The sequence below is a fragment of the Strigops habroptila genome, chromosome Z (assembly GCF_004027225.2).
Source record: "Strigops habroptila isolate Jane chromosome Z, bStrHab1.2.pri, whole genome shotgun sequence".
Lineage (NCBI taxonomy): Eukaryota > Metazoa > Chordata > Aves > Psittaciformes > Psittacidae > Strigops > Strigops habroptila.
Window position 1 is genome coordinate 86,273,857 of NC_044302.2, and position 288,358 is coordinate 86,562,214.

Below are 288,358 nucleotides of genomic sequence, written 5' to 3' on the forward strand. Positions count from 1 at the left end.
TATGCTCCTTCCTGTAATCTAAACCAGTAAAATCCACCGTGATACCATACAAAAGGGTATATGACTGTAAAAGAAAATAATTCTAAGAGAGAAGGGGGAAACAAGGAAATCAGAAGTCATCCAAATGCAATGAGAGACAATGATTTAATTTTTCTGCAGTATGGCTGGCTGTGACCTGAAAAACCTCAGGAGAATTTATTAATAATTTATTAATTAATTATTTAAGTATTTATTACTTTAAAAAACAAAATACATGAGCAAAAAAAAAAAAAAAAAAACCCAGCAAAAAACCTAAAAAACCCCCAAAACCGAACCAAACAAACCAGAACAAAAAACCACTCCCTCTAAAAAAAGCCTACCACAAACCAACAAAACTAACAAAACCAAAATCCCCCAAAACAACCCACAACAAAAAGCAACACAAAACAGAGTGACTAGCAGAGTGAATAGATGTATCATTCTTTTAAGAACTGTGCTGCTTTTGTTTAACTCTATTTTTCAAATATTTGCAGGTACTGACATTCTGGACCTTTTCTAAGAAGTGCTGAATATCCTCAGGCTTCAGCTGCAGATCCAGTTTAAGCCCTGCATCACAGCTCTAAGGGCATTTAGAATGAAAGGAAAAAGGCTCACATCAAAAAAGAGATCACTGGATATATAGACTTCAGTTCCTAAAATCCCACCTTGGCATGTATATAAAAGTCATGAGTCACCTGGTTTTCAGAAGCTTTGACTGGAGCATGTGGAAACATAAAAGCAGCTAGACCAAGGCTCTGAGCACTGTGTTTTGCAAATTGGTCTTTTTTATTAAGCCTGTCTTTCAGAGACACAAAAACCCATTCAGCTTTGTCTGCTTGAACTGCTGTAGCTCCTATTCCAGCGAATGTGAAAGAAATCACAGTCTCCTACCACTCAAATCCTCAGAGTAACAAGGTTTTTTTTAATGAGGATGCCACTTGATATTGCAGTACATCATTAGAGTTCCCTTTTCAGCCCCTCTGCTGTCTAGCTTGAGGACAGTAGGATTTTGGAGGTATTTCCCTAGGGTAGGGGATTAGCTTGATTTTTTTGACTTACCCTGAAGAACAGCTTGTCTCCTGCCTAGAACATTTTACACACTGGGAGCCAACTGTGGAACCAAACTGAATTTGAAGTAGCAGGCATTTATTTTTTAATGTCATCCATAAGAAAAACACTGACCCTTTTTTCTAACCACAGCCTTGAAAAGTTCACTTACTGCAGGAAAATACCAACAACTTAGTATATTCTTATGTTTAGAAGACGTACCTTTTGATGACAGCCCAGCAGAAAAGTCCACAAGACCTTTACCGCTGACCAACATGACACAAAAGGTCTCCTGTGCAGCCACACACCATGTTCACCAACACAGGGAAAGTCATAGCTGCACTTTTGTATCTTTGCTCTAGTAATACTGGTTCAGTGCATGGCCGTTGTGGCCAAAGGAAATCAATATTTGTTCAAGGTTTGCCCTGACCAGATTCTTTGGATTTGAGTAAGAATCACTCTCAGTGTTATTTCTGTGAATGACAGAAACCAGAATGACTATACAAAATGAGCAGCCCAGAGCTTCATATGAATTCTTAAAAAAACAAGATTCAAAACACACAATATTGCACAGTTGCAGGCTGAATGCAGACCTGAGCATTCTCAACGCAGGTAGGAGGAACTACGGACAGTGCATTGACTGTGGAGAGCCTCCAAAACCAACTTCCTTTCTCTGCCCAGGCCCACATGCCACGCATTTCAGAACATCCCAGAATTACTACTTCTAGTTAGCATAGCATTCAGTTTGTCAGTTATTGCTTGATGGAAAATAGACATGATCAACATCATTCTTAATCTTATAAATATCCTTGTCTAATACACAACATTGTTTGTCCACAGATGGAATATTAACATAGGCAGACAAGGCCAAGGCAGTATAAAACAGTGTTTATATTGCCTGGCCAAATACACAGCCACTCTTGGCAAGCTGTGCCAGTATAACAACTAGTCAAGCCAAAGCACTGTGCTGTCCTCTATGCACATCTTATACAGACCACATATGCAAGACTACCTTCAAGATGACAAAATGAAAGAGAAGTCTAACAAAAAAAATAATATTAAAGATCATGGTATCTGTTATTTTTCCTGCTGCACATTCTTGGTGAAACAGAACACAGACACTTTTAATGGCTTCCACGCAAAAGCTCACCTGATGGCCATGGCAGCAAGAGGGGAAGCAGGGGGAGGTAACAAATGGTTGTACTGTACCGACTCCTTCACCACAACAAAAGGCCTATTCTACGTGCTGATGCCAAACCAAGAAAATAAGAAATCCTGGTGTAAAAAGGAAAAAAAAAGCCAACCAAAAAAATCCTAACTTGGACCACGCTAACTCTAGCCCACAACTTATTCCTCAACTGTAACTAAGAGGAGCCAATGCACTTTTCAACCTATTCAGAAGTTTAATAAGCCTGAGTCCCGCATACCAGAGCAGAATACAGGTGGATGCTTGACCAAGTGCCCCCCCAACCTCATGAGAAAGAGTGAAATCCTCATCTTTTGGGTTGATCCCACGTTCATTCTGGGATGGACCCTTAAAGACAAACATGGATATTTCTCTGGCAGTACCTGAGCCCTCACTCAAGGACCTTACGAGAGCCTTGGACAGGAGATGGGCAGGAGCATGGAGAGCACCACTCAGCATAGATCACCATGGTGGAAGATTACAGATCCAAGCAAGCTCCCATGTTCCTTTAGTCACACTACCTTCTCACCAAGAGCAGAGAAAAGAAACAGGAAAAGCTCACAAGTGTGCCCTCATTTGTGATCCACCCCTAAAAGATCACACCATGATCTCTAACAGCCAGTCACTGGCTGTGTCCAGGGAGACCACCTAGCAAGTGGACCATCAGGCTGGGCCACCTTAATAAGCACATTGCATCTCCAGCAATACCTGTACCCCCATCTGCACAACAGCAGCAGTTCAAAGGAGTCCAGCAGGGCTACTGACAGGCAGTTCGTGTGATCCTGGTATCAGTGTGCGGCACAGACTCACCTTTCCACCTCCACAAGTGTTATTACTTGCTGATGGGCTGGAATAAGCTCTTGGACAAGAGCATCAAGCAAGACAGGCTGCATAGAGCCCTCAGCGCTGAGATGTAACCCGCAGTCCTAGCTGAGCTGATGCCAGCACGGGTTGGGTACAGCCCAGCTGGAGTCTAACATCAAATGCACAGCCTACAGACCATGGTGTATATTGAAAAGAAAATAAACGCACTACAATCAACGTACCACAAACTATACTAAGCTAATACATTAAGACCTGTGAAGTAGAAACCGAAATATGGGGAGGCGGGGGGAGGGGAAAATATCCCTTTCATCCTTTTGCAGCATTGCATGATAAAACAGCTAGAGAGACAATAATCAGACTTTGAATTGTGCAGAAACTTGCACTAAAAGCAAAGACAAAAAAAGAATTTATTAGCAGAACCCATTGATTTCCCAGGTCTTTGAACTACATGGGAGGCATTAATCTGAAGCCTGACTTCATTCTGAAATCAAATTTACCCTCTCAAAACTTTAACTTGGCCAGTCTCTTTTATTTCCCTCCCCAGGCTATAATGCAAATTGGTCAATTTGCCACAGAATTGTTCTTTCAAGGTAAAACCAACTTCCGTTAAACATGTATTGTGAGGCAATAGATACATTACACTTTTAAATAGCAGAACAAAATTTACATCTAATTCAGTTACTTTACTAAAAATGAATTTGACTCATAGGCTTTCAGTGAAAAGAAAATTGTTCTCTGGAAAAAGCAAGCTATAGTACAAGAAGAAGTAGGCTATACTTTGAGTCCCACTGAAATCACTGAGGAAATCAGTCTTTGCTTATTTCAAGAAAATTACTGTATATTTAGGCATTGCTAAGCAGATGGCCTGCAATAAAAACACCCTGCTGTTATTTGCAGGCAAGAGAAACCTAGAATGTGTTTCCATACAAAGGAAAATGGAAATTCTGTTTTAAATTGTCTGTCACAGTTTTCTTTCCAATTATTTTTGCCACTTCTTACATGGGCCCTAGCTAAATACAAATAACTTGGGTTATCTCTTATAAGGTGATCAAGTTTAGCTGCATCAAATTATTTGCACTTCTCGAAAGTACTGAGTAGTAAAAGGTTAAGTATTCATAAGGTAAATTTTAAGTGCGTCTGGGCAGAAGATAACCAGTTGCTATTATTTTCCAGTGAGGTATTTGGAAAGAAAGAAATCCTGCACTGCACTTTGAAATGTACTTTATACTGCCTGGCACTTCCAGTTTTTCAGAGTAATGTCTGAGACATATGAGATTTACCCTGAATTGGCATTAACAAGCCACTGCACTACAGTAATTATATTACTGAACCTGACTAAAAGAAGGCATTGTTATAGATGTACAATACCTACATAAAAGTGTCAGGAGCCATTGAGAAACAGCAACTCCATACAGGCTTGATATTACAAACGCTGAAGAACTATCCCCTGAAAATGTCATTGCAACTGCTTTGTCCTTACAAATTTTAAATGTCCCAAAGTGATTGCAGCACTGAGAACTTCTAGAACATTTAGAGAAAAATTCTAGATAGAAAGACAAGTAATTGCATTTTTTATCTGACAATTGGATTGGAAATCTCTAGAATCCATCAGAAAATAATACTGTGACTGGAAAACAGTCCCTGCCATATTTCTCTGGCAATATATGAGCATGTGCACTCTCAGATCAACATGGTCCTCTCACCATGCAGACCACCCACCTGCTCATCACACGGGCTCCTGCCTCTGAACCTGTAATTAGATATCACATACTGAGAAACCTCTGCACCAGGCAGTGCCCTGCTACTAGGCTGGCCATCCATACGTCCTCCCTGACCTTTGCAGGCACAGGGCCATGCAGGAGAATAAGCACAAGCTTGCCAGAACTGCTGAATCTTCAACTAACCTCTGGAAACTGCTTAATGCACAGTAAATCTTCAAGACTTGGCAAGAAGCTTAGCAGGAAGCAATCTGATCTTATTTGACATCCTGCAGGTCATAAGTTACTAATCTCTGCATATCAAAATCTCTGCAGTCTGTTGCCCATTAGAGACTCCCCTTCCACCGAAGTGAGAACAGAAGTGAAATTAGGAAAGGTATTTTTGAAACTGGGACCTAGAGAAACAGTATAATGGCAGCAAGCAATATTCAAGAAAGACAACTGCAAATTGAACTGCTCTCAGTTTCAGCTGCTGTGGTGCACATTAAGGATGCTAAATGAGGGATATTAACCCAAACAAGATGGAGCACAACTCTAGATTTTACTCTTCTTTTGCACCCTTAACGTTGGTTTCGGTATTGCAGCTAAATGCTTTGACATACATCCTACTAAAATAAGCCTTTTCTTTTTTCCTTTTTCTTTTCTTTTTTCTCTTGTCTCTTTTTTCTTTTCTTTCTTTTCTTTTCTTTTCTTTTCTTTTCTTTTCTTTTCTTTTCTTTTCTTTTCTTTTCTTTTCTTTTCTTTTCTTTTCTTTTCTTTTCTTTTCTTTTCTTTTCTTTTCTTCTCTTTTCTTTTCTTTTCTTTTCTTTTCTTTTCTTTTCTTCCTTACGCTTGTCTGGTTTTGCAGCGCTGAAAGGTTCATAATATTGTCTCTCAAACCAAACTCAAACCAAATATCCAAATACAGCAGCGTGTGCCAAGGACCTGTACTCCAACACATTTAGGCAACTGCCTTGTCCTGCTGCAAGGATCAGCAGGGAAGCCTGGGTGTGAGGGCAGGAAAGGCTGCCAGGCTTTGAGGGCAGGCACAGACCAATACTTCTCTGGCTGGGAGAGTGCAGAAGAGGAACACCTCAGAGGTACGAGCAATACAGAGCTTGCTACTCATCCAGTGACAGTCAGGATTATGCTAAAAAGTTGCTATATTCCAAATCTCTAAAATCATTCTGCTTTTCACATCAGCTTTCTTGGCTTGAATGAATATTAATGTTAATAAATTTGACTAGTATTTAATTTCATTAGCTAATCTTATTGATATTTGTTGAGTATCTGTCCTGGAACACAGATTATTATTATTGTTATTATTATTATTGTTGTTGTTGTCGTCAAATGGAAGACTTACATAAACTGTGTTCCATTAGAAAAAACAGTGCAAATCTGAGTATCCAGCAGGATTAGGACACCAGTCAGTGTTCTTTCCATTTAATTTTTCTAATTAAATTCACTGAAAAAGGGACTGTTGTTCCAAAGATTTTGGGAACCACTAAATATGTATCCTGTGGCATTTGAACTGCCATACAAAAGTTTACCACACAGAAGACCACAGAGCATCTCAAAAGCTAAGACAGATGATACTACTTTTTAACAAAATAACACATTCAGTGTTGAAGATTGGGGACCAGATTTTGACAAACTTGCAAAAATGGAAATGAAGAATAGGTTCAACTCTATGGTATTATACAGATACAAATTACATTCCATGGTTTCAGGAGGTGTAGGTTCACTAACGAAGCAAAAAGCCAAGATACAGAGAAGCACAGCATAAACCAATTTCACATCTTTAAGCTATAATCTTTCCTGCAAACATTCACTCCCTTGATGCAGGCAGTTATGTGGTGTCTTCACTTGCAGAATCACCATTCACATCTAATGATCTGAAACCCCAGGTTTATGCAAAAGCCTATAGGTAAGACACTCCAGTTCCTCACTTTCCCTCAATTTCCTCCTTAAAGAAATCTGTAGGAGAATTTCAGATTAGAATCCAGAAATGCATCTGAGTATAGAGACATGCAGAAGTGTTTATAAGCTACTCTTATTATACTATAGTTCTGAAATAGCAATCTACTTTTAAATAGATGACAATATAATGATTCTAGCAAATCATTCACTGACTAATGTATCCTAGATTTGCTTAATGCTCTACCCCTTTCTTGCAACCTTCTATCAACACAAGAAAAGGAAGCTGCCTACGTGCAACAGAATTCAATTAAAGGGAAAAGAAATCCCTAGCTTGATTTTACTTTGTAAAGTAGGAAAAAAAAAGACACCAGGAAAACAATCAGTGGAACTAGCTCATAATTAGTGTTAAAAAAAAAGGGCAAAAGAAAATGAAGAGGGTCAAAATATTCTTGAGTCTGTGCTACTTTAACAGTGATAATTGCTTGAGCACAACAGATTTTTTTTTTTTTTTTCCCATTTATCATTATAATTAAATTAGAAAAGCTATTGGGTGGGGATTTTGTTAAGACACTTAAGAATGAAACTGCTGTTTAAGTGGTGTGCACATAAAATTATGTGCCAGCAGGAAAACGTACTGAGGACAAAAACCTGATTTTAAAACCATGATACTTTTGTATAATACTAAAGGCAACACACATCACAGTGTCGCTCGCAGGTCAAATGGCTGCACATTTGAAAATGTAAAGCTGGAAGACCTGCTAAGGTTTCTAGGATAGCTTTTGTGTATAGAGGAAAAGGGGAACAAGAGATACCGAAAACCAGCCTGTTCAGATTTTCTGAACTGAGTAGGCTAGCACCATGAGGCCTGCCCTGAAATCTGCATAAGGTGCAGCTGGCAATCCAGAAGGTCACATTCTCTCAGGAAAAATTCTGTGACTTGGTGCTGGACAGGATGGCAGCCTGGCACAGCCAGAGCCTTGGCAATAACAGGCCAAGTTCCCACACCAGGGATGCATCCCTCTGAGCTTAAAGGCATGATGGCAACCCTTTTCTTGAGAAGGGCAGCCTTCCACCATAGTAATTATTAAGAAAACGCGTGGTGAAGAACTGCAAACTCAAGGTCAAAACCTTTTATTCTTCACAGCAGTTTACAAATGACATTATGTCAGTTTAGAACTACAGAGCAATAGCAGAAAACAGGTCTGAAAATGAAGACATGCAAAGAGTTGCAATATTTTCAGTAACAGATAGCGATATTTACAGCTAAGAGGGGACTTCGACTTGTTTGTCCTCAACCTAGAAACCATGTTCCGTTAAGTGTCTGAAACCTCTCAGGAAGTGGACTCACAATCAGCTCCTACAGAGGTGTAACTGGAAGAAATTAATTCTCCAGTAAGCAGCTCAGAGCAGGCATGACATCTTTAATTTTGCCTGATGATGAACCACACTGCCTTGAGCTAGAACTGCCTGCTTTGCTGGTACTAAGCTTTTCAGCCTGTAGTGTGAAGTTTAACAGATTCTTCTGGCTCCTCTAAAAGCTTGGTCTTTGACTGAACCTTCATCAACAGCATTTACTGTCCTTTTTCTCCATGACAGCAGCATCTCTCAGTGCCACAGCACTAGGTGAGAGAGCACAAGACATAAAATGCATGTCTCCTGCACTCTCTTCGTAAAATTAGCACTTAAACCCAGCTAATCACACTACTTAATCTGGTGACAACATGCAGAGGTCAACAGGACTGGAAAGAGATTATTCTCATAACCTCTAAATCACAGAGCTGGCATGAATGAACATTTTCTCATCACAGCTCACTGGAAGAAAGAACTTAATCTATTTTCGTCTCTCATATTTAAACTTGAGGGTACCACTAACCACTGAAAAGGCAAAGATATAGTAATTTACCACAGTGACCACAGTAGTACTCAATACAAAAACCAGAGAACTGTTATTCTGAAAGCCTGCTCCCATGCTGGCTTTAAGAAGCCAGCATCAAGCTTATATCCTGCACCCCTTGCACTTTTCACCTAGAACTCCATAATTTTTCATAGGTGTGATACAGAACTGAACATATATGCAACTTGTGCACACTGTTAAATCAAAAGCAAAGCAAAAAGATTACCTCTCCTACTACACTGTGCTCTCTTCCTGTTCATGAACATAAAATCAGATGTGCATGGTGACTAATCGATTGTTCATTCTAGGCAATGTCACAGCTCCTGCTTTCTACCCCTGATGATGATACTGCTGGTATTCCTTTAAGGTGTTTTTCACATTTTTCCATTATAACAAGCAAATGCACAAAATTACTGCATGTATGTACAGTTCACTTTGGTAAAGTAAATAGGTTAAGCCAATGGCTTTAATGAGTTGTTAGTGTATGCCTAAGCTGACACACACCTGACCGCAAACTTTCACATGCTGTGGGAACTGAACTTGAGAGATAGCTGGAGGACTAAGGCTGCTAACCTGATGCCTGTGATGCAAATAATGGAGTCTCATTCCTGACGAAGATGGCATCTGTTCACCTGTTCTATTTTATTTCCAACATGGAATTTCTCATCATGTAAAGAAGTACTGGCAGTACATTTGCTAATTCTGAACTTCTTGTATCACAATACTAAATGTAAGACAGGGTTTTCTGTAATACTATTGAAGCAGATTAAAAATATTTATACTGGGACTTCTAATATGGCCTGATGAAGCAGAGTTGTCTTCCTTCAGCCTATATGAGAATTCCATTGCGAACCGTTTTCTTTCAATTACTATTTCAGAGTAACCTAGATCTTTTTATTCTATTTTCTGACAAACCAATTCAAGGAAATGTAAAATAGAGGCATTTTTCAACCTTCCTCAAACGGTTTCACCAGATGACCTAGTATTTGCACTCCAAGATTCAGATAAAACACAGACATCTTTTGAGCATCTCCATACCCCTTCTGTACCGAAACACATTTGTCAGTCCATTAGCAGAATGTTTTACACATATGAAAATTATAGTAGCAGATGTAAAACTTGCTTATAAACACAAACAGAATCAGAGACCAAATCAGCTTTAAAATTCAGGAGGCCTTGGCAGATGGTGCCTGTTCACAGCAATGAAATCCTTTACATATACCATGTTGTAATTCCCTTTGGAAGGACTGGCAGAGAACAAAAACAAAAACTGAAGTCCCAGTGCTAAACCTGCCAAATTTAGGGAGTCTTCACAAAGCATTTCTGAAAGATAAAATTGCTGTGTAACTGTATTGCAACTAATTGTGATGTCAGTATCTACCAGCTGAAGCTCGTGTCCCTGGTGGAAAGACTCTGATATGAGCAAGGCACTGATTTTCATTTTCGTGCAGTCAGAAACCAAGCTTTTCTGTAGCATCACTTTTTTGTAGGCCACCAGTCACTTCAAAGCACATATTTACTTCAGTGCATTCTCCAAAACTAGCTCTGACTTTAAAACCTCTCTCAGCATTTCTCCTCACATTGCAGATAATTACACTTGTCTCTAAGGTGATCTGAACAGTAACATAAAATCAGAAGAAAGCCTCTCTCGTTGCATGGACACACATGTCAGAGCAACACATGCTCCTTCAATGGAACCACTGAAACAAAAGCAGGGTCAGATGCAAGTGCAAGCGTTCTTGCTCAACTTTTTTCCCCTGAACTCCAGCCCTGAATTAAACATTTCCATTTCACACCCTTCTGATCCCAAATTCAACCAAATCTTGCAATATACCTATCACACAGACACTACCTGTAGGCTGATAGCCACCACAGACTCACACATGCAATACCCAAGAAAAACCACTAACCGATGGAGAACTGTGGGTGGCTGGAATTCCTCTTCCCACACTGGCTCTGACCACCACCGAGGCACTCACTACTGTTAACACTGGCTTGTCACTCCTGACAGACCGTCAGTGCTCGTTCCTCACTCGCCTGATGAGAGCAAAGCATGGAGTGGAGGTCTGTGGAAACAGCTTCTCTCACTCGCTCCCAGATGTTGTAAAGCCAACAGTTGCAGCACTTTCCAATTAAATATTGCTACCACTGTGGGCAGCCCAGTGCAACACAGCACACCCAAAACCATTTATTTTACTCAACCAGCTGTGCAAATGCCTTTATTACTAATAAGTTCTCAGATCAGACTGAACAGAGAGAAAATAGCCAAGAGGAAAACAAGGAAACTGCCAAGACAGGCTTTTCTCTGAGGGAAATAATTTCTGAAACAACACATCTGTTAAGGGAACTACATTCTTCTTGTTTGTGATGCACTGGCTCTACTTTTAAGTTTCACTGATCTTTTCCTTATGAATGGCATAAAAGTCAATGTGCGAAGACAGTTTCTGATTTTGTAAATGTCCTGTATTGCCTCATAAGTAAGTTGGTTACATGGAGCTGACAAAGACAATTAAGATTCTTTAAAGAATCTGAAGTTATTCCACACCTGGACCAAAGCAACTTTCATGTTTTTAAATAAAACAAAACAAACAGAACTCAGATCAAAAGAGCTTCCATGAAGTAGACTCATGACTGGAGCACCTACTCAGACTTTGGTGCTGTATTTGAATCTCTATCCTAAATTCTGCAGGACAGTTTCAAACACAGTCTTTCACCACGCAGGAGAATGCTGTCACTGTTCAACTGTCCTACAGGCCTGCCTTGAAAACTGTCAGCACCATTAAGGCAAGTTTCTAGAGAGGTGCGGGGAGGGCAATTCACTGACTGTGATGCAGACCTGTATAGCAATCATACATAAAATTTATGCACCAGACTATCACCCCCTCATGCGAGGAAAAGTAAAGAAATAGCTCCTCAGCATCAGGCTTATGGGAATAGCTCTATGCAAGATACCCAAATGAAGTAATGTGATGATTAGCAAGAATTAAGTCTCAGTTACAATGAGTTTGGTCTGACCACTGAATACAAAAATTTTGGCAACTCCAGACTATATTTCCATACATACTCAATATATTTTGCTTGATGACTAGATTTTCATGTGAAGGATAGTTTCTGGGTATCTATTAACTCCAAGCTTTCGTTGTTCTGCCAAACATGCCCTCGGGAGGTCATCAAATCCTGGGTCACCAAAGACCAAGAACAGCAAAGAGGATAATATAATCCACATCTGGGAAAAAGGCCAAACCCAGCTTTTACTGATGCTCTAGCACTTGATTCTGAAAGGAAATGTACATCTTTTTTTCCTACTTAGCAGGATACCAGCTGTTTCAAGTGGCATCAAGCAATGAAAAGAGGTCTGGGTACAGAAAAAAGGATGAGGGATTAAAAAACCAAGAAACAAAGTCAACAAACCAAGGAAGAATAAGCAAGAAGGCTCTGAAATAAAATACTTTAATAAAAATCTTCATTACTGATGCAAGAAATTGTCCATGTTAATTACAACTGAGCTGCTGTCAAGAGAAACCTCCTCAACCAAATGGAGCTGATTACACTTCAATTAAGATAAAAACCATTCACTGAAATGCTGCAAAAGAGCTGACACTTTGCATTAGCACTACTGCTGAAATGCTTTCCTTTGATGTTTTTTTTAAACCTGAACCTGCTGGAATCTGAGTATATTTCAAGATGTCACAAATGTCCCCATCCTCAGGGGAGCCCTCCATGTGCACCGCAGCCTCTAGACACCTGCAGAAATGCAGCTCCAGTGATAAATACAACTACAGGTCCTTAAGGATGAAGAGTCCAGCTGCCCTGTCTCCTCGCTGCAGCAGCGCACATAAAGGAAGCCTGCAACAAATTCAGTTCCTTACAAGCGTAAAGATACAATACATACAGGCACAAAGTTTTGCAGTGTTCATGTTTAGTGCAGTAGTGCAGCTGTGCAATGCACCCACATAGCATAAACATGCTATGGGCTATGAGACAAAGGGCAAGTTATCTTCATAATGATGGTCTTTATGAAGGTAACACCAATGAGAAACTACTAAAATGGAAAATACAATGGCATTGTGTTCACAAATCAACGTTTATACCTTCCAGACCTTTAGAACCTTTAAAATACTATTTCCACTTTTGCTCCCAAAATTACTCTCTAGTAAGACACATTAGAAATCCACGTCAGAGCTACTGCCAGAGGATTAAAACAACTTCTCAGAAGTGTTTTCTCCTTCCATCCCATTCTTCAAAGAAAACCCTAAAATATAGTAAATTAGTAAATCTAGAAACCAGAATTTAAGAAAAAAGATTGCACAGTCTTACTGGTTCCCACCTCCACTTCCCTCTGCAACTCAAGTTGGAATAGACGTAATCACTTACAGTGGGGAAAGCAGCCCAAGGCCACCAGTACAAATTGCAGCATGACACCCTAGGGAAGAGGAAAGGGGGGAAGAGACATGACTTCTATGGTTTATCACCAGGCTGAGGCAACAAGCATATAAACTGTTTCCTGACACTCATTCCTGCATTTGTTTCACTGCACTTGGAAAGGCAAGACTTCCCTATTAAACGCTAATGAAAACAAGCCACTGGGATTTAAACACTGACTACTCATTTTCAGTGTTACATTTATTGATGCTGGTAAGTGATCAGAGCAATTATGCCATGCTTGGCCACAGAAGTGGAACTTTATTTAGGAGCACAACCCCAGCTCAATCCTACAGTGCAATTTTTGTACCTTCAGAATACCAGAGCAGACTTGAGCGTGACAAAGGCTCTTCAACTTGACTTCTGCAAAATGAAGTTTCTAAATGAGGATTGTGTGGAACCTGTAACCAATTAAAAAAACCCAAGTTACACAACTCTGTTGCGCACAAAAACGAAACAAAAAATGAGAAGCACTGGGGGATCCTCCCTTTGTAATTAGTTGCGCAGTTTCATGCTATCAGTCTCAGCCCAGAATTAACTCAATTCACAGTGGGCAGAGAACTAGCATGGCAGAGAACACAACCACCGGCACAATCACTTCCTGCAGGATTCAGAAAATCCCATTCTTTCAGCTGTGCTGTACAGAAAACAGCATTACATATGGGCCTGTTGTGGAGGAGGAGGCTGTCATTTTACACAAATGCAGTGTCTCCAAAAGGCCACCTTGCACACATGATCTGGGCATGGTTACCTTGACTTCGTGAAAACTTTCACAAACACTGAAGTTCACGACACATCTCAGCAATCTAGAGGGAAAACTATGTAAGTGATAATGTAGTAATTCTAAAATAATTAAAGAGGGATCTATAGCTGAGGATCAATTCAAAGAAAGAGTTCTCCTGAACTGTTCAGTGCTGCCCAAGTTTTCAAGCACACTCGAATTGCCTTGCAGGGAATACTCGTGTTTTCTAAGCTCCTTCCAGATTAAACACTTTCTCATTTTGCAACAAAAGCTTTAAAAGCCATGATAGTATCAGTACTCATTATAGAACAGTGTAATAACCATATTATCTTAATGAGGGACTAAAGACTCCTAAAACTTCTGATACAATCTCTAAAACATAAATGACATAATAATTTAGACTGAGAACAATGGCTTACTGTAAACACCTGAAAAATACCAGGCTTGGGACACTGAGCCAAGTTATACACTGCTGTTACAGCAACAAATAGCTCTGTGGTTTAATACTGTCTTTCCTAGAATATGCAATGCACCTTCCTTGTAGGTACACCGGTTGGACTCCAAGCACTATTTTAAGAGAAGGCAATGGAGAGCAGCATTTAAACCACCTTGTTATCTAACAGCTCAATATTGATAACCTAATCTGGAAACTGGATTGAACTACACAGATTAACACACTATGTACAGCTGCATGGATTTATGGTTGTCATGACAACCAGCAGAAAATGTACGGCACTAATCCTCTCCCAGCAGATCTGTCTCCATGCAGCATTAACAAGATCTATCAGCAGCACAGACACACTAACAGTGATTTCACTGCAGATATCTGGATTGGTATAATCTCTAACTCTCTCTACATCTTAAAATACCAGTTCACAACTGGAAGGAGAGGCTCAGCTTATGAATGAATACTGTAAGCAATGAACACCCTTGGGTGTTATCTGAAATGTGTAACTTCTTAGAAAATATTAGTATTTTCTAATTAATTCTCCAGGCTAGTGAGTGTGCAAATACGTATCTGTTTCACAAACATAATAAAGTGACTATTACCCTATGCTTTTTACATTAGGCAGAGTCCTCTCACATGTCAAGCAAGAGACAAACTGTCTTGGAGTTATCTGTCTCCAAACAATAAACTTGTTTTCCTTCCATTGAGGCGAAGTGTCTTTCGTTTTATGCCTCAAGAAAGCAAGCCAGGAAGCTGGACAGTATTTTCAGTTACACTGGTGCCTGCTTGCACAATTATTTACTCTCTGTAACCACAATAAGGTACAGCAAAGAAAAAGGAAAGTAAAAGCCATTTACCTACTTCATAGGAACAGCCAGAGGCTGAGCTAATTAATATTTGCCAAGTGTCCTAAATGAGTGCTGCCTATGCACAAAGGGCTACATTTTTTTGAAACACACAAAAGAGCCAGGCTGGGGATTTTGTCAGTGTTAGCTGAGAGTTCCAAAGGCTGAAGTTTATTCCAGGCCCCTCAGTAAAAATCAGGAAGAGAAGCAAACACTTTGACTTCTAGGGCTCTGGAATAACACTGAAGGGCAAGACTGGCCATGCAGAAGTTGTGTGGAGTTTCCACCTGTAAGGAGATAATCCCATTGCTCGACAGCGTGGTTTAAACCCATGCGCTCTCATTTGTTATTGTTCCTCACCCCAGCAGGACTTCACCTCCGGGGCCGGGCCGCCGGGCCGCGGGAACGGACGGCGAGGCCCTGCGGAGCCGGGGCGGGCGGCGGCGGGCGTGAGGCGGCTCCCGGCTTCCTGCTCTTCCAGCGCATTCGCGTCTGGCGGCCTGTGCCGGGGAGCGGAGCTGCGTTCGGGGCCTCCCTGCGCTGTAACCGGGGCCGCGGGGAGACACCGCCGGTGTGAAGGAGCCTCCCCTCGGGGCTCAGCTGCGGAAGAGCCATAATAATTTCAATGACACTTTGTCGCTGCTGTTTTAATTTGCATGATAACTTGCCTAGAGGTCAAACACTGGCTAAAAGGCATTCTATCCTCATCAAAGTTACTGGTGTCATGTCCCATACTTTCCTTGTTCCGAGCTTCCTCAGAACGCTCTGAACGAGGTGGGGTGTTCGCGGCTATAACCTGGTGCGGTCCCACCCGCAGAACATGGTCCTGGGCCTCGCCGCTCCTTCCCGAGGCCCTGCCCCGCACCGCGGGCCTCAGCGCCGCCGCCCGCAGCCCCTGCCCGCCGCCCGTCATTTGCTCCTGTCAGGCGGACCGCCCTTTGCCCGCCTCCCTTCCCTTCCCCTCCCGCGGTGCGGACAGGCCTCCCTGCCCCACCGCGCCCCTCGTCTGCCCTCGGGGGAGGCCAATGGGCTGCATAGCTCCGGCTGCCCTGGCTGAGAGGCTGGCAGCCAGGCTGAGGGGGCTGGCAGCTAGGCTGAGGGGCTGATAGCTGGGCGAGGGGCTGTCAGATGGGCTGAGGGGGCCAGAGCTCTCGGCTTTTGGCCAAACCCTGGACAGCTCCGGCGGCAGCCGCAGGCTCAGCCTCTGCACCCGACTTACACCCTCCGCGTCCTCTAGTCCCCATGTTTGAGACCCGTACCCTCGGAGCTACATGCTGCACCCCCTTCCTAGCTTCAGGTCTTTTAGCAGTATAATTTATTTCCTCAAAGAGCTGCCAGCCCTCAGTTAAAGGAACAGGAAAGAGAAGGCCCAGAAGATGCCGTTTCAGATGTCAAGGCTCCAGCTAAAACCAAAGCCTGTCATGCAAAATGTACCCGGGAGCTGCACAAGCAGCTCTCACCATGTGCACAGAACCGTGGCGAGGATGCTCACAGGGCTGAGTGAGCCGCAGTTGGAGCTGGACTAGGTCTGAGCTGGTGGATCAGGAGGGGGCCCAGCTTCTGCTGTACCTGCCCCAGCTGGGGGTTGTTCAGCAAACGACAAAATACTTGTATTTTCATTATAAACAGGTTGCTTTAATTTTTAAATTATTTGCTAGCAGTGCAACAACAACAACAAAATTAATCGCACATTACATTTTCATGGTAGTCCCTGTAGAAGAGATGCTTCAACCCTTGAAAATAAGCAACCAAATGAAACTGCAGATGGAACATGCTTTGACTCAGGAAGACTGTTTTTCAACAAAAAAAGTAGCTAGTCCTTTCTTATATTGCCTGAATAACTCAGTGTCTCTCAAACTATTGATCAGCTCCCCTTCCTCTCCCTGCTCTGCTTTCAGAAATAACTTATGGCCTCTCATGAATATCACATATAAATCTACCTCTAACCTTGGTCTCAGTTTGATGCTCAGTTTTGTTTTATATCCAGACACACCTCATAGGTCTTTGTCCACTCCCACTTTTCTGTTCTTACTGCCTAGACGCCACTGCTTTAGCTGATGAGTTTCACTCATCATAAACCCAAACATTCACATGGTGTGCTGCCTCACTGCAAGCTACAGACTAGCACCTGCATAATGCAGGGCACTGGGGACCAGAAGGAAGAACTTCTCCAGTGGTGTGCAGGTCATGCAGAGTTCAGAGAGGTCTGTGTGTCTACACCGACATTTGGGGCAGAAAGAGGATGGCAAGGTGGCTGTTACAGAGAGCAGCCAGACTCTGACTCCTCCAGTATCCCCCAGCGGCAGTAAGGAGGCATGAGGGACTCCACTGGTGGGAGCAATCTGGGCTTCAGACATTTGGGAAGGAAATTACAGGCGGCTGCAAAGGGAAAAGCTTTCCAGCAGAGTTAATAATTACAAAGAGTCTTCTCCCCCACCCCTCAGGGTGAGGAGATGGCTCATAGCCCCACCACGCTCCCACCAGGCTCTGCGGGAGTCCAGATGGGGTAGCACAGCGCAGAGCATCACTTCTTCCCTACCAAATTTGTGAACTGTTGTTGAAAAGGGGAGATCAAACAGAACAAAGAAATAGCCCAGTTATGCTTACCAAACCACAGCCCTGCTACCAATACCACCTAACTGCCCAATTTGTATTGGACTTAAATTACACCTATGAGTTAGACTCATTGGTCAGAGACATGGCCAGATTGTTCCTTTAATTCTTCAGATACAGACGTCGTGACTGAGCAGAGATACCTAAAAAGTCAGTTACACAGCTATGGAAGCAGGGCTGTCCCCTCTGTGTTCTTATTATCAGAAGCCAGGTATAAATACAATCGCCAACTTTTACTTTCATAATTAACATTCGGCCACATTCTTCCCTCTGCACAGAATTTCATCACATATTACCTGCATCTTAGAAAACACAAATATAATAAAAAAGAATGCAAGTTACGTTAATCAGGTTGCTTGAAATTTTAATTGAGATCCATGTTTGGTTTGCAACAATTCCTCAAAGTCTGCGATGAAACAGAAGAATAATTTTGAATGAGACTAAAAGAACAAATCTGCAAATTCTGCATTTGGAGAAGACTGAATAAAAAAGCCTGATTTTAACTACGATCTACATGATTATCAAGAGCATTAGGGAACATCCTTGCAAAAAACTCCTCCCTTCAGTTAAGGCTTTGAAAAGACAGATTTTCAGAAGTGTGGAGCAGTTCTAATCTCAAGGCAGTAATTGAGAATTAGAAGTCCTTAGCATCCTTGAACATAAGAGCTAGGCAATTATTTTCTAAACAAATCTAACTTTACAGTAAAGAGCTATTAATCTCACTAAAAATGAGACTGATTCTTGGAAGACACTGGCACTGTAATCGACAGTCACTCAGTTGTTCCTAATTTATTGGATGAAACAAATAATGCAACATTTCACGGTTGGTATTGTTTTATTGTCTAATATTGATTAAATTATTTACACTCCTACTTTTCAATTGACAGTTTAGCACTCATACCTATGGCTTTTACTTTTATGTTTAGCATGTTTTTGTGTCAAGTGTCAGAATTCATTTCAATAAAACAGGAACCTGATACCATATAGACAAGTCTCCTCTATATTTATGTTTTAACATACTCATTTTAAAAAATGATGATTTATAAAAGAAGAGTCTGATGGCAGCTTTTTTTCAGCTCAGGTTTACCACAGATTCTACTGAGCTTTTCCTATTTTAAAGTGTCCTGCTGCCTCCATGTGGAGGCAGTTTCCCACCTCATCCCCCCCCACCTCTAAAATTAATGCAAAAAAAAATCAGTAGCTGACAATTTTAAGCAAAAATATAAAGCGCTATAACATTACCTAAGTCGCCTTTTACTGAACTAAGTTCTTGAACACTCTAAAAACTTTGTGGAAATTTAACCAGTCAGTGTAAAAAGGCACAGGATTTTTGTGCTCAGAAACCTCCACCAACAATGTTTTTTCTCCAGCCTGACAGTTAGGGACCACTTTTGGGAAACAGCGGCCTGATCCAAAAATTCATAGGTACCCGATTGCTGCTTACAGTAGAACCCACTAGGTTTTACTGATTCTTCTGCCACAGACACCCTGCGAATCTGTAACAAGAGTTTGCTCCTACTGCAAGAGGAAAAGAGGTGAAGTTACTCTTTCATATATCCAGGGATGGTGTAACAACGGTACAAGGTACTCATTCTTAAAATCCTCACAAAGCTGTCCATGTCTGTGGGAGCTTCTGTTCCATGGTATTACGTGAATGGGTAAGTTATTTTTCATATATGAGAGAAGTTTAGTTTCACATGAAGAAAGCTAACTTTGGTCCGCTTGTCCAGCTTCCTAAGGACAGCATATTGGAAATATGCCCACTGACAATTCGAAACCCAATGTAAAAGTTAACAAAAATAATTTGGTATTTAATTCCTATATCTGCACAGTGTTGTTATTTGTCCTACTTGTCCACCTTTTTGTTCTGCATGTCCACTAACTGTTGAGTCTTTAAGCCTTCAGCTTGTTCATGATCTTCCTTATCTCCATCATCTACTTGATTAGGTTTCTTTTCTTCTGCTTCTCCTTGATCAACACTTTCATATTCTACTTGTTCAAGTTCTGTTCCATCTATAAGTTCTGCCTGTACTTCTTCCATCTGTATCTGATTTACATGCTCAACATGTAACTGCTCCACATGAACTTCAGCACCTTGTTCAGTCTGAATGTGTTCAACTTCCAAATAACTAATTTGCACCTGTTCTTGCAGTTCATCCACCTGTGTGCCTTTCACTTGATTGTCCTGTATGAGATCCCGGTGCATCTGTTCCACAGTTACCTGTGCAGGATCCACTTGTACCTGAATTACTGGAAGAACATGGACTTGCTCCACTTGCTCTATTATAGTCATAGATGTTACTGGTTCAGCTTCCACAGCTTCCACTGGAAGAACCTCTTCTGTCACTATTCGCTCTGAAATATTGTGCATGTCTTTGAGATGCCTTCTCAGCTCACTGCCTTGCATAAACCACAAATCACATAGCGTACAGTGGTTGGGTTTGTCACCAGTGTGTATTACCAAGTGATCTTTGAATTGATCCCAGCTGTTAAACACGCTGTTACAAACCTGAAACAGAAGATAGATACGTTTAACAGTGCCAACAGAAATACGATAAAATATAGTGCCTATTTCAGATCATGGCTTCATACAGTGTAGTTTCTTGATACTTGGATTAGAAAACCTTATACATTAGAGGTAAAAGCTGAGAAGTCAGCTTCAGATGAACAGAAGACCTGGTATTTATTTATATCTTTTAAAGAAACAGCATGCTACTCTAAGTTGTGCACACACAGGATACCCACAAAACTTATGAGTCAGTACAGCATTAGAAAGTTTTCTCATTTTAACCTTATGTGAAATTCACATACAGTATCATGCCCCAGTGGTGTGGGTTGACCCTGGCTGAAGGTCAGATCCCTACCAAGCCACTCTACTGCTCCCCTCCTCAGCAGGACAGGAGCAACAAAATGGTGGAAGATGGAAAAAAACCTTGTGCGTCAAGATAAAGACAGTTTAATATAGCAAAAGCAAAGGTCATGGAAATTACTCAGTCATACATAAAGGTAATGACTATCGGTAATGCCCAAGCACGTAATTCCTGTTCTTGCTACGTGGAGCCTAATTCAGTACTCAAGGCATACACTGAAGAGCCCAAGAGTGCTCATCAGGGAAACACAATTTTGTTTTCATCTCTTTGTTCAGTGAACCAAGAGTTATGTACTGAACACTATTCAAATTTAGTTCTCGAGAGAGAAAAATCCAAGAAAAAATTATCCAAGAATTGCAGTAGTTTCTGCTGAAGAAACACTAATCCACATTCACAACATCTGTGAGAGGATGTGGCATCAATGTAGAAACAAAAAGCTGTGATACAAAGTGATTAGACCAAAGGGTCATAACGACAAAACAGTGACGCTATTAGATACAAATTCGTATTATAATGTAATTCTCATATTCAGAACAAACATCTTTAAAACAAAAGTATGCTCCCAAGAATTAACTTCAGACTGACGTAACTAAATGATGCAACAGCATTAGTGAAACTTCTGATTACGTGATTTGATTAGCAACAGAAAATTAATCAATCTCTTGTGGTACTCAGTGTTTTCTGTGAACAAGCTCACCCTCTCTTTTGAACAAAGACAATACCCAGCAGTTTTCCTCACAACACAACCCAGTTCAACCTCAGATCACAGCCATACTGTGAACCGAGTAAGGTGAGAGTCTTAAGGGAAAAAAAAAACCCAACAAAAAAACAAAAGAGGAAAAGAGAAAGAGAAGGAGTGTGAGAGTGAAAACTAGGGGAGAGAGTGCAAAGGCATGTGAGAAAGAGCAATCAAGCCCCAAAGGGGGCATAATGGAATGAGATAACACGACAGAGTGCGTGAGAGCAAGAGCGCATGTGTGAGAGCAAAGGAGAAAGAGGGACAGAGAGTGAGTGTCCGTGAGAGACAGCACACACACGAAAGCAAGCACAGAAAGACTGAGCCAGAGAGCCAGCGCACCGGAGAGCCATACTGTGGTTCAGTGCAACCACAGAATCACAGGATGGTTTGGGTTGGAAAGGACCTTAAAGCTCATCCAGTTCCAGCCCCCCCTGCCACAGGCAGGGACACCTGCCACTAGAACAGGTTGCTCTAAGCCCTGTCCAACCTGGCCTTGAACACTGCCAGGGATGGGGGAGCCACAGCTTCTCTGGGCACCCTGTGCCAGTGTCTCACCACCCTTGCAGTAAAGAACTTCCACCTAATATTTAATATAAATCTCCCCTATGTCAGTTTAAAGCCATTCCCCCTTATCCTGTCACTACATGCCCTTGTAAAAAGTCCCTCTCCAGATTTCCTGCAGGTCCCTTTAGGTACTGGAAGGCTGCTCTAATATCAGCACAGGAAGGAGGTATCTAGCCTCAGAGTCTGCTACTTCCATTACCCACCTGACATTCATACAGCTTCTTTCTTCCCTTTTTAGCTCCAGCTCCAGACTGACAGGCTGTCAGGTGACATTTGAGCGTGCTGTTCCTAGCAAAACGTTCATGGCAGTTTGGACATTCAAATGGTTTTTCACCTGTTAAGACAGACACAGGGATTTGTAAGTGTATAAAACCAGCCAGTTTTCTGACAGCTTTCTCTCTCCCTTTGTGCAGGTTGATAAATATCCTGTAAAGACATGGCCAACTGGATTATTCTACAGAAGAGAAAGACATTCTATGTAAACTTTATTTATATAAATAAAAGGGCAAAACCCTAATGTGAAGTCATACCCCTCATTTACAAAAAAACCCCAGTGTAACAATTACCAGTGTCATTTAAGGTCCATTTAAGTTTTTATGGAAATTAGATCACTATTCTGATGAAATATCTTTAAAAAAGGCAGTTATTTCTCTCTTTGTGTCTGATAATAGTTACAATTTAAGAATCAACATTAGTAAAAATACCAAGTGACATATTAAAGAAGGAAGGATTTAAATAATACAAAATTTTATTTTCAAGAACAGTAATAGCTTGTGCTTCAGAGCTGAAACTGAGCTCCAGAAAAAGAAGTTGGCATGGAATGACTATGAAATAACAATGCATCAGTATTAAAACAAACAACCAACACTCCCCCCCGCCTCAAAACACAGTGAAGAGAAAACACAGAGGGGTATAAATGGGCACAAGCAAGAAAAAAATTGCTTTCAGTTTGGCCACTTCATTTCAAACCCGGTACCAAACACAAAGCCAGCTAATGACAGCAGCAGGGGAGGCTGAAAACAGGTCATTTTGTCTTTTTCATCCAACGTAATGTATTGTTATTACTGTCATCAAGCAGTAGCAAAGAACAGCTGGTGTCTCTGTTTACTAATTGCATCATGCAAGGGAACTTACTAATTTCATCATGCAAATTCAAGGGAATTAAACGTGCAAAAAATTAGGAACAGTGTGTTTCTTCTAAAAGTCTAATAATTAATTTGTGGAGGTACTGACATCACATCACTACTGAAATGAACGACTTAAACTCCAAAAAAGGCTGAGACTTTTTACTGAATAGCATAAGGACCTGTCCTAGCTAGTTTAAACGATATTCAGAAGATCCTAATTAGCTTTTCAAAAGAAATCCACAAATAGCCTATAATTTTCCCTTATACAACTAAAGGCTACAAAAAAATGTTAAAAGGTGAGAACATTCCCCTTAACTGTTACAAAATGGTACATTTTGAAGACTGCTGTCCCGTTAATGCAGAGGATGCTGAACTGCCATCAATCTGGCAGGTCAAGAATCATGGACTTTGCCCAAGAAACCAATGGATACTACACAACAGAACTCACACCACAGACCTCCTGCCCCATGATCTGGTCTTACTCAAATTCTTCAGTAATCTCCAACATATTCTGCCAGAAGTGTCTGAAAGTGACAATTCAAAGATAATAGTGGCAATATCCAAAAGACATTGTGTGACTTTCTGCACAGTGCAAATCAATGCTATGACCTGGGCTGTGCACTGGCAGTGCATCACTGCAGTGATGGAAAACACAGTGTGCCAGCTCTCTTCCCTCCTCTTTATTGTCCTAGATACACACCGGCAAGCTGGGGCTAAACTCCTCTGTTTGGGTGATAACTTGCTGCTTCTCCCCTGTGTGTCATCCACCTATGAGTTTAGTTTCATGTAAGTGAGATTTTATGAAGATTTTATGAAGAATGAAGTTTTTGGCCTGACCTAATGATTATCTTTTTCTCCCTTTATGAGAATGGATGAGATTTCACTTGCCAGTCCTAGGTAACTCACAGGACAGAGTAATTTATTCAAGGCATGTAAATAAAGTGAATTTATTCACTGCTATGGAAGATGGTATTCAGAGTTCAGATTAAACTTCCTGTAAAACATATTTTAGTTTTACCAAGAATGGCAAAGATCTTGATTAACTTTTTTAAGAAGTTTGTATACAATTTACTTCAGCTATAGATTTTTCAGATGAGGACAGATTAATTTGACTGCTTGGAGTACATCACAACTCTTCCACTTCCACCTTCACTCATAATCAAGTAAATCACTCATAAGCACTTCCACACACATAATCGAGTAAAATCAGCATGAATCAAAGCTGTTCAGTGTCTCCACTAGGCAAAACAAGCTTTGCAAAACAGCAGGATTAGACCAGCATATTGAGAGCAGTAGCTTCATGCCAAGATCAATTTCTGTATGAGGAAATGTCTCTTTCTGTGTGAAACAAATTAAAACGCAAGAGATACACATTACTTACGAGCAGCCTTGCAGAGTTTCTCTCCTATGCATTACTTACAATTGGCAAGTGACATATCATCCATACTCACAAGGGGGAAAAAGATAATTAGATCAGACCAAAATCCCTTCCTAAGTTCTGGAGATGACTTTGTTACATGGCATGCGAGACATTCCTGAGGTGTATCTTCCTTGACTCAGAAGCTGCTGAAGGCTCTGTGCGCATGAATGAGAAAAACTCCATAGATCTCCTTCCTTTCTTTTATTAAGACTAAGATAATAGCCATTGGTAATGTCAAATTTCTACATCAAAAAGAATTACCAACCCTGAGAAGGTGTCTATTTCTGCCCCAACTTCTATTTTCATGTTATTGTTGAAGGTACGATAAAGCAGGAATGGGACCAAATACTTTGTAGGACATTTCCTCCCAGGCCTTTTAATTTCATTTTAGCACTGAACCAGTGCTATACAGAATTCAGAACTTAGCCTTTGGCTGAATGGGAGGTTTTTTTCACTGGCCTTAGGAGACCACAGTTAAATGGTAGTATCTGTTTTGATGCTAAGCTTCAGGTCTTTGAAAATGCTAAATCAGAAGCAATTATATTCCATGAGTTATTCATGTTGTATCAATATATATTTATGAAGTAGTCTGTACCTGCTGTGACATGCTGGGTTGCTTGGTCCCCAAAATCCTTTGTCACAACAGCAACCAACATACTGTGATTTTTAGTTTACTCTGTTAATCTGCCACAAACTTTTCTCTGAAAAGACTTTTGTTAAGTAGCTTGTATTTGGATTGCTCTTAATAGAGAAACACTCCCTGCTTCTTAGGGGATGAGGATTTGACAGAGACTGTTTATAAATGGAACTTTTAAGGGCTACTGGGAACAGACTGGACACAATGTCATATCTCAGTACTCAGCAATCCCACATACAGATACAAAGAAATGAGAATTCTTTAAATTGGAAGGCTTTAACAACGAGAAGCTGTGAAAGAAACAGGGCTGCTACCCTGCATTCAATTCTTACTGATGCCTCATGACTGACATATTAAACAAAAACATCTGGAAGATGAGGACTGCATACATTTTATATTCAGAGCTATCTGTATAATACTCAGTATCTGTTCAGATAATAGACTTTTCAGTGAGATGAAGAAGTAACATCTTAACCTCCCATGTAGAAGAAGAAAGAAGCACAGGTAATTTTGTACTCAAAAGATGCTATCCAGATTTCAAAGAGGTATATTTCAGAGGAAAAGAAAGTGTGCATTAGTCACTAGAAATGTTTTGCTGTGTTAATTAACAAATTAAAATCCAGCCATAGATGAGATGTCAAGAGCAAGGGTGAACCTTTCCAAACAAGGTAGTACAAGAGAGAATTGTTAGGAAGTATTTATGCTTAATGCATTAATAGGCATTTGCTCAGAAGTTCTATTAGATAAGAACACCTCTAAACGGTGTTCCACTATGAAGCTCACAGTTCAGATCATATTTCAACAAAAACATTTACTACTAAAATTGTGAAAATAAAAGTAACTCCTTGGTTTTGTATTTTTGAAGAAGGAAAAATGCCTTAAGAAATGATTTTGGAAACATCTCTAAGATTTAATAGACTTGAGAGAGAAGCTTCATTATTGCTTTCTGGTTTTAGGTGCCTATTTTTAACCACCTCATTCCATCACAAGTTTACATCAACAGAAAAAAACCCCAGACAAAACCAAACAACAAATGAACAAACAAAACCCAGCATTTAGCTGTAACTAGAAGCCAAGTATTTTTTCTAGCACTCAAGGGTCACGTGCTCTCTTCAGCATATTTTCTATTTCCCCAAAACATGCAAACCCTCAAAATCCAAGAGCCAAGGCTGCAAAGACAGGACTGTAGCAGCGCTCTTACCTGTGTGTTTCCGGAGGTGCTCTTTAAAATGTCCGAAGTGGTCAAACTGCTTATCACAGTACTGGCATATATGTATTTTTTTGCCAGGTCTTTGCTTCTTGCTGGCACCACCTTCATCAAGATGGTAACAGGTGAGGTGCTGTTTCAAAGCACTCTCTCGTAGGTACCTTTTATTGCATATGTCACACTTGTAACTCTCAGTGGAGTGTGTTTTCATGTGTTCCTTGAAATGGTAAAACAATTTAAAGGAACGGTTACATTTCTCACAGTGGAATAAATTGTTCATGTGTGACAGCTGAAGTTCCACAATTTCAATACCTTCTACCTGTTTGCATGAGGTATCAGTTGCACTATCACCTTCTTCCTGGATCTGGCATTTTCTCTCTCCCTGACGATACTTGCTGGTGATATCTGCCAAAAGAGCCAAAGCAGATTCATCCGATGTACCCGTTGTCTGTATGTACTTTATGGATTGCTCTGCAGAAGCTACTTCTTCAAGTGTTTCAATGCTGTCATCTTCCACTTCAATTGTGCCTTCAGCAATCTCAACCTCAATTTCCACAGGCTCTGATTCTGCAGACGGCAGTGTTTCTGTGATAACATTAGAGGTTTCAGCTATCTTCCTCTTTTTTGGTTTACTGTTTCCTTGTGCTTGATTTGATTCTAAAGGCGATGAGTTTTCTTTGTTCCTGTAAAGCATTTGCATAAACATGGTTAAGATCCATAAGCACTGACATAATTCCTGCCTAATAGTGAGCTTCAATATCCAGCACTCTAGCTGTTTCTCAAGGAAACTGAATGATGAATGCGCACATAATCTGTGTGCATGTCAGAAGCTAATTTGTCCTTAACCTATACTCCTTAGAGTTGTAAAATAGCATGGTTAAAGCTGAAGAGCCTTTGAGATAAGGCAACTGAAGTGTTTTAAATAGGTCTGCTGCATGATACATAGCACCCATCCAGAAGAAAGCTAAACCTATGTCATTGGGTTAACTGGCCTAAGAAACCTGTGAAATTCTGTACTTAGAAAGAAAACTTCCCCGAAGGAAGGAATTCTTTGGCCTGCCTACTCAGAAACAAGATTCAAGTCCTTCCTACACTATTTACCTCTCAAGCTCTGGAGTGTGTGCTATTGCCTGCAGTGCTTACAGCTTGCTAGAAAACACTACAGCTGTGGCTTCACGCAATGATCATTATAACCTCTCATACTTCAGGAAAGCACACAGCTTACAGGGGAGGTAAAAATGAAAGACACTGGAGTGTGGAAAGTTTCTCGTTTACTTTTCTGGGCTTAAACACAACCAACCCCCAGCTCTGCTCCTATTCTCCCTGCATCATACACACACAGCCCCTTTCCTCCAAGATGTGAGGGGCAGCATGCCACCTCAAACACAGACAGAGCCGAGTGGGCCAATGCTTTCAAGTTACACCTTTAAAATCATCCACAGCACTTATGCACTGGAGATTTTACTACTGATCATCAGTTTCAAAAATGAGTGGCTATCTTCCCCTTTAATCAGTGACAGAAGTAAGCTGTGCTTTTACTTTCCTTTGCAGTGTGATGAATCGTTTCATGTAACCTATTCCCTACCACTTTCATGTTTTCTAGTAATAGAAGAGATACAACTTACAGGTACTGTGCAAAGCTGAATGTCAGAGATGTGCAACTAATGATCTAATGCAGGATACAGCTTATTAAATTGCACCTTACTCAGACACAGGAAGACAGAGCAGCTAAACTTACAGTTTCATCTAGCCTATACGCCTGATGTCTAAAAGATGACTGTTACTTTGCACATTACTGCAAGGAGCTACAGAATCACATATCAGAAGAATAATCTGCTCAGCAAAGAGACTACCGTTGTTGACCACATTGAAACTTTGGATGGGGATACACACATACAACACAACTGCACTTTAAGGAATAGCAGCTGGTTGTTTTCTTTCTAACCTAAATGTGATGTGCAACTCTTTAATGCATTATACAAATAGTTCTATAATTATCTCTACTTCAGCTGAAGTTTCTGAAGCTTACCCCTTTCAGTCAAAGCTCTGACTGAGGCACTGTATTGCAATTCTTCCCCCTCTTACTGTGGAGGAGAAAACAGAGACTGACAGTAGTACACAAGTTTGTCTTTCTAACAACAACCAAAAAAACCACCAAAAAACCAAACATACAACCCAAAACAAATCAAACAAACCCAGAAAACTTAATACCCCCCTCCCCCCTTTTCAAAACTCAAGAACAATGAGAATAACTCTAAGAACAGACTGGGTTGCATTTGTGTTCAGTAAGCAAAACATTTTGTTTCCTTGTAACGTAAGAACTACAGCATTTACTAGTGGTGCATAACCTAGAAACTACGTAACATCATACAACATATGGGACATACAACAGTGGGACATAACTGCGGGCTGGACAGTTTAGCTTGACAGATGGATCTGTCAGTTTGGAGAAGTGAAGGCTCAGTGCGGAACCTTATTCCTCCCTACAACTCCCTGAAAGGGGGATGAAACGAGGAGGTGGTTGATCTCTTCTCCCCAGTAATAAGTGATAGGACAAGAGGTAACAGCCTCAAGCTGCACCAAGGGAGGTTTCTACTGGGTATTAGGAAATATTTCTTCACAGAGAGAGTGCTCAGGTATTGGAACAGGCTGCCCAGGGTAGTGGTGGAATCACTGTTCCTGGAAGTGTTTAAAAGCCGTGTAGATGAGGCCCTTAGTGACATGGTTTAGTGGTGGCGTTGGAAGTGCTGAGGTAACGGTTGGATGTGATGATTTTAAAGGTTTTTTCCAATCAAGATGATTCTGAATGCTTGTTCAACAGCTGTAGTAGTGTACACTGACCTGAAGTGATACTGATTTGAAAACACTTTTTCAGTTTCAAGTTTCTTTTGAATTCCCCAAGCAGTCAGCTAAGGTCTGCTTTTCCTCCAGGATTTAAAAAAAAAATAAACAAAAAAAAAATTTAATAATCTTTTGGTTACCATACTTAGTCTTAATAATATAAAAAAGGGTGTTTGTGAGGTTGGAGGGTAGGACTAAAAATGCACAATCCTGTATCTTTCCTATTAAAAAAGTCACATATGTGTTCAGCTCTATTGCGAATAGAGTAGGAGTGAATTTAGAAATACATGCTGATGTTGAAAACCAAGTTTCTAGTGTATCATGTGCTGGAGGTTTTTTTAAACAAATGTTATTTAGGTACTAGAGGAACTTGGAGCCAATGCCACTCTCAAGGAAGCAAGTCTCTTCTTGGCCTGAATGCAAAGACCTTTCAGCAGGTCTAGAAGAGAAACCAATAATAACCACAATGCTGGGAGCATTTATTGCCTCTTCCGCTACTTCACGCAGACAGAGCATGCATTCCTTCCTCATGAAGGAATGAAGATGTGATGGCACTTTTTGAAAGTGAAAGGGAAGGAAGGGGAAGAAAACCAGCATGATGGGACTAGCACCTGCTTTTCTCAAATTGGAGTTTGGCAACAGTGTACAGTCGCTGGTATTGGAAAAAAGGTGCCACAGCAACCTTCCTTAAGTACTGATCCTGTATAAAACTGATTATAACAGTTCAAGAAATTTGAGAGGTTAATTTTGCAGCAAGAAGTTTTAAAACCACTGCTTATTCTCTCAGAAATAGCAGAAAGCTGCATGAAATCAAAGCACCAGCACAAACTTGTTAATGTGGTTTAATTACGTGAGGCCCATTGTCACTCTACACCCAGCTGTCAATCAGGTGTGGACAGTCAGATAGCACAGAGACATGGTATTAGTCATCACAAAGTCACAGCCCTACAACGTCTGCAACATTTACCAGCCATGCCACTTATCACTGAGTTCCAGCACAAAGAATGTGACATTCCTTTTTTAGCCTGTATAATTTTGACTTGTATCTTATAGTAGAAGAGTATGTGGTCCACACAAGTTTAGGAGGTTCCAGGAGAAGGAACAGAATATTGGCAGCCAGCTCTTGTAAAAGTATTCTTGTCACTCTACATTTCAGTGTTGGGAAGAAAAAGAGGTTTATGTGCTTACCTGATTTGAAGTGCTTTGATTGCTTCTAACATCTGTAGATACTCAGCTGCTTTCCAAACATCATTTGCTTCTTCTTCACCTTGGACCATTAGTTTTGCTGTATAGGTGAACTCAATCAGGTGACGAAATGCCATGTTACTTACACCTGTATCAAGGCAAGAAAAACAACAGTTTCTTTTAGAGATTCCTCAGACTTATCTATCTGATGAATCTTGCACACGCCTGCTCACCATTTTGTTCACAGTACTGTAGCTCCCAGTTTCATAAAGATAGCCCTTAAAAGGCTCATGTTGGAATAAAAAGTCTACTATAGAAACATGTGAATCTGGAACAACTACAGAGCTATGCCACAAGAAAGATAAAAGGAATGATAAGATGGACAACGAGCTGCATAATAAAAAGTATGAACACAGAAATACAATCTCTCTCTCAGAAGACTTCTGAGCAGCAATTTACTGGAGGCTGAGATACTGCTCCAGGAATTTGCTCCCTGTCTACTAGGCAAGTATTGCTCCATGTCTATCCTGTTCTTGCATCCCAGCCAAGGCATCTGCCATTGGCTGTCACCAGCACCGTTTTCCATCTCACTGGAATGGCTGTTTTCAAGGAAAAGATTGTGTGTCACACTGTTAGTCCTAAAAACATACAGGGTCTGCCTGACCTCCATTAGCCACGTACTGGGAGGAAGAAAAAAAGGAAAAAAAACCCAAACCCAAACCATCCACGGAACGTCACACTTCCCTTTCCAAAAGATTAATGACTGGTTTTTTTCTTTTTGATTTTTTTTCAGCGGAGTTTTTTTTCCAGTGGTGGTAGCTGCCTCAGAACAACACAAGAGCTGATATGTGGAAAGCTAATCACTATGACCTGTTAGCACGCCTGTTAGCCTGTACCAAGGATACTACATTCATTTCCAGCTTGGGCACACAACTCCGAAGGTTTTTATTTGCACAAATCAGATTACCTTCAATCTCCACCAAGGGCTCCTGAGTGAAATCTTGGAAGAACTTGTAGAAGAACTGGCTACAGGCAGCAAGAACAGCCTTATGCGCTTTGAAATGGTGACCTACAAAGAGAGACAAAAGTTTTTGTTTAGGGTAACACCTTCCTCACCCACATTGAGGAATGAGTGCAGATGCAGAAAAGAGACCACCCAGTCTACAAATCTATTCCAGCAGCATATAGTCACTTAGTATTTCTCTTTGTAACATGGGATACCACCACAGCAGACCTTTGCTGACATCAGACCTCGCTGAAGCTCTGTGACTCAGCTCGATGGCTGACTCACTCCAGAGTTTCTCTTTTTTGATATATAAGTTATGGGAAATTCCTAGGCAAACCTTTTCCTGTATGTCTTGGGCTCAGCTCTCAGGTTTCACCCAGGTTCTCCTTGTTTTTTGTTGGTCTTAGAGATTGATGTATTTTATCACCCTTCTGCCAGCATAAACACCACTACAGAACAGAAGTGGTTCTGCTCTTCCCCGTCGCTGTGTTGCCTTACCCCAGGCATGAACATTCAAAAGGTTCCATGGGACAGAGATAAGAGAAGCAACACGGATTAGAACTACACAGCTGCACACAAAACCAGCTTTGAGCTCAACATGTGGATTTGGCAATACCAGACCAAGAACAAGCACTCAAGCTAAGCTTTGCGTGAGTGCTGCGAGTGAAACTACCACAGTTCCTGAAGTGTAATTTTTATTTCATTTGCTTACTTTACTTTGGAAACTACAAACCAGTCACTCTCACCTCTGTGTCTGGCAGAATCTTGGAGCGGATTCTCCTGGAAAGCATGCTAAGGCACATCAGAAACAAGGTGGTTGGTGACAGCGAACATGGCTTCACTAAGGCCACATCATGCCTGACCAATCTGGTGGCCTTCTATGATGAAACTACAGAACTGGTGGATAGGGGCAAAACAGCTGACATTGTCTACCTGGACTTGTGCAAAATTTTCAACACTGTCCTGCACGACATCCTTGTCTCTAAATTGGAGAGACATCGATTTGATGGATGGACAACTCGGTGGATAAAGAATTGGCTGGATGGCCGCACGCAAAGAGTTGTGGTCAACGGCTCAATGTCCAGTTGGAAAACAGTAACAAGTGGTGTCCCTCAGGGATCGGTGTTGGGCCTGATCTTGTTCAACATCTTTGTCGGCGACATGGACAGTGGGATTGAGTGCGCCCTCAGCAAGTTTGCCGACGACACCAAGCTGTGTGGTTCTGTTGATACGCTGGAGGGAAGGGATGCCATCCAGAGGGACCTTGACACGCTTGAGAGGTGGCCAGTATCAACCTCATGAAGTTCAACAAAGCCAAGTGCAAGGTCCTACACCTGGGTCAGGGCAATCCCAGGCACTGCTACAGGTTGGGCGGAGAAAAGATTCAGAGCAGCCCTGCAGAGAAGGACTTGGGGGTGTTGGTTGATGAGAAATTGAACATGACCCAGCTTCAGTGTGCGCTCCCAGCCCAGAAACCAACCATATCCTGGGCTGCATCAAAAGAAGTGTGACCAGCAGGTCAGAGGAGGTGATCCTGCCCCTCTACTCTGCTCCCGTGAGACCCCACACTGCACTGTGTACAGTTCTGGTGTCCTCAACATAAAAAGGACATGGAGCTGTTGGAGCAAGTCCAGAGGAAGCCACAAAGATGATAAGGGGGCTGGAGCACCTCCCATATGAAGACAGGCTGAGAAAGTTGGGGCTGTTCAGCCTGGAGAAGAGAAGGCTGAGTGGAGACCTCATAGCAGCCTTCCAATACCTGAAGGGGGTCTATAAGGATACCAGAGAGGGACTTCATCAGGCACTATAGCAACAAGGGGTAATGGGCTTAAATTTAAACAGGGGAAGTTCATGTTATATTTAAGGAACAAGTTCCTTACTGTGACGGTGGTGAGGCACTGGAACAGGTTGCCCAAAGAAGTGATAAATGCCCCATCCCTGGCAGTGCTCAAGGCCAGGTTGGACAGAGCCTTGGGCAACATGGTCTAGTGTGAGGCATCCCTGCCCATGGCAGGAGGGTTGGAACTAGATGATCTTAAGGTCCTTTCCAGTCCAAACCATTCTTTGATTCTATGATTCTATGTTAAATATAGCACATCAGTTTCAAAGTGGGCTTATATTTGAATATATTTAGCCCCTTGTTTGGAAAAGCAGAAGCAAATTTATTAATCACTGCTGGAGATTCTGTTCACTGGGATTTTAAATCAAACTCTGCAAGCAATTTGCACACCAATGAAGAACCAAGAATTTGTTAGTAGGTCAGACTGACAGCTGACCTGTAATGAATCCCACAGCTCTGCAGCGCAGCTTTCTGAATTCTCTCTATACCAACTGGTTCTCAGGCCTGTACATACCATCAACAATCAAAGTGATATCTGTAAACTGGTCCTGTTCACGTTGTTCATTCAGTCTATCCAAAATAACTTTATAGTGTTCAGGGAATTCCTGGATACATTCCATCGTTTCTTCAGCTTCCATGGCAAAAGAACTAGTCTGCAAAAGATATGGTAAGAGGGTAAAAATACTATGCCAGTTGGTAAATACTATGTATACTAACAGTCAGGTTAGTATTCAAATATGAACTAGCTAGCAGTTTTCAGGGACTGCACAAACAACAGAAACACTAATCTGTCTTGGAACAGGTTTACCTGATTTTAGCTGACAGGTAGGCGATGGTACAGTTAATGATGTGGAATCTTGTCTTATTTATTCACATTAAAAACATTCAAAGTGGGTAAGTGTATTTCTTTATTCTACTGATTCAGCAGGGACCCAACACTGCCAAAGCAAACGCTGCAAGGATATAACATCTTCACAGCTAGCTATTCTACAACATCTCAGCAGCATGATGTCAGAATCTTTATACAGTTACTTCTTGCAATTCCACCAATCCACTTGGTGGAAGAACAGTTCCTAACATTTTCATATTTACATCACATTTTGTACCTAATGAGCACAGGATCTTTACTTCCTTTATACAAGGATGTAATAAAGCAGCACTTTTCAGTTTCTGAGCACACAGGAGTTGCCAAGGATTTAATGTGCTGTCACACCCAAGAGCAAAGAGTGTCTTATTCACCAGCCTACTTAAACTTCTCCCCCTGTGAGGTGAAATATTCTTTGCCAACCTTTTGAAAGAGACAGATATGCTTATAATCTGATGGCTCTTCCTCCTTTACTTACACAATAAGCATAGCTGTGGGTGGGAGTTGCAGAGGTTCTCAAACCTGAAGAGGTTTAGCAGAACTTTGTGCCTGTTGATGAGATGCAGATGTTAAGTCTGCTGCTTATGCGAAAGAACACTGGGAGAGAATCCAAGCACTTCAATGAAAGAACTTCACAAATTAACTCCAGGCAAAATGATTCAGATCTGTGCAGTAGCACTCATCTCTAACTCCCACATTCACATGAGAATGCCGCAGAAAATAGCGAAGGCAGTTCAAAGTCACATTAGCACAGAAACATCATCTCTTTGCAGCAGTCTAACTCACTTTGAAGAACACATAGTTTCCGACTAGGCTTGAATGAGTCTTAAAGGAATTTGACACATACCTTCACTATACTGTTACACAGTACGGACAAGAAGAAGGAAACCAGGAGAGCAGCCACTATCGAACCAAACACTGAATATAGACATGGAAATTTCTGGTGTGGCAAAGAAGCAGTTTTCTTCAGAGTGCTAGAAGAATCTAGAAAGCAGGTGATCCCCAGCTTCTGGTGCAGATCCTTTCTGTGTGTGACTTGAACTGGAAAGCCCTAACCACAAAACAGTTCCTAGTGTGTACTGAACACATCTGAGCTCATGTCACCACGCTTGCTAACTCCCTGTGTGACTGTGTAAATTCTACCTCACCTATAACAAACACACATAAGGGTATACGGGGTTTGATACAAGTAGAGAAAATTACCCAGTTGTGATAAAAGCAAAGTTATTTTCTTATGACTAACAGTTGTAAGGAAATTGTGGAATTCCTGCTTCATCACAACTTCACACTCTTTCTTGCATCTCAGAAAAACTGGCCCACAAAGAAGTCATTCTGCCAAGAGCACGAGAAAAGAATAGCAACCGCCTATGGAAGCCTATGTGCAGCTGCTGTTAATGCTTTGCCAAGCAGATGCCGAAATACCTGTCAGTGTCTTACAGGGGTCAGAGGAGAACAGCCTGTGAGGGCAAGGGGGAAGATGAGGTGGGAGAAGATGCTGCTGCTGCATTCACTTCACCTCAGCTGGAACGATGGGTTTGAGACAGATGACCAGCAGCTCCTGCCTTTCTGCTGTCATCTGGTGTTCCACACAGTCTCGCGAGTGAAGCTGTTGGACATTCTCTTTTCTGTTTAATTCTTCTTGCACATTTTCAACGCATCATAAAAGGGCAGATAACTTGCAGTTAAAAGCTTAATTCCTTAGAAGTTAAACCAAACAATATCTTGGCTTCCAACTCTCATGATTTCCACTTACCCAAATACAATTTATTTCCAAATTGAATGATTGTAGGGATGTTACCATAAAAAGCCTCAAAATAATGGAGTATCCTGTCACCCCTACCAAATCGAAGAAATTTTTGTCTTTCTTAGAACACTTAAAAAGCATGAATAAGAAAACATACAACTTATGACAGCTAGTTTATTGTCATGAATTAACAGGGAACTAGTACAATGTGTGAATTTATTGCATAGCTAAATGCAACTGCAACATTCACTGAGTACTCTCATTTTAAAAACTCAGTGATACTGCAGAAGAAAACCCCGACAGAACAGCATATAATCAGTAAAAGCATGACTACTTTGGGGGAATAAGTGAAAGACACAGCTGAGAAAACCACAAAGCCAAGTCAGGCAGACAGAAGTCATTCAAGTTGTCACTTACAAGCAGGCTCACAGACAAGTGCTGGGAACTGGACTACTTGACTGTTTACCTTGATTTTCTTGGGAAAGGTAGTCAAATACTAACTTAACCTTATCAGCGCGTAACACCAGGCACATCTCATGCGATGTGTGTATGATTTGCACATCTGTTTTTACAGATGTACCTTAGGAACCCATCTTACGACTCTCCTCCTGCACTACAACAGGAACTCCTCGCCTTTTAGGCACGGGACACCTGTCCTCGCCCTCACGGGTCACACAGCAACGCAGGCAGAGCAGCGCCACGGCCACTCAGGCGGCCGGGAGGAGCCCGCCGAGCCCTGCCCAAGCCACCGCCACCTCGCTGCAGCCTCCTCAGGAAGCGGGACCGGAGGGGCGTGCCCTGGGCAGCAGCGGTGGGCAACAGCGGCGGTTGCTTCCAGGCACCACAGCAGCGAGACTCGCCTGCGCGCCCCGCCGCACGCTCCTCCTCCTCCACAGAACGCGGCCAGCCCCGCACCCCCCCGCCGCCGCCATATGGGAGGCCCCGCTGCCGCCGAGGCGCCTCAGCCGCAGCCGGGCCGCACCACCGCGCACCCCGCGGCGGGGGAAAACCTCCCCTCTCCGCCCCCTCCCCGGGCCTCCACCGGCTCCCGCAGCCCCGCCCCTGCCGGGCCCCGGAGGCCGCGCGCGCCCCAACCCCCCCCCCCCGGAACGCGCTCCAGCCCCGGAGCCCCCCTCCTGTGCCGAGCCGCGGCCTCCCGCGCCCACGCCGCGGCCCTATTGGAGGGCGCTGATGGCACTCAGCGCCACCCCCGCCAATCGCAATGCGGCGGCACGGCCCGCCGCAGGCCGAGAAGCCAATGAGCGCCCGCCCAGTCCCAGGAGCGGGAGAAGGCGGAAGGCCTGGCCCGCGCCGAGCGCCCGCCGGGCACGGGCGCCCCGAGAACCGAGCGGGCGGGCGGCGGCGGCCGCGAGCGTCCCGTGTGCCGCCCCGGGGAGGGCAGCCGGCCGGTGCCGGCCCGAGCCGCGCGCTCCGCAGCGCCGCCGCCTCGCTAGTCCATATTACGTCATCAAAGCGCGCATTAAATCGATCCCTTTTCGATTCCCGGGCGGGTCGCGGCCCGTCGGCGCGGCGTCCCGCGGGGAGGGAGGGCGCTCCCGCCGGGTACTCACCGCGAGCAGAGCCGCCCCGCCGCGCCCGCTCCGCCGCGCCCGCTTCCTGCTCCCCGGCACGCTGCAGAGCGGGGCGGGCGCCGGCCAATCGCGACTCGCATTCCCGGCCTGCACCGCGTGGAGGAAGTGACGGCAACGTCACCTTTCACACCGCGGGGGGTTGGTTCTGTTGCGCGGTGTACTCTGGGAGTTGTAGTCCGCGCCGCCGCCAGCACTGGGCGGGGCACGGCCCTCGGTGTGTGTGGGGGGCGCCGCGGCAGGCGGTGCGGGGAGCGGCGGCGGTGCCCGTGTCCGTCCCGCCGGGAGGCGGTGTGGCGGCGGGAGGGCGGCCGCGGCGGCCCCGCCCGTGGCCGGGCACGGCTGGTGTGTGGCGGGGAGAGCAGTTGAACCACCGCCGAGATAAGCTCGATCGCCGTTGTTGTGCCCAGGCGTCGGGTCGGGCGGTTTCAGAAATGAACCGACGTGCCCGACCGCGGTACCGAGGTGCCTGCAGCCGCGCCAGGCCGGGCAGACACGTGTGTGCGCGCTGGCCGCTGGCGAGGACCGCCCGTGTCCCCTGGGTGCGCTCTGCGCCGTGCGAGCGGCTGCGTCCCGAAACCCGGGTCTGACAGCACGGGCGCGACTCGGCGTTTGCGGGGTTGTCTTCAGCTCCCCCCCCTGAACCGGCCCTACCCGTTACACTGCCGCTCGTCCATGCAAGGCATGCACGCTGTATTGTTCTCCTTTTATAGTTCGAGTGGTACTTGAGTACCCTGAGTTTTGCGAGGAGCAGGGAGTTGGGCTTGTTGATCTTCACAGGTCCCTTCCAATACGAGGTACTCTGTGATTCCATGATACTATGAAGTGGTGTCAAAAGCTGCACTGACATACTGCCCAGCCAAGCTGCTGGTCCTTTCCGTGCTGCTCCTTTCCAGCTCTGTCCTTCTAGCTCTAAGACTCCACAGCTGAAGAAGACAACAGCCAACCTGCACCTAGTGGCTCCAGCAGAGCTGCTGGCATACTTATAGAATGGTTTGGGTTGGAAGGGACTTTGAAGTTCATCTAGTTCATGGCAGGGACACCTCACAGTACTTGGCTGAGGCACCTCAGGAAAAGACGACAAGTGAGCAGCACTGGCTGCAGCCAGCCTGTCTGCTGTCCTGTCCAAGTGCTGGCAATGTGAAATTTGGGTTTCTCTTCTAGGCCAGTGTCTTCAGGGGCATCCATAATCACAGAATCACAGAATGGTTTGGGTTGGAAGGGACCTTAAAGGTCATCCAGTTCCAGCCCCCCTGCCATGGGCAGGGACACCTTCCTCAAGACCGGGTTGCTCAAAGCCCCGTCCAACCTGGGCTTGGACACTGCCAGGGATGGGACAGCCACAGCTTCTCTGGGCAAGCTGTGCCAGCGCCTCACCACCCTCAGAGGGAAGAACTTCTTCCTGATATCAAATCTAAATCTTCTCTCTTCCAGTTTAAAGCCTTTCACCCTTGTCCTGTCACTACAGGCCCTTATGAAAAGTTCCTCTCCAGGTTTCTTGTAGCCCCTTTAGGTACTGGAAGCTTCTGTGAGGTCTCTCCTGAGCCTTCTCTTCTCCAGGCTGAACCAGCCCAGCTCTCAGCCTGTCTCCAGAGCAGAGCTGCTCCAGCCCTCGCAGCATCTCCAGTCCAGGCCTCCTCTGGACTCACTCCAGCAATTCCACACCCCTCTTGTGTTGGGGGCCCCAGAGCTGGACGCAGCACTGCAGGTGGCATCTCACCAGAGCGCAGCAGAGGGGGAGAATCACCTCCCTCGACCTGCTGGTCACACTCCTTTTGGTGCAGCCCAGCAACGGCTGGCTTCCCTGGCTGCGAGTGCTTCATGTGTTGTCACCAGTGTATTTGTCCCAATAAACCAGTGAAATAATATAACTTGTCAAAACAGACACAATGATCATCTTGTTGGCAGCTTCTGTGTCAATCATGTCCACAGAAGAGCTGTTGCGTGCAGTGGCTACCTGTTCGTACAAGCTTGCCTGCGTCATTCCTGTGAATTAACCTGTTCATGAACTCCTCGCTTGTCCCTGTGCCAGATCTACATGATTACTATTGCCATGTTCATCCTCCACTAAAAGTGTAAATGCTTATGAAGTTAAGGCAGCTGATCAGCACAGAGATCCTACAACATCAAACAAAACATAAATAATAGACATTCAAGTTCAAATTAATTTTCATACACTCTTTAATACATAAACTTCTAAGACTGCACAGTGTTTTATAACACAGTAGTACAAAAAAGTTTTATCAATACTAATAGTCTTTGATGCAATATAAAGAAGTCTGAAGTAAAATTTATGTCCCTTTTATTTCCCTATGTTATTGCTTAATGGCCTTGCTAATGTATGAGTTCTATTGTTCTTGTTAATAGGTCTGCTCAGACAACTGTTTGCAATCTAGGAGTTGTCTGCCATACCGTTCTTGTTTTCTGGTACATAGCAGTACATTAGGAATCTTGATGACTCCTGCATTTAAAAAATATAAAGGTTCACTTTAATACGTTTAAACCACAGATCTAACTTTAATTTTTAGTCAAAGAACTGTATCTCCAGTAGCTTGTGATAAAATTGAAATATTGATAACGTTACAGCTACAGGACCAAAGTACAGCAGAAGAACTAAAAATTTCCACTCCACACCTCCTACCTATCCAGACAAGGTTGGTGGTTTGCTTATATTTCATTAATTTATGGCTTTTCCCTGACTGTTTGCTTACCCCCCACCTCACCACCCCCTTCCCCACTCCCCCCAAATGCCATTTTCCATAGTGTTTCTTTCTTTACTTTTTTCCTATGACTTCATCCATCTCATTTTACTGTCAGGTCAGATGAGAGTTTTTAGGTGACCAGTTCGTAATTTGTCCTAATAGATTTTTAAATATAAAATTAGACTGATTGAGCTGTTACTTTTCATGTTCTCCTTTTCCTCTCTTACAGATGGGTGTGGGTTTCCCAGCACTACCTTTAGGATTTCTGAGGGTTATGTTAAAAAACAAAACAGACTTTAGTTGTAAGTAAGTCTCAAAGTAACCTGGTTTATAGTGCATTTTATTTACACAGGGAGAAAAATGTTAAGCAAACATCCAAATGATCTTTATCCCTATCTGGAGTCCAACCCGTGTTAGCCATTTGTGTGGATAAAAGCTCTCGATGTTGTTTTTTCCTTTTCCAGAATCGCCTCAGTGACACTTTAGAGAAATCTGTCTTCATTAAGATAACCCGACAAGCCTCTGGACACAATGTACAGCTGGGTTTGGGAATAATACCAAAGAACAGATGTTCTCTTCCAGATCTGGGCTTCTCATGGCAGTGCTGAAGAAGGCAGAGAGCATCCAGCCGGCCAAAGTGTTCCTTCTCCTGGGGAGAGCTATGAAGTAGTAAACAGACAAAAACAAACACTAAACTCATCATAGAAAAGTGTGCATCATTCATTTTCCATCTTCAATAAAGAAAACCCTTCTTGTCTGAAGAAATGAAGGAGCTAATAAACTGCCGATGTGAAACCAAGCATTGAGAAAGTGTGCTTATGTTCAGGGTTGATTAAATAGTTATTTTGCAGAAGCGGTAGATTTAGGTTATGTCTCAAGGCCAAAAGGGACTGTTAGCTTATCTAGTGCAAGGCAGCTAGCAGGCTGTGACCTACCCCGAGCTTTCTGGAGAGTTCTGTCTGGCTCACCAGATAGGTTTGGAAGCTGCTGAGTGCACTCATTACACACCCCGGTCTCCCACCATGTTGTCCCACATCAAGGCCAAATGATTCATCCAGGGACGTGCAGAATCCAGTTAGTTACGATATGGCCCTTTCTGGTAGTATTAAAACAAGTCTTAAGAAATCAACTGCACATTCCTGTAGTGATATTGATCATTTGCAAGAGATTTATCTGTATCAGATGACTCGGCATGTCTCTATTGCACAATGACTTGTTCCGTGCATGAAAGGCCTTAACTGTCATGCCCAGAGCAAGCCAGATGTGTGCTATTACTCAAGAGAAAAACATTTCTGCAGAGCCACTTTGATAGGTATGCCTAGTGAAACAATACTAGTGACTGTTTATAAAGGTTTGAAAGAAAATAACCATGGGTTGTGCCTCTGACAGAGAGCTATTCTGTTAATCCTTCTCTTCTCTTCACTGTTTCAAGAAGGGAGGGAAGATATAAGGATTTAATGAAAGTCAAAACATTTCTTGTAACCCAACTGTGTAAAAACACAATTGAGAACTGTAACATGCTGAACAGTATGTGTGTTTGTATCTACCCAATGTTATCTGCTGCCCTACAAACTCCACGCCAAATCTTATCGCCTCTGTGCAAGTTTCGTATGTTTGTGACCGCACAAAGATCAGCTGACCAGTGAAATCAGGGAGATCAGTGTCCAGTGAATGCTGCAGGGGAGGGTGGCTCAATTCTGGTGTTGTTATCCAAGTATTTTCCCTTATGTTATTTTAAATATCTGGAACAAGAAGCAAGTTTAAGAACTTAGTGTCCATCAGTCTTAAAAGCACAGTGATTTGGATTCTGCAGAATTATGAGAAGCATACCTAAAAGAATTGCATGGTGGCTTAGTGCTTAAATAACAATTGATGTGAAGTACTTTGCGATTTTTCCCTCCTATCCCAGAATATAGAATCACAGAATTACAGAATAGATTGGGTTGGAAGGGTCATTTAAAGATCATCTAGTCCAGCTCCCGGAATAAATTCAGCAGGCCTTGGCTAGGTCAGTACTTGTCTGGGAAACTTCTTAAGGAAAACCTTTGTTAGAAAGTAACTTGTGTTACTTGTTAAAATAGAATCATAGAATCATAGAATAATAAGGGTTGGAAAAAAATAAATACATACATGCCATTTTTGTACATGTATGCATTCTGCATCATGAATAGAAATAGCATACATACACATTGTATATAAAGGTTTCGTATATGTAGATACTACCTCTTCAGATGTAACCCAGATTTTCACAAGGAAATCTTCTGTAACCTGATTTGAAAAAATGTTTTTTGTTATTTCTGATAAGCAACAGTGAACATAGCACATCGAGACATGAAATGTTGAGATTTTTCTATCTGTCTTTAAGAATCCATGGAAATCTACAAGGTCTGGAAAGGATTAAAGCTAAACTGGAAGAAAATGTTTTGACCTACCCCACTATCAGTGCTGCACTTCTATGTATTACACTTCCAGAAACACTAACAGATAATTTTAGATTACTCCTTCTTCCAGGCCACGTAATCTTCCTAGAAAACTATAGACCTATGGACCATATTATTGCTGGGAGAAATTACGTCTGACTGATATGTGCATAAAATGTTCGCTATAGAGGAAAGTTTACTTCAGAACCTGGGGACAATCAGAGAAATGTCCCACATGCAGTTAATACTGAGAGCAAAAAAAGTTGGAAAGTTTTAGTTCTTCCCAGTATCTAGGGGAAGATTTTTTCCTTCAAGGAGTATTTTCTTTCTGGCACAGCCTTCCATCCATCAAGTGTGTCTTCCATCCGTGCAAGACCATGTGTGCTACGTGGCACATTGACTGCAACTGTGCAGATTTATAGCAGCAACTTAAGTACTGCCTTTGCAGGCACACAGATGGAGCAGCTACCAAAGCACACACGCTCCTGAAAGAGCACCTGGCCTCTGTCTGTCTGTCGTTTCAGTTCTTAAGGCCAGCCTCATGCACGATCCACACCATAAGCCTCAAACAGTGCCTGAGCTGCTGACTGCACAGTGTTTTGCCTGAACCATGGAGAATGAAGTCCTACATTTGGCTTCAGGACAACTAGATGTTTGAAATCCCAGGTGGTCCTTTAATTAGGTATTTTGTAACTTACCTTGGGCACGTGTTAGAGAGTCAAAAAAAAAAAAAAAAAATTTATCATTAACTTAAAACATTTACAAGCAAGACACCATTAAATCTCTGCAAAAAGGGGAATATAATTGAAAAAGCATTTATGGTGAATAATTACTGTTATTGCAGTCATGGGATCACTTACGTATTTAGTTTTCCGGTCTGTCTCTCCTTCTGAATGCCTTCTTGCTGTGTTGGAGACAATGTTCTGCAGCTTTATTGCCATGGTTTTTGAAGTGCTACAAGTTTTTTCACATCACATTCATATTTTGTTTCCTCTTCCTGAGGTTTTACAGGAAATCTGGCAATGATTGTGATGCAGGGTCAGCACAAATCTCTGCTTTGTTTTTCTTTGTTTATTTTCCTTTTTTTTTTCATACAAGAAAAGGTTGCAGTTTAGAGGGCTGCATTAAATGCTGACGGTCAAAGACAGTTGTGGGAGCTGCTCAGCTCTTCCACCATGAGACACTGACTCTGGGCTCTACTGGGGATACTACCACCTCCTTATATCCAATTCTTAAACACTTTTATATGCCTGATATGTAAATTATAGCTAGCAAATAATGCAAGACATGCATGAATAATGTTTTGAACATGTCTCCTGCCAAGAGACAACCATTAAAAAAATGAAAATAGAGGTCAGATAGAGATGAGGACTTAACCAAGGTAAAATGCCAGCCTGGGACTCATCTCTGCTGTAGTTCTACAAAAGTCCTTACAAACGAGCAGCAATGAAAGCTTTTGTAGACTGGAGAGATGTTGAGGCATGGCATAATGACTGTTTCTTGTCAGGAGCAGGACTCACTCACTTTTCTAGTTCCACAAGTTGAACCAGCGCTTTTGGAATTATGAGGAGACTCAAAAGTGGGTGTTGCTGTTACTGCCTGTAATTAGAGAACATGATATGAAGCCCGTTCCGTGAATTCTCAGACAAGCCAAGAGGTCCATCCGAGCACATGTGAACATATGAAATAAGGGAATCTCACAGCAGCAACCAGTAGTGACTGCTTGAATTTTGCAGGGCAGATTTTTTCATGTCTTTGCAGTGATGTGCAGTAGTGTGATAGCTTGTGCAGGTGACTTCCAAAGGCGTCCTCAGGCAAAATGTCACCATATCTTCTCTGCTTTCACTTATCTTTCTTTCAAACACCAAGTTATTTCTTCTGTGTTGCATTCTGCACCCTTTATTATGGAATACTGTTAGTTCTACTACTCTGATTTTGACTTTTCCCTTAACCAGCCAAAGCCTAGGAGACCAAAGCTGTAGGAAAAATAGGAAGATTGACAGTGTAAAGGCAGCTCAGATATAATGGTCTCTGATCTTTGCTGGCCCATTGTCAGCGTAATACAGTAATAATACCTTGTATTCAAGTTTTTACTTTGTCTGCATTGTTACCTTCAGGAACAGCACCTACAGAAAATAGAATGTAGGATTGTAATGTCAGAAGATTAGGAACTTCTGTTACACGTGTGTCATTCAAAACACACAAAAAGAAACGTGTGTTAGTTAATGACTGTGATTTTCAGCAGAAATGTGAACTCTTCAGGAGAATAGGAAATACTTGGAAATACGAAGCTAGTGACTTTATTTTTTTCATCAGTTAGTATAAAGTTATGGCAGCTACATTATATCTAGTATTAAAGCTATTCCAGTCTATTCAATCAATGAGAATGTAGCACTTCCAGGAGGTGTGCAGTTACCCAGCTGGCTATAGGCATAGCCATTACAGTCTGAGTGTGAGTCGCAGATACCAGGTAGCTGTATAGCAGTAACTGGGCTGTGGCTGCTGAACAGTTTAATGAAGTCCTGTCTGCTGAAGGAACAGCTTGTAAACCAGTATAGCTTTTGTTAACAGAAATAAAATCTAGGCAGGGCTGAATACTAGTCGCTATTGCTGACTTTTAAATAATGGCACTGAGAAACAACAGGAAAGGTGTTACTGTGAGATAGCTGATATGAAGTCCTCCTCGCATATCAAATGATGTTTCCTGATATAAATCAGATAAAGATCTGACTCTTCCAGACTTCTGCCATCATTAAAAGATCAGAAGGAGACAACCAGTCTGTTCAGGCTTTGATTGTTGCAAGCATGTGTGTTAGCACAGCTCTCCCTCTGCTTTTATGTATAACACATATAATAAACAGTTCAGTTCCTCTACCAGTCCTCAGAAGGCCAGTATTGTTTTACAATATTTCTTTATCTACAGAGACCACATGAGGTCTTGTGTTTGAAGTTTATTATGGTACTAGGAGGCCCCTTTTTTTGTGAAAGTGGTTTTTACTGATGGTGGGAGTAGATGGCTGTCAGCCTCAGCTTCCTGTGTGCTGCAGCCGCAAAGTATATTGTAAGTGAAAACTGTCACTTAGACAGATCTACTTTTTTATTTAATATGCAAATTGTTTCAGGAGTTCACAATTTACTACTTAGAGTGCTTTGATGCTGAAATAGCAGCTGCTTTTGAATTTCTGAGGCGTACAGAACAATAGGAAGTGGTTGATTTAGCCAGTGTACCTTCATTGTACATGGCACATTCACATACTATTGTCCTAAGAAGGGCACACAAGATTTTTTCCACAGTTCAGCATTCCAGGACTATGCTATTTGAAAAGTATCATCAGCAATCAACCTCCAATATCGTGTATTTGAAGCCATAATTATTTTAGTTCGTCAAACCCCATTTCATGTAAAACAATCTCCACCATGCACTTGGCTATCTGAATCCGTCCCTAACATGTCTCTTCACATCTGTTGCAGACCATGATGTTTGCAGCCACTGCTGTACTCTCAGGAAAATATAGAGCCAATGTAGACCCACAAAAATAAATTTAACCAAAAGTGTGTCATCCGCTTTTTAATTACAATTCAACAGTTCTTGAAAGAGAACTTTTTTATACATATCCCTCTTATCCATTAGCTGGGCCCACTTTTCACTTCAGTTTTCTTGTATTTTACAACAGATAAGCAAAGAACAGACCTGAACTTCCTGTAAGGTTCACTGTATATTGTCACTGAATCCCCTGTACTGTGCTGTTGTGACTTCCGCTTCATGGCTAGGGTTCAGTGCAGTGAACTATGCTTGCATGACCTGTTACCAATCATTAACAAGAACTTGCTTGTACAGGTATTTCTGGTGAGAAGCATTTCTAGTCACCTGGAATGAACTGCTGTGGATTTAGCTGATCAATCATTTTCATTCCCATTTTCTAAAGAGCACTATTTGGTATAAAGACTTTAATAGGAATTGTACGTATTGCTGAAGTTATGGTAATACTTACACTTTCTTGAAGTCATGCTCTGTTAATGTAAAGAGAACTGTCCAAATACAGAAAAAATCGAGGGTTTTGTTTAACTTATTTTGTATTCATTGGTCCAGATCCTTAATCACTTTAGTTATACATTGACTGAAGGCACCGTATTGGAAAGCCTAAAGCTGCCTGCCGAATTCTGGTGCAACTGCATTATTCCTGTAGAAGGAGAGATCACTGATCATGGCATGGGGTATGAGATCCATGTAGGAGACCTGTACAGATACCCTGTTTTGGGCATTGCATGCTTACATTTGCTTCTTTGAAAAATACGAAAATACAGAAGATATTGTACAGCTATGATCTTCTTAACCACCTATTGGATATCATCAGCTAATTTGTCCTTCCTTCAAATGATAAAGAGGACCATTGGTTTTAGGCGCACTGAGGAGACACGGAGAACTTGCAGGCAGTTAGAGTGATTGCAGGATAAATGCAGGGACTAAACAGAGCCAATAGGGAACTCAGAATACACGTAGGTGTTCAGCAACTAGGGTCAGTTTGCATTTCTAATCTGTGCACTGAGTATGACTTAACACATGTCTGATAAAACATCAGATTTTCCTTGCTAATTACAGTGTTCTATGCTACAGATTGGTTCAGAGAGAGAAAGATACTTCGTTGTTATGATGGAATTTCCAAACAGAAAAACAAAATATTTATCTAGTAGACCAGAACTCCATAAAGTCTCATTTTGTTTTTAAGCAGACAATTGCATATATCAGCTATTCTTTCATTCACTGAAACAATTTCCAGGCCTGTATCAGAGGATGTTAGCTTTTTTTGCTTCCTCTGAATTCTAAGAACTACGCATTTAGTTATCTGACGCTGTTCCGGATCTCACATGAGGGGAGCACGAGACCAATGTTGCACCCTGATTCTTCCTTCTGGAGTTACTTGAACTAATGAACTTGTGGTTCTAATTATTTTGCTGAATTTACTTTTACGTATCTTTTTGGTCTTCACTTAAATTATGCTCTATTTACAGCATCTTTGAAGAGCTAAAGGCCTCATAAACAAATGGAAATTTGTTTATGTAAGCATTAAGTAAACCTCCACAGACTGTTTTTGTTGCAGTTTATTCCACAATAAAGTATGAGTAACTCCACTGGGTTGACTCAGTGACACTGTTGTAAAGTGAGAACACATGAGGAGAATCAGTAGAGACTTAAGATCTGCCAGTGGACTTTGAATTCCCTGCTTGTTACATCCTTCAGGCACAAGAGCAAAACAGACACTGAAGTCCTAAGGTCTTATGATAGAATTCGTGCTGGATATCTGTCCTTTCATTATTTGCACAGGTTGCAAATCATTACAGCAGACATTACCAGCATACGGTTACTGACAGCCTCATAATTCCATATCCATTTGATTATTTTTTTTTTAAGAAATGTATGCATTACCAATCTAGATAACAGAAATTACAAACATCAGTTAATTTCCAAAGTCACTGATATTTCTGTTCTGTGGTGCTTTGAGCAGTTTGAAACATGTCAAAAAAGGGGATAGTTTATGTTCAGTAAGAAGGGAAAAGGGGTGTTACTTCCACCAGGACCATTACTCCTCCCAGATAAGAAAGAAAGTGAGTAGAAACAAGATAATAGTTATAAATACTATTGTTTGAAACTGGAGGCTTGTCCAAATTAGAGTTCATAACTACCTCCTACAGCGAGATTGGAATATACTCAACAACAAAGAATATACTTGCAGTGGAAAGCAAAATTAAGATTCAAGACAACTATTTGTTTAGAAGCTATGGACAAAGCGCTACAGGAGCCTACGAATCTAAGCGAGGTTAATATAAGAACTGGAATGGTCAGACAATTCTACCTCCAATAATTTAACAGTTATTAACATCTTTGCTCTACTGTTTGTAAAAAAAAGAAGTGGAAGTGGATTTTTTCCACTCAGAATGGGTAATGCTTCAGACTGAATTTTAAATCCATTTAGAGTTTATGAATTTCAAAAGCTGCTGAATTAGATCTATCTACACCCACAGCCAGCATTATAATATTCCCTACCAGTTTCATTAAGACAAAGGAACTTTTTTCCCTCAATAAACCTGGAGGCAGAACAGTGGTCTAAGGTAAGGTGAATGTTATAAAGCAAGATGCTTATGGCCTATCACTGTGAATGTAGTTAAGCTCTCCTTAATATTATAAAGATTATAGTAAAGATAATGTAGTAATAAATAATAGAATAAATAGTATCTATCAGCACAGTGGTACTTGCTAACAACAGCTGCTTCTCATCTCTCTATAAGGGAATTGGGGGTCTGCAGGTGTCTCTGCATACTACATAGGAGGAAACACTAACTTTTCAGTAGTGACCGCTGTACATTTCCATCCTCAATGTGCTTTCCATAGCAAGGTAGCTGTTTTGTAAGTTACCTGTTTCAGCTCAGTTCACTCCGTCTGGACTCTTTATTCTTCAGTACTTGTGAGCTGCTAGTCTCAGCAGCCCTGAGTGCTATTGGATATAGGTTATAGGCTCAGCACTTATCAAGTCTTGTGCACACCCCTCTCTATAAAGCTGAAAAAGAAATGGGAATTTGATATTGCTCTTTGTTTGGTGTATCTCCATCTGTGTTGCAGCAATTGGCAAGAGACAAACTGTCACTCACTACTGAGCTGCATTTTATTCCTCACACTATTAATGGACCTGTACCTGCTTCATTTCTTTTTGGCTTTGTCAGTGCTTATTTAGGAATTGACAGATATGATGCATACCAAATATTTACTTCCAGCCAGCATTGCAGAGCTTTATTGGCACTGAAAATCAACACCCTATCCTGAGGCAGGAGGCCCAGCAAATAGCCTACCATTTGCGATGGTAAAGGACATCATCGCAGTTATGAGGGCTTGTTCCCAACCTGGCGAAGAATACAAAGACATGTTTCCCTAACAATATCAGGAATGTGAGCACAGTCTATCCTTTAAAAAAAAATCAGTCTCATTCTGATGTCTGTTTATTTTCTGCATCATGTTCTCAAAGACTACTGAATAAAACTTCAGATCTTTGTCCTTCTTTCCACTGACTTGAGCATAAGACTCCTACAGGATAAACCCCAAGGTCGCGGTTCCATTTTGCACACCCGACCAGAAGCATAAAGCTCATCTGTGCAGGAGACAGTCTCAGGCCATAGAACTAAGCAATATAAATCTCACCACCTTAAACTCTGAGGGCACACTGAGTTTTTAAACATTTATTTTTCTATAAGCACACATAACATGTACATTGAAGGAAATGAAACTCAAGCAAACTGCTGCCAAAATAAAACATGCCATGCATAAACAATTCTCTCACTGAGGAAGGAGAATAAGGAAACAGTTTAATCTGAATGTCTACAGAGACCTCAGTGATGGAGGTGTTAAGAAAACAGAGTAACACAGAGTTAAGTGGCTGTTGCCAGTTGGTAGAGCTTCATGGCTTTCATGTAGCTACACTGACTTCAACAGCTGAAGATCTGGGCTCTAAGCTTCAACCAAAGTTGTTAAACTGACAGGTTCTACAGAAACCAGTTTTAAAGCTGAGTGACATAATCAAGAACAGCTGGGCAAAAGGAGCTCTGTACTGCACATGCCCTCAGACAGGGCACGCCGTTCTCTAAGGCAAATAACAGATAAAGCACATGAGAGAAAAACCTGCTAGCTCAGCATTTTTATAAATAGAGGAGTACCTTCCCCCCTCACTGTGGTTACCACTGTGTTAGGGAAATAATGAGTCTTTGGCCCACGCCCCTCCTCTGACTGTACCACTAACTCCAGCTGGCTGGGGAGACTGACAAAATACATACACTGATATTCAAAGTCATTGTATTAAAAATACCTTGCCGTTCTGTAACAGGAGCCATTTCCACATGGAATTAGTTAACAGGGAAGTATTTTGGCTACTTTTGCTAAAGGGGTTTGCTTTGCTTGCAAGGTCATGCAGAATGAGCTCCCTGAACTTTGAACCGTATCTGCAAAGTGAGATAAACAAGAGCAGTATAAATACCACAGCCCTTCTCCCCACACAGTTTTCTTCTGCAGCAGCATTAAGCAGAGCTGCCAAGGAGGGGGAGGAGGAACGGGTAAGTGTGCTGGGTTTGCTGTGAAAGAACTCCATGACATAAGATTTGGCAGTGTGTCTGCTTGTTGCTTTGGCTGAAAGGGCTGACTGTTGAAATTCCCGTTGGAAACCAACTAGAAAGTTGAAACGCGAAGGGAAGTATAATTCAGAACATAGCTCTCACCTCCCTCATGGGGTGAGACAGCTGTTGCTGGGCGCTCTACGCCAGTGCTGCAGAAGGCCATAAAGGCATAGAAGGATCTCAAGGTGTCATGGGAGTTTTGTGTGTTTATAATGGGTGTAAAGGTGGGCAGATTTCCAGATGTGCGGAAAGAGTGACAAACTGCCGCTGTCGATACCTATTGGACCACAGTTTAATCTTCAACGTCCTAAAATGCTTTTGGTACAACTGCAGGAAAGAAATATTAGGGACAGACAGATGTCACAAATGATGTTGGCTCTGCAGCAGCTGGCTCTTGTTTTAAAAGATTAATTATTAAAATGTTTGATTTTTTTAGACTATAACGATATTGATGTAAGCACGAGTGTTATTTATCAAAAATTAGTGTTTCCAAAACATTCTCTATTTACTGTGAGACTTTGATGTGAGTGGTGAAATTATGCAGCTTGACAACCTAGGGCATGTTGGGGAGCAGTTTTACATTTTATGTATTTCTCAACAATGGGTATTTTATGAACATATTAAGCCAAAATTACTACATTAATGGAATAAAAGGAAAAGGTAGTTATGGGATTTCTCATATTCTTTGATTTTCATGAACATTTTGTAAATCCCTGCTAAGTGTGGGTAGGAGATTTTGTAAGATCCAAGGAATCCTGAAACTCCGTTTTCACTTCCTGTTTTTGCAAAATTGTTTCTAGTGCCTGAGTTCTTCAGAGATTTTTCTCAATGGTGCCCAAATGCCACAGACTGAATTGTAAAAATCTTTAAGCTTTTTTTTTTTTTATTTTTAAATTTCTGCCAGGTTCTGTAATGCTTGCTGTGCACCAGAATAGTCTGTTGATGCAAGTACTTTTAAGTCAGTGGAATTACTCTGGAATCTGGAGTGAACTAATCTACATTCTTAGTAGTATAAATGGGGTTAGCAAAACTGATTTCGAAAAACAAGAAATAAGGCCACTTTACAATCATGGAAATGTTAAAAGCAGTCAAGAAAAAAGTTGCAAAGAGGAAAAAAGCATAGTCTGAATAGTAGCATTAAAAGAAAATCCAGTTATTCTGAACACTTACTTTTCAGCTGTTTGTATACAGCAACAATAAAAAAGATACTGCCTAATTATTATTGGGCAATTCCATTGCAAATAGAGAAAGAAGATACAACATCAAGCAGGAAACAGAGAAGCTGAATTTATTTTATTTTATTTTTTTTTTAACCGGATGGAGCCAACATTCCACTGTGTTTCGTTACGGAAAGAGCCTGAACTTTGTCTCACTTGTTTATTTTCTCTCTTTTCAGACAAAGCCCAGCCATGTGGGCAGGGCTGGGGCTAGTTCTGGCTCTCTGTCTCCTCCTAGGAGGAGGGACAGAGAGCCAGTACTGCAAGGAGCCCCCAGAATGGCATATTGGGGAGGAAAACCCAATGCTGAACTCTAGGGGGTCGGTGACAGTGGTGGCTCTCCTCCAAGCTAGCTGATACTTGTGCGTGCTGCAGGCTTCAAGGTAAGTGTAAATATTTTCCCTGGTTTTTGTTAAAACATGAACTGGTGAACATTTTAGTGCCATCTGAGGATAACACGTGTTCAGCTACATACATATGCACTCCATGAACTCTAACTTCCTCAAATGCTGCCATCCCAGCTGGCATGTATGACCCAGTGACCAGGTTAACTCTCAGCAGGAGTGTTCTGCGCCAGTGGCTCAGATTCTTTATCTCCTGACTTAGTCCCGACCGACAGATCGTCTCTCCAGATTGTGCTCACACAGAAGTATGATCAACTTGACTTTAATGAAACCCAACAGAAACAGTTTCTCAAGACCACACTTCAGTCACCCCCAGATGATTAATGTAGCAAAGATGCTGAGGCCAAGAAACATCATAATTCTCTGACCTGGCTAGAACATCTGAAACAGAGATCCATGGTCACTCATTTCTCATGAAAGATCTGTAGAGCAGAAGGCACATAACCCACATGCTTTTAATGTACTTTCCCATCCCCTCTTCAGAGGTCCCAGATACTAAAGAAAAAAGATAAGGTCAAGGCTGGCGTTTTGAAAAATAGATGAAGCATTCGAGGGAACCATCAGTGTTACATTTTCATACAAGACTGGGACATTCGTGCTCTGGTTTCTAGAATCTACTTCTGTGCAAATAATTAGCTTTCATGACAGTAACAGCGGCAAGAAAATAATTCTGAGCTGACCCAAACAGGAATTGCATACAGTCCTTATCTTGGATTCATTTAATGATTGTGAAATCATTTTGGTTTAAAAATTCATAATGCTCATTTCAGAGCTTGATTTTAGTCACTGTAATAACATCTTAGATTCCCCTTCTGGGCTGCATAACTTCATATTGTAAGAGTCTTTGCTAGCTTTTTAAGAACTAGATATGAAAAAGTGGTGGTAAATCTCTGGCTCCATCAAAGTCAAAAAATGCGCTTTGTGATTGGCTTTGAAGATAGTTTGGTTTGATTCTGTATATTTTAGGAAGGTTTTAAAGAATCTTTCAAGCTCTAGATTATTTCCTGAAACTGGGGGTTGGGAAGAAAAAAAAAAGAAAGTAGGAGTTTTCTAGAGCAATTCAATAGGAAGGATACAAATTAAAAGAAAAGAAAAAACCCAAACCAAAACAATAAAACACCCAACCACGTTGTACAGCAAGAAAGCAGCTTTCTGTCCTATAGACTAAAGAAAGATTTTTGTGATTGGATGCCAAAGGGAAAGACTAGCAACTGCCTGCCAGGTCATGCACAAATTCTGCAGCCATCCTTTTGACCCTGTTGCTGTAATATCCTTTTTTCTGGCTGTTATAGAAAACAGCCATATCAAGTTGAGTGAGAGAGCTATTGGCCTTTTACTGCAGGTTTGCTTTCTTGATTATTCACCTCCCTGCTCTATTTACAGTGTGCATTCTTTGGCCAACTATGTGACCAAAACCTCAGCATTTAAACAAAGGCATCAAGATAAACTAACTGTGTTAGACCATGGAGAGCGTGAAGGAACTGAAATAAAAATAGCACTGAATTCAGTCTGAACACAGATGTCTGCTTAACTTAGTACTGCATTCTACTTCCAAGGACTGGACCCACGGCATGTTAGCTATTGTAGAGTCTGGTTTGGCAACAGCGTAGTTGATGGTCATGGCAAATGCTAAGAAATGTTTTTGTAGTGTTAGATATTTGCCATTAAAACTGGGAGAAAATAAGGTTCAATGTAATAAAAGCAGGATGGAGCATGCAAACTTCTGTTGAATGTGGTAAATCCTATGATTCTCTAATGATTTATGGTCTTGCTTCTTTACACTCTGCACTAGACTGGAAGACCTGCGAGTAAAATTAGAGAATGAAGGACTGGTCAACATCTCGTATATCGTTGTCAATCATCAGGGATCCTATGCCCAGAGGAAATTTCACCTACTGCAAGAAAGTGTTTCAGAATACATTACTGTCTACCAGCAAGATGAGCAGCAAGATGATGTTTGGACTAAATTAAATGGAAACAAAGATGACTTTCTCATCTATGACAGGTCTGTTTAGAGGGGAACAGAGGAAAATATTTGCATGTATTTATAGAGTAATGCTTTGTAAATCTCTATTATTTCAGTGATGTGCAAATTACATCACAAAAAGGACATAATAATCAATTTCTAAGTTGCATTAAGAAAAGTGCTTACAGAAAGGAGGCTATAAAAGCAAAGTCTATTTTTGTTTAAGTAAGTTTGGGATAAACAGTTTTTTCTTTATAATTACTGTGGATTTAGATTAACATAACTGAGTCTAGAATTTGGTAGCATGCTTCTGGGCTTGCACTGGGTTTTATTTTCAGACAACTTCATTACATCCATGCATGTGAAAGCAGAATCAGACAAGGACAGCTATCTGAGTTCTCATGAAATCATTTTGACCAAAGTTGTTGAAAATGTCATGTAGCCGTATGGAAAAATTAGTCTTCAGATGAAACTTAAGACTTCAGAAGAAGGTACCTTTTTGATCATAGGAATCTGGGACATGTACCTTTTAGCAGAACCTGTAATAACTCTTTAACTGAAATCCTGATTTTTCAGTCTCGTTGTGATGGAAATTATTTGACAAGTCCTGCACTTTTAACACGTCCATCCTAATTACTATTACGTTACTGTAATGAACATTCTCTGTTCATACTGAAGCACAATTAAGTTCAATACAGAATTAGAAAGTTACTTAACTGCTTTTGGATGATATGATGAAACGGACCAAATTAGCTAAATTAGGCTTGTGGAAAACTAGCACTGGGATGAACTTTAGAAAGTGATTGCGTGTTACAACAGCAAGTATGCCTAAGTATGGGAGGTTGCAGTTGTGTGACAGACAAATAGAAGGCAGCTGTATGGAGCCTGTGGAGGGGCCCCAAAGCTGACATCTGGCCCATGGCATTTGAAAGGTTGAATAGTTCTGTGCTGTTAACACATAGGGTACACCTGCACTACAAACTGGTTTGGCCATGGTCCATTACAGTTCTAGGAGTGTATGTTCTCGTTGTGCCTTTACTGGCAATGCAGTCTTTGCCTGTTGCTGGTTCTAGCTGTGCACTGCACATGTGTAGATAGACAGAGAAGGTTTGAGGACTTTGTGTTGACATTGCAGGTGGGGTACTTCACCAGGTGCCCTCGAACACAAGTTCTGCCTTAACTCCACCTCCTTTGGCAGTACCAGTTGTGTAGTCAGGTGCATACCAGAACTCTCAAGTACAGGTCTGGGACAAATAGGCACCATAAAAGTTCCCTTAATGCATGCTAAATCAGTAATGCAGATGCTCCATAATGGCCATTCCAATCAAAATACATGTTACGTTGCACAGAACATTCTTTGTAAGGATGCAACAACATATGATGATTTGTACCAACATGCAAACAGTCCTCCTCGTTAGCAAGATTGGTCTGGAATGTGTACCTTTGCTAGTCTAAATGCTACTAAACTAGAGACTTCTGCCAGTAGAGTTATTACACCAGCCAGAAATCATGCTACACACTACTGACCAATGCAGTTGAGTGGGCAAATGTTTCTAAAGCGCGTACTGTTTCTGCCTTTTAATTCCTTGGACAGAAACACTCTCCATGGGACTCTACAGTGTGTGTTGATTGATGTGAATAAAATAATGAGCAATGAGAGATTTGATTTTAAGTGCATGTTTATGTATATGTAATCATAAACTTCTTTCTCTCCTTAGATGTGGCCGTCTGGTGTATCATCTTGGTCTGCCTTACTCCTTCCTGTCTTTCGACTATGTAGAAGAATCTATTAAAATTGCATACTGTGAAAAGAAGTGTGGAAACTGCTCTTATACGGTATTCTCTCGTTTCATTCTATATATACTAGGAAAGGAAACTGGATTTGACTGGTAGTTAAAAAAAAATATTTCATTGTGATTAATCCAAAAAAGACATGATTTAGGATTTACACATTTCATATGTCTTGACATAGAGCTTTTAAACATTTTTCAAAGTGAATTGGATTTAATTCATAATACACTGATTATCTGAATTCTTGACCTTGATAGAAATATAAATAATTTTCAGAAGTCTAAATGCAGTCTTGGTGGCTAATTCTGTCTCTGGATTTATGTACAGCTAGTAGGCAATTAGCTGCTCTAGTTTTTGGGGACAGGTAGATCCTTAAACACATGGAATCAAATCAAAGCTGGTATGAATTACTATTCCTTTTAGTTTATATTTAAACACAGGATATAAAAGTTACTTTAAAAAAGTGATAATACAAGGTGACAGACTATTGTCACTAATATAAAAGAAGGACAGCATTGTTTTACATATAACTGAAGATCAGAACTACTTTAAGGATTGTCAAGAAATGTTCATACCTAGTCATGAAAGTTCAATTATATGAATAATTTTTGATCCTGTAATGGAATTTTCTCAGGCAGGCCAGATGTGGGACCTTAGAAAAAGGTTGCTTTTTATTAGCAATTACTTGAATTCAAATTCCAGCAAGTTTATGCTGAGAGCCCTGTCTAGTTATCAGTGGTGTTGTAAAACAAGTTTCTTCTTGATACATTCATATATTTTTTCAGCAACGTAGCACAAATAATATAAAATTAGGCCTTCTCTTCAGCAAAAATGTTAAGCTAATTAATATTTTACAACTAGTTTAATTGAATATCATGCTTTGTATTTAATGCAAGCTTCTGTTTTGCAGGAACCTGATACTGATGTTGTATGTGAAAACATCACGAAAGAAGCAGATGAAAAGCTAGCAGAGATAGAACCCAAACCAAGCGGACAACATTCACATCACCACAACCTGCACAGGCACAGGCACCACCACCATCACGCAGGCAGTCATCATTCCAAAAATGGGAACGACGAGGCTCCTTCTGAAACTCACAAACGTCATCGTCATGGTGGTCGGCGTCATAGAGTTTTTGGCCGTAACAGACACAATCAGACAGGCAGTCAAGAGCAGGTAGACACTGTTCCTCCAGGAGAAGGTGTAGAAATTACACAAGATAAAAAGCTATGAAAAAAGGGGAAAACTACCTGTAAAAACCAGTTAACTTGAAATTGGCAGACAGCATCAGACTCAACTTTTAGTAGCTGATGCTGTCATTGTCGACACCTTTTGTTTGAAGAGCTAGGGAATTCTGTCACTTGACAGTGTCGCGGAGCACTTCCAAATTCCTGCAGGTGACACGGCCAGCTGTCAGCAGAAGACATCACTGAGTCTTGACAGTGACGTCTGCTCAATGCTGCCTGACAGTCGCCAGCAGCAGGAGCAAGTGAAACCAGCGACACCTGACAGTGAGAGGAAAAGGCAAGAAACTGAGCCTGAAAAACAAACTAAGCACCACCCTAAAAATGCAAGGGAGACCTAGGACCTGAATTCGTATAGTTGCGAGTGGAAAAATTAAGAGATTAAGTGTTTTTATTGCCCCCCGTTAAAAATTATACTAGAGACAGGTGTGTAGAGTTAAAATATTACAAAGAAATAGACTTTTAGAGCAGTGCTCACAGAATTACACAATACCTGTCGAATTCCATCTGTGAAAAGCTTCATAATTTCAAGGAATTTAATTGGCCTGTTGTTTGTTTTTCAGTTGCAGTGGAAAGGTGTCTGCATTCTTGATTAATTTGTCTTTCTTGTTTCTCTTCTAACATTCTGCTTGCATTTGTGAGGATGGGAGCATAAACTATGACCTAGGGGCTCCTGATCTGATGTTTTGCAATCAAGAACAGAAGACAACCAAAAAAAGATATTTTAATCATTTTTTATTGAGAAAATGGAATATATTCCAAATTTTTTTTTGCCTAACCTGGGGATACACATTACGTATGAGAAAAGATTGTTCTTTAACAACATGCCAAAACAACTGTTTATCTCAAATGTAAGATACATGCACTAATTGCATTATTTTAAAGTAACAGATTTATATGCTTAACTTTTGTGGCTTAGATACAGTATCAGGATCCATTAATACTTACTACAACAGCTTAAAAATTCAACCAACTTCGTAAGATCATGCCTAAAGTGGAAAACAGTGTTAACAACTCTTCATGCAGAATTAATAACAGTATCAAAACAGGAAAGACAGGACAAATTTAGTCCTGGCTTAATGTTTATCTTCATTATAACAGTGCTGAATTTGATAAATCTGTAATGATTGGTAAGATAATATACCACTTAAACTTGTTTAACTTCTCTCTCTGTAGCTTAGCATTTGTAACCTTTGATTAACTGAGCTGAAAAAAAATACAGTTGTTCGAAGGATTCCTGGATGAAGAAGAGATTAGTCAAGAAAGGAAAACTGCTCTGAAAGTGTACACGATAATTAATGATGGTTTAATAGGGAAATTATTACTCCTGTGAAACCTGAATCTTCTTATTGTGAATGCTGATGAGCAAGAAAGTAGCCCTGAATATACACAGAATGCATGGCTTTGGAATATTTGACAAGTGTTTTCAATAAAAATATTCAGCATTTCTTCATATCTTGTTTTTACTTTCATGTGAACAGTTTGAAATACACTGGTTTTATTTCTCATTATCTGTAGTACTGAAATACGTCATGTCATTTACTCAAAATCGCCTCTGTTTGAAGCTCTGCTCTTGCTCTTTAAGAAGACGTTCCTCTAGTTCTTTTATGGTGTTTCGGAGACGTTCAAGTTCTTCGTTTTTCTCCTGCTGGAAATTCTGCAGCTTCTGTAAAAAATGCAAGCAAAGGCTTCACTGTTAAACATCACACTGAATTATGTGCTAATACACTATTACTAATGAGGAATATCCTAATAAGAATATTTTTCTAACTATTTTGTGTCACAAAACTCCAAAATTTTTGTTAGGACTTCCCCCAAATCCTATTTTTGTGACATCCCAAAGTCCCAAGCTTACAAAACCAATAATGCACATATATAATTTCTAGCACAGTAATTTACGTCAGTTCTATCTTAAATTCCCAGGTTAACAATTCTGTACTAAACCCACTGCACATATGGGCTTTTCCTGGTAAGCTTTATCAACATTGGTGCAGAGAGACATGAAACCAGTTGTCTAGAGGTGGGAGGGAATGTAGAGAGTAAGATGGACACGAAACTGCACACCCCTCCCCCAATCCCCACACTGCTCCCCAGTCCCCAAAGTTTTGTTGCAGAAGAAACAATAAAACCGCAGGGAACTGCTGTTTCAAACAGACTGTAACAGTGTTTAGTATCTGCAGACTACAGGCTATTAAAGCACTTACTCTTCGATAGATACTTTCTGGAAAGCCAGAAGATTTCCAAAATGATCTTGTTCTACTCTGAACTGTTGCCAATTTAGCATTGAACTGAAAGAATCAAGAAAAAGCAAAACATTAAATACCAAAAGGAAAAAAAGATATGTTAAATAATACAAATATAATTTTCATCTTTTTTTAATTAGATTTTGTATATGCAAGCTTATCTACTATTTAATCCTACGACAATGAAGCTAATCCAGTTTATTTAAAGAAGAATGCAATTACAAGTTATGTTTCTTTAAAAAATATTGCAAAAAGTAAATAGTACAAATACAATACACTAAATACATTTAGACAAACAAGATGATTACAAAAATATCTGAAATCTCCACAGCTGCGTGTCTGCAGGAGAAAATACAGAGGGTGCTAAAAACCTCTGACACCATGACCTTTCCCTCATGTCCTAAGGAAAACTCAGCCCAAACACTTTAACACCTTATTTCTTTTTTGATACGCAAAAGGTTTGAAGTATTTCCTCAATTGTTTCTGTAATGACAGTGCCTTAAAATCTGAGCCATGAAATACATGTTGAATTCTGTGACTCAAATCTCCACAGGATCAGAAGTCTTTAAGCTCCTGGAAGTTTATATAAAATGATATCTTTCCAGCATTCAGAAGTTAAAAAGAATAAAAATAAGCAAAATATTTTTTGTATAGCTCAAAAGCTAGCAAAATGTTCAAAATTATTTAACACAAGGACATTGCAAACTTCACTCTCCCTCTACAGCAAGTAGAACTTGATTTCTGAGCAGAAGCAACTCAGATACCATTATGGAAGGGAGCACACTCCACTGAGCTTTGTAAAGACAATCTTTTTCTAAGTTTCCCAGATACCATATTACTTCGTTAAGTACTAGTTACTATTTTTCACAACACAGTCTCTTCTAAGTTTACCCAAAGCCCAACTGATCTTTAACTCAGCTTTGTAATGCATACCTCTATCTGCAGTTTAATGATTTCTTTCTGCTTCTCTTCATTTTGAATTCTCAGCTGTCTAGTTATCTCTTGTGTTTCCAGGTCTTTTCTCTCTCTCTCTTCTTTATATTCCCTTTCTTTTGCTTCGACTAGAAACACCGTAACACCAAATATGATGATTATAGAAGATGTTTAGATGGGAAAAATGACATCATTTCCCAAATATTAAAAATGTAATGAATAGCAGATCAACATTTCACAGGAAAACAATTTAATTCAAGCAAAGAGCATATGAAAACCACCCTGTCCCATCTTCGTAAGATGGAGTCTCTTTGAAGAAGCATCATATTTTACAAAGAGTTTGGCTTTTTTCAGCTACGTGGATGAGCAAAAAATCCTGCTCTTCAAGGCCCTGTCAGTAATGGGAAAAATTAATATTGAAATGTGTTTTTTCTTGTTGCAGTATTATTTCTTTGTGTAAATGATGTTCTACTTCCCTGAGCATAGCTGGAACACTCTAACAGCAGTCTAGCTAATAGTTCAAAGCAATAGTTCAAATTAACCCAAATTTTAGTTCCTTCAGATTTTTAGGTCCAAATTCCCATCGTCTGTTCTACATGTTTGGGAATTTCGGCTGCTCCTGTATTGCTCTACTATTGCCTCATTGCCACTGTCTGCTCTTGAGCTAAGATAAAATTCAGTTAAACACTGTCCATCTTTAGCTTTCATATTTCCACTATGAAGGAGAACTTGTACTTTTCCTAGATGAAGTTGTAGCTCCTATAGGTTACAACATTTTTTACCTAATGATATAGCATTCAGTCCTCAGAGAACTTACTTTTTTTCATCATATCGGAATTCAGCTTCACTATTTCTAATTTGCGCTCTTCCTCTTTGGTTTTCATTTCTGTCATAAGTTTCTCAATCTGATCTTTATATTCCTGCGAATGTAAAAAGTTTCATAAAAATCTTGAGTTTTCTGTGCTCTCAGTCTTCCGCGAAGCACAACATTCACGCGAAATGTACAATACTCTAAAATTCAGCATGTGCTCTATCCTCTACCTAGTAAATTCAAAATACCCAATTACTTCTTACACAATCTGGCTGAAGTCCACAGACGAAAAATATAGCACATTTCATTGTATTGTAGCTATCAGTTAATACAAAATCAGAAATTGTACTTATTAGAAACGCAAATGGAGAAGTAACGTTCCTTCCCCGTGGGTCTGATACGGTGCTGCAGTTAGGTAAGTGACTACAGTTTTATATTTGTGGATATTTCACTGTAATATTGTATAACAAAAATCATATTTAAAGAATGAATTTTCTTAGTGTTGCTTATCCCAAGGATTTCACAACTTCATACTGACAGCAGTACAAACCTCGGTGATATCAGCAGTAGTGATGCTGGTGGCACTGATACTCAAGTAGAAGTGTTTGAGCATGCCTGTTGTTAAGTTTGCTCCAATTACTACTCCAGAATTACCAAGGAACTGGCAGTAGCTGCCAATGTAGAAGTACTTACTCCAAAACTCTTGTTAGAGCCGTCTGACAAGGTAGGTAGCCACTCACCAGAGCAATGCTCAGAAACACTCAGAAAGGCAATTACTGATCAGTGGTAACAGTATATGTGGACATAGTCGAGTAAGCACCTCCCACGACAACACCAGGAAGTTTCGCCATGCCATACATATGTATAATGCACAGAATCAGAGTTTTCTTACATCTGTCAGAAGGTGCTACTTATTTTATTCTCAAGCTGTCAAGATGACAGCTCTATTGGTATAAAAATTTAATTTTAACTCATGGTTAGTACAAACACAGGCAAATAAAATCAGCAGTGACATTCCTAATCCTATAGAGGTTACAGATCTGCAATCTTAGCAGAGAGAACTAACACAAATAGTGATTAGTGCTGCTGGTGTTACCTCCTTTCCAAAAATGAATGGCATAGATAAAAAAATAGAGAGATAACAAATGGAATTTATTATGACATACAGATAAAAAGTAGAGACCCATTATCTTTGTGGCATTTACTCCAAAAGAAACTATAGTCAAAATTCAGACAGTTCTCAATTCTCTGGCAGTACAGCAGGCATTGTGAATATCAAAATCTTATCTCCACATAAAAAAGCATTCTTATGCAAGGGATTAGATTTTTGAATGAATTTAGTTGAATTTGAAGCTAAATACAGGAAAAAAAAGACGTCCAACTTAGACTGAGCCAAAGTTTTCAGCACTTAGCAGTTCTGAGCTCTTAGTCCCTCTAACACATTCTCATATTGCTACTGTCATGAGAACTCTTCTCTTTTTACACATGATAAATGTTAGAAGTGCAACAATAATGGTATCAGTAGCAAACCCAAGAATATAAAGGTATATGAACTGCTAACACGGAGATAAACAAATATGCCTCTACATAAAGAGCGATCACTTGCGACGTACCTGTTCACAAGTCTTTAATTTCTCTTCCAAGATGTGAATGGTAGCCTTTAGTCTATCATTCTCATCTATGTAAATAAAAAATTATATGATACACTAAAAAGTACATTTTGACAGGATTATTAGCAGGAAAGCAGAATAAGGAAATTAATTCTGTTTTTTGACTTGTCTAACCTTTCACAGATTTCTTTTGTAGACACGACAATCATCATTTACAGAACTACATAGTCTCCATTTTTTTTTGTTTAACAAGAAAATTAACAGTTTAATCATAATACTTGCCTGGTGTTACTACATTGAACTGTCTTTAGCTTTCTGGTAACTATTCCATTCAAGAAAATCCAGATGCAAAGTTTTTTGGCTCAGAAAATAAAAGATTATTATCATGGATACAACAGTTTTGAATTGGAAGATGCAACTTTTTAAGTACTTCTTTCCCCAAAACTAAAATTAGTATCTTAAAAACAGAATTTAGAAAAAGCAGACGATTCTTTTTTTTTATAATTATTAAATGTCTGTATTAAAAGCAGCCTTATACTTCAAATTTTTAGAGTATTGTTAATATTTATGCCTATATGCCTTGAACACACAATGGGTATAAAATTAGCTACATGGTATGGAAAACAGCTAAATTTTAATAACATTACACTGACAAACAAGACTTTTTGTTCTAACCAAGTGATTAAAACTATGCATAAACATTTCAATATACCAACAGCTGAATAACGTCTCACTTCTTCCAAAATCGCCTGTGCTATGCTGAGTAAATTTAAAGCCCAACTATTGATTTAAAAACCCTCACTGAGGCAGAACTTCTTTTACATGTGGATTCTAAGTACGATCATAGCAACAGACATTCATTAAGCACCACAGACCACCAAAGTCTGCACAAGACTGACTTTAGATAATTTCTTCCCCCTTTCTGTTTGGCTGCCTGAGTTTCCCTCTCTGAAAAAGAACAGTAAATATAATAAAAAAAAAAAAAAAAAAAAAAAAAAAAGCCTGCTCATTCAAAATTACAGTAAAATACATATGTAAGAACATTTTTGCTTTTACCTTTCACGTTACACTGGTTTTCAATGGTTTGTGTTAAACCCTTCATTACATTCTGTAGAGTAGTACATTCTAAAAGAAATTAAAAATCCAGTATTTTATAAAATTAAAATTTTGAAGAAATTATTTTATTTTTTTATAAACTTTTCTCAAATGTTTTATAATCATCTTGATTAAATATTAGTCTAGGTCTTCTTACTGACTACAGAAATAACTAAGATTATTATTATGTGGTTACTGCTTAATTTTAGCTTTTAGTATATGAGAGATTAAAAACAATTTTATCAAGCAATATGAACAATTTCATAAAGCTACTACATTTTTGCTTATAGCCAGAAAACAAAGATGTTACTGTTTTCTGGGCAACAATAGAAGTTTTCCATATCAGCATTCCAGCAATTTGACGTAATTAATGAAACTGAGGCTTACTTTCCTGACAGCATTTTTGCCAGGATTCTTTTTAACAGGACCAGCACTATCCACTTATGGCAGTTTCTCACCCCCTTTTTAGAGCATACTACCATTCATCTTCTGGGTCAACATAAACTTGGAGAGATTCAGAATATGCTACTATAACCCCATTATCTCAATTCAAACAAAGTAATTATGTCCACGTGTACGTACATGCAACTTATCAGTTTAAATACTCGTGTATTTAATGATCTTATTTTTTAATTGTATTTTTAGTATTTGAAAACCATACTGACTGCCTGTAATACAACATTTGGTTTTCATTAAATACTCTTTGTATCTCTTCTGTTTGTTCCTTGTAAACTTAACAGTAAAGTTGCAAAACTGAATTCAAAGACTGGGAAGACTACAGACACTAAACTTGAGGTTGCTTACTTATTCTTACTTTACTCTCAAAACCTTTATCTCTATTTTCACAGTACCACTGCATTTAAGTGACTTTTAGTTTCCGCAACAGATAAATTATGCTAAATAACAGCTACTTGTCTCATGAGACCAAAGCTCTGTTGGAAATTGTGTATCATATAATTAAATGTTAGATTACAAATAACGGAGTCAGGAAGACGAACTGAGATCCCAGCTCAGAGATTCAGTTTTCCACTCAATCTTTTTGACCTTTAGTCTATCCTTCCATCAACACCGCTTTTCATGCACCAGAGTACATTAGCCAGCTGTATTCTCCCGGTCCATGCTTCAAAAAAACCGGTAGAGGGAGCACGAACAGCACAGAAACACTGCCTGTCCTCAGTTCCTGCACTGCATCAAAAAGCATTTGTGGAAAAACCCTAATCGAAGGCGGAAGCGGTAGTTAGCATGCCCATTTGTACCAACTAGTTTTGTAGTGTATACGCTACAAATTCCCTCCCAAAAATTTGAAAACGTATAGAAATAAACCCGAATGCTTGCAATTTACGGACAAATTCGAAAGACACCTGTGCATTTCAGTAAACAGTAAGACCACAGCTAGTCTTACAGTGAGTCACAGCTATTTAAGTGCAAGCCACTCTTTTGTCCAGTTCCAAGAATATCTGCTTATCTTTCTTACCGTTAAAGGATGTATCCTGGCAAATCCCTTATGCAATTTCATTTGTGACTGGAAAAGAATACTGGGAACCCACAAGTTTTTCTTGCCTACATTAAGGAAGAAAAAGCAAAATTCTGCTAAATGGTTGCAGCTTTGTGGATCACTGGCATAGCATCTGTTATGGATTCCATGTGGTTCCTTCCCTGTAAAGAACACTGTCTACATGCAGAAAGACTGAACAGCCTAAGGTGCTCTTCTTCCCTGCTTAATATTTATAATTTCTTGCAGCTTCTTCTGTCTGCATTTATAACAGAAGCTACTGGCTTCTTTCAAAGGACAATCACACCAAGCACTTTTTCCTTTAACGCCTTTGAAACACTAAGTCAAGAAATATGTGGCCCTGAAGATGCTAAGCAGAGCCACCTTAAGTACTCACAGACAATAATGTGATTGGTTTCTTTTTAAAAACTACAGTAGATTTCAGTTCAGAATTGTAGACTGCACCACAAGAGTCCATTTAGTCACCAGAGAAAAGGTTTAGGGGCAGAAGAGAAGAATTCCAGGCTTGTGTCTGTCTTAAGCCATCTGTAGCGATTCTTTCTAAACAAAAACTGTGGTTCTGAATCTCACCTTTGTTTAGCAAAGAACATAACAAGGCAAAATAAAGCTCATTTATGACCATTCAGAACTTGCCCAGTTGCTCATCTTTTCTCATCTTTTCTTTGGTTCAAGTATTTCACTCTCCCCGCTCTCTGGAGTTTTAGAAATTTTCTTTCTTCCTTTGCATTTCCTTCAGAATTCTTAGTCTCCTTTTACCTTAAACAGTTCCAGAGAGAAACTTCCTGCAATCAGGGATATCAAGGAGCCCTTAGGTTCTCACTTATACTTGTCGGAGATTTTCCGGGGTGCTATTTCTGTTTCTCAAACAACAAAGAGTTCTTAGGCAGGATAAAATCCCACCCAACCACCACTAGCAGTCACAAACCCCTCAGGATAGATGGAACAACAGCCTTGCCTGCCATAGTGCTCCTTCACTCTGCTCCTCTGCTGTAAGGAGCATTTTTATCTGGAATCGTATGTGAACCATTCATCGCTATGTGGCCTCTCATGTTTTTTTCCTTAGCTGTTCTGTTAATTGCTTTGTGGTTTACTGATAAACCTTATATTCTAAAACAGAGTGGTTTACCCATCCTGCAAAGTCATTTGCTTTTGTGTTAAACGTGCAATAGGATGAACTTGGGAATGCTCTTCAACTTGAAATGTACATACATTAAGATTGTGTGCTGACACTTCCTCACAAAATTGATGCAGCAGTCCAAGCCCAGCAATTTGAGTTGCCTTTGCACCAACTCTTCAAATGATACTTTCAGAAAATGTTGCTGAGCTGGTTCCAAACAGCTTGGGACATAAGGCTACAAGAAATCTTTTCTTCCAAGCCACAGCTGGCAGTATCACTGTGTAAAGGCCATTCACACAACTAGAGTCTGCTAGGATAGCTGTTGCCAGAGTAAGGATGGAAGTATCAGTGGTCTACTTGGTCCCTTATAGCTTCACCAGTTCTGCAGAGGATCCTTCTATAACTGCATCAATAAGTGGTTTTTAATCCCACAGTGCTTTGGCTTTCAAAAAGGTTACAAAGAATTGCGGTGCTCTGATTCTGAATACACAGTATGCTACTACCTCTTGTGAAGGCTCAGAGTTGCAGGTGAATTTGATGAAGGTGCAAAGCCCATTTCTATCCATTTCAAAATGAAAACAACACAAATCCAAAATGTTTTATAAATACCTACTATAATTTATAATCACTAGACCAACTGCAATGTCCTTTTGAAATACTTTTAACATTACGGTCACTGCTGATCTCCAATAACATGGTAACTGTTTACCTCAAGATTCCTCTGACAGCATCTGCTGCAGATTACGGCAATTTCCTGCTCAAAATGTTTTGTGAATATCCGCTTCTGATCACCACTCATGAATACAATTAAAAAAATACAAACTCATGAACACTTCATGACATGATACTTGAAGTGTTTGCCTTACTGGTAAGCACATTAACCTAACAGAACAGCCACAATAACTGTCTTAATTTCCAAATGCATTCTATCCCTTTGGCATCTCTTACTTACCTTGTACTTTCTTAAGTAAAAGGGGACACCTCCTGAATGCCCCATCTATTTCAAGTTCCTGCTTTTCACTTTGTTCTGTTACTGCTACTAACGGCTTTGCAATCTCTCTTCCTCATTGACCAGAATCCTTGCATTCCAACAATTCTGCCTCCTATCTACATCCGTAGTAGTTTGCACAACTACTATGACTTCAATATTATTGAGTTGTTTTTTTTCTTGACTATCCCTGCTGCTAAAACTTAAATTAATTTTTCAGGCTGATTGCTCTTCTCACTTGGACTTTGGCCATTCACATTTTTTTTCCCCGTCATGTGTTTCAAAACAGATCCAGAGGTCATTCTCTTCAGTTTTATCTGCATAACTAACTCCTCAAATAATTTCACTCTTACCTGGTCGAAACGAGGCATTACTATTTACAAAGCTGCAATCTCTCTCCTGACTTTATACCATTTTTAGTCCATCCTACTTGCACAACCCTTATTTCAGTCAACACAGCTGCTCTGATTTCCTGAGTTGTCTCTTTCACTTTTCTGCTTTTATCCCGTAGAGTTTCTGTTGAAAAAAATTTTTTTGTCCACCTTTTCCCTTCCCCTTTTTTAAAATCTATACTGTATAATCCCCCTCCTGTTTTTGTCAATAATGAAGCCTCTTGATCTGTTTCTGAATGACTGTCCTGCATTGTCTTTTGTGCTTAAGAGAAACAAATGGCTCTAATGAATCAAACCAAAGTTCCACCCAGTTCGTGATCCCACTTCACAATACCCAGTAGAAGATACTTCAGAAAAGAAGGAAAAAAGCTGGATAAACGTTACCCTTAATCTATTCTCCGTTTCAAAAAAAAAAAAAAAAAAAGGGAGACCTCAGTGAGAGGCACTGTCATTGTGTCTTACGAAGATGTTGGTAGACGATTTTTTCAAATGTTTTTGGACTAATCTACTCTTCTGTTATCCACAAGCTCCTGTGGAATTGATTTAACAATTTTATTTTGTAATATATGGAAAAGTTCCTCATTTGGTTTGCTTTAAATCAATGAACAAGTTCTCTTATTAAACAGTGACTATTCATTTCCTAGTGATTTTCTCTATGTTCATAATTTTATAGCTGTAAGTCATATCAGCTTTATTCCTCTTTAGGCTGAAAAGGTTCCAGTCAACTTAGGTCTTTCTTCAATGATGTTCCAAAATTGTGACCAAACCTGTGAGGACCCCAAGTGCATTCTCCCCCCGCCACCTGCTGGGTCCGCTACGCTCAAGGCCAACTTAGAAAGTATCTCTGGTGACCTTGAAATAAGCTTTTTGAAGAAAGCTGGTAGAAGACTCAGAAAGGGCAGTCTCTCCTTCCCCTGGGAGCTGCTTTTAAGTTGAGGCTTTTGCCTTTGGCCTATCTTGATCTACGGCACAGCTGTGTTGTAGATCTAGAGCCTGGTCGCGACCTAGGGAGTGACTTCCTGGCTTCATTTCAAACTTGCCTCATTACTAGGGACCTGATAGTGATCACTAGATGATATCTGGCCCTGTTACTATTTCTGAACCTGATCCTGACTCAGCCTCCTGTCTTGACCTTGGACCTGTTCCATCACTACGTACTTGTTTGGTAATGTGGACTTTTGGCTGACCCTGATGGCCCTCACTTGGGCCAGCCCTGCATGGGTACAGTGGGAGTGAGTCTTGGCTGGTAAAGTCCCTACTTTTGTGGGCCTTGTTACATGATTGGTTCCTGATTGCATGTCCTTTGCTCCTCCCTGACAGTACCAAACCTTGCCACCTTCTCTGTTATCTTTTCCAGTTCTAGCAAGTCCATTTTGAAACATCCAGACCAGAACTTTCTATGAAACTCACAGACTTTACAAGGACATGATGTGCGTTTCTCTGCTTGTTCCATAAGCTTGCGTATCTCTGTTTGCTTCTTTGACCACTTATTTTCAGAGAACTATCCAGAAGCACACCAATATCTATTCCCAGAGAAGTAGCCAACTAGGGCCTACCACTCTTTACACAAAATACCTCCCATATGCACTCTTACTGGTTTTCCTTTCCCCTTTTCATCACTTGTCCTTGTGTACCAGATTCTTGGTGTAACTAAATTGATTGGCATCATGGGCAAAATTCACTTACTTAATAGCTTTTCCAATGAATTTCTGATTATGCTAAATTATTTCAGTCCCATCACATATCTAAGTGAAACCAATAGACAATCTCACTCCAGCGTGAAACTAAGTTTTATTCCAACCCTGCTTCCTAACTTTTAGCAAGTTGATCTGTCAGAGACCAAAGTTCTACAAAAAGATACATCTTTCAGCAACTCTATAAACTAGAGAACAGCAAGCAACCACAAATGTATGTTAAGTACTAGATATTATTTCTCTTTTCTAATACTAATCTGAAAAGATACACTTCTAGAATAATAATAGTAAAAATCCTCCTTTATTTGGCAACTTTTGCTATGATGTATACGCTTATCATTTCCACCTATGAAACGGTAAATGCCATACGATTATTTCATTATGAATAGTTTGAATTCTCTTAATATTAACTGTTACTAACATTCATTACTATTTAGCACCATAATGACATCTGCTATACAAAGCAAAACAGAGCCCAAACTGATTGCATTAAAGTTGACAGTAACACAAGTGCAGCCTGCGGAATAAACTTTCAACAGTGGTATCAGCTTAATTGAACTCAGCCTTAAAGGGCTATATACGATTCCTTACACTTCATAACTGAGCTGGAAACGATCTAAAATCTTGACAGCAACGTTATAAATGCAAAACAGGCTGTCACATTGTTTAATCTGACCTCTTCAGAGATTAGATCTCACACAGACAAAAAGTATAATCACTTTGGACAGTTTTTCAGTCCTCTAAAGATTACACATTTGTATAGGCAGAACAAGACACCGAGATTCCACCAATACCCAATGTCCTGACAGAATCAATTTAAGTGAATGGAATTCTAAGAGGAATACTAAACCTTCAATATACCAGTCAACACGGTACAAGGAAAATACATTCCCAGGCAATCTGGAATATCAGATTGTCCCTAAGCAAACCAAATCACACAAGCTACTAAGAAACATAATTCTTTGTGTTACCTCAGAGCACCAGCCCACCAGCCTGTCATGCCATCTCCAATTACAGGCAATCTTTGACGTTTCAGAGGGCAGCAAATTATGCATTCAAGAATGCATCTGGCTCATTTCTCATTGGGCAAAACATTTCTGGTGACCAGGTGAAACATAACATTTGTCATCTTGATGCCATTGGAATAGCTCAGCTGGGGGCACGATAGCGTCAGTGCTGACCTTATTTTTCCCAAATGTTGGCCCTATTGTTCTACACAGACATCTGAGCTGCTTGTGGATTAACCCAAGTCACAGGCTAGCATTTGAAGCAAAACTGCTGATGATAGTTTGCTTAAAAATACTGTCTTTGTAAATTGTGGAAGTTCACTAGAAGCTGAAGAGGCCTGCATGAAGGTGAAAGGCAAATAGTCAAAAGAAAAAAGATGAAAAAATGAAAAAAAAACCCCCCAAAAAACCCCCAAAACCCCAAGAAAACCAAAAAACCAAAAAAACCCCAGAAGGAAATTTTTTATTTCATAGGTACTGCATGCACTCAAAAATCTCTTTAAGTGGACGGATATTAACATCAGCTGGAAACTTGTAACTTTAATGCAGTTCTCAAGATATGTTCGTGGGTTAAAATTATCTGGTTTATGCAAATGAGATGGATTCTATTACTTGAACCAGGATTAAGTATTATTGTTTTTCGCACAGTGTCTTAGGTCCTTGCTATTTTATTTTTGTGTTTTATATGGCTGAAAAGAATGGAAGTATTTATCAGAATTTCCTGAATATATGCAAAAACTATACAGTCTTTTACAAAATAACTTACCTTCTCTAACTGATTCTTCCTTTGACTGGCTTAATGTTAACAATCTGTTACATTTTTCCAGCTTAAGAGTCAGTAGGTCATTTACTCCATTAATTTCCATTATTTTCTGGAAAATCAGAAAAATTATACTAGTTATACAAATGATACAACATCTCTTAAGTTTTAAATCTTGAGTTTTACATTAATATAGAATCTAACAATTTTGCAACACTGCAGTCACAAACCCATTTCATTGGCCATTCTGGAAATTCTGTTGTAGCGAAGAATGATGCTCGACTTGAGAGCCTGTGCTATTATGAGTTTACTCTCAGAACTAAGAGTGCCAACTTACATCACTAGTTCTAAACTGATTTATTCTCAATGCTGTAGTCCACAGTCTGGACCAACCCTTGGCAAGGTTCTTTTTACTGCTTTGCATATGAGGCTGTCAAGCTTTAACTGAGCATCAATATGAGTAGTGGGTGTGAATAGGAATTGGTATATTTTTTTCCATGAGAAATGCAAAATTTATTGCAGGTGCCCCTTTTATATTGCCTCTAGCATGGATTTACTGACCAGAAAATCACCAGAGAGCTGGCCAGTGTGGGTCTAACAAGAAATACAGTACTGATTTTCCTCAATGGATCAATCTTTTAAGAACTGATGTGTATATAAAATAAAGATGGCTCAATGCATAGGGAATAAAAGAACAGGTGTTCCTGCTATGGCAGTGACATTTTTCAAGAACAAGGAATAATTTCTGACAGAGTAGTCCAGCAAAGCTGTGTAATACTGTTATCTCCAATAGCAGCTTCTGAGAAAAAAGGGACACTTCCGTGCTTTTCATGAGAAGCCAGAATTGGCTTCTGCACCATTAAAATTCTAGCACAGAAACAAAGGCTTCTCTGACTCCACAGAAGTCACTCATAATCGAAATACAGTTAATACACACACTCTCTGAAGGCGGTATTACAAGACGTTATGATAAAAGAATAAGCTGATACTTAGAAGAAATTTCGCTCGAAAAGCTTATTAAAGTGTCACAGAATATTTACAGTTAGCAGTTTCAACATTTTTTACCTTCTACGCTTACCTTCTCTATCTCTGAGACACTATCTAAAAGTCTATCAAGGTTGACCACACTGATTTTCTTCATAGGTTCTTCATATCTGCGACTCATTTTTTTCTGGACCAATGATGACTGTATATATGAAAAATAGATCTACGAATTCATACACTTCTTATTCATATGACATCAAAAGATTTCATATGCACAAATGTGATCAGAATAACAATTTTTTAAAAAATAAAACTTAAAACTTTTAGAACTTTTAAACTTGATTTTTTAAAAACAAGATTTTTGCATGTGTAGCTTCACTTCAACCTAAGATCTTGCAGTTCTAGAAAACATAATGAATGTCACAAAGTGCAAGGAAAATCTATCAAACTGTTAGATGATACAGATGAATTGGGAAGTTTTTTCTGCAATTAAAAAATAAACCTGAATCCACTTCCATAGTGAATGCAACTTTACGTAAATGTACCAGTGGTGTGTACATAGGATGCTTTTAAAACACGTGAATAATTTCTCTTTAGATACCCTATTAAAACAGATTGGTCTTCCTGTCCTCACTTTAAATCAATAGAAACAATTACTTGTTCTCTACTGTGCATATTTTGTTGGCAACAGATGAAATTTTGTTAAGTTTGATTCACTTCAAAAATGTTGCTTAAGCAAGTAAGGTTTCACCAGGCACACATTAATGCATGATCTTTTATCTGTGTAGATTCTTTAACTACTCAGGTTTCAAGTTACTTACACATTTTCTTATAAGCAGTTTGCATTAATACCAGTGCTGAAATACTGCAGCACAAAAACCTTACCATAGGAATAAAAAGACAATATTTTGAAAAGCACCCATACAGTCCAGATAAATTCCTATGTTTAGTAGACATTCTACTTACACAATCTTCAACATATATTTGTAAGATGGATCTGACAGACACGGTATGAATACTTCTACGAATATTGAAACTATCTCTGAACATCAGGCTCCATGAAACAAAAATTCCAATGCCAGGTAAACGATGTATACCCGGTAAAATCATCACTCCTATGTGATAATGTATGAACTGCCTTCTTACAAATAACAAAAAATAGCCATGAGAAAGACGGAGCAGAAGTTAGAAAGTGTGCACTACCCAGAACCTGGGTGGGCTTCCAGGCAGAAATAATACAGTAAAGTTAGGAGGAAACAGATCTGTAAATGAACAGCCGCTAAGCAGGAACCAAAATTACATACCGAATTATTTTCTTAGTCATTCAATATTTACAAGTCTTCATGCGCATGTAACTTCTTCACCAAAGCAGTAATATGAAGATATCGGTTCTGTGTGTTTAATACTATTTTTTCTCTTGTATCCACTCTTTTCTTAGAGCGATTAAAACTAATTCATTAGATAAAGCTAAAGTAACTTTTTTTTTTAATCGACAGTTTTTAAGAATATATGTAACGTTCAAGAACTCACATTTCTAAGTTAAATTAGTGACTTTTTTACAAAGTTAGCAATCTTACTGACTTCTCTTATTACAATACAATGACTTAAAGTATTTTAAAATATTTATTCAGGACATTCAATTCTGCAAAACAATTACATATCTTAATATTCTATAAATTGATAAATCATCCAAGCTATTATTCACGCTATACGTGCCAAGCCCTGATTTTTCCAGTCATTATCATGGTCAGTATGTGATCTGCCAATCACCATTTCTTCTCATCATGCTCTTTTATCCTCTAAATTTTGACAGAGGATGGGAGCTGCCATGTTGCATGCTGGTTTGTTTGTGTATTTCCTAATTCCATGGCATCATTTGTTTTCTCAGAAGATAGGATGTGCTCAGCACTTGGCAGCATTAGGCAACAGTGCCACTGGGAATAAAACTCCTGCTGAACTCTACCACGAAATCATAGAATCATAGACTGGTTTGGGTTGGAGAGGACCTTAAGAACATCCAGTTCCAACCCCACTAGAGCAGGTTGCTCCAAGCCCTGTCCAGCCTGGCCTTGAACACTGCCAGGGATGGGGCAGCCACAGCTTCTCTGGGCAACCCGTGCCAGTGTCTCACCACCCTCACAGTAAAGAACTTTTTCCTTAGATCTAACCTAAATCTCCCCTGTTTAAGTTTGAACCCATTACCCTTTGTCCTATCACTACAGTCCCTGATGAAGAACCCAATATGTTGTACTATTAATGTTGAGTTTCTTCCAGCAGGAAAATGAATCACTTTTATTTTTGTGTATTTAATTATTGTATATATTTTCCAATATTTTTGCTAAGCCTCCCACCCCTGCTTTGAACTATGATATTTATTTCTCCAGAAGGAAAATCAAAGATTTAAAATGGACTTTTGTCTGTCAGAAAATGGACACCTTTACTTAATGTTTCTTTAAACCCTTGCTGTCCTTGCTGTCCAAGTATCCTAGGTATTGTAGCTGATTATTTAATTTTGGAATTTAAGGTTTCATTTTCACTTCATGTAACAGTGAAACCTGTATTTATTAAAAATAATTAAAAAAAAAAAGAGAAGTAGATACTAATTTTTAACTGCAAAGCTTAATCAAATATCTCAGTTACTCAATACCAGGCACTCCAATAGTCTCTGGACTCTACCGTCCTTTAAGATAGTTATCTGCGTTGACCAAAATCTCGTTTTAACTACTCTTTGAAGACCCGGGGTACATTTAAAACATCGTTTGCAGATCAAAGTTATTGCCACCCCAGTGGCACCTACTTGTGGGCCCCTTCCACCCCCTCACCCGGTTTCACAGGTAGCCCCAACAGCGCAGAGCCATCGGCGGCACCTCTGCAAACCCCACCGCCCGCGCCCACGAAGCCCTGGCGACCTCCTTCCCCTCTCCCACTTCTGCAGTCTGCCTGCAGATAGCGCCCTGGGTAGAAGTAACACCTTCTCACAGCCTCAGGAGCACCGGGAGCCCAAAGTACCGCCTGTTTCTCCTCAGTGCGTTGGCATAACCAGCAAACACCGCACGACGACCCGCTCCCGACGCCGACAACCCCGAGCTCCCCTCAGCGCGCCCACCGGAAGGCAGGAACTCCGCTCTGCCGACGGAGCGCACCACCACCGACCCTGGGGGGGGGGGGGCGCTCCCCTCCCCGCACGTCCTCTGGTCGGCTCAACCGCACGTCCGCGGTGGGAGCTCTTTTGAGGCCCTGAGGGCGGGAGTGTCTGGGGGATGCTGAGGGGGATGGGAGCGGCGCCCGTGGCGGTCCTCGATGGCTCGCCACAGGTCCCGGCGCGACAACCGCCCCGTCGGAGCGGTGTGACGGGAGCTGGGGGCAGTGCACCCCGATGCTGCCCTGACACAGCCGCAAGGGCAGTGCAAGTGCTCCCTGCCTCACCAAAATACCCACACAAGCCAAACTACCCCAGCAGAGCACCTGTTGAGGCCCTGTTTTCATTCCTCTGTGTAGCCTGTGAATTGGTTTATCAAATGGCTCCTCACATCGACATTAACCTCAGCTGAGAGGGAGCCCCATATGTGAGTGAATGTTCCTTTGAACAGCAGCAAATAGGCACTGGATGGGAGCACATCTGTGAGCGTTAGATTGATCAATTGATTGATTCCTTTTATCTCAGGTTTTTCAGTATTTATACTGTGCATGCAATGAGGGCTACCAAGCCGTGATTCTCCCTGGTCTATCACTCCTTTTCCTGAGGGAAATTACCACAAAGGGCTTCTAAGAAAAGTTTCCAAGACATGCAATCATAGAATCATAGATTCAATTAGGTCGAAAAAGACCTTTAAGATCATCAAGCCCAACCATTAACCCAGGAGTCCTCCAAATCTGAAGTACTGAAGACGTAGGGAGCCCGGTTTCTTCCCTCTATTGCTTTCCTTTCCAAACGTTCCATTTTCTGAAGGCAAGAAGACAGAGCAGCTTTGTAAGGATTGTGCTATTTATGGAGGGAAGAACCATCGCCTGGACCCCGTGGTCTCTCCAGGCCACCATGTTGCTTTGTCTGTACCAGAGCAACGGGCTGGGGGTAGGGAACAGCAGGACCCAGGTCTCGGCAGCCCACAAACAACAGCCAAAGCAGCAAGAAGCGATTCTGAATCCCAGGGCTGTGGAGCTGGAGGTCAACACCACAAGCAGGATGCTGTCTGCTCGTGGCGGGCAGTGTACGAATATGCTGCTGGTGGTGACAGAGGGTTTACGCTGCTGGGAAATTGTTTGTTCAGCTTAAGTATGAAAAGGAGCAAGCTGATGCCATTGCTTTTTTTCTGTAACTGAAATTTAGTAGCAACTCCTGCTAAGGTTGCTCTGTCCTAAAATACTTAGTATTGTGCCAGGCTTTTTTTCTTTTTTTTTTTTTTTAATAGACAGGTAGGACTGGTAGTTACCCGCTGGGTTGCTGAATAACATAGCCATTAAATCAGATTCATCCAAGCCCTGTTGTCCCACAGGAAGACAAAACCCTCCCCTTCTCTCCCCCTCCTCCCCTCCCCGCAGCTTATTCTCACCTGACTAGGTATAAATTGCTTCTTTCCTAGGCTCTTCAGCAGTTGGGTTCATATCAGTAAATGTCGTAACTGTAGAATAGGCTTCTTGGGTAGATACCCTTGCTGAAAACTTCACAGAAAAGACAATTAGCCATTTTGTCATTTAAACGGTCATAACAAGGCTTTGGGCTTGGTGCTGGGTGCGTGACCGTTTGTTATACTTAAGAGAATCACCAAAGAATTTAGCTTGGAGTTGACATCTGGAGCTCGCCCAGTTCAAAACCCTTCTCCAAGCAGGGCCGGCTTCAAAACTAGAATGGGTTGACCATGGCCTTGTCAAGTTGGAATATCTTCAAGGAGAAGATTGTTTTATGGCATAATCTGAAAGATAGCTGTTTTACAGGCTTGGGCTTAGCCAGAAACAACTGTTCATTTACTTTATCAACATAGATTTTTTTCAGAAACAGGCTGATGAAAATGATATTCCTAGAGCCACATCTGCAGGCTAGAATAAATGGGCTTGTTCTCAGAATTGCTAAATACTCCATAACATTCTTGAGTGATCTGTTTGTAATAGAGAGGGAAGATGTTACATTTTGAATGCTTGTTGATGCTGTCCTCAAGAGCAGAACTGCCTGCCATGCAGATCAGAAGCAGCGAGAGCATGCTTGAGAACATCCAGAGAAATAACAACCTATGAGTGATGGTCACAAGTGCTGTTTGCAGGCAGCTGCTTTATTAGAGTGCCTGGGGGTTGGTGTCCGCTGGGATATTGAGATAGACTAAGTGGCGAAAATAATATTTGTGGGTAGAAGATACGCAGCGGAGGTACAGGTGGGAACAGGACTCGCTGCCAAGTGTGTCACAGTGGTGGATGCTAGTAGGGAAAGAGGTACTCCTGTTGTCTCTCAGGAAATTCAGTACACGCTGCTCACGTTTTCAAGCTCGTTTTCCCCGCTTCACTGACCAATTTTTACAAAATCTGTTACACACTTACAGTCGTCCTTCAGTTAAACCCCCCAAAACCCATTCAAAAATTTTGGTACGTATGGCAGATTTTGGCACAGGAATACATGGAACTATAAGACAGGAGTAGAACATGAATTTGGCTTACAGGTTTGGCAGTCTCAGATACTCTTTTGTTTTAGCTTTAAAAATATTGATGCTAAACTAGTAAGCAGCTTAGTACTGCAACTTCCAAAAATGAGAGTTTTTCTATAGTTCATTTAGAGTTCATTCTGGATTTTTGCCTATTTATAGGGTAGTGACTTCTCTGGCAAGACAGCTCAAGAATCTGGAGGTCACTGAAAAAATATCTGGCATTCACTGTGTTTTGGGCAAGTAGGGAGGTCTTTTCTGGCGGAAACCAGTACGTAGCGGGGTGATGCCGTATTAATACAGTGCAATCTACAGAGGGTTTCTAAAATGAATGGAAAACACAAATGCCTTTTGTCAGGGTCTGACTGGAGAAAACCCCAGTGTTGGACCCTGTTTTGTTCATGATCCCAAGAGTGAAATTAAGACACAAAAGAGGTCAAGTACCGTAACTGATCAGTTGGTTTATTATGAAAAGACAATTATTATAAAAAAGGGAAATATTGTAATACAGGGGATAGCAATAGGACAGATTGGAAAAAGGATGGAAATGAAGCAAGAGTTTGGGGTGGAAAGAGAGAGAGAGAGTCACTCACCACCATGGGTACAGCGGTGTCCTGGGGATCTGTCGTCAGAGGTAGTGAGGGTCCTTCAGGATTCGTAGTTGGTATCGGAGCAGAGTGCCCCCCAAGAGTCCGTAGTAGTCATCGGAGGTGGGTGTCCTCGTGGAGGTGTCCTTCTGGAGTCATCCCCTTGAAGGTACCCTTGGAGGTGTCCTGATGGAGTTGCTCTCATGGTGATGTCTCATGGAGAGTGTCCCTCAGGGTCCGTAGTAGTCATTGGTGGAGAGTGTCCTCATGGAGGTGTCCTCCTGCAGTCATCCTCATTGCAGTGGGTCTCTTTCGTGATTACCTTTTCCCCCTTTTATAATGAGTTGGGGAGGGTACCTCTGTTCTTCATGTCACATGTTACACATTCCCGGTGGACCAGTTTCCCTGGTCCAGCCAGGCTGGACCAGGCAGCTGGCTGGAGCTGGCTGGAGCAGCCAGCTCCTCAACTGCACGTGTCTGCAGCAGTTCTTGGGATAATCGGCAGCAATTCCTGACACCAATCCTCAGGTAATGGATGGAAGGGCCTTATCTCAGCCCTTTCCCACTCATCGCTCAAGCAATGGATGGTGGAGTCCCAGTTCAGCTCCTCACACCCTTCTCCCAGGCAATGGATATTGGAGTCTTATCTCAACTCCTCCCACCCATCTCTGAGACAATGGATTGGTGGAATTCCATCTCAGCTTCTCATACCAATCTTTGAGACAATGGGCAGTGGAGTCTGATTTCAGGTCAGTCTCTCACACCTTTTGTTGTCATTATGAGCATCCCTGTGCGAGAAACTTCTGTGCCAAAGACCTATGACATGGCAATCCCAGCCATGTTCCTATGCAATTTCTTGTAAACAGCATCATCTGTGTAGGTTTAAAAGGTCATGGTTAGGCATAGGCTTGAGCAATTTTTTACTGATCTTCATGTTATTATTACATTTTGGTGGTCTTTAATACCCTTCCTTACAACTCCAGCCATACCAGGAGAATGTGGCAGCTGCATTTGCAGAGTTAAGGTTTGCCAAGATCCAACTCAGTTTACAAAATGATAGTTTTCTCTTATTCTGAAGAGCACATAGAAGCAAGACCATAGGTTTTAACCTGCTCTAGGCTGCTAGAGCACTCATCCACGTTTCATACACTATAGTGTCAGGCTGCGGAGTAGCTTAGTAAAACAGGGATAAATTGTACTGTTATACATCTTGGGCACCAGCATGCTGTTTACTATGTTGTATTCCTCTTGCTAAAAAGATTTATTCTTCTGCTTTAGGCGATGAAAGTTGTCTGTCAGGAGGGATTTTTTGGTACAGGAGCACCCATTTCTGTTTCATTATCCAAAATGTTCTGTGTTTGTCCAAAGAATGAAAACAAATATACACAAACACATAGAAATCCATCTTTATTAAGTAGGTTAATATAGTAGAACACATTTAAGTATAGATATTTAAATATATAAATAAAGATATATATCTGTGTAGGCAAATATATCTATAAAAATAATACATGTAGCCATTAAAGTGACCTCAGTAAGAACAGTTGATTGCGTGTTACCATCACTCATGCATGTTTGTTTCCTTGGAGTTGAAGGTTTTAGGAAAAAAAAAAAAAAGAGAGAGAGACTATGTATGTGACCTTATCCTCATAACTGGAGTCATCAAATCACATAAAAGGGTACTCAGTTTCAGCATGTGGTTGAGCTGTTGTTTTGTTCAGAAACAAAACAGAAATGTTCTTCCACAATTTTTTTTTTTTTTATGTTCTTGTGTCTTTTTGCTTGGCAGAGAATGACCTAATCTTTGCTTTACAGCTTCAGTAATTGAAAAAATAATGGCTTAGCATTAGTGTTTATGATACGTATCAAGGTACAAGTTTAATTATTTGTAACAGGACACTGGTAGGCAATAAATTTCTGATGTTGCTTATATGAATTCCATATTCTTGTAATCTCAACAGGAGTGTTCTGTCATGCAGGATGAACTAGAAATTAAAAAAAAAAAAGGCAGGTAAACACTAGGTAAATTGTAAATGGAATCTTCTAAAATGTGCATCATTCTGTGACTCTGTAAAAACCTGGATTTTGTAATCTCCAGAAGGAGCCGTCAGGGTCAGTTCTAAAATGACACAATCATCTTCTGTGTTAGCCGTATGACATGGGCAATTTAAAATGGCTTTGGTTTGCCTTCTGAAATAACTTTATAATTACTACAGGTGGAAAACCAGCTCACTGTTTCACGCTGTCTACAAGTCTTTGTCTGGAGTAGCCTGTGTTTGTCTGCAGCATAAATATTGAGAAAATATTTAGCCATATGGTATTGAAGGTAGACACCATGTTCCAGCGCTTTGTTGCATAGACAGACTAGTACGTGCTGTTTCCAAGAGGAGAAAAGCCCCTTGTATGTCATTACAGCCTAAGAGATCTTTGCAGTCATTTAGTTTGTCAGAACAATATTTTTGTTTTAAAAGTCTCAACCATCACCCAAGCAAGAGTAAAAACAGCACAAGGAGTAAAGAGTGGCACAAAGGAATTCCAGCATTCCAGCCAGTAAATCAGTTTCACTGGGGGGGGGCCCAGCTTAAATGCCTCTGTGCAACGCATGTAGCTTGGGGAATAAACAGGAGGAGTTAGAGATGTGTGTACACCTGCAGGGCTATGGTCTTACTGGCGTGGAGACATGGTGGGATGGCTGCTGTGACATGTTGGAGTGCTGGAATGGAAGGATCAGGCTCTTCAGGAAGGACAGGGACAGGAGATGAGGAGGGGGTGTCACCTTTTGTGTCGATGACCAGCTGGAATGTGTGGGGCTCTGCCTGGGCATGGTTGAGGAGCTGACCAGGATCTTATGGGTCAGGATTATAGGGAGGGCAGGGACAGATGACATTATAATCAGGGTCTGCTACAGGCCACCCAGCCAGGAAGATCGAGCGGATGAGACCCTTTATAGACAGATAGGAGCAGCCTCATGTTCACCAATGCTGGTCGTCATGGGAGACTTCAATCAACTCGATACCTGTTGGAGGCACAACACAGCAGAGCGTAAGGGATCCAGGAGGTTCCTGGGATGCATTGATGATAACTTGTTTCTCCCAGGAACAGAGGAGCCAACGAGGAGAGGTGCTATGCTGGACCTTGTTCTCACCAAGGAGGGAAAGGTGAAGCTCTAGGGCAGCCGTGGCTGCAGTGACCGTGAAATGGTGGAGTCCGAGATCTTTAGGGCAGCGAGGAAGGCACACAGCAAGCTCACTACCCTTCAGGAGGCCTGACTTTGAAAGCATTCAAGGCCAGGCTGGACAGGGCTTAGAGCAACCTGGTCTAGCGGAAGGTGCCCCTGCCCATGGCAGGGGGGTTGGAACTAGATCATCTTTAAGGTCCCTTCCAAACAATCTGTGATTCTATGAAAACATTAATTTGTAGCACGGCTTTCTTGCTCTTTGTCTGAGACAGATGATCATTTATGTTGACTTTGTTTAAATTTTCTTAAGGATATACATAGGTATGCATGCCTAAACAGAAATCACAGACTAAATAATTAATTACATTACTACAAAAGTTTAGTCTATGCCGCAAGGAAGAAAGTTTCTATCTGCACATTATTCTTATGCTGTGTGTTCTTCATTAGAGTATATTAATATCATTTACATGGAGTCAGTTTCAGAAAGAAGTTAATTATGCAAAAATAGATCATTGGTTTTGATAATTTGCTTCTGTAAAACTTGAAGTCACTAGAATATTTTTCTCCTCAAAAGATTTTCACTTTACAAATTGCTATTTACTAATTATGCTGCAGCCATGCCAGCATTCCAACTGTGACAAAGCTCGGTCCTTCAAGCCATGGCGCAAGCCTACAAAACATTTTTTGCTTGGTAGCATTTAACAGATAGATATTCTATACAGTTTAAATAGGACAAGACAAAGATGACCGATAAACCTTAGGGATGAAGAGTAATAGGGAAAGAAGAATGAAGTCAAGAAAAGTGATTGTATTGCTTCCACTGGCTTCCTAAGTAACCTAGTCAGGTTCCTGTGCTTTCCCATTTACATCAGATTTATTTTTCTGTTCACATACTGATGGGTCAAACTATTGTAATTTCATTTTTAAGGACAATTATTCTAGTTATAGTTTTATAATTTATTTGTAATTCTAGATGTATTGTGCTTTTAAAGTAATGCTGAACTTCTGACCTGGTTTGCTTATACTCCTAAAAAAATCACAATGGTCTTGAGTGTTTGAACAACACAAACATGTGCGTATGTGTCAGACTGGCAAGGAGCATGTTTTCTTAAATACGTCTAGTACACCATAAGAACATACTTCGTTGTTAGGCACTACATTTTCCAAACATTAGCAAATCTGGTCTTATTAATTCTATGTTAAGGAGTCCATTTGGACAGTATTTTGTTTGTTTTCTTTTGTTTTTTGTTTTTTACTTTTCCCTCCATTAATTTCTTCCTAGCCCATCTTCTGTGGAAGTTGAACAGTTGGGGGTGGTCTTGTGAGAAAGGAATTCTTGTGTCTAAAGCATCATTTACTACACTAAGGAAGCAGGATGACAACTTGTAATACACATGTACTTCTGTTTTATTGTATTTGTTTGTGGCAGTGCTCAACTATCAGTGCCAGGTTAAAGCATGCATTCCTGGGAGAAGGAAGTTATCATCAACGCATCCCAGGAACCTCCATCCAAAAATATGCCATGACAAAGCAAGAATTCCAACACCTAGTTAAAAACTTAGCCTAAGGAATCCCACGCAGCTAGGCTACAGATGGAGGACAGGGTGCTCGTAATGAATGCAACATCTCTGGATAACAAGCATGTGGAAGTCAGAGAACTGTTGAAGAAGGATTGGATCCACTCTTTTGGTAGCACAGTTTTGCGAGGAATCATGTTGTCTTTGGGAACTTTCCAAGCTTGTGCTTACTCTTCTAAGTGAAGTTCATTTAGTTGGCTCAGAGGATTAGTTCCTGAAGTTTTCCATTCAGAAGGGCAAGGTTGGTACTTCCTTTGTTCGTAACTCAAGATTGTAGCATTGTATGTACTACACAGACAGCTGCTGTGAAACACATCAGAAAATTTAACTTCTTTCTTAGTATGAGAAAATTGCCTGACACTGTATGGCTCTGTACTTTGTCTTTCTGGTATAATGTCCTAAGATCTCAGCAGCAAGTAAAAAAAAAAAAAAAAAAAAATGCAAAATATATGTTCTATTAATTTTCCTAAAGAAAAAGGTGTGAGGAATCAGTTTCCTGGCATGCCTAGGCCTCAGGTGTCTCTTATGGAACAAATTTTATTTCCTTCAGCTTGAGGTTGGAAGCAGACCAAGGACAGTAGTGGAAGCATCATTTATAGCATCTGTGATGGAAAACTACAGAAAGTTGTCAGCTCTTCAACTTTGCTTTTACTCCCACTAAACCTTCTGTAGACTTTTATTCCTTCCAGTTTGGAGGAGCTATGGTCAGCTATGTTCTCTCAAAATTTGTAACATAATGTGTAAGGATCCTCTGCGTCCTCTTGACTAATTTCAGGAAGATAATGTATCATTAGTCATCTAAATTTCATGTATTAGAATAAAGAAGTTCATATTACACAAAAGAAATACCAAAGCCTGTAGTGAAAAAGATTAAATCTGTCAGACAGTTGTGTCAATTTACTAGATGCATCTATTTTAACAGCTACATCTGCTTTTCACTACAGCTACTGACTGCAGTTGTCATCCACAGCACTCCTGCAGCTCCACCTACATCTAATTACCCTGTGCGTTGTGAGTCCTGGCAGCTGATCCAGTGCACCTGGTTCTGTAACCACTGTTGCTGTTTCTTTTTTCCATCTGTTTCTGAATGTTGCCTACTCTCTCTAAAAGCCCTGATTAGAGAAGGCGGGGAAATGCTTCCTCAATAGAGTTATGCCAGAGTGTTTAAGCAATACACAAATCATGGAAATGGATTTGAGCTGCATCTTGGTTCTGTGTGGCCTGAGGGCATGTTTTCTATGGCAGTTAAAGCACCAACTGTGTGAAATTAATAATGATTAGTTGGAAAGAAGAATTTGTACTGTAAAATTACATTTAACCAGAAGCAGTTCCAAGAGAGAAATACATCCACTGATATTTCCTCAAAGTCAATTTGCTATAAAAGCTAGTTAAATTCTTACCAATTCCACTGTTCAAGTGAACTAAGATATTCTAAATTAGAACTGAAAAATGGGTAATGAAAAAGTAATTTTTCTGTAGTGTTTATCTCTTTGCTTGCCCCCAAGTTAGCGTTGCTTCTTTAATAAAAATAACAACATGCTCTAAATGTTTTCTCCCTTTTCCTCTCAAATCAGGCACTCCTTTTTGTAGTGTATCTGTAATGAGCCCCTGAGACAGCACATCTCAGTGCAGGAAAAAAGTTTGCCTGTGGCTGCATGTCAAATGATTTTAAGTTTCTCTTTGAAGCAGAGCATTATTTCCAATTATTCCAACTGTGCTGATGCATATGTGGTGAATGGCAGTAGAGTGTTCCCAACACAGATTGCCATCATTAACTTGAAGCATTTCTAAAAACTTAGAACACTCATCACTTCTTTAATACTCCTCCTATTTTGAAATACAAAACATACCTTTGATAATGCTAATTTTCATTTAGCATTTCACCAAACAGCTCTCATAATCTGTTGATCTCACCACCTGTATCATCAGTCAGGAAAAATATTTCAACTCAAGTAGTAAAGAGTAGAAGTGTAAGTCATTATGTTTGACAAAATTGTTTATCTTCATGGAAACTGGTCTAGATGTTGCTGTTTCATTTTCTTGTAACAGCAACTTGAAGCCTTGGAAATGCACATTTTCTCTGATGGAGAAAAGAGACTCAAACCCAAAAGAGGTTCTTCCAAACTGAGTGTCCTTCTTGATGACACCAAATGGCAACCAGCAGAGCAACTTGAGTCCTCCTGGCTGTTGAGAACCAACATGGTTTCCAAATACATACATGTATATAGACTAGCCTCTGCCAGGCGATATATGAGTAAAATGTCATTCCAAGAATGGGAAGTGTGTCCGGTTTATGTGTGAAAAGCTTCAATTCAGTTAGTTACTGGGTTTACCACCAAAAAACTCAATGTCCCTCTGGGTTGTCTGTTTCTTTTCACCTTGAACATTCTAATCATTGATTAAACTTTAAAAGTACCATTTTAGTAGGCATTTCTAAAATAATGAATTCTGTCACTTTTGCATTGACTCATATGTCTGGTAGTGGGACAATATGTAGCATTATGTATCAGTGTGAATAAGAGAGAAGATAAAAAATTACTGGTCCAGAGGCTCTTTCTGTAGAGAGAGAGCCTCTTTCTGTATATATTCCCTCACTTCAAAGAAAAGGTGAAAGTAAATAAACAGGTTGCTTTGGAACCACATTAATTCAAGCTTTTCTGTGTCTGGTGAGTGTATCGTATCTTGAAATAATAGGTTGCTGTGTTCTGTAGAACAGTGGATTGCCACCATAAAATGTAAAGTTCAGAGTCAACTGGAGGTTGACACTTGGATTTCTCTTCTAAGCACCCACATATGAACTGTACAGAGGCTGCAGTCATTAGGCATGTGATTAGTTGAGCTGCACTGCTGCTGGAGGTCAGAGGGAGCTCAAGCTGGCTTTCCAAAGTGCCTTTAAGCTGACCTAGGTGATAGTTACCATCACAAGTGGTCATTACACCATGTCCCTGCAAACACACACCTACCTTGAGTTGTCTATTCTTCCTGTTTCTTGTCTGCATGTGTGAGCTGCATGAGAGAGCTGTTTTCACCAAGAAGATATTCCTGGGAAGATCACTCTGGCTCCCCATTCTTTTGCTCCTGGCTATGTGGTCCTGCCTTTCTTTCCTGATACTCATCCAACACTTTGCTCAGTCAGTTTAACTCATTATTCAACAGCAGGTAACTTCTGATACTGTCACAACTTTCGCGGGTTTTAGAAACTTGGATCAGCTCATGGAAGGGCACTGGCAGAGTGCACTGGAACTGGCACAGGTGAGAGTAGTGGGAGCTGGAGTTCCCCACATAGCACTGGCGTACTTGTCTTCACTGCCATTTCTTTAAGTCCAACTGTGAATCCTCCAACTCCCACTCGAGCTCAGGTATTTTTAGAGCCTTATAAAAGGCATAAGCCTTCTGAAGCTTAATTCTGCAAGCAGGAGGCATAAGCAAGCATACATATTCATCTTCATTGTTCATTTGCACCGAGTTCTACAGAGATAGTTGTTTCTACAGACAGTATAAACCATAAAAGAACACTGGTGCCCCTCTATGACTTATCTTGTCCAACAGTTAAGGTAAAATTTCCATCAAGATGCCTTAATTAACATATAAATCTGGTGTCTGAATGGGAACAAGATGCCCATGCTCCCATTCAAGTCTGAAGAGTGGAGAGCCCTAATCAGCTTACCTAAAGCAGACACCTATATCTGGTCAGCTAAGCAGCTCTTCAGATTAACAGCTATATTGGTAGCTTAGACCTACCTGACACAAAGATGTTTACATTCCTGGAGCTGTTTTCTCCTACTGTGGATCAACTCAACTGCCAAAATTTGGGCATCTACCATCATTGAGGCTTTTAGATGAGACAAAATGAATGCACGCTGTGCTCTTCTGGACCAGCACCTGGAAGCCTTATTACACGACTTAGATGGGACTGGATGACTGTGTAGAGGAACTGAAGCCCTGATTCCCTTGGGAGGAAACGGCTTACCCTTGTCTAGTTGGATTCCTCCGACCGCTCCCTCCCTACCTCTAGTGAGAGAAGAGAGGCAATAGTACATTACTAAGTTACACACTGGGAGACGTTCAAGGTATGTCATTTTCTACAGAGACAGAATATTTGACATACTGCTATGTTTTAACTATCACTGGAAGAAACTATCAAGGTTTGTCAGAGTATCTGGTTTGTGGATTGAACTATAGGTGTAAATCTTGAGCTAGTGTGGCTTATTTACTTGCAACCTCAGGCTGTTCCAGCCAAAGGTAAACTGGTCTGCTAAATTAGTAACACATGCCTTGGCCAGTTCTGGGTACAGCATGTCCTATCTCCATCTATAAATTTAGGCTGTGTTTCTATTTTTAACAGTACACATATCAATCAGTGAAAACACTGATCTCATTAGGCATTGCTTCTATTCCAAGGAAAGCTGCATTCTACTTGATTCAATGAGAAATACTTGATGCCTCCTAGTAAAACACCTATTTTCCATAAAAAAAAATTAATAAATTAATTATGTGCAATAGAACACACTGTGTCAGGACAGATCAAAAACAATACATTTATTAAACTTTGAGAAAAACAAACAAAACACTGACATAAGGAAAGTTAAATAGAAACTGAAAGACACATCTTCTGACCGGTGTATAATGGCTTGTGTGACCAATAAAGTACCAAAATGACATTCTGAGTTTGACTGAGGTATTTAACTATTTTTGGCAATAGAAACAGAGTAAGAAACTTCTTCAAAACACACACATAGGCATTACTTGCATTAGTGTCTATCATCTATGAAATTTTATATGAAAGTAAATAATGTAGCTGTTAGAAAAATATAGCAGCAAATTAGCAGACTATCTAATGCACATTTACCATAAAGTACGTGCTAAACTTAAAAACCCCACCCAATGGTTGGGCCCAGTCCTGTAGCGGTTGGTCGCAAAGAGAGCATCAGTGGATTCAGTGGGAGACATCATGAGCAAGACCTGCATGTGCTGCACTTCATACACTTCTGTTCGGGTTAGGGAAAGGAAACAAATGTCCTTATTTACTTTCTAAGAAGAACCCTGCTATGATGAAGATATGGCCTAGGAAGGCAACTTCTGAAGCAGTAATAGCTCATTGCAAAGCTCCATCAAGTTCTTTATAAACACAAGAACAAAGGGAGTTTTCCCACTGAGTTTCAGTTTTCTCTCTTTTCTTTCTGCAAGTCTGCCTAACGCTGTCAGAGGAGATGCAGTTAGGCTGCAAAACCAAACATTTTTGAACAATACTGTATTCAATCCCCGTGTTCCACTGAAGTATTTTATTCCTGCTGTATCTTTAAAAATGAACTGCTGGCTAACTCCTGAAGTCCTTATTTTATTTTTTTAATCAAAACTTTATGTGGCACAAACTAGTAAGCGTAGTGAAACCTTTGGCTGTAGTAGGGGTTCACAAGTTGCTCAAATGTGAAGAGGTTATGCTGCTAAGTTACTGGAGCTTATTCGTGTATTCTCAAAAATTTTCAGTAAAAATACAGCTGCACACTGTTGAATGCTGTGGTCAACAAAATTTTGCTTATAAAAAAGTATATTAGTAGCATTAGTCAGAATCTGATGAACAGAATAATTTGCCCACATTTTGTGTATTTTAAAGTTTTCTACAAAACTTTAAATTGAATGTGTATTTCTATCTCAGTTATAAGAAAGTAATAGAATTAGTTACTTTGTTTCTACAATATTTCAAAATTTCTCTACAGATTTCTTTGGAGGTGTAAAATGGCTCTGTAAAAATCTGTTTTTTCTTTTTGCTGCAAAGAAAACTTTTATGAAACAGAAAACTCCTTAAGATTGCAGCAATTGCATTCCTTAGATGGGCTATCATAATTGGATTACAGTGTGTAGTGTAATAGAAAACATTTGTTTTTATGACTAAAATATTAAAATATATTTTATTAATTTATATAAATCAAAATAGATGTGTTATTTATTCAAGCTACTTTTGTTTTTTTTCACCTGTATGTTCAGTTCCCAATTACTGATATAAAGATCTCTGCCAACAGCATGGTTTTTACTAAATTCTTAGACTTTAAACCACCTGAATTTTAGCTTTATCAAAATGCATGATTTACTATACATCAAACATAGTGATTTCAATGTTTAGTATCACAAAAATCAACACCCACAAGAACAAGACAGTCACTGCTATTAAAACAGTCTCAAGACAAATTCATAGATAATATTTACAGAACACAATAGGAATATTTTGCTGACTATTTTATGTTGCAACATTTCAGATAAAATTATAAGAACCACGAGAAACTTTTAGACTTCATTTTGGTTTCAGCACAGAAGCCCGAGCTGACTCTCTGCTGTGAAATACTGCGCACATCTAGTCAAGAGTTATGGCATGATTTTGTTCAGCTGGTCTGTGCTCACATAGCCACAAGACATGTTGAATTCCTTGTCTGGCACAGGCAGTGCGGTTGCATTGAGCACAAGGCCTTGTGGAGAGTGAACAATATGAATAGACGTATAGTCTGGGACAGGCATCTCTGAACTTGGGTTTTCTGCTGCTGAAGCTCCAAGATTGACACCAGTAGTGGTAAGGCTCTCTGTGGTGAAGTAAGCATCCTCATTATAGCTTTGCTCCTGAATACGTGGCTCATCCTCTTCGTGGGACATCACAGCAATACATTTTTTCACATCTGCCTCACAGAAGTAGGCATTGTCCATGGTGAAGTTTTGTTCTGTGCAGCCTTCACATGGTGCTCTCCCCATTTTGTATTTCTGCCCTGGTGAAAGTACAACTCTGCCTGCTGGAGTAATATCACTCACTTGCGCGTAAAAGTCAGTACTTGTCAACGAATTCTGGTTACTTAGCTGGGTATGGACCGATGGACTAGCTGAATCAATGCTGTCTGCAAAAGGTGGCCATGGCTGGCTATTTTCGGGCTGGGCACTCATATGCAGATGTCGGGTGTCTGTGTCGGCAAGGCTTGCAAATGACTCATCTTTTCTATCAAGGCACAAGAGATCCTCTTCTTTTTCAGTTACCTTTTTGAACTGATCAATATCAGAGATGGCATCACATGTGTCGCTTGCACTGAAGTCTGTCTCTGGAATATCTGGTTCACAACAACTGGCCCGTCCAGAATCATCATCCTTTGCTCCCAAGCAACTGTGTGATTTCAGATGATCTTCACTCAGGAGCCTGTCAGTATCTGAGGCTCTGTTCTTTTCATCAGGGTCTTCTATGTCCAACTCAATAAACTCAACCCACAAGTCGTCATTATAAAGCTGTGTCTTGTAGCTGTCATGGCTGGCTAAGATGGAGTTCACTTCATCTAGCTTTCCCTTCTACAAAGCAAGAAAAAATGAGTATTGTAAAGGAAATAATAAAAATGCTCATGCTTTTTATAATGTTAACTTAAGGAAAGATAACTGTAGCTGATGTAATAGTTGCAAGGCTTTTTTAAAATTTTTATTATTTAATGAAAACTAGTTCTGTGGCAACTCCCCCCATGTCATAATTTTTTCCTACAAAATTGTTCTGCCTGAGGTAACAATTGTCACCTGCTACTACTATGGTGATCCCCACTGTAGATTTCAGAGCACAATATTACCTTCAAGAGGTCTGGGTCAATCCCCTTAATCTTTGGAACTGGCACAGGAGGAAAAATAAGCATTTTTAACCTGGAAAAAATAAATGAGAGCTTTTAATTGACAGTGATCCTTTTTGAGAAAGTTAGAAAGAGGAGAGATTTACATTGCATTTATACTGAATTACTTCAAAACTGACATGTTTGAAGATTCAATTTCAAATAGTCCTAAGGAAAAGAATGATTGTTTTATCTCATTGCAAATAAAACCCCATGTTTTCTGCAACCTTCCTTGTTGAAAACACATATATTTATGTGGGAATCCATTTTGGAATCCCATCTTTGCTATTTTAATGCTGCATAGAAAGCAAGCAAACTCCTAGAGCTCTGTCAATAGTTTCCCTTTTTACATAATTTTGAAGGGAACCTGATACTCACTGTGCAGACTGACTTTTCCCAATTATTTTTTCAGGGACACAGTATACTGTCTTGCATAAGCCAAATAAACTTAAACAGGGGGTCAGAAAAATGGAGTTGGTGGAAAGAGTGAATTACCTTAGAAATAATAAATAAAACAGAAACACAACTGCAAAAATTTAAGCTAGTATTTTGCCATCTTTATGACATTTCTGTTTTCTGAATTATTAATGTAACAAGTAATATATAATAATGATAGGGTTTTACCCTTGGGGAGAAAGGACTAGTAACTTGCTTATGCATTTACATACTGTGGAAATACATATTGTCCTAACCCTTCATAAAGTGAATTTCTAATTCTATGGGGGCGGGAGGGGGGGGGGGAAGTCCTAATAGAAGGATGATTTTCCATTAATAATAATCCAACGCTAGCAGGTCATGCCTATCATCTCCTTCATTTTACCTCTCTGCTTCTTTTGCAAACTGATAAACTGTAGTTCCTAAAAGGAAAATTCAACATTCTCCTTATATTGTGTTGCTTGCCTCTATTAGAAAGTAAGCTGTGGGAATGGTAGATCCAAGTCCAAGTATTAGTTTTGCTGCATTGTTAGTGACCTTGGCAAGGACCAGAGAGGATCAGACAAGTCTTAAAAGAGTGCTAGAGAGATATCTGGACACATTCTGCATAACTATGGCAGGTCCAAATTCCCCAGCTGTTTTTGTTTTTGGCAGACCCTCGAAGTTCTGCCCAGCAAGCCTCAATGAGAGCCAGAAATCCAGTAATTTTCCACTTAATTCCTGGAGGCACTGTGCTAGCTGTGCACTGACTGGGCTCTCAGGGTACCAGTTTAAGACTTGCACTTACAGTTGAATCCACAAATCAGCTATTCTGACAGAATTGGCTACTGCTTCTAACGAAACAGACAAAGGATTTTACCACTCGCTGCCTGGAGAAATCATTCAGGAGGGAGAACTACGCTCTGCTCCTTTCTTAGCTTTGCATAATTCAAGCCTGCATCTCAATTCTAGAAGAGTATGACCTAACCCTATGGCATGTGTCCTGCAGAGCCTGTTTCAGATCTTGTGAGATCAGAATCAAGGAAAATATGAATTACTATCTTTTGAGATACAGGAGGAAACTGAATCTGAATATTTTGCACGATGGGAAACCCACGCAGCCTGCTCATCTGCAGAAGACATTGCCACTCCCACCACCATATGCACCAGTTTGAAGGAAAGGGTGCAGGCCCACAGGTCCAGAAAAACTTTTGAGATGAAGGGTCCTTAGTGGAGGAAAGCCTTCTCCAGCAGACATAATTAGCATGGAATGTATTAATAAACTCTGATCAGACACGTGCTTCACGATCTCTGTGACGAAGCCACTCCTTGCTCAGTGTGCTGACCTTAGTGAGCTCCTGGTACCACATGCGGGTTGTTCTTATTCCATTCTGACACATCAAGCTTTTGTCATGCATTGTATCAGAAGCCTTGCTCTTAACTCTGGGACTGGGATGCCTTTGCAGGGAGTGGCTTCCTGAAATGAAGCTCTACCGAAGCATAGTGCTGCTTGCCTGAATTATTTTTTTTAGAGCTACTCCAATTATACCATATTGTTTTCTCTTCAGTGACTTGTTCTCGTGCTGGTATGTGCAGACCACCTTAGTGTTCATTTTTGAAGTGTATATATAAGCCCACTAACAACATTCATGTATGCACTGGGACTTGACCATGGTGTTGCTCCATAGACTAGGACAGTCCTAGGATGACATCCAAGCTGAATTATTGTGACGAAATTTATCCCTGAACACACATATTAGGAGATGAATTCACCTTGAGACCATTTTGACATTCTTATGTATGTGACACTGTTTCATTTTTATAAATGATACAATTTAGTAATTTTTATAAATGACACAATCCTGTGCTTTGTTTTATTTTATTCCTTTTATTTTATAGAAGCTGCAGTCTATTCACAGAGACTAAATATTCTCCTATGCCTCAGGCTCTTCCCCTATGCTCAATGAAGAAATAGAGATTAGTGGAATAGTCTAGGAACAAAAAGAAATATATAGACATATATTTGTGTGAAATATAAACTTTTGAACAGTATGTGGGTAAAAACAGCATTTACAAAACTTGAATGGGCTAAAAAACGAATCCCCTTCAAAGCCTAAGTAAATTAACTACATAAATGCTGTAGAATAAAATGTTCTGTAATCCAAAAAGGAGATGTCAATGTAATCAGATTCCCACCATTGAAGGCCCAGAATGTATATATACCAGCATCCACGTAGTTTAGGAGAATGGACTACAATGCTCAAAATAGCTTCTAGTCCCCCAGATTTGAAACAACTGAAGCCCCCCATTTTTTAAGCTACAAGTACATAAATTCTGACAAATAAAACCTCTCTACCTTGGTTGTTTAGACAGCAGGATCAAGATCACTGTTACGGCCAGCCCACATGTTCCAAAGATAACAACTAAGAACCATGGAAACTCAATTTCTGAAACAACAGAACAAAATCATGTTAGTAGGAATCTGCATCTCTGTTGCACCTTTAATTTCAATCTCCTCTTTCAGCACTTGAGGATTCCAAAGTGGTAAAAACTGATAAGAGAATTTTAAATTCTCTTAAATGTGAAAATTCTGGTTTAAGCAGAAATAAAAATACCCTTTTGATCTCAACAGTATCCATACCGCATTTGAAAGTCCACTCAAACTCCTTGCAAAACCAGAATGAGTTTTTAAATATAAAGATCTTAGTACAGACAATATATGCAGCAAAACCAGCCATGAAGAACATTCTGCCTGCTTGGAACATGCAATCCTGTAATCCTGTTGGCATATAATGCTGCAGACCATGTTAGTGCTTGTTTGCCCAAGCTGAGAGAACATTATTAATAGCATACTAAATCATAAGCAAACTATTATTTTCTCACAGAAACTAAAATATCTAAAATACGGTTAGTCAAAAAGCATACTTCTCCTCCTTCTAAAGGTCAAGCATGAATTATGTTAGGAACTACCAACTAAAAAAGGTCAGATTTCTCCTTTTTATTTACCTTGCAGGTGGTTACAAAGAATTTAAGTCATTGAGAAATCCAATTCGGTATGTATGAAGAACAATGCTGACAAATTAAGTATTTTATCTTTTAAACACTGGCAATTCCAAGATACTTAAGCTGACACTGTAGCATACAATGTATAGAGAAATTTATTCTGGCTGTAGTCTTAGATTCTTCTCATTTGTTTCCAATTTTAAATTTTCCATTAAAATTTCACTCATTTTTTGGGCCAAAGAATACTGGACAGAAAGCTTTAGAATTGTATAGAATTGTAATTTTTTTGGAAAAAACTTAAACAAAATTTAGGTACCAGTTTTACATCTGTGCTCCCAGTTTAGATTTTGCCTGGACATGTTTTCAGGCATGAGTAAAATCCTATCTGTATATGTCTGTGTTAGACAGGCCCCTATTTTAATGGAAAACCAGTTACACCTTGCCATGTGAGGCCTATGAGTGTCCAGCTGCTTCAAAAAGTCAGAATACTGCATTTAACTACTTTGAGTTTTCAATACGCAGAAAATTTGAACTTTAATTCTGCGTCCCTAAAGGTGCTATACAAACTAACCAAGAATAAATTCTAAACCAAATTAGATCACTGCTGCTGTCTGAGATGTATGGATATGGATCAACTTGCAGAATCTAGGTTGTAGAAATGGAAGAAAACTGTGCTTGTTACGATGGCCTTAGATTTTCATAGTATTTTAATCTTGTTCATATGAAAACCTTGACAACTTAATGCAGGTGGGGTTAATAAAATAATGCTGCATGTCCAGAACATTAGCAGTTCATATAAATTAGGAATGATAACTAATAATATGAAGAGTTAAAAAGGGGGAATCTAAAGAGATTTTTAAAGATAAGACTTAAGGGTGGTTTTATTTAACACCTTCACTAATACCCGGGAAAATGAAATGAAGCAGCTTGTTAAAATAATTTGCTGAAGAGCTCATATTTTAAAGAGTTAATTTAGTAACTCAGACCTGGGAATGCTTTAGGAAAAGGCACTGTCTCACTCTTTTAATAGAAAAAAATATGGCGCTCAATGACTGTTTCTTCTTCTGTATTTAAGAGCACTTTAAAAACAAGTACAAGACAGAAAAAAGAATCAGAAAAACACTGTGTTTGACAGTATTGGTCAGATCAAAAAACCACAACATTCTGATAACAAACGTAGTCAGCAGTGTAACACTTAAATAGAAGGGACTGTTCCCTTCACCACCAGAGTACTTATTTTAGATGAAGTATGAGATTTAACTGCATTTTAGGCTCTATAAGATGTGCAACAGCAGTTATTATTTCTGATTCTTAAGCCATCTTTATTTTCGCTCTCTGATGAGCTGTGAAACAGTCTTGCTGAATTTACTTCTGAACTTGTACGTTCTCAATCTCACCAAATAATTTTCCTGCAATAGGCTGAATTATCAACCTATTCAAGCACACAACACCAACAGTAAGAAGAAAACCAACACCACCGGAAAGACAGAAAGACAGCATAGTTATAAGAACAGTTTGCTGCACTTCACTTATTTACCTTCAGCACAATGAACAAGTTCAAGGCCTGCTTGAGAAAAAGATACAAAAAGGATTTCACTGAACTCCCCAAACTTTTCGGAGGTACGTTGTCTTGATCGGACTCGTATCTCATAATCTCTTCCAATCTTCAGAGAGTACAGTGGAACCATTGTTGACAGCCTGGGTTCTAACTGTAAAAACAGAAGGACTGTAATTTATTTGTTTGAGTTGTATTGGCAATTTTTCACTGCTTCTTGATTTCATAAATAAACATTTGAAGGTGTTTTAACTACTTTGAACTCTAAGTATATTACAAGAAAAGTTCAGAGAAAATTCATGCCCTTTACGTTTGACTTACTAGCCATCAGGCTTCACTGTGACTTGGGACCAAGAGTGGAAAATCCAAGCTCTCTGTAAATATTGAAGAAAGGCAGCTGCCCCCAGTTAGTTACTTGCCATAAGTAGGTGGTGTGAACATCTCCCACTTATCAAGTTGTAAATCCCTTTTACTGTTGTAACACAACATTACTGACTTCACAATGCCAAGATAATTATTAAAATAACACGGGAGTCTTAAAACTAGTGAAATCTCAACTACAGAACTAATTTTAAGAAGAATGATTGAAAGGCCTTCTAATCAGATGTACTGCATCTTACAAATGTATTTATTTGGGGAACACTGCATTGCTCGCAGAAACTTCAGCTGTAAATAAAATGTGATAATGGAAACTCTGTGAGAATTTCTGGCATCAGATTGTCAGTTTTAAGACTTCTATATTAACTGCAACATACTTAGACTCTGCAACATATCAAACTATACAGCAAGTTACATTAGAGGTCTTATTATGTGAAACCTCTCTCTTCTTCCATTACTCCTCTAAGAACATGTATTTTAGCTCCGGCAGCCCAGCAAATGTATGTAAAAATAAGGAAAATGTGCTCAAAATAGAAATGCATGTGGCAGATGTTATATTCTACTTTTACTTCTGAATCAAGGATGATACTAGCGAAACTTGTCATGGGCTAAGAATTAAAAGTATTTCATATTTTGTGCTTGAAGCCACAAAGAATTAGTACACTAAAGTTTTACAGGTAGTTTTTTGTGTTTTCTTTGTTTCTTTCTTTTTTTCCTTTATTTTCCTGACACAATTGGTCAGGTTCTTAGGGATGCTGGACCATACAACATATACAACCAAATAATGGTAGCACTTTGAAAAAGCAGTATGCAAGCTAAGTTAGAGCCCTGAAAAATGTAAGGTAAAATTATTGTAGCTGTATATCTGAAATTGCAAGAGTTGCTAAAGAACAGATAACTGATTAATGGGCAGGATGTCTCTAGACCATCAATGACCTAGCACAGCTTTACAAAAGACACCTGGATGGAGCAAGTTGTACAGACTCGGGAAGTTTCTCCATGAACTGAATAGATTAATGGTGTTTGTCATATGGATTAAATCAACTAAGTGCCATTTGAGAGAGAGATGCTAAAAGATAACTAATAAAAATGCATGACAGCATATAGCAAACTCATTTAAAGTATGTGAAGGGGAGCTTGGAACCGGACTGCTGGGTTACTGGACTTAATGCAGGCTGTTCAGTCAGTATAAATGGCTTGTGACTGCCATACTGAAGAAACGTGTGACAAACCTGCTGTCACGCTGAGCTGTGTGCATGCGCTGCCTGTAGGAGACTAGCCCTGCAAGAAGGCGTTAAGGCAGACTGCAGAACAACTGTTTGTCACTAGTCAGCTGGAGCCCTTGGGATGCTGTCAGTGCCCACTGGGATGGGAGCACGAGAGGCACAGGCTGGCCCAGGCATGACATGCAACACAGCAGCCAAGGCAATGGCTTCCACCAGCTTTAACAGAAAAATGGGGAAAACTGGGAGATGGGTAGTACGAGGGAAAGGTTCAGAGGTACCCTGGGTAGGCATAGCACAGGCTTGGGAACCCATACAACCTATATTATGCTGTATATCCAATGCAGTGCAGGGCGATGAGTTTTGCATTCCTCAAACTAGTTAAGCCCTGTATCTCAGCCACAGTGCTGTATGGACACACAATGGTGCTCAGCTCTGGAATTAGTACTCCATGCTTCCTTGCCCTAAGTGTGCTTCCCTGCAGGACCTTTTCCAGCAAAAACTCCACAAGATAACAAGAGCCAGTAGAGTCCTCCCTGGTCCAGCCCTCTTCACTGAGGACTGAGCTGTGATCATCAATTTCATATCACAGTAGGTGGATCTGGGCCTGTTTCTTTTTTATTATTGATTTTTTAATTATTTTTATTTTAATTATTCTTTATTTTTTTTAATAACTCAAAAGATCAGGCTAGTCTAAAATACGATAAATAAATAAAGGAAAATTAGAATGTCAAGATTCCCTTTTGCACTTATGTTTATAGACACTTCGTAGACAGACACTTCACTACAAAGTCATCATTCTTCACTATGGCTCAGATGATGCGTGTTTGAAAAATACAGCAGCCTCATTGTATAAGTGTAGGGTCTCTATAGGTATTGCTAGTCATTACTAGTAAACTTGGATAGACATAACAAGGCACAGAATTTTAGTCTAGTGAATATAATGGGCAACACTTGAAGATAAGAGGGTAGAATTTTGAAAAGGTACTGCCAGGCAAAGAGCTAATAAAAATGATGAAATTTTTTCAGTCTCTGAGCCAGATTACATTTGGCTCTGTCTCACAAACAGCTGCTATATGAGGGTAGGGATTCTACCGGTTTTATGCAGTTTCTCTAAAAATAATTTTGATCTTCTTATCACTATAACTTACTGTTATAATACTTTACTTTCAATTCATAAGTTATTTTCAGTTAGTAAATGGATTGAAAGAAATGAATGCTATAAATGAAAAATCAAACAGGTTCATTCAAACCATCTAAAAGAATTGCAATCAACTCTCAGTAATGATGAAGCTTAGTACAATTTTAGGTACTATATTTTTTTTTTTATCAGTTATATTTGCAAAGCATTATGGTATATTTAAGCAGTCAAAGATTATAATTTGTGTAAAAATCTAGTAATAACAGTATAACTGGACATCTCTCTCTTGGCTGTTTCAACACTCATTACAGAAGATATTTGTAGCAAAAAATGCAACGTTAAGTGAGTTTTGCTATTGTCTTATGCCAGGCCAAGTTTTTGTTCAGAAATTTCTTTTATTCTCTGATAGTGTCTAAGGGAATTATGCCATGTTTATGCTTTTAATCTGAAAGGCATAATAACATACAATACATACAGGTGCAGTACAACATAATCTACAGTACTATTCCTCTTGAGGCAAGTACAGTATTCAGCAATTCGTTATCTGTTTTCTGAAAGAAAAACACTGAACTTCAAACCTTTGCTCTCCAGAGAAGAGCTACTCTCAAGGCATGCTAGAATTATTGATGGTACTGGAGCAAGAACAAAGCTTTATTAGGGTATCTATACAACTGATACCTAAAGACTTACAAACAGTAAAAACCGTGCATTTTTAAGAGGTATCCATATTGCCACCTGCTTTTGTAAATCCCATAAATATTCTTCAGGTTTTCAAGTTCTTAAGGAGTACTGATTTACTGCCTAAACTTAACTCATTTTATTGGGTTTAAAATAAAGAAGCTATAGAGTAAGTGTAGCTTAAACCAGTATATAGAGAAATTCAGACAAGTATTAGGAAAAAGTTATAGACATTATAGGCCATTTGGCTGTAGACTTACTAATAAGGAATAGGATACACAGAAAATGCTAACATTGAGAAGGATCTGAGATAAGGAGAGGTCCAAGGTCTTTCAGAGATGAATGGAAGCAAACCAGTTTGCTTTATGTTTCAACTGGTAAATTTGCCTCTTGTAGGTTATGACAAATTCATAACAGTATTGTCTGCCTTCCTTCTGTCAGTTAACTCAGCTCATACTGATAAAAAAGCAAAGGAAGGGTTCTGCTCTGAAATGATGTTCTTATTGCATTGAACTGGTATTCAGAAGAATTATCCATATGCAAATATGCCATGACACTCTGGCACTTGGCTTGTGTATTCAGGTAAGCTGGGTGCAATTTCTTCCCCATATAGAAAAATTGACTATATAAAAAGCTAAGAGATTTTCAGAAAGAAAACTGAAAAGATTTGGGGTATATATGTTTTAAATTTTCATGGACTATCCATATAGTCAGAAATTTCCATTGCTATCTGGTACGAAATCTGTAGGTCTTATCCATGTTGCATTATTTTTATTTGTTTATCGTATCAAATTTTAAATTATAACTCAAAGCTTTTTTTTTTTTTTTTTTTTTTTTTAAATATAATTTAATGAGATGATAAGTATAAATACTAGAACTTTACAGGTACCCTGAAGAATCTGGACAGATGTGGTGACATTTTCCAAGCAAAATATTCCTGTTCCAACTACTAAAATTACCAAGCACTGTTTCAAACAGCTGAGATTTAGAAAAACAATTTATCAAAAACCTTCTAGATATCTGACTATTGCTACTATACTTTCTAATCCAACACAGGGATTTTGGGGTTTGTTGTTATTATCCTGTATGCCAACTATCTTGACACATGAAGTTATAGTTTTTGCTAGAAAACTTCAGAGGAACGTGGGTCTATTGTTTAAGACTTAAGGTTATCATCTAATTAGCAATTACAAAGATTTTGACTTTTCATAGTAGTACAAAAGTGTTAGGGACAGAACAAGCCTGCACTGTACTATGACTATTGTATAATAAATATTTGCTTCATACCTCCTTCCATTTTGTCTCATTAACTTCTTTGTACTGCAATTCATACTCCAGAGTAATCCATCCTTTCTGAACATCTGCAGTTGGTGGTGGATCCCATCTTACCTGGATATCCCCATGGATCCCAGTCTGACTAGTATTTAGCAGAGTCCAGTTAAGGTGGACAGGGGGATCAGGTAGTACTGTTTAAACAGAGTATTTGGAATAAAACAGCCAGTTTTCAATGTGAAATTATCATTCTTACTACAAACTGTTAAATGATTCCAAGACTAAAACAGCATATTAAGCACATATTTGCTGATTAAAATCTAAAGCTATGAGTCAATGACAAAGTCACTACAGGTTTGGTAACAAGAAGGCACCCTGCCATTGATGGTAGAGTAGCTCTGCATAAATGCCACCTGAGTGACTAATAAAGAAGACTAAGAATGTATACCTAGTAGACTACATTTCCTAATAGCAGCTTAGAAAACACTGAGACATAATTCGCCATCAAAATTTAAATTTAGGGTTTTCACTAGAAATACAGTAATCGGAGTAACACAGTAAGATAAAGTAAATATTTAGTAATTAATATAGATGTACATTGAAAAACTATTGCATCTGAAAAATTAATCTAAATTTGCTCAAATGGAGAAAAGAGAGCAGTGGGTATTCTAGTCATGTGCAGGAATAAATTAATTGCATATACATACACCACTGCTCTGAAAAAGCAGTAACATCTATAAAGTGCCAGCGAGTTACAATTCATATTGCAATAAATATAAATTCTTGCTTAGAAATGCTAAACATCCTGATTCTGTAGATTAGTGTTGATTCAGGAACAAAAAACTGTTTAGTTCCAGAACTTTGCAGAATCAAGATTTTAATGCTACCTTTGCTCCAACTGAAGAAGGGCATGTAGCAGCCTTTAGAAAGGGCTCTGAGTGACAACAAAGGCAAGCTCATATGCACACATTTGAGAGATCACTGGTATTCAGAAAGAGAAACCATACATTTGCTTTTACCCTTTTAGCTTTCTTCCGATTTGGGCAGTATTTTCTGGTGTGGATCACCTTACATTTGTTACAAACCCAAATCCCTTCCTATATATATTTTTTAGAAACTAACCTTTCTGCGATGGGAAATTTAAATGAAGTAATACAAAAGCTTATAGCATCACACCTACTCCAATTTAAAAATATAGAGGTAAAATGCATAATGAAATTAATACCTATTTCATCAACGCTGAAACATTTTTCATCAAATACTTCATCTTTATTGGCAAGCTTAACGCAATATGGTATCCAAATAGAGGTGTAGGATGTGTTGAAATAACAGCTATTTTCTCCTGCAGTGATATAATCAGGGCATTCTTTCCAGTCTTCATCATTCCTAGAATGACAACAAAAATGTAATATACGTGAGAGCGGGATTTATAGATCTTACAAAATACAACTTATAGATGTCACAAGACACATTGTTGATAACTCATAACTTCCATGGAAGTGAGAAAAACACGTCAATATTGATTATGATTTACAATGAAACCAAACCACTATGCAAGCAACTTGCATAAATGTGTTTAGGTTCTCATGTGCTGTAAGTGGCATTTCTCTGCTTTGGATGCTGCTTCCAAAAGAACAGTCACAAAGGTATCTTGCTATGCTGGTAGGTGCTAATGACTACCATCAAGCACAAACTTAGGTGAATTTAATATGCATTTAAGCAGCTGTTGTTCAGGTAAAGATATACTGCAGTAAGATGCTCATCTATATAATGAGGTCTGAAACAGTGGAAGCCAGTCCTTATCGTGGATCAGTACTGCACTACCTGCACAGCAAGGACAGGGGAGTGTGTTGCCCTGGGGAACTGAATTGGGATGCAGGCACTAGAGCATTGATCCCTTGCATGGGAAAGTGCCTGAGGGTGGATGCTGCAGGAGACCTAGCAAAAACCAAGCCAGGCCTGCAGGATGTGAATGAGAAGAAGAGAAACACAGCACTGTGAGTGAGGAAGGGCTAAATTCCTTGGGTTACAAAACTTCTAAAACACAGGTTCGGAACTACTGAAAATAAACATCTTGTTTTTTCCATCTGATTTTGCTTAAAAATTCATAAATGTTCTTTGTAAATAAAATAACTGCAGCAAGAAATACCACATTAATTTAATCTCTTAAAAAAGACAGACACCAAAGGTATAAACAGCGGCATGAACTCTCAGACTGAGAAATAGTGCTACTTGCATAGGGTCATTTTAATGCAGCCAAGCTGAAACTACTCAGCAGGTTCAAAACCAAAAATGTCTTCGGATAAAGCAAAATGGGAATGATCAAATTGTCAGAAATAGTCTACAGGAAAAGTGACAGATATTTATCCAGTATTTCTAAAGTCCCTTTAGAAAAATGAATCTTGTAGCAAACAGATCTGCTGTTGCTGTTCTTTATCTTGATACTATCTCTCAGCCCAAACATAGACCGAACAGGAATCTTTCAAAAATTACAGTCTTGGTTTGTTAAAATATACTGTAAATGCCTTTTCTTATCAAGAGCCATTGAAGCTGTAGAGAAGGAGGATTATGCTAAATCAATTATGCCAAGTGCAGCCTTCAGTAGTGGAGTGGGTGCTTAAGGAGTAAAAAGGCAGAGTAAGATTACGTAAATTGAGTAAGAAGCATTTCTGCCAGTAAGCACTGATCCTGCACTTAGCTGATGAGACCAGACACTTTTTTAAAGGAAATGCTCTGCAGAGTCAGGACTTGGTAAGGGTGTAAGTGGTTAGGTATTATGGCTTCTGTTGAGTAGGAGACTGGGTTAGGTGACAGAGTTCAGTCCTGAGCCTTAAATGTTGCTTGCATGTTGAAATCTAAGTATTTTTAATGTGGATGCTCAATTCGCATCTTTCATTGCAGTATCCTAATTTCTACGACAAAGATGAAATACATGATCTGCTCAGTGTATGTGGTACTGCTTTATCATGGAGTTTAGATAATTTTTAAAGTCTGAACCTGCATAGTACATGCACTGACAACTGTCAGCTAAACATTACATTTATATAGTGGTTCTAACTTGGATCCCTATTATCTCTAAGAAGTCCTAGAAAAGTAAGAAGGCCAGCCTTGCCATTAGGCTTTAGTTTACCAAGCAAATGTATCATCACTAGTAGAAAGTGTCCGTAGATAAAAAAGGCTGAAACTCTGCTCATTAGAGGGAACAAAAACTCACATTCCTGTGAACAAAAGGCCTCTTTTCCTTAATAGCCATTATTGGTAATGTCAATGTCCTCTTTCAGTCTAATCATTGTAACAACCTGAAAATTGCAAAAACTTATGTAGAATGTGAATCAGACTTGAACAGAGCTCAATGAAAGACAATCCCCAGTCTCAAAGCAGCCTTTTCATCTGGACCTACACACTCAAGACTTTAATCTAGCAACTGATCAATGGGAGCTTTATAAAACTTTAATAAAAATTTGGAATGGGCTTGTATCCAAATTCCACATCTATGCACAGATACAACAAATTTCACAGTCTGCATTAGGTTGGTAAGGAATAAACTGAAGTTCCCTACTAAAATCTCATTTCCCAAGCCATACAGTGTTCAGTTTTGGATTCTGCAACCTGGACCTAAGTGTAGTAAGATCATGTTCTTAATTATCTTCCAAGGAATGCTTGTTGCCACAAATCATTTAATAATTAACAACAAATTTTGTCATTGAAAAATATGCACTTAAAACACAATTTAATGCCCTTAAAAAAGTACGGCTCATATCATAGCAATAAATTAACAGCAATGAGCTAAAAGGCATAGCAAAATATATGACTTCTCTCTCTTTTCCTCTTTCTTTTGCTGTTTCCATATCATTACCTTTTCATGTACAATAGCTGTATTGTTCCTGGAGCAGTGAGGTTATAAAAGCTTCCGTCAGTCCAATAACATGAAAACGTCTCCAGTTCAGGTGATCTGCACTTGCTGATTTGTGGCCACCGCAAAAGGTCTGTCAGGAAAAATGGCCGGGGACAGAGGCAGACACATTAAACAAATCCATAAGCCCGACTAACATGCTGTTAAAATTAAACTCAGCATTTTTAATGAATAACTATCATTTTTTCCCAAGTTTCTCATTGTATGTACAATGAGGCAGGACTTAAATTCTTCTTATGTTCATATATGTAGATGACTGCACCTGTAGGAAGCCATATTTGAGAGATGGGCCAAGCTCTTTATTGTGCAGTGTAGAAGTGTTAGTAACACAGCCTGACACACAGCATGGGGATCTGCCAACCCCATAGCTGTAGTTGAATAGAATAGCATAGGCTATTTCAAGTGGAAGGGGCCTGCAACGATCATCTAGTCCAACTCCCTGACCACTTTAGGTTAAAGCCTGTTGTTAAGGGCATTTTCCATATGCCTCTTAAACACTGTCAGGCTTAGGGCATCAACCACCTCTCTAGGAAGCCTGTGCTGGAGTTTGACCACCCTCTCAGTAAAGAAATGCTTCCTGATGTCCAGTCTGAACCTTCCCTGGTGCAGCTTTGAACCATTCCCATGCATCTTGTCACTGGATACCAGGGAGCAGAGCTCAGCACCTCTGTCTCCATCTCCCCTCCTCAGGAAACTGTAGGAGATCAAGGAGGTCACCCCTCAGCCTCCTTCTCTCCAAACTAGACAAGCCCAGAGCCCTCAGCCGCTCCTCATAGGACGTTCCTTCCAGCCCTGTCACGAGCTCTGTTGCCTCTGGACACATTCAAGGACCTCCACATCCTTCTTAAATGGTGGGGCTCAGCACTGCACACAGTGTCCCAGGTGAGACTGCACCAATGCTGAACACAGCGGCAGAATCACCTCTATTGAAGAGCTGGTGATGCTGTGTCTGATTAGTTCAGTACAGATACACCTGAATTAGCCCTGCACTTGATTTAATTGAAGTGTGGTACTGCAGAGTTTGGTATTAGACTAACCACAGCTTAGTATTTACACAGTGAGCAGTTTTGGAATGTGTCTACTCATTAGAGTAGCTACCTTGAACTGACTTCAGGTTTGTGTGTATGACATTGTGTAGATACAACCTTGCTCTCAGAGAGATAAGGGCAGGTCTAAGCATGTGCCTGTTCTGCCACATGTCACTTCTATAGTCGTAATATCTGTTTGTCAAAACTGCAGTGATGTGAGGCCATGAAGTGACTGATACTATTTGGCTTGGAAAGCTTTCCAGAAGGAGATCACATGTGCACGAAGTGTCAACCCTGTCATGACCTAAGCCATTCTATGGTTCTATGATAATATTTGGTACAAAATATTTACACTCAGAGTTCGAAAAAGTATTAAGGTGCAGACATCCACATGCACCAGAGGTTTCCTCCTATGCATAAGGATTTTGTTGCCTTCCTGCATGTCTACTCCTTTATTTACAGCTCAGACAGACACAACCACTCCACAGCAGAGCAATTTGCATTTCTTGAGCTAAGTGGTTCAAATTGTGTACAAAAATACATGAATATTATGAATTTCTGTTTTGCTCATCCCGTATCATTGCCTCATTTCACACATTGGACATTGCACAAGGCCGGAACATAAGCATGTTAATATGAGATTTCATGAGTTGGGTGGCTTATACCCCCTGCTTCCACCCCCAAAGCCTTAAGAATTCTTCTTGCCAACCTAAAATAACTGATATTTGATGTGAAAGATTTAAACAGTAATTTTTTTTCTTTCTTAGCCAGCATGTTCCACTTCACTGAACTTTAAATACATTTTTGGAATTGAAACAGATTTTTAAATGAAGTGTTGCAACAAATGGAAAATATTGCAGTTTTTTCAGAAAATATTAAAACAATTTTTACTATTATGCCTGATTTTGGTTGGTATGGTATTCAATACTTAATAGCTTTGGCCTAAATCCCGAAATGTTTTTGACTGACCTTGATTTGAGCTTTTACACATTTTTACATCAATTTATTAAACAATTTTCATATGGTAGATATCTTTGTTAAAACCAGGACATGATCATGAAATTACAAACTGTCATAACATAGATCCAAAATAAAACAGAATAAAAGATTCAAGAACAGTATTATAACCTTTAAAACATGTTCAGCTTACAAACTTAAACTTTCTTTTCTATTTAATTGAAAACAAAGTCATTGTTTAAAAACAAAACAAAGAAAAATAAACTAAATTTTGTGCCTTTACTTCGAAGACATAAGTAAAATTGCCTCAACTGCATAATACCTATAATCAACAAAAGATGAGTCTATCCCTTCTTCTATAAATAAATAGTGTGCAAGGAAGTACATGTTACAGCTTTTCCTGTGTCTATCCTCAGCTACATGCATCAAGAACAAATATAGCTGTTTTTACTGAAACAGGTTAAGTATTTGAGAAAATTATATACTGGAAAACCCTCCTAAATTAGAATATTTCTGTTGATGCCTGCACCATACTTATAGCTAGAACATAACGTATCTAAAGCCGATGCAGACCGTGTCCTCATCTTCAGGGATCAATAATGTTATACTGTCACTTCTTTATATGATGAAATGAACTGAATAGAATAAAAATTCTCTTACATTTTGAGAAGTTCAGCAGGATCTTAGACATAAGCTCTACAACGTCTTAATAATGAATTCTGTTGAATTCATCAGCTTTATGCTCAAGTTAAATTAAGGACTGCAAGACGTACAAACTCTTTTAGGAAAATGAATCATAACACAGCCAGAAGTGGCACCAGTTACAATGGGGAGGATTAGCAATGCACACAGAATACAGATCAAGACTTGTTCTCTCACACTTTAAATTCAGAGGAATGTACCCCTGAAGTCCCACTCTCTTTGCTGCTTCCTCATGACAGTACTTTTCTTTGTCTCACAGGTGTTCCTTCAACATGCACAAGAATTTTTGAGCAGGAAGCAGTTTACTTGGGATTCAAATACTCTTGGACTACTAGTTTTTATATATATTCATATATATTTATGACCAGTTGCATTTGTAAGAATAATTATCTTCTGATAGCTTGTTTCCAGTATCCGTGTCAAGTTTCTACCCTCCAAAACCTCAGGCTTTTGTGACTGACTGGAGAAAACTTTGTCATATTGACGTATATAACGCTTGGCACTTTTGGGATAGATCTCCTGAATTCCTTGTTTCTCGCGCAAGTAAATTACCAGCATTGTACAGGACTCTGTGTGAGCTCCATCTCCTGAGCAAACTGTGCCCGAATGTGATAAATGAACACAATAGCACACAGCTGAATGCATTTAGGCATAAAGTCAGCACGGTACGGAAAGTAAAGGCTGTCAAACTGAGATTTTAAATAGGCTAGAAAAGCAAAACAAAACATGGATACACAATTGCTCTTTTCCTACCTGATCCAATAAGTTCTGGTCAAATTGTCACGAATAAGACCACTCACTTTAATCAAGGTAATAGGTTTGCAGAATATGCAGATTCAATAGTAGAAAACATACGAAACACTGGTAAATCTGGGGTTTCCACTGTGACTACTAAGAAGGATTGTTGTGGTTTAACCCCAGCTGGCAAACAAGCACCATGCGGATGGACGCTCACTCCCCCCGACCATGGTGGGATGGGGAGGAGAGTTGGAAAAAGGTAAAACCCGTGGGTAGAGAAAAGAACAGCTTACTAATGAAATAAGTTAAGACATAATAATAACAATAATAATAATAATTACAATAATAATGGAAAAGAGAGAGAAGAATAAACCCTAAGAAAAACAGGTGACTCACAATACAATTGCTCACCACCCACTGACTGATGTCCAGCTTGTCACCAAGCAGTCATCAGTGGCTCCTGGCCAACTCCCCCTCAGATTATATACTGGGCATGACGTACTGTGCTATGCTTTGGATAGTTTGGGTCAGCTGCCCTGGCTGTGCTCCCTCCTGGCTTCTTGTGCCCCTCCTCACTGGCAGAGCACGAGAGACTGAAAAGTCCTTGATCAGGGTAACATTGCTGTGTTATCAACATTATTCTCATAATAAATGCAAAACACAGCACTGTACCAGCTACTAGGAAGAAAACTAACTCTACCTCAGCTGAAACCAGGACAGGTAGAAAGGTTCCTATTCCTGCCCCTGTGTTTGGCTGAAAGTAAATGTTCAGCTGCCACAACCATGCTGCAAAAGAGTAAAATCTCTTCACATTCTGCTCTCATTATGTTATGACCACAGATTAGCCATGGTCTAAACTCTGGCTCAGCCAGAAGAACCTTTGCCAAAACAGTAGCTAAGACAATAGTGCGGTTTATGGAAAGAATCAGCGATGCAGATGTGCCATCTCTTCTACTTACATTTGTTTGTGGGTCACCAGCCTGCAGTTTTCTATTTAGCATAGTTTCAATGCTATATATTTATTGTTTTTTAAAAAAGAATACAGTACTTTAACTGTAGCTTACTGGAAGTTATATAGAGATGGACTTTAAAACAAAAAAACCCCTATAATCTAGAGGTGTCAGAAGGCTAATTACTTTAGAGATTAAGTTCTCTTATTTTTTTTTCTTAAAAGCCCCTCTAGTAAAATTTAACTTCAGAGGGAGCTAGCCTTAAGTTTGGAAGAGTAAGGAACTGAAGCTTATAACCAGGGTGTAACAAAATAGGCTATCATTATCTTGGGGAAAGTCCTACTGTCACCACGGCTCTAGTACTTCTGCAGGAGCATTTCATGGTGGAGCAGTACACGAGTCATACAGAAATGTCTCTTATTACTGTGGCACTTAGCTGAAAGAATAATTAGTATACGAATGATCAAAAAAAAAAAAAATCACGCTAACTAAACAGGAAATTAAAAAAAAGGATATTTTTCTGCTGAACAAAAGGAAGTATTTCTGGTTGTGGTAATTGTAGAAGGTTTCTCCAGAATTATCAGTTATCAGAATGTAGGATACCTATCAAACCTAGTGCAAACTTAAACTTACAGAAGAATAGCATGTTCCAATATGCGAACCAACGGCAGAATGACCCTTCTGCAACAGTGTATATGCACTCTCAAAGCATACACAACTCATCATTGCCAGAGCATAATAGAGAAAGATGGAAATGGAAATGTAAACAGCGGAATTAGCAACATTTAAAATGGGAAACAGTTATGAAGACCTGTGGTGTTATTTACTGTAGCTCATACTTGTACACTGAAAGTGAATGCTCTATCAATTAGGTTCTTCTCCTGAATCCACCAAGCTCAACAAATGTTGGGCAATTTACTTTAATAAGGGCAGGTGGATTTCTCTGGTATCAGGAAATTCTGATTCTTTCAAGCTGTGCAGCAAAATGAACAAAAATGAACATTGTTTTCAGTGGATGATATTTTGAATAGGTACAGTCTAGTACTAATAAATTATCAGACATATATACAGACAGAGCGGGATGCAGTAAGTGGGACAAGAGCCAGGTCAATTCCTCACCAGGCTGCTTGCTAGTCCAACTCTGCTTTTGCTCTAGGTACAACCTGTCCTTGGAGGGCCAACAGTAAAGTGCTGGAACAACTTAGGGAGAAGGAGACATTTTTTTTTTTTTCACATCACTATCAGAAAGCACTCAATAGAAACAAAGCAAAACTTAGTAACTCTAAGATGCTATATCGCAGTGCAAAGCGAAGAGAAATGCTGGACAAGGGAATATTTTGCCCATGGAGTAGTTTTAACTATTGTAATCCTTGATAAATATGAGCGTTTTGCTAAGGAACATGGAAGAGGAATGTTTTCACCTATGCACTGAAGACTAATTTGGTGACAGCTACTTTGAGTAATAATGTGTAGTCATTCCCACTCAATAGATGGGGGTGTGCACAGTGTTTTGGCGAATGCCAGAAAGATCTTTTAGCAAGTTTGCAACATAATCAATAATAAAGAATATAAAAACAATCACGGAGCTTGGTAACACTGAATCAAGAGGCAGTGGCTCTTCTATTTCATGTTGTTCTCTTTCAGAACAAACTTCTCCCTTTTTTTTGTTAGGTGAGATTGATACAGTTAAAAAATAGAAGTCTTGCAGAAGCAGAACTTTTCCACAGCATCAAAGTTCAGTGACTACACTCCTGGTTTCCCACACTTTCTGTGTCCACAGACCAGCCACCAACGTGGCTCATGGATGTGGTGTCCCTAAAGGTACACACAAAAATAAGTAAGGCTCAGGACTAGGGGGAAAGCAACCATGAGTACTGTTCAGTACTACTGCCCATGAGACAGTACAGGAATGAGCGAGGATGTGAATAAACATGTGCCATGTTCCACGGTCTTTTGTGTGTGCTTTCCAAATCATGCCTTCCCATGCGCAGTAATGGAATCATATGATTTCTGTCACAGGCAAGCTGTATCAACTGGCCTGCCTAGATACATAACATATAAAGAGGAGTAGAACCAGAGGTCACAGTATTTGTAAATGGAAGGCAGTTAATATAACAGCCCCATTTCCAATTATCTCTTAATTGCTTATATAGTTGTTAACTCAAATTGAAATTACATTTTCAATAAAGTGTGCATAAAAATAATAATGAATAATGATTTTATCTGTTATGGCCGTTGCTGTTCAGTATTGACTCACATTATGTAGTAGTGCATATGAGAAAATACAGAAACACAAATGAGGTCCTGCAGGCAAACAGTATGTGCAATATGCAAACATCTTGTGATGTTTGCATACATCTTGGAAGGTCTTCCATGCCCTTCTCAGAGCAAACAAATACTACAGTACTGACAAAAATCTCCAGCATCCTTCTTTCTTCTGCACATGTACTAGCATTCCCACTCTGAAGTGCAGTTCAAAAGCTAACAGCTGCCTAAAAGCGAACCCATTGCTCACGATCATACAGCATAATGAAGCCTCCACGTAGTGGTGAGGGGATGTCCTGGCTAAGACACAGCCCCTCTGAAGCTGCCAGGTATGGGTGCTTGGAACCAGGACTGACTTCTTCCAGAAAGACAAGCTGAAGTATAACCTGGCATCCCCAGACTGGGCTCCCAGCTGACACTCACCACCCCAAGCTCGGGGCGGGGGAGACTGTTAGGTGTGAACACAGGTTAAGAACTGCAGCTTTACAACCATCTTCACGGAAAAGTCATGCTAGGGCACTTCTTGATGGCCCTGGCTAAATCAGATGACTTGCCTCCCTCATTTTAACATTATTCCATGTGCTGTCAACAAGACGCTGCGCAGAGGGGCACTTCAACAGCACTGGTGTGAGTGCTTGCACAGGACAGCCATGCTCTGGTCTGACCGGTGACAAGGTGGCTCCAAGCCTGGCTCGGGTGAAGATGGGCCCGGTGCTGCGGGCTGATGTCAATGGCAGAGCTGCACAGAGGGTGTTCTTACAAAGGGAAAGTTACAGCACAGCTAACATCTGTGGTGGGAGTGGACAAAGGCAGCAAAAGCAGGGAGCACAAGGTAAGGGAGGACAAAGGCACAGGAGGAAAAAGGGATGAGAAAAGAAGACTACATGTGTGGAAAGAAAAGCGTGAGAGGACACGTCAGTGTGCGTGAGAGGGAGACAGAAAAGGGTAGCGAAAGACTTGAGGTAAAGGCAGAAGAAACATAATATCGACAAACTGTAACTGAAACGTGTAAAGTGACGCAAGCTTGCAATCACACTGTCAGCTTGAACAGTAAAGATGACAGTTTCTTGGTCTGGCACATACATATTCTGATAGCACAGAGAATAAATTGCGTGTATCCAGGATCACCAAAAACAGATTCTGAGGTAAGAGACGGCGAGAAAGCAGATGGCTCTAACAACAACGTGAAAAGAAACACGTGAGCAATGACGCAGCGTACTGCTGTTTAAGGACACCTGCAGAATAATGGCAGTGTGACAGAAAGACGGAGGTTTTCCTCACAAATCTAACAAGTTTTCAATCACCAGATGCCCTATAATCAGTGCTGCACAAAAGCAGGGCCACGAATTTGCCAGGTTTCATTAAACAGAGGGAGCTGTGCATTGTCAATTACCAATGACACCACATCCCAAACTCTGTATTTCATGACTGAAACAATGCTGGTTATGCACAAATGCATCCTGATGTTTCCTGTTATTTATCTCCCCTCCACACCCTTGTTACATTGGAATATGTAACTCACAAAGATACTGGCCCTCAATCTGGCCTCATTCTTGACATGCTGTCCTTTTAATTCATGCTGCTTTTGGGAGACCAGTGTCAAGCTGTAAATTTTTGTACTTCTCTTTGCTGAACTTTAAAGCTACTTCTGGCTTTTGCAGATTTTAACCAGTCTTCAAAATAATGGCTGCCTGATTTATGTGCAATAACACATGACAGAAGGATCCTATCTACTCTACAGAGACTGTCATGGAGTACAAATCATCAATTTGGAATTTGGAGTAGTACAATTTGGTGTGGTTTTTAGTCAAGTGAAGAAACTGAAGGAAAAATGCCAGTTCTATCCACAGAACAACTATCTGATGTCTTCGAAGGATTATCCCAAAAGTCGGCAGCAATCTCATTCTTCAGTCTAGAGGTTAAGTTCCCTGTTACAGTCACCATATATATACCGTCAATATAGAAACTAAGGAGGCAAAGAACATCCAGGGGCTGTTATAAGGAGGATCATTTGTTACCTTCCACACCTGGAGTGAAACTCCCAAGGGATATTACTGACCTGTCATTTAGAGATTCCTCTGAGAAGTCCTGCTACAACAAGGGCATGTGCACTGACTGGAAGGTGAGCCCGCACAGCAATCTGAGGAGTTACTTCCCATACTCTGATCAGTGACAGTGATGACTGAAAATTATATCTGGCTTTGAATACCTGAAGACTGAAAGTCATGCTGAATCTTTAAAATTCTTCATGAGAAGGACCACCCAATTTAATTTTTGCAGAGACTGTGAAGCATACAGGGGCTTATACAGTTTTTTCACTGGTTTTGCATGTCTGGACCATAATATCTTTTCTTGGGTTCCAACAAAGACTGAATTGATTTGAATATTTTAGAGCATTCTGGCATGCAGTATTTCTCCTGTGCTTTTTAGAGTGTCTGTTTTATTACTGTAGCCAGGATGTTTACTTGTTCAGTAATTCATAGCTTTATTATTGCAATAAATCACGAACTATAAATTACCAGCTTCAAGGAAGATCCAGTGAAATTTTAAAAACACTCTAGAGAAGAACAAAAGCATTGTTTTCCACTTTATCCTCTGCCATTTTGCAGTGTTCTTGTAAGAACATCCTGTCTAGTGGGTTTCAAAAGGAAAATGATTGTCACAACAGTTGTGTCCCCTGTTTAAGCAGACTTACAGAATCTTAGAATGGTTTGGGTTGGAAGGGATCAGACTGTCCTTTTAACAGTATTTATGAAGCACAATCTCCACTCTCAATTGTCAGAAATTAAGCCAATATTCATAGAATATTGTGGTATATCATGTAAAAATCCGGCTAATTTACAAACTAGGAAAAAAACCAATCAACCAACCAGAGTACCAATCAGTTCTCAGGGCCATTACTTTGGATCCCAGCTGGACTCATGCACGTGAAAGGAAATGTATTTGACACATTTAAAACTACAAACAGGGAGTATTTGATGTTCTTCCCAAAATGGGAAAGTTGCTGAGCTGGATACATTTTAACTTACTCTGAAATTCAGGATGATGTAAATACCAAATGAGAGAGAAACCATGCCAATGATATTAGACTGATGGAATTAAGTTAGCAGTGGAAAAACAACACTCATCCCCCCTCCCCCGAAGTATTGGCGATTCAGCTCTAGGATGAACAAAGCACTGGAGAACACACAAATGGAGAGGATTCATGACTCAAAAGGGAGTTGAGCTTAACAGAATAATACATATTTTCCTTCAGCTTTTATTTCTGTGATCCGACTATAAGCCTAAAAGAATCTTCCGATCATCTGTATGGTGCTGAGTGCCCTGAAGTAAGCCTCCAGACTCATCCTTATTCTACTATTGCAGAGGAGATTTGGACAAAACTATCATACTCAAAAGCACAGCGGACAGATTTATAAAGGAATTTCATCTCTTTTTTTTTTTTTTTTTTTTTCTGACAAGCTGCCAAAAGTGATTTAAGTTATATGTATCCTCAGCTGAACCTGACTTTCCCTAACACCCACTCCCTCTTGGTGAGAACCCAGTGCTGTCAGTCCTGGGCTTCAGAGATTAGTTAGGAAAGAGTCACTGGCAGAGGTGGTGTGGGCTTTTCTTCTCGGTACTTGAAACAGAGGCTCCAGAGACAGATTTGAAGTTTTATCACTATTAAAAAATAGGCATTTCTCATTTGATTTGTTTCTCATTTTCTTCCAATGTCTTTTCGTAAACTAGTCTTTTCAAATAACTGTAGGAGGAGTTTAGAGAGAAGACCTGATTTTCTTTTTCATTTGGAAAAACAGCCATTTTCTTACTGGACAAAATAAAGAGCAAACATTCAAGTTAACTATTGGCCAACCTAGGTCTCTAGAATTACTGTTATATTAGTCTTTAGCATGCCTAAGAAGACTCTACTGCCAAAAGCACAGACTTAAAGGATACTATGTTCATTCCCCTGAGTGACATTCATGTAGAAGCAACACAGTTTTCATAGTTTATTTAGATTAACAAAAGATTAATAAGCACTGTCAATAAGGGTACAACTAACGATTGTTTCAAGCAATCAAAGAAACATAGGTGAGTCAAAAAATCCTCTTACATACCACCTATAACAGTATTTGCTTATCACAGAATCATAGAATAGTTATCCTCTAGGAGCTTTCCAGTACACACTTGAAGTCAACAGGTTCTGGACATTCAACACACAATACATTAAGAGCTTTGTACGTGCCCTCATTCAAGCTGTCATTCAAACAATCACACATAATCTCCCTAAAATTATGGTGACATACGCATTTCTCTCCTTTTTTGCAGTGGGAAAAAGTGGGGAGAGGTTCGTTACATGAATCCCAACTGAGCTTAGAAAGTGGGAAGGAAGAACTGTGGCCAAAGCCAAAATGATTACTCAGAAAATCCTGGCACCAAGAAGTTGCTTTGATGTGTCAGAACTGCACTGCCAATCAGTTAGGAAGCTCCATTTATATTCAGGTTTCTAAATGCAGGTGATAATCACTGATATATGTGCTATAGATTGACATGAGATATCACTATGAGCTACACCTTTCCTGCTCTGGAGACCCTGTAGCTTTGAAAAGCCTGAGGGCAAGTACTGCAGAACTCATTTCCTACAGTGACTGTGTGTCACCTCACTTTTGGCCCAACTTTCCTTGTTCTCTTAATTTTTCTTCTGGTATCCCTCTGCTATTCCGTAAGTGTCAACAAATGCACCATTTAAGCTGGCAGTTTTTCTGTTGATTTTGCTCCAATGCCTTAGTAAGAGAAAATTGAGCTTACATCAGCCCACAATCCCTTGCTTGCACTTAGCCAGATTTCAGTATCTTGACTATGGCCTCAGCAAGTGTAATTCCATGTACATCCCTGCACAGTAAGAGAGAGTTTGCTACTCAGACAGGTCTCAAGAATAAAGTTATAATCACACTATTTCCCCAGCAACAACTGCAAGCTGCAGTTATACAAAATGACCAAAACTACATTTTTAGCACACTGAGGCACATGGGATTAAGTGATTGATTCACCCCCTCTACAGGTGAGCAGAAACACATGATGAGTGCAAGAAGGTTAGTCGTGTCTTTAAAACAATAAATGGAAATAGCTTTAAGGATAATTCATGTGAGACCACCCTTGAGCGATGCTATTAGGTTTTACTTCAGGAAACTTCTCCTTTGGTGGAAGATTCCTCTCTAATTGGTGCTGGTTTTACAATTGTATGAATCAACATCAGCAGGTAAAATGGATTTACATGAGTGTTTTACACTTGTGTAAACAAAGACAAAGAAAGGGACAAAACTGAAATAGCTTAGTTTTGGGTAGAAAGTTACTCTATAATTTCCTGCTACATTTGATTTTGGCAGCCTTGTTTAATATCCCATGTGGTTTACCGATTTTGCTCAGGATCTTTAAATGTCTCTAAAAAATTGCCCTGGAATGTGTCTTTAAGGAAGTCTCACAGGTGTTATCATGATTCCACAAAGTCACAGGTCTTTTGCATTAGTTCTAGTAGGTCCAAATGTAATGGACCTCAATAAAGAAGGCTGTTATCTTCTTTTTCAACAGGAAGATTTTGATATTGATATTTTCCAAAATTTTAAAGGTTAGAGTTTTAATAATCTACAATAAGCATATGTTCATTCTTATCATACCATTTCTGAAGAATCTTTGAATTTTCTTGTATTTTTGAAATCCAGGTTTTTCCCATTATACTAGGTGTGGAGTTTCCCATAGTACAAACTGTTAGATCCTAATCCCTGTGGACACATATCAACTGTAAATTTTTTTACTGCTCACAGATATCCCAGACACTCTCAGCAGTAATATATGGAAAATATATGGAGATTTTGCTAGTTGTGATTTTTTTTTTTTTTTAAATAAAATATGTTATCTTACACATCTGTTAAATGTGAAATGTTATGGATGGTATTCTTCAGTCATAAAAGTTAAGAAATGTCCAAGGACGTATTGATATAATTTAAGAAAACAGATACTGAATGGTAAGACCAGAATTAGAAAAGATTAGGGCAAAAAGTAAATGCAAACACCTAATTTAAAGCAGCTAAAGTGCAATGTTGGTATATGAAAGAAAATGAAAAAAAAACCTAGCCAGCTTTGGCTCATTGTCAGTAATGTACTTAAATAAAATCTGCTGAAATAAAAGACATGTTTGATCAGATTTTAAGGATAAAGCACTACCTGAAGAGGGGAAAACTAACGTTTATGATTTCTAACCTAGTATATTTTCCGCATTATACTGTGTTTCTTGATTGCAATTCTAACTGGGTTCAAAAAGTCTTCATTATTGCCATTCTTACACTGTACAGACATCTGCTTTTGTTACAACAAGTGTGACCTTGTGAAATGTCACCCTCTTACTTAGATACAATTCTCAATTATACACTAAATCATACCACCTCAATTTATTTAAGCAAATGCTAAACCTTGATGGCTCTGCAGGGCCAAAGTAAGTTTGGAAAGGTGAGATGAATTATATATTATGGGCCATGTTTCAACAGAATTTGCCAGAGACAGTTGCAGAACCTTTACCTTGAGAATTATAGTGCTGAACTCCTCATCCAACCTTTAAATAACTCTGTATTTTCAGTCACTTCAGATGTTACATTGAGCTACAAGCAGCCCAGAATAAGTAGGTGGAAAAAGGCAGAGGGAAAAAAAGGCATTTAGAAAGAAGACAAAAAAACCACAGCCATGAACTATAAATCCTGACACCTATACTTGGAAGCCCCACTTCTTTTTAAATGTATGCTATAGAAAGCAACTGCTAAAAGTGAATGTAAATTTTGCAACTCTTTGTATCCCAAAGAGCTGTATTTGCAATGAGACGTTTGCTTCTGCCTGACGGGGGGTTGTCACTGCCGGTCCCTGCAGTAGAAGGGTGTTTGCTTGCGGATGCAGTCTCCCCGTCCCCCCACTTCGGCTGGATGCCACCTGCCCCAGGCACCCCACCGCAGCTTTGCGCAGTGGTTCTGCTGTCTCTCCACCACACACAGCAGTGGAGTAGGGAGACGGGATGCTTCTGAGCCAGTGAGGAATGGCTGCCTAGTGCTAAGCCCATTTCAAGTGCAGGAGGTATGAAGCCATTTACAACTGTGGACAGTAAGAGAGCCTCACACAAACTTCATGGCATGAGGGAGGCCAGCTCTCCCTGCTGCCTTACTTGGTGAAACGAACACTTGGCTGAGTGCTTGAGTGAGCATCAGAGAGTCAGAAGCTGTAACAGGAGATTGGCTAAATAATTCTACATAAGAAGATAAGAAGGTAAGATTTCAGCGACACACACCTGCCTGTGAACAGAAAGCCCATGTGCGAATATGCACATGCGGTTGGTTATTCAACTGAACTTGACAGCGATACCAATTCTTCTGTATTACAGCCACAGGCAATACTTACTCTAGTTTTCCAAAAAGCCAGAAAGTAAAAACAGCACAAATTGGTGTGTGCCTTACGAACCAGCCTAAGCTCATGCACAACCTGTCAGTAACAGACAAAAAACCCCTCATCTGAAACAAATGCTGGTTCCTTCAGAAAACTCAATCTTTTCTATGCCGGGTAGCTACAAAATTATTTTTTAATGAAAACAGAAAAAAAGAAAGAGCAAAATATTTCTGTGTAAGGTTGACATTCAAGAAGCACAACAGAAACAGAGAAGCTACAGCAAAATATTAGATCTCAAAAAGCTTAGGACAGAAAGTAGATGGTAACAGTGAACAGTCTGTGTATGTTGCAACATTTCAGACCTACTCGTACTTACTGGCATGTCTGAGAAGTGAACTCATCAATAAAAGCTGGTAATGTTTGCTCTTCCTCATTGATTGTGAGGCCAGAATGATCCGAAACAGTCAGATGGGTTTACATCAACCATTAATACTGAACCCTGCAGACTGTGAAAAACATGGCTTTGTCTCCTGAAACACTGCAGTAGAGACTTTACCAAAAGAACAACACTATTTCCACTAAAAAGCCCTTCCTCAGCAGATGTTCACTAGTGCTGAATGCCACTCACACTGCTGGACTAATGTCAGGAAAGCTGAGCTCAGCACTTCAAACTTGGATGCTTTGTCTCTACAGACAAATTCTTCTTCAGCTTGCAATCCTGCTGCCTTTAGCGATGCAAGTGTTACAGGATTTGCCCCATGGCCTGCAAAGCTGAGTTGGAAGTCCCTGAGCAAGGCCCCTCCTGTGACTTTCATCACCCTCCTTTTATAGCTGGGCTAAAAGTAATGCTACAACCAGGATTGCAGTTATGTTTTGCAGTTATGTTTTGGAAATGCAGTTATGTTTTGGAAAAAATAAATGTGCCTTGGGAGGCTATCTTGATTGCTTCCACCTACTCCGAAACACTCAGCGCCACACTGCATATAAAGATCAATGTCCTGAGGGAATATGCAAACTGCACAGGGGCTGTTTAAGGCTCAAAAGAGCACTGAAATCTGCAAAGTTTTGAGTTCATGTGAAATGTCCATGTTTCTGTCACCCTGTTTATCGCAGTGACCAAGATAACAGTACAGTGAACGACATAAGCCATCACATTCTGATAGTTACTCCTGAAATAAAATGCAAATCACTTCTGCTATATCCGCAAGGAATATGGTATTAGGATGTACAATTACCTACTGTGTGTAGACCTAGCGCAGCAGAGTCAGGCCTAAGACAATAAAAATACAAGTAATACTATTATACTTTTAAAATACGAAAAAGCTGTTGATAACGTAAGAAACATGAAGATCTTTCTTTCTACAGCTGCTCTTAGAAAAATTAAGCAAAACCATGGGTCGTATCTAACAGTGTCCAGGCAATCACATAGCTCACTCTTCACACACTTTGTCCTGGTGCAAGTCTCCAGATGTTAGGAAGAGAAATGACAACAGTTGTGAGAAGAGAGGACAACTGAGATGCGAAGGGTTGTGATCCTGATGACAGTGCTCAGGAGCAGTGTTCCCCATGCTGCAGCACGGGTGGCCAGGGTCGGCTATGCAAGGGGTTTCTGAGTATATACTGCTGCTCCTGGGCAATGTAAACATAAAATTAATGGTCCAATTACAATCCACAGCTCTCAAAGCTTTTCTTCTTGCTTATAGGACCAGCAATGCCTTTTGATACAACTATCTGATGCAGTTTTATCATGACGTCAAATTCCCAAGAACCTCATTTATGCAGACCTTGCTCAGTTTGGTCCCTTGGCTGGGATCCAATGCTACCATGTATTTCGTTAAACATAGGAAGACAAGAAACCTAAATAGTAAATCAAATCATGTCCTCAAAATAATGTATTTGCACTAAGCAAGAGGAATAGTATATACAATAGCTACAGGCTAGGTAATCTTTTTGTGAGTTCCCTGCTAGTATCAAAGCAAAGGAGTGCAGGGAATCTTTCCATGCTCCAATCTGTTCTGTCTGATCTCTACAAACAAGCCTGGCATCTCTTCTTTAACAATCCCAGCACAGTGTTGTGAAAACTCCCCTGACCAAATTTCTCCCAGGGTGTTATGGACACATGACATAAATGCTGCCCCAAAGCCTTCCTTGTTCAGGATGGGACCTACCACTTTTCCTCTCCTTGGGCTCCTAAGCATGCTTTCCGGGAGCAAAGACACGGATTATTGCCTTCTAACTTCAAAGACGGTAATTGATGCCCCTAAGGAAGGAGCTGAGGTGCTCTGATCTGCCATCGGGAGATATTGATCTCTCCTCCTTGACTTCAGTCAACTCCTGCAGCAGGCATGGCTGGCTGTGGAAAGAGGGCTGGAATAAGGAGACTCCAGGGCTGCTCACTCTCTCTTGCTGCAAGAGCCTGTACGACCAGGCGGTACGCTGGACTAGGGAAGGGAAGCAGGTGACAGCTAACACTAAAGGGGGAAAAAGGGAGTATTTTTCAGCCAAATTGGTTCCTCAAACCAGCTTCCCATGTGACTGCAAAAAGGCTTGTGCTAGCGTGTGTGTGAGGCATCTGTGAAGGTTTGGTAACGAGCAGCCAGGCACAGATGAGCCCAGTTCTTTCACTGGCTTATTTTGGTGAAAAAAACCAACAACCACACTTGCTCCTTATGAGGTGCCTTAAGCTGAGTGCCAGCTTAAAAATGATGTGGGGGCACGTGGTGTGGAGTAAGAGGCTCAAGCAGAAATCCATTTGGTCCCTTGTCCATACTAATGGTGTGACTGCAGCAGCAGGAATGAGCAAAAAAGACAAAAGAAATCAGCTTGCATGGTTTGCACTTGGCACACATGGACTTACAGACCGTAATTTATATTGATTAAATGAACCTGAAATTTTGGGTAACAGGTCTGTGTTGACAGTATAACCAGCTTCAGCAATTCTGGCTTCAACAAATTTGAGAGACATGTATAATTAAAGAGGAATAAGCAAGCCAGTTTAGGAAATAACAATAGCATGAAGTTTTACACAAGCTTACTACCCAGCTTTGTTTGTTTGAAATCTGAAAAACTGAAGGGTTTTCTTTTCACTTTTTCAGTTTTTCTTATTCTTTAACTATACTTTTTAGCTATATGAAGACGAATAAATGGAAATGTCAAATTATCATTAAAAAGATACATTACAAAGTATAAATTGCTCCAACAAAGACAAAGAACATGGGGAATACATGTGAAATACTGATGTATTATAAAACAGGTTTATTTCTAGATGACTAAGCTTGAGGTAAGCATCCAAATTAAATCACAACATTTCAGAGAACAAAAAAGGAAAATTATGGTAGTCAAGAGACTGTAGTTATAATTGTAAAACAAAACTCAAACTCTGTAGTTTTTGGACTTTTATCTTAGCATAAGAGAGAAAAAATATTGGAAGATGGGGTTAGAGTAGAGCGGGTAGACATAGCGTCCACATGACAGAGCAGAGATATGAGAAGCCAGAAACATGTTAAAATACGTATGAGTAGCAGAACTAATGCCATCTGCTAAGTCTTCCTTACCCATCCCACTACAAAATCTGGTATTCAACTGCTTGATGTTTTGCTGTAATTTATTCATTTGAGATGACAATTTCCGTATCAGGCACCTGTCTTTTATGGAAATCCCAAACAGATCTGAGAAAGCGGCTTGCTCATGTGAGGTACTTAGGTGTTCTGAATTTTGGAAATAGCTTTTCAATTTGGAACACACCATCATCTTGTGGAAACCCACCCCGACTCCATTATTCACCACACTGAGGGCTTCACACCGTGCCTAGATTTGCACTTTCCCCTTGCACAGTGCATAGTTTTATCACAAGAGGCGCAGACCTATTACTTTTATTAAAGTGACTGCTTATATAATGCTACTGTAGGTCAGTGTAGGTCTCAGTCTCTTGCTGAGATGTTTGTGCTGTTATCTGAGCTGGGAAACCAAACCCACGAGTGATCCGTTTTGAGCCCTGAGGGCACAGAACGTGGAGGCACATGTTGGAAATTCCTATAACAGCGGCAAAATGCTGACAGATTAATCTACACCTAGCCTCAAACATACCTAGTAAGTTTCATCAACCTATAAATGAAATATGTTTTTACAAGTTTTCTTCTTTTAGAAATCACTCAGCAAATATTTTGAGCTCAAATCAGGACCCTTGTTCTCATAAAAGTGCCAAGCCCTTTTCAAAACATGTTAACTGACGAGCAGATTAAAGTATCAGTTGCTTAAGCATTTAGAGAGGCAGCACTACAAAGGGGTGTCTCTAATGTTGCCTTGCAGAAGATAAGTCAAACAGCCATTATCCATTATCACTGAAGAAAGCCTGTAAACTTCTTCCAAACAGCTGCCATTGTATTTGCAGCAGATTTGCATGATTGGGCTCTCTGTACTCTGGTCCGCCCTCACCCAGTTGCACTGTGTGAGTCCTACAATGGTGTTACCTCCGAGTATGAAACCACCATGGTGCAGAGGGCAGGAGTGTATGTACACAAGCATGATCACATATACGTATCTCTTTTTCCTCCCTTCAGCACAGCTGGAAAGGAAGATGATTCCCTATCCTGAAGTGTTTTCAGACAAGGTGATCAAAAAAGATAAAGAAGAGATTTTTTTTTTTTATTAAATAAGCTAGGACTTTCCAGCCTGGAAAAGAGACAGCTTAATAGGGAGATCTACAAAACTAGAAAGAACAGAACAGATGACCTGGGATTGAATATTCACTGTCTCTTGAAATAAATAAAAGAAGGTCAGAAGCTAATGCAATTTCTAAGTAGCACGTTCAAAGGAACAAAAGGACACATTTCTCCACTCAACTTGTAGTTTAGTTGTGGAAGTCCTTATGACATGGCATTTAGGATACTAAAATTTTATACATCTGCATGTTCAAGACGACAATTGTCAACTACACAGGAAAAAATACTCAAAGGTAATAAATATCAAGGCACCACCTCTGGTTCCAGCCCCCCCCCCCACAACACACATCACTGGAGGAAGGCAGAATATTCAGTGCTTGATCTATTCTTCTGCTCTTCAGTGTGCATTTGGTAAACAACCACTGAATATACAGGAGATGGGTTACAAGGCTAAAGGAATTTTAGGTCTTCCTTGGCACAGCTATTACTGTTTTACAATGCTTTTAAAAAGAAAAGCCTGACAGGAAGATAGACATAAGTATCAAGCAATAGTGGTTTAAAATATTTTTTCTGGTATAAAATAAATCAGACTTTGATCAGTCAGCAGTAGTTTTGTCATCCCTTGTCAGTAAGTGACAAACTTGGTAACACCTGTTATATAGGACCAACATGATACAAACTTTCTGTTCTACTTTTATTCACAAAATACTGAGCAAGCTCATGTCTATTCATACTTCTGTGCCAAAACCTGCTATACAATTTTACTGCTGCTAAGAAACCTGAGTTATGTATAATGTATAGAGAGCTTAGAAAGAGCAGTATGGCAAGGATAGCGTGAAATTCAGGGTTTAGAAAGATGTGAAGTTTTGTCCTCTTCTCTTGAACTATACCCTGCCTCCTAAGGCTTACCTACAAGTTACTATATAAGCATTGCTCTGGGAGTGTAGCCAAGCATGGGGCGTTCTAAGCCATACCCCCATGTTCAGCTCACGGGCAAAGTAATTTCTTTGGTCTTTTTTATAAAAGAAGGCAGAATGTCAAAAGGAATGACATACCAAACTGTACAGAAAGGCAGCTTAATAAAGCCCTTCAACACGTAGTCATCTAGCACCAATAAGACTGGTATTCCTGATGCTGTGAAAAAACCCCATGCTAACCTGTCAGCTTACCAGAATGCACACAGCATTCATGGTGGTTTTTAGCTTGCTCCCTATGCAGAACTGTGAAAAGTGAAAGTGACTTGAAGAACTGAAGTAACAGAACATTTCCTGAACTTTTGCCATGTACTTATTCTGCTGCTGAGATTGTACCAGACACAGGCAGAAAAAGATTTATTGCAGGTTATGGTCTTTCCTCCCCAGCCTCCATGTAAATCTTGTGGAGCAGTTCACCCAGCATTAACTCTCTCTGTGACTTCAACACTACATGTGAAGATAAGGCAGAGGATGCATAGCTTTGAGAATCCAGTCACTGATGACATACCATGATCAGTCTGAGAGACGAATAGGAGAGCTCAACAAAGGGAAGGGGCCATCATGGCTTTTAAGTCCGTTAACTGTGAGAAGTCAAAAATACCTCTCATTTTCAAGCTCTGATGAATCAAATGTGTAGTATTGTTTGTGAGTGATGTGTGATAGTACAGCAGTGCCAAGCACACACTAGGAAGAAAATGTGATTAGTCAAATAATCTAATCCAAGTACACAATTAACTTTCATATCTTTGAGTTGAAACTGAGCACAATTGGTGCCAGGCTCCTAGGAGTGCAAAGGAAGAGTCAAAGGAAAGGCCACACTGCTATTTTTCAAATCCAGTTTGCAAAAAAAGAGTAACCAACATTCACATGATGGGAAGATCAGAGTGCAAATTCGCTTTCATGTTGTTTCAGAGCAGTGAAGATCTCAGATTTAATCATTTAACCTAGTGATAGAAATCGTTCTGCACTTTACATTTCCTTCGTTTTGTCTTCTCTTGGCCCCTCTTTCCCTTCCTGAGCTCTTTGCTTCCATCAGTGAATTCCCTGCCTCTTTTCTCAAGGCGCTCTCCCTTTACCTTTATTTTCTTTCCTTTTCTCTGTGATATCCCACACTTCCTGACTGTAACTCTGAGTAGATTTTCACCCCGACCCGTGAATGTGGGAGCGTGTGATGTACCGTTGCTGAATGCCCAGGAGAGCAGGCTGCTGCCAAGGGATAGACCCCTGGACCCTACCAGGGTGCAGATCTGTTTTCTGTTCAGGGCTAAAAGTTCCCAGCAAACTTCCTGAAGTGGGAGGCTGGAAATTGACTTGTTCAGTTCAATCCAGGGGAAAACAAAACACCCAACGAAACCCAAAGATTTACGAAGGGATCTACCTTGCATCTTGATGCAGTACAATTAGGGTGCATTCGACAACTGTGCTGCCCTCTCCATGGGAAACACTGAGCTTTACTATCAAGAGAATAGAACTCGATTCCTAAAAAGTCAGAATTTTGGTGAACATCTGTGTGAATTTTATTTTGCATTTTGAAGTCTGGAAGGGCCCATGAGAACTACAGCTCTGCTATGTGACCGTAAGCACTTACTGAAGCCTGTTTAAAGAGCACAACAATAAAAACATCAAATGAACCTTACAAGTATTGTAAGTGAAAAGACACCAAGTCCCTAAAATTCTGCAAAGCTCCCTCCAAGCTGCTGCCACAGAATCCTTGTCATCCTTTCTAAAAGCTTTGTATAATGCAGCTGTTGCAGCATTTAGCCATTTGTTACAGAATTTACAAATGGATTTACCTTTTGACACAGTCATTCTGGTCAGAAACCTCTTGTTGACACAGACAATGGCACATTTCTTCTACGTAAACCATCTTTTAAGTTCACATCAATGATACACTGAATAGCCATTAACATTTCAACAGCTTTTTAGAAAGCTGGCTTATAAATTAAAAATGCCAGGATCACAGTGACTTCTGAGCAATTTAAGTCCTATCACTCACACTAATAAAGACACTAATTCCTGATGAAATGAACAGAGGGTGGGACTGGCTTTACCATGCTTACTCATGCTGAACAGGCTGTACCTAGGCAATTCCCCCATGGCACCCTCCTGCAAAATGTAGCACAGGCCTGTTCAATTAAATTGAAAAAAGAAATGTAATAAAATGTTCCCTTTTTAATGCCTTAAAATGCTAATCTGTTACTTCTAATGAGACCAAACTGGTGCACGTTTGGTGCTGTGCCTACATGAATCTCAGTCACCGGCAGATTTATGTATTTTTCTGCAGCTCTAGTGCACAGTGGAAAAGAGACATACGCACAGAGGAAGAAAATATGTACTAAATATGAGCCAGTCTTCCTGAATGCCAACTGCAGCAACACTGCCTGGATGGGAAAGGACTAATTGCTGGCACTCCATAGCTGGCTTGGACATGTGCTTTGCCAGTGAAATTTGCATCTCTTCGGTATGAAGCAGCAGACTGATGAGAGAAAGAAATTCAGTTCTAATTCAGGCTCTGGAAGAAAGTAGGCTGTAGGGCTTATGCAGAGCATTTCTGTGCATTTCTTTGCCAGTGTGATCCCTTGTGTCTCAGTCCCACAAACCTCTCATTTGCTTCTGACTTGTCCTTTCCACAGGACCCAGCGTTCAAGCTCTTGTGCTCAGTCCCACTTTTTCCATTCCAACAACCCTAATCTTTTCCTTGCTTGCCACAGTGGTCCTCCAACACACAGCAAGATGCTATACAGGCACCTTCTTTCCCACCACATATAAACCAGTCCAACCTAGCTATTTGGGTGCATATCCTTCACACTTGCTGTCCTGCACTGCCCCGGATACAGAACTGCATGTCTCTTGTTAACAGTAAAACTTAGACCCTGTTTGCTTCTTATCTTATCTGCCCTTAAGTTACACAATGCTAGATCACCTTTAGGGAATATCTGCATGATGTCAACAAGCCAGCAACAGATAACTCAGGTAGAGACTGTACAGAGAGCTGGATCCAACTGCATGGCAGGTAAGCTTATTCTAAAGCTTATCCAAACAAAATTTTAATACTTTCACGAAGCTTCTCCTGCAATATGTAGAGAGTCACTCCATGAAGGAGCCCCAGAGGCATGCAAGCAGGTAAATAATGCAGACAGGCATTTACAGGACCACTGGGACTCCTTCAGCTCATGTGTAAACAGCTGCATAAACACAACCCTTGCCCATATGCCTTTCCCCCAGTTTAGTTCTTGTCCCCACTAAATTTGAATCTATTCCCTCCTCCACACTGCCTTGGCATCAACAAGGGGGTCACTGAAGGCACAGAAGAGACGGGCTTCCTGCTCTTGCTTCCAGGGCTTGGCCATGACCCAGCCTGCAGCAGCTGGCTGTGGGCACTGAGAGAAACTCTGCTTCATCTCTGCAGCCCTGGGACAGCATGTGCTCAGACACCCTCCGTCTGTGGCACACGCAGCTCATCAGCGCTAATTGCTAGGAGAGGCTAAGCAAACCGTGATGTCAGGGTCTTTGGAGATTTCAGTTACTAAGTGCAAGCAAGTTCCTACTGAGCACATACACAAACTTGGGAATTCCTGTGGGAGTACTGACATCTGAGCACATTTTACAAACACAGTAAAAAAAAATTCCCTGGTGAGCTACAGGCAAGAGGGAACATTTCGGTAGAATGACTTAGGCAATCGTAATCACACAAAGCGTTAGCAACACTGCCTGCAGTCATTCTATCATCAGTGAGCTTGGAAGCACAGAGAAGCACACAAAGTTGTGCTTATTTATGATGCATTTATTTATGAGAATGACAGAAGAATTTAGATTAGGAGGGACCCCTTGGTGTCACCTATTCCAACCCTGTAGTCAAAACAAGGCCATCTTCAAAAGCAGATCAAGCTGTTGAGGGCCTTGCCAAAAGATGGAGATCCTGCGGCCTCTCAAGCAAAACTTGCTCCACTTGCAGGGGAAGGATTCTCTTCCTTATGTTCAAATGGGTCATCTGCTGCAGTCTGTGACTTGCTACTTTTTGTGTGTACGTCTCAGAAGAAGTCGGCTTGTCCAAAAAAAACCCTGTAGGTAATGGAAAACAAACCCAGTTTCTTCAGTTTCCCCTTGTGTATTGTGTGCTCCTGCCCTCTATCCACTCCAATGGCCTTCCGCTGGACTGCCTCCAGCTTGTCAGCAATATTTGTAAGTATTTATAAAGCTCTCCAGATGGCACAGTCCCACAAGAATACACTGACTTAACAGCAGTAAAATAAATATTATGAATACACATTATGGATCCTTCACGATTCATTAAAGGAAATGGTTGCTAGCAAAGTAGTAGATCTGGGTAGTAATTACAGCAGAGTACAGGGCAGTTTCTGCAGCGATGCTCTACAAAAAGGTTAAAAAATAAAGCTTTTGTCAGAATATAAATATTAGGTAGAAAATATCCTGAGTAGTTTGGTAACTTTAAAAAGGAATAACTGACAGTACATTTGGTGTAAGTACAGGTTACACATTTTCAGTTTCAATTCCTTTCTGTTATAATATTGCACTCTTAGCAAAGCCACATATTTCCATGAACTGAGATGATTTTGACATGCTTCCGAAAAATATTTCAGAAAGGAAAGCCTCATTAATCACTTTCTACACTTGAGAATTGGAAACACTCCTTGTGACTGAACGCTGGTTGGTTTGTTTGAACTTGTGTTTCTACAGGGAAGCTCTCCAAATTGTCCAACCCCCGACCTTCGGAAACAGCAATTGATGAGAACTCCTCCAGTACAGGGAGGGCAGTTAGCTCACCCTACAGAATTATTTCGTAGCCCTCACACAGGGTTTTATGGATTCTCCAGGCCACAGTTGAGTTTTTCTTGCCGTCATGAAGCCTGTCTCTCTTTTCATTATGCAGAGAAACAATGGGGAAAGCAGGGACCATGTGGCAGCAGTTATGATATTCCCCAAGGAGAATAAAAGTGATGTATTTCTGACAATGCTTGCCATTGCAAGTAGCAGGGCTGCAAACATCCCTCTCATATTCTTAACACCAAAACTGTGTTAGAGACTTTGGGGAAATGCAAGACCAGGTTTCCCGGAAGCATCCTTCCTCCACAGAGTACTTCAGAAAGGGAAGCGGACATCAATACCACTTGATGCTACTTATCTATATAACACAAGAGATGACACTCTTGGTCATGCTGTGTGGGTCAAGTGCCCATTGAATGCTCTGCACTCTAATGTTCATTCATGACCAATAGGATTGATCCTACTTCTCCAACTGTATTTAAAAATACATTTTTAAACTCTTTTTCAGATAATAAAATTAAACTGTTTTGGATGAGGCTACAAAGGGTGGTAAAAAATGCACTGAAAACATCAGTATTTGTAAATCGCAGTCTATCTGGTATGTAAAGGACTGTAGTCACGGTGTTGAGTGAGACTGATAGAATCCTTGCAATGTAACTCCAAATATTTATTGGTGGTAATACCCTAAAATAAAAATAAACTCCACCAAAACAAAAAAATTAAAACCAACTTGTGAGAATTAGCATTATGATGCACTTGAAATTGAAGGGCTATGTATGTTGAGACTGGAGCAGGTACATTTAAGGGTCCAATAACAATTTCAATTAAACATATACTGTATTAGTGTATTTTTAACAGCATTAGAAGTAACGAAAATAACAACAGCATAGTAGCATCATTGCTGAAAGTGGTAATAGAATACTATTTTCTCCTTAATTCTGTCCGCCTCTCTGTTCTTTGTAGCAGGAAATTTGTCTGTCTGTCTTGGTACAGTCACTAATATCTTTGCAGTTGGTTTTCCTCTTTTACACCACAATGTGATATCAAGAAAGGAAAATGAAAATGTTAACATTACACTACTATAAGGCTTCTGGATTTGGAGACAGCAGGAAAATCTGTAAATGTTTTAAACATATTTTTGAGGATGAATTATGGAGTTGTCTCGTCTATGCATTTCTGACTTATCTAAATAACAGATGAAGACTTCTGCTGAAGGAGAAGCGTGGGTTATGTACTTGTGTTACCTAACAGCCCATAACAGCTGTCCCCTTTTCCTTCCTATCTTCACAAAACAACTGTTGAACTCTCCTAACAAGTCCCTGTTTCAGCTTCACATATTCCTTTCCTATCTGGCACGGTACCTTCTGCTATGATTTCCAAATGTCCTCTTGACACACGCTTGTGCACGTACTGCTGCATCTGCTACTGATTAGGGAGAGATATTTAGCTGGTTCGAGAATGGGGCTCTTCAGCAGGGAAAGGAAGCTTGCAAGTTAGAAACACCTTTTCACTCCATTTCTATTAATTTTTATACACACTGAAACAGAATGAAAAGAACCTGTGAACCTTCTCCAGAAGGCCAGAGTATCTGTGCAAACAGATTCAGGTTTCTTCCCAAGATGCTGGAAAGTGAATTCTTTTGCTTTCCTTTGAGCTCCCAGTCAGATTGGCATTTTTCCACATACCTGTCCATGACAGACCTTTTCTGTCAACAGTTGTTAAAACTCTGTCTAGGCTTGCACAGACTGAACAACAAATTCATCCTGCCTAATCCAGCCAAAAATTATAGAATGTCACTGTGGAACAGAAACAGGACACAAAGTTACCAACATGTCAGCAAATGTGCACAACAGAAGAGAAAGCCCTTATAACCTACATTAATTTAAAAGGCTTTGCAAATATGTTGGAGCAAAGGAACAGGATATTTAGTGCCAATAAAAGTGTTACACTACATTAGAGTACATTCTACTGAATGTTAAATTAATGTGAATGTTTAATTGGTAAATATGGTGCTGTTAATGCCACAACAACATTCCCCTGATGGACAGGTACTTCAAAATACAGCATCTATCATGTTCACAAAGTTTGTACCCTGACTTGCAGAATGGATCTCAACGTCCACAACCAGCAGAAAGATGTGGTCATCTATGGAACAGTTAGCAAAGGTGAGATTCATTTAATCCAATTTTAGATACCCATGATGTACAGAGCACAGCCAGCAGCCTTTAGGATCAGTGGAGAGAAACAGTTGCAGTTCACATAGAATTTTATGGACATCTACTTGAGGATTAACTGAAACATGGTTGAAGCATGCCCATTATTCTTGTGTTGCTGTCAAACTATCTTCTAAAGCATTTCTAGCTTCAGATGTCTAAAATTTCCCCAGAAATGTTGAAGAAGGAACATTACTTTTCAAATCCAGACGAACTGACTCCCCCTGTGCCAATTTATTACTGCAGACAATGGACAGGCCAACTGAGGGAAATGCTTTGCAAAACCTGAAATTATGGAAGAGCTCGTAGGAAATGTGAAGTTCTACAGCAGGTTCAGAGCTGGTGGAGGCGACAGAAATTGCTGTAAGTGAAGTTCTGGTTAGACATAAAGACAGATTTTTAGCCCACAGTTGGGGGTGGTCAAGGACAGCAACAGGTTTGCCAGAGAGTTTGTGGAGTCTCCATCGTTGGAGACATTCAAAACTTGACAAAACCCTGAGCAACCTGGTCTAACTTCAAAATCAGCCCTGCTTTCAGCAGGCAGTTGGGCTAGAGACCAGGAGAGTTTTCTTCTGATCTAAGTTATACTGTGACCAAATGATTCCATGATTCAATAGGGACCATGCAGAGAGTTGCTTAACTGTAAACTAAGCAGGCTATGGTTCCACGGTTTAATGACACAGGGTTCAGAGATTCAGCTTTGAATGGAAACAGTAATATTTGGAGATACGGTGAGAACTTGTAGGGCTTTTCTCACAGGGCAAGGTTTCCTCACAGAAAATCACTCCTGAAACATTTGAAGACCCAAGATGATTTCTTCCCTGCTGCTGTGAAGGAACACAAAATTGATAAACTCTGAAGAAAAAAAAAGAGAACGCAATCTTACAGACTCTGCCCCTCTTGATAAGCCAGCATGATGCAGCTCTCATGGTATACAATGTTTTCTAGAGCTTCCCTGAGTTTGATTTCCCTCAGATCGGTATTCTTACCCTTCCTACTTCAGGTCTCAATCTTAAGCCTTTTTAATCTACTCCAGCTATACTTTGCTGTCCAGTTTATTCTTGACTTGAATAGCAATACTAAAAATGACTTTATTTACTCTCTCTATATTCATGTGAAGTATTAAAATATCCAGGCGAAATGCAAAACCATATAGTTAAGACACACATATGCACACTTGCTGCTTCTGTTTCCACCTAGTGGCCAAATGATGCTTATTTTTTTCCTAATCTTCCATACACTGGTCTACTTTTTGTCTTATTCCAAAGAGTTTTACATAGTTCACAACAGAGTTAGAAAATGGGTATTTGTGTAACAATGTACGAAATTCTGGTGATTCACTGCAGGTTTTTCACCATTATAACATTTGGAAACAGTCTCCTTAGACATCTGGCAGCAAGACTGGGAAAATGACAGTTGCACATCTCTAAACCCACGAGGAGTGTTTCCAACAGCAAATCTTACTGTCTCCCTGGAACATCTTACTATTCCTTGCAAAAGAAAATAAATCTGGAAGACATTATTTTAAATGCTTTTGCCTCTGTCAGTAAAAAATGGTGCCACTCATTAAGAAGGAAAGGCCATGATTAGGAGAACTAAGTCGTGTTGACAAATGGAACATCTTGTCATGTTCAAGACAAATGTAATAAATCAACAATTAGTTATGACAGGCAGAGGTTTAGGGTTCACTAGTCTGACATAGAAACAAACATCTCCAATTTCCACGACAATATTGCATGTAGATTCCAGTTGTGCCTGCTCATTAAGACCCCGTTAAAGCATCGTGAGCCTGATGGACTTAAGCCATGATTTGTTCTTAGAGTTGAATATGTCTACTTTTTAAAGAATCACCTTAATAAAGATGCTTAATCATTCTCCAAATTGTAAACAAGATTACCCAGCTTGTGACTGCAGACAGAAAGATCAAATCACTCAGTGTGGTGAGAAACTTACTATTTCCTAAACCTGAACAGAATTTGTTTGCATGTTTCTGGAGCCAACCTAACTCAAAGCATTAATGCATTTCAAGTCTTGCAACCCAAATTTTAAAAGCATAGACATGGGTACCTATGCTGACTGTGGTATGCATGGAGCTCACATATAGAGCTTTGGACATTCATCAACTGAAAATATTGCATACCTTGTTGTCATCTTGATTTACGTTAAAAAGATGTAGTTGCTACAGATTCCTTTTTTCCACTAGAAAAGAAAAAGCCTAAAACACCTTTTGCTGAACCCATATTTCCATTCATATGCAGGAAAACCCAGTATCAGCCTTTTTCATGTATTCCTCCTTTTCCGAGGAAAGTTCCATACTCAGTACACTTTTTTAAACTGCTCTGGCCTTCCAGTCTTTTATCTGTTTGCATTTCCATGTTTTGCTCAGTGAGCACTCAGAACCATGGATCTGGCAGAATAGGTGTCCTTCAGCATAGCTTACCATTTTCTAGCATTAGCTTCCCGGAATCACTTAACAATCCTTGCAATTTCCTCCCACGCAGGAAAATAAATTCAGGAAAAGCCCTTAATTTTTGAGTGTTGTTGGGTGCAAAGGGTTCTCAGCTCCCTGTTGAGTGAAATTAGGGCCTGACAGCCATACTTAGTCCTTTGAAATGTAAAGGTTCTGCCTGAGATTAATAAATTACCTTGATAGGACTGCAAACTCCAGTACAGAGCACTGGTGAAATCTTGCTCCTACAAGTATTTAAATGCTAATGTAATTGAAACTCAGTAAACTCTGAATATTGTTCTTTCAGAACACAGATATGCTGTTCCTACCTTTCAATGCAATATATATAAGATGATGTATTTGTCTAATTAGTAAGAGTATTGCAACCTGTGCATACCTACATGCAACACCACTTTACACAATGGGCTTGCTCGCTGTTCATGGAATGGTTGGGTATCAGGTACTCACTAGAGGTCACCTTTCACCACTCACCATCTCAGCCTGTCTGGGACCACACAAACACAGAATAATAAAAATGGTAAGTCTGTTTGGTGGCTATCTAGTTCACCTTCAAAGCCGACTTTGAAGTTAGATCAGGCTGCTAAGGCCCTTCCCAAGCCAATGTTGAGTATATATATCTTGATTTGTACCATAATACTTTTTTCTTTGCACATTTTGCATGGGTTTTTTTTTTCAGGTTTCGGACATCCTTCACATAATTTCATAAACACATCTCTCTCAGAAAAGCCAAAGTATTCTCATAAATTACATATGGCAACTAAGTGCAACTGTCAAGATACTACTCGCCAGGAATTTCTGATCTCAGTGGACTAAGAGCTAATAAAATCTGAAGAGTGACCAGCACTGCATACAAAATCTCTCTACTTCATGTTTTCAGCGAGGGGAATAGTATGTGTAGTTAAGTAAAACATAAAATAAAAACAAACACAAGAGAAATTTTCTTCCGACCCTTCCCAAAACACCAGATTTCACTTGTATACACACGGTTCTATTGATCTTCCCTTCCAGTAACTGAAAAGCCAAGTAAGGTTGTTCGCAGTATTACTGGCTTACAATCTACCAGTATAGTTCATACTTTAAAAACATCACCTTTATTACTAATATAATAGAAAAATGCAAAACCCAGTAAAACAAGAAAGCTGGCTCACTATTATGATTTTTTTTTTTCCTCCACCACATTCTCCTTATGATTTCTGGAAAATTACTGTTTCTCTGTATCTCTGTTTCCCTCAGCAGTTAAATGAAAATAATACTGTGAAACATGTTGTGATTCTATATTAAATCCCCGTTAAGTATTGTGATATTCTCAAACACAAGCAGCATACACTGTGGTCATTTTAATTTATATGTATGGTTCTGTTTCCAAGTCTGAACTTTATATGAAGACATCAAGAACTCTCTAAAGCTCATTTACCATAACATGCTACACTAGTACTGCTGCTGCTGCTGCTAAATGATTTCACTTATTTTAAATCAAATTTTAACACTAGTATAGGCAAGGTATTTTTTGTTTTTAAATTACATTGCACTTGCTTCAGATGGGTGACCAGGTCATAATCCTCCCACAGCGGCAGCTGGTGAGATTGCTTTAAATTAATGGGCAGTGCAAACAATTATTTGAAAGCAGCTCTCCCTATTAAAATAATGTGGTGATTCAAACCTCACAATTATATTTTTTTTTCCCCTGTGCCAGATGTGCTAAAGCTTTACTGATAACCAACATTATGGTCAGCTGTACAACTCTGCTTTTAACACAAATGAAGAAATTGGAAAATAAGCCAATTGCACTTACAAAGAAGTACAAAACAAAGACTGAACATTGATTTCAATGACTGAATTTTTTCCACGTAATTCAAAAAGGCAGAGAATTTGGATTTCACAAGTGACATTGGGTTTAATAAAATTCACTATGTCCTGTATTATCTTTGTGGGTAAACTGTTCAGCTGCCTACTCGGAGAGGAAAGAAAAAAAAACCCAACATATACCCCACTCTTAACCTCCAATTCCCCTTAATCACACCAAATACACTGAAATCTAACAGCATTGGATAGCCACGCCTGAAGTCTTTTACGTCTGAAGTTTTTCCCTTAAAATTATTTTCAGTTTTCCAGCTACATCAGATGGCACCAGCTCGCTGCCAAGAGTGTGTGTTCTTGGACGTGGCTGCAATTCCCGAGGAGGGATAAAGCCTCCTCAGCTGGAAAAATCTGGCTGCAGAAGGATCTACCAGAAGAGACACCGAGTGCTGCCCATCCTTGTTCTGAAATGTTCTGAAGCTTTTCTTGTGCTGTTTCTCCCCTTGTCCCCCTTTTACTTCTTTTTTTTTTTACTCTAACTCATCTCATAACAGAAGCAGAAAAGGAGCCAAGGACTGCCTCAAGCTGACTACAGATTTGACTATTTCCAGTATTTTCTGTGGAAATAGCACAAATACCAGAATGCAAGAGGACATACCAACACAGCAGCTGCCCTAATTCTGCACTGTGTTTCTATTACTCCCACTCAACAACTGAACCTTCATTTGGGCATAATGTCTTTCAACTCTAGCACAAGGTTGGCAGACAAAGGAAAGATCCATGGAAACATAAGACTTTTGAGACCCTTATGCTTTTATTGCTTTCTTTAAAAAATTGGCTGTGAAGTGTTTATCTCAATTAAAACTATTTTTAAATGTGTTACTCCAAAAACCTTGTATCTGATGCAATAGTTACTATAAAATGGACACGATCCAACCAGAATTACTTTCACTATTCCACACACGCTGGAACTCAGTGTAAAATTAACTACACTAGTGGGCTTCTTCCTTCCAGGGTATTGCTTGATGCAGCCCGTGTGCTGCCATCAGGTAGTATCTGCACCCAGCATCCCAGTTGGAGTCCAGCAGAGTGCATGTGAGAGACACCTTTGTTGTTGAGGCTGTTGGTTTTTCATATCAGAACATCAATTATAGCAGCATCTGAGGAGTAACAGCTTAGGGAAGCCATGCTGAGGGAGACCTCCACAGAACCTGTTCCACAGCTTTGATCATCCTTGATGACCTTCTCTGCATTTTTCCAGCTCTGCTGAATGTTTCTGGGGTGGGGATGAACGGAGCTGCGACAAGCAGTGAGCTGACCTTAGCGGACAAGTTGCCACAACGGCAAAATCCCAGCTCTGAGTCATAACTTTCAGAGCCTGTGAATTTACATGGCATGTTAGGGTTATATTTTGATTACAAACATTGTTCTACATTTTGCAGAATCATAGAATGGTTGAGGCTAGAAGGAACCTTAAAGATTATCTAGTTCCAAACTCTCTGCCATGGGGAGGGACACCTTCTACTAGACCAGGTTGCTCAAAGCCCCGTCCAACTGGCCTTGGACACTGCCAGGGATGGGGCAACCACAGCTTCTCCGGGCAACCTGTTCCAGTGCCTCACCATCCTCATAGCGAAGAATTATTTTCTTAATACCTAATCTAAATCTCTCCTCTTTCAGTTTAAAGTAATTCCCTTTTGTCTCGTCACTACATGTCCTTGTAAAAAGTCTCTCTCCAGATTTCCTGTAAGCCTCTACAGTAGGAAAGTTGCTATAAGGCCTCCCTTGAGCCTTGTCTTATTTTATTGTTTTATTGACACCAAGTATCATTTGCTTATTTACTAGCCAGGCACTTGCCTTGTCAGGCTTTTCTGCAGCTCTTCAGCTGGCCCTTCATGGTTTAGCAGAGCATCAGCAAACTTCTTGTTTTGCAAAACTCAGCATTCAGCTCCTTTGCAGAGTTGTTTCTGAATATGTAGAAAAGAACAGATCCTGGCACAGATGCCTCCTGCTCTCTGTCTCCTAGCCTGCTTGTCCATGCAAGTACTGCTTACTCTGTATGTCTAGGGATCAACTTTTCCTTACATAGATTTGGATGGTTTCCATCTTACTATGCTTACTTCTTGAGTACCTATTGTTTTATGTCTGCACCCTGAAGATAATTCAAGATGAAAAAACCATTCCGGTCAATCACAATCAATCAACTCAAATCTATATACTTTCCTGAACCTGTGTTCTTCCACAAGGCTTTGCTGGTTTTGCCTGCTGTTTTTAAGGAAGAGCTGCCAGGCTGTATCCAGAGAGAAGGCTCTGTATGTGGCCCAAGAAATGTAATTTTTCTAAACATTATTATTCACCAATTCTGCATGCAATGTGAAATTAAGCTGGAGGTCCCAGGAAATAACAGAGAGAGGTGAGAAGCCAATTCAGCAGGAATAATGAACCCTGTTTCGTGAAATGGTTGTGATCTAACGCTGTCCTGGAAGAATATATTCTAAACTTCCCATACTATTTCATTTTTGAGGACGAAAGAAGGATTTCAGTTTCCACAGCTTTCAACACACACCGTACCAAGTACACCAAAAGTAATTTTAAATATAAATGAAAACACACAAATGGTAAAAACCATAGTCCCTTTCAGTAAGAAACCTCCCACAACACCAAATACATATATATCTGTCCAATATATATTTCTGTCTCTTCTATAGAGATTTCATCTGCTGTACTTTGCTGTGTTTTACGAACAACAAACTATTTTAAGCATCTAAATTGCCACATGATTCACACTGATGATAAAAGCCAGCAGAACACATTTGAACTTTGCACACATCCATCTCCTCTTGTTTTTAATGGTTTAGAACTGCCCTAATGTATTTACACAGGTTAGGCAGCTTAAAAAGCTGGAACAAGGAAACCTTTGGGCTAAGCTCAACATGATTAAAGTTCACAGTAATGGATGAAAAAAAAAAACCCTAAACCAAACAGAACATGATACAACAAAAATCTCAAACCGTTTTGCAAACCTGTAAATCTGCAGAATTTTGTTGTTGAAAACACAACTAAGTGCAATTTTCTCAGTTATTAAAAAGGACTGGTTTCCACAGCTACAGGTTGGGCAGAGAAGTGATTCAGAGCAGCCCTGTGGAGAAGGACTTGGGGGGTGTTGGTTGATGAGAAACTGAACATGAGCCAGCTTCACTGTGCGCTCACAGCCCAGAAAGCCAACCGTATCTTGGGCTGCATCAAAAGAAGTGTGACCAGCAGGTTGAAGGAGGTGATCCTGCCCCTCTACTCTGCTCTCGTGAAACCTCACTTGAACTGTTGTGTACAGTTCTGATGTCCTCAACATAAAAAGGACATGGAGCTGTTGCAGCAAGTCCAGAGGAGGACACGAAGATGATAAGGGGGCTGGAGCACCTCCCATATGAAGACAGGCTGAGAAAGTTGGGGCTGTTCAGGCTGGAGAAGAGAAGCTGCGTGGAGACCTCATAGCAGCCTTCCAGTATCTGAAGGGGGCTACAAGGATGCTGGGGAGGGACTCTTCATCAGGGACTGTAGCAAGAGGACAAGGGGTAATGGGTTCAAACTTAAACAGGGGAAGTTCAGGTTAGATATAAGGAAGAAGTTCTTTACAGTGAGGGTGGTGAGGCACTGGAACAGGTTGCCCAAAGAAGTGGTAAATGCTTCATCCCCAGCAGTGTTCAAGGCCAGGCTGGACAGAGCCTTGGGCGACATGGTTTAGTGTGAGGCGTCCCTGTCCATGACAGGGGGATTGTAACTAGATGATCTTAAGGTCCTTTCCAATCCAAACCATTCTATGACTCTATGATTCTGTGATTACAAATTTTTCTTCATGTTTCAAAAGGTAAGTTTGGCAAAAGGATTAAATATGTCATCTAGAATATGTTCTTATGTATTACATTTAATGCTTAAAGTAAACCATGCTCCTAAGAATCCATCTTCTTCATGAAGGTATTTTACAAACTGAGAGAAAAATGGAGTCAATTAGAAACTACCATTGTGCCCACAGTTCTACAATTGCAACTATAAGATGACAGGTATGTAGATACTCTTACGTAATTTCAAGGAAATGAAAGCAGAGATTTATCTACTTAGAGATCTATAAAAAGGAAAATGTTTTAAGTGGCCCACGTAGCACATACAAAATATTGAGGTAACTCATCAAAACACTGATAGCAGTTACACTAACTGTTACTACTACAGTTACCTTGAATGTAGAAAAAACAACTAAAATTATTATTCTTTGAAAGCTACAATATTGATTTTTCACTGAGAAAGATACTTTCTAGGATCATTAAATTCCTTTGTAACTTGAACTGTCTTCTGCCTGCATTTAAGCAGTTCAGTTTAACTAATTCTTAAAATTCTCTAAGACCATTTAAAAAGCGTAAAATTTTTATAAAACATGTTTTATATTCACATGCTTTTAGTAGTATCTTTTCTTCATTAGTAAATTACTCAGACTAAGAAAGTGAGGTAATATGCAACAGGCAGCTGCATAAGGAAATGTTTAATTTGCTACTTTCAATATTGTTAGATGTTACTTTCACAATGGTATGCAAAGAATTTTAGTTTAATGTGAGATCTCCTCATTCTCCCTCGTTCTGGGGAGACCTTATTTTGGCCTTTCAGTTGTTAAAAGGGGCCTTTAAGAAAGATGGGAAGAGACAGCAGGGGCTGTTGAGATAGGATGAGGAGTGATTGTTTTAAACTAAAAGAGAAGAGATTCAGGCTGGATGTGAGGAACGAATTCTTTACAATGAGGGTGGTAGAACCCTGGAACATGCTGCCCAGAGAGATGGTGGATACGCCATCCCTGGAGACATGCAAGGCCAAGCTGGATGCAGTTCTGGGCAACCTGATCTAGATGAAGATGTTCCTGCTCACTGGAGGGGAGCTGGACTAGATGACCTTTGAAGGTCCCTTCCAACCCTAACTGTTGTATTATTCTATGAAATACAAGCATACAAACAATTAGATGACAATTAGATATCTATCACTTCTCAAAATCCCACTATCTAGTCATCTGTAGTTATCTTCTCATCTTTAGAAATCAAAGTCTACAGTAGTACCTCTATCATAATCAAATCAGATTAATAATACGTACAGTCTCCTTCTTTTCATACTAAAAATACCCCCTCAAAATAAAAAAGGGAAGAGAGCAGTGGAACAACCTAATGAAAGACATAAAGCCACACAGTTATGGGATCACTAAGGTCCATGCTTGCGTGACAACTGCAGCTCATCCTCTATTTAGCAAAGGGCCTGCTGGTGCTTAAAGGTGCTCACACACACCACAGAAGTGTCAGGCAGGAACAAGTGCTTGCTTGCTGTCCTAAATGATGACATTTATATTAATCCAGTCAGTATTTGGGTACACAGAAGGAATTGGCAGGTTAGACTGTTTTGAAGGCAGGTAGGAAGCCAAGCATTGTACTTTAGTGCTGGTGTTTCTTTCGTCTCACTAAATCGTGCCAAACTCACAGTCCAAAGCAAATGTGCAGCTCAGCCAGTGACAATGCAGTCTTTTCCACAACATTTCATCAATATGTTTTAATATGCTTCACACAGATCCTCTCTGAAAGGATGGTGGTACAGCTACACTTGGAGAAGTCCTTGCTCTGCTTACACGCTAATAGTGAAACAATTACACTTCTTGACCCTAGTGATTTTCTAATGCAGCTTGTTAGCAAGCAGCTTGGCTTCAATAGCATATCTATAAGCTTTCAGAAACCAAGCAGCTTAAAAATAAGTAGAATTTAATGTGTCAAAGACGGTATCTAGAATTGACACAGGCACCACCTGCTTGTACAAGCAACTTCCACAAGTACCTCTTCCACTTCCACTAACTTGTAGTTAGCAGAAACCACAGACCAGTGACACCCCTTCTCCTGTCCCAGCAGAGATGCCCCAGCCACTACCTGCCGCCATGGGCAACTGGGACACTCACAGCTTCTCCAAATGTTAGCGACCTGAGCTGAGATTTTCTAAATCAGGTGGATGTCTCATGACAGAAGTATTTTAGAGAACATCACAGAGGACAATACAGCCTTTCTGAGTACAAGACAAGGGGAAAATAGGCTCATAATTCAAAATAAAATACTCTATTCTTTGAAAAGCTCCAGCTTTCCAATTTTTTGTTTGGATCATGTTATTCTGTGGGGAGAAGGGCTGCAGGGTCACATGGACAACAACCCAGGACACAACTGAAGAAAGTAAAATGAAATTCTTAGAACTGGCTGTGCCTTTCCATATGCTTAGAGCACATCAATAAAATGAAGCAACACAAAATGGTACTGCGGGCATCTCAGCCACTTAAGCAGCCCTGCAAAGTGTTCCAGGTGCTGCTGACACTACCAAAATCTTCAACATTAAAAGCAACCTTTTGAAACTCAACTTGACCATGCTACACCAGGGAAGAAACATACACACACACACACTATGCGCATTTGTTGACACACAGATTGAAGACTATGTCTGAACACAAGCTCCATTCAGATAACAAACGTGTGGGTGGCCATTTCAGAGTTTCCCATGGCAACAATCAGTTATGGGCCCACTTTAGCACAAGTTCTTGCCTGTTGGAAGAAATGCACAGTTTCTGCAAGTATGCAAATTTATACAGAAAAATATGTGCTGAGGAAATGTCAACGTTTTCTCTGCTTGCTGGTGTCCCCTGCGTCGTAAGAGCCACACTGACGCCTTCCCTTGCCTTGGAGGCACAGTGCCAGCTTTGTGAGTGCTGGAAGAAGAGATATTTTTCTATCGTTTTGCTCTGCACAATAAACGTAATCCTGTTGACAGAGGATATTGCACAACCTCAGCAATTTCACCACCATAATATCTGATCAACTCAAACTGATTAAGGAGTTTATCCTTAAAGTGCCTTCTCACTTTACAGCTAGGGACACAATATTAATCAATTTTCCAAGGACACAAAGGAATTTCTGTGGCACAGCCGGACGCTGAAAGCTTGATTCAGACCAATGTTGTTATTACGGAACTATTACCCTTCCTGCAGCCACAGAGATTTTGCCTACTTTAGGACAAGTAAGTGGCTTTGGAAGCTCACCCATTCCTGTCAACATGCCTCAGGCTCAGTTGAAGGGCTCAACTTATTGCCACCCCTTCTCAATTTATTGCCACCCCTTTGCCTTTCTGGTGAGATCCATGACAGGTATGACTGCTGGTGACAACTCAGGTAATTGGGGAATGCCTCCTCTAGGAAACAAAAAGAATGAAAATGGCAATTTCACACCACTTGTGTGGGAAATAAAAAGAAACCCAAACAAACCAGGCTTAATCAGTAGAACAAATCTCACATCTTAGCACCGAAACAAACACTTGAGAACCGAGCACAGCCAAAGCACTCCATACAGCAGCTCTCCTGACACATCCCATACGTTGGGCTGCAAGGATTTGAGTATGCCAGCTCTGTTCCTTTTAGGGACATGTCCATACTGTAGTCATCCCAAATATGGAACAATTTTTATTCCTTATCTATGACCTAAGCCTTGTCCTGATTTAAAGGAAGGTACCTTTCTAACGTGCTGCATTTAAAAGCTACACTGTATTATGCTGACAATGAGGAAATGCTGTGAGACTTCCCCACCTGTGTAAGAAGTCAGGGCAGCTTACCTCTACTTTACCCCCAGTATAATAGAGATATGATGGATTCAGGGCTTTTCTAAAAGTAATTTGGAAGAATACTACGGAAGCTTTTCATAAACAGCAACTGAATGCATGATGGGATTGCCACAGACAAGTAGAACAACATACAGAGACCATTTCTCATTAAATCCAGGAATCCTATCAATGTAAGACATATATTATTTTTATTGATTTTTATTGGACTCTTCTGTCCTTAAAGAGGGTTGAGTCACATATTAAGTCTAATATTTTATTTCCTTTAGGGATAGCTATGACTTTGGGAAAAATTACACTGTTTCTAGAAAGCCATTGTGTATATACTGGTATTTTGGGATTACTGCAGATCTTAACTGTATTTCACACATCTTTGCAAGTTGCTGAGATGTAAAAGCCATGAATCACTGACATGGTCATAGCTCATGTTTCTTAAGGGATTTCAAGGGGATATAATGAAATTAAATAGCAAGACTTTAACTGTTGACGCTTCTCTAAACAAGAAAACAACCTCATTCTCTTAAGAAAAATTGCACTTTTGGCTTAACAAATTGGAAGGAAAAAACCCATGTTGAATTCCAGTGGTAAGAAGATCTCATAACTGAAAATTAGCATTTAACAATAATTTACAATCAAGTCTGCTGTTATAAAGTTGGACAACACAGACCAAACACGAACTCTGATAGATGTAATCCTTGCACGGTCTTTCCTGTAACTAGAACTGCTACTTAAGCCTATTAGCTAGATAAACTGGCATAGCAGAATATCAAACCTGCTGTACTGGGGGAATAAGATAACATGTCAGGCCGGGAGCTCTGCAAGGACAATATGGTTATTTTGGTTATATTGAGATGGTCTGCACTTCCGGAAAGAGGCCTTCACCTCCTGCAGAACACCAACTGGAAGCTGTCACTCACTTATCTCAACAAAACATTTGTAAGATTGCACCACATGCGAATGTGCCAGATTCTGCAACGCATGTTCCTCTTGGTAAAAAACAAATGTTTCTTGACTTGGAGAGGAAAGAAAGTGCAACCCAGAGAAAAAACTACTTCAAACAATGAGCAGTGTTCCTGGCCTTGGAAAAGTAGATAATAGCAGTTGGATATTTCGAGCAACCTCATTAACTTCTGCTGGTTTTGTCACTGCTACCTCTCTTAACATGCAGTATTGGTCAGGAGGGTTCTGCAATATTAGTGTAAGTAGTTTTGTAGACAAGGATGTAACTACTTAATTGGCTTGGCCAGGAATGGTAGGTTAAACAGTCTCAGCTGTGACAGCTGGATATCATGAAGAGCTCCAACTGCTTCATTTCAAGAGCCAAGTCTTGCCTTCTACCTCTGTAAAGAATGGCATAGTCCAGTCAGGGCTTTAATTTAGTTCTCAAGGGCCCTAGGTGTGTTGAAAGGTGTGTGGCAAGAGTAAGAACAGATACCTGGGGTTTTTTGATTAACTTCTACAGCTTCCTATCGTGCAAATGCTATGGAGTCAGAAAGGAAAGATAATAAGTTATTGATCTCACATCCATTTCCTTTCGTGTGGAAATGCTCTAGATGCAAGTGTTTTTCCTGTGAAATGGCTTGCTAGATCTTCACAGCATGAAGAGCTGAGCTCTGGAGCCAACTGGGGGCATCCTTGGATTAACAGGGCACTTTCTGACTAAAACAGGCAAGGCAGTTACATTCAAAGCTAACTCAACTAGTCAGCAAGACCAAACATCCCCTACAAATCCATTGAAGAACACACTGGAAAATTAAATAGTTCACTAGAAAATAAGTTCTTTTTTCACATTGTTCACCATGTATTTTATTCCCCCTTTCTAATGAACCACACATATTTCCTTTGCGTTATGAAATAAATGGACTTAATCAAGTGCTCGAGAATAATCAGAGCAGTGAGTTATACTTCAAAATGCTTCACTGGGATGAACCTTAAATATCAATACACAGACTATGGTAGCTTTACACCCTACCCTCAACCATTTTCAAGAGGGCAAAATGGAAGACCCAGCAAACTACAGACCAGTCAGTCTTACCTCTATGCCTGGCAGGATCATGGAGCACATTCTCCTGGAAATCATGCTAGGGCACATGAAAAACAACAAGGTGGTTGGTGACAGCCAGCACGGCTTCACTAAGGCCAAATCATGCCTGACCAATGTGGTGGCCTTCTATGATGGGGCTACAGAACTGACAGAGAGGGTAGAGCAGTCGCTGTTGTGTACCCAGACTTGTACAAAGCATTCGACACTGTCCTGCAAGACGTCCTTGTCTCTAAACTGGAGAGACATCAATTTGATGATGGACCACTCGGTGGATGAAGAACTGTCTGGATGACCCCATGCAAAGAGTTGTGGTCAATGGCTCAATGTCCAACTGGAGACCAACAACAAATGGTGTCCCTCAGGGGTTAGTGTTGGGACCGATCCTCTTCAACATGTTCCTGTTTGGGTCAATCCCAGGCATAGCTACAGGTTGGGCAGAGAAGTGATTCAGAGCAGCCCTGTGGAGAAGGACTTGAGGGCGTTGGTTGATGAGAAACTGAACATGAGCTGCTTCAGTATGTGCTCGCAGCCCAGAAACCAACTGCGTGCTGGGCTGCATCAAAAGAAGTGTTACCAGCAGGTTGAAGGAGGTGATCCTGCCCCTCTACTCTGCTCTCGTGAAACCTCACTTGGAGTATTGTGTACAGTTCTGGTGTCCTCAACATAAAAAGGACATGGTGCTGTTGCAGCAAGTCCAGAGGAGGACACGAAGATGATAAGGGGGCTGGAGCACCTCCCATATGAAGACAGGCTGAGAAAGCTGGGGCTGTTCAAGCTAGAGAAGAGAAGCTGCGTGGAGACCTCATAGCAGCCTTCCAGTATCTGAAGGGGGCTACAAGGATGCTGGGGAGGGACTCTTCATCAGGGACTGTAGCAAGAGGACAAGGGGTAATGGGTTCAAACTTAAACAGGGGAAGTTCAGGTTAGATATAAGGAAGTTCTTTACAGTGAGGGTGGTGAGGCACTGGAACAGGTTGCCCAAAGAAGTGGTAAATGCTCCATCCCTGGCAGTGTTCAAGGCCAGGCTGGACAGAGCCTTGTGCGACATGGTTTAGTGTGAGGCGTCCCTGTCCATGACAGGGGGGTTGTAACTAGATGATCTTAAGGTCCTTTCCAACCCAAGCCATTCTATGATTCTATGGTTCTATGATTTCTGGTGTAGAAGCCCTTTAAAACAGACACTAAGAACTTAAAAAGGCATTTTTTTTCCTTGCCAAACCATGAACCACTAATAATTTCCATTCCTTTAATAATACTTTTTTAACTTCCAGAAAAACACTTCACTGCAAGCAAAGATCAACCTGGGATATATACAAGTGGATTAAACAGATGGTTTCAATAAAATCCTATACAACAGTAAGTATAGTTGACATCAGCATTTTAACTGAATTGTATTATTAACTATTTGACTATTAACTATTAACTATTATTAACAGCAAATAATAAATAGACCATGTTAAGATTTATACCTGTTACCTACATTTGCAATTTCCTCTTTGAAGTCAAATTATCACATTATTCTTTGTTTTGTGCTTCAGTGATGAAGAGACAGAACACAAATTCAATGCGCATAATGACATTATTTTGTACATGATCTTGTTTAAGATTCAGTATTTATTGAATGTTAACATATTTTCTGCTTTACAGTAGGCATGGGTGGCAAACACTAAGTGTCTCTTAAAGAAACACGAAGCACATGGTGTTTGCCAGCCAGGCAAGCAATTGTTCTGGTTATTTAGTCTTTAAAAAATAAAAACCACAGGTTCTAGCACACAGGAAGTGAAGGGTGAACTCTTGATCCAAGTGAGTTTCAAATTTTCTTCTTAAGTTTCTGTGTCAACCCTAATGCCAAGACTACACATTGCTAGGCGAATAAGACACACACAAAATCGCAGACCAAATACAGAATAAACAGATCTCCATTCGGCGTGTTTCTCTGAATATGTTCTGGGTAACAGTTAGGGATAGCCCACAAAAGACACACTTCTCAGCCTGGGTGGATCTTTTGCATGTCCCCAGCCAGACCATGCTCCATCGCTCCAGCAGTGCAGTGCTGAGCGTTTGCATGTGTGCATGTGGGGCTCCAGAAGCACCAGAGGGCTCCTGCCCACTCACATCCTTTTCTTCACTTGCCACCATGCAGGACTGAATTGTTTTTTGCTCCATCCCGCCACGGAACTTTCCTAGCAGAAGAGATCCTGTTAATTTAGTTTCTTCTACTTGTATGGTCTATAGAAAGGGCATATCCTTCAATGTTTCTGCAGTGGGAGCTTATAATTTGGTCCTTTTTTTCCCCTTTTGATTAATTTTTAATCCACGGAAATCCTTCCATTTTAACCCCTGGCATTTTTTTAAGGAACCTTTACTATGGTGTTGTATCAAAGGCTCTCTGAAAATCCACACTGGAGGGACTGAACCACCATTTTCCGTGTGCGTGTTGAAATATCTTCTTGAGTCAGTAGCTACAGGTGACAGACACTAAGTGTCTTTTGAAAGAACCATGACTTACACAGACTCACAAATATATAATATTTATCAATTAATTTATCAATATAAGCTTTTCTTAAGTTTCTTCCAACTTGCGTTGCCCAGAGTACAAATTTTGTGACGTGTGATTTCCTTCAGTCCTTTTTGAAAGTTTGTGTGATGTTTGCTGCATCCCACTCCTTTGGTGCCAATGCTGACACAATATAAATTCCCAACTACATGATACTTAACAGTTTTCTGTTTTTTTCTTTGAAACTCCCAGGAAAATCTCCTTGAAGAACTTGATGAGAATGAAACATGGGACTAAACTGACATAATGCATGGCTCTTTAGACAACAGACCAATCACCGTACTTTACGGCTATTCTATACCCTTTGGCATGGAATTTCCTACTTTGTAGAAGGTTTTTAACTATCTCTAATAAAATAATCCTCTGTGAAAAAGAGTCTTCACCACATTATGCAAGAATAATTCAAAATACCTAACAGCGTGAGAGTTATCTAGAAGTTCTGCAGAAAACTAACCATTGCTGTTACTATTTAATTTTACAGCATGCTTCTGCAATGGGCAGGAATGTTCTCTGCACAGTAGAGAAATCTCAAAAAAAAAAAAAAAAAAAAGAAGTAGAGAATTTGGAGGGTCCTTAGAGGTAGTCTGCAGCTCTGCTTCCCACCTACGGCATCACAGCTTATCTGAGCACTTCTCCAATAGCAGAGAAAGAAAACAGCCTAGGTCAAGTATTTTTATTCCCCATGGGGAACCTTGCCAGAGCCTTGTGGAGAGCCACACAACAGCCAAGTTCCCAGCACTATCTCATTACTGTTCTCATTTCTGTCATCCTCAGAAACAGATAAACACCTGGGTACCAGTACTCTGCTGGAGTGCAACAAGTAAAACCAGGGTAGTAGCCAAGGTTGGAAACAAGCAACTGGAGACTCCCTGGAGCCCAGCTGACAAAAAATCTTGCAAGGCTGGATGCAGGCATCCTCCAAATGGTGGCTCCAGTTCATGAAGTACCCAACCATGCTGGAAGTGTGCTGCTGCAACCCTGAGAACAGTGTTTCTGACAAGGGTGGTGACCAGCACAAAGCTTTCAGAGTCACTCTGTGTGTCTCAAGGATGGCATCTTGTGAACTCCTATGCTAAAATGTTTCTTTTTGATGTCTGATCGTTTGGAACACCTGAACAGAACCCAGGTACGCCAAAATATTGCTGAGGTGCACCCCATACTCCCTCATTTATACTGGTAAGAACCAGGTCTGCTCAATGATGGCTCTCCAATTCCCACTCACACTGCCACCTTTGAAGAGTACAGCATGGAAAGAAAAGGTACAATGCTGCAGATAGCCTCTTGGTTTTAAAAATCTCGAAAAATCAGGCATAGCAAGTTACTGCACAATAACTGCATCATTGTTTAAATTAATGAAAAAATGTTACCCCTTCCCATGGTCACTTCATAGTATGCTATGAATGTGCAGTAACAAGGATTTCTTTTTCCTGGTACAGATGGGTGGTATTGAAAGCAATTTGCTCTCTGTCTGCTCTGCTGCATGGAATGATTCATTGTAATTCATGCAATATGCTTTTATAATATAGATTAGTGTTTATTTGTTTGAGCTACTTTTCCTTCTCCTGCTGCACAGTCACTTCATTAAACCAAGTTCATTTAACTAGTGCAGTACAAACTGTTTGAATAATTCACATGAAATATACAACTACATTTTAAAAAATCAAAACAAGATAAAGTAAAAACTGAAACTAGGATTTTTCCTACTTGTTAGCTGCTTAGACAATGGGCAAAAGTCCATGTTTCAAACTAGCCTCACTGCTTCTCCTCCAAATGCAAGCCACAAGTGGCCACTGCCAGCCAGCAGTTTTGGGTACAGCTCATCACTGGTAAAGGAGGAAGAGTTCTGATTCACAGGAGGAACAATGTGTGTGTTGATGGCGTGGCTGCAGTCTATAGATCTGGTTGGGAGAGTGAAGACATACGTTGGGATTACAAACATTGCAGCTGAGAGGCAGAAAGACTGACTTCTGACTTCACCTGGCACTGACCACAGAGGTGTGGCCAATTCTTGCAAGTGACCTCAAAACCTAGCAATCAGAAGACAGGAAACTGGCAAGTCTGTGTTGAAAAGAGAAGAAAATGTAACGGCCGCTATAGAGCAATGAAGGAAATAAACACAATAGCAAGAATGTTAAAGATAACGGAGATAAGTGGATGGGATAACTATGGCAAGTACGTTATTTTGCAGGGTGTCTGACTAAAGCTGATTATTCATGAAGTGTTTTTGGCAGGCTTGTGGGTGAAACTTCAGTAAATGCTGGAGCCACAGATGTAGTTTGGAGGAAATGTCAAAAAAAGACAAGTCTCTGGCAACATAGGTTAGCATTTAAAACATTGGATTCACTCAGTTACAAGCCTAAACACAGATTTTGGGGGCATAATTCAAGGTTACTATACTTGAAAATTTCAGCACTATGTTTTTTTCTGTGTTTTCTTACAAAATACAGACCTGTCTATAATTAATTTCCAGTATGTGTCTTCCACTCTTAGAAATCCCAAATCCCTTCCTGTAAAAGTCTATGTATGCTCCCAACAGAGAAGAAATAAAGGTGAAATCCTTTCTTACCAATATGAGAGCATACGTGCTATCACACTGGCCAGACAAATGGCTTCTCTGAAATAGGTACGATTGGCTAGGAAGCAAGACTGGTGAAAATAACTCAGAAGCGCACAGACTTAAGGCTTTCCCTTGGATTTTTCTGCTAGCCATCAAAGCCATGCCTAATCGCAGTGGAAAGTGATGATGGAAATACTACTTTGCTCTCTGCCAAAATGAATCTTCCCTCCAGTCGAAATGGCTTAGCCAGAGCAGAGTGGTATAACTTACACCTCCCTGTGCCAAGCTTTCTGATCCTGGCTCCTGGAATGACTCTATAGCAATTTCTTCTACATTACAAAACCTAGTTCTTGCTCACAAACACTTGAAACTTCTGGAAATAAGGCAGCTATTCTGAAGGCTTTGTCTGCAGGTACAAGTTTCAAATTCACATTCTCGACAGTTCCATCCCTGTCCACGTAAACCAGGATGCACTAAGCTGGATCACAGTTTTGAGCTTTTCAGGTTTTACTGCCAGCTCTGCTTTGGCTTGTGTTCCATACTAAGACAGCTGCCTACGCTTGAGAAAATAGGTAACACAGAGAAAGGCCATAGCAAAGACACACCAGTTAGAAGAATTAAGATGAGAAAATGACCACAATGAGCAAATGACTACCAACTATATCATGGCACTACTATTTGAGGGGAGGCAAGAGAGTTTACAGCTTAAGCTAAGAAAGATTCTGCTCTCTTTCATTATCTTTTTTCCATTCCTAACAAGATTAGGATTGTTCTATATGCAGATATGTCTAGTCTTTCTGATCATCAAAAAATAATTAAAAATAAAAGAATGCTCTTCATGTGTGAGAAACGGTTTGTCATTACACTGACTCCAATCTATAGAACTTGAGTTCTTCTAGATCACAAAACATTTTGTCAGCTAAGACTCCACACAGCTATTGATCTCTCTTCTGAATATTTCAAGCTAAGCCACAAGGGCCCTGGTACCTCCCACCTCCATGAAGAGATGGACAGATTTCCCTTTCTCAGCAGATAATATGCTGCAATTCAAAGGAACCTACCTGCTTAGACTAAGAATTTCTCCATGTGTCACAGAAGTCAAATCTATACCTTTAGAAAACACCCATTTTCCACTTCATCCCACTGCTATCCTGTAAATCCAGTGAGAAGACCCCTCACCTTGGCTGTAGCTGAAGGCCTACAGCTTGTGGCTGAGTAGCTATGATACTACAGAGAAAAAAGAATGCAGAATTATGCATATCCAGACAAGGCAGCTATAGGGGTGAGGCTTAGTTCAAAATGAAGACAACTATATTTAACTCTCTCTATGCAAGGCAGGGCAAAATCCAGTAGCCTAAATATCTGAAGCTATTTCAGACTGCCTAGGATGTTTTGCCGTCTTCAAATGGCACAGATATCCTGCCTACAAGTCTCATTTAAATTTTTTGGTACCTAAAGAATATCCATATGATCCATACATAGGTGTCCAAGCTCCCAATAGTCAATGGAGAGCTAGTCAATACAGTCTCTGGAACAAGAGCTTATTTAGTTGCCTGAAAACAGATGTTCAGGTACATACAAGATGGTGGGCCTTAAGGTTTTTATAGAGTTCTTTAAGCTTCTGGCCATTACAGAAGGATGCAGATGTCTTGCAGGTCGTGTGCCATCGCTGTGGGTCCCATGCAGATGTCTTGGGTGCCCTGGGCTATTTCTAATGACACTGAAGTCCTATACATAGGATGCGGGTTCCATCTCCAGCTCTATAATTGGGAGCTTTGATATCCACTGCACACCTATACTTAGATGGTTTAATCTGGACGTAAAATACATGAAAAACACCTAAGTACAAGAAATGAGCAGACGCATAACAGAAGGACATTTTTATGGAAGTAAAAATTGTATTTTGATATGTCTCAGAAGGGAAAATGATTAATCCTACTTCTTATGTAAAAGGGAGGAGAATAGAACATTTGAGCATAACAGTTTCATACAATAATTTAAAAAAGTTGTGATGGAAAAACATAAATATATTTCTAAAATCAGATAAAGTAAAAAATAAATTCAGGCTTGTAGCTCTTAAAATTATCGTTGTACAAAAACAGTTCACTCAAATATTTTTATTGTGCTATATTAAATATGAATGTCTCTCTAAACCTGCTTCAGAGGCTGCATTAGCATAGCTGTAACAGTCTGGAACTAACTTTGATGTAGTATAAAAGATGATAAAAGACATTTCCCACTTTTCACTGGGAAGAAATTAGTTTTGGAACTGCATGAGCTTATGTATTGTTTTATTAACTGGGACTAATTCCCAGATTATTCCTCTATGTCCTTATATGACCTGCACTCACAAGTTGTAGAGAAGGAACAAGCAGACAAAAAATGTTTCCTAAACATTTTGCAATCTGTGTCTGGAGCAATTCCCCTCAAACACTTCTGAGGTCAGCAGGTATAGTAAACAAAAATACCTAGGTGTATGCTAGGTATGTACTTGGAACACCACAGTTAAACTAATATAAATAGCTTAAACACAAACTGTGTATGTGTACATGAACATAAGCTTTTTTTTTTCCCTTGAACAATTAATATTGCATAGACGTAGGTAATCTCTCATGAAGCAGTACTCTTTCTTGTTCATGTACCTAATTAACAAAATTAAATGAAATTTCACAATCACACAATTTTCCATTTTCAAAGCAACCTAAACATATAGAAGCATAAATTCTGTTAACAAAAATGTTTTCATTAGCTGTGAATATGGGCCTTATGTTTTTGAACCCTTAGGGCGCAAACCTCATTTACCTATTGTAATTACCTATTATAAATGACCTTCCTGTTATTGTGGCCTTTACACTTCATTTCTACCACTGCCTCTGTTCTGCTCTTACCATTGTGCAGCATGCACCTTGAGGACACGGACAATGTGTGGGTCAGTGTACCCTGGTAGAAGGCTGCAAGTCCCAGACCTGCTCAGCTCTAAATTACACTCGAAGACCTGGTGAAACAGACATGCACCAGACACATGCAGGATTACCATCTCAGAGATGGGGGGCCACCCCTGTCATTTCACGCTAGCCACAGCCTCAGTTTAAGAAGTTGGCAAGTCAAGCTCTTCGCAAAACGACAGCATGAAAACGAGCTAAATCAATGGAAAGCCTCCAGCAGAACTCGGCACCAGCGTGGAGACAGCAAATAGGTGACTAAATGTGTAGTATCTGGTCTCAAATGCTGTGCAGTTGCCTGGCCAACCATTAGCCTCAGCCCCTCTCTCCCGCCAGGAGAAAACTCGTATGGGATTTCACTGTGTGCCAAGGGTGGATCCGGCCCCACAGCAGTGAGCCAGCTTGAAGCACAGGCTCTTGGTAAGGCTGAATGTAAGCTTTATTTACTTTCAAGACATAAAAGCCTTCACGTACAAGTCAGTATTACACTGTCTCAGTAACACGTTTTGCTACAAGATTAGCAAGTAAGTCTAATTTTTTCATGTGCTGTCAGAAGAAATGCAATTACCGAAGTGGATTTTTTAGGGAACCACGAGACCGTAGCTCCAGTCCCTCAGGCAACGTATCAGATATCATGCAGGTATAGAGCACATCTAATTAAGTTTATAGGAAGGCCTCAGCAAGACTGAGCTGTGCGTAGCTCCGTAAGATTGTCAGGATACATCACCTGAGTGGGGCTGGATGGTCTTAAGAACTTCTGCAGGTACAAGCACATTCACAAGGAGGATAAAAAGAACAAAACATCTAATAAACAGATCTCATCTAATACTCTGTTCTGAGTCATGCAAGAATGGCAAATGGATGTTCTCTCAAATATTTCTGTTCAACTTACACTTCTTTGTCTGACTTTCTCAGCGGAGCATTTCTGCTACTCAGAATGTGCTCTAGTATTACAAGCAGTTTAGTGGTTAGAAATTTATTCTTGGGACAAAAAACCTCAGTTTCCTTCACACACACAGTTCTTCAACAACACAACAAAACAGGACATGCATATTTAGTATTGTGTCTTAGATTTAATCACAGGAACACAACTGAAATTTTCATCAGTTTTTGATTCTGAAGGTAAACTCATGGAAATTACTATTTCATCAGTATAGACAATGTCACACAAAGCTGACGTTGTGGTTAAGTTTTATTCATAACACAGATTTTTACTGAACGCAGGACATCTGGACCACACCTCATCTGCCAAGGATCAAAAAGTCCTCATGTGCTCTTAAACCTCGAGAGAGAAATCAATTGGTCCAGTAGACAGCGTCTGGGCAGGGATTATTTTTGTCTATTGAATGAATGTACTGTAAAATGCAGACGCTGTGGGGTAAAGAGCAAGTCAGGACACATGCGTTTTTGTTCTACTGACCATTCTGTATGAGGCAATGAATAGAAGCTGGTACATGTATCATATTTCACTGTGAAATACTGACTTTCCACATTTGAGCAGAACCAAGGAGGAATTTACAAATTTTATTTCAGTTGATAGGTCTAACTAAAGAGATTGGTTACACAAAGGGAGAAAAAGCTTTATTCTGCAAATTCCTATCAGAAAATTCTTCTTCTTTTAACCTAATCAGAAGGCAGAGACGGATTCAAAACACATTAAAGGCCCCATATTGTTTCATCCCAATTACAATATGAAAATAAACACTGGCCCACATTTTCTTACACACTTGTTAAACAGGCATTCTTATTTCCCAGAATGAAGTACTGCTACAGGTAGGAAATGAAAGTAGGGAACAAAAGTGAAAATGTGATTCATTCATTGCCTTCAATGGTTAGATACACTAGGAACTAAAATCAAATTTGGTAAATGTTAAGGGAAAAGCCTTCAAGGGAGAAGGGAATCTTACAGATTCTCTTCCTGATAACACAGAAGACAGGTGTCTGAGCCACATAACATAGAAGTAAATCACAGAAGCTTGTGTTTTCCCTATCCAAGCCCCCTTTTTAATAAACGAAATTACCTTTATGGAAGAATTGTCTGAAAACTAATCATTTTAGTTCTAATTATATGTTATTTCAGCTTAATATCTTCATTAACAATGAAGTAGTACCCCTATCATCTCTCCAGTGCTTCTCCAAATATGGGTATCTAGAAGTTTTAAACACACAACTCCAAGAAAATACAGGACTGTACCAGGGCAAAGAAGGACGATTACACCTTGAAACTCTAGGGCAGTTATGCCTAGAGGCAACTATGCCATAGCTGTTTGGTTTAGTAACATATTCTAAAACTATCGCTAAAAAGGCTACTAAAACATGGTTTGCAAATATTCTACGGGTATTTAATTTTCATTCAGTAACACCTAAGTGTGGACCTAAAGGAAAAAACACCACCAACAAACATTGAGAGATGTCAGAAATTGTCACTGATTTACAGTTTGCTGTGGAAGCTGTTTCCAAAAATTACTTGCCAAACTGCCCTCTCTGTCTGCTCCCACTGATTTTGGCTAGGAGGTGAGGCAGGGCTTAAGGAGCCACCTTTCTGCTCTGCAGCTCTGGGAGAAGCAGCGACACGTTTGCATAAAATTAGTAACTATGGGAAACTGTTACTGCTCTCCATAGGCCAGAACAAGGCAGAGCAGACCGACTTAAGTTGCATTTGTTTATAGGAGCAGACCATAACCAGCATAAGCAGATCAGTTTAACACAACCTAAAACTCTCACCAGAGTTAATGGGAATTTTTTGTTAAATGAGTAAAAGACCAGTCCCAGAGCACCCACCAAAGTAAAGACAGGCCTCTGGATGATACAGAAATGGTTTTAAATCATTGCTGTTTACAACAAGAAAAAGCATCAGAGAAAGCTCAGATGAACCAAGTACTTTCCAGCCTGGCATTTAATTCAGAAGATGGAAGAACTGAGGTGAGTAAGGATCGAAGGAGAACAACTGTGGAAAACCAGAGGTACATTCAGTGGATGTGGACCTTAAGCAGATCTGTTGAATCATGGACCTGACAGGACATGCATTCAGAGCTTCTTGCTAAAAAGGCTTCTGCTGGCTACCCACAAACAGCTGGCTGGTTGAAACTACATGTTCTTTTCAAATCCCTTTTATAACCTTTGCTCAAGAATTTCTAAGTGTATTTCTTATGAAACTTGTTCATATTGGCCTCAGACCCAAAGTGTACAGACTTAAAATGCTTCCTCTGTATGCCCAAATAATTTTACTTTTAACATACAAATGTACTAAAAAGACTTAAGGTAAATGCCCACTAGTTCCAATTAAAAAAAAAAAAGAAAAAAAAAAAATAACCCCATACAACTTTTTCATAATTTCAGCACCTGATCAAAGAAAACCCAGGTACCTAACACCACATCGATCTAGCCTGTGCACAAATTACACATCTAACACAATCTATGAACTTCAGCTTCGTTCTGCAACATGTTTCAACTGAATCCACTTGTCTTTGCAACGACATCAACCGATGTATTTTTCACATTTCACATTATGTACACAAGTTGCTGAAATCAAGGAACCTGCATAGTCCTGACACATACAATATAAAAATACTCTTTATATAAAGATGTATATATATGTACACACACAAAGACACAAAAAGTTATCATAAAACTTACCGTCGCTTGCAGAAAGTGAGTCATTTGCACAGACCAGTGCCAAAGCAAACAGCAGATGCCAAAGATCCATACCTCTAATTCTGTAATAACAGAAGACAGTAAAAGAGTTTCTTTATATACTAATATTACTAAGTAATATGACATGACATTAAAAATATGATCTAGTTTTATTGAATTTCTGATTGGATTTAAAGCAGAAGGGTATTTAGTTTACAGTTTACTGCCCCGTAAAGTCATACGTCATCTTGCAGTCTAGGGCAGAGAATAAATACTATTTTTACAAAAGAACTAGCTTTATGAGTTTCTAGTTAATTTAATATAAAGGGAGAAAAAACCCTAAATATTGTTGATCTCTAGCCTGCTTCCAGGCAGTAGCCACACTCTCCCCTCAGCAGTCTTTGGGGGATGGATTCCAATGACTAAGCTAGGGTAAATGTGAAGGTAGGCAAAGGACAGTATCTCTTTCAGGGATATCCCTGCTCACTGCAGGGCGTCTGGACTAGATAACCTTTAAGGTCCCTTCCAACCCATATCATTTTATGGTTCTATGATATGATGACAGCGTTTCCAGCATATGTTCTTCTGAAGCTGTATTCATCTTTTATTCCATGTATTCTAGACCCTTCCTGGGTCTAGAACTAACTACATGCAGTAAAGCCGAGTGATGCAGTTTAATAAGCCAGCTCCCACATCAGAAAGCCAAGTGACTGTTAGAAGAGAAACACTGGCTTAGTACCTACAGTCACTGCCCATGGCAGGCAGCATGTCAGGAGTGGGGAGGGCAGCAGAAGCTATGGTGCTGCAAGAATCAGAGTTACCCAGGCCAATTCTCTGATCTGTTCCCTAGGGGCACCCTGCACAACCTGGAACACTGGCCACAGTGCTCTTTGGGGGCTGCCATGGAGGCTGTCTCATGCTGGAAGCTTCCACCTGCAATATTTCTAGGATGGCACCTTCCGATGTACCTGAGCACATCCATACAAGCCTTTACAACCTGCAAGCATACAAACATTTACAACCCAAGCATAACCCAACAGGCCTTTACAGGCTCCCCACACTCCTCCCTAATTTATGTGGACCACATACACATAGTCTACAACCCCATCACTACTTTGCTCCTGCCATTATCACCAGCATCTGATAACAACAGGGAAGGGCAGAAGCTGGGATACACTGGACTTGTAGACAGTACAGCCTTCTGCACAGAATTTTACCATGCCCCCAAAAGCTCACCAAGTCACCATATGTAGTAGGAGAAAACATACACGGTGTGGATTACTTTACAGCCATGCCAGTGGAGCGCAGAGACCACTGGAGACTTTCAAAAACCAAAGCTGCAACACCAAAATGAATACGAACACTGAAGCAACAGTCAGGCAACAGTTTCTTGTTCCATGGCACAGAACTGCCAAGGCACAGACACCCCAGCTCAGTGAGGCAGCAGAGAGAGTGTAACAGCTCCACTTTCACATTTGATGATACACTGGTATGACAAACCTTGTTTCTACACTGGAGTGTTTTCAGTTAGACATTTTCTTTCTTCATCTAACAGGAGACTAAATCACAAGTGTTCAAATAACCAAGCCCACGAATGAGTAACAATCTCTAAGTGGGCATTACTGATTAACAACTGGTGCTGTCAAAGCTGGGTATCAAAAACTAATCAGTCTCCTCGCAGAGTTACCAAAGTTTGAATTTAGTCAGAAACTGTAAAACACATGCACACCGAGTATGTAAAACTATGCTAACATTGCATTTAAAAGACAATTCCCTTCTTCGTTTTCTTACCCCAAGAGAACAGATTGAATCACACTACTGAAAAAAACAAAGCTGTTACCAGATATCTCATTCATGCTGTTTAGCACAAAACTTGAAAATCAGAAGATATTTCTCACATCCTCATTACTTCAACTGTTCAATAGCCCTCGAGTTTCAGGCTCAGTACAGGAGGCATTTACTCAAGCTGCTCTAGGCTTGCAGAGTCTAACATCGACCTGCCAAGGGAAGCCAGGAGATGCTCCCACTGTACCCTGTGGCCAGTGTGAACAGGCATGGGGCAGGTACACAGGCAGAAGAGCTGGGGGAGCTCTGGGGACCTGCCAGGCTCTGGGCAGGGCTCTCCCCTGGCCAAGTAGTGCATGGGTCTCTCTAGAGGTGATTGCCGCATTCTCAAGTGGACAGAGGAGGAAGGGTGAGGCTGGAGGCATGTTAGGGAGGATATGGGGCAGTGTGAGAGTGGGGCAGCCTGGGGAGCAGGACCAGGAGCAGTGAAGGCTGCAGCTGCTGGGAAGAGTTAATAAAGCAATCACAGGCCAACAATGCTCTCAGAGAGGAGCTACACTGGCACACCATGAGGTTCACCTGAGATCAGCTGTATTTTCAGCTAGCTCAATCGTTTCCCTGGTCCATCTGTACTCTTGTTTAAAGGATTTTTATTGTCTCTCGTTAATAAATCACTGCAGTGCTTATCTGTATTTGCCAATTCCCCCCCTTTCACATTATTTCTAACCCATCACACAGCCTCTCCTCTTCTTCAGCCCTTCTACTTTTTCCTTAAAGTTTTGTTTATTCTTTCGCGGGCCTAAGCATAATGTTGCTTTATTTACAGCCCTCCTGCTCCCTCCCTGTATCAATGCCCAAGCATCCCCCTGCTGGTTCATATTCACACGTCCCCTGTTCTCCCAGGGACATGTGATCTCCCTCTTCTGATCTTCCTACCACTCTTCTCCAAGTTTTCCTACTTCTTCCTGCCTAACAACAGCCACAAGAAAAGACCAAACCTTCACAGGAGTTCTACTGTGAGAAAAAAATGTCATCAACAGAGTCCATCATTCAGAGCACATCTGTGAACACTGTTTTGTTTTTCGTAACAGCATCAAGCAACTCTGTGGTGGGACCAGGATGAGTCCCCATGTGCAGCTGTCACAGCATGGCTATCCCCTCTGTCCCTGCGCTGCAACTAACAACCATCTCGGCCTCCTCCCAGGAAGAGTGGTTTGACAGCCGGAACACAAACCCAGGAGCCTGGAAATACATACCAGTGGTCAACAATCATGTTTGAACTCCGAAAAGGTCTTGCTCCTGCAGATAAAAACAATCCCATTCCAGTACTGCTCTTCCTCTTGCACTGGCAGACTTGTTTACATGCCTGCATGCACTGAACTCTGTCAGGAAATTGGTCCAGTTAAAATTAATCCATAAACATCTATTACAACAAATCTGCTTGCTGACCAGCTTTATCAGGACTCCACAAAGATGCACATCAGGAGCAGCAGAGTCATGAGAGTGAGCAGCCAGGGTGAAAGGGAGGACACAGCCAACCCTCCAGCAGCTGCTACTACTTGTTTAAGAGCAATTCTGTCATTATCAGGGAATTCCCTGCTGAGCCACAGACTTTGATTAAAACAGCTAGGTCTCTGAAACAGGACAAAGGATTAATTTGCATTCCTAGACCTCAAAGGTGATCAAAATTGTTGCTTAATTCCTGGCCTTTTTACTAGTAAAATGTGATATAGAAACAAATTATACTTCTGTGGATTCTCACAAATGCATTATCTTAGCAAGGCAAAGCAACAGTGTCTTTGCTCAGCCTAAATCCACATGGGATTCTCCACTGAGTTATCCATCCAGGCAAGTTGCATGTGGGAGAAAAATCCAACCTGTGTACTCTGAACATGCCTAATATAGACAGGACTGAGTGCAAAAACGGTAACTGCTCTTCCTTGAAAATATGGATGGGCCACACTTCACCCTTTGTACAACAGCCTCTGAAAATGGCAAGTTGTGCTAGCCTCCTTGGAGCTCAAACCCAGAAGCCCTGTGGCAGGGCTCATCCACAAGGTCTTTCTCAGGCTCATACTCTCAGGTCTTTCTCGCTCTGCAGGGGCTGTGAAGCACCAGGGACTATGTGACTGCTCGGCACCAAAAGCTCTGCTGGGCTGCAGGTACAACTAATGCATCCAGAGGTACCGGAGGCCAAGGGAGAGCTATGCAGCCACAGCTCCGGCATCATGGAAAAAAACCTAGCATAAAGCAGGAGCTGCCCAAGCATGTACCACTTCTGGTGGTACAGAATAAAACTTCTGAAAGACGAGCTCTCTCAAGTGCCATCTGCCTTACCATCAGTCAGCTTCTGCCTTGCAGGCAGTTTCACAGATTTGTCTTGTAACTACCCATTGCTGTTCCTCTAGGATGCTTGCAAGCTTGCTGTCGACAAGAACAGTATTGTTCAGACATTGCACTGTTAATTTAGCAAGAAACAGCTTCTCTATCGGCTTTCGGACAAAATTGGCCTTTTACAATCTAGTCATATCTACCTTCCAACACCTACTCCTGTACACATATGAAAGACAAATGCCACTAAGGAAGTCCTTGTTATTTAGCAGGAAAAATACTTAGTGTCTGAAATACACTATTCTAAGGAATAATGTTCTGTATCTTACCAACTCCAGCAGTTTGTCAGAATGAAGAGAGCTAAAACCAGGAAAAAAAATAAAAAATACAGCAGCTGACTGTCCTCAAGCCAGCTGAAACTTGACCACAGGAACATTTGGCTAGGGGTCAGCTCAGGCTAATTGCTTCAGAACAGAAAGGGAGCCAGGAGTTATAAAAAGGATAAAAAAAAATTCTTGGCCCTTTTCTATAGCAATGCGGGAGTAAGGCCAATCACAAGTGATTTTAAACACGACATCTCTCCAGTGGGACGTGAACGTAGTCAGCATAAACAGGGGAAACCGGGCTAAGAAAATCCCTGATAAATAGTTTAGTCACAGCATACTGAACGGTTTGCATCTAGTCTGGTCAGGTAACAATGTTAACACTCAAAGTAAACCATCAGAAGTTTTGCTTATAAACAATACTGTTGTTTGAAGTGAGATCTTGACATTTAGATAGGTCCTGAACCTGAAAGGACCTAAAGAAAGGACAAGGACATCACACTTTGTTAAACTGAGCTTGTGAAGGGACTTCTGCTTTTGCCATCTCTATTAACTCACTGTACTCCAAATATGAGAGAGTTTTTTCCCCTGTAACCACCTTCAGTTTATCACTGCTTGCCAAATCAGCACACATGCAGCTAGTCCAGAACCAAAGGTGGCCTCCCTCCTGCAAACCAAACCACAAAACTACCAAGTGAAGCAGTAATCTGAGGAGCTTTTCTGTACATTGCTACATTTCACCATTCCACCAGATCACAAACAGACAAGAACACAGGAGACTGCAATGCAGATGAATACACACCAATACATCCACTACCAAGTAAGAACAAGTACTGAGAAGGGGATTTAACTGCAGGCTCTCCAGATCTGTCCTGAACCTTGTTTATGCATCTACAAAATACATACACACATACATACATACATACCCCGGCAGAACTTTCCTGGGTGAAAGGCCTTTATTTTTCAGCGTGGATATTCCTTACCAGCTGCCTCATAGCATGATTAGTGGCACTTAGAGGAAATCTTTCTGTGTTTGCGTAAAAACATGCACACCGGTTTGACTAATCATGCATAGCTGAAATCATTTTGCCTGCTTACCCTCATTCCCCTGAATGCCAACAGGACAGAGTCATTCTGCAGATGCAATGAGTTACAGCCCTCCCAATCAACACAATCTAAAACTGCCATGGATCTAAAGACTTCTTCCCTTCTTGCTGATATTACAGCTTGATTGAGTCATCAGCGGCACTTGGATGAACGCCTGTTTTATAGAACTCTTGTCAGGGCTATACACTCAGCACTGTTAAGAAACAGAAATAACAAATTGTCTCCGTTCGTATGAATAACACACCACTCACCTAGTGCGTGAGGTTAGCTGGGATATGAAAAGAACAAGGAAAAATACCATAGAAGCAGAAATGATGTACGGTTAAAAAAAAAAAAAATAAAAATCTCATAAAGGGTACATTTCACGGAAAATAGAAAAAAACCAAAAAAAACCTCCCAAGCAACCAACCAATGCCTAACAATGAAAGACAGCATCACTGGAACAGAATGAAGGATGCTGGCATAAAGCTGCATTTATTATGCATGGTTTGATGCAAATTTGAAGTTTATTAGAAGGTACATTGTTATTGCAAACTAAAACTATGGAAGAGGCAATTTTATGTTATTAATTAGAGCTCTATGTAAGCTAAATAATTTACAATAGTTTCAAGTGTTAAAATTGAAAATTGAATCTATTAAAATAATTGCTCGCTTTGGATTTAGAAAAATTGGTTGCTTTTCACCTGAACAACCTTTTAATTTTGGAATAGAGACTATATGAAAGCTTCATTTTAACACCAAATTTATTTGTATCTCCACTGTAACAGACACCTTCAGTATCTTCAGTACTTTTACTAGAGCTGATTTCTTTTTCCCCACAGACAGATGTGTCAGCTAAGTACTCTGTTTTAAACTGCATTTAAACCAGTAACAGGTAAAATGGTTATCAGTTCTTGGATGTAGTTAATGAGGCCATCAATGAATCCTGAGTTTGGATATTGCTCTGGGGTTGTACTAAAAGCTGTTCTAGGTTAAACCAACCACAAAGTCATACTCCAGAACTGGGCTATGAAGTCCAAGGATGGTTGTGGCATATAGCATATCAATTCTTTATTTACAATAAAATCTGTTATGCTTTGACAGCAGTAACATAAGGGACTAGGTAAACAGAGGGAAGACCTTAGCTATGAGACTAGTAGATTATCTCCATGAGAAGAAAATTGCTAAAAGAGAATTGTAGTCTTAAGTTTCTGTCTTCTGCACAGATAATTTTTAAATTGGAAAAGACTTGTTTTGTTTGCCTTTCAGCCCCCAAAACACTCGAAGCTGCAAAATACATGCATCTCACCGGAAAGAAACTGCAACATTTAGCTGCTACCATGCAGATGTGAAGTGCTGACACAGCTTTACAGCTACTTGTATGATTAAAGAAGAGAATCCAGGCCTGTTTATGAGAGTGGTGATTTTTGTTTCAGGCTATAAACACTTCTCTCAACTTTAGTAGTACTTTTTCCTAACTTTTTCTTCTTCGTTTTTTTTTATTATTATTATTAATACTTAGCTAAGTTATCCAAAAGAAAAAGAATAGCTCTTTGTTATTTTTACAATCAATTACAAAGAAAAGTAAAAGAATTTCTCTATATAAGCAAAAAGTATACTCCAATTTGTTTGAAGAAGTATAATACATTAACTTAATGTCAAGTATCATGACAAAAGAGAAAAAAAAAAGTCTGAATTTGTACCTAGAACCTACCCTCTACTAATCTGTACTAAAAATGTGTTCTTACTCAAAGATTTCACTGACACAATTATTCACACTTTCTGATTAAATGATATTTCCACTGCTGTAAAACATTTCTGTGCCAGTGTAAAAAAAACGAAAACCACCCCTCCCCCCCCAAAAAAACCCCCAAGAAAACCAGCACCACCACCACCCAAAAAACTCCAAACACCACAACACAAAAGATCAAAACTAAAAAACTCTTCAGTGTCTTTCTAGCATTAAAGTTTAAATCCTGTCAGGACTCAGCAGTGTGGCACCAAGCCAGCAAAGCAGTTAAAGACATCTGATTTTAAGCAGGCAAGGTTAAATATTTAACATGAGAATGTGGCCAAGTAATTCCCCTAGTACAGCCAGGATGCTTAGCACCTTGCAGAAATTATGAAATGATGAAGCACAGGAATTGTGGTGGAAAGCCACCTACGTGACATTACTGGGAGTAATGCTGGAACAGGATGGAAAACAAACACGATTTTTCACATGCTTAATACTACATAGCCTTCTTATATGTGCTGCTGGATTGTCACTGCACAGCAGGCCTGTTCCACTGTTCCAATCGGCATTTTCTTCACAAGCCTTCTCCTGTGTGCTAGTACCTGTGTATCACTCAAATTAAAAAAGCATACTACCTAGTAACTTGGGTAAACATAGTCGCTTATATGCACGGTTATATGCACACACCATAAATCTGCATCTGATCTCTTGGAGCTTTTCTGTAACATGAAAAACCTGCTCCTCCTGATTTCCTGAAATTGTTAACTTGTTCAAAAATGCTGGGCTACAACCAAACCCTGTTTTACCTGAGGTCAGCAGGAGCTTCATCATTTTGAAACAGGGTTTGGATATAGACCAGTGTTTTGAACAAAGAACCCTCAATTTCTTCTATTCACCTTGAAGCCAAATCTGCTTTTCAGACCTCAAAGAGCAATTTCAGGAAATCAGGGGGGAGCAGGGTTTTAATTTTTAACAGTATTTTATATACGAAAAAAAATCTATTCGAGGAAAAACATCTTCAAGAAGCTGTAAATTTAAGTTCAAGACCCTGGTATTTACCTTAGACTAATGGAAGCACTTAATGGTCCATTACCATGGGACAAATTAATTACATGGTTTAATTGCATGCTAAATTATTCACGTGCTTCTGATCAGATTAAAGACTACATAACAAAGCATGTACGAAGTCATTAACTTGAATAGCAGATTAAGTGAAAGCTGGTAAATGACAGACAAAGGACTTGAGCAGCATTTCTGGACAGCCACTCATGACTCGAAGTACTCACACATTTACCACCACTTGGTCAGCATACAAAGATTAATCAGCTAGACAAAAGGTATAAGAGTAAACAGTACATTTTAAGTTGGTGCAATTTTGCATGTCCTGAAGCTCACATCAGTTTAAAATATGATTTATACTGATTTAATTTGAGTCTGTAATTTACAGATTGACGCTAACTTTAAATCTCGTTCGAACTGATGTAGAGTAGCATATGAGCATGTCTACTCAATAAAACCATTTTTCAGAATAATTGCAAGTGAATATCTCTTTTTAAGAAGGTCTCTGTTAATGACAAATAATGTGATTGCAACTGCTTTTCCTACGCCCTCTGTATGATCACACCAGCATTGTGCCCTGGCGCTGTTTCTCTGCTGATTTGATGCTTTAAGTCCATATAAATCTGAACATACAACCTGTGGACACCTACCAAACAGTAGGGTACTGCATTCAGCAACTGCAAACCACTTTATATAGCCATACACAAAGATTTTGAGGTAGATCTTTATTAATGTAAATCAGCGCTAAGTTGAAAGAGATACTAGATGAGACCAGTAAGAGTAGAAGATTATTCAGTATTTTTAAATGCAGCGCTACCAAAACAAGTTTTCATGAGGCAAGGAATAACTTGTGAAGAAAAGCTCATCTCTGTTCAAACCTTTCATAAAATCTTAAGAAGTCAGTTAACTTCTCTCTCCACTTGCATTGGTAAGATCTGGAAATTAAAATACCCAACTTTTAAGCTTACAGTATGTTTTGATGAAGCACCTCACATACAAAAGTAGACTATGTCCACACTTACAAAAGTGTGGCTTAAAAACACATCAGCATTTTTAGATACCTTCCAAACAGGATCTCCAGAACCTTTATACTGAACCAATCACTTCTGATACACATTTTTACGATACAGCTGTGACACCTTTAAGCCAGGAGCCACAGGAGAGATGCTAAGTTGTTGTTTTAATTGGAGATTTTTCAAGATATAGGGAGACAAATCAGCTCATTTCACTAACTGAATTTATTCAAAATCAATGTAACGAATATACTGGTTATGCTGCTTTATTTTTTAAGGCCTTCAAGCAACTTTTCCCCCAGATCACATTTTGAGTTACATCACTGTATTATTTCAGCCATTTCAGTTATCACAGGTCCTGAAACAATTCTTCACAAGAAAGAAATAGCAGTGAGGTTTGGTCTGTGTGCAGGCACTTGCACACACACAACACAAATACATGCACATATTGGTGCTTTGCTGAAAGATCAAGGCGTAACTTCACTGGCATTTAGCTTACTATTACTTACTATCGTTCCACCCCATGCGGCAGGTGAGTGCAGTGTAGAAGACAAGATCTGATGAGGAAGAAGTATGGTGAGATCACACTGGGTGATCAAGCCAGCCTGACTTTTAAGGGGAATCAACTGAACAGCCACGCCTGGTAATCACTAGAGTTAGTGACCCACTGAACAGTTACTAGTTTAGTGAAGATGAAAATTGCCCAGTATAGCCTTCCAAGTGGATGCCTGCAGCTGGCACAGCACTACAAGGAAGGCTATCTTCTGGAATAAGGGAGATGCCAAATTGCAATTAGAAATTCAGATTGAAACCTGAAAGAGCTTAGTCTCAATGCCCAACATTTCCTCTAAGGAACCCCCCCCAACCAAGAAACTAAGAAGTGTCTGCAAAATAAGCAATAGAAACAGCCATATTAATTTTAAAGGTAATTTGACAAAACTATTTCTAAAGAGGTCTTTTAATGCTGTCAGACAATATTTTCCATCAACAAACCCTCAAACGGACTGCAGTGGGGGTCAATGGCATCATCCATTTTGCAGGTGGGGAAACGGAGACACCAGAAAGAGAAGTGGCTTGCCTGCATTTACACCACAGCCCAGTGGCAGAATAAGGCATCGACTGCACTCCTCTCCAATGTCTTTCTTACCACAGAACATTACAGGGTGGATTTATTGCCAGTCATCTTAGCATTACAAAATAAAGCTACAATGGATTAAAAAAAGAAAAAATTAAAAACTAACAGTTTGGATGTAAACCCCTCCCTCCACATTTACCAATTCTAAAATATCAGACTAAAACAACCACAGCTCTGCATTGCAACTTTGCCTTTAGACATCATAGGTAAAATACACAAACTCTGAATTGATCAACTCAGAATGGGATACGCTGCAACAGGTGCTACAAACAACAGAGCTGCTCAGCATAAGGCTGGCTGGCTGAAAGCACGCCTGCCACCACCGATGCTAGGACTCCATCTTCTGCAGGAACTCCAACATGTTACAACTATCTGGTTAAAAAAGTGCAATTTTGGAGCAGATTCAACTGTCTTTCATTAAAACAGACTAATGCATTCACATTTCTCCATTGTTGTGGTTTTTTTGTTTTTTTACAGAGGACTGTAAGGAAATAGATGTTTACAGACAAAATTCACATCACTACCACTAGTATTGCTTAGACTCAAACCCATTTCATAAGGGATATTCTCAAAACCAAATCCCATACCATGCTAGATCTCAGGACTTACATTACACACACAGTACAATAAAGACAAGCAGACTAAAGGGGAGGACTATCACCACAGAGAGTTTTGTAACACCCTGCTGGGGGCCCTGCTGGTGTAAGCACGATACCCACCTCCTCTGAAGCCTGACCAGCAGTCTTGCCTCAGTACCCAGTTCTATACTGAAATAGGGAGCGAGGCTGCTTGCTCAGGGGCCTGTCAGCAAAAGTCTTAGCAACTGGCTCCCTCCGGCTTAATCAGTGCACCAATAACCATCCCACTCAACACTGGGCCCTGTGGAGTAAACTGCAGTCTTTTTAGTCTCACATGCATGACCATATGTGGAAACTGTTGGAGTAAAGGGGAAAGGGTATGACTGTTCCTTTTTGTGGTTCTTACACTGAATTACTTTATTATTAATACTATTAATATAATAGAATTCTATGATTCTATAATATCACAGGGAACTTTATTTTTTGAGAGATAAAGGGTTCTGTTTTTAGAAAACCTTACCACATAAAAAAATCTTTTTTCTTTTTTTTCTTTAAGAAGTCATTAACGATGACATCATCTGCTCCTAAAATACACATAACACTTACCAATCATACTTGAATCCTGTGTAAGCAAATATGTTCACAATAAGCATTGATGAGACAGACTGCTCTGAGGTTCAACTACAAAGTGTATGGCAGCATTAGATAAATCACTTCTGCATTTTCCCAACATTATTAAGACTATGGAATGTCACAGCAGACAGAGGTTTGAGTTTTGAATTGCTCTGACACATAAATTTGTCCCAATTTTTAGTTCACTTATTGCATATAAGTTTTTCTTAATAATAATTATTAATTGCACATCTGATTGCTGATAACAATTATCATCATAGAATCATAGAATCATAGAATAGTTTGGGTTGGAAGGGGCCCCAAGGTCATCTAGTCCAACCCCCTGCAATGAGCAGGGACATCCTCAACTAGATCAGGTTGCCCAGAACCACATCCAGCCTGGTCTTAAATATCCCCAGAGATGGTGCATCCACCACCTCTGCTTAAATACGGGAGAGAGGTGAAAAACAAACGATGAGGGGAGCAAGAAATGCACCTCTACAAACACCACTGCCAAAGTTCCAACCAGGCACCTACTCATAACACAAGGCAAGATCCTCTAAACAATGGGCAGCTTTAGGACATGAACCGACCCGATTTCCACATAAAACACAGTGTAGCCTCTCGGGGCTGCTATCTAATTTTTCCTGCAGAACCAAGCAATCCAAAGAGCTCCTAAGAAGTTTTACATGGAAACTGGGCCCTTGCCTACCCCACAGATGATCACCTGTTTGCTCCCAGCTGCACCACACAATACAGCACTCCTCAGCAGAGCTAAACCCCTTTGCTAAACCCACCTTTGCTCCCCAGCTCTAAAACAGGCACGACAGTTTCCACTCATCATCTTGTCAGACAGATTCATCTTATCTCCCTGTGGTTGTCCAGGCTTCTTCTCTTGCCAATGGAAAGAGATGGGCAGCCTTATTTTACACAGCCACCAGAGTAAGATGAACTATTCCTTAGCAGTGCCTCTCTCTCCACTGCCTACTGCAGAAGCACAGGCAGCTACATTAGATATAAGGCTCATCAATCAGACTTGATAACAGGTGAATGGACTCATATGTAAAAAGAATAAAAAAGGGCCACTCTTGAATGTAGAAGTTTTGATCTCTCCCCAGGTAACGCAGTGTCAATATCACATCAAATACAACAGATGCTGCATAAGTAACAGCATTTCCTAAGGATTGGGATGCTTTGGTGCTTTCTGGCAGTTTACAACTATTAGCCTTCATTCACCGATCGGAAGCTGAAACACAATGAGGTTACAGAGGGTGGCAGAAACCCTGAGTGACCCCACAGTGGAGCTCAGAAACAAGGCCAGACCCCATGTCCAAGTTGTGTGCTCCCAACACTGGGCACACTTCTTGCACTGCTGCTCGCAGAGGAATGAGGAATGGACAGCTTAGCTAAGGACTGACTGACTCGCTGGGCATGGAAAGCCAGGAAAATGGGCCATAGAGGCAGCTTTCTGAATGGTTGTGTTGCCATGCTTCAGCTATAAAATTAGAGAAGTCATTCACAAACTGTTTTTCTGGTGTGCTTAACTCTGCATGAGAAGGCATGGTAACCATAACAAAGGCAGCTTTGGTTGAGGAAGTCCATAATGACTCTTCAGTTATGCCTACTTTACAAGCATTTTTATAAGTATTTTTTCACTATTTTTACCTTCTTATTTTCTTAATGGAATTAGTATATCATTAGACAAATCTCTCAAGCAGAGATCCATGGTGCAATGAATGCACCTAGGATTCCACCATCTGGTTTCAAAAACATCAAAAACGTGGGTGGCAAGAGTTACCTTTCGTTATCGCAACCAAAGCAAAACATCTCTACAATTTCACTTCTATTTAATGACATTACATTTGTGTACACTTAGACAGGAACAGCCAGCTAAGACTCACGAAACTGCTATAGTACACAGATAGCAGCTGTAAAGTCTCATGCAGCCATTTAACACCACATAACAGCTTTCCAGTTCCACGGCATGAACAATCATAGGTCTGAATCCCTTACACCACAGTGTATTTCTGTATGATGTTCGATTCAAGTTTACCCTACTGTAATCTGATTAAGCTTTCAGTAATACACTCCAGACATAAATTACATTCAAACATACATTCAAACTAGGTATCATTGAAGTGTCATCTAAACCAGGATTTGTTATCGACAATGCTCTGATATGCATTTTAACATTCTCTCTCCCTAGAAAAACTGATTCTTTTTTTTCTTCACTTGTTTCAGTATTGTGTATTTTAAAAGTCAGGCAATTAATACTTCAAATAACATAAATAAGAAACGGCTCATTAAAATACAGTATAATTTTTCTCTGACATGAAAAAATGACTTTGAAGCATACTAACAGTTGCCTAGCCCTTTGTCTCAAATGCTACCAGAGATTGGTAGAAATAGGCTTGAAGTCACCAATTTATATCGGGATTGAATTTGACAGCCTTAATTCAAATATCTCTATTGTTTGGAGTAATAAAATACAATGACTCGATCCCAGTCAGAATTCTGTATACTGCATATTATCGTTACCACCTTAACAGACCACAGAATCTGTGAGGATTATCTGCAGAGCACCACAGGACACTATTGATCACTCTGCTTAGCTGACTTTCGCAATAAAGTCACCTGCAGGTAAGATAAAAGTTATCACACTACCTCAAATGTCAGCAGGGGATGTGTGATGCTTCACGCCTCCCTCAGCTCAGCTGCAAATCGTGACTTTCTCCAGACATCCCAGCACCTACACAAAGTCGGGGGAAACAGAGAGATCAGATCAGCAAAGGTCACCGGCGGTGGGAAGGCGACATAACAAAATCCAATCGGGCATCCTGGCACTGTCGTCCCTCAGGAAAGGCCACTAGCTGGGCAGCCTGTAAGAGCACCTGGGCTTCTCACTCAAAGGGCAGCGGCTGCCTGAAACCCCTCATGCCGCTAGGGGCTTGCCAAGCCCTGGGATTCCATGCTGACCTTGACACTGAAATGTACAAAGACAGATTTAAATGGCAAAGAGAAGTCGAGGTGACTGATCGAGATTCATTTTCAATGCACATCCACAGTGGAAATGGGCTGGACTGGAAGTAAATGCTGAGTCACCAAGAAGAAGGTGTGTGTGAGCAGTATCTCCCTACTACTTTAGACAATAAATTACAGTGTAGTAACTTATAAACTGGTGATTTTAAGAAAGCAACATTTCCTTTTTCTCTAAAAGGACACTGTGTAAGTCCCAGGTACATGGCATGCGGTTAAAAAAAAAAAAGAAGTACGTCATTTGTTATGTTCAGAATTCCTAGGCACATTATCACTCCCATGATATTTGGCACAGCAGCAGCATCTAAAACAGTTTTGAATTAGTAGTACTTCTATATTTAAATAAAAATAACATTAATTCAACATGGAAGGTCACTTCTTCTCCAGGATGCAAGTCAGCTTTTTAAAGTATTTGGAAAAGTCAAGCCATGGTGCCCACATTAATTGAATAATTCATAATAATTTGGGTTTTAGTGGGTGGGACTATGAATTTCACAGTATCCGGCTCTTTAAATAACCAGGAAAAGAAAAGAGTCTGCAAAAATCCACAAGTAACATCTAAAGAAATGTTGTATACATGCAGACCGAATGTCTAGGGCCACAGTGCCCCAGCTTTAACAAGGAGGAAGTAATATTTATAAAAAGAGTTTTCCTTGACTAGATTACTAGCACTAGCTTAAAAAGGAGCAGCAGGAATCTTGATTTTTACCCAGAGATTTTTCTTCCTTTTATGTTTCATGTTAATGTATGGATAGATCCTTAACAAAGAATTGAAAACAAAATGTGACTGTGAGTGAAAATTTCGGGATACTTGTCAGGAATCCTTCTTCAGTGCAATGTGTAAAAAGCTAAGTGTCACCTCTGTACTTAATTTAAAAAAATAACAAAACACCCTCTCCAACTAGCAAAAGAGAAAATCCTTGAACTGAACACAGAGAAAAATGAAATAGACAGTTGAAAATAATAGAAGGCATTTTCCATGCAAAAACAATAATAATATGCAACATTATAAAATAAATCACCCTATGTGTGGTTAGCTGAAGTGAAAACTGTAAGTAGGGTTCTCTCCTGGTTCACATCACAAAATGAGGATTACACAGGTCCATACACAGTAAGTCTTTGTCTAGTCCACCACACAATATGGACAGCCAAATTCTAATATCCCACTTTTCAGAAAGAGCCTGCTCACATCATTGTGAGAATCTAACAGATTGTGTGCCCCATTTACATATATTTTACAAGGAGTCTCATGTTGACCTAATGGCTGATTTTCAAAAGAACTTTTCATTTCAGAGAGAATAATTGATCAATGAGCCACAAATCTCTTCTCCAAAAGCAAAGCTTAGACTGAAACAAAGTTGTGAAGTCTAAGGCAGCTACTGACTCAAGTGAGCTACCAAGGACTACTGACAAATTCCTGTTTCAAAACACTTGGTAGTGTATTAGCAAGTGGAAATGACCATGTGACAAAATCAGAACCTTACTATACTGCAACACAGAAAACTATTCCAGTATTCTTTCTAAAATATTTTGAAATCCTGCTCAACAGCATAAAAGATCTCTTAGCTACTTTATGGGCAACAAAAGGGATATGTCCTAACTTCTGATTACCTGACTGTACCCAGAACATTTAGTTTCACTCTTGGTAGCAAGTGGTGATAGCACAAAGATTGCATGCAATGACACTATTTATCTGCAATACTGCAGGTTAGAACAAGCCACGCAAGCATGAACAGTTAGTTATATTTGCACTTGGCTCTGACACTTCATTATGCATGAAAAAGAGGCACACAAGGTAGCAAGGCAGATGTTTAAATGGCAAGCAGCCACCTTTTAAATGATTCTCAGGAAAACTTCAGCAAAAGGAGAACACAGATTCATGTGAATAAACTATACAGGTGAGGTTTCTTCAGACACATTTTCTCAGAAACACATTTGATTATTCTAATCCACACGGCAAGCAAAATGATTGCAGCACTGAGTTAACATAGGGCCCATCCAGGACCAGTTTGTTTCATGAACAAAGAGACTCAGACTCATTGCTCCCTTGACAGGGACATGAGGCTCTATGCCCATTATATCTTCTCAATACATCCTGTGCTAACCTACTAAAGAATAGCAAACTGGAGAAGACGAGAGGTTCCCAAATGTGAGAAAAGACCTTTTGATCTTGAATGGAGCATCTAAGCAAAGGCCCAGTGCTGAAAAGAAATTAGAAAAGCTTTTGATACTGTCTCATGTAAAAACTTCATTGGCAGATCGATGAAGTACAAACTAGGTAAGTGGACAGTGGACTGAAAACTGGCTGAAATGCCTGGCTCAGTGTTTCAACCAGTGGCACAAAGTGCAGCTGAGGGCTAGTCACTAGTGAAGCAGCCCAAGGATAAAAGCTGTTTAATATCTTCATTAAAGACCTTCACTGAAGAGGTAATCAAACAATGGAACAGGTTGCTTAGAGAGGTTGTGGCATCTGGAGATACTCAACACCCAGCTGGACATGGCCCAGGACAACCACATTAATGAAACCCCACTCTGAGCTGGACGGTTGGACTAGATGATGCCAAGGAATCCCTTCTAACCTCAATGATCCTGTGATTCCATGATTCTGTATGTTTAGGTACAGAACTGAAAAGTTGCTGACAGCAGACAAAAAAAGAGGAGGCTATAAATGGCACGCTTTGGAAGATGGTAAACCATGGACACCCTATGATTGCATGGGCCATTAAGGAAGGATGAATTATTTCCAAACAGAAACATGACCCGGATTCACAAGTCCTTACAGGTTGTTTAGAAGTCCTCCCCCTCCATCAAGCTTGGCTACTAGCATAAGAGGATCTCTGGAATTTGTGATAAACTATTTCCAGGTTGTTTATTCTTGTAAAATTTGGCCTAGGGAATCCTAATTTTCTCTTTATTGTATTTCTCTTGCATTTTACTTCTTTTCATTTCAGTTAAACAACCTTCCATCATCTTTCACTTTTTTTCCTCTATTCAGACAGCTAAGGGTTTTAACCTGCTTTCCTCCTTTAACCCTCCCACTTGCCTGACCACTTGCTCTTGTCCATACTCCGGACAAGAGGTCACATTCTAATCCCAAATCAGAACCTTTTTCTTCCCCCCTCAATCTCTTCATATATGTAGGAGTGTAACAATAAATCTTGCCCTTCAGGTTTGAAATATTTCACTGAACCACATTTCTGTTCTTACAGATTTGGCATTCTTTGCCTCTTTGACATAACAATAACCAGAACATTTTCTTTGCAGCACTAAGCTAACAACTGATAATTTGTTTTGGCACTCCTAGTAGGGATGAAAGGTGAATTTATGTTTTCCACTGCATTACGCTTACAAGTTTATCTGTGGACAGGAAAGCTCAGGAGGCCTGTACTGCTCCACAAACCTAAATATAGGCATTAATACACCTCTCTGGGTTTTAGAAGAAACCATCAGCATTGTAAAGGATGTAAACAGACAAGAATTCCAAGCTTTGTGAGTAGATAGCAATTTCACTTGACATCTAAGGTAGCTCTTGTGGTATCAGAAATTCAGGCTGTCTTCCATGAGTGAAACATGTCATATTCGCAGCTACTGTTAACTATCTACTTGAGCTGGAGGAATGTTACGAAGAATAGTTTAGTCAATGTTTATATGTAAAGTATTTTGAGATCTGGGCAGCTGGAAATCCAGAACTCTACTAGCTGAAACTGTTGCTGACATATCAGTAACTTAAAAGGAAAATTTTCTTGATAAATTAACAGGGAAATACCAACTATAAGCTGAGAAGAAAAATGTATTACTGGGTTACTGTAGCCAGTTCTCATGTCCCTACTTAAGAGACTAAAAAAATTCAAAAGAGATAGGACCTAAAAATATCATTTGAAGTCTCCCACTTGCCGCATCTTTTGATTTGAGAAAAATACACAATGGATTACTCAGTTGCAACTGATAATAACCTACATGGAAGAAGCTCTTCAATGAAGTAGAAGAGATACTGAGGGATCCAGAATAGAAATAAGAATAATAAAACAAATCTTTTACAGGCTGAAATCAAGTGAAAACTGCAAGTTTTCTGGATTGCTGATCATTCTCATAGCTTTCCTCTGGACTCTCTCTGGTTAGCCCAAGTCTGAAATAGCTATCTATTTGAGGCTTTATCAAAGCTAATATGAAAGGATTACCCCAGGTAGTTCTCTTTCAGCTTTACACATTCTACCATACCTGTCTTTTCACAAGAGAATGGCATTGTTGGCTCATGATCAGCCAGCTCCAGATGATTTTCTGCAAAAGTGCAAAGCCTAGCTTTTGAATAATATGAATCCCTTTCCTCTCACCATCTCCCACTCCTTTTTCATTAAACATTTCTAAATATGCAAACAAAATAGAAAAGGATCTGGGAAAACAAAGCTGTTAATTTTAACTGAAGACAAAAACTGTAATTCAAGGAACTAAGTCAGTAAGAAGGTAGAAGAAAACATTTTTCCAAAAGAAAATACATATTAAGAAAATCACCTATTAATTGCATGCTGCCAAAATTGTCACTGTTCTGAGAAAAAACACAATGTATGAGATGATTTGGCAAACTGTTAATACATAAACATACAAACAAAATTTAGGGGATCAAAAAAGCTTATGACTAATCAGCACAGTGGGTGATCAGTTTACTGCTTTAAAGTACAGGGCTTAAAATTCTGAGAGACAGATTTTATTTTAGACTTACTGGTGCCTTAGTATGTAAGTTGGGCAAAGTTAAAACCTCCACTGCTCTCATTTTCTCCCCACTTTTGGAAATCGTGTAACCTTAGGACAGTGTTTTTGAGAACAAAGGAGGGAGATTTAGGGGATAGCAGGAAATTTACCTAATCTCCATCACTGCTACGTTTGAGTTTAATTTGACCATTAAGTGTTGCAGCTGCTACCCTAAGCATTAATAAAGAACTTTATTTTTAAATAACTGGCTTTACAAGTTCCACAAATGGCTCGCATTCAAAAAAGCATATAGCTGTGAACTAAGACAGTGGCCACCTTCTTCAACCTTCTCTTCACTCAACAGCAAATCTAAAAAGCCCAGTTTGTTATTAAATTCCAAAACATCTACTCCATTTCCTGCCTTCCTGACTGCTCACTGAACACTGTCATTTTGTTTCACCAAAAAGCTAACATTTATTATTGTTTATATTCACTTTCCGTTTATCAAGGGTCAGATTTCTCCAGCACAAGAAGAAAACACAACTCTTCAGTAGCACCCAAAACTGTTTAGCAAACCAGACTGATCTCCTCTCTCCCTACGTTTGAAGTCAGATGGTTCTAAGCTTTGCAGATCTGAACTGCACTTCCTTAGCCCTTTTGCAGAGTCAAGGAACCTGGACATACTTGGCTATACAGAACAATACCCAGAACACAGACCTCTGAGACAGCTGAGTGGTGCTGTCAATCAAGAGTGTATGTGAATAGGTTAAGCGTTAAAGAAAGGGATTTGCTGCAGTTTGTTACGAAGGAAGATGCTGAACTCAGCGAGGAGAGTAAAGTGCAGCTGGGAGGTGTGTACTCATGTAAGGCTGAAGGGCTAAACCCTGCCCCTCCAGCAATTCTAGATCTCCAGCCATGTGCTGTTCCTTGAGTCAGGCATCCAAGCCTCACCAGCTGTTACTGCGATATGCTGAAGTACTCATGGATTCAAATACTACTGGAATGTAAGCGAATGTCATAATCATGTTAGAGCTAAACATTTTATTAAAATTGAATATTGATCTTATTTTTGTTCACCAACAATCACTAACAAGTCTCATAAAAGGCAAAAAGAGTCACCAATATGTACATATTAGCTGTGGCTTTTCTATCACCCCTGTTAGTTTTCTGTGATGAATTACTTGCAAGATACACATGTACTTCATGTATTTTCATACTCTAATCCATTTCTCTTCCGGCTCTCCTCCACAATTTTGGATAACAAAGAGCCTCAATGCTAGAGAGCACTCTGTTTAACAAAGTCGCAGGAGCCATATATACATTATGACTTTAAATAGTGGTTTTCCAAACTCTACAAATTGCTTAAGAAGAAACATTTTGTGCTGATTTCAGTCTTCCTTTTCTTCATGCTTCCAAACGTTTCTGGTTTTCAAAATCTGAATCTAAAGAGTGACCCTACAAGAAAAAAGCTACTAGATCAGAAAATAAAATCTTCTGAAGTTCCCAGCTGAAAGCAATCAGCATTTTATTGCAGTCAAATACTTCACCTTGGGAGATCTCAAATCCAGCTCCTTATCTCAAATGAAGATTATCCATGGCATTACCGGCTTACAACACCCATGGAATAGAAACCCAAAAGAGATTTCCCATGTCACAAATTTGGTAATGTATGTCACTATATAGTCGCTTCTGCATTTTTCTTTGGTTCTATTTTAAAAGCAGGATTTACGCATATGACATGTTTGTATTGCACATCTGTTTCATGCTGTGAGCTCTCGTCATGGTTGTCATTTATTTTCTCTTAAGTCCTGTTTCTGATTTTCATGTATATTTTGCATCCACACAGCCTCTTTAGTCCTTTTTATACATCTCAGGAAAGTCAGAAGACAACGCACTGCCCACCTGATGCAAAATGGAGTCCACCTATAAGAGCATCAGTACCAAAACCTAAGATTTCCTTATATATGGCTAACTAGGCAACAGAAAGTATCTTTGGCAGGAATTTTTCTGGGGTGTGTGGTGGTCAAAGTTAACACAGGAGTGGAGTGGAGAATTCCTCCAGAGTGTGCTTCTCCGGAGGTGCCAAGTGAGACCATGTATCTTGTGCAATTCACATTTTCAGCCAATTATGTCTTGAATGATTTAGGCTTGTTTTCTCTTCTAAAAATATTAAATCAACAATCTTAAATCAGACTCAGGAATTCAGAGAGGCCTATTTTCAGGGGTTGGCAGGATGACCACTGATGGCAGGATTCAGACAGCTTCCAGCCTGTAGCCAATATAAGACTATATTAGGAATATAAATGTACTTTTGTGTTTACATGTATAAACTTATGTAATATGTAAGTATTTCTCAGCAATTCTCTCATGTTTGGTTATATGGTACATGACAGAAATGCTGAGTAATTGCAATAGAGAATCAGATAAACTCACTTAACATCTTCAATGAAAAGAAAGGGAAAGTACTTCCTCTTCCCACTTCAGTATGCAGATATCGCAAGAGATCCCCGAAGACATCACTGTATGCCAAATCAGACAATCTCTAATAACTTCCTTATGGAACACTTATAACTTGATGGTAAATGACATTGTTTTCAATTTTCTTGCATTTCTAAGGTATGTTTATCAAAGTGTTTGTAAATTTAACTGTCTCTCTAACCTTGGATCATTTCAGAAGTTTTCATCATAATGGACTAATTGATGCTGACAATAACTGAGTGGGAGATGTTACAGACAATACTCCTGGGCATAACAATTACTGTTTCCCCACAGAAAGCATGTGCATCTATATAGATGCAATTTATGATTCATCGTTCTTCTGCTTAATGGTAAGTTTAACAGAGAGTTCATTTACACTTCATCCATTTCTCTGAGCCTTTCCTCTGAATCCTCCTTTTTAATTACTGAATCATTAATTTAATTTATCGGTGGATAAAAAACTGGCTCGATGGCCGCACGCAAAGAGTTGTGGTCAATGGCTCGATGTCCAGTTGGAAACCTGTAACGAGTGGTGTCCCTCAGGGATCAGTGTTGGGACCGGTCCTGTTCAACATCTTTGTCAGCGACATGGACAGTGGGATGGAGTGCGCCCTCAGCAAGTTTGCCGACGACACCGAGCTGTGTGGTTCGGTTGATACGCTGGAGGGAAGGGATGCCATCCAGAGGGACCTTGACATGCTTGTGAGGTGGGCAGATGCCAACCCTAGGAAGTTTAACCAAGCCAGGTGTAAGGTCCTACAATTGCCTGGGCAATCCCAGGCACTGCTACAGGCTGGGTGGAGAAGAGATTCAGAGCAGCCCTGCAGAAAAGGACTTGGGGGTGTTGGTTGACGAGAAGCTTAACATGAGCCAGCAGTGTGCACTTGCAGCCCAGAAAGCCAACCGTATCCTGGGCTGCATCAAAAGAAGCGTGACCAGCAGGTCAAAGGAGGTGATCCTGCCCCTCTACTCTGCTCTGGTGAGACCTCACTTGGAGTACTGCGTACAGTTCTGGTGTCCTCAACATAAAAAGGACATGGTGCTGTTGGAGCGAGTCCAGAAGAGGGCCACGAGGATGAAAGAGGGCTGGAGCACCTCCCGTATGAAGACAGGCTCAGAGAGTTGGGGCTGTTCAGCCTGGAGAAGAGAAGGCTGCGTGGAGACCTCATAGCAGCCTTCCAGTATCTGAAGGGGGCCTATAAGGATGCTGGGGAGGGACTCTTCCTTAGGGACTGTAGTGGTAGGACAAGGGGTAATGGGTTCAAACTTAAACAGGGGAAGTTTAGATTAGATATAAGGAAGAAGTTCTTTACAGTGAGGGTGGTGAAGCACTGGAATGGGTTGCCCAGGGAGGTTGTGGATGCTCCATCCCTGGCGGTGTTCAAGGCCAGGTTGGACAGACCCTTGGACCACGTGGTTTAGGGCAAGGTGTCCCTGCCCATGGCAGGGGGGTTGGAACTAGATGATCTTAAGGTCATTTCCAACCCTTACGATTCTACGATTCTATGATTAATGAAGCTCTAATTTATCTTGTCAGTGTTCAAGAATCTAGACTGAAGGATCAAGGGTTTCATTTTGTTTTACTGTGAGTCTCTGAAAAGATTACTGACAAGTAGTTAATTCTGTAAGCAGTTCTGTCCAAAGAAAAATAAAGTCAATTTTCTAGAAATCAAACCTGAACATAAGTTTTAAAAATAAAATACCAAACTCAGAATGAAAACAAGTGATCTATACAGATAAACAACAAAAAAAGTTATACTGAAAAGAAACAATACTTTAAAAAAAGATCATATTTCAAACAAATTTTAATTCAGCTTGTTCCCCATAACTCTGGTGCACGCTACCTTGCCTTGCCAAAAACAGCGGACAGCAGTAAGATTGCCAGGGCAGCATGAATCATACAATAGATCACTTTCAGACTGAAAACTCACAACAGTGGTTATAAATGGAAAAGTATCATATCAGCATTTGGTCACAGATCTGAAAAAAAAACCCCTAAGACTTATGCATCTCCATAGCACTTTGTTTCCTTCTGAAGTAGCACTAAGTTCTCAGACCACAACTTGCTATTAGAACATTTTGACGATTTTATGAATTGTAACTTTTGAGTGATCAATGATTTGACCCTTTTATGAAATATATCTTACTTTGGTAGCTGATTACTCAGAGATCTAAAAAAAGAAAGAAACTGTCTCCAGTGGCTCAGGTTGCAATAGCAGTGTGAGAAGCTGAGAGTGCTTCTCACCGCAGTGACTGCTTTTCTCCAAACAAGAGTGGGTACAGCAGAAAGTAGAGTCAAGATAAGTGTAGTAGGCAGAAACAAGAGTAGGAACTGGAGAACATTTGACATATTTGCAACAGATGTAGGCACCGGCTTTTCAGAAATCCTGAGTCTCATATGCACGCATCATGGCCACAAGATGTGCTCAAGTAGTACATGTAACAAGAAGGATCAGGGCAGCGTTAAGCATTAGGAATGTCTTACAAATAACCCAAATAGCATGCACTTCAGCCACAGGAATAGTGATTTTAACATTACTCATATAAGCTCCCGTCATTTTTAGATAGGAAAAAAGATGTAGCAGGGCTAGATGTTGAGCCAGCAATTTAGTCATCTACCGACTAAATTCTTCCTTTTTCTTAGCTCAGAGCTCATTAACCAAGAACTAATTATCTTCTGGTGTCATGTCACTGTTAAACACCACAGGAAGAAACAAGCCCAAAGAAGCAGCCTGAACCCCCCAAAGTCACTGGACAGCAAGTACAGAACAGGGTCTCCAGGGAAAAGCCTGTGCCTTAGTCCTACAGGTTAACAACAAAATGGATCATGTCTAAAGATATAAAATGAAAAGTTTGAAAACTGAAATTATTAAGACTTCATTTTAAAATTAATTCTTATTTCCCTCTACACACTGCTTGAAGTCTTTAGAGGGTAACATTCTCCCCCTTGATTGTCCAAAGTGTTTATATATGTAGGTCCGGGGTCCTGATGTGCCCACCGATGACAGCACATAGGTGTACTTACAGAGGGGCAGAGAATACATTCGTTGAGGAATGCTGGAGTTGGATTCTACTTTTTAAAGGTAAAAAGGAGAAAAATCTCTTGCAAGCAAAGATGAAAGGCTCTTCTTGTTTTCAGTGCTGACTAGCCAATTATGCATGTGTAACATATGCACTGTTCCTAACATGGAAAACTGCCAGGGCCCTCTTACGCAGCAGTTATGTGGAGAGATGGGCTCAGTTCTTAGCTATTAATCTGTGTAGTAACAAGCACTATGACCCCAAAGATACTACAAAATTCAGGCGCGTTCTTTCTTCCCACTCCTATTCCCAGGAGTGCTGAGAGTAATGGTCTGTAAGTCTATTAGACAGATGGCTGCGTGTCATTCTCCCTTAGATCACTGGACAGAAAATGGGGGATTTGTAATGAAAAGCTGAAAGCTCTATTTCCCACAATCCCTTCACATGATTTATAACAACCATGATAATTTAAAGCTGGCAACCGCAGACCGGAGGGCTTGACTACTATTATTTTAGTAGTAAAATCAAATTGCCCATTTTGGGCTTTTACAGTTAACTTGTTACATGCATATGTTATCACTTCCTAAACAGCAATATTACCAGATGCAGAAATTCAGCAGGGAATAGCAACAGCAACAATATTCTGAATATAATTCCTATTCTGAGCCACAGTGAGAAGTCCTTTATCATAATACATATTTAATGCAAAAATACAGTTTTAGTTTGGCAACTTGTTCCTTTCAGTCCTAGAAGAGAAATTAAGGAAGGAAGGTCTTTAATAATAAACATATAAAATTCCTGAACACTGACATAATTGCATGGATGTTTAAGTAACCTCTCAGGCTCTTAAAACTTTAATTAAGACTCTAACCTACAAAGACACCTACTGCCAAAGCTAAGAGCAGTCAGATACCTGTTTCTTTCCCAAGTTAGGATCATGAATTATGGCAAGATCCCTTTGTAAGCACGAGTGATGAATCAGTCACAACTCTAAAAGGTCATTCTTTTCTTACACTTCTTACATTCACTTTTGTAGAGAGATTTGTCAGCAAAATTAATAAGTTAATTCCACATGACTGACATGAAGCTCTGAAGCACAGAGAACATTACGATAAATACCACTTCACTCGTGTGAAGCAAGAGGGATGCATAAGAAAGGTTTCTTTATACATCATCTTGAGGAAAAAAATGATGTATCACACCAAGTGGGCAGCCTAGAAGTATTTACTCTGTAAAATAACTATAAAGAAAAAAAGCAGGGTCCACCAAAAGTGCTACCTAGCACTTTTACTAAGGAATCTAGATGTTTAATGAATGACAGATTTAAGAACTTCAGCGAAGAAAGTTGATGGTTCAGGGAAATCCTTTACTACCTAAGCAAGAGGAACCCTAAAATGGCATCACAACAACAGGAGACACCAGCCATGTTTACACGCTGTCCTGCACTGCTGTGGGTGAAATGTGAGATAAATGTTATATGTAGAACCTCCCTCATTGCTCAAATCCTGTCTTCACAATCAGGTTTGTTTTACTGCGGTTCTGACCCTGGAGAGACACCAACTCCTCAGAGGTATATTTGCTCCTTGTTTACTCTGGGCTTGGATTTCATCCAGCTATCCTTGTGGCTTGCCCAAGTTACATCTGCCTAAAGCATTAAGGGGACAGCCCAGACCAGCAATCCTTATGCAACTGCAGTTGCAGAAATGCGTCTTCTAGTTGGTCTTGCAGTAAAGTGAAGATTTTGCAAACAGTACCACCATTAGCTACCACTTAAATGGAGATGCATCTGTGTTTCTTGAAAACTTGCCTTTAATTAAACCATGAACACTCAAGAGCAGTTATCTCACTGTCATGAGAAGTTACCAGCACCCAGGTAAGCAGCACCAGCCTCTTCAAGCACCTACCTGGTGCTGGTGGCTGTGTGAGTCTGCTTTACTATAAAAATCGAGTAACTACTTGAAATCACTACTATCAGAAATGCAGTGCTTGTCTAGAGTATTGCTATCTTTCAAAGCATCAACAGATACTGAACTTGGCTTTAACTGTATGGAAAGCCTCAAACAGGTTGAGCTTATCCTATAAGGCCACTGAGTTTTGACCAGATCCCTACTTAGCTCAAATTATAATGGAGACATACAATACCATAGAAACCTAGCTGGCTATAACAGTCTTCTTTTTTTTTTCCCCGAAGTGAATAACTCAAATTACTTTCTGTAATTTTCTCTAAAGCTTACATATATAAACACTTAAGCAGTTTATATAAATGTTAACTTTAAATAAACCAAGTCAATATGGGAAAAGTAGAACAATACTTCCACCATTCAGAAAAAGATCCAACCCAAATCAACAATACAGACTAACAATTTAGCATAGTTATTGACAATGTCTGTTTATCAGAGTGGTGAGCAACTATCAGAAATACATTTCAAACCCAAAATGTTCCTTTGCCTGCAGCATCGCAACACACTGGCTATTCATCCAAGTGGACATAGGCTGATCGATGGACTGAATCTGCGATGGCCCCTTGTGTCACACTGAGCCATTCATTGGTGCCCTCATCTGCATATCACTCTTCTCCTGCATGTGGTCTGTCCTGCCTGTCCTGAGCGTGCCAAGGCTTGCTATCCCTTACGCTGAATGTGTGGTGCTTAACACACTGCAGCCATAAAAAACACACATCAAAAGCACAGCACTAAGTCCTCTGGGTTATGTTACTCTAGCCCTTGCTTTGAAGGGGGTCAAATTGTATTGCCATAATTCCAGACCCAAAAAAACCCACCACCAAAAACCAAAAAGCCAACAACCTGCATGGCCATGAAAAATATCTGTAGTTACATAGCACTATTAATCCAAACTCCTCTGCAGAGGCATATCATCTTCTAGGACTTGTCAGCAAAGACAGAGACAGAAAATTATGCATTAGAAGCAAATTGGAAAATATGAATGAGCACAAATATTTCATTACATTTCTGCATTAACAGATGTTCAAGCAATCATATCACTGTACTGAACTCTGAATAAAGTTGAAATAATCTATTACCCCACTGCTGAAAGAATTAACCACTGCCCCCTTATTTAGAAAGTGGCATTTGTTTTTCCAGTTGTTACAAAAAGTGGAATGCTGAAGCTACCAGCAGTGGTGGCTTAAGATAAAGCAGATGTCTGAATTTCCATTAGTTTAAGATTAACAGGATCAGGCCATAAAATGTGTGAATTCAGTTGGTCTTTTGTTCTTCTGTATCTGTCATGTAGCTATTTTATTCTGACTGAGAGTATTAGAGATCTACAACCTCCTCATACAGTGTTTAGAAATGTATGTATATAGAAATGTAGTATATTAGTAAAATTTAGAAATATAAGTATATAATAATAAAAAGAATGTCTCACAATTGTGTGCATTGTACAACTTAGGTGCCACTTACGAGCCTGACAAATAAACATTTTTAGGTTTCTGGAGACAAAGGTTTCATGCCCACGGAACTATCAGTGGTTTTCCAGAGCAACACTTGTAATTCTTGGCCTTGTTATTTCTAGTCCAAATCTTGAAGAACCTCCTGGTCTTTATTCTTTGCTGAGATCATGCATTTCAGGTATTTTTAAAGCATATGAAAAGAATTCCACAGAGATGCAAATTATTATCCTTTGGTTTAATATCAGCTACAGTTACTTTCAGGTGTATTCACTTCTATCAAAAAGTCCTGTTATTTGAACACCACATTAATCAGTTTCTTTCCATTTAGGCCATCCTGCTTTGAAAGCAAATTACTCCCTAGTTGCCAGCTTTAGAAATGAAACTACTTACAGAAAACAGCAAATTAATTTGCCACTCAACAGAGCTAAATAAAGACAAGAAAACTCTTTCCATTTAAACAGAGAATTGTTCTTTTAAGTGTGGGTCTTCACTACAAATACACTCACAGCTTTCATATCTTATATTTACCTTCTGTGCAACGTGAAGTTGCTTAATGAAAGGCAGAGATCTATCACCATCTATAGGAGCAAAATTCAGTAGTTGCACCACGTGCACAGGGCACAGTGATCTCTCCTCTCTCTAGCTGTGCTAGGGACACATGCTGGCAGCCACAGTATCTGGAGATAGCACTTGCATCAGGTGCCAGAGGAGGCATCAAGAGTGTATCAGCTTTTGCAGAAGTAGCTTACAGACAGTATAACCCAGTGAGGTTTCTGCACCATTTCCCAAGGAGTTTTGATAGGTCTGCTCCAAAAACTTGATTGATTTCAGGTATTTTCCTACTGCAAACTCATGCTGCTGAATACAGCTCACACTTAATGTAGCCATGATGTTTTAAAGAGCATCCTGTTAAGTTCAATATATGTCAAAGTTTGTTGTTTTGCTTTCTGGTTTCCTCCCCATATGGATTCTACATATGCATATTCTAGTAGTAGTAGTAACTGATACATACTGTGTAAAAGCAATTATAAACCCAAAAGCTCATGTACTGAAATCTTTGACAATTAAAGCCAAGCATGGAGATTTTTAGCTTGGATGCTATTTTAATGTTAGTTTGACTGCCATGAATCTTCTCAGAAAGCTGCTATGTATTTATAAGCTTTTGAATCCAATTATGATCTATAACTGTAGATGTAAACGTATATAGATGCAGATGTATATAGATGCAGATGTATGCAGATGTATACAGATGTATATAGATATAAATATACATCTAGACGTAAATACTACCCAGTGACAGTGCTGGTTATCAAAAGCTGAAGTGATGCAACCCCTAGGTATTCCAATGTGAACACATCGCTGCACCAAGTGCCAAAATTACAGCAAGGCACACACATGATTCCAAGTGTCTCATTGTTAAACATGAGGTTCTGGAAAAGCAGACCTTGCTAAAACTGAATTAAAACATTTAGAGATTAATTCTGTTACTGAGAGAGACTTCTTAGTGGTTTGAAACTAACAGAAACCAATTATACAACATAATAAGAACAAGAAAGACAAAATAAAATCCTTGGGTGATATCTCTATTTGAAAGTTATTAAAAACAGCAGTTTTGTGTGATTATGAAGTTGTTGTATAACAAACCTGCCGGTAAGTTTCTAGGTTACTACAAAAAGGGAATTCTTGGATCATTATCACATTCTTTACAAGTCCTATGTAAATGGAAATACTTTGTATAAGCACACTGAGCTATGCCTCAGAGTTATAGAAAAATGTTATGAATGCAAGATATTGGAGATTGCTGTAAAAGGAATCTAGGCAGGATTTTATAAACTTGGAATTTTTAACTTGATCAAGAAGAAGAGTGTAGACAGGATCAAGGAATTGCAAAAACAGTGTGAAAATTAGGTGAAACTAGGTATTAGGTGAAAATGCCTAGACCATCACAACATGCTATAACAGAAGCCAACTCCTTGTCTAATAGCTCCCTCATTAGTCTAACGCTAATATTAAAAACATGAGCAAGACACATCAAGTAGCCATCCAGATGCCCCTGTACATCTTATGTAACACTGTTTAGCTGGGGCTCACCTTTAGGTTCTGGCGAGAGCAAAAAAAATTTCAGAAGCCAAATTATCATAGAATCGTAGAATCACAGAATAGTTTGGGTTGGAAAGGACCTTAAGATCATTTAGTTCCAACCCCCCTGCCATGGGTAGGGACACCTCGCACTAAACCATGTCGCCCAAGGCTCTGTGCAACCTGGCCTTGAACACTGCCAGGGATGGAGGCCAGGCTGGACAGAGCCTTGGGCGACATGGTTTAGTATTATTTTATTATGTAAGTTATACATCAGTGGAGAGGAAAAAAAGTATTTCTTGCAGGTGATCAGTGAATTCACTGAACACTGAGTTAAGTGAATTCAACACAGACACTGCAGTATATATGAAAAAAATTATTTTGATGCCTTCTTACAGATACCAGAAAATCAGTAATTCTGAAGTTCAACCACTCACTGTCAATATGTCATGGGAAATCTGTAGATTTTCCTATTTAATGTGCTTAACTTCAGAATTTGTAGGATGAAGGGCCATGATAGTCAACCTGAGTTCTTATATTTAGGAAAAAAATAACCCCCCAAAAAAGCAAAAGAACTTTAGTGGGGACAACTGCATCCAGGTTTCATGTGGAGAAAGTTCTTATAGCAAACCTTTGAAAAACAGTAAATTTAAATAAAAGGGAGGGCTGAACACAGAATTAGTGAGAACATTAGGCAAGTATACCCCCAAGTGTACCTAGTTTCTAAATATAAACCCCATTTTTTCAGTGTACTTTGACAGTGTTGATCAGGCAACACCAGCAGTACAAATTGTCACCCCCACATTTCCACTCCAGGTCTCTGCCCCATAGATTAAACCACAGGTAACAATTCATTAAAGATTTAGAGAAAAAAAGATCATTAGTATTAAATGGTTTGCATTGTCAAGTGGTCTGTTTGTACAGAAATCCATCTTAAAGCTGCTGCAAGAAAGCCCTCATCACACAGCAGTGAGTTTTCCCTGTCTCTCCAGGCTTTCCTGATGTTAATCCATGTTTATGAATGAACCAGGCACCCTTGAAAAGTCACAAAACGTAGCAGAACATTTGCTTTTTTTAAAGAGACTGAAATGAAAATGCCATTCTGCTATTCAAACTACATTTCCACTGAGTCAAGACCTTCCTCCTGCTCAAAATCCTTGGCCAGTTTGGCCTTACAATCCATCGCAACATCCCTTCATCCATCAATAGGGCTCACTATTGATGTACATGATAACTGCAGCTTTTCACTCAAAACCACCAGAGGCCTGTCCACGTCTTAATCATGAGCTTCCTGAAGCCATGCTGAGCTCTATATAGAAAGGTGAGGAGGAGAAAAGGACTAGTATCACACCTCACCATTTGGGCTGGGTCTAAACTAAACAGTGCAGAAGAATGCTCCCAGGCACACCCTCCCTGCAAGTGCATTTATCCATTTCCCATGAAGCTTGGTTATCTCTAAACTGTTACCGTGATGTCTAGCAGACCCCCCAGCTTGGGTCAAGTACCAACAGCCAAAAACCACTCTTAAGCATGACTTCAGAGCAAAACAAACTGATAGGAAAGAGGTGGTCCATTCTGCACCAGCTGTTCCCAATGCTGGGAACAGTCCCAGGTATTCTTACAGTACCAACACTTAGCTCCCAGGCAGCCATTTCCACGCACCCAAAACACCAATCTTGGAGGGATGCTGCAATACCATTTTTAAAGGGTTGTGGTATGACAACAGCAATGCTGCAACCCTGCCTTCCCCCTCCCAGCCCTCACTTACAATAACCCCGTGGCTCACCAAAACACAGCATCCAAGGAGGTTCCCGTGCAGAAATGACAAAAGGATGAAAATCAAGAGCAAGAGTGTTCAGCAAAAGCATTTGTTGAAAAATATTCCTGGCATGGCAGGATGAACAACTAGACTGTACTGCCTGGCACTGTTTAACATCAGCACAACCCCATGGTGCTGGCAAGAGGGGATCCTAGTGACGGGGAACTGCAATGTTGAAAAAACAAATATAATTTAACATCTTGAGAAAAATTCAGATTTCTCTACTGTTTTTGAACACTGTCAATCACACCAGTTGTCAGGCCATTTTCAGCAGAGATGCAGTCTTGCTAACAAACAGCGACTATTAACAAAGGCTAAAACTGTGGAGGTCCATAAGAGGGCATGGTAGGAACAACAGACAACAGAATATGCAGAATGCAAAATTCTGAGACTGAAAAAAAATTAGTTTTTTTAACAGTCTGTAAAATCCCTAAGTTCAAAAGTCTGTTTACCATACTATTGGATGTTCAAAGGAACTACAAAATGTTTATCATTTTCTATCATATTTGAATATATTTCATATATATTTATATACATAATATTTATATTTATATATAAATTATACATAATATAAGAAATATATTTTTCATATATATTTTATATTTAAATATAATAAATTTATATAATTTATATAATACAGATAATACACATTTATAATATATATTTATATATATTTGAAGATATATATATTTTTATATTATATTTACTTTTCTGTAAAGGAGGAGATATTTTATTAAGCACATTTCTCACCAAATATATTACAGACTAATATATTAATCTGTAATAATGGCTGGGAAAGAAATGCTTAATAATGGTTATTATTTTTACAGAGCAATGGTAAAATAAAAGTCTGTTGTATAATTTGTTCTGCTGGTTTTATGACTACACACGCAGAAAAAGACTTCTATACTATACTGATGATTAATTTTTAATGGACCAGCTGCGGGCTTAATTATTTTATTGCACTACCTCTCCCTTAGAACATTTATAACTGCAGCAATTCTCCATTGGTTGGATTAGTCACTTGTAAAGCACATGTTGAGCTATAAATTTTGAACCACGCTATCTTGTGTCTACTTCAGATACAGGACAGACAGATTACCCCAACTAGCTGATAAACTTGTAACAAAACACTCAGAGTACAACCATCCTGCCAAAATACAGCTGGGATACGCGGAGTGAATAAGCGCACAAACAAGCTTTCAAGGTAGCATGACCCATTAGTAAGAAAACACATTAAAACCACAATCTAGTTCACTAAAAACATTTAAGTTACTCCAAGTAAAATATCCTGCCAAATTGTACAGTTCTTTTTCCAAAGTGTATGTCTCCCTTGTTGGCGTAGTGCTAGATAAAATTGTACCATACATACTAAAAGTGAGAGTAAAATGCAATCAGAAGCACAAAGCAAACAACACACAGCAACCAAGAGAGAATAATAATTATTTATTAATTAAACCTTTACTAAGAAGAATCAACAATTTTTTTCACACATCCTTTTTGGGACTATAATTTTCCAAGTCATTTGCAATAAATTTTATCTCCACTGAGCATTTGTACAGTGTCTAGTGCAAGTTGTACAAAATTGTAACTGTATCACTTTTAAGTAAAAATACACAAAGGGAGAACAAAAAGAGGTATCCCTTCAAAAGCTGATCACTTGTCAATGGTTAAGTAATTCATCACTAGAAATCCAACTACTGAAATGTATGCAAGGGAAAGCAGGGAACAGAAAAACACGAGGTGAATGTCACCGCTGGGTGATCTATGTTTAACATTATCCATTCTCTGATAATGGCAATCAAATCAAATCTCAGGCTTCTAAGAGAATAGTAAAGATAAGAAGGATCAAAGCACAAGTCCCATCCCTTCTGTAGACAGCAGCAGACCTGGCTAAGGTCAGTATGATGGGACAAGGGTTCAATAATTGATATCTGTACAGCACTGTGCAAATATAAAGTACTAATGACTGAGAACAAGAGGGGAATGCCATTTCAGCCTTGCAACTAACTAAACCCCATCTTCTGCACAGCTAAATAAACAATAATTTGTTTATATAGAACTGATGATACAAAGAGTTCAGCAAATTCTGTCTATCTGTTTCTGGACAGCCTTTGGTCAACCTGGACAGAAAATTACATTTACTTAATATCCATATAATCGTAATTCCTGGAGCCATAATTACATGTAAAATCAAAAACACACACTGCTTTACAAACAAAAAGGCAGACAAGGGTTCTGAGACTTTAATCTCACTCATTCCACCAAATGAAGAAAAAAAAAAAAAATCAGAAAACGAGGCCAAATTGATGTTGTGGGAGTTTTTTGTTTGGTTGTTTGGGTTTTTGGGGTTTTTTTTGCTATTTTGTTGAGGGCTTTTTTTTAAACTAAATTGATTGCCACAATCAATAAGTAAGTTTCAAAGAATTCTTTTAGTAAAGGCTAGGCCTAGCCAGCAGGTATTACATTAACAGTCATTATCAATTAGGATTTGCTGGGAACAGACCTTATTTACAAGCAAGAGTTCTGGGAATCCACTCATGTGTTAAAAGAACCTCCGTATTGCTCCAAAGCAATGTTAGCAAAGCTAAGTGCTGCTTCATTAAGTGCAATGCACACATTTCTTAATGGAGAGCAACTTTAATAGTCTGAGGGAGTTCATCTTCAATTCGTAGTGTGGGAGATACACATTCATGTTAGCAATTTCAGAAATGAGAGTAAACATTGGTGTTTCTTTTTTCTCTTTAAAAAAAAAAGGCAAAAGGCAGGATATCATAAACAAAATCAGTGTAAACTAGACAAACATCCTTCATGGTTAATAAACTGTTGTCAGCCTTTAGCATGTTTAAATGTAGCAAAGTAAGGAGGTTAAAAACTGCAAAATATTTCACCACCTGAGAGTTATCCTATTCATCCTCAATCCTATTCAGACAGGCATCAATCACTCTAAAGTTTACGATGGAAATAGCCAAACACAGGAAAGAAAAGAGGACAAATATTTCTGAGTCATTTTTCTCTTTCTTGGTAACTTCTCCTCCTCCCTTCTCCAAATCCCTCTTCCAGTAGATACAAACATCAGAAACACATTTATTAAGTCAGCTGTACTTTCCAAAAGGTTGTCTTGATGATTACAAAGCATGCCAGTTACACAAACACAGAAATATCACTGCACCATTGTAGCTGCATTCAACTCAAACCCACAAGGGAGCCCACTAGCTACGGCTGACAGTCTGCACAGTAAGAACCCAAACCCCTATTTTGGGCAATTGGGACATGAAGGATTTGGGTTTGGATGCAATAACGTGAGCCATAGATCACAAGGAGGTAACTGTCATCATTCCCTGTGAGAGGAGAAGGCTCTGGAATGCTGTTAGTATTTGCAGTAAGACATGGAAAAACATGTAAATGAACGTAACAGTCTCTAAGGAGGAAAACATCTTAGGTAGCACAATTAAAAAGGCATAAACCACTCCACTGCAATCAATTAAACATAATTGTCTCTCTCTTTAACAGAAGCCATTTATCACCATTCTGAAGGTGCCTACAAATTGCAAAGGGCAAAACTGTTTACCAGTGTGGTGTTCACATTTCTCCCACTGGTAAGTGGCATTGAGAGTTGGACGGTTTAACTGTTGGTTAAAGAAACAGTAGAAAGAACAGAGGGCAAGATGATTTCTTCACTTTCAAAAGCAGCTTAATCTGAAATGTTCTGAAATTCCTGTACTCTGGTAATGTTTGGGCAATGTCCTATTAATCACGAGCACACTCTTTCTCCTGAAATAATTTAACTGCAAACACAACTGCTACTTAACAAGAAAACTTTTTTTTTCAAATATATAAACAAGTATGAGTCAGTCCTACGCAGTAGTTTAACTAAGAACTTCCTGTCCCTTCCCTGCACTTGAAACAGTCTGTCCAATATTTCCATGCTAAAACATGCCTTGTTGCTCTCCCTTAGCACCGCCCAGACATGAAATAAGCCCTGTTCAGAGACATGCATGCCTTCTCATCCTGCACCAGTAATTTTATCAGTGGCTTATGCTTAGACATCTCACTGCATGACTGGGACCTAAGTAGTGTCCACATACAGACAGCAATTAATACACAAAGTGTATATCTGTAAATAAGTTTGCTCACAAGTTGAAAAAGAAGATATAGAAAAAGATGCTGTTTTTACTCTCTTTAAGTAGCTGAGGCATTCATAAACCAAGGGCAGCAAATAGGACTGTACTAAGAAGTTATTTGACTCGCCAAGCTTACCACAGGCATTCAACATTCATGAGTTTGGCTTAAAACTGCACTTAACAATGAGCTTTCTTATTTCTTCTCGGGACTCAGCCTTTAGGAGTCACATTTGAGAAATTTTGCAGGCAACAAGACAGGCTATAAACTTTCATTAAAAGCAAGAGAAAGGCATACTACACCTCCTTCAAAATGAAATGTTTTCAGGCATTTTATAGCACTAAGTGTAAGATTGAATCTCTATCAAGATGCCTAAACAGACTGGAGCTACACAGGGAGTAAACCAGACAGAATGAACCTTGCTATATGTACTCAATGTTTTTCAGCATTCCCCCAACCCTCTGAAGATAACATTATTAAGAAATAAGCAGTACCAAACAGAAAAGGGAGGCTATACCCCTGCTCAGGTATTTTTTAAACATTACTGGATTTCACAATATTCAAGTGGACATCCTTTTTTAAAAAAAACCCTTTATTACAGTGAATTGGCTGTAGCAGAAGCTCATACTCTTCACCCCTCAAAAAGACATAAGGCTTCCCTTGATTAACTTGAGCATAAAGAGTAACACTGCCTTTGTGTAGACTCTACTGCTTGGTTTGTAAATTTTTAATTAAATACAAATAGCATTAACTTTCTCCATGTGATTCATTTAGCAGGTTAAAAAGTTCACTTGAATATACAGTACTTATGTAAGCAGCCCATGGTGCAGAGTGATTATATTTGAGCTGTCACTGTGAAAATAGAATGCAAATTGATTAATGCTGTACAAACAAAAAACATTATTCCTCAATCCTGAACAGCTCCACCTTCAAAATCACTGTAAACCAGTCCTTATAATTCGGTACTGCCTTCTGTCCCTTCCATGCCTTCTGTCCCTTCCATCCCCGCCCCAAACCAAGAAGATAACAATGAAAAGATAATCCAGCACCCAGAGTGGGAGCCCAGCCAAGGCAGAGAAGCAAGCTGTTCAATGGGTGCTCACCTTTTGGCACCAAGGTCAACTTTAAAGGAAAAAGAAGCTGTGATGTCCAAGTGAAGGAGATGAGCTGGAGGACAGTGGGGCAAGCTGTGCCAAGGAGAGTAGGTGAAGGTCAGGAAATCACTACTGGCAAGTACTGTCTGCTACAGTCCCTCCCAGCTACCACCCCTTCCCACTTGCCCTACAAGCAGCAACTCGCAGCTAAACCTCACACTCGCATCCTACCTGCCAATCTCCCTTTCTAGGCATGCACCCCATCTGTTCATCGTCTCTGGTAAGTCAAATATTCCCACCTGCAGTGTTAAAAAATCAGTAACCTGTAAAATGTCCACAATCTGTCCCATCAAGCGCTCTTACAGCAAAAGAGTGATCACCCTCAGCACAATTTGGAAACTGTGCTCACATTCAATTTTCCAGGAACAAGCCCTCTGACAGAAAAGGGAATAAACAAGAAAATGTGTACAGGGATCATCTGGAAGCTTAAGGGCAAAACTGCGCTGAGTGAGAGCAATGGCCTTGTGTACCCAAAAGTCAACAACCAGATTCCAAGTATTTTGGAATATGAACTCAGTATTTCTTTGGTTAACAAAGTTTACAAACCTGATTTGATGCCAGAGACAAAGGGAACATTCTCATTTTGCAATAAGCCTCAGGGAGAGTAGAAGCTCTTAGAAGGGCTCACCCTCTAGGTGAAGAAAACCAGCCTTCCAGCTTAGGAGCTGTATTTGCAAAGTTTTGTAAGTAGCAGTTAAGGCCAAAGGGGAAACTATACTGTCAGAAGGTTAGTTTGGCCACCACAGTTATCCCCTTAACCCATGAAAAAAAGCAGTGCCAGGATCTTTACTGACCATAAACCAAACAGGACCTTGAGCGTTTGCTCTCACAAAGGACAGTGCCAGCAGCAGGGCACCAATGCCACGCTAACACAGCCATGGGACCTGTCCAGGTCCACTGCAAAATTGAAACCTGTTATGCCCACCTCTAACCTGGAAATGGATTTTGTGTATTTCGCTAAAGCATTTTTCAGTCTGAAGCTTCTTCTAACGCACATTTATTCTGGGCAATGTTTATCAAAAAACCCCCACCCCAAAACCAAAACCCAAACAAAAAACTGATTACATCTAGGGATTTCCCATGATTCCAGACAGTTTTGTCATTGCTTTATTACAAGATTAAATGTCAGTGTCATATTCTACCACTGAACAACGTAAGTAAGGATTGATAGGCTCAACAGCAGTTTTGCAAAAAAAAAAAAAAAAAAAAGGGCAAAACAAAAACACAAACCCAAAACCAACCCTGCCTCCCTCTCTCCTCCCTCCTCTACTCCCCCCCCGCCAAAAAAAAGAAAGAAAAAAAAAAAGGAAAAAAGAAGAGGTGTTTGGGATGAACCACAAACTGAATGCGAGTCAACGACAAATTCCCATTGTCTCACAGGCACCAGGAATGCCACAGCAATTAATGGGAGGAGCACACGCAAGAAGTGTGATTAGTCACTCCACTCCCAGAACTACATACACCACTTTCCTTTTCGGCTGCTTCTCCTTTCCAGCGCTGTTGCCAAACAAAGAGCACGCAGAAGGCATCGATAAACATATGATGTTCGGAAAACCTGACTACCAGAGAAAGGCTTAGAGCGGTATTTGGCTTACAGAAGAGATGTGAGACATTTTGGAGAGCAGGAGAAGGGAGGCAAGCACAAGGACTTGTAGCCTGGAGAGGCTGTTGCAGAGGAAGCAGCGGTTGGCTCGCCGTGGCTGCTGTGCTATCAAGAGCACCAACTGCAGTGAAGAAGGTTCGTTAAATAACTTTCCAGCTAGGAAATTAAGCAAAGCAAAACGCCCTGCAGAGCTGCAGAGCCTCTGCAGACCCTGCAGAGCCCACTCGGCACAGCTTGCTCCGGGGCTCCGCTCTCTCATCCGCATGAGGGGTGACAGCTTCCCCACCACACTGCCAACTCTTCAAGGACAGGGACATGTGTCCCCACTCAGCGCCTAACATGTATCAGCAGCATCACATCTACTGTAATCCTTATCTGAGATAGTTATCTTCCACAGTCAATATCTGGCATCAGTCAATAGTAATTTAGTAAAATTCTATTCGTTTCAAGGCATTTTAATATCCTCATGAACATCATAAAAACACTTTTAGGCTTCGCTCTAAAAGAAAACTGACAGCAGTTAGCCTAACAGCAAAAAGCAACTCAGTAACAGATCCTTTCTGCATGATGAAAAAAAATTCACTTGACTCTATTCATATTGATATATAACCCTACAGGAGGACTGTTTTGGTTTGGTTTTTATTATTTCTAGTCAATTTCTATCATTTTATGCAATAGAAAATAGAATATATTTTGATTAATTTGAATATACTTGAAAATTTCAAACTTACTATTTGAATTTATTTGAAGTTACTTCTGTTTAGCAGTTTTCAATTCATTGAAATCATGCTTCAGACTGAAAAACTGATTTTTAGTTAAAATGCATTTAACCAGCCCAGCATTTATAAGTTTATAGTCCCAACTACTTCTAAGAGATGAAACTACTAGTCTAATTCAACTCAAAAAATTTAACCGGCTTGGTTTCCTGAAAACTCTTTTTTTTCCCTCCAGAAAAAATACTTCTTTGCTTCACCCAGTCAGAGGCAAGCTTACAATGAAAACCTATATACTTCACAGAAGAGACTAATAATCTTCACTCTAAATTGAATATTCGAGGATTCCTTCACTGTCATACCTCATCAGGTTATATTCAAAATTCCCTTAAACCCTCAGATTTCATAAAAATACTTTCCTACAGCTATTTTAGCAAGGCACAAAGAGACAACTAATATTGGGGAGTGTCAGATTTCAGCAGGCACACGGCCAACAAAGAACTCATTAACAGCACAAGTAAATAGCACACAGCACAGCCGCATGTGACTATTTGTTTTGTTCAGCGCTATAAATTATCCTGCCATTCCAGAATGCTGCCTGCCAGTTCTCTGGGGCAAGTATCTTCGTATTTATTTAGCATAGTTGACTGAATTGCAAACTATGGATAGGGCACTGTATTAGTAATAAATAAATGTCCCCTGAGGCAGAAGTCTGCTCCCATTTATCACAGCATGTCACATACTAGGGAGATTCTGCGCACAGCACTGAAGAGCAGGCACTAAACTGAGGTGGCTGAATTAAGGTCTTAAGCTTATCATAATCGGTAGAATCTCTACATAAGGTGAGTAATTCAGGCGTCTAATGCAGATGCGTAATATTACACCATGTGAATATTCTTCAGCAACTCCAACAAACTTAACGAGGTATCACTCAGATACACCAGCCACCAAATTTGGTCGTATCTACCATCTGATACTACAACTAAATCCTGCCCAATATTTGTCTTTGATCGCAATGTCTTGGCTGTAGAGCTCTCAGATCCATTTTCCCTGACAACAAACCTCTGGGCCACACGACGAATGTGGGCCACCTTGCAGGTGACAGAGCAGATCCCAAAGCCCCCCTTTGCCCTGTGGCTCCAGCTGCCCCAAGGCTCCCTCCAGCCCCAGCCGTGCAGCAAGGCTGGCAGCATTTGGTACAAGGGGCTGCCAAAAGGCAGCTTCGTGCCTAGCCAAAACCAATCTGGCTGTGAGTTGCTGCCAAAAGGAGCTCTCTAACCCTTCCTGATGGCTAGACAGCCCACTGCCACAAGCTCTCAACCTCTCCTGCTACCCCGGCAGTTGCGGGACAAGTTGCATGAGTCCAGTGAAAACCCTGCTCCCAGCCAGGGATGCAGCTCAGGCAACCTAAACCTCAGTGTATGCTGCAGCCCCCACAGCAGAGAAACAAAAGCCTCCCCAGTTAATCAACCTTACACAAAAAATACTTGCCTTCAATTTCCAGCCACAGCCTTCAAATGTATTTCACATCTATCCTAAGCCGCCTGTGTACTGAGATGTGCTCCACAAAGTTGCACCACTCCTAACTGTGGTGACCCTGAAGATTTACGTTCAGAGCCGGGAACCACAGCTATTTTGGGAGACAATAGGTTTCTGATACTCCAGCACATTTTCAGGATAGTCAACTAACAGTCAAGAGAGAATAAAATCCCAAGAAACAAAGGGAATGCCAGCTGGGAAACTTGATTTTTCACTCATGCAGTTTCTATTTACCACCAGCTTCAGGAGAGTTATCGTAGCTCGCTAGTAGCTTATCTCAAGGGTAGAAACTGCAAACCTGCTTCTGTGTACATGTGCATTTATGAATTTGTATGTATGAAATCTGGTATGGAAACACCACAGTTTCCTTTGGTAAAACACGATGCAGTATACAGAATACCTGCAGGGTAAAAACACACATTCACATGCTCTGAAAAAATGCTTGATGCAAATATGCTTGATGACTGATTTCCAGATATGAAATATAACAGTCTTATTCCTTCAGGACAAAATGCCTGCTGACAATAAGGGAAGAAGCAAGTTACTCTTTCAGAAACGAACAAGTTAATACGTCCACACATGTATTTCTCCTGACAGTTTTCCACCTCACAGAGTACTATTTTTTTTTTTTGTTAGCCCAGTTATGGAAGCATTTCAGCTGCGTGTTTGAAGAAAAATAATCAAATATATTTTCCTGTCTACAAAACACCCAGGAACATGCCAGAAAGTAATTAGAAATAACAAGCATATAATGACATGTGAGCTGCAAGTATTCAGTTTTTAGTCTGGAAAATAAAACACTTAACAACGGATATGGAATGCTTTTGCTCCAGCTCTTTTATGCATAGCTGGCATGACTAGTTTGAAAAATAAGAGAACATGTGCCAATCTACTTTTCAGGCAGAATTCAGACAACAGAGAAATTAAACAGAGGAAAGACGATCAGACGCACCACTCCAGGTGTCTACATTAACTTTAAAGGCCAGCATATCAGAGGTCCTGTGGGCAAGCCTCCACAAAGAGACTGGTTTGTGCTTGGGGCCTGTCAGATTCCTTTTTTTTTTGCTAAAGAGCGAGCTTTTAGCCATTCTGAGATTGGTGAAGAAGTGCTTGTTTCCTGAAGTTAAGACATCATGTGGCAGAGACCAGTGTTAGAAATTATCTAGGAGGTGTTTGGTTAAGTTTTTCTAGATTTATGAAAATAACTTTTAAATAAATTTGGCACCACAGTCTACCTTTTCTGAAAGCATGCTGAACTTAGAGTAAATGCCTAGGTTTCTAGTACGATATGGCAAACTTCAGAATGAACAGATTTGCTAGTGAGCAACAGAACATGCCTATTAACACCTTGACTAGAAACTCACCCTTAAATCTTACCAGAAGTAGAGTTTCTCAGGCTCAGGTTTCTGATGAACAGTGCAGGAAAGTTTCATGATGGAAAAAAGTTATTCTACCATGCAACTTGGCAGCAATAGGTTATCAAATACGTATCTGTCCCAAATAATGCTGGCACTGTATTTCAATTAGCAAAGTAGCTGTGCAGGATATTAATATTCTGTGCCTCACAAGACAGGCTTGCTACCAATTGGGTCATACAATACATCAACAAACCAGACTCCAGAAAGGATGCTAGATTCCTCCCAGCAGCACCTATCACTGAAGCAATTACATGTATTTAGTCAGTACAGTGCTGGATTTTCACTTTTTTATTAATGAACTGCTCAAGGGGGTCTGATCAGCAGATAACTTTAATGGCCTGACTTCATATTCAGCCATGAATTTTTAATTCATGTAAACCTTTCAGCTCATGCTACTGCCAAAGAGAATGGCTTGAAGAACAGGAATAGTCTGTTCGTAGGTTCCCTGGACTCTTGGGTCAGATATATCATCCGTGAAATACAAGCAGCACCTGGCTTATTACTAATTCCTAGACTACATAAAAATGAAGAGCACAATACATTCAAAGCAACACCCAAACACTCAAACAAGTATTCCCCTGTTCTTAGAGGGAAAAAAACCAAAAACCCTCCCCCCCCCCCCCCCAAATACCCCAAAAACCCCAAACAGAATAGCTATAGGGGTTCTGCTGGGGTTTGGAAACCAGTGCCATGAGCGCAGGCTTTGAAGGCTCATGTCTGGCTGAGGTCTTTCTGAGTTCACTGCAGAGCCTCCCTTGCTGTCACGGCCAGGAATATGGCCCCGTTCCTAGCCACAAGCTGCATATCGCTTCCAGGAGCTACTGCTTGGGAAATGCAGACCAAATCTTTCACTCCAATCCTGCATTCTATGCCACAATCCCTTTTCCACAGCTACATTAAATTCCCAAATAAATGATGCTGTATGCGTTCCTGGAGCTAACAGGATAGGTAAGAAACACTTTCCTCCAAAATAGCATACTTGCTTGCTTGCTTGTCGTTCAAACTGTAGGGTAGTCCATAGGGTACTAATATCCCCCTACAAAAACTGGACTGATATCTGACTGAGTAATTCCAGAAAACTAATCCCCCCAGTGGTGGCTGATGTTCTCTCTCACTCAGCATCTGGCAACAATTGATTCCACTGCTTAATCTTGGTAAAACTTTGAGAGATTGTTTTGAATCTCCTTCACAACTTCTCAATGCCCTGCTGTATTACTAGCTGAAGACGAAACACTACTCTTGTGGGTCTTCTTGATACCGTTATAATTATTTCTAATGGTCCATGTGGCACTTCTTCACGGTTTCAGCTTTTGCTTAAATTCATTACAATTAAATGACTGTGTTCTACATGGTGACTTGCTGGTAATAAGAGGAAGAAAAGCAGCCTGCATTTAATGTCCATGGCTACATCTCTGAGCCAAACAGTGGCCAGAAATACTAATGCTAGATAAAATACATCTGAAGTTTGTAAAGCTATCTGCAGAAAGCTCCCTACTTGTAGCCCAGTAAGGTACTGCATCACTCCTCAAAAAGAGTTGCCAGGATGGTTTTGAAAGCCTCATCCCTCACTACCCAGACACACAAAGGTCTGCAAAGAAGTCTTTGAGGGAATACAAGCAGTTTTTTTGTTTTTACTGTTTTGAGTGACAAAACAACATAGTAAATGGCATTAGTCCTTTTCACTACTAACTGAAGTGCTCTAAGACAAATGAATGAATGGTGAGAGCAATAGGGGTCAAAAGTCAAGGCCCAAAGCCAGAGCTGACAATAAGCAACTATTTATAATGTAGAACATCCAAATAGGTCTATGGTGTTCACTTAGAAGTACATACACTCCATCCTTCATCTACTGTGTTAGAGCTACCGTCTACTTCCATGTCTCAGTCCCTTAATACATCCCAGAAAGCTTACCCAAAATAAAGAATCGATGCTAGCCTGTTCAATGTGCTTTCAGTGCTTTTTTGTTCTTGCTTTTCAAATGTCTGAATTCCTCTGGTATTGTTTGTGTTATTATGGCACCTATAAATGATCACCAGCCACCTGTGCTATGAATTGCACCAACAGAACAAAATGCAGATTAACATTCATCTTTCCCCAGAAGATGCCTTATTACTGTCCAGTAATTCCCATAATGAACACGGTTGCTTGTTCAGGCTTCCTGCTATTCTCTATCAACAAGCTTCCACCTCCACCAGTGCTGCACCTCCCCAGCTTCTGTAGCTCTATTCTCTTACGGACTCTTAACACATGGGCTTTACCATCTGCTGCTTCGGTATCAGAGGAAACCCAATTGCTGAGTTCACATACATTAGCTCAAACTCACAAAGACTTCAATTTCTGCTCAGCAGCAGTCCGGGGAGAGGGACTGGGAAGGAACGGGGGATGGTGCGCAGGCAGGTGTGATCCCAGGCTGCTGAATGGGTGATTGAAGCCCCAGCTGCCAAATCCTCCGGCCGAGCACAGCTCAGCACTCTCCCCAAGCTGGCTTCGACCTGCATTGTCTGCAAGTGCTCCACAAGCCACAGCTTGCGAACAAGTGTGCTGCTTCTGACAGGGAACTTTACTATCACTTTTTAAGAGCACCTATCTGTATTGTTAAGGTAGGGAGTAATCAGAGCATCCTGAGAATATCAAGAGCTATACTGATATATTCATATCTACTAGGATATGAATCAACACCACAAACACAGGGTTTTGCTGGTACCCACCACAGCCACACAATAATGTGGCAAGAGATAAAGATTGCTTATTTGTCCCATAAAAGAAGCATCTTTCAGTCCTTTCATGCTTCCTCTAAGCCACACAATTGAGAAAACCCTACCCAAAACTGAAAGTCAACTTTCATTCAGAAGAGCTGGAATGAGGTGCAGGAAGTAGCTTTGCTAGATGTATTAATTGTAACAATACCATGAGGCTCAATGTGGATTCTATAAAACAAAGAAACACACAAGTTAATACATTTTACTTCTTTAGGGATTGTTCTGTTAAAGATGTCTACAATTTGACTATACACCCAGTAAGCTGTGGATCAGCATTCTGGTATTTGCCTTTGCCAATTATTTAATATGACTGCTTAAGAAAAGCTAGAAGAAAATAAGAAAGCCTCCTATCCAAGCCTCTGCAAGTAATCTGCTTACTTCTCCCTCATAGCCGGTATCGACACTGACAGAGCAGAGATTAAAAGCATTCCTCCCTCCCCTCTCCATCTTTTACTCTGCACCCTCTCTGGCAGGCCAGATCACGGTAACTTTTCCACAGAATAAGAGTCAGTAACTCTAATGAATGTCACTGTAGTAGGTTATAGAGACATAGGCTGTCAACCTAGACAGACTATGAAAAATGACAACATAAAGAATGTTTATATATACTGTAAACATAAGAAATTTCTAAAATAGTTTGTACCCTGCTAGAAAGTGTTTAAGGGTTCAAACTTTAAGAAATCTGTTGACTAAGACTATTTAGCTCTTGGTCTCAGTTGAGCAAAGGTTTTGGCACATGGCTCCATGGGCAGAGGAGCCTGGCCACCACTGATGGAGCAAACAAAAAGCCCTAAGAACAGACGGCTGTGTGACCTGCCAATACAGAAGCCACAGCTGAGGTCACTGCTCTGTAGCACTGCTCAGTGTGAATGGGAATTAATGTACTTCTGCTCACTTTCAAGATATCTGGTCAATACAGGTGACTGACATGTAGACAGTAGGAGAGATGATTGTTCTTTTGCCTTTAAGTGCAAACTTCTGCTTCATACAAACAGGATTACCAAGCCACAGCCTATTGTCACTCCTTGGCAAGAACCTTTTAAAATTGGTTTAAAAAATCCAGACAAATAAATAACTAGCAAGAGATACCTATTCTGTTTCATTTCTAACAAGAAATGGTGCCAGTAATTTTTGTTGACATCTTACCTTTTTCTTCCCCCTCCACTTCATCAATAAACAAAACATGCAATACAAACAGTATGTGTACCAACTGCTCACATTCAAAATTAGCTGGTGAAAGACTACAGCTTTTTGATGCAAAAATACCATCTTTCTGTTCCCTATATTTTATGAGCTGCTGCACTGACAGGCTCCTACAAAACACTGCAACCAGTACGCCATTTGGAAAGCATAGCAATGCAAGCCTCTGGCAAAATGAGTCCTACACTACCAAAACCATTTCTACTCCTAACACAGCTTTACCCATGAAGTAGCATAATCTTTACAGTGATATTCATTAAAAAGTCTATTTATAAAATAAGGCACTATGGGAATGTACTTCTGGGTGCAATTCAAGTTATATTTGAATTTTTTAATCGTCTTGAGGGTTTGGTTCTTTACTGTGTTTTAGTCCAGACACTTCAGATATCCTTAAACAAATCATTACACTTGGTCTTAAGCATATCCTTTAGATTACTGGTCACATTACATTCAGGTTTTGCCTTAAGACAGTGGAATCAAATAGCTTGGAGTCTGTAACTCCAGTCTTTCCAAAGTTCCTCAGGCTTTCATGTCCTGATCTTTCTACATACCATTTTCTATTTTGTGTCAGAAATTATCCACAATGTGTATGCAGTCACTGGCTCTTGATCCCTCACATCATAAAAACTCCTCTTCATTTCTGCATGATTTAGCAAACTGAAACACCTGTAGAACATGTTTGCCCACTGTGGAAAACTTCCCTCTTCTGCTCTGAGATCTCATGTGGTTAACTGGGCTCTCAGGTTCCTTAGGCTTGAAATAACGTTCAAATGATAGGCCAAAATTCATTAAAAAATGAATTATACCTGAAATCATACGTCAGCATACAAAGCAGGAGTACAACTACATAAACGGAAGCTCTGTATTAAAATTTCCATTTTGTTCAATGTCAATGTGAACAACTCATCAGGAGTCATCCATCCTCCTAAATCTTATGTTCTTGCTTTTTGACAGATGGGACTTTATATTACCACTGGATCCATAAAGCTCCCTTGGGCTCTTACAGAGAGAGCCCTCTGCCTGCAGGAGTAGAATGGGAGACGAAAAGGGACCTGAAATGATTTTCACAATACTTCTGGTTACTTCAATAAAACATTAACTTTTTTGTAATCAGAAAAAAGCAATAAACTAGGCTGCAACAAATGCACGGGTGCAACAGTAAACAGCATTACTTTCTCCATCATGGCATTAAGTGCATTCACCTATGCCACAAGCTGTATCAAAGATACAAGGGCACAATATACTGCTTCTTTCCCTTGTCCGTCAGATACAGGTTCTACACAGTTATACACAGCAAGCCTGAAAAATCAATGATGTATAAAGGATCTTCATGCAAGTATTCTTGCTTTCCTCCTTGCTCTGGTGCAAGTTAGGCAGACCCCTAGCATCACTTAAACCAGTGAATGCCATCCTTCCTGCCATCACCGCCAGCATCCCTGTGGTCAGCCAAAGCCTGAAGAATGATCAGGCAGTATCCACTGTAGTTAAACCACTTGCATGTGCTTTGTGGTGGATAAATTACGTGCCACTGAGAAAAGTGTGTCTGGACTCAGTACAATCAAAGAAATTCATTCTCTCAAAGCTACCTATTATTTCAAGGAAATTAACTGTTCAAGCGAAAAACTAAGAACCAGGAGTAACAACGTTCTGCTTTACAACAGTGTCTGCTTTTTCTGAAATGGTTTCTGAACTGATATGGCCACCCTTATTAAACACACCTTAGTACTGAAAGATACCAGAGCTCATCACACGGTTCCACAAAAATAGCCTTCCTCCCAGGGAGGTGGAGGGGCCATTTCTTCATCCCTGGCTGCAGTCCCTCCATGCCGTACACACTGTCCTGCACCAGCAGGACTGGCCAGCATACAGGAGGCCAGCAGTGACTGTATCATGTAACAAGCATCTCTCCTGTGCAGTGTTTATTACCACCACCCAGCATGAGCGAACCCAGGGACTCACTGCTGCTCTCCAAAGGTCAGAAATCACAGCTAACAAGCGTAAAGCACCATCTTGCACACCCTCTCTGATCCTATCGCAGTGAAGTTATGGCCACGAGTAAGAACGTGTACTGGACCAGCAGGCTGGCACTGTTTGGACAAGTCAAGTCCGGAAAGTTTTAGCTGTATGTGTTTCAGTTACATGCGTGGATGAGCCAAAAACTGCAAAGAGATTCAAGAAAAAAAGAGCAGGATTTCCCACTGCATGCTGCAAATCATTCGTTCTGGTGGCTTAACACACTGCAGCATGCATGTCCCTAATGTCTGCCCTACAAAAGCCAGGACTCAACCTGGAAGACTAAAGCCCTAGCACAGCTCACTGGGCCTGATCTCTTCATGCTGTGAAGTACAGATGGGCTTGTGGAGTCCTGACCATGCTGTATCTGACTTAGACCTTAGAGCTGCTCTCTGCCTAAATTCAGTCACAGTCATTACAAAAGCAATGATTTCTTGGGGGTTTCTTTGTAGGTTCTATAGTGTTCCCTGGACAGACCTTACTGGGCTTAGCCACAAAAAGTAATCAAAGCCAGAGATACAGCTGCTCATTGCTTCTAATTGTTTTTCTCCTCTCGATCCTCATCCGAGACTTTCCTTACTCTAGGCAGAAGAGCTTGATCCCAAACGTAATCACAATCCGTCTTCTTCAACTCATGCAAACAAAGCAAGGGATAAGAACCATGATCTAGAAGAAATCCCGCTTTCTTTTCATTTACTTTTCACAGCATCACATAAAGCCACGAGGAATCTCGTTAACAGTCGAAACACCAAACAGTTCAAGCTTTTTTTGGATGAAAACAGTATGCAAGGCATTGCTCAAAACAATTATAAAGTAGGTTCACAACACAGTTCTTGAGTAAACACAATTTAATAAGCATTCAGTACCAAACAGTATTTTCAGTCATGCAATAAAGGAGAGCCCTCTCCACCGATTCATTCTCAAGTTAACACTGCCATAAGTTCCTACGTGTTTGTGAAAAAGGCAGGCAAAAAAATAAAAACCATGAAATACAGCAAAACCCAGGCTGCTAGCTGAACATTTGAGACCAGCTGGGAATAATGCATGCTGTTCGTGAAGTGAAACAAAAGCTGACAAACACACTCATTTAACCGAGACAGATGAAATAAAATTTATTGGTTCTTTCAGTCTGTTTCTCCTGGCCTGCAGGCTCTCTTTCAGGGTCAAACTATCCCTACCAGATCCCCAAACTCCAACAGGAGCAAAAAAGAATTATTTGGCTATACCAGTAAGGTTGCAGAGACGAACCATGGACAGATTAAACCTCAAATCTGTTGCATACTGGTTAGGCACACAGACTTCTGTTCACAGAACTAACACCGTTAGCGTTTCTACCTCCAGGGTACCATCAGTGCATCCTAAACACCTACCAGAATATGGAGCCAGGCCACTGGGATTTGAACAAACGCAGCATTCTACAGGTGTAGCAGGTTTTCAAGGCTACAAACAGTTACTGCATGTCTCTAGCTGGAGAAGAGCAGGTAAAAAGACTTCTGTTCTCCCCAAGTTCTAGGTTGGCCAGACCTGAACCAGCACCATGACAAAAGCTAGAGTACTGAGTGACTTTATTGGGCTGCCCAGGACCACAATGCCATGACAGCCTGGAGTGCAAATCAATAGCCACTGAGCATGGTGCTGGAACAGCTCCTGGTCATAGGTCAGGATTTGATTTTTCTCTTACTGAAGGGCCAAGTTTTACCAATCTCATTTTCTCCTGAGGCAGACAAACTTCAAACTCAATTTAAGTGCTTGAATGATGCAACATGATGGTTGTTACTAATAACTGAACTCTTTCCAGCTACCCCTCAGAGTTGGTGCGTGTTAGCTGCTGATAAATCTGTATTGCACGACATTACTCTGTAGCACATCTGAAATATTACTTCATGTTTGGACTGACTACTAATGAATGGGATTTGAAGACTGTAATGGATTTATGACAGTATTATGGCAGCTTTTGAAGTTCTAAATGTTAATTATCTCCATCCCTATTATTGCCCAGAGTTTAAATGGTACCCAAATGCAACTGATTATTTGTATTTATGTCTTCATACATCATCTTTGTTCTAGGATTATGAGCAGTAAGCTTATCAAGCAATCAGAGACAGAAACCTTCTGTCTTAATGAGTGTAAAGCTGGTGAAGCATCTTCTCTTTGCTCATTCTGATTCCAATTTCCCACGTCATACACCCACTTCTGTAGTCACTCAATGCTTGATGCACAGGCCTAGCAGGTCTGGCAGTGAGATACCCTAATGCTGTGTTTCTCTCTAAACGGCTACAGAAAAGAAGAAATGGGAAAGCATAACTCCCTCGACACCAGAAGAATGGGCGCTGTGTTTACTCTCTTGATGCAGAGAAGTTTACATATTCTGCTAAATTTACCAGAGCTCCATATCCTCCCATCAGCGTTCCCCAGAGTTCGTTGTCTCCACCAGATCTCCAGCAGCCCTGTGTGACCTTCCCCTGCCTGACCACGATCCCATGCAGCAGATCCCTTCCACAAAATGTAACCACTAGTTTGGACACATAGCAGGACAATCAACTATGCTACAAATAGAAGTATCTTAATAACTCAAAGTTAGAAAACTGAGCATGATTTAGAAAGTAGAGATGTCGGCATCACGGTCAGCGGGTTTTCTCGAAAGTCAAAAGACTCACATAAATATGATTAGCATGGTAGGTATGAACAGCATGACAAATGAAATTTTAAAGTTCATAAATGCTTGATTACTGCTACAATCCTTCAGCTACTGATCGGGTAAGGAATGAAGAGGGACAACCTTACACCTGAAAAGTTACTCTTAACAGAATGCCTGTGCGCGTACATTCACACATTTAACAGAAGTATCTCATGCATCAGTGACTATTACTGCTTGAAGCAGAAAACTGGATAACAGGTGTTTTCCAGCTGTTATTCCTTCAGTAAAGACAATTTTAATTGTTCTTTACACTCTCACAACAGTGTGCCTCTGAAATCCTCAGCTAACAGTAAGGAACATTATCTTGTTTAGGTAAGTTCCATCCTATTGCAAACCACCTTGCTATTGTGAAGTGTTTCTGCAGTTTATATGAACTTATTAATAATTAAAACCAAAAAGTTTCTGGTGATGATTTTCTTTTCAGTAGAATACCTGTTTTCTAAAGGACAGTAAGATATCATGCTTAAATGCATTTTAATTTCATAATCTGCAGTAAACGTGATATGGACAACATCCATCTCTGTCAGGAAACAGCCTTTACAATTTACTAGGAAAAAATTGTTTCTCATACATTGAGAACCAGCTCTTTGGTAAGAGGATGCTCGTTACATCACTCACAAATTAATATTACGTGTAAACGCCCACCTCATACAAAGAATTTAAACTGGGATTCATATACAGTAAAGACAGATTTCCCTTGTGATAAACAATTTGAGCACAAAGTGTTCCTTCAAGTCCTGACATAAATCTATCCCTGCCAAGCTAGTATGTCATTGCGTCAGCCTTTCGCCTTTGCCACAACTGTAGTGGCAGCCCTGCCGCCTCTCTGCCTGCTTTCCTCACACTGCCCTCTTCCCAAAATCAGCATTCCAGCTCTGCTGGGCCTGCCATCAGATAAATATTTAGTGAAAAAATAAGCAAGATTCTTTTAGTTAAAAGGAACCTAATCCTCAAGCTAACCCATCATTTTGAGATGCACATGTGGACTAAGCAGACCCATTACTGCACTGCTGGTATCCTTGCCCTTTCTTTCCCCACCAACTTTATCTCCTCTTCTCGTTATTTCTACCATTTTTATTTATTTGCAATGCTCTAAAATGTGTTCTGGCACCTACGTTAAGATTGCAAGAGCTTCACCTGGGTTGAATGCAAGTGCTGTCACGTCTGATGGTTGGTGGGTTTTTTTTGTTTTTTTGTTTTTTTTTTTTTTAAATCAGGAAAAAAAAAAAATCAAAGCATCCCTGCCTACTTTGCTTTCTCAATGATAAATATTCACAGCTTCTATTTTGCTGATGGGAATCTGGTATTTCAAATAATACACACAATGTTATATTTATTCAGCTCGACGCTCCCATTAGCAGCGCAAGATAAACACTAGCTTTGATTAAAAAAACCAATTTCTGCAGCAAAAAGAAGTTTCATTTGATAGCAGCAAGGGCTACCTCGAGTTTATATATACATTAACAGAAATGTCATATGGTCAAGTGAAAGAGACCCTATGAGTGAAAGTTATACCCTAAAGGACCAATATATATATATAGGTAAATACATATTGGTGTGTGTATATATATATATCATACTTCCTCTGTCTTGAGATCATGGAAAAGAAAGTTACCAAGTTCCCAGAAATAGGGAAACAGCATCAAATATTCATTTGAGCTTTCCCTACTTCAAATGGGCACAACAGGTCACATACAGAGTGAAGGAGCATGTGCAACTGTAAAACCATGCAGAATCGAGCTCTGTACATCTCCCCAGCACACGCAGCATGGCAGAGGCACCCAAGTGCTCTCCAGGAGGGTTGCTGCTGTGCTTCATGGTGCTACGGAAAATAACACCTCTATAGAGCCTCCAGTGTTATGTATTTGCATGGTGCTGCCCTGTGCTGTGCAGATACATCCACACAGGGAGACAATGAAACATCCCATGGTAATGGAAACAATGCTTGACCATACTTGGAGAATATGACTCCAAAACATTTGGGGGGGTATCCATGACTTCAGTATACATTTGAGAAAGTTTAAACAGTTATTTTCATATATTTAATAAAAGTACCACTACCATTACTGGCAATTTTAGAAATTACCCCTTAGAAGCATTGCAAGCTGGCTGGTTTGTCAATCCTTTGTAATTATTAAAACACGCTAACGTCCCGAATTAACACAGCAAGTAGCAATTCTAGTAATGCGAGACTGAGATGTGGTGGAGGTGAAAGACACCACGTTCCTATTTAAACATTTCAAGCTGCCTGAATAACTTTCAGTAATACTTGTATTTACCACTCAGAGCCACAAAAAATCTCAACTGCAATCTACTCTAATCTCGATATTTAAAATAGCAGCTTTTAAATAAACACCAGTGTTCAAATAAGCCTTACCAAATCTCCTTATATTGATTTTATTCCTAACTACATTTTCTTCGCTGGTGTGAGCAATCAAGTCTGTGCTACAGCTAGGAGTCTTTCAGATTTAAGTTAAGCAGCTCTTTACCTGGTAAATAACTTCAGTTTCTCCCACCAGCAAACACTTCCTTAAAGCATTTATACAACGGGATCCAACGCAAGCGGAGAGCTACAGTTTTTTAATTGCTGCATTCTTATTTCCGATTTAACCATGAATAGGAGGATGACCAGGTGTGGGTCTTTTGTAGTTGTTACACAAGGACGAAAGCAGAACTGTGACTGAATCCAGTAAGTTAATAACACACTAGATTCTGAACGAGATATACACTACTGAAATGATGAGTAACTAATGCACATCCACTTACTTGATCTCGAGAAATAGCCCGTGAGAGTTTGCAACAGATATCACCGAAGACGTTGCTGTGAGAAAACACCAGTTACTGCTCTGCAGTAACACCCGCCGTTTTCTATACTTATGCTCAGAGTATCTGCAGTATTTGTCTTTAAAAGCATTCTCTCCGTTTTCCCCCGTGCTGCAGTTAGGGCAGACCACACGCTAAGAAACGCGATCAGTGATGGCATGCAAAGTTTTAAAAAAAGGGGGGGGGGGGGGAGGAGTAGGGTGAGGGAAAGTTTGTATAAACTGGAATAAACCACACAGACGTGAAACTCCGATCAGGTCTGTGACAGCAGGGAAGACCGAGGCGCAGGCAGCTCACTTTTTTTCAAAAAAAGCTCTGCTTTTTCAGCCCAAGAGCGTACAGAAAAGATTTTTCTGAAGAACGCCGTTTCCCCAGACCTCCCAGGCCACGTTTCCCTCCCCCACCATCACCCGCTGCACACCGGGTCGCACAACTTTCCGCCCCAGCCGCGGGTCCGAGCCCTGCCGGAGCTCACTCCCACTTGCCACGGCGCGGGGCCAGCACCGGGTCCGCCTGCACAGCCAGCGGGACACGCCGGGCGCTCCCGCTGGCTCCGGGGCCGCGGGGGCTGTTCACAAATCCTGCGCGAGAGCCGGGGAGCGGTCAGGCGGTGCCCGACAGGAGTCGGACCCTGCGAGGAAGCCGCTCCACAGCCCCCCGGCGCGGGATGCAGCGGCGGGACGGGGCGCGGGGCCGCCGCCCGGTACTCACCGACTCACTCGGAAACTTCGCCCAAGTTTCGGCGTCGCGGCGGGCGGCGGCGGGCGCGGCCCCCCTCGGCGGGCGCCGGCACCATCGGAGCGCTTCAGCGAGCGGCCGCCGCGGCGGCGGCACCGCAGGGCATCGCGCTGCGTCCGCCCGCAGCCGGCCCCAACTTCAGAGGCAGCAACGACCGACAACAGCGAGCAACGGCGACCGGGCGCCGGGCTGAGCCCGCACCCCTCCCGCGGGAGGGGCGGGGCGGAGCGGGAGGCTGGGCCGATGTGGGGGACGGCGGGGGCACAGCCCGCCCTACTCTGCTTCCCCTGCAGCGGCGGTAGCGCTGCCTTCGACCGCCGCCACCCGTGCCGGGGTGCGGGGCGCTCAGCGGCTGCCGCCTCCTCCTCCTCTTTTTCCTCCTCCTTCTTCCCCCCCACATGGCCGCCGCGCCCCTCTCGCTGCTGGCTCTGGCTCCCCGCCGATGCCGCGGAGGGGAGGGAGAGGGTCGAGGCCGGCGCCGCGCAGGGGTAACGCGTCTGCCGGGGCGGGGCGGTGGGTGCCCCGGAGCGCGGTTGCCAGCCCCGCTGCCCCCGGGGTACTTTAGCTGCGCCGCGGGGCTCCGTCTAGGGGAAGGCGGCGGCTACTGCAGCGGTCCGCCGTGCCGGGCAGAGCTGCCCCTGAGCGACGGCTCCGCCGCGGACACACCCCGCAGGAGTCGCCGCTGGTAAGGCGAGGGGAGAGCCCGGCTCCGAGCCCCGCATGTGCGGGGAGGGCAGGGGTGGCCCGAGTTTGTTTTGGGGAAGGCGGTGAATCCGATTTTGCGGAGAAGGGGGTCACCCTTGTGGCTGCCGGGTTGAAACGAAGCGGCTTTGTGCGGCTGAAAGCGGGCAGCTTCCTTGGCTAGGTGTGCGGCGGGGCAGCGTCAGTGCAGGAATGAGCTTAGGCGAAAGGGAGAACGGCTGCTTGGGCTTCTACAATACTAAAGATTTCTCTTGAGAAACACCTTAGGAAGGAGAACGGTCCAAATGAGCGTAGTGCCACCACTTTATTTAGGTATCATTTAGGTTGACGAAGTAGCAGAGATGGACCCGCATGTACAAAGGTGACTTCAGCAATGACATACAGATCTTTAAGGCCCTTGCAGCAGCCGTCACACCCCTCACTTCATGCAGGCTCGGCAACAGAGGTGGACAAGAGCCACACAAGCCAGTGTTGCAAGAGTTTCACAATCATTTGGTAAGCTATAATGCAAATCCCCCTCTGAAATTAACCCAGAGTAGAAGAGAACTGTAGCTCACCGGAGTTGCCTGCTGTGGCTCAATGAACACGAGTGCTGGTGCCACTGCATGGGAGTTGCTGGGTTCCAGGGGCCAGGGACGGTGGAGTCCTGACAGCTTTTGCTGCTCAGGTTGGTGCTGCCCTTCCCTTGTTCTTGCACGAGGACGGGTGTGTCTTGGTGCTGCCTGGCCTGGAGCAGATGATGTGCCTTAAAGACTGACCTGCAAACAGCAAGTGGTCAGTCGTCAGCCAGGCTGGCACTCCAGGCTGGCTCTCTGCTCGCTCCCATGAGTGCCAAACCAAATGGGGGGTGCAGAGGGTGGTAAAAACATGTAGCTGGGGCAAGATGGACCGTGAGATGTGACCTCATCAATTTTTAATTGTCTTAATGGAATTTAAACCTCACATGTCAATACCTATCTGCCAGAAGTGCCATCGAGGCTTTAAACTAAGGCACACAAATACATCTTTCTTATTCCTACACCAGAACCATCTCTTGCCTTTTCCTTATTTAAAAAATCATGAAACAGAACTCTACCCTCTTTGGACAGTGCCAATGCAATAGCCTTTCCAGTAACACACGCACAAAGACATTAAGTTTTGGTTCTTATCACTAGCTAGGGTTTTCACATCCACATCTCGTGGGAGATGCCTGTGCTGTCAAACTAGCTGTTGTTCCTCAGGCCTTTCATTCTTACCTCCTGCTACTGAAGCTATGGCAAAGCATGATTAGTAACTCATTGGGTTAGAAATTGCAACCACAGACCTGATCCTGACTCTAGTTTTGAGGTTGGAGCACTGTGTGAGGAGAGAGAGACTTGTATTCCAGCTCCAGACATGTTTTAGCACAAAATTCCTGTAACATAGTGAGATCTGAGATTATTATAAACAGTTTTGTATTGGCTCAGTAGCAGTGAGAGTTGAACATCTGAAATACCACATAGATAAACTATAGAAAATACTTTACTGGTCTCTCATTATATGTACAAGTAAGCATAGATAATAAAAAAACCAGTAGATTTATTATATATTCTGGATTTCGAATCCTGAATATATTCAGGATATATTCCTGAATATATCCTGGGTTTCTGTATGCTAGATAACATTCTCATTGCAGGTGGTTTACTTTCATGGGGATTAATGTGAAACAGTTCACTGCCAACAAGACCAGATGTAGACAAAAGCAGCTAAAGTAATCTTCAATATCAGAAAAGGGTGTGGATGGGACTGGGAAGACATGTCACAGGTAAGAGTGTAGATAGGTGCTGTGCTGGGGTCCTGACTTGGCATAGCAAGGGGCCTTTGGGGGAGTGAAAGTCATCAGTATGCAGGTAGAAGGGGGTGAAAGTTTGTGAAATCGATTCTCTCAAGTTCTAAAACGAGAGAATTCAGACTTTTTTCCTTCTTTTTTTTTTTTTTAATAATTATGACTTCACTCCTTATTATTTAAGTTTCAACACTGTCTACACCTAGTCCTGGAGCTACAAAAGCACATGTGTTAAGTGGCTGTAGGAAAAAAATTTCTTCATTGCTCCAATAAAAGTAAATAGCATAATAAATGGTCAGTGACCTCTGGGCTTCTCTCTTATTAAAAAAAGAAGAAATCTGTCTTAATAACTAATATACTCAGTTTCATTGAAGGATTTTGGAGGACATTATAATATTCTGTGCTGCTAGTCTGTGGTAGTATTTTAATCTTTAACAGAAATTAACTTCAGAATATTTCAGTTTGGTATCTGATGGAGCATGAAGCTTAAATTTAGCTTAGCAACAATATAGGAAGTGATTATATTCTTTATACATCTGTTAGGAAACATCTACTTATCAAACTGTGTATTATTTCATGTATGCTTGTGTAGTTTTTCATTTAGGCTGTTTTATACAGATTCCAGATTCTCTCCAATCCCCTTAAAAAGCCTGAAAAAGTAAGTCTGGCTTGAATACACGTGGTAAAGATACCCAAATTCATTGTTCTGACATGAAACATTTGTTCCAACATGATATCCAGTAATACCAACACTAGCTAATGTAAATGCTCTTTTCTCTGTACACACGGTTGCCACTCCAGTCCATTCCAAACAGTGTATGGAAAGTGCTCTCCTTTCTGAGCATGATGCTCTGGAACCATGTTCAGAAGACAAAATGATAGCCGGATCTGGCTTTGCTCTCTGTTTATGTTATTGTATAATGCAGTGTTTATCAACAGGATGTCAAATAGGATTCCAGCAGCTCAGTTCATACTAGTTCTTCATCTTGAAGAGGTTCCTTCACTTTAAGGTAGCTACAGCTAGTGCACATTATGTTATGTTTGGCAGTAATTTCTGCCAGACTGGCTGTGAATGCCTAGTGTAAGCACTGGCTTGGGTCTGTGCTTGTACAGCAGAAAGGTAGCTATGGTAAAATCTGCCGTAAGTGGAGTTACAACAGTTGAACTCTGATTGCTTGGTTTAGCAGGCGATAGTTTCCTATAGTCAGCAAAAGCTATGTTAATATAGACATTTCTGGATCAATTTAATGGGGTCCATGTGCAGGTCCATGTGCAGGGTACAGAAAAAGGAAGTCTTCCGCTAATAAGAGTTTATTCTGGAAGGAAATAAAGTGACTTTTGTGTTGCTGGGCATTTTGCCAATATGGTATTCCAAAATGCACTCTTAATTGATATTGCTTTACCTGTTGAGCTTTTAGATGAGGCCTGAGATTCTGAGTCTAGTCCAAGAAGTTCAAAATTCCATGTCGTTTGCGGTTTAAGTGAGTATGAATGTGTTTCTCTTGAGTGAGGAACTACCTTATATTAAATTACAAAACCAGTTCTTATTTTTCAAAACTGCATGAAAAACTGCAGGAGACTGAGATTAAATCAAGACATTGTTCCTATTCCACATTCTTACCTGCAGCTTAAATCTATGTTTTTATCTATTTTCTTTGCCTTTTTTTTTTTTTTTTAAAAAAAACCACCAAACAAACCAAAAAACCAATCATAAAATCCCAGGAAAATTCAGCTTGAAAGGGATCTCCGTATTCCAACCTTCTGCTCAATGCAGCATCAGTGAAGAAGTCAGACCTTGTAACTCAGGGCTTTACCCAGCCAGGTTTCAAAAACTTCCGGGGTGGGGACTGCGCAATATTTTGGGGAAACCTGCTACACTGCTGCACTGTCCTCATGGTGATAAAGGTTTCCCTTCTTCTCCAGTCTGACCATCCTAGTTCAACTTACGCTCATTGACTCTCTTCCTGCCACCATGCACTGCTGTGGAGGGCCTGGCTCTGTCTTCTCAATGACCTACTTGTAGCAAGGAGAAAACGGCTCTGAGGTGCACCCAGAGCCTTCCCTTCTCCAGGCTGAAACAGCCCTGTCCCTCAGCTTCTCCTTGCAGGGCTGATGCTCCAGCTCCTGAGCATCCTGGTGGCCCTCCGCTGGGCTGACTCCAGTTTGGCAACATCTTTTTTGTAGAGGGAGGGAAAAATGATGCAGTATGCAAGATATCATCTCATGACTGCCAAGTGAAGGGGGATAACCACTTCTCTTCATCTCCTGGCTGTGTTTCTGTTCACAAAGCCCATGATGCTCTTAGCCTTCACTGCTGCTGAGGAACCTGGCAATTTGCTGTCTACCAAGCCCGCAAGGTCCTTTTCAACAGGTCTGCTCCCCACATGGTCAATCCTCAGCTTGTATTACTGCATGGGCTTCTTTCTTCCCAGGGCAGGATTTTGCATTTGTCCTGGCAGAATTTCACATGGTTCTCATCAGCCCATTCATCTAGCCTCTCTAGGTCCTGCTGGAAGACAGCCCTGCCCTTGAGCATATTGACTGGCCCCTCTAGTTTGGTTTGATGAGAGGGCACGTTACTTCCTCCAGTCATTCATACAGGTGTTAAACAGGATAGGTCCAAGTATGGATCCTTTGGTACTCTACTTATTACTGGCCTCCAGGCACAGGGACAATGAATCCATATTTTTTCAGTAATATGGTGTCTTTTATTAATTAATCTCCACTGATCTTAGATGGTAATGAAAAAATGGGGGATGTAAAAAGAACTTGTTGATCTCTTAGAACTAAGATAGAGAATGATAGATAGGACTAAGAGGAGAATGTGTGTTTCCCCCGTTATGTCATGACTTCAGAAAGCTTAGGGGAAAAAAGAAGTCCACTGGTGCTGTGTGAAAATTGATAACCTTTGTAGGGAGTAGACCAATCTTTTAAGCATATACTGTGTTTTCCGTCAAAATTTCTGTTCACAGCATAGGAGCAAGTCAAAGTTCTGTGCAGTGGGTAGGTTAATGCCTCCTCTTTCTTCACTTCACCTTCTTAATCATAGAATCATAGAATAGTTATGGTTGGAAAGGACGTTAAGATCATCTAGTTCCAAACCCCCTGCCATGGGCAGGGACACCTCGCACTAAACCATGTTGCCCAAGGCTCTGTCCAGCCTGGCCTTGAACACTGCCAGGGATGGAGCATTCACAACTTCCTTGGGCAACCCATTCCAGTGCTTCACCACCCTCACTGTAAAGAGCTTCGTCTTTATATCTAATCTAAACTTCCCCTGTTTAAGTTTGAACCCATTACCCCTTGTCCTACCACTACAGTACCTAATGAAGAGTCACTAATAATGTTCTTTATTAATCTAAGAAATAAGAATAGCTGAGAGAAGAGAAGCACTCATCTAATCTAAATTTCCATCATAAATTGAATTGCAGAAAAAAGTACCATTTAGGTTATTTTGTTACAGCACATGATTGCTTGCCATGAAGAGAAACCACACTAATAAAATGCATATTCCAACCATGATCAGACTTGTACCAAGAGCTGGGAATGCACAGTGCTTGCTGTATGCAAAAATAAAAACAATATTTAATAGCAGCTCTGCTCTCAGCCTCTGAACATGTGGAAAATTTTAGGTTGTGGGTTGTCTGGGTTACTTCCTTTAAAGCAACAGAGCAAAGCTCCACTGAATACTTTATATGAAAGCAGAATAATTACCTAACCAACAAATATCTGTGGAAACAGAGAATTTTATTTAAGGAAGTAATCTCCAAGGAATCAATATGAACATGCGTGCAGGGTAAGATGCCACAGTCAAAGCGAGAGAGGAAAATGAAGGAACACCCTGCCACAGCCTTCAGTCTCTTACTCGCTCTGTTGTTCCTAAGGCATCCATCATGTTGTTATCTACAGCTAATATAAAATTAAGACCTGTCTGATTGTGTAATGAATACACTGAGTTTCTGGTTCTCTGGGAAAAGAAAAGTGACAATGGAGGTATTTTGCTTGCTTCGTTTCTGAAGAAGGGAGATGGAGCAGACTAGAAGTGAAGATTTTGCTTCAGCCAGTATATGCAGTGCTCTGTTTTTTTAAGGTAAGGAATTTCAAAGCTGGTATCCTGGCTTGCTTCCAGCATTACACAGGCTGTCCTGCATCATAGATGTTACATTAGCCAGAAGAACTACTGCAAATGAACAATGAAAAACGTTAATCAGTTTTGAGATAAATAATGTGCGAGTATTGCCCTGTGCATCCTAACTGAATACCATCTTTAGTCTTTTCAGTGCCTATTGAACACTGACCAGGCACATACTGCAAAACTGGAATCCAGAGCCTGAGACCACCTCCTGCACCTCTGTGTCCGCACTGTTCTCCATTTCCTTCTGTCAATATTACAAGTTTAAGTGTCCAGTGAAGCTTCTAAAACGCTAGTGTCTAAAGTGTCTCAAAGATTTAAACACAGTAAACAAGGCTTTCTTGGATTGCTTTTCTGAGTTTAGATTCCTAAATTCCAACATATTAGAGACCTAACTGGCTCACTTTCAAAAGTATTTTTCATTTTATTGCTCAGTGCATGCACTCATTGTCTACCCACTTTTAATGAGCATTTTTCTGCAACTTTCGCTACATATTCCCCTTCGCCACCCCAAGTTCTTTTGTCTGTTGTTAGGTTTACATGGAAAAGAGATCACAGAAGCTAGAGCAGAGACTATGTTTGATTATTTGGATACTCAAAGTCACTGATTATTTGGGTACTCAAATTCACTTTAAGCTAAAACACTAGTGTTACCTTGCGGAAGACAACAGACAAGAATTTGACCAAGGTCACAGTGTACAAAGTATAAGGTTCAAATTTCATAGCCTCCTTGAAGAATATAAACAAAACCACAGAGTAACTTTGTTTGTTGTTTCCATAAGTCTGCTAGTTCCAGGAACAGCAGCATCCTTTAATTTATGATTCAGCTTGAAGTCTATAATTGACAGGTCTTAAGTGTACATGATAGCAAGGGATTCGAGACAGGCTGACAAAATGTGTGTTGCTGCCTTCTATACATAACTGATACACTTTCTGTTGAGGGTAACATTAACCTTTTTCTGAAGAGCTTTGGTTTTTATGTCAACTTGCCATTTTGAGAAAAACAACATCAGCAGAGGGAAATCTTGTTTTAATACTATTTTGTTAGCGCATCATTCAAGTGCTTACAGAGAAGTGTCTTTCAAAGCAGATTATTGTTATAGACATGCAAATTGATAAGATGATATGAGATAGCACTTTGACTCTTCAAACAGACCATGTTCATTCACATGTTTCCCAGTCCTATTCTGTATCATTCACCTAGTCAGGAGTAAAAATCAGACCCAATGGTCTGTAGTTCCCTGGTTTCTTTATTATAGAGCCCTTTTTGCTGATGGGATTACACTGATAAATCTCCCTTCAGAAATCTTAATAAAGACATAACTACCTTGCAGTCAAAATGCAGATCTCTGGACCTTTTTGTTCTTACACGACAAGTTCTTCTCCTCTCTGTGGGGTTCTCTTTCTGTTCCATTCACAGAACATGGTTTGGCTGCCCATCCACATGATCTAATGTCCTCTGGCCCTCAGCCACTGCCTGGGTGAAATTGCACACAGTTACTTCAAACTGTTTTTCATCCTTCATTTTTGTACTTTGATGATTCTCAGCGTTCCTAACAGTACTGAAAGGCAGCGAAAGCAAAAGTCAGCTGACAGAAAAATTTCCTCAAGAGTCATCCAGTTCAGGGAGTGTCCAGCCTTTCTGATTAATGGAGTTGCGTAACAGTGTTTTACTTTGGATGGAAGCCATATGATGCATACCATATGCCTTGAAGAGGCCAAAGAACAGGAGTCCTGTGAACAGCAGTGTTCTTATAGGACTCCAGAGCTGCATCATGGGATGGGGGGCAACCTCAACTTAAAGCTGTGTTCCAGGAAAATAGATGACTTCACTCCAAGCAGGACCTGATGACTACTTCTTTTCATAGGTGGAAAGCCAGACTGAGCAGTAGCTCCCATACCAGAACAAACCACCTGCTCATCAGGTGCTTGACATGCTTGTTACATCATCATTTTGGCATGGTAACCACATTTGAATTACTGAGGAGCCAAATGCAGCTGAAACCTACAAGTTATCCACTGTTCATATAGTTCATTCACGTGTTCCAGAGCAGGATTAACTGCCCTTACCTCATTCTTGGTATTTTCTTGACTACCTTTTTTAACAAGTCTCAGTGGTGAAGGCCCCTTTACCTACCAAAGCCACCTGTATCAGAAATTCACAAGTTTATTATTAGAATATTTTCCTGAATGCTTAACTCTTATTATTCAGTTATTATAACTCTTATTATTCAGTCTTCTTATACAGTGCCCCAAAAGGACCAAGTCCTCTACCCAATGTTCTAAGTAGTGCCAAGAAGTGGAAGGCTTGAGGGCTATACTGCTGTTTATAGATCACAGCATATTCCTTGTGTATTGCATTTGCAATAGATTGTTAATTTTGATACATCTTCAATTTGTGATCTATTACCTCCAGGTACTTCTCTGGAAAATTATTTCTTGAAAAGTCATTCCCTGGCCTGTATTTTTTAAAATTTGATTATTCACACCTAAATGCAGTACATGATTCCTGTTGCATTCCACCCATTTTTCATTCCACTACTGGAATTTCTCAAGATAATTCTGAATTTGAATCATGTCTTCCAACACATTTATACTTGCACTTCTTTCCAGCTTTGTCTCATCTGCAAGTGTAATAAGACTGTTATCCCAATTGTTAATAAAATGTTGAATAAAGTCATAGCGAAGACAGGTCCTTGTAAAACCCTAATTTTGTAATATGACAGTATAAAAGCACTGGGTTTAAATGTAAACCCATCAAAAATGGGTTTTAGAAGATATGCATTAGCAAATTAGTTTTTTATGCTGTTACTTTTCCTGCTCTGTTTCAAACATTTACAAATAGTTTGATTCTAGATTTCTTTTTTTTTTTTTTTTTTTGTTGGTGTATGTACGTTGAAGTTTATTATTTCCAGGCTCTTCTTCCTCTTTCTCCCCTCTTTTTCTAAAAGGCAGCTGAAAATTTTATCCTTTCCCAGTCTTATATGTCCTAGCCATCTGCAAGGAATAGCTAATCTGACTAATTCACCTAATTTTTAAAATATTCCAGGCCATAGTCTGTCTGGTCTGACTGACTTAAAAACATTTCGTAATGCTCTCCCAGCCTATTTCTTCCCAGTTTTAGATTGAGTTCTTAACCCATGAATGTTAATTATGCTAGTCCTGTGCCTGCAGCTGACATGCGATGGTTTGGTTTGAAATACTCTGACCTTCTTGGGATCATCAGTTTTTGTCATCACCTTCTCTCCACTCCACCAGATAGACAAGAAAACCAATATTTTTCCTTATTCTTAATGCACATTACCTTTTAAAGTGTTTCCTGGATGTATGCTGATTTTGTGCCTTAGTTTTCTGATTGGGTTTTATACACATGCACTGTTATTTTATATGTTTTCGAATTTGACCTGATTTCCAATTTCCGGGTGGAACTTTGTGAGCTTGAGATCAGTTAAAACTTCTGGCTTACCTAAATCATCCTTCAGTACTTTCCCCTTCTGATAGGGACAGCTTATGTTTCCTGCCGCAACAACTTAATTACATTTTCCTTTGACTTTGTTGTTGACTTGAGTTGGTGGAAGGTTGCCTGCTTCAAGTCCATGATTTTCTTCGTTTCCTTTATTTTATTTCTTAGGATTGTGAACTCTGTAATTTCATAGTCACAGTCTCTAAGTTGCCTTTCATCATCCTATTCTCAAACAACTACACTTCACTGGTTAGAACCACATCCAGAAGAGCCTCCCTTCTGTCTGTTTTTTCAACTACAGCAGAAATGACGACCAATGCTTTTCAATTTAGAGCTTGCTGATCAATCTCTGTCCTGATGTTTTCATTTCCTATCCATTCTTTGGACAGTGAAACTCTCTCATGACTCTCTGGTCCTGTGAATTGAATGAGTTTTCATGTTTTTCATAAAAAAGGCTTCCACAGCAGATATTTTCTGTTCGAGTGGTTTGGTCTAACAACAGCAGTAGTTATGTCCTCTTCTTTCACCATCACCTGTGGCTTTCAATGATTCCAGCTTCTTCCCCTGTCTGGAGTTCAGGACTAGCGCAGAGCTGTATCCTTTACTGTTAGATAATCCTATCATGCGAGTTATCTTATTCATAAGTCTGTGCTTTGCCAACAAGTTCATTTTGTGGTCATGTTTTAGATATCCTTACTCCTTTTGTTAATTTGCAGTATTTCCTCATGCTTTTTACTTGGCTTGTTATGATCCTCCCCACATACTTTTTTTAAATTAAATTTGTTCAAATTTGCTTTATACACTTGAAGTTCTCACATACAGAGTGATACAGAGGGATATATACAGAGTGACATACAGAGTGACACATTGTATATAAAATTAAGTCTAAGCACGTAACCTTTTCCCTGTAATTTTTCTTTGAAGGTTTTTTTTTTAAGGATTTTTGTATTACTGACCAAGTGAGCAGAAAGAACAGAAAGACCAACGAGCCAAACAGACTAAGAGGTGTTTTATCAAAATTCTGAGTTGAATTGCGCTTCTATTTGTCATTGTTGACTTGAGCGCAGCGCAGTTTAGATATCAACCCTGAAGTAATTTGCAAATGCAATGTTTAAATGGCTTCAGACAGTGGCAGTGACATTTACCCAGTGTGTGGTTTGTAAATTTTATTTTATTTTTGATCACAACAGTTGTAGTCCCGAAGTGGAGCACCAGCAGATCTGTCCTTTCCAGTTCCCTTTGACCGTATTTGATAACATTCCATCTGTCCTGACGCTTGTAAACAGTTGCTTAGATATCCAGCCAGCCGAAACCTCTGACACAGGCCACATCTAGAAATAGCTTGTACAGAAATAATCCCATAAAATATTTGACACAGCCAAGAGGAGGGCCCTGCAAGATTGAGACTTGTGCTACTTACATACATGCTATTTAGCAAGAACAGTATTGACTTTCACCCTGGGGATTGTGCTCATGACTTCACGTCCTATATTGTACATGCATTACACAATGTGTTTACATGCACTTCCTCTAGGAAGAAACTGTCACAAAATTGCTGTTTCCCATTTTCATAAATTCAACCTTTTGTAACTGAAGTAGTAGTTTTCAGCTATTAGCCCTTGGGCAGCTGTGGCCCTGACATGATGAGGGGGCCAGCAGCCAGGGCCATGGCTTGGTTGCACACAAGGTTAAAGATCTGCTTGCCTCTGCCCTCATTCCCACATCAAAACATGCCTGGCCAAAGGCTTTGTACAAGAGAGCCACTAGAGTGTTCCTGGTGAGTTCCTGAAGTTTAATTTACTTTATTAAACAAGCCATTAACTTTCTCAAGGGCAGGGAATTGTAAGGGAGGTTTGTAATCCTGGAAACATATCGTGTGAGAAAGTATATCTTCAGTTACTTATGGAGCACAGATACTGTTTCTGATGCCCTGCAGAAGTGGAAGCTCAATGCTGAAATTTTATAGCTGCCTAAAGGACTGGGACCTCCAAGTCCCTTCCGTTTCTCTGCAGTGGGAAAATTCAGAGAAACGTACAGCTAGGTATGGTGGGCTAAGACAGGCAGAACAAGAATTATGACAGTAGGATTACTCTTTGGTATGTACATATTTCAGAGGTTCCAACAAAGTATTGTCATGGCTATGAATCATATGTTGGGGCTGCCTTATACCTACACACAAACACCTCCCCCCCCCCCATCTTCTGATTTTAGTGAAGTTTGCAGAGACAGCGAAACCAGAAATGGGTGTAAAGTTTTGAATAACTGTTTAAAAGTGAAACACAGACATCCCCAACCCATAGGATCAGGTATAGAGCCTACATACATCCTGACAGACAGGTATCAAGAGATACAGGCAGACATCATTGACTCCCACTGCTACTCACATGGGCAGAGAGGGAATGATGATGTTCTTCAATACATCTCCTGCCATTCATATGCAGCCATCTAGTTCACTATTTTCAGCTGTTGTGTCATCTAAACATCTCAAACTCTCTCAAACCCCATCTTAAGCAGCACAGCATTGGGTTTGTGTCATCGGAACTCAGCCTCTTTCATGGTTATTATTCATCTCATTTTATGCTTAAATATATTCATAGCCTGCAAAAATCCATTCCTTGTGTGTCAGAGTTGTCCTTTACCTCAAATTATTCACTTCCTCCCCAGTGCTTTCGCTAGTTATATTGATAGTTACTTTATTGCCTCTTGGCTTTGACCTGGCTTTTATCATGTTGCTTTAGTCCTCTCTCAGGGAGGAGGCTGGTACAATAATTGATTCTAGTATGAATAGATATTTTCCTGATTGTTCTTTGTGCTTCATTTTCTAACAATGCTGCTACTGACCTGACCGAATAGGAGAATTTCCAGTTAAATGGAAATACTTTTGGTTTTTACTCCTTTTTGTTTACTTTGTTTTGATTTGGACCAAACCCTGAATATTTTGATATTTCCAGTGAACTGAATTTCTGAGAATGGAATTAAAAAGCTGCCCACATGGAGATCACCTTAGTTTTGCTACCCAAGGTCCCAAGCCTGCACCTTTGACTGGAGGGGAGAAATACAGGTGCTTGGCTCTCATATGTTGGATCTGGCTGCCGTGGAGTCACAAAATCTGAAATCCCAGTCACAAAGCATTGGCTTTTGTGTGGTCCATCTGCTGAACCTAGTGGAGCAAAGTGCTTGGTTTCTGTGAGGCTCCCAGCAATGCAACCCTGCCTTGGATTCTGCTGAGGCTCCTCAGTGCCTACACGGTCCAGATCATACATTTCAGTGTGTGAAATACACTGTCCAGTAAATTGTCTTTTTTGTCTTACTTTTGTCAATGCTGCCTATCTCTACAAAGTCCCTTCTCTGATACATCTTTCTGCTCATAGTCCCTCTTTTAGTGCAACCCACAGCCACTACAGTGCTGGATGGAGTTGGTGGTTGCTGGGAGAAGGGAGGCCACTGCTATTGAGGAAGAAGTGAAGCCATGCCACATGAGGAGCAGGACAGGCAGTGCATTTGAAAGTACTAAGAGGAGTATGTGCATGTATGTACTCTGGTTCCCTAAGCATCAGTGGCTGCATCCAGTCATCAGTTCTGCAATCCCTTTTTCGTCTTAATCTAAATCCCATCCTCTCTAGTTTAAGGAAAATACTTTCAGCATAATGCTAAATAAAACAGGACCAGGCAACAAGCTTGCTCACTGGGCCCTAAATCACCCCCATCACTTAACACGCTCTTTGGCATAGTTTTGACCTGAGTCAACAAGTCCTAAATAATGTCAAGGTGGATAACACCAGCTGGGGACTGCTTCCAGTAGACAGAATGGAGGTGTGCAAACCTCCTTGCCCTTACACAGTCTTCCAGCACTGTCCCAGCAGCACCTGAATCCCCAGGTACAGGGCATAGTACATGCCAGGGGTGTGCAATGCATGCCCTCAGTTTCATGCTATGAAAACACTGGTCTGGCAGACTGAAACCTGAGCCTTCACACAGTTTTAGCCACTGCACAGAAATAACCCTTATGCTATACAAGTGCTGGATGGGGGCCCAGAGGAAACCCATGACCAAAAGCTATGTAGTCTGGGCATTGCCCATCTGTGACTGGTTCTGTTCATTTAATAGTACAGCTGTAGCCATGGTCGTCTGCCTCCTTGGGCTGCCTCTAATTAATTTCCATAATTTAAAACTCAGTAGGGTGAAAATAAGGGGGGGTTTATTACACTCTACTCAAACATCTACCAGTTTTCTGCCTATGTAACCCAGACGAAAGCTTGCTTTGAGCCAATGCACTCAGGTTTTAAATGGTGCTTTGTGTGAACTTCTGACAGTGTTCTTCCCAGCTTGTGATCTCCAACTACAAACCCCCTGGCCCACACCCAGACACAGGTTTTAGAGATCATAGTTCAGAAATACACAGTTGGAATTAAAAGTATTAAAGCAGTTGTCCTCATTGTCTCTATTGCCCCTTTCAGCTGCTGCATCCTACTTCAGGCCTCTCTTTCTGGAGTTTGTTCCACCTAAAAGGAAAACATTAACATTGATGTATATTAATATTCTTTTCAAACCTTTGCCAGCCTTCTCAGATCCCACCTCTCTCCTTCCCTACTTTCAGCTGCACAGCTCTGATTCAATTCAGCTTAATATTTTCAGAGAGGCTGAGGCTCCTTATAATCAATCCCAGCCCACTCTTGTAATTGAACTATAAATTTCCAAGATTTGCTGGAGAAAGAGTCTCTTATCTGGTTGCTGATCTGATTATTTGCCTCTGCACCCATGATTGCAGTACCTTGGACTCCTGGGCTTTTCTGTTATCGTAAGTCGGTTAACTCTTTCCCTATTGCATAGTGGGGGAACTATCTTCCTTTCCCCACTCTCAAGATTTATTTATTTTCTTGCAAGTATTTTGTTGATATATGCTTGAAAGATCCATTTGAATAAGTATGTTAGAGGAAAGGAGACAGTGAAGATACTTGACAGAAACAAAGTTTAATGCTATTCTGAATTGATTTCTACATTAATATAGTTAAAATAAAATCCATGAATTCTTAATGCTAGGAGATACTGCTCTGCACACTGCTGTTTAAATATTTGCTGCTTTTTATCTGCCAGACTGAAATAAGGGCCACACCATAGGGCCTGACAATTCACATACTCATGAGAGCTTTGCTATCTACAGCAGCTGCAGCAAGAAATACAGCACCTGAATTCAAGCTAGAAGGACCACTGAGCACCAAGACATTTACTTAAAGAGATGATTACAGGGGTGCTTGCTTGCCCGCATTTGAGCTCCCTTTCCACAGCCTGCTGGATCTGGTCGAAGAGCACCAACTCCAAGAATGGACTTGGTGTCTGATAATCAAAGAAATGCCAAGAGCTGTGATGAGCTCTGAAATCACAGGATGATGGGACTAGAGGGAAAAGAAACAAAAATTTTCATGCCAGTCTCACTCACGTAATATCTATTAAGTCTCCAAGTCAGTTTGGTCGTGAATTATTGAAACACAGGAGCTAAGTTTACAAATATACACAATATTGTACATAGTAGAGTCTAATCCCTGTCTGTCCCCATTGTTTTGTAATCACCACACCTTTCCCCCCCCCGCCCCCCAATGAAATGAAGACTATGATTATTGTTACAAGAGTTAAAGTTGAGTCTAATGGGAACATTTGTCACTGAACTAAACAAAAACCTCACATTGATGTTAACCTGTGCTTTCATTAATAACAGAGTGAGCTAATCAATGCTATTAGTTACAGTTTTGCTGCTTGTTTTCTCTAGCTCTTTTATTCATAGACCTTGTGTTTTTGCTAAAATGGGAATGATAAACAACTGCAGAGCGTCCTGGGTCACAAACTGAAGTGTTCTCTTTCAAGGCATGTGAAGCTAATAAAACTACAGAAGCAAGACTAAATCAAAATCCAATGCTGGCAGCCTAAGCCTGACATATACTCCTTTGCTCATTTTTTTACCTAATTACATTTGATTACAACAGATGAGAATGACTTGATTCTTACTGATAGCAGTGGAGTAGGTGCACTGAATGTCTTAGTCCTTTCTCCTGCCATAATAACCTGTATCATCGTCATGTTGCTCAAAGAGATGAGGGTCAATTTGCCTCTCAGTAAGGATGATCGCTTCTCCTCTGTATTTCCCAGACTCTTTGTAGCATTCAGACATGTGTCACTCATCCTTTATCCTATCAGTGTTGTATCATTACACTCTGAAGTACAAATTTGGTGTGATCATTATCTTTTTTCCCATTCTTAATATTCAGGCCTCATTTATCTTCTCTAGAGCAGGCTTTTGTTCCTTTTGCCTCTGAGTGCTGACGGCTCAGTTCATAGTTACTACCTCTTCTCCCCTCCCCCAAAATACTTAGGTATCTTCAGATATAATGGAAGTCCTTCTGGACACTAGACTTGGAAGTTTCCTTTGCTATACTGATCTATCTCTTACTGCTTTTCAACTCAATTTTAAAGTGTATCCAGCTATTCTTTTACCCATATCTAAATAGCCTCTTCTATTTCCTTATAATTAAAAAAAAATAAAGTACTCCAAGTTCCCATCATCTAGCCTAAGAACCTATTTTTTAATGCTTTAGGCTATTAAAAGAAATGTTTCCCTTATTTCTGCATGCTAGCTATTTCTTTAGCAGTGGCCTGGCCATCTATAGGCAGCTGAGAGTGCAGAATAGCTGAGTTCCATCTACTGATGTAGAGTTTTCATTACCTTTTTTAAATCAAACCTTCATCCTTGAGAAGGATTAGGCTGCCTTCTTCAAAAGTACAATCCAAGAAATTTATATTGAATGTGAAATGCAGCTTGGAAGAACAGAAATGAAGTGCTGCTGTAACCATCATAGCACTCATCCTTTTCCTTACTCTGTTTCATAAGCATCAAAAATTGGACCTGCATCTATGTCTCAAGGAAATCAGGGGCTCAGAACTGGTTAAACAAGGTGTTTAGAGCAGTTACGTGCCTGTAAGTGTAGGAAGCCGCAACTTGCTATAGTTATGTCATGAACTGATAAATCCTGCCTGCAGGGAAAAAGGGGATGTTGAATCCTGTGTTTTCTTTTCTGATAATCTGTGCTATCCCATAACATTCTACTTATTTCCCAATAAGCTAATGAGCCTCATGTGTTGCAACTTCACCTCAGAGCTACTTAATTTGTTGGGCTGGCAAGTGTACTATTTGCTGGAGTGATAAATACCAGCAGAGCTCCCATGTCAGCAGGGTTTGTGGCATGACCTCTGATTATGGTCTGGGCAGAGACTGAGAGTATCATGAATGCATCTCTGCCAGACTCTGCCTTGTGACCAACGCACCTCAAGGTCATTTAAATGAGGGCCTCATCCCTCCAACTGGCCAGTTGTTGGTTATCTCCCTATTTTTCCCTACTAGAAGCTACTCCACACAATGGTCCTATGGCATCTCTCACAGTTACTGTGGGGGAATGGTGAATACAGTGATTTCCCCTGGCAAAGCAGAAGACCTCAGAAGTGTGGGAGCTGTTTAGCAGACATTATCCTTGGATTTGACTCAATCAGCTTGGGTAATCCAGTTCACCCTTACTCCTTTCCCAGGGGTTAGTTAACCTGGGAGGTGTGTCCTATAACTCTCATGTCCCACGTCCCCACTGACAGTATTTCACCCTGGACAGTGATATTTCATCAGCATCTGAGCTCTAGGAGAAGTATGTGATTTTACTGTAGGATGCTGCTAGTCGGAGCATCCCTCTACGGTAAGGAGAAGCCCTGGGTCAAGATTCAGAAAGTGAAGCAGAATGAGCAATGGAAATAAACACAAGGATCCATAACACAGATCCTATTCTCAGTTTGAAGAAAAACAAACAAACAGAAAACCCCATCCACAACATACTAAAAAAATCCGACACTAGAATAGACTCATAGTAGTTTTGGTATAAAATCACTTATCACTAACAAAATTATAGAGAAAATTCTTCCTTTCTGTGTCCAGAGAGGAGAAATGCTGTGAGGTACAAAGCTCTTGCGATATGGAGGAGGTGTTAATGGGCGACTTACTTTGATTAAGTCAGCCTGTGAACTCTGAGTATTTATCTCTTAGGCAATCTTCAAAGACTACATTCCCTCCAGATTCATCTGAGAGTCAGGCCATTACACTGGGATGCACTTGTCTTTGTAGTGAAGGTTTGTTTTTCGCTCTACAATAATGCTTTCTACTCAGCTTATTCACTGCTGTAAACCCTCATTAGTACCTATGATCAGTTGGCACAACCATTCATTTCCCTTTTAGTGTTCTGCTTGAATTCATTTCTCTTTCAGTGCTCTGCTCATCTCTGAGCAAAAAACACGCTCTCAGTTCTCTATTTGAAGAAAATAATTACTGTCCTCACAGCCTCTGTATTTTCAGTCATCACAAAAGCCTAAGGAAATTTCAGAAGCACAGGCCAAGCCAAACTCCATTTCCTATTAGACAGTTACCCTGGCACAGTAAGTTTTCTAACCATTTTTATCGTGAAGCCTCCGTAACGTGGTCTGTCTCCGGCACTGACACAGCTGTAGTGTCAAAGTGCAAATGCCTTACATTCTTCAATGCATTTATCCTCAGAATACATTTCTGATGCAGCAAAGTGTTTTATCCTTGCTTGTAAATGGGAATTGAGGCTTCCAGAGAGTGAGTCTTAAAAAGGTTCACCCTCTGGACATGTTTGCCTACCCCCACTGCCTGTAGAGAGACCCTTGACAACTGCAGAAACTAGAACATCTAAACATGAGTTAGATCCTGTCCTGAATTTCTTTCTCACTGAAAACCGCAGAGGAAGTAGTTAGTAATTCAGGGAATTGGGCAGGCCAAGACATTTGTAGCCCAAGATGTTGCTGAAGGTGTTGGGTAATTTTTCCTATTAGCATTTCCACCTTCTTTTTCAGGGGAATTTAAAAGAAAAATACTTGGTTTCAAGAGGCAGCTGACGTATTTTGTACTCTGAAGAAAAGCTTCTTTTCCCTTGCATGTATTGGTAAAAGGCCAAGAAGGTGCAGCTCGTTCCAAAAGAAGTTAGAGGGACAATCAGTGCATCATTTGAGAAGCAACGAACAGGGAGGATTGTGATTTTGCTGGGCTGTTTTCTTTTACAATTGGTTGGGCTCCAAGCAAACAAGAAGCAGTTGGCAGTGAGGGACAGTTACTCCCGCTGCACTGTCATTATAAATCAATGACTAACTGGAAATGGACAAATAAATATACAGACAAAATTTGTTAAGAGAAGCTGACTCTAAAACAGTACCTGAGGACTACAGGATAAAGTCACAGGCCACTTCTAGCACACCTTAAAAATTGACCACTTAACATTTGTCATCAACAAGACACAATATTTGCCATTCAGATTGTACCGCACTGTAAATTGAATCTTGGCCATGGATTTTGGGAACAGCAGTAGTTTTCAAGACTAAACTGATTTTTTCCCTTTCTGAGGCAGTTTTTGAGACAAGTCAGTGCAGACATTCCTGGGCTCCAGCTTGCGGACTCACACAGGGACACCAACCTCATGCTGCCACATTACCATTGAAAACTATCACTGTAGTGATTTCCAAGGTAGCAATAGTGTCAGTCTCATGACTGAACCTTAGTAATCTTCCAGACTAAAAAAAGATAGCAGAACTGATTTATTTCTGATCATAAGATCAAATTGGGGCAAACTGTTCTTTTGGGCAGTTGTCAGAGATTCTAGGCCTTTCCTATTGCAAATACTATCAATCAAAAATACAGCAGTACAGTAACACTTTTTTTACAGGTGCCCATGTTGAATACTGCTGCTGAAATGAAAAGCAGAGTTCAGAGCACAAATTAAAACTACCTTTAATTCAATAAATTCAGCAAGTAAACCTGTAAGTTATCAGCTGGAGAAGACAGAAAATTGTATGCAAGAAGAAGCACTTGTCTGACTCTTGCAGTGTTTGGCATTTGGGCTTTTTATTTGACGCCACACACACACACCGTCTTTAAAATCATTTAAAAACATTACAGAGATTGTTTATCTTACTGTAAAACATTGATCCCAGGGCCTTTGACAGAAAAAACCCCAACTCCAAACAAAAAAAAAAACCAAACCAACCAAACCAACCCTAAAACCCAAGCCACACTCTGGAGAAGTTAAAAGTTCATTCCAAGTTAGACTTAGCTGTTACGTATATTGAAAATGCATGAAAAAAAAGACTGATGCTGTGAATTGAAGCTTCTGTAGTTCTGAATGCCTAGTCTTGCAAGTCAGCAAAATTCATTTTCAGAAATCAGCTATTGGATTAATATGGAAATTATCTCATAACTTTCTGATAAATGACCTTCAAATGGAGGGCAAAAAGTAGTCTGTAAGCAGTCTGCTTTCAACCAGTTGCTAGAGAGAATGTATTTGAAGATGATTCTACGAATACAAATTTCAAGGGGTCCAAATTTTTTTGTGGAGGAAGGGCAATGGGCACATCAGCTTTGCTTTCCTGCTAATGAGAGGAAAATAAACAAAAATTCTCCTGTTAATACTCCTTGACATTAAAAGTCCTGGAAAGAGAAAACCCTAATTTCTGTGCCATTGTTTCATCACTTTATCCTAGCCTCAATCTGTGCAACCCTTCTACTGTTTCTTGTTCAAAATGTACATGCTTTAGGTAGGCTACAACTTATATTACCAATTGTCACTATTTATTCCCTGTCTTGGTGCTCTTATCCATCCACGTGTCTTCTTCTTTGAACACCATAACTTCTTGACTTCCCATTTCCCTTTGTTTGATTCCCACCACCTCCAATGAGGTAGCAAGCCTCATCATTGCCTAAAATCCCTACGTCTACAGCTTCTAATATCTTTTGATGATCTGGGTTCCTAGTACTTCTAGATTCAGATTTAGAATACATCTGCCCCACAGGAAAAACACGGCATTGCAAGAACAGAATCTTCTGCTTTAGAAAAAACAGGCAGTGAGCCTTTTTTCTAAATCTCACTTACAAATCTAGGCCTATCAGCTTCTGAATCTAAAAAAGCAATGCAAAAAATGCAATGAGAAAGCACGTGAGATTGGAAGGGCACTTAGAGATGCCCAAATCCAGGGACTTATCTCCCCTTATACCAATGCTTCCAACGACAGTCAGAAGCTACAAGAACATGTACAGACAAACCTACTCATTACCACCGGATTTGTATGATGTAAGTCAAGAACTGCCTTCCATGATCTTGAGCTAAAGCAGATTTTATCCTGTGGGAATTTCCACAGCCTCTGTCAACATTGCTGGGGGAAGAAGAATAAGCTACACCTTGTAGCAAGGATGTTATTAGCAAGGATTTAATCACAAATGAAGAGATGAACAGTAATTCTTGATGCTGCCTTTTGGTATCTTTGCACACACTCTCGAAAAAGTCTTCACTAAGTATGCTGTTCATTTTAATCACTTTCAATTTTGACCAGTATTATTACTGATCATTATTACCGTTCCATTAATTTATTTCAGAATTTCATTTCCCCCATATGTTACCATAGCTGTCTGGTTGGATATCCAAGCATGGCACATGCGCTGTTAAGCACATCCATAGTACTCTGCCTTGAGGACCAGTTTATGTAAATAATGATTAGGTGAGCCTGGAAAACTTGTATAGGGATGATACAAAACATCCCCATAAAAAGCCATGAAGGAGTATTGCAAAGAGATTACTTAACCTTTTCATCAGAAAGAGATTTGCCTCCCTCTCAGATTAATTCAGCTTAATTTAGTAGGCATGTAGTTACTTCAAAACACCTCTGCTTTTTTACGTATATTGACTAACTGGTTTTCAGGTTGCAAGATAAGATCGAACTGCCACCATTTGTAAAACCTTTACACTGATTTCAGTGGGGTTGGATCCAGCCACCAAACCATACAGCCAGGAGAGTGGTTACAAATGCAGGGGAAAGAACTACAATGTCAAAATACAGCTCAGACTAATACTACATGCTGCGACTGCACAGATCTTCTCTGAGAAGAAATGCAAAGAGAGGAACCTTCTGCGCAAGTCCTATTCAGTAAGAGTTTCTGAAAATACAAAGAAATAATTGTTGAATTTAACTCTGAGTCTTGTCATGGAAGATAAAGATTAGTTTGAAGTTTATGGCTGCCTAGGCAGTAGCAATCATAAACTGGGTATGTTCATTAATACTCACAAGAAGCCAGTACAAGTTTTACCAGTGCCTTCTGAAAGCTAAGGAAACTGTACTTTAAGGCTCTCTCTTATTAACCTGGGAAATAAGGCACAAACCAATGAAGAGTCCACTGGTCAAAGTGGTTTGAACAAACATAACTTTAATAAGAAGATAAAGAAACACGATAAAACAATAAACCAGTAAGAGACAAAAAATTAATTTACGTAGTAAAAAGCAGCTAGCAAGATTACTAACCTTCTCACAGATGCAGGGCAGAAGTCTTAATGTAGGCTAACTTCCTTATCCCATCTAAGTATCTGAAATAATCAGCCTCTGAAGTATGTGGCACTGCAGAGAATGCATTCCTGGGTAAAAGGCAGGTTTGTTTCTTGTACTGCTGCTTTTCAGCTATACCACTGCTCTTGCTGTCCCACAACATGCATCTGTCATCATTATCACAGTACTTCCCAGCTGCTGTTGATCTTCAATATGTGAGCTTTCCTAGGCCCTCCAGGAGACTCCTTCAGTGCTTCACTCTTACAGAGAATACAAACTTACTTACTCTTTACTTCAAAAATAGACGGTATTGACCATGATTTTTTCTTGTCTCAAGCTCTTTCACCCTACCATTACTGGCTGCAGCTGCAGTAAGAGTAATATTTCCCTATGGGAATATTTGTCAAAGATTTAGTTTCTGTAAATTTCCAGACATGAGTAGTAGTCCTACAATTACTTCAACTTCATAATTTACTTTTTCTCTAATAAAAGTATCCTAAGTTATTGCACATCTGGCATGTAACTGATGTCTGGTGCAGATGTTTATTTCCACTTTTTGTTAACAGATGCTGAGGGGACTTCTCTCAGAGAGCTGCCTGCCCACATCGAGTACTTTTGTAGCTATAAAGTATTTCTACTTTGTTTACTTTGACCTGAAGAAGGGAGACCAGCAGTCTGAAATTTTCTTTCAACTTTAAATTTTTTTCTAACAGTAACTTTCAGGCAATTATTTCTGGAGTAATTTCCTGGGTAATAGAATACATGAGCAGAGTATGATCTGAACCCCATTCTGCTAGACACATATACTATCTATTTTCAGCTACTTTCAGCTACCTTGTCTGCTTGGAATGCAACATCTACATCCAAGAGCCTAAATTCTCTGCAACAGCCTGCAGAGGAACGTAGGCATCTTTGGATGGTGATTCTTAACACCTAAATTAGACAGCTAAATTCAGATTATGTAGCTACACCTTCTATTCAGGAATCTACAGATCAAACAAAAAGGGATGCAGGAGTGACCTGCATGAAAGACATACAGCTAGTAAGAGAGAATGTAGTGCAAAGCACCCCCAGTGCCTCCACCAGGAAACAAATAGGCTTTATTAGCTCTGGTTTAAAACCAATTCGCCTTGACCTCATCTGCCTTGCACAGAGCAAATACAATGCACTTCTGTACTATCCCTGGTGATCTGGGTGGGCTTGTTGTCTCTGGCATAGCACAAGACATTGCAAATGAAAAACCTAGTGTGGGCCCAGGTGCTGCACTTTGTGTCTGCTGAAAACCAAAAGAGAAGCATACCAGAGGTGGAAAAGTGGATGAATAACCACTGAGAACTACAAGGCATTGCCAGGGTGAGCAGAGATGCAGCTAGAAAAGCAAAACGTCAGCTCAAATTGAAATTGGCCGGAGATGTCAAAAACTACAAGAGAGGGTTCCACAGCAGACATGGAAGGAAAATATTTGCCCTCTTTTAAGCAAGAGAGTTGAATTAGCCACCAACAACACTGAAAAGGCAGAGGTTCTCAACACTTTCTTCACCTCCGCCTTTATCAGCACTGTTGGGCCCCAGGCCTCGCGAACAAAAATGCAGGTTGTTGCAGACCCACCGTCACTGAAAAAAGAGTTGGTATATGATCTATTACAGGAACCTGACCCCTTACACATCAACGGGCCCTGACAATATCCAGGCTGAGGGAGCTGGGCTTGTTCAGCTTTGAGAAAAAAAGGCTCAGGGTAGACCTTATCACCATGTTCTAATATTTAAAGAGTGGCTACAAAGAAGAGGGAGACTCCCTTTTTACAAGGAGTGAGCTGGAAAATTAAAGGGGCAATAGGCCCAAGTTACTTTTGGGGAAATTCCGACTGGACACAAGAGGAAAACTTTTTGCAATGAGAACAATCAGCCATTGGAATAATCTCCTCAGGAAAGTGGTGGATTCTCCAGTATTGGACAGTATTAAGACGCAGCTGGGCAGGGTGCTGGGACATCTAGTCTGGATCATATTTTGCCAAGAATGATGATAATCCATGAGGTCCCTTCCAACCTGGTATTTGATGATTCTGTGCTTCAGTGATTCATGCCATACCTGAACAGTCTTTCTTATGCCATCCAGAGGGACCTTGATACACTTGAGAGGTGGGCCAATGTCAACTTCATGAAGTTCAACATAGCAAAGTTCAAGGTCCTGCACCTGGGTCGGGGCAATCCCTGGCACAGCTACAGATTGCGCAGAGAAGAGATTCAGAGCAGCCCTGCAGAGAAGGACTTGGGGGTGTTGGTTGATGAGAAACTGAACATGAGCCGGCTTCACTGTGCACTCACAGCCCAGAAACTGACTGTATCCCGGGCTGCATCAAAAGAAGTGTGACCAGCAAGTTGGAGGAGGTGATCCTGCCCCTCTACTCTGCTCTCGTGAGACACCACTTGGAGTATTGTGTACAGTTCTGGTGTCCTCAACATAAAAAGGACATGGAGCTGTTGCAGCAAGTCCAGAGGAGGGCCACAAGGACGGTAAGGGGGCTGGAGCACCTCCCATATGAAGACAGGCAGAGAAAGTTGGGGCTGTTCAGGCTGGAGAAGAGAAGCTGCGTGGAGACCTCATAGCAGCCTTCCAATATCTGAAGGAGGCTTACAAGGATGCTGGGGAGGAACTCTTCATCAGGGACTGTAGCAATAGGACAAGGGGTAATGGGTTCAAACTTAAACAGGGGAAGTTCAGGTTAGATATAAGGAAGAAGTTCTTTACAGTGAGGGTGGTGAGGCACTGGAACAGGTTGCCCAAAGAAGTGGCAAATGCTCCATTCCTGGCAGTGTTCAAGGCCAGGTTGGACAGAGCCTTGGGCGACATAGTCTAGTGTGAGGCATCCCTGCCCATGGCAGGGGTTGTAACTAGATGATCTTAAGGTCCTTTCCAACCCAAACCATTCTGTGATTCTATGATTCTATGTCTACCTGTAGCGTAAATAATCTGCAATTCAGATAACTGGTAGTTGACTGTCGTCAGAAACACAGATTCTAGGAGTTTTCAGGTTAACAGAAGAAGAACCCTATGAAGGTAGACAGAGTATTAAAAAAAAAATACTCATGCAAAACTGAAAATGAATGCCAGGAGAAAATCCTAAAATAACTAAAATACCATCATTATCAAAGGTGAAAAATTAAAAGGATCATTTAATTAATCTTAAAAAGAAAGACAGTGTGAAACAAAGTTATTCACCTGTCAGTCCTGTCCCATGAGAAAAGTTTCATTTATAATCAAGCATTTATAATCTTTCATAATCAAGTGCATTTTCATTTACCACACCCTAGATGCAATTAAATGATTCCTCTAATAGAAAATGCAAATGTTCTGACTCGTCACATTGGTTTAGTGCAGGAAAAATCTTTATTAAAATATGTTTGTTGATTTCTTTTCACATAATAAACAAATCTATGTTAATCATAGCATCTCTCTTGAGTTTTCTGTGAGTCTTCTTTGTTATACATGAGGAGACTGAAATACTGACATTTACTGGGGCACATACGTAAAGAATTCAACTTGACAGGCACACCCTGTCCCTTGGAAGGGATGGCACTACTATTTTCACTGTGAAGCTCATGTATACATAAAAGAAAGAACCATGTGCATTATTTCAAAGGATGAGGTTAACAATAAGAATTTAAACAGATAGCTATAAACTTAGTAAAGTGAGGATTAGTGCAGACTGTAGTGCAAGTTGAGCCCAGACTGCAGCTTTGTGGATTTTCATTTTATACTAAGAAAACAACCACACTGGACCACTAATGATATATTCTCTGTTTTCTAGGTCCCCAGACTGAGACAGTCAGGGTCTGATTTCATAGATGCTGACAAGTCAGTACAGCTGAAGCCAGGAGATGCCATGAGTGCTGGTAGCTAGCTATAGGAGAGCATCTCCAGTGAACTACACAAGTAATGAAACACTCAGTTTAGAGGCTGCTTCCGTAAATACTGACATAAATATTTATGAAATTTACAAAATACCATGTCAGGAACCTGAGATGGCAAACTCCTCAGTGTTTGCAGGCTACTCTGATCCTATGGTAACAAACACCAGAGAGAAGCCTAAGATAAAAGAACTTCTTTCATTGTGGATACAAGGTTCAGATAGCATGCAATAAGCAAGACAAAATCCCATGATTAGTGAGAGGAACGAAAATAAATATGCTAACATTATCTCATCTACTCTGCATTTTCCATCCAGTCTCGGGGACCAAGGAGAAGGTTCAAGTGGCTTCATTTGAGCATTTAAATGACTTGTTCAGCTCAATAACAATGGTGCTTGTGCTCTGCCACAGAGCATTCTGTATCACTATATTACAAACACTACGCAACATGAAGGTTGAAGAGGCAGGTTTCGTTTTGTCATTTTTAGTATCTCTTGACTTTCACCATTCAGAGTAATAAATTCAGAGAAAATAGTCAGTATTATAAAGAAATAAGAGAGACAGACCCTTATGTACAATGTCTTATCAAAAAATGCTGCACATACAACACTGCCTAACCCAATACTGTTAACTAATACAGCCATTTCAATTGACTGATAATTATATTGCTATGTAATTTAACATGACAGGTAATATGTATATAATATGCACTATTCATACATGTAACTGTAATTTTAATTTTTATAGAAAGGCAATAATATTATTTATAGTTATAATTGAAAGTAAAATATTAATTAGTATGTTCCTCTTTCCTTAATAAGGTTTACCTCCTGGAATACACACTTTACAGCACTGGAGACAATTATGTTCAATTCACATTACTGTTCTGTTTGCAGCAATGATTATTTGAGGGCATTAAAAGGACCTTCATTTAAAGACAGAAAAAATATCCATGCAGTTATTAGTGATAAAAAAGGTATTGTGACAAAAACAAAAGCTCATCCTGTGAGATCTGAAAGATGCACAGATTGAATGCAGCTAGCAAGTGAAAACTAACAGTGTTACAGAGACCAAAGGGTATATAGACCAAGTCTACCGGACTATTTCTAGGCCATTTAGATATAAAAAGTTGATATACTAAATTCAGTTCACCTTATCTACGCGACTCTCCTTCTTCAGTAAGAGTACATTTTACTGGGGTGGGAGACAAAAGAAGTTTTTATTCTACATACAACTAGGTGAAAATGCTAAGAAGGAAGTCAATTTACTAGTGAAGGTTCCTCGGAAAACATTGCCTATACACATGTTCACAGCACGGGCATGCCTATTTGCAGCTATTTGATCTAGAATTGTCTTAGCCTTGTTGGGACTGAGAGGCTGTCCATCCAGGCCATTTCTTGCTCTCTAACCTTCTCTTTGAACTTCATCTGCATAATTCTCTATTATTCTTGTACAGAATTCATGTGACAAGGCTTTTAAAAGAAAGTCTATTCAAATGAATAGTTCTTATCATATATATATCTTCTCATATAACAGTAATTCTGTTAATCTGAACAGTTACTGCCCATTTATACCTAAAGCACAAATCTTGTCCAAACTTTGAAATCTTTATGATGAAGCTGAATTCTGGCCTTGAAATGTCCCAATGAGTTCATATCTGAATATGCAGTAACTATACGTCTGTAGCCGTGCAAAATATTAACATCTGGCAAAACAAGAAGAGGGAACGTCAAGGTAGAACTAAATAAACAGTAAGAACAAGCACTTAAGCTTCAAATACTAAATTTTAAACTTTTGCCCAATTATCCAAGGTTTAGTAGAAAAGTCAGCTTACGTCTGCCAATTATACTACTGTCACGTTTATCAAAGTAATATTACTGATTATGAAGTGTGATAAATAGTTGTCATTGGTCCTTTTTTTTTTTCCCCTAGCATGCATAGCAGAAAGGACTTGTATTTTTTGCTAAAATACACTTTGAGACAACTGCAGAGACGATATGCTGGAGTATCAGTGGTACAAAAGAGCACCCTCCAGATGGCTGGGATTTTTGACATATGAGCATATTTTCCTCATAAGAATTTGCAAATGCTTGAGTGGTACTTATGTATTAGAAGTTGTGCAAGACCGGCCATGGCATGTGTGTGTTTCTGCACTACAAATGCTTTCTATTCAATTACAGCCATAAATATTGCCATAACACTTCTCAAGGCAGCGGAACAACTGCAGTGCTTATTAAAAGAGGGATCCTTAAGGGTTCTTGCAATCAACAGAATTGATTGCCATAGTCTGCTATTTGAGCTCACACTTGTCAATCCTTTGACTTTACTCCTGCTACATGAAAAAAATATTTGAATTCTGACAAATATTTTTACATGTTATTGGAAGAAGGAAAATTTCAAGCTGATAGCAGGGCAAAAGGTTTGGTGCACTGCTAAGCAATGGCATCACTAGGATCTTATGAACATATTACAATGCACAGCTTAGCATCTCTCCTTTCCATCATCTTGCTGAAAACAATATTGCAGAAGAGTCTTCTTGTCTAGCAGCTTCAACGACCACAAACAATAAAATAAGCCCTGGAGAAAAGGATGATAGCTGCTATCAACATCTTCTCTGAATAACCTACACTGTGTATAGCATAGCTTCGTGCAGTGAACAGCTGATGTGTTTCAGACATAAGAAATACTACAAAGGTCAGAAAAGTAATTTTTTTTTTTTTTTTCACACAGAACTATTTGTAAGGACAGAGTAATTGTGTATAATATTGAAAGTAAGAATTTGTTGTGATGTGTGGTGTGGCCACTTTTACAGATACATGTGTTTCACTCACTGTCATGTGTGATACCGTCACTGCTGTGCAATGCATGTAAGTGTCTGACTCATGGCAGGATCAACAGCAGAGCTGCCCATAGGACAATTACTACTGCGAGTGAGATTAAGCACAAGATCTTGTTTTCCTTCTGGCTGGAAATTTTATATTCTCTAAAATCTCAGTGGAGAAAATTTAAAAGTCAAGTTGTTGTCAGCAGTGTAATAGTATTCAGTAGAAACAGATACAAGAACGAAGGCAGAATAAAACCTAGGACTTAGCCTTGCATATCAATTCCAGCTGCAGGTGAAAGAGTACAAACCCCCAGGGACACAGAAGCTTCATAAAGAGTTTATCAGAACAGTCCATCACCGCTGTGAAACACTTACATAGCTAATGGATCGATGAAACACATTTGTTAGCTGCCCTTTGCTATGGCATATGGACTGCCCTCTTGAAGGCAGAGTGGCTGTGCTTGTGGCCATGTATGTAGAATGGGGCTGATTTAATTTCTTAGCTTAGGGGATCATAAAGCCTTTCATAGAGTTCCAAAGAAGTGCCTTACCAATCATGTAATCAGCACTGTTAGATAAGCACCAATATATTTTCTTAACTTCTTTTAAGAACAATAAGTGACGACGAAACTGCAGAATGAAATGCAATTCTCTATTACTGTGCTCTTTTAAAAATTAATCTCAAGGTCCTTCACAGATGCTAAAAATCCACACTGCACATCAGAAAAAGATGTTTTTTAAAGTACTTGGTGTATTGCCTGGACATGTTTTGAAGCTATCTTGTACTCTCCCAGAGCACAAAGAGCTTCAGGTTGCATACTTTATCTTACAAAAAGTTGGAAACATTAATATTTGTTTGTGTTTCTATATGGATGATCATATCTGTATATATTAGGAATAAAGTTAAAAGAAATTTTCAAAGTTATTTCAAGAGGCACAATTTTTTTACTGTGGATACTGCTTGAATAATTCATGTTATTTTGTGCTATGGTTTACATAAAGAGAAGAGGCAGGCTGGATCCTCTTATCTTTTTTTTTCTTGTACATCCCTTCTCAGCTACACAGCCACACTGGAGCCAATTACTCCAATTATCTGAGATAACATGGTTAAGTTTTGTGTATTCATAGTCTTGGGAAGAAGGGAAGGTCAGGGGATGAAAAATGTTGACTATGATGGGAACAGGTAACAGTTAAACTGATAGCAAAATTGTGCACAAATACAAATGAATTAACCCATTGTTATGAGTGAAAGCTTCAATTGCAGCTGGAGAGACTTTTGCATTAGAAAAATAAGCAGAAAACCATTAATCTATATTGCTGATAAACTATATTGCAGACATCTGTTTAACGTCTAAAATTGTAGTATGTACACATAGTACATTTTATAAGTATGTAGAAAGTCTGTAAATATGTGATAGACCCACCTATGTGGTTTTTTTAATTTACATTTGAAGAATTGCCATTAAAAAAAATCACATTTCATATATAAAATCCAAAAGAGTATTTGCCCCAGAACACAATACAGCTATGTGACCATGGGAGAAAACCAGCAACTACCCTTGTGAACCATAGCGTTAGTCTGAATTTCCTTGTCTGAACTCTGACATAATCCTAAACCTTTCTCAGCATAATAATTCATGTTACTGCTTCATCTAATTCTGACTGTTTGCTCAATCACATACCTAAAAAACCTGAAGCCCCCAAATATCAAACACCCTAACCCATTTGGAACTGGAGAATGATTTTCAAAGGTAGTGAATTTACCTAGCAAGATGGATCTGAAACACTGCGGCTCCTATGGCTGATCCTGCATGATTGTGTAAGCTTTGGAAAGCATCACAGGGAAACCTCAAGCATCTTACTGTGTCTCCCTATGGGATAAGAGGAAAGCTGAAGCAAGCCCCAGAGGTGCTCAAGAACCATGACCAAGCAGCACCCTAAATTCACTGGTCATACAGACTGCTTCTGGCTATCCTTGAACAGGAGTAAGACGAGGGAGGCATAACTGAAGAAAATGCCTCCAGGTATGTTTTGTAGACACTTGTCTCTACGCAACAGAGAATGCCATAAAAACTGTAATCAATTTGTTACTGTAAAAGCTCAAAACGGGAAAGTGCCTGGCTTGAGGAATAACAGAACAGTAAAAAAATGCCTTAGGACAATAAAAAATGCTGGGCTAGCAATTAAGTTAATTGATAGAGCCCAGGACCTTGGATGTGCTTGCCTTGTAACTCATACAGATCAATGAAAAATGGAAATGGGATTGCTCCCAATGAGAGGCACACAGAGGGATATCAGAGAATCAGTTATTTCAGTTTTTCATGTCCATGACACTGGACAAAGACGCTTTGGTGATAGTAATACAGTGCGTTTTAAGTGTATACTGCTTGTAGCCTATTAACTACATTTACATGTAATGAGGAACATTATATAGATAATCGTAAGCAAGGGACAATTACTCAGAAGAAAATAGGACTGCAAGGTTCAAGTCATATGTAAGTCACCTCTAGTGAGCTTTTTGACCCCTAAAAATGGATCTCACATCATGGTTTTGTAAATAACAGTAGCAAGGTCCTCAGTTGTTGGTTGCCATGTCCAGGCAGGCTTACAAGGGGGAGCCATTATGCTTGGCTTATATACACATAAGACACTAGAACTGGGATTGGTAGAGAGGCCCTCATTTTGGCCTAACATGGCTGTTCTGCTGTTTTTCCTGGAAGATGTAGGAAGGCTTCCATGAAGAAACTCCCTGAAGCTCATAAGCTGCCAGGTTCCCTGAAATTTTGAACCTGAATGGGTGTTACTGCATAGAACAGGTCAAGTCCTCAGGTGGAGCACAGGGTCCAGGGACTGCTCCCTGTGCAACCGTGGTTTGGCTCGTCAACCCTATGGGCCAGGGGCAGTGAGTTTGCACTATGTTGTCCCATAGTTTGGAAACCTGCTGAGAACTGAGGCTGAAAAGGAGCTATGAGGTGACGCTTGCACCAGCTGTAGCATGGACAGCACCATGCAGGACCTGTCTTGGAGAGTGTGGTGAGAGGGACCATGTTCCCAGGGTACTTCCTGTATGCCCGGATGTCTTGGCTGTCACCCTGGAGGTCGTACCTTCCTCACATACCTCCTTCTGAACTACACTGTCTCTGTCGCACCTTCAGGAAACAGGTTTTAGGAGATACTTGGCATTACACAGTCATAGAATCATAGAATCATAGAATAGAGTCATAGAATACTTAAGATTGGAAAGAACCTTAAGATCATCTAGTTCTAACCCCCCTGCCATGGGCAACGACATCTTGCACTAAACCATGTTACCCAAGACTCCATCCACCCAGTCTGAGGTTCTGGCTGTAGAGCAGTTTGTTAATAAGCCATGGGCCATTAATGCATGCTAAATTTAAATAAAAAAATCTAAAATTTCAGAAGAAAAAAAAAAAAAAAAGACACATATCCATGCAGATTTCTGCAAAAAAGAATAAATATTCTCAAGTATTTCAAAGTGATAGTTTTCACTACTCTGAGACTAGATGCTAAAATTAAGAAAAGTTTCGGGTCTTACCGGACTTGCTTCATTAATATTAATGAAGAGGACATTAGCACTTGTGAATATGATCTTTCTTTCAGATAACTTTTTACACTAAACTATGTTTTCTTAAGAAATGAAATCAGAGTCCGTCCCTCAGAAGACTCAAATACCTACAAACATAGGGACATTGTCAAAGTTATGTACACTTTTATTTGAATGAATCACATAGGAAAATGTCATCAAGATTCTGTTCACTATGTCCCCTGAATCCCTTTGTTAGTAAGTAGCTAAAAATGTGTCTTCAAGTCAGAGTTGCTGATTTGCTGGTGGAGCACACATGCTGCTCAACGGCAGCATACATTTGAAAGTTATAAACACTGAAAATCAATTAATTACCTAGGTAAATGAATATACTCCTACCAATTCTGTTATTTCAAAGATTAAGCACAGGCTGGTATATCACTGTTTTCTGAATATTCTGACAAATTTAAAAGATTATAATTTCCTAATTATAGGAACTAATTACAGGACTAGTGTGTGTTATTTCTATGAAAAGCTAACCAATAATGCTGCAGGTGCCCTTGTCTGATGCTAATCAATTGCAGATTGATGAAGCCATGAAACTTGTGATAAAATACTTTCATTTATGCATGAGTAGTACTACATCTTCAAAATATCCTGCTGCAGTTACAGTATTTTCTTGAACACTGCAAGCAGTCAGAAATGTTTTTGTCCAGAAATGACATGAACATCTATTTCTCTTTCCAATTTATTCCACCCTTTTCTCTAATTCTCCCATTATATTGTTCCTGGATTATTTCTCATCTCTTGATTCCTTGCAATTAGAGTCACAGACTTACAGATCCTTGCGGTCTTCATCCGTCTTTTTTCTCAATTCTTTTTTCTTAGCAATGAACTAAAAGGCTAGTTAATATTAGCGGAAGAGATAACTAGACAGACACTAACAGCTATATAGTGCAGAAAAAATTGAGACTATGCATTTGTTCTGGCATTGTAGACAGAGAGAAGTGAATGGTATCAGATACTGAAATATCATAGCCCACATTTTGGCAGAAGAACGATTTAGTAATCAGTAACATGAAAAAAACATTTCTTCCTTATTGAAAGGTGATATATCACATTTCTATACTGTCTCCCCACCCTGAAATGGAAAAAATGTTCAGTTTTAATCTAGAATCAAAAGTTCATACATTGCTAAATTTGCTGATACCTATTGTCTGACCACATTCCACTGCATAAATTCATTCTTCAATTATATCTCAATTTTAATACTAAGCATGTCAAATATGGTTAAAGAGCTTAAGAAAGCACTTAAGAGAAGGCTAAACACTATGACCTTTCCACTTGTCTGGTACTTCTCTTTCAGAAGTAAGGATTATAAATAGCAGTAATAACAAAGATTATTCAGTTAAAAATAATAAAATAGTTAATATGGCAAATGAGAAACTCCTGACTTTTCCAGTAGTTGCTTACATGACTTTAGATAAATCACAGACTTGCTGTGCTTCCCTTCCTCAGCTTATAACACAGGCTCTTTAGGGAAGAGACTGCCTTCTACTCCGGGTTCTTATAATCACAATGCTTCTCCATTATGTTGGATGCCAGTGCGCACTAAGGCATGTTTATAGTTTGGCATGTCTGAGCTTTCTGAAACCAAGTGCTACAGAGTAGTCAGAACTGGTGATTTACTGGAGACCAGTTTTTCTAACTTGCTAACAGCAGCTGAAGAAGCACAAACAAGGACATCTGATGTATTAGCAATTTTAATTAGAAATACAATAATGTCACCACTTAATGACAAATGTCATACCAGCTTGCTGAAAATCAGAAGTGGTTTTCTAATAGTATAGCATTATTTACACTTATAGTTAAGATAAATTGGGAAATATAATTTTAATGTTTAATAAATTATTTTGCTCTGGAAAAATTAACCTACTTAATATTTCTGTTTTATGAGGCAATAAGCACATCAAACATAGGTGTTTGAGCTCTCATTCTAGCCATTCAAGAATCTGATTATTTCTTCATAAAATTACTTCAATATCATCATCTGAGATAACCACCTTGTTGTTCAAGTAGTTAGTAAGCTCTGGGCAAATTCTCAAAATCATTTCCAAACCTCAGCTAGAGAAAACTACGTGGTAATGTGAGGACACAAAGCTCATAGACGTAGATCTGTGCATCTCTCAGATTCTGCTGTACTGAAAGCATATTCCAATTGCTAAGATTTGTGACAAAATTTTAAGTCTAGATTCCTATAAAAATGCAGACTAGAGGTTTTCAGGAACTTTGTACAAACTGCAGTATTGGGATTACACAATCTATACAAATTTGTTTTCACCAGTTTAGCCTCATCGTAGACAAGAGCATACATAAGGAAAATATTTATCACTGAAGTCAGAATTAATTGGGGTAGAGCTTATAAAGTTTTCAAAGGATTTGATGATTATAAAAGCATGACAATGATCCTGCATCATTTTTAGTATACTTATGTCATGTGTAAAAAGTTCCCAAAGAGTTCACTTTTGGGTTTGTGAGATTTGATTTTATTACCAGAGAAACAACAAATAGAGCTAAAATTAGGAGCTAAGAAAGAATGTAGGTCTTTAGAAATGAGTAATCCCAAATATTTCAGGCTTTTCAATTCTTCTAAAAATTAGCAAGCTCTGAGGTAAATGTAACTTAAGTGACATTCCACCAAAACTACTTCCAATTCCTACAAAAACGGCAGTTGTTTAAAATTATGGATAAATCATTTAAATCATTGTTTGACAGTGATTTTTTTTTAATTTGAATTATTAATGAAAATAAGATTAATTCAATAAACAATTTTTATTAGAAAAAGAAAAACTTAAGAAATTTTGAAATTGATGCAAATGAAATAATCTGATTTCAACATTGCTAAAACAGCCTTTTCAATTTTTTAAATTTGAAATGACATTATGTGTTAACAAACCAATCCACAAATTTTCAAAAGAAAAAAACCCCACAGAATGTTTTATTAAAAGGGCAAAGTAGACAGGAGAGGAGAGTAAATGAATAAGGAAGCTTGTGGATACAGATTTTGAGTAATTTGATATTAATTCAAAATAAAAATTTTCTTGTATAAGAAATCGGAAAATCCTCTTTTTCAATTTCATGCAAATAAAATCTTCCTTCTCCTTTTCTACCTCTCCAAATTTTCTTTCGGACATGGAAAGACACCTGAATAGATTAAATAAGTCAGATTTTAAATGTCAAACCAGCCATCAAAATGGGAAATTTAGGTCTAAAAAGACTTAAAAAATACACTTGAAATAGTAGTTTGAACAGAAACACCGCAAGACCATTATGAAACTCCTATTTTTGGTGTGTAGAGACACTACAGCCTCTGTATACTGAAGACGAACTGTAAATACTCTATTAGTGTTTACAAATGTCTGGATATATAGTAGTGCAGCCAGGGTTTTTGCACAGAGCAGTAGGTTTGACTGAGCCAAGAAATTCGTAGCATTCCGGGATACACCTCATATTTCAACACTGACCATTCCTTGAAGATTGGGGTTTACCCTATGTCAAGCATGTCACACCTGTATAGCCCCGTCATCTTGCACAGGCATCAAGATTCCCAGTGTGTTGCTGGTAGACTTGAAGATTAGTTAAGTCTTGGAACAAACACTGACAGATTTCCAGACACTGATTTAGAGCAAATGATTTTAACATGATGTGATTAGCAGGTAAAATGCTAAATTTATTCCCCCAAATGCAACATCATCACACCATCTATTTAACTACCATTGCCTTTGTGGAAAGTGGAATGCAACTGTGAGATAGCTAAGAGGTTGCCTGTGCTCTTTACCTAGCAGGCTAATGCTATTTTAAGTGGTATACATTTCATTTAGTTTTCTTTTCAGAGTAATACAACACATACCACATCACTTCTATACCTGCATAGTTTGCTGATGATCCTAAAGTAAGCTGTAATGCACAAACATAAATCTAAAATTATTTTCCCTAAAGGAAATCTTCAGCAAAGAAAAGGGGAAAAAAAGACATTCTAAAAATTAAATGTCAGATTTCTAGGTATGTCACCGAACTATAATGAAAAAAAAAATGAATAAAGTCTGCTTTTTCAGCTTCCGGTCTTCTGTCTTGTTTTGAAAGCAGAAAGCATATTTTGATTTGTGGAGATACTTTGTGGTTTGTAGACTTGTTAAAACTTTCTCCCTCTGGCCTCTTTTTCTCCTCTCACCATCTGCAGAGCATGTGGGAATTGGAGAAGGGAGAGACAGGTGCAGGCAGTCCCCACGTGTGTGTCAGCCTCAGTCCAAACAGCACGCCAGATTGAATGCAGTGATTTAGTTGGCTAAACTGCAGGGAACTCAGTTCTGATGAGTCCATTGATGTAGAAATGCCAATTTCAGATTTCTCTGCAGCCTCCAGTGGTGACAACCATTAGGTTCAGGTTTTGAAGCCTGAGCCTCTGTAGAAATCTCTATTCTCCTACCTTAACTATGCAGCACTGGGAAGTCTGATGACGTATCTTCAGCAGCAACTGCAGAGCCGTGTGTCTGTCCTGTGCCCACCTGAAGCCTGGCAGATTGAAGCTGGCTCCAGAAGCTGTACAGCAATGCTAGAGTGCTGGTGGACCTCAGTAAAAGTCTTGAAAGGTATAAAGTATATCACCTTGGCCTCAGTGGCATGTTTACAGGTGTTTAAGGGTTCCTGTCCAGAGCTGGTCTGTGTCTGCCTGACTGGAGTAGGGGTGAGGGAGATATGCGCTATCAGCATCCGCCTATGTCAACAACATGCCTCCCTGCATGGCCTTGGAGCGGGGACTGGCTGCATGGTGTGACACAAGGCAATTATTTCATCTAAGGGGGCCCTTTATTTGGTTGCTTCTATTACATTTTGAGAAGTTGAAAAAATAAGTAATTTCTCTCCCAGGGTTGATGAATCCTGTCAGCTTTGCAATCAGTGTTTGAATATTCTCTGGATGACATCAGGGCTTTATCTCTTGAAAGCGGAAGTGGTGTCAATGCAAAGAGACTGGCCCAGAGGCCCAGTCCAAAAATATGTTATTTAGGAAGGGCTCTCAGTAGAGAGAAACTGTTTGGTTTGGTTATTTCTCCCCTCCAGACAAAGCCTTCAGTGGTCTGTTGAGACAGAAATGTTGCCCTGCCAAGCTTAACATTTCTGCACCCTTGAGAAACCCTAGATGCTGAGAGTCAGGTAGTGAATGGCTAGTTTGGACACAGATCTCCAGTTCCAGGCATACCGACTGGCTTCATAGCTAATGTATATCAGTTGCCCACTACTCTATCTTCAGGTGTCATTTGCTTTTTCTCTTTAACACAAAATGTGTCTTTTTCAAAGGCTAAGGTTTTCTACTGGACCTTAAATGCTTGTTAACACACTGGAAAAATACTTCTAAAGTAAATGGTATACACATATATGAAGCATTTGTGTTGACAAGGGAAAGCTCATTCTTTGATCAAAGTCCACTTTCAAAAAATATCAATGTTTATAAAATAATTGTAACATTTAACATCATGTTACATGTAACATTAACATCATATTACATGCTCCCCTGTCACAAAAGGTTGATATTTTGAAAGCAGTAAGATTGTGTATCTCCCTAACACTTTGGAATCTCTCTCAAAAGCAAAATACATCAGGCATAAAACCCAGAAGATGGGTTTTCTCAAGAGTTCTGACCAGGGGTGAAAGATTCAGATAATGCAAACGTCCATAAAGCCACATCTGTGAGTGGCAGAGGAGAATTTGATCCTGATCTGACTTGCTGTCAGAATAGTTTTTGACTTTTGGGTAATGAATAAAGAATCATAAGGTTTTAAAAATGTTAACATAGAATGCCATTGTATTGCTAAACCCTGATATTCCCCATTCCTTGGCTTTATCTGTTTTTATTATTTGACTAAATTAATTCATGTCTGGATGCTGAAATGTTAAAAGTTTACCTGGTTTCAGAAATGGATTGAACTTTAGAAGAGAAGGGTCATTAACATATCTTAGGCAATGTGTCTTGAACATGGGGAAAAAAGCATTTTTCTTCCTTCAAGTGATAGTTTATACATACACATGTTCAACACTGTTGGTCCATGAGAAGTCTGTTATACAGAGAGCTCTCGGGGGCTGAAAGACAGCCTTCCTGACAGCACAAACAATTTACCTTTTACAACAAAGGTAAGAGCATTATTTTGAAGCAAGTTTTGGTTTTGGCTTAATGAAACACTGTCACAGTTGAACACTGACCAATTTGACAGATTGGTCAAAGCAAAACAACCCAGTGATTCATATTTTCAACCTAGATCAGCAAGGGGGTTTTTCAAAGAGGGAAAAACCTGAAGCATAACCATTCATTGAAAACATTTTCCACTGATATTTATTACTTCATTTGAGCATGGCCTTCACTGAACATTATGGGTTGTTGCTAAGAAACACTGATATGTGATACGCAATTATATTAGTGACATTGAATTTTTACTCTTTCTCATGTTATAGCTTGCTTGAAAACAGCTGCAATTATGCTATGAATAGAAGGAAAGCTATCAGCCTCTGTTCAGTACCTTTTGTATTTTAGTTACAGGCTGAAGTCCATATCTTTTTACTACATGTTTGTAACAGTTCTACAGTCTTTCAGTTAAAAGGTATAATATTGACATTATTGATGGTCTGCATCTGCATCTCCTACACAGCCATCTCAACAATAAAATAAATGCTCTCTTTGATTTTCTCCCATCATATTCCAAATTGCAGGAAGCTGGTCTTAGGGTCTCTTTATTTTCCATCTTAATGTGACAGCCCATTTTGACCTGCAGGTAATAAAATAAGACGTACTTAAACCCCTAACTAAGGTTTTCAAGGCACTCCATTTTTCGTTTGTTTACATCTATGGTAAATTGACCAGTTGAAAGCTTAAAATGAAATAATGGTTTCTTTCTTTTTTTTAATATGTATTTTTAGTCTCCTGTTGTTTTTCATGGCTTAAGAATATTTTTCTTCTAAAATAACCACACATCCAATAGTTGATGTACGTCAAAAGCACGCAGCTTCTGCTAGGGAAATTGTATCTTCCTTTATACAAACATAACTGCTCAATCATATTAGTTTTTTACATAACAACAGATCCCCATAGCCAAGACTGGCGTCTCACTGCAGCCAGTACCCCAGGAATATGCAAGTGGAGAGAGCAGTCCTTCCCTGTGGGGTTTACACCTCAAATAGCCAAAACAGACAAATGTTAAGTAATGCTGGATTCATGAAGATTTAGTAAAAGGACATATCATCAAAATATCTTTGTGTGAATGACCTTTAAACTAATAGTCCATCATTTCTGTACCAGTCCATTTGCAGGAATGTAGACAAAACTTTGGGATAGAATTTCTGGTAAAATATCATATAGCTGGCAATCACGATAACTAAAAAAACCCCCCGAAACAAAAAACCCAAAACAAAACCCAAATGCTCAGAGAGAGCCCATTAACACATCAAGATTCAATATCTATGATTCTATGATTCAATCTGTTATAGATTACTTACCAAAATACATGGAGCGTGAACGAAGTTATCACAACACTATTGAAAAGAGAAAAATATTTTGAGGGATAGAAAAAAATCTGAGACATGTACAGATCTAAATATCAAAAAAGAGATCAATGCAGTAAATGGAAAAAAACCCAACAGAAGTATGGTTGGCATCTGAGGAAAGATGCAAGCAAATCCAGAGAACTATCTCCCATTGCAGGAATTTGTCAGCACTTGGCATGGACTACAAAGACCAAGACGAAGGTAAAGCTCCACTCACTCTCTGAAACTGGAAGGAAAAGTGACAATCTTGCAATAAAAGGCAAATGGATGATCAGGATGAAAACTCCTGGTAGAGTTATACAAAACAGTATCTTTATATAAGCATGCTTGAAGAAAGGTCATGGAAATTGGAACATAAACAAGTAAAACTCACTTTACAGTGACAAGCTTAATCTTCTTTAAAAGCACAGCTAAACCCAGGAAAAGATGAACAACAATAAAGGCTGAAAATATACACTTCTTCAGCTAAGGACCAAAACCAAACAGAAGAGTTCCAGGATATCTTCTGTGGACTAGGGAAACACCCAGCAGAGTAGAGAATAAAACTAAAGGAATTTAACTCCTCCACCATGACTTCTGGGAAATTCCCCAGAAGGTGACCGTAGGAGCAGGTGAACTCTTTGTATTTGCAACCATAGAGCAAATAAAACCAGAACACTCTAATGAAACAAAACGGAAAGCCATTATAAACCCCAAATACCAGGTGATGAGATCACATACAACACTGGGTGGTACATCCACCCACTTTTTAGACAATAACATATGATGTCACTCTATTTCCAGTCCCAGATCTGCCACGATGTCCCATAGCACCCTCCCTCCTGAAATCTTGTTTCTCTTCCTTCTTCTGCTTCCTATTGCAAAGAACCCTGCATACTACCACATTTGTTGTCTCCTGCTTCTTTGGCCTGAGTGCTGAAGGGCAGCAGAAGTCATTTTACGTGTTTTTGTTTTCATGGGCTGAAATATACTCTGTATTTGCCTCAGCTGTCTGACTTACTAATGAGAATAGATATGCCTTCTGGTTTGCAACATCATCCTTGAGTTCATGTGTGCCTTTTGGCAAGGAATTGCTTGTATTTTGATTGGCAGCTATCCAGTGGGGAGGTAAGCACCTTCTGAGGTTTATTGTATTTGTTTTGACTAGAAAAGTACAGAAAACAGATACTAAGACAATCTGAACTGATATACTCCAGTTGCTTTTTGTCCTGCTTCATGACTACTTACGTGTCATTATTAATTTAAAAAAATTTCTTCTAAAGCTTAGTATAAAGTTACTCTTACAGGTATTCATGTATTTATTTACAGGTACTGATGTATTTATTAAGGCCCCTTACTACTGGGACTTGGGATTTTACCTGACATGAAAGTAAGTTCTAGGACCAGGTTGTGTCTAAGATTTGAAATATGTGTGTTAACACAGAGGTAATAGAACTATGGAAGAATTTTAACACTCTCCAGCTAAGTACGGTGTTGCATATTAGCAACCATAAACCGGATCTGCAATTGCTTCAGAGACTGGACAGGAAGATTCTTATCGCATTCGCACCTACTCTAAGAAGTGCTGAATTGGAGCCACCTTTGATTACACTCAATTATTAAATCTAAATTTCAGTAGATTTGCTTTTAATATGCACTAAACAGTACTTCTTGTGAAAGTTTATTTCCTTCTAAGAAAAATAGGAGTTGTGGTTTTGTCCAAAACACAATGTTGATAATTTGTTTCATCAAGTACTATTTAATTTCAGTCCCTTCTATATGTCTGCCTGTTAATCCTTGTATTTTATTTTTTTTAGTGAAATATGAAGAGGGTATATCTGTACATTACCACTGAATAATCTTTCAGAGATACCTTGTAGACTGAAAGACTGGTTATAACTTACGTAACTGTAATGAAATGCTGCACTACAGCATTTCATTTGGCAGGAATTAGCTCATTGACTGCATTTCTCATTAATAATATTCTTTGGTTTCCTTCTTGCCTGCAAAGAACATTTACTGGTCATTTCTCTCTCAGCAATAGGAATATCATGATGTGTTTTAATAGTGATTATCACAATAGAACTTAAAGGTTCTGAACGTTTTTTTGATAGTCCACATTTTTTTTTTTCACTTTTCTAATTTATTATTTTTAAAACAAGTATATGGATTTGATTGTTAACCTTCCTTGTGATGCAATCCAGGAACCCTTTAAGTCAATAGCAAAATTGTGATTAACTTAAATAGATTTTAGCCTTGTTCTTTACAGCTTTGAAACATGTATAGGCAGCTGTTATGATGCCAGATGTTCCTACTTGTTTACAAGAGGAGAGAAAGAAAGCCTCAGAATTGGTTAGATTCAGCTGTGCATTCTGTATTTCTCTCTAGTATGGGCTGATGCTTAGTACTTTAGAAACTTGGGCTACCTATAGGCAGGGTTCAATATTGTTTTGGGATTCTATGTTTTGAGACTACTGAATGTTTATGTATGGTATTACATTTTTAGTGCTTCCTGAATTTGTAAGAAACAAACAAATAAACAAACACAAGAAACAAACACACACAAATCCCTTACCCTCACACCAGTATTTTTATTCTACTAGTCTCAGATTTCTCAAATCTAAACAAATGACTAAACACCAGAATATAAACATGAAGAAACATCTGCACAGATCAGAAATTAGGAATTCTTACCTTTAAACACCAAGTATTTCTCAGCTTAACAAAAATACAATCATTAAAAGCCAATGAAGAAAGTCAGCTCTAAGTAAATAGTATAAATCTGGTTTAAATAAAAACAGAATGTAGAGAGAAGTATCAGCAAGATACTTGGTTTTCTCAAAGAAAGTGGAACCAATGTTATGAGACCACTGCAGTGATTTCAACAAGGTTTACATAAACTCCAAAAAAATGTGATTTATAAAAACAGTTTAAGTTTTACTCTATTGGTCCTGATATTAGACATCTATCATTGAGCATGAATGAGTATCATCTTCCATTTCGCAAGGACACTACAATAATAAATCCAGGGGAGGCAGGAACTAACCAATTTATCTCCTAGTATTTACTTTTTCCTGTTTGGAGGTCATTGAAATTATAATCCTTGCAATCTCTGCACAATACAACTCAGGAGGCAGCACAATCAGAAGAGAGTGCTCACCTTAGCCAATGTCTCTGCTTTAAACTTCCTACAGTTTTGTTCAGAACATTCCTGGAAGTGCCTCATTTTCTGCTCATTGGCTTGAGACTTTCTCTGGAATTTATAGTAGCTATGACTCTTGTGAGATAGGTTTTTGCTCCTTGGTTTTTCCAAGGTTCAAGAATGTGTGCCTGTCAGACTAGATTCCACGCAAAAAGGGGCTAAAGAAACCCTTACATGACCTTTTCACTTGGCTTAAAGACTGGACCAACATTCAGAAGGCAGAAGTTTGGGTTTAGCTCCTTGTATTCCAGGATAGATCTAAACACACATGCTCTAACTTCTGAAAGTGTAAAATTTAATTAACACTCTTTTAGACTTCATCTGGTAAGTACTCACCTGGTGTACTGGCTCTTTTGGATGCCTTTTCTAAGCATCTCAATGTTTTTACATGTTGTTCACAGAAACTAACAGTCAGACACTAAGATGTGAAGTATTCTGAGAGCAGATATCCGCTGTGCTCTGCACTGTGATAACTGGATCCCTTTTTACTACACACCTTACATAAATCACAGATAATTGACAAGAGAGCAGTAAGGTAAAAAAGCCGAACATAGTATCTCAAAAATTTTGTTTTGATCATTAGTAGTGGGATACAGCTGGGAAGGGCAAAAATAATTTTAGGAAAATAAAAAGGTTTTGAAAAAGATACGAAAACCAAAGGTGTTGGAAGCAGAATAAGAAAGGAAGACATCTTTGGGGAAATGTTATTTCTCTAAAATTTGGAGGTTGTAAAGAGGCGTTAAAAAAGCAAAACAACAATTCTTTTATTACTTTTAGTATTAATTTAGTATCTGTTGAAATAACATCCCTAGCCTGTCAAAATCCCAGGAATCATCCCTGTAACTCTGATTTTTGTCTTTATTTGATATTTCACTTTCTATAGACTGTCTTCTATGCCAAGAAAAGCAGAAATAAATAATGAAGGAGAATACTTTTGAAAACATTCTTCATCTTGAGTTCTGGCCTGCAGAGCATCACGGGGGATCTGTCACACAAGACAGAAATTTAAATCAAAGACCCCAAATCTTTACACACACAAGCAAGCAAACAAAACTGGCTAGATAAAGTATAAACAAACATTCAAAGTTTTGCCTAAGATGAATTTGGTTATAGAAGAAAGGCATGGTAGGAATCTTGCACAAAATGGTGTGTGATTGTTTGTGCAAAAGAAAAAGGCTTAAATACTGCATATGCATACAATTTGCATACGAAAACAACGCTTTGCATAGCAGATGCCAGACCTGCTGAGACAGTACAATACACCCAAAAAGTTACTTACGGTTGCTAGGATAAAGTAGGACATTTTGTTGATTTTGCAGAAGTGTTAACCTCATCACTCACTCTGTGTGTGCTCAGTTTGAAAAAACACAAGTTAATCATCCCAGTTAATATCTTGAGCTCATCCGTTTATTTGTATGGATAGTTTCAGTGCCTTCTTATTATTTTTATTTCCTCGTCCTAGTCACCTCACTTAAAGGTTTTGGGCTTTTTCCAGTCTTTCATCAAAGGTAAAGAGTTATTATTTCCAAATCAGAATCTGATCTGCAAATCTCTGATAATCCTGTTTTCACAGGTGTAGTTTAATACATTTAAAGGGTGAGCGGAATATCAGAACTTTTGTTTTCTCTCTTGGATGACTGGGTACAGATTTTACATCTTTGACCCTCTCTAGATTGCATCACGTCATACAATAACCCTCTGACCAAATTTCTAGGCTGGCCCTTCCATTTATTAAGAGTGTTTTCCACCAGGCCCCAGGAAGTGGTGTGGTTCCAAGCACTTTTCTTCTGGATCTTGTGATACATGGCAAAGAAAAGAAAAGGATGCACATTGTTGGTTTTTTTTTTTTCTTACAGCTACCGTAAAAAAGCAGTTGCTGCCTGTGCTGTTTCTTAGGCTTAAAGGTATTTTTTACACAGCCCTCTGAAGCCAGGGCAGTGGTGGAATTTTCCCATGAACTCCAAGTTTTTATGTCTCCCATGCCCTGTACGCAACCTCAAAGCAATCTTCTTCAGTGTGCATTCTCCAGCATAAGCCCACAACAGCTTATTTGAAGCCCTTGTAAAACATCGTATTGACAATATATTGAGTATAATCTTTTCCCAGGAAAAGACAAAGAGAAATTGACATTGGTGAGAGTCATTGTTTCTATTGCTTATAAGCCAGCCGAAGGCCCTTTTGTACAATTTGTGGTCACAGAAGGATAAGAACAGCAAACAAACAAAAAAAAAGATGGTTTTGTTGGTGTTAAGTTGGACAAATTGAACAATTTCTAAAATGTGTCAGAGCAGAGAAGCACAGGAGACCGGTTCAGAGGGCTGATGTGTTCCTAGTTGAGCTGGGGCTATCAGATGCCTCTGCGTCATATGTGGCTCTATGGTGGTGCATTCACCTCACCCCTACCATCCTCTGGGCTGCTCCACAATACCAGGAATTCCTGTCAGGCCTCGGCCTTTGTGTAATGAGTTGGTTGGTTGGTCCCTTGACCATATCAGAAACTCTCGCATGGCTAAGGAGGAAGGTAGTGTACCAGGGACTCCTGTTCCATGACTATGGTGGGAAGTGAGAGGGGATAATCAGTCACCACCTGGCAGCCTTAGAACACTCCTTCCCTGATCATAGCCCAATTGGAACGACTGCATTTTTTACTGGAGTTTTGAAAAATGTCTAGTAATTATCAGCCTGGGTTGTGGCCAGGATGGAAATTCGCAAATGACTAAAGTCAATCATCTTGCAACCGTATGACAGTGATCCTAAGAGAGGCCCTTTGAGCTCTCCTAGACCACAGTGGGCTGCCAGCAGCATGTCTCTCTGAGTGCGGTGCCTCTCAGAGTTGTCAAACTCTCAAGTTTGTGGCGATTAGAGGACTGTCACTAAAAGCTGATGATGGGACATGGGCTGATGTCCCCCACCAGATCCTCACCCGTTGAGAAATGCCAAGATATTTGACATGAATATTTCATTGAACTTGAAGGGAATTTTTAACAGGTATCTTTATACATCTTCGTGTCTGTGCTTGAGTGCGTGTATGTGTGTAAATTAATTCAGACATTGTATTTATAGCAAGTGCAGTAAATCCTACTGAATCACTTTGTAAATGTCAAGATACATCTTAAAACTTCAGACTGCTGCTAGGTAAAATCCATGTAAAATTCCATCTGTGGTGAATTGGCGCACTTATAACTCATCAGATATAAAGCGTTGACCAGATGTGAGACTAAAACTAGATCCAGCCACACCTAAGCTGCACCAGTAGTTTAGGAAACAAGGGGGTCTATTCTGAACCTTGTGACCCAACAGGATAGTGTCCCTTACCCTTGTGCATCTTCACTTTGTATAAAAAAAAATTTAGCTTTGTTCTATTAGATTTTCCTTTTATACATTACGTTAGATACAAACTGTTGTTAGATATTAAGACTAGGATTGCACCTAGCTGCACCTAAGCTCCATAAGGACTTTAGAAAGCAGGGGGGGCGTCTATCTTGATCCTTATGACTCACTGGGAGGGTCTCCCTTACCCTACTGTGCCTTTGGTTTCTGTTTTAGTTCATTTATTTCGATTTTACCTCATTTTTCCTTTGTATATTTCATCCATGCAAGAAGTGAGTGGACAGTGTCATCGAACTTTGCTAAGCCTCATTTTTATAGATTCATATTAAAATTACTCTTGCTAATACCATTGGTGGTGATTCCTTGAGCAACCCTAAACCACTTCTATCTCAACAAGGTGGAAATTCAGTTGCCCTTGGCTTTGAGGTGGTCAGTATGTAGCCATGGTTTCTAGAAGCTCTGGCTCCTCAGGAACCACCAGCTCCCTGGCTACCCCTGGCAATTTAGCAGATGAGTTTTCCTGGAAATGCAGGTTATACTTAAGCAACAGTTATTAATGGGAACATATCTGTGGGACATTTAGTTTTCAATGGAGTGTTATACCTATGACATTTGGCTTTCAATAAAAATACAGTGTGGCAAAACTGCAAGCAGCCCTAATTAGGACCTAACAGAAAAAAATGAAAAAAAAGAAAAAAGAAAAAAAGGAGAAAAATAAAAAAGGAGAAAAATAACTTTCCATCTCTGAGCAGGTCTTTAATCTGGCTTGGTCCCAAAGGCACCTTCTGGCATGTCCCGGAAGTTGTATATTTCAGATGTTTCATCCCAATATAGGAAAATGAATTCCAGAAAGTCAGTCCCAGACAGGCAATATCTGGGATATGTCCTACTCTCCCCTCAGGCAGCCTACTATCTTTCAGAGCCTTATTTGGTATCAAATTAGAGAATGGTTCAAAGAAAGAACCAGGTAAGTGAGCCAGGCATTATGCTACTCTGAAGCCCACATTTTCAAGAACTTGTTATTTAAAACCAGGCTTGATAACTAGCAGAGCTCAGCTCCATAAAGTGGAAATTGCAAGAGAACTCAGCACCATGGATATCACCGGGGAAATAAAATATTCCTGTGTTTGTGGGTGTTGAACTCTTGTGCAAAGTCATGCCATAAAGTCACAAAGTAAAAAATCACACTTCTGAAGCCTAAAATGATAGCAACATTGAATTAGGGTAGTCATAACCTTTTAAAACGTCATAGTGCTTTTGGCTGTGCACACTGAAAATGCTCATTATTATGATTAAAAAGGTAGAGGAGAATGAGTTCAGTATTATTTCACTCTTACAGATTTGGAGCAGTCAGCAAAATGTATCAGGATTAATATGATGACTCCAATATTTTCAAACACGTTAAGTGGATTTAAATGTTTTGGAACAATAAAGCACCACATAAAAGCGTAACACTGCTCAGTACTGGTCTGAGGAAGCTACAGCATCATAGTGGTTGTACAGAAATTGCGAATAAAGAAAATTGAAGTAGAAAGTGATGATTTTGACTTCCCTTTGTGTTCCCATCAGGTGGAATAGAGTAATGTCACTGCAGGTGGAATAGAGTAATGCCACTGCAAAATAAAAATCTACAGTCTGAGAGACGTTGCCTTTTTATAGGGTGAAAGCTTACGAATATTTAGGCATCCAAACACCTGCGACACGTAAAATGTGTTCAGACTCCCACTCTACCACTACCGAATCGTAAAAGGCCTAAAATCATTAGCTGCACAGCTTTGACATTCAAAATGCCATGTGTCTAAGGTACACTTGTAGGCATCCTCAAATGCTTTCTAAATTGGAGAAGCATGAACAGCTATTAGCTATTGTATCCTGCTGGAATCCACAAATTTTCCCTAGGCAAGCCTCTATGTAGGGATTTAGCCCAGATCCTTGCTTCAAACTCTGCTTATGCATATTATTCCACCACTCTTTGTATAAACTATACATGTTTTCTGGAGAAATGGAGACCCATCCATGTCTCTGCCAGCTGAAAAATATGCCATTCAGAGACCAAATCACATTGATATCATGTATACCTTTTACTTTCATCTACCAATTGTTTTAGATATTTTCATGTGAAGAGAAATAGCTTTAATGGGAAGAATGTACAATCCTCTCCTGCTCAGAGGCTAGAGTAGTTCCTACAGTTGTGAGTTTGGGTTTCCACAAATTGAAGTGATCGTGGAGAAGAGACATATTTTCACTGAACAGTGTTTGACTGTATTCAGTGTATTATGATTCAGATTTTCCTGTGGCAAGGAGTCTGTGTGCTATACAGCTTATTGTATTTCAAGCTAATTCTTTCAAAGTTAAGAAAAGATTAGTTCAAGGTGTTTGTTTAGGGCTCGATTCACCTCCTTTTGGACTCTGAGTGTTCTTTTTCCCATTGTCCACTGATGAATTCCCTTTCCATTTTAACCTTTCTCATTACAAAGTTGGGTGATGTCATTATGCAGGCTTTAAAAAGGAAAGTCTATGCAGGTAAATTCAGCATTTTGCTTAAGAATTCAACTGAAAGACTACATTTCTAGTTTGAGACTTGTATTAAAGCTACCATCATGGTTTTAATGAAAGTCTAAATGCCAATTTTCTGTTTTATAACTCTATCAAAATTTAAATTGTATTTTAGTGAAGGAAGAAATTCAAGATCTATGTTGTCACTCACATTGCAGGTATAATACAGAACAGAATGTCTAATTATTCTTAATAGCCTGTTAATATTTTCCTTTGAAAAATTACAATTTTGTTCTTACTGAAAAGCAAAATATGCAGTTTTTAAAAAAACTCATGTACAAAATCTTCAGGTTTTTTAGAACAAATCAACTACTGACAATTATTAATAGTGTTATGAAGCTGAAAACTTCTTACAATAGAGTCTGTACTACAGAAATTGTGTGATTTGGCAACTCATGCCTTCTTCCATAAACAAAAGAGAGCTGGGTTTTATTCTTGATTCAAACGGCGATTTCAACAATTCTTTGATTGTGTATTCCTTTCTCTATTTTGGCTGAGGATTTTGGTAGTAGGAACCCTTTCAATGTATGTTTCCACAGAAGCCACCAAAATGTAGCCCATAGCTCACATGATATGCCTAGATAGGTCTAGAACTAATGCAATTAGAAAAGGAGCATTAATTTTCTCATACTAAGCCAATTGGTATCCTATTCACTTATTCAGCAGTGTTCTGTGGGCCAGAGTTCTATTATTTGGTCATTTTAAAACAGGTTTTTTTTTTTTTTTTTTAGTAAACCATTACTCAGTTTTGTGCTGTATGAGCTCAGTGTCACCCACAGAAGCCAGCAGGAGCCAGCAAGAGAAGGCAGCTGTTATGGAGGTTCTGCAGCCATCTTCAGAAAATCCTAGCTATGCAGACTAAAAGGTTAGGGTCAGACTGTGCCTGCAAATACATTCAAGTGATCCCAATTACATCACTCATTCAGGTGGCAGGATATTTTACTAATTTACAGAAGTGTTGTTTTCTGGTTGTCGTGGTTTGAGCCCAGCCGGTAACTCAGAACCACACAGCCGCTCGCTCACTCCCCACCTTCTTCCTCCCCCTGCTCCTGGAGGGATGGGGAGGAGAATCGGAAGAATGTAACTCCCACGGGTTGAGATAAGAGCAGTCCCACAACTAAGGTATAATACAAAACCACTACTGCTACCACCAGTGATAATAATGATTAGTGAAATAACAAGGGAAGAGGATACAATTGCTCACCACCCGCCGACCGATACCCAGCCCGACCTGGGCAGTGATCTGGGCCTTCCGGGTAACTCCCCCCGGTTTCTATACTGGGCATGACGTGCTGTCGTATGGAATACCCCTTTGGCCAGTTTGAGTCAGGTGTCCTGTCTCTGTTTCCTCCTGGCTTCCCCTCCTCCCTGGCAAAGCATGAGACTGAGAAAGTCCTTGGTTGGAACAAACATTACTTAGCAACAACTAAAACCATCAGTGTTATCAGTGCTGTTCCCAGGCTGAAAGGTAAAAACACAGCACTGCACCAGCTACTAAGAAGGAGAAAAATGACTGCTATAGCTGAACCCAGGACATGGTGGAATCTGCTTGCCATAAAATCAGGATTCAGGGCGAGAATCCTTTACAGCCTTACGGTAAACATGCATTCCTTCAGAAGCAAAATTCTAAACAGCTCCAAATACCTAAAAGTCTCTTTAAAATATAGAGTTATACTTTTATTTCTGTACTTCTGTCATTCTTTAAACAATCTCCACAGTAGTGGCAATATTCTTCCATGACAGATATGGTCAGTCAACAGAATAATATGTTGTTCATAACGTAGGTAGAACAGAGAAATTGGTAGGTGACATACTGATTCTGCTCCATTTTATTTTTCCTTTAACATTATTAGTGTAGTCAGGGCTTTACCAAAGTAAAAATATTTGGATATACTTGCACAATCATCAGTGGTATAAGTTAAGTAATAACAAGTTATTACTTAAGTAATTTATTACTATATTTATCTGATGCATAACATAAGCACAAGTTGCTGCACTGCCTACTTCGTAATTTAAAAATCACAGATCAAGCAAAATGTAACAAGACAATGCACACAAACATTCTCAGAAGTGTGAGACATCTGGTTTGGGGATTACATTTAGTATTTTGATTTGTTTTTCAAATTTAAACTTCCCTGGAGTAATTTTTCTCTGTCTCAAACAAATTATTAACTAACTCCATTAAAACTTGCTATTATTCTTAGATATGACTGACATGAATATTAACAAAATTAATAGAAGCAAGTCTAACCATTTGGAGGGTGCTCCCTTTTTTCCTTCAAGATTTTTGTTTTCAGTCCTGCATATAATGAATTCTCCCACCAACCTCCAAACCAGCTGTATCCTGGGGGTCTTCTCACCAATTCAGCTCCTGTACACACTGTGGTCTACTGCACCTGTCCACCCCATGAACCCTCCACTGATTGTGTTCCTTGACTAGGTCTGACCTCCATCTCTCTCCTGGTCCACCTGCAGCTCCTAGAGCCCTGCTCCTCGCTGCCTGTCCCTGGAATGAGCACAGAGCAAGGCAGGAGAAGGGCAAAGAGCAGTTTTCTTGATTACTAAGCTGCGTGTGAGCATTACCAGCATGTTATGCAGATGTTATCACAAGGTGTGTAATATTATATTTCATAAGGTGAGCATCTCTGGATTTGTTTATGTGTTATTAAATTCTTAATCCTTATGATAATGGAGAGAAGCTTAACAATCTGACCCACATGTACCAGAAAGAAAATGAAATGAATCCCAGATGTATTGAACTTATAAAGATTTTTCTGAGGTTCAGCAGATGAGTTTTTAAGTGCTTAGTATTGGCAGTACTGGATGCTATGGCTGATTGGAAATTACTTCTTTTTGGTGAAACATGTTTTCATTGGAAAGATTGATTCATCTAAACCAAAATATTTTGTGGGAAAAGGTCATTTTCAAAAAGCTTCTAGAATCTTTTTAAACATTTTGTGTTAACATTATAAAAATCTGTGCTAGAAATTAGTACAAAGAGTAAGCTGATTCATAGTCAGACTGAGAAGCATTCATTTATTATGGGGGAACCATGACTGATTAACTGTTCAAACTGTATTATATCAAAACTATTTTTTCTAATGGCCCTTCATTAGACAAGACAACTTTCCAGGTCTTCCTTAAGAAGTACGAATTCACTTGGAGGAGGAAAGAAAAGAAATAAAAAGCCATCAATTTACTGGTGGTTTTATAATGTGCATATACTGCTGATGTGTGGGGAAAAATGAAACAAGCAGGCCCCTGAATTTCTAATACTACAGAAGTAAAGCATTTCCAGTTTTTTCTAATAGTCAAGTGAAAAGCTATGATTCTTCTGCTCCCTGCCCCCTTTTATATAAAACATGCTTAAAGAAGAAGTACAAGGAGCTAGAAGTGAAACATAAACAGGTACAGGCTAGTGGGATGGATGAAGAGTTTCATGCCCTGCTATTACTTAGGGCATGAAATTTCTTGTTCAATCAAATATTTAACAGCTTATGTTATTTTTTTATGAAACTCTGCAAACACAGGGATTAGAAATGTCCCTTTTTTGGTATAGTAATGAACCACGCCTGTAGTTTGGATTGAGAAAATAAAGAATTCGAAAGAAAATCAGAACAGTATAGGTGATTTGGAAGTTCATGTTTCGAAGATAGCTTTCATGATTAGAAGATAGCTTTCAAACTGAGAAATTTCATCTGTTTAAAATTTTCCTCATATTCCAAACAGACATTTCTTTAGTCTGAAGCAAAAAGAGAGAAGTTGGAAATGTTTGTATGTAAACTAAAGAGATATTAAAGACTTTTTTGTGGGCTGGGGGAGGTAAAATTGAGATAATATTGTGTGACTGCGTAGAATCAATCATGGAATGGTTAAGGTTGGAAAGGACCTTAAGATCATCTAGTTACAACCTCCTGCCATGGGCAGGGGCGCCTCACACTAGACCATGTCACTCAAGGCTCTGTCCAACCTGGCCTTGAACACTGCCAGGAATGGAGCATTTACCACTTCTTTGGGCAACCTGTTCCAGTGCTTCACCACCCTCATAGTAAAGAACTTCTTCCTCATATCTAATCTAAACTTCCCCTGTTTAAGTTTGAACCCATTACCCCTTGTCCTATCGCTACAGCCCCTGGTGAAAAGTCCCTCCCCAGCATCCTTGTAGGCCCCCTTCAGATACTGGAAGGCTACTATAAGGTCTCCAGACAGCTTCTCTTCTCCAGCCTGAACAGCCCCAACTTTCTCAGCCTGTCTTCATACAGGAGGTGGTCCAGCCCCCTTATCATCCTCATGGCCTCCTCTGGACTTGCTCCAACAGCTCCATGTCTTTCTTATGTTGAGGACTCCAGAACTGCACACAGTATTCCAAGTGAGGTCTCATGAGAGCAGAGTAGAGGCACAGGATTATGTTTAAAATTCTAGAGACAACTTTTTTGAAAGAAGGCAGAAGTAGTTCTCTGCTGTTATTTCTCTTTCTTGCCTCTTGACTGCTGTTTCTTTGACCTTATGAAAACAGAATTATTAGGTTTAAGTCCTGATGTTGCTGTCACTCAGTTGATGCTAAAACTCCAAGTGATCTCAAGAAGAGAAATCTGTATGTTCTAGTAAATTATCAGAATGTAGCACATCATACTTTATATTACATGTCTATTTGTTGCAGCATACAGAATCAAAACAGACTCAAATACATAAATTAGCTGAGATTTATGTTGGCAAATACTGCTTATTTAAACATCTGGTGTTTTGCACAGCAGGAATCTGTTAACTTGGCCATTCTCATAAATTTAACAGTGAGTGAGAGCTAAGAATATGTAGAATTGAAGGGCAACCAAACCTTTCCAAAAGGCTTGCCCTTGAATGTTAGCAGCAGCAGCAGCAATGGAACCAAATTTCCACTTTTGAACTGTCCTTTTTGTTAGGTAGAAGGATGAAATTGGCAAGCCAGCCAAAACCAAATAAAAACCATGAAAGAATCTGGGAGGCAGTACAAATATAGCTTTTGTAATCATGCTGCAAGTTTTTCTTCCTACTTGCAGATATACACAGCAGCATACAAAATAGACATCCTAGTGAAAGAGAGAAAAATGACATTTGAACCATGAGCAGCTATGGTGATTTTTCACAGGGTGCTCTTCAAACCTGTGCAGTTTCACCCTCATCTCCCATTCCTCGAAAAATTTGCACAGGATCATACTGCAATAGTGTAAATTGCCTAAAATGGCTTTCTCTGTGTCACAGACTGCAGTGGTACATAGTTGTTAGGATTTGCCTTTTTTGGAAATGGGTTTCCCAGTAGACGAACAAGCACACTGGAAGTGGAGCTCCAAAGAACTTTTGGGACGAAGAATGGCGATGATGAAGTGCTATGTTAAGCGGATGCATGGGAACAGAATGGGACGTGATGTTCCACTGCAGCTCATCTCATCATTCATAAGTTCTATGAAAATATCAAGTAGGGCAGGAGAAAAGAGGAATAACTTCACAGCTGTGACTCTGAAGGCTAGTTGTGAATGATACATCTCCTACTCTAGCAGTGCAGGCATGGCAAAGTAAAGGTTAGCACACTACGTATCCAACCATTTGCTTGCAACTTTTGGCAAATGTTCACTTACTCCAGCTTTTCAACCATGCTGCCTCAACTGCATTGCTGACAGTACCTTAGATGGGAATTTGCTTACACAGAAAATAAACACACAAACCCAAAATACTAAAAGGTCCTGTCAGAACTGAGGAAACATTATTAGGATTTTCTTGTCTCTGCAGTGGCTTCTTCTGCAGCTTCATGACCAACTTTAACCTCTGACTAGCTTCTTGGAATCTCTTTAAGGCTATGCCTCAGATGGCAAGGATTAGTATGTAAGGAGTAGTAAGAACAAAACTAGTGCTTTCATAATACAATCTTGTCTTAATGCTCTGAGCTTAAAGGCTCACAGGTGATATTAGCTGAATCCCTTCTGCTCCCTCCCATTTAAACATTAATCTTCACACAGCACAACAATCTCTGTCCAGATCTGTCTATATTCATCTGCTGTCTTCAGTCATAATCCTGTGAAGGTATTCAGAGGCAAACAGGACTTTCAGACTTTTTCTCGTACTAGGTGTTTCCCAACTCTGCATTTCAGACATAAATAATTTTTTTGCAGTAGTGTGACCTTATGTTTTTCCTACTTTTTTCTACCTTAATGGTTTTGCCCTGGGTTAATATACTAGGTTTCAAAGGCTGGCTTTAATATACTAGAACATCTTGTTAACTTGCGCTCCTATCAGGGTCTTTCATCTCAAAAGCAGACTGCTCCATCAAAGGTACTTATCAGTAAAATTTCAAAGACACTTAAATTAAATCAGGGGTGGCAACTTAGATTTTCCTCAGCTCCACAGAAAGCATCATAATGGTACTCCTTTTTCTAATTTTGTGTTCAAACCTTTTGTATTACTTATCACAACAGCTGAAGAGAAGTAATCAGAAAAATATCTTTCCTATAGCAGAGCCAAAAAGTATGTAATAAACTGGTTTTAGTCTAAAACCAGTTGTTACAGCCAGGGTGGACTGTTAGCACATGTAAGACAATGCTTGTTAGGAAAGAGGTAAAATCAAATTTGTGGGTCTGGATTATTATGAAGGTTGTTTACCTGTTAAGATGGCGCTGATATATGTAAGTAAAGACCAGTAGCCCAAATTTATGGTAAAGATCAACTCTTCGGAAGGCCAGAGTTTCTGAAATAAACGCTACAGCATACGTCTTTCTAAACAAGAAAATCAGCCCATGCATCACTGGTATACATACAGTGACAGCATAAATTCAAAACACATCTTCACAGTATTTGGGATGGAAAGAGTTTACCTAAATTTTAGTGGCAAAGACTTCCAGCATCATAAGTGTTGCATTTCTGTTTGGATAGCACATGTTTTACTCCATATGTTTTCTCTTGTATTTGATGTATTCTTGTTTCCAAGGGGTTAATTAAAACATTAATAGAGACACAACAATTTGATACATTTGGTTTATATCTTCATGGCTTTGGAGAAAAGCAAATAGGACTTTAAGTTCTGGTATCTTGGTGCATGAAAAGCTGGACATCACCTGACAATGTGCGCTTGCAGCCCAGAAAGCTAACCATATCCTGGGCTGCATCAAAATGAGTGTGGCCAGCAGGCCAAGGGAGGTGATTCTGCCCCTCTGCTCTGCTCCAGTGAGACCCCACCTGCAGTACTGTATTCAGCTCTGGGGATCCCAAAATAAGTGGGACATGAACCTGCTCAAGCAAGTCAAGAGGAAGCCATGAAGATGATCTTTAGGGAGAGGGCTGGAGCACCTCTCCTATGGAGACAGGCTGAGAGAGTTTGGGTTGTTCAGCCTGGGGAAAAGAAGGCTTCAGGGAAAACCCAGAGCAGCCTTGCCACTAGTTTTAAGTTTTGGGGGTTTTGTTGTTATTGTAATTAATGTTGTTTTCTGTAATTAATTTCCAATTTTGGTTAGAAATAAAATGACAACTGATCTACAATTCAAACTATACACTCACATTTAAAGTCTACATCTAAAGGAAACACAGTGTTAACTTTTCATTACAGTCTTGAGGAGTGCAGTGTTGCACTGCATCTTATCTAGGAGGAAATAAAATAGAAAATATGTGCCATGATTACATTACCACTTTAAAAATAATGCACTAGAAATGGTTTTAGGAAAATATTAGCTTATGTTTGTGAAAGAGAAGTTAAGAATAAATTTTAAAGGGTGAGACCATCTTTCTTTTGAGCTTTCCTTATATTGCATCTAAAGTAATCTTGAATTTGCTATGCACTTGAGATCTGCCTGTCCATTCCCTGAATTAATTTGTATTCATTGAGAAGAGATGCTTTTTTATAAAGCATCTTTCGTTGTCTCTCAATGTGATACTGATATAAATGTTAAGATGGTGCACATAAAGCTTCAACATACAGGCAAATTACCTGTGGTAAACTGCTTTATTTTCTCATGAAAAACATTCAGTACCTCAAGCCTACTTACCCCTCAATGAAAAAAGTTCACAAGAAGCTGGAGAACACATCTGCATGTGGTTTGCCACAGATGTCACTGGATAATTTATTGTACAGCTACAGTTCATGAGTCTAAACCCTGACACTTGGGTAGGGAATAATGGGTTTTTGTATCATTCATACTGTGTCAGAGGAAACAGGGCTGGATGAGATGGCATAACATCATGTTCCAACAACTTTCTACAGCTGTTATCACACCACATTCCTTGATTTGAATGCTGCTCAAATGAAACAAGGCTCCCTGTACATAATTCATGATCGTTGATACTGCTGCCTCTGTTATTTCTATGAGGCAAAGCAAATTGAAAGAAAAAGCACAAAGCAGAGCTACCTCAGAGAGCAGAGGTGACTTTATGAAGCTGAGGGCTGATATCCACCAGTACAACTCCCAGTTACCACCAGCAACTAACAGTAACAATATCCACAAAAGCTGCCTCAGGTACAAAAGTCATCATTTGGTGCATTATTTTAGTAACTTTTATTTGCACCTAGAAAATTCTCTCAAGTTTATTTTACCTGAAACTTAGCTTCCAGTACTACAGAAACAAGCTTAAACTTTACACTACTTTCTGTAGCCAACGACTTGACGTACAGTCATATATGGTGAGTTTTGCAAGTGAAGAAATGTGAGTATCTATTAAGTCCTACCTGAAACTACATAGAAGTGTTTCCTGTCTGTAGATTTTGTTTCCTCCCCAAACATTACAGCTCTGTCTGCAACTCAGACATTACTATTTATTAGTACAGTATGTATGTTCCTCTGCTTCAATTAGTGAGGCAGAGGTATGCAGCATTGACTTGGTGCCTTAGCAAACAAAAGAGTAAAAGAATAATCAGATAGCGATAAAAGGTTTGCCAATTAGAGTAGACTCTGACCTTCATAATTCTTCACAAATACCAGTTCGTTTAAGGCTACCTTGTTCATGCAAATTGAGAACTTCTTGTGATGAAGCTCCAAATTCATCCTGTTCATTGACAGGATGGATCTCATAAGTAATTTAATCTAACAGAAATTATGCAAAACCTGTAATCATACAATAGAATGCTGTTTAATCTCAAGTTTCTTCACCAATTTACTGCTTAGCATTCAAAGGAGTACAAATTGAGAATAGACTAAAAGAATCACTTTTATCATAGCCACTGTTTCTTTACATGAAAGCTACTGTAGTAGCTTGTCCCTATTAAAATAAATATGAAAATAAACTCTTGGAGATCTGCAACTGCAAAGACATCCTTCTAATAGCAGGTGACTTTTATAAGCTTCAGACATGATAAAAATTACTCCTAATCTGTGCTAAATCCTACTCTTCGTACAGAATTACTACTGGTCTGAGATGGCTTTACCCTGAAACATAAGAGAACTTCGAGTCCTCTCACTCAGGTAATTAATACCACATGACTACAGGCTTGAAAAAAACAATTTGATTGGTAAACTATGAATTTAACCAAGGATTTTGTGCTCCAGGTGAAGTCAATCTAGAAACCGAAACTGAAATATCTTTCTGCTGTGCAATGCTGAGAGAAATACTAATTCATCTGAACTTAAGCAGGAAAGCAGTGATAAGAATATCTTTGGGAGGGCTCCTCAGTCTCATGAGTGGAGATAGAGAACAGGTATTTTCATCAGGCCAAAGAAAAGCTCTGAGGTATGCTTTAGACAACAACATGACTAGTCAGACCAAGATGAAGAGGAAGGCAAATACCTGGACAAGTATGAAGGCTAGGAGGGCATTCAACAGGATTATGAAGCAGATAGATAGTTTTTAGCAAGCAGATGACAGGAACAGAGAAAACGACAAAGTACCATGGCAGTGGGGAAACAGGGTCCAAGAGGGAACTGGGAGTCATAGAATGATAGAATAGTCAGAGAATGAGGAAACAAAAGCAGCAGTGAGGTCATGACTGAAGTGTTGGGATGATCAAAGCAGCAACTGAGACAGAGAAGCAGAAATCAGGCACTCCAGAACATGAGTCTTTGCTACATCCAAAGACACACTGAGTAGGAAAAAGCAAGATGTAGAACCCCATCATATACCTTGTATTTGCAGCAAACTGTTGGTCAGCCTCCTAGGCCAACCTACAGCTGCAGCAATATTACAGAACTGTCACAGTAACAGATTACACGTGAGTACAGGGCTCAACCTAGACATAGGCTTCCAGTAATTGATGGCTGGTTACAAATCACATCATAGTCTTACACTCACACGCAGAGATTCAGTTTGTTCCTCTCCACTTTCCCAAGACCATTGATGGGGAAAGAGACCCAGGATCCTACACATATGCTGTGTAGCTGTAAAGCACGTGCTATGAAGACGCTGGGTTTCCAAGGGTGGATTTATTCATGGAAGTCAGAAGGAGGGCTGAACAGCCCGAGCTGCATGTAAATACAAAAAAACCCCCCAAACAAAACCCCAACCCACAAAACCCAAAAAAACCAAAAACCACTTCAAACTGGAAATAAAAAAAGTTATATATTGTACCCAGAACTGTAAAGGGTTTGGGAAGCATGTTCAAAAACTTTAATGAAATTCTCTATCAAAAGAGACATACATTATTGATATATATTTAAAAATTGGTGAATTTTTCCACTAACACAGCTGTTCCCATAATCCTTTATAGTTCAGAGTTGCAGAAATTTATATGATTGAAAACTAAGGAAAACAGAAAATGTGAAGTACAACAGAAAAGTTCTAGATGATGTCCCTAGTGTTGTGAGATTCTGATGGAATTAACTAGGAATAGAGGGATGAAATGCTGCATTCTCTGAAGAAACACCTGGCTTACTTATTTCCAGATACCAGCTAAAATTTTGGATGTCAGTCACTTATACTAGCAGGTAAAATACAATGTAAAAAGGAATGGTGGAAAGAAGTGTCAGAGGGTTGATCAGCCTACTGACCATTGGTTTAAATTGCATGATAAAATGCATTAGAGTTTATGGAAACTTTAGATCTCCCAGCACCCAAACTGGTGCTTAATGTTGAACTGCAAATGGACCAATGTATAGGCATATATTTTTCAGATATAAGTACTATTCCTCATTACATTTTGAAAATTAATCTAAAATATTTATACTAATTTGTCATGTTACATATGAAGGCAGTATTTCTTAATGATCAGTTTTATTATCTAATAACTGAAGAGTTTAATAATCATAGAATCATAGAATGGTTTGGGTTGGAAAGGACCTTAAGATCATCTGGTTACAAACCCCCTGTCATGGGGCAGGCACACGTCACACTAGACCATGTTGCCCAAGGCTCTGTCCAACCTGGCCTTGAACACTGCCAGGGATGGAGCACTTACCACTTCTTTGGGCAACCTGTTCCAGTGTCTCACCATCCTCACAGTAATGAACTTTTTCCTTATATCTAACCTGAACTTCCCCTGTTTAAGTTTAAACCCATTGCCCCTTGTCATAACGCGTGCTTTACTGCTGCACATAGCATATGTGTAGGACCCTGGGTCTCTTTCCCCATCAATGGTCTTGGGAAAGTGGAGAGGAACAAACTGAACTTCTGCTTGTCCATCAAAGGGAGCGTGACTAGCAGGTCAAGGGGAGTGATCCTGCCCCTCTACTCTGCTCTTGTGAGACCCCACTTTCAGTACCGTGTTCAGCTCTGGGGCCCACAACATAAGAAGCAGGTGGACCTTTTGGTTTGAATCCAGAAGAGGGACATGAAGATGTTCAGAGAGCTGGAACACCTCTCCTATAAAGACAGGTTGAGAGAGCTGGAGTTATTCAGCCTGGAGAAAAGAAGTCTCAGGGGAGACCTTCTTGTTGCCTTTCAATGCTTAAAGGGAGCTTATAAGAAAGATGGGGACAGACATTTTTAATATGGACTGTAGCAATGGGACAAGGGGTACTGTTTTAAACTAAAAGAGGGGAGATACAGACTAGATGTAAAGAAGAAATTTTTTTACAAGGAGGGTGGTGAAACACTGGAACAGGTTGCCCAGACAGGTGGATGCGCCATCCCTGGAAACATTCACAGTCAGGTTAGATGGGGCTTTTGAGCAACCTGATCTAGTTGAAGATGTCCCTGTTCATTGCAGGAGGGTTGGACTAGATGGTCCCTTCCAACACAAGCCATTATATGATTCTGTCATTTCACTAATGACAGTTTTTATTAGAAAATAAAGCTTAAAACAAGGTTGTTGCACAGTATGAAGATGCTTGAGCTAGCTCTAAATGAGCTGAAAACAGCATTAGAACATGAATAAAGCTTTCTGCCTAAGCATATTGCCTGCGGTACATGGTACTGCACTGTGAGATGAAGATGTACCTGAACATTTGAGTTAGCTTTAGATTCATGCATTTTAGTTAACTGTGTGAGATGAGGAAATCCTAATTTTTTGCCAAAGGTATACCCCTGGCAGATACTAAATACTAAAGTAAACAAAGCTACAGAAACTCTGTTTGCCAAGAGGAAGTGTTAGGCAGAATTAATTTTTGCCCATGAAAAGTCAATCAAGTTTTGTTGCAGGACTAATAAAGTCAATTCTAGCATTCATGTGGTGAGGAGCTGAACTAACCAGGAGTTATTAATCCAGTCTGTAGCATAGCTGACTCCTGACAAGCTGCTGTAGACAGTACTCGAACAGATCATGGAAAGCTAGGAAGGTCCACAATTTATGAAAAGTTACTGAAAAAAATATGACTTCATTTTGCATGTAATATATAGCAATACAAACACGTAGGCAGAGAACAAAATAAAAATTATTAGAGAAATTAAGATAACAGCAGGAAAACTTGGTAAATAAGACAATATAAAATGTGAACAACTCCAAGTATCTTGACAGAATCTCACAAATAAAATGGCCTGGATAATATTATTGAAGCATACTACTAACGCAGGCTAAATGTGCAAGTCCATGCATGTTCCAAACAAGAGTAAAAATTGTCAGGTACAGAATATAACAGGTTTTGTTCTTCCTGTTTGAAGGCATGACTATCATCAAAGCAATGTTTCTGTAGGAAACAAACATAATTTAAAATAAAAATCTTATATTAACTTGAAGGCAGCAAAGCTCACGAAACCAATGTATAACAGAAACAATTCTTCCCCTTGGAACGACATAGGTTTAAACTTGCATTTTAAGAGATTAAGTCTAATGTGCTCTCAGTTTTAGACTGTTGAGCTGGGCACGCCCTGAAGATGACTAACCTTCAGAGAGCACTAAAGCACACATTTAGAAATGCTTGAGAAGGCACAAGCTTTCCATTCAAAGAACAGTGGCCTCAAAAATCAATTCTGAACATTTTGTCTCATCAAGCATAAGGCACTGAGTTCTGTGCGGCTGAAATAATAAGCGAAATGACAGTGCAACAACAGAGAGCTAAAGAGGCAAAAAGATAATCTTCAATCCCTCTGAAAAGAGAGCCCTATGATGTCCTGCTGAATTCACACCCTGAGAAGGTCGCTCTGAGTGATGGGTCTGCAGTAGAAAAAAACCTATTGACACGAAACTGAAGAGAAAAATCATCTAAAGTAGAAATCACTGTTCATTTGTTACTGTGATGGAAATACATGACAGGAACTTTTTCAGTCCTTGCTCAAGAACCTCAAATATTATGCAATATATAGACTCTGTCTCCCTTTTAGAAGCAATTTTCTCAGTGTCTCTTCAGAAAGATGGACTATACCACAGAGATTATTCAGAAATTTCTCTTGAGTGACAATAATTCATGAACAGTTAATAGTTCTTCAACTTTGCATAAAGCAAGATACATCACATTTATTCATTTGATGTACGCATGACTAAATTTATTTTCTAACAAAATCCTGATGTAGTCAAGTAATTTACTTCTGGTATGGAAGAGAGAGTGTCGTGGTTTAAGGACAGAGAGCGTGTTCTCAGGACTGCAGAACACGTGTAAAGTCTCACCCTGCAAGATTTGCTCGGATAGCTAACCTGGTGTCTAAGAATGACTAACCTGATCTGGCAGGTTGCTGTTGCTGGAACAAAAAAAAATAATTATTTCATAGAATAACTATTGATTTTTATAGTTCAAATATTTTTCAAAACTCTCATTGAGCTGCATCATAAATTTGATGTGTGATTTTCCTTTCTGCCTATTCTGCAAGAGACTACACATAGCAGCTCTTTTATGTGCTACTGGAACATTTAACCACCAATTTTTTTTTTTTTTTTTAAGCACTTTGAAGATCATAGTCTTGCAAAAATAAGAGACTAGATAGGGAGATAACAGCAACACAATACCTAAACAAATGTAGACACAGTTCTCTGTGGTTTGTAGTGTTGATGCAGTCGACTTCTACAATACCAAATTATAATTGGAAAGATGAAATGAGAGCTGGAAAGATGAATTACAGAAGTTCAGCACAAACTGGCCATTTTCTTTTTCCCTTCTAATGCATGTCGGAATCAAGAGGACAATATGATTAACTACAGCAGATTCAATTTTGTTCTCTGCAGAGTGCTGACTTAAGATAAGTCTCTGAATATCTTCACTGAAAGGCTTTTTTAGAGCTGATGCAAGTGACAAATTGCACCAATAATTTATTTGCTTTAGAAAATGTAAATACCATTAGCAGCAGCACCTTGGATATAGGCTTTAATTTCTAAATTCAATGCCACTATTATCATGTCATATCTCAACACACAAATTTATAAAGCTTTCGTATGCTGAAAAAGTTAAAGTTCTTTTTTCCCCATTAACCTGAAGATTATTATAAAAGACTTTTGCTATTCTAGCTAGAAATGTTCAGTGTCAGGAACCTTTGCAAAGTAGTGCATTGTATAAAGGGATTATTTCATCATAAAGCTGAGTTTTAGTGAGAGATAACTCGTTTTTGCTAGTGGTGGATACACTTGAATAGCTTCATGTTTACAATCTCAGTTTCAGAGAATGCATATTTCAAGGCAAATGCTGTAGACTAGTAGTACAAGTTTAAAGACGGAGAGTAGGAAGCTCCTGGAATGCTTGTCAACATATATTGTAATATTAATACACATATCAAGCTACATTTCTAAAATGTCTGTTGCAGTACTAAAACTAGAGGATCACACAAATATCCTCAGAGGAAAATAACTGAATTATTTTGAATTCACTGAATCTTTCTTGACTAAACAGAATGGCTGTTTCTTGCTCGGCAGATGCTTTTCATATGTAACTTATTCTGGGATAGAAGGAATTATTCTAATCAAGGAAGAATGCTTCGTTGACTTCATCATGCTTTGGATCACACTAAATAAAAACAATGAATCCCTGAAGGCAAATCTGCTTTATTTTCCTGGTCTGGAAACAGCAGTAGCTCTATAGGCAGCATGGGACACTGGGGGAAAGTGCTGGTGGCAAGTTTTCCCTGTCATATGTGGGCAGGGGAAAAATAACTTTAAAATTGACATTATGGAAATGAAAGAGAAATCTTGTCCCGAGGGAAGTGGGCAGATTTTTTTTTCCATTATATGCAAGAAGGCAGCAGCATTATGTCCTCACCTTATTTCAATATGTTGTCACAAACCTGTCATTGTCTCCATGGTACGGATCACTTTTGCAATGGTTTCATTGATGGCACTGGCAGAAATCTCAATTAGCAGTGCCATGGCTTCATACCTTTCATCCATGCTACCACTTGGTCTGTTTTAATCAGCAACAGAGAGAAGGAAAAAGGAACCTTAAACCAGAGAAAAGTACTTCCTTTCTGTTCTGTTTATTTCTGTAAACCCACAGAAGAAAGCTTAGAAGAACAACAGTAAGCAGACTTAATATCCTGGTGCCAAAAAAGCCTGCTCCATTTCGACCTGTTGCACAGTCTCGTAGGACGTTGGTCCCAGATGGGACTGTTTCAGTGTCTGTGTCTTGAAAAGCACACTCGAGTGTTTCTGTGACTGTTTCCTGTATGAGCTCCACCCTGGAACAGAACTCTCTCTGCTGATCTTTCTGGTGAACTCAAGCTCACAAACAAAACAGGCTTTCAGGACCTTTTACTTTCTTCTTCATTAAGCCTGACAATTTGGTTTGTTCCAGATATATACCCTATGGCAGAAAACCAATCAAATAAGATTTCAGCCAGAGAAAGCACACTGCACAACTGTGACAATTTACAATTGAGTGGGTTAGGATTTGTTGCTAGCATACGGCTTAATTAAATAGAACCTTGTTTTAAAAGGTTACTCTGTGTGCAGCTGTTAAATATGTAAGCACTCAGTACTAAATGCAGTAAAAAGCTCCAAGACAATTTATTTAGCTAAACATAAAAAAAAAAAAAAACAAAAACCCATAAGCACCAAAAGAGAAAACTGAAATTACTATTATTATTTTTATTCTACTTTTAGTTTTTGGAGGCAGCTCCTTATGTAGCAGATTTAAAATCTGTAGGCGTGTAAGTCCACTGTGAAGTCTACAAACTCTTAGACCCATATGCAACAGCAGAGGGAAACAGAATAAAAGAGAAAATATTTCTAGGTAACAAGAAATATCTGACTCTGCCAAAGATGACTGCAGTTGCTGCTGTATTACTGCCAGCAGTGCATATGTTTCTTATGGGCAACTGAATGCTTTCCATTCAGTGTGCAAGAATCCTGTTCTCTTGACCTATATTAACTGGAAGAGCTCTAAAATTTTCTGAAGCAGACCCATAAAGAAGCTTCTCAAACATAATTATTCCTTGCTCTGTAAAATGTTTGAAGGGGTTTTTTTACACATGTAGAGGTCGGTTATTGCTCTTAGTATCCCAATGGAGAGATCAATGTTTTCACTTAAAGCATTTTAAGTAAAGAGAAAACTTTTAAGAAGAATTTTTAGGTTGTCAGAGAAAACAACAACAACAACAAAAAATTTTCAAATACATTAAACACATTTAGATCGTATCATAAGTGGGCTTTTTGGCAAGCCCAGACAATCCAGATGAGGTATTCTGTGGCAACACACTAGGTCTCCCCGCTGGCCTGTGTGCCCAGAATTTCTCTTTAGAAACAGAATGTACGCACGTGTGTGTGTGTACAGAAAACTGCACAGATATTGTCCTACTGCCTGAGTCCATTTGCCCTGAGTCAATGTGCTCAGGGCAAATGTCCAGGTTTGGAAACTCGGAAATTTCCCAGATCCCAAATTACAGCATAGTCACAAAGAGCCAGGGTCTGGCTCCCTGGTTCTCTGGTTTTCATGATCCAATTGTCCAAAGGGGTCTGAAAACAGGCCTATAAGCCTCCACAATCATTTGCTTTTTCATAAAAGCTGTCCTCAAGGAAGAAAGGAGAATTGTGAATAACTGATGTGAAAATCTTCAGATCCCAGCTCTCAGATCCTTATGGGTCAGTTTCACCAGAAGTCAAAAATAAGGACCCATGGGTGCTGGATTAAGGCAGAGAAGAAAATCTCCATCAGTAAATCACAGCACATGAGAACACACATTTCTGAGGAAATGATGTAGTACAGCTATTGAACAAAACTCTGTAAGCAGAACAAACAATGTAATTTCCCAGCCACTCCTTCTGTAGGCTTAGGAGAGAGCATTTAAAAATAAAAATACATTGAAGTGAGATTGCTGTATCTGAAGAGGCGACCAAGACTGTGGAAAACCCGCATCCTCGCTGGAAATATACTGCCACTATGTATAGTTCTTCCTCCTGTCAAGCGGATTTCTGAACTACATAGTGTACGAAAAGATCCCTATTCTTGTAAATTACCATTTCTGGGTTTCATAGGATTTCCAAGCATTTTAAACAACAAAGGTTAAAAATCACCAAAATTCCAGTGCAGGTATTTTATATCAAATACCTAACAGAGTATAGAGGTAATATATAAAACCAAAGATCACATTTCGCTGAAGCTCTAAAGAGGGTTTTTTCTTATAGGTTTTTCACACAAAACACTGATTGAATTTCACTTTGCTTACTGCCTGTATCAGAAAACAAAGCAATAAATGAAAATGATACAGTAGTATAACACAATATTCTCCCATTTCATTGACAGCACATGATTTAAATATTTTAAAAATAATTAGGTCAGAATAGCTACATTTGGAGTGATAGCAATCTAATCATCCACTAAGCTTGCACTTTTCTCTCCATACCTCTGACAAGATGGTTAATGTGGCTATAGAAATAGAAATCATAGAATCATGGAATGGTTTGGGTTGGAAGGGACCTTAGATATCATCTTGTTCCAAACCCCCTGCCACAAGCAGAGACATCTTCCACTAGACCAGGTTGCTCCAAGCCCCATACAGCCTGGCCTTCAACACCTCCAGGGATGGGGCAGTCACAGCTTTTCTGGGCAACCGGTTCCAGTGCCTCACCACCCTCACAGTGAAGAACTTCTTCCTAATATCTAATCTAAATCTCTCCGCTGTCAGTTTAAAGCCATTTCCCCTTGTCCTGTCACAACATGCCCTTGTGAAAAGTCCCTCTCCAGCTTTTTTGTAGGCCCCCTTTAGATACTGGAAGGCTGCTATAAGGCCTGCAGTTCTCCAGGTCTTCCTTTTTTCTCTTTTTAAAAATGGGGGTTATGTTTTCCTTTTTCCAGTCAGTGAGGACTTCATTGGACTGCCATGACTTCTTACACATGATGGATACAGCTTAGACACTTTATCTGCCAGTTCCCTCAGGAGCTACGCATGCATCTGTTGTGAGAAAGAGTGGTTTAGGGTTGCATGAAGAATGACCATCAATGGTATGAGCAAGAGCAGTTTTAATATGATTCGTAAAGGCACAAACCAGAATTTGATGGCAAGGTTCACTCTATTACTTATTACATGGACAAAGCATACAAAATAAAAACAAGGTAAAATCAAGATGTAGATGATTGATACAGAGACTGAAGGCATAAAGAGCAAGGCAGGCCTACCCATTGAGTTACAAGGTTTGGAATAGACCCCCTTGTTTTCTAAACTACTGATGGAGCCTAGGTGTGGCTGGATCTAGTCTTCGTCTTAGACTTGGTCAATGATTTGTGTAGAATGGAATGTATAAGGGAAAATTGATGTAGAATCAAGCTAAAATGATTTGTATATAGATTGAAGGTGAGAAGGGTAAGCGAGACCCTCCTCCTGTTGAGTCACAAGGTTCAGGTTGGACTCTTTTGCTTTCTAAACACCTGACAGAGCCTGCGTGCAGCTGACTCCAATCTTAGTCTCAGACTTACATGTTTTATGTCTAATGGAAGAAATATAGAGAATAAGAAAATCTTTCCATTGAGTCACGAAGTTCAGAATAGACCCCTTGCTTTCTAAACTCCCAAAGAAGCCTAGGTGCAGCTGAATCTAGTCTCAGCCTCAGACTTGGTCAACAGTATATGTTTGAAGAGCTACAAGTGCCACTTAGCAGCACTTTGCACTTTTAACATGGATCTTATAAAGTGAGTCAATAGAATTTACTGCAATTGCTGTAACAATCTATACACATACACACACACACAGACACGAAGATATATAAAGGTACCTGTTGAAAATTCTCCTTGAGTCTAATGTCTCGGCATTTCTCAATGGCTGAGGGTTGGGTCTCAAGGAGAGGAGGACTTCAGGCCACGTTCTGTCTGTCAGTGACAGTCCTCTGATCACTGCAAAGCTGGGACTTTGACAACTCTGAGAGACATCCCGCTCAGAGAGACATGCTGCTGGCAGCCCACTGTGATCTAGGAGAGCTCGAAGGGCCTCTCTTAGGACCAGTGTTTATAGGATCACAAGATGGTTGGCTTTAGTCATTAGTGAACTTCCATCCCGCCCACAATCCAGGCTGATAATTACTAGACATTTTTCAAAACTCAAGTAGAAATGTGATCATTCCAGTTGGGCTGCGATCAGGGAAGGAGTGTTCTAAGGCTGTCAGGGGGTGACTGACTATCCCTTCTCTCACTTTCCACTGTAGCCAGAGAACAAGGGTCCCTGGCACAGTGCCTCCCTCCTTAGCCATGCAAGAGTTCCTGGTATGGTCAAGGGACATTTCACCAATCAACTCATTACACAAAGGCCAAGGCCTGACAGGAATTCCTGAGATTGTAGAGCAGCCCAGCGGACTAGGTGGGGAGGGAGAGATGCACAATCACAACATGTCATCAGGTCCCATGGACTTGTGCACCCTCAGGTCCTTTACACGGTCTTGAACCTGATCTTCTACAGCAGGAGGTTCTTCATTCTCCCAGTCCCTGCCTTTGTCTTCTGCAACTTGTGCAGTGTGGCTGGAGCACTTGCCAGTGAAGACTGAGGCAAAAAAGTAGTTGAGTACCTCAGCCTTTTCCATGTCCCACGTAACCAGATCTTCCCTTTCCTTCTGGAGAGGGCTGATATCTTCTCTCATCTTCCTTTTATCACTGATGTACCTAGAGAAGCTTTTCTTGTTGCCCGTGGCATCCCTGGCAAGATTTAATTCTATTAGGACTTTAGCTTTCCTAACATGATCCCTGGTTGCTCAGACAATTGCTCTGTATTCCTCCCAGGCTACCTGTCCTTGTTTCCACATTCTGTAGTCTTCCTTTTTCTGTTTGAGTTTATCTTGTGTGTTGATCTCCTTCAGGCTGCTAGTAACTTCATCTACTTCAATGTCAGTTGCCAAGGGAACCAACAAATTGAGTCAGCGATAAACAGGGTAATCAGTTTTAGTTATTTTTCTTTGCCTTTCTGTACTAAGCCAAAACGTCGTTTTATTTCACTAAGCTGATCAAGCACAGGTTTGGTCTCTTGTTCAATTAATACAGCTCTTATGAAAAACAATACTTCTGCTGCATCACAACAGTAGAATGACAGCTGGATGAACCGAAAACTAGCCATATTCACAGATGCGAAATCAAAGCTTGCTGTTAGTAACTGATTGTTAAGAAATGCCTTGTCCTGGAAAGGCAGATGGGCAGTGTGGACGTATACATTGGGATTAATTTGATCTTAATTTTTCACCCACAGGTAGCTAAACCTGAACTGAGTAACATCAAATAATCAAATCAGAAGGAAATAAAATGTGGGTTCACACTTAAGATACACCTGAAAAAAAAATAAGGCAAGTGTGAGAGAGTAGAATGGCAAAGAGATGTGAGTCAAGAAAAACATTTTGGAGTAAATCTTCAGAAGAACTCTTGTTACTATAATCTTTGCAATGTGGTTACCATTCAGATTCCCTAAAAGAAGCAAAGAGACATTATGACGGTCATGGCAGAAGTTGGTCCAAACCCCAGATATTGTTCAGTTCTTGAGCTGTGGAATGTGGATGAGATGTGTTCTCGAAGCTAGGCGTCCAGACCAAAACCTGTCTTTCAGCTGTTATATCACAGGCAGAAGCCTGCTGAAGTCAGTGAAAGTTTTTACAATGGGAGTTTTGTATTAGGTGTCATCCTTCAAGAATGTGATAGAAAACAGTGACAATAAACATAATGTATTTAAAAGTGGAAAAAAGTGACAAGTGTAAAACTTACAGAAAGAACTACACATATAAAACCATACCTAGCATAAAATCCAACCCCAAATCACTGATAACTACCTTTTTAAAGAATAAACGTGTGCCTTGCTTTAAATTAGATGAGAAAAGGGATGAAAAAATAGGAAAAAAAAAAGCATTCCTGACTAACATTGAGAAATAAAATTCTCCATACTAAAGAAAAATTCCTATTAATGTTTTCTATTAAATGACACTGAGTTTTTGCCACCTCTCTATCCCAACTATAGTTTAATATACCTAGAAATTATGGAAATGTATCTGCTCAATCACAAAATCCCACTGGAATAGTTTGAAAGAGCAACTATGAAGGAATTTGAAATCAAATTTGAATCTCTACTGGCTTCAAAGAGCAGTGTATATTATTTCAATTTATAGGAAAGAAATTAATTATACTATGTTGAAGAACAAAAGGGAATACTCTTTAGAAAAACAATTCCTTTTTAATTAGAAACTAGGAACAGCAAGGTCATATCTTCCAAATGTAACGAGGACAAAGACATCATGTCTAGAATAGCTGGTTCTTCCAGTTCCTCTGTGAGGAGCTCTGCTTCTCTTTGTGCCTCTCCTACTGAGGTAGAGTTGTGCTCACCTGTCAGGCAACCAAGCAAATTCCTTTTTCTTTTCTGTTTAATGTTTGATAAGGAACTGCAACATTAGAAACCCAATTGTTTTGGAAGACTTTTTTTTACTTATTTCCAAACAGGAAGCTAGACTCAATATTTTGTCTAGTATATATGGATATCATTGCTTTGCTAAAATACAGCAAAAGCAGTTAAAAACCAAGCTGGTCTGAATTTAAAAAAAATTAATAAATAAAAACTATGTATGTGATCGCAAACATTATATACCCATAAAGATTCTAGCCTTTGCAGTACACATGATCCCATCACCTGAATTTCCTTGGATGTTTCCATCCCCCTCTCAGCTAATGCTGTCAGTCTGGAAGGACCACTCAGAAACTGCTGCCGGTGAGGAAGATTGGTTCTATTGTTTCATTCATTAGAGCTGGACTTAAAGGCAGCACAGAATAGGTAGCTATATTCCTTCTTTTAGTTCTGTGTCTCCTCACGATGTTTAGCTTCTGAATCAGACTTTAATTTTATTAAAGATTGCTTGGATTCCTTTTATAGGCTCAATTAGTATTTAGAAACTATATTGACTAATTTAGGAAAGAATAGGAATTATTCCAAAACTATCTAGTCAGACTTGTATCTAAACACTGATACTCATTAATTCTATTTTTATAAAGGATAACAGTTATTCACTGCATTTGTATTACATACAGAAAAATATCCCAGAAAGAGAGATAATAAACCTTTGGAAAGCTTTAGAAGTTGCCTTGGACAAATATGTAGTGGAAAGAATTAGAATTGGAAGATCACAACCTACTAGTTCTGGCTTGTTAAACTCTTACTTTTGCCAGGATGTTACTGTAGGGAATGGCTTTGAAGTGTCCTCATACCTCATTTCTCTGAGGTAGCTCTGCCAACCTTCACCAGCCTGAGATATCACATCACTAAGAGCAAAGAGCTGGAAAGCATTTGACAATTTGCTTAGTCCTCAAAGCACTCAGTCATATCCTAGGAAAAAAAAATCACCCTCAGTGTTTAGAATCAAAATAATTAAGAGATTTATTTTAAATTACTATCCGCATATTCAAAGACCAAAAGGTTTGTTTTCAATGCTGTATTACCAGATTACCTTTTGTAACATTTTTGTGGCTCTTACCCTAGAAAACAAAATATTACCAGAAGTCCCACACTCTTCCTGCACATTGCAATTCTACCAGTTCTATAAATATTCTAGCCAATACTCATACAAAATTCTACTTGTTATTTGTCATAATAATATATATAGCTTTTATTCTGTTTTTTGATGAGCCATGAAATGTTAGATTAGTTTCTATAAAAGCAGTATGACTCCTTTAGTCTAAGGTTTTTGTGCAGTCTGTTTCTGATCTCTATTTTTTAAGACAGAGGAAAATAATTGGTAGTGTTAGAGTCTGCTTACAGGGTTATTATTAAAGCATCATAACATTTATAAAGCATGCTTAGCATTTAACAATTCTCTCAGTTGCTTTGTTAATATTTCATAAATGCTAATATAACTAAAAATAAAAAGTAAAGTAAAGCCATTAGAAAGACACAGATATTTAAATTTAAATCATAGCTTTAGCACTCCATTTAATCTATTCTTGTTTTGGTGACAAAAAAAGAAGTAAAGGACTTAACATATGCAATTTCTTTATTTCTTTCACTTCAGCAATAATAAAAAAACCAAAAAAGTATAAATTTTCCCCAACACGTTAGCTACACAATCAACAGTCACACCTACACAAGTACATTTATTTCAGCTATCAGCCTGTATTTAGTGGGTCTCAGGAATTATGGTCCCACAGAAATTCCTTTGATTTAGCAATTCAGGTTGGACGGATAAAAGAGACATCCAAAGAAATTTAGAAGTTTTGGTAATTGGTGGGCTTGGATGACAGTTCAGTAGATGAACCAACCTTTTAGTACTCAGCAAGTTTGGTTAGACTTTAGCAGTAAGATAAATACACAAAATAAATTCAAATATATGATGGATGTGCTGTCAGCACCTTTAAATAAGTTAGCTTCTTTCCTCTTGGATTTATTCTATACTGATTCTCTGGCAGCAATGAAAGCCCATTGCTACTTTGCTTTTCTTTTTTTTTTTTTCCGCTGCATGGCAAATTGTGTGAAACAGCACTGCAGGGCAGTCATCTGTGATTCTGAACACCGAAGAGATTTTTCTTTCTAAGACGTAACTGGTGAGGTGGTTTAACTGCTGGGATCCCTGGCAATGCAGTTTGAAGTGACAAATATTCAAGTTTCTTCAGTGGTTTCTAAACAGTGCATCATGCAAGGTGTTCATCACAAACATCACGCATGTCTCTCAGAAGTACTTTACTTTGATACAAGAGTGCACATTTAGTGGTCACCACCTACAGTGCCTTGGCTCAAAACGTGTGGCACAGCCAGCGCTCACAGGCACTGCCAGTGGCAGCATCCATTTGAACCTGGTGCTTCCTCCCTAAGCAGAACTGGTTCTAGAATTGGTGGCCTGCCCTCAAAAGGCAGGCTCAGGTTCAAGACAAGACGTACCTGTGCTTATGGATTATAACTTTCTGTAGCCACTACTTGACAGCTAAGAGAGGATGGGAGGATTGTGGAAGACAATCTGCTGAATATACAGAAGAGCAAGGTTTCTTCAAAAGAGGTGGCAACTGCAAGCATAGGAATGGAAATTGTGGCTCTTGAATCATGAATCTTTTTTTTTTTATTTCAGGCCACTGCAGTTTTACCCTTTCTTTTGGGAATGATCCTCCTCTTTATCCCTCTCCTTACATGTCCTTTCCCTTTCTTTCTATTTGTATTTGCTTATTCATATGGAGGAATTAGACCTTGCAGAAACTGTTACCTCCTCTGGTTTGTAGTCTAGCTAAGGCATAGCTGTCTGGAAACCCTGCAACAAAGCAAGCCCGAGTTATGTGGTTAAAAGCTTGCAAAGTTCAAACCATTGTGCGATAAATGAGTAGCCTCAGCAATGCTTTATCAAAGATTTGCACCAAAGTAAATCTGGATCCAGACCTGAGTCTTCTTTCAAAAGCATTTTAAGGCTGACAATTCAGGTTTATTTGTTGTGCCTCTTATGCAGCCAAAACTGAAGTGGTGTGATCATTTCTTTAAAGAGACCTGTACCTTCACCATTACTCTCCTTCTTTGCTCCTGATTTCCCCTCTTAAATGACCATTTGTATATAGTTATACTGGAATCAAACAGTAAAATATTTATCTGCAAATAATGGCAATCTTCTTGAAAGCACCAGATGTGGTTGTCTCTGCTTTACCGTGTATTAGATTGAAAATCCATTAATAAGAATTATCGTCTTTATGAATTCTTTAAATTAATGTTTTTAATTTAGATTAATTTTTTTAGACTTTAAATTAATGTTTTTATCTTCCCCTAGTAAGTAAGCAATTTAAAGTATTCAACTTAATCATCCATGCTGTTAGTGACTTTAATGTTTCCCAAACTGATATAAATGAAAGTACAGCCTACATCATCAATTCTAATATACTCAGAATTTTAGAGCACTCTATTTCTTTCATTTACACATAGTTAATTTTCACTTCTGAATTAAATATATGCAATGTAATTCTTTAATATTTCAAAATCATTGCCTATGTTTTCTGAAACAGAAATACCAAGCGCCAAAGCACAAGAACACCACCCACAATAATTTTATAACTGACTGAATGAGAAACCGAGTGTTTATTTCCTACTTGCTTCTAGAGCTCATAAAGTGCTGAGTCTGCACTTTGCTAAACAGGCTGTGCTCCCTTTAAAGATATCCATGTAATTATGAATGAATAATCATGATATCATAAACAAACAGATCTAGAATTTTTTTAAATAGAAAACCTAAACCAATACCACCAGAAAATCAGAGCTGCTGTATTTATTTCAAATGACTATTGGCCTTTGAATTTACAGGGGACAGATAGGATTTTCCAGGTGGAAGGCATGATATTTCAGATGTGCTCACTAGGATCTAATTTTCTTTTGAGCTCCACATTTTCTTCTATTGTTTTGGGGCCCTTTTTTTTTTTTTTTTGGTTGGTTGGTTTTTTTGTTTGTTTTTTTTGGTTTTGGTTTTTTGGGGGGTTTTTTTTTTGGTTTTTGTTTTTTTTTTATTTTTTTTTTTTTTTTTTAATATATGCATTTGGTAGATGCAACTGGGAATCTGCCTTGGGTAAAGGACATAGGTTAGTATTCACACTATCCTGGAGTATATCTGGAGCAGGTTAGTATTCACACTCTGATTTGCACGTGTGGCAAAAACCAGATAAAGAATACCTGATAAACAATGTTTTTATGTATCATCCTAGACCAACAAAACTTAAAATAGAAAGTACTCAAACAGCACAAGAACTCTGATGACATTATTCATCTGCTAAAATGTTTCTCAGGATAAGGCTGAACAGCACTGTAAGGTTGCAAGAAAACACAGATAATTTTCAGAAGTCATCCATAACATTAAAAAAACTGTTCAAGAAGTAATAACACTTGTCACGTGCACAGACTGTAGCTCTAAATAGCCACTATTTGACTCATATTTGAAAGCAGTGAAAGTTATTGAATACCCACTTATTCTTTGTTCTATTTTGTGCCAGTGTACTATGTAAGACATTCTATTATGTGGCATGAATGTCTACTTTCCTGGAAAAATTAATGACACCTTTCTGCATTCAATAGAAGGAGAAGGGGGGAAAGAGGAAAGAGAAAATAAAAAGAAGGTAATCGCCATGGTTTTAGTTTGATAACTATTTAGTCTCAAATAGTAAGTGTAATGTGTTACAATGAAATGGTGAAGAAATTTTACCTCCTCTTCAGGATTTGTTGGTATACCCTGTTGCCAGCTGCCTGCTTTAGGATTCAAGTTAGTCTTTTAAAACAACTCCCACAGGCAAATAGTTTTCACTGCCTGATGAGAGACAGGGAGCTCATTTGCATGGCGACGTTCAGCTTAAACTTGCGACAGATTTACAGCATGGTGTCTGACAGCTTGCAAAATAGCTGCAGCTTTCTTTAATGATAATTAGATAGCTCCATTTAATTTATTTAGGATGCACCAACACAGTTATTTTAAATCATTG

General features: G+C 39.9%; 4 protein-coding genes and 2 long non-coding RNA genes across 12 annotated transcripts; 2 read left to right on the plus strand and 4 right to left on the minus strand.

Annotated features, from left to right (window-relative positions):
- Nucleotides 1–16,843: 16,843 nt before the first annotated feature.
- ZNF131 (zinc finger protein 131) lies at nucleotides 16,844–37,407 on the minus strand. 6 transcript variants are annotated; one of them, XM_030470170.1, is made up of 8 exons: nucleotides 34,382–36,460; nucleotides 33,608–33,746; nucleotides 31,215–31,316; nucleotides 30,251–30,395; nucleotides 26,541–26,904; nucleotides 26,216–26,438; nucleotides 22,034–22,164; nucleotides 16,844–20,166 (listed from the first exon to the last, which is right to left on the minus strand). In XM_030470170.1, exons 2-8 carry the CDS (start codon nucleotides 33,729–33,731, stop codon nucleotides 19,504–19,506), a joined length of 1,752 nt encoding a protein of 583 aa, XP_030326030.1. In that variant the 5' UTR covers nucleotides 33,732–33,746; nucleotides 34,382–36,460; the 3' UTR covers nucleotides 16,844–19,503. The 6 variants fall into 6 exon arrangements, with proteins under 6 accessions (XP_030326030.1, XP_030326032.1, XP_030326029.1 ...); XM_030470172.1 differs by lacking the exon at nucleotides 34,382–36,460 and adding an exon at nucleotides 37,274–37,407 and having other exon boundaries at nucleotides 26,216–26,904; XM_030470169.1 differs by having other exon boundaries at nucleotides 26,216–26,904; nucleotides 34,437–36,461.
- Nucleotides 37,408–40,317: 2,910 nt separating this feature from the next.
- On the minus strand, nucleotides 40,318–43,477 carry LOC115619365. The gene is made up of 3 exons (XR_003994991.1): nucleotides 43,274–43,477; nucleotides 42,217–42,261; nucleotides 40,318–40,652 (listed from the first exon to the last, which is right to left on the minus strand). It is a non-coding gene; the product is annotated as an uncharacterized LOC115619365 (long non-coding RNA).
- A 6,964-nt stretch (nucleotides 43,478–50,441) lies between these two features.
- On the plus strand, nucleotides 50,442–58,645 carry SELENOP (selenoprotein P). Its single transcript, XM_030511443.1, has 5 exons — nucleotides 50,442–50,507; nucleotides 51,964–52,167; nucleotides 53,981–54,193; nucleotides 55,873–55,990; nucleotides 56,856–58,645. Exons 2-5 carry the CDS (start codon nucleotides 51,977–51,979, stop codon nucleotides 57,498–57,500), a joined length of 1,167 nt encoding a protein of 388 aa, XP_030367303.1. The 5' UTR covers nucleotides 50,442–50,507; nucleotides 51,964–51,976; the 3' UTR covers nucleotides 57,501–58,645.
- Nucleotides 52,174–53,659, plus strand: LOC115619366. The gene is made up of 2 exons (XR_003994992.1): nucleotides 52,174–53,204; nucleotides 53,280–53,659. It is a non-coding gene; the product is annotated as an uncharacterized LOC115619366 (long non-coding RNA).
- CCDC152 (coiled-coil domain containing 152) lies at nucleotides 57,965–72,518 on the minus strand. The gene is made up of 8 exons (XM_030511444.1): nucleotides 72,432–72,518; nucleotides 71,360–71,465; nucleotides 63,844–63,912; nucleotides 62,791–62,855; nucleotides 61,184–61,286; nucleotides 60,367–60,494; nucleotides 59,395–59,478; nucleotides 57,965–58,856 (listed from the first exon to the last, which is right to left on the minus strand). The coding sequence occupies exons 1-8, from the start codon at nucleotides 72,516–72,518 to the stop codon at nucleotides 58,734–58,736; spliced, it is 765 nt and encodes a 254-aa protein (XP_030367304.1). The 3' UTR covers nucleotides 57,965–58,733.
- A 15,302-nt stretch (nucleotides 72,519–87,820) lies between these two features.
- GHR (growth hormone receptor) lies at nucleotides 87,821–212,157 on the minus strand. Of its 2 annotated transcripts, XM_030470133.1 has the most exons (10): nucleotides 211,786–212,157; nucleotides 171,166–171,250; nucleotides 156,848–156,927; nucleotides 104,446–104,575; nucleotides 101,815–101,975; nucleotides 100,605–100,783; nucleotides 95,880–96,051; nucleotides 93,696–93,786; nucleotides 90,890–90,959; nucleotides 87,821–90,623 (listed from the first exon to the last, which is right to left on the minus strand). In XM_030470133.1, exons 3-10 carry the CDS (start codon nucleotides 156,915–156,917, stop codon nucleotides 89,667–89,669), a joined length of 1,830 nt encoding a protein of 609 aa, XP_030325993.1. In that variant the 5' UTR covers nucleotides 156,918–156,927; nucleotides 171,166–171,250; nucleotides 211,786–212,157; the 3' UTR covers nucleotides 87,821–89,666. The 2 variants fall into 2 exon arrangements, with proteins under 2 accessions (XP_030325993.1, XP_030325994.1); XM_030470134.1 differs by lacking the exon at nucleotides 171,166–171,250 and having other exon boundaries at nucleotides 211,786–212,054.
- Nucleotides 212,158–288,358: the final 76,201 nt, after the last annotated feature.

Bases quoted from the DNA above. Each gene is read 5' to 3' on its own strand.
- ZNF131 (XM_030470172.1), bottom strand. From the start codon at position 33,731: ATGGAAGCTGAAGAAACGATGGAATGTATCCAGGAATTCCCTGAACAC. The intron at 31,317-33,607 runs GTATGTACAGGC...CTCTCTTTGTAG, and splicing joins TATCACTTTGATTGTTGATG to GTCACCATTTCAAAGCGCAT. The intron at 30,396-31,214 runs GTAATCTGATTT...GCCTTGATACAG, and splicing joins GCCCTTGGTGGAGATTGAAG to GTGTAAGTAACATGGCATTT.
- CCDC152 (XM_030511444.1), bottom strand. From the start codon at position 72,518: ATGAGTCGCAGATATGAAGAACCTATGAAGAAAATCAGTGTGGTCAAC. The intron at 61,287-62,790 runs GTACGTCGCAAG...TTACATTCGCAG, and splicing joins AATTAAAGACTTGTGAACAG to GAATATAAAGATCAGATTGA. The intron at 59,479-60,366 runs GTATGCATTACA...TGATTCTTTCAG, and splicing joins TCATTAAACTGCAGATAGAG to TTCAATGCTAAATTGGCAAC.
- GHR (XM_030470133.1), bottom strand. From the start codon at position 156,917: ATGGATCTTTGGCATCTGCTGTTTGCTTTGGCACTGGTCTGTGCAAAT. The intron at 90,960-93,695 runs GTAGAGAGGTTT...TATTTTTTCCAG, and splicing joins CTGCTGTCTAAACAACCAAG to GTTAAAAATGCTTATTTTTC. The intron at 90,624-90,889 runs GTAATATTGTGC...CTTGCTTTGTAG, and splicing joins TTGACCCAGACCTCTTGAAG to AAGGGAAAGCTAGATGAAGT.